Genomic DNA, 288358 nt, shown 5'->3' with positions numbered 1-288358 from the left:
GTCTATTTTGTTGTGTTTTTTTTTTTTTTTTTTTTTTTTTTTTTTGTTTTTTGCCCCTATCTTTGGACTGGGGGAAAGGCATAGGAAGAGATGAGGGAGGAATGCTAGAATTGGGAGGGTTCTAGAGAGGGGGCTACAGATGTGATACAAAATGAATAAATTGCAATTAAAAGAGAAATTAATTAAAAATTATGCTGTGTATTGTCAAATGTATTAATTTTGAAAATTTTAAACTATGTAAAATAGCCAAGTCTTGGTAATCAATCTATGCTCTTTATAAACAAACTGTATGCATTTTTTTAAGAAAATTCATGTTACATTTTTGAGTTCTTTTTAATTTCTTTTCATGTTAATTTGTCCAGCTAGATAAGTGGTCTTATGTAATATTCCTTGTTTAATTTTGTAGAAATCTAGCTAGTCTTCTGAAAGAATATGAAAACATGTTGCAAGAGGAAAAAAGAAAACTCAACATTTTTTAAGTCACAAACCAGAGAAATTCAAGAAACTGTGCTATCTTGATATAAGTTAATTTTAAGACTTTAATCCAAAATTAAGAAAGCAAATAAAATACTTAACAAAATTTCTTGCAGGAGAATGTATGGAGAACAACCAGACACAAACTGAAAATTCTGAATATGACTTAATATTTGTAAGGTCATTTGTGTCAGAAGAACATAGATCTGAAACAATGACTGCAAGTCCACCTATCATAAATCATGCAAGAATCACGCACCCAAATCTTCCAAAAGAAGGAGCACCTATAGAAAGTAAGTCACATCTAAATTTACTGAAAGGAGTGATATGCTTGTCTTCCTTTACAATGTATGTTTTCTTAGCATCCTTTGAAAAATAAATTAGATAATTTATAGAATTCAGCAAAACCAGATTAAAAATATTACTCACCAGTACAAACATTTGAAATTTATTTTTATTTACTTATTATAATTTATTTACTTTTCATCCCACTGCAGCCTCCTCCCATGTCTCCTCCCAATCCTACTTAGCATCTCTCTTCCATGCCTATGCCCTTTACCCAGGTCTCCACCCCTTCTATCTGACCCTAGCTTCTGAGGTCTCATCAGAACTGGCTGCATCATCATTCTCTGTGCCCTGGCAAGGCTGCACCCTCTAGGAGGAAGCCACAGAGTTCATGTACCCCTTTCTGGAGAGCACACAGGCTTTAGCTACCTTCTACAATGAATACCTTTTCAGTAGAATATTTTCTCCAGGAACTGCGATGATTCTGTGAATTAGAACAGTTGAATTTATTTTTATTGTTAATGAGGTGATATCTTAGTATATATTGACAAGTCTTATATGGTGACTTACAATATCCGCCATTTTTTATAACTTACATTGTCATTATTACAAAAATTCAGGAATTCAACATCCTCAGTACCCAAACTCCATGTTGGAAAAGCTCTAATCAAGTGGATCTGAAATGGGGAAGAATATTGTTAGTCATGGTATAATTGTGATTGTGGACAATTCTGTTAAGGAGAGACTTGCTAAAAGTTGCCAAATATCTGACAGTGTTCTCCAGTATAGCAATGTAGACACCTGAGTCAATAATACTGATACTGATTAATCTATCTCTAACTTCACTATTTCTAATTTTCTCCCAGTGTGAAATATACAATGTTATTAGCATACTTAAAACAACTAAAGAGATTGTAGTATTACCAATTCAAAAATCATAGCAAGAGAAATTGTCTATCATATCAAATTAACCATGTAGAAATTATTTACGCTTAAGGCTGTGCAGAGAAACTAAACTCTCATAGTAAATTCAAAAACTAATCTATATAGAAGTTTCTTCAATTAAAAAAAAGCTTCTTCCTGGAAATATTGTATAAAAAACAACTAATATTACAACAGTTTGGACTTGTTATTTATTAATTTTTTGGCAATTATTCAGTCTACTACTCTTTCATACTTTCTGTTAGGTACTGGTATTCATTATGTTTTAAATATATTTGTTTAAATTTTTTATGCCTTCTTTTTGAGAACAGATACATTCAAAAGTTTCAATATCCCAAAGTAATAACATTCTATAATCAAGTTGATCTGAACTGAAAGCCACCTTACCTGTTCCTGGGGAACAGTTCTTAAAGTTTTTGATACAATTGCTAATAATCACTCCAAGGAAAGGGGATGTGATGTTTCTTATGTCTAGTGTGTTTTAGTGTGATGATAACAAGAATATTACCAAACTTCCTACAGTTAGGAGGATTTTTTTTCTAAATATAGTTCTCTGTTCTATATGTCAATAGTGTCTGCTTTGAAAAATAAACTGCTCTAGCCACAGATAGTACTACGTTTTTCTTTCACTGAATATGGGGAATGTTACTAACCAAAGTCATAAAACATTGTTTTTGAAAACTGCCTTAAATATATCTAAAGAATAGTCTACTGTAATAGTTTCGTTCTTCTGTGAGTCCTTACATGCAGGTATATGTTATGTTTATTCTAATAATATGGACTAATAAGCAATTCTTCTAAACTTAAAATCACCGTAGCACTAAGAATTCCTCAAATTATTTAAAGCATTTAAACTTTGCTTCATTTTGCTACTGTCTACAATAGTCATCACTTAAAACAAGGATGTGTATTATAAAGACCACTACATGCATGAACATAAAGGGTAATGTTTTTAGAGTAATGAAAAATTTACAATAATGCATTTTTTAGCTAACCACCAGAATTGAATATTAACTGCAATATGCTTGTTTGGTTGTATTAGCATATACTGTTAAGACTTCTCTTCTGGCATATCTTCCCAATGGTGTATAGTTTTATATAAATTGCTATAGATTTTTCTATAAATTTATTTAGACCTTTAAAATGAATTTAAACTGCTCCTTTCTTACAAATTTAGACTGTAGAGTTTGAGAAATAATATATAAACATTAAATCTATATAAAATCTTAAGAAATGTTACATTTTTTCTGAGAGTTTCATCTGAAGTGAATCTTCAAAACACTACATTTAACTAAATCTGGTTATTTAGATACTTTCTTACTTCCTTTGGTTTTTTGGTGTCACATGGAGAAGACTATTTTTCTTTTGTTCCAACTATTAATTCTACTATAGAACAACTATTTGATTTCAAACAATCTGAATGCATGACAACGAAAAAAAAGTAGAGATAACAAATTTTGTACATGACCATAGTGATCAAGGCAATTTAAACAATTGAGATGTCAACATGAGTAAAAAGTGTTATCTTTACTAAAGAAAATCAATGATCACAGAATGATCATTTGTCATTTGTATGGAAATTTACATGAAATAATTTGGAATCCAAAGAGAGGCAAGTCAAAAACCCACAGTTTGAGTCTAAATTTTCCAAGACAAAAGTAGTACAAGGATACATAACCAAAGCAATGATTTCAGTTTCAGCTACTAGAAGACAGATGATAGGAAGAAACGAGACCCCAAAACTTTTGATTATTAAGTATAAACTGAAAATAAGGGACCTCAATTTTCACTGATTGTAATATTCTAGAAACTTTGGCTATGCATGACATGAAGCTTCTGAATGTTATCATAAACATGAATTAAATATAGTTAGAGCTAAACAATGAGATGCTAATAATCCAATACATTGTATATCAGTAAACTTTTTTTAAATTTTCTACAAGAAGGAATATTGTTTCAGTAGAATATTTTCCAGGTACTTCTACCCAATGTGAGTGTGGGAAATAGCATATTTCTGTGGTGGCCAGTATAAACAGCTTGAGATAGCATTTTGGTCCACTTTCTGTGTGCATTCCCACAATGTTTAAAAATACTTATTATCTTAATATGCGGTTTGCTATATATTATCATTTTTTTTTTCTTCTGAGAGGTCATAAATACAACATCATCCAAAGAAAATTCATATATTGTATTCCATTAATAAGTCTCAGTTGAGATCCTCATGTTCCTTCCTAGTGGACATAGTCTAACATTTTAAAAATGATTTTGCTGATACAATTCAAGACGTAAGTACAGATATTACTTTATTCCAGTGGGGAGACTCTAGGAATGTTTCTGTCAGCCAGGTAGGTCCAATTATTCCGTTGGCATATACATGTCACTACATAACAAAACCCCAACCAACCTCCAGGCCCCTCTGGTAACTAGTAACATTTACCCATTATGATTATCTAAGGCTCCAAATTAGCTTTCTGGCATGTCTCAGATCCTGCACTGTTCTCATGCTATGCTATTTCCTACTCTAACAAACTCTTCTCCTTCTTCAACATTCCCTCTTATAATTGGAAGGACCATCCCATAATTTTTGCTATTTTCTCTGCTTCAGAGAGATTGCCTGGCTGACTGCCAGCTGACACTTTTGAGAAGCCTCTGAATTTTTCTGTTTCATGTCTACATTTTCTCCAACAGTGGGGTGGTCATTTTAAGTGTTACCTCACTGTGCACAAACTTACCCTAGCCTTTCCTACAATTCTTTAACAGGATATTATATGGAGTGTAGTAGATATACATACTCACTTCATCTGATCTAAACTTTCTGGCTAACTCAAATTCCTGGTAAAAGTATGAGTTACAATTTTTGTTTTCATTTGCCTTTGTCTACAATAGACTTGTAGTTAAAACAATTCCATGCATTACCAAAAATACATGTATTATCAAAGATACCCTAGAAATAAAAGGTACAATATGTCATATAAAAGTATAAATAATTAATGAAAAGGAAATAAAATTGAAACTTGAACTAAAACATTAGTATTGAGCCGTAACTGCAATAATTTGTTTGATCATATTAGTATCTCCATCATGGACTAAAACTGATTGATTTTTGATAACTCCTATAAGAGTGTTAGGTTATCTTTATTTCTACCTGTGAAACAAGCTAATTCAATGCAAATTAAAGTATTTACATGCAAGTTTACTGGAGCAACTCTAGGTACATTCACTGGTCCCAATGAATGGAGCCAGGTGAGTCTCCATGCAGAGGCAAAGAGAAAGTGTGTGTGTGCAGAGAAAGTACAGAGGGAAAGCAGAGAGTAGAGAGGAAATGTAGAAAGAGAGAAGGGAAGCAAAATATCTGGATTATATAGTGAAGAGCCTCTGGAGATGAGGAAGCTCCTGTCCCTAGGCTGGACATTTCAGGATAGGGGGTGGGGTATGTCAGCTGTGTCTTGTAATGGTTAGGGACTGAGAGATGCTGGAAGAACCTGGAAGTCAGGTTCACCTGGTTACAAAAGGCACCTCAGCTGCTTATCCTACATCTAAAACCCACCATCCAAGCTTTTTGTTGATCATAAATGAACAAGTGGTAGAGTATTTGTTTATGACTGCTTCGTTCTGACATTGGTCATCATCAATGAGGCAAGGGTTCCAAAAGCTGTAAAGTTGCTCAAGTCCAGGAAGGGCAGGCTGTTTTTCTTGCTCTCTAACATTCGTGGGACCACCTGCAGCTAGGGAAGTGCAGTTGAAGCAGTCTTTGAGTTTAGGCCTGAGCACCTGCTTTCTCTGTGCAGCTCATGAAGAAACTCCTGGACCTAACAGGATGCTCAAAGACATAGATGTTAGGCAATTTAGGGAATGTAGGCATCGAAATTTTGCCTTAGGTGTGCATTTGAAACTTTGATTGTTGGAGAAGGGTAGTCCCAAAACCAGGGAGCGGAAGAAGGATCACACCCCCAGGGAGAAGTAAGTAAGGAGAAACATGTTGTGTATTGACAGTACTTATCTGGAGTTCATTTCACCTTGGAGAGTTGGAACCAGTGTACTTCCAAATATGGGGACAAGTCCACTGTGTGGCAGACATGTCATGTACCTTCCCTACAATCAATGAAAACACTCTCCCCCATAATCTGGGTGTGACTTTATCTGGTCTTGTCCCCTGAAGCTGGTGAAACCAAACCTGCTGTAAAAAATTAAATTATTTTTTAAAACATTTTTCCCTTTAAAAAGAAATATTCCTTTTTTATAAATTATACTTTATTCATTTTTTTATCCCATCTTTAGTCCCCTCACTCATCTCTATCCACCATCCCACCTCCCAACTTCATCTTCCACCATGCCTCTACCCAAGTACACTGATAGGCGAGATCCTCCTCTCCTTCCCTCTGACCTTAGCCTATCAGATCTCATCAGTACTGGCTACAACTGCTCCCCCATCGGGGGAGGAGTAGGTGTCAAAGAGCCAGCCATTGAGTTCATGTCAGAGACAGTTCCTGTTCCTATTTCTAGGGATCACACTTAGACACTAAACTGCCATAGGTTACATCTCTGCAGGGGTTCTAAGTTATCTCTAAGAATGGTCCTTGGAGTATTAGTCTCAGAAAAGACCACTTTGCAGAGATTTTTTGGTTCTTTTGCTCTCGCTGTTGAGCTCCAGCCCCTCCAGGTTTTCCTCACTCTCTCTACATTCATAAGATTCCATGCTTATTATTTTAACATTTTACCTGACTGAAATTGGCTTATTTTGTTGGTGGAGATAACCTTTCAAAATAAAATTTAAAAAAGCAGTTTTTGATTTTGTCTAAGACGTTTCTAAACTTATCCAGGAACAAATTAAGCTTGTTAAAATGAATTTGGACTCTCCTTCTTTTAATTAATATTGTTTATATAAGCAAATGCATTGATTCTGAAAGATTTTAATTCATGAATGATATAATTCATTAGGTTCTTCTTCATGTGGAATTTTTATTAATGAAAATAAATTATTCTCTCATACAGTACTCCCCTATTACATTTTTACCTATTTATATTCCTCTAGCTCCACTCCACATCACCTCTACCCCAAGATATACTCAGCCTCTGTTTTCCTTTAGAAAACAACAGGCCTCCAAAAAACAGCAACCAAACGTGGCAAAACAAGATACAGTAAGACAGTACTAAATCCCTTATATCGAGGACAGACAAAAATAACCCAATAGTAAGAAAAAAAATGGGCAAGAAGTCAGGATCACACCCAGTCTCAATGTTTGTATTCCCTGAAAAACACAAAGGTAACAGCCATAAAATATAGGCAGAGGACCTATGCAGGTTATAAAACAAATTTTTGAGAAGTATTTTATGATGTGTTTGATATTTAGAATCCCTTCTTACTTCTTATTTTGATAACAGGTAAAGAAGGCCCTATACATAATATGCTTAGATATGATACTCCTAATTACCAGCCAAATACCTTTGAACAATATGAAGTCAAACCAGGAAGAGAAAAAAGAATATCTCCATCATGGAAAGGGGGACCACTGAACAATTCACACATTCTTAATTCTGTGAAAGGAAGTGGTGCTAAGAATAATTATGAGAACCCAGCTGCAAAACATGTTACAAGATTTCTTGGAGAAGAAAATATGGAGGACAACCAGAGACAAGTGGAAAATACACCATCCAAGCCTGTGCTTGAAAGGCCAAGTAAATCAAAGAGAAATGCAAGTGATACACTGATGGTGGGTCCATCTACCAGAAGTCAGACTAGGAAAAGATGCAGAAATTCACAAATTTGGAGAGAAAGTTCATGGATGGAAAGTAAGTTATATCAAGTGACAACATGATTGTTCCACCATATGGAAAGGATTTATTGTAGCATGAAAAAGAGAACAGCCAGAGGTATTTGGAAGTATGCACAGCAAAAAGAAAGGAAAGGTAGAATAAACATATCTAGCATTCTGGGCAACACCAGAGTTTTCTGTAAGAGATGGGAGAATAGCAGGAGATGGACAATGAAGAATACCTAGTGAGAATATCTAGATTATAAGTAGGATCAGTAGCTGGGGGAGGCCAGGGTAGCTATGGGTGATTTGAAGGGCATTTTTTGTGTAGGGAATGGGAGAACCTAGTGGCTAGCATGGAACTTGATATGCTCATAGGCATCATAGGAATATGTTAATTGGAGAGCAAGACATTCCTTTTGCTAGAGATAAAGCAAATTGCTCCTTTTGGTAGCCAGGGAACTATCATAACGAGTTCCTGGGTTATGCTGACATTGATCTAACTGCCAGAAATCCATGTATTGTCCATGTTGAGTTCATTTCAGCATGTTTGAACTGCCTTTTGAAGTTTGGCTAATTGACTGTCTTTGGACCTGAACTAGGTCACCACTGAATTCAGTGAACATACTGTTACAGATTATTTTTTTTAATTCTCTTCCAAAGAATGGCTATTCAGTAAAATGGGTTTCAGTAAATTGTCAATTTCTGACATGGAACTTTCATTAATTTTTTGACATCCATTTTCAGGAGGATTGTTAACATAGCCATTTATTTTTATAATACTCTCTAGTATTTAGTGATAGTTATCAATTTTACATATATGTTAGCAATTTATAGTTCTCTTTTATAAAGTAAGATGCAGGAGAAATTCAACAGTGCAAACAATGTTTCATTATGATAACCAACTATCTCTTATCCTTAGCCAATTATGTCTGTCTGTGGAGGCATTTTTAATCTTGAGAAATTATTATGATTGGTTAAAACTAAGTTTAGGCACCATACTGTGACTTACCTACTGTGAAATTACCAAAAATGCTTCTGGTTTCATACAACATAAAGTGCATCTTCCGAGGGGTATCTCCATGCCATAATAGTGACTGTAATAGTAACCTTGAAAAAATAAAAACAAATATGTATCCTAACCAAAGAATTTATATTTTTTTCACAATGTGAAATACGAATTTTTACTCTAGTGCCAAGGATTATTAAAAGTTTTCTACTTGAAAATAGTATTATATTGTTTCCCTAGAGCATACAATATAAATTTAGGTTTTGTAGCATGCTCTTATATATACTATTGTAGACCCAGCATATTGATTATGTATGATAGGTAATTTATTTCAACTCCAAATCAACAAAACATTGAGAATGATATGTAAAATCCTGCCAATATGTATTCTCTGAACATGCCCTCATCCCTGATATTATTTTGCTCAAAAGTTAATGAGATGTATCACTGAAGGTCTGTCTCTTGTCTTTCTTATGCCTTACTTAGTAGTTAAAGAGAAATATTATCTATTATTATATGTCTTAGTTTATTTCTTTAGTGAAACACCATAATCAAAATTAAATTGGGGAGAAAGAGGTTCATGTAATCTTATAATAAAGTATACTTTAATTTACAGTATTATATTGTAAACTATAATCTGCCCTGAAGAGAATTTAGAGGCAGAACTCAAGGAACAAACCTGCAGGCAGGAAATGAAGAAGAGACGTTAGAGAATACTACTTACTGGTTTGCTCTGCTGACATGCTCAGCCTTTGTCTTACACCATACTATCCTTTTCTCCCAGGTGTGGTAGCAACAACAATGAACTAGCTCACTCACATCAATCACTGACCAGGCATTTGCACAGCAAACCTTCCTACAGGCCAATAAAATGGATGCATTTTCACAGCTGTAGTTCATCCACAGATGACTCTAGATTGAGTTAGGTTGACCAAAAACAAATAAATAAATAAATAAATAAATAAATGAATAAATAAATAAATAAGCCAGAAAAATAGAAACAACAACAACATCCAAACCCAATAACCCAACCCAACTAAAATAAAAGAAACAAACAACAAAAAAAACTAAACCTACTAACAACACATTATCTGAGAAAAGAGCCCAACTCGATATTACATATAAGCAACAGCATTTTGCATTGTTTTAAAATACAGTGATTTGTCTAGGATTCTGAGTATTGCATGAATCAAACAAAATTTTACTTTTTCTTTGTGTCTTTAAGGATCAGCACTAATTTGGGATTTTAAAAATCATGCCACATCAAAATAGTTCCATATGTTTACCATTTCCGTTCTGATATGCTTACCAATTATTTTAAACCACCTTCCCTTTCTTTTTTACCTTTCTAACAACACTGAAAAGTAGACTGACTTCTGTAGTACATTATGTAAGTTAATTTTATAGGCTTTAAGTTATTTCATTATGACAGAAAGTCTGTTTAAAACACATCATCCAAAAGACATAGGTAAATGATTTAAATCTAAATGGAACTTACTTCATTTTTTGCCTCTATATTAGTCATATATTTTGGAGAACACACGTATTATCAAAATCATGTTAGACAAGCCTAGAAATAATTCCACGGAAAATGAATATTATATAATAATTTAACTTGAAATACAAAACTAATATACACTATCATATCTGGAGTATTCATTAAATGTCCATTTGAGTACCTTGGTCATGAGATTTAAGAATGTGGCCGTTGACCTATCTTGCAGAGTAAAATATCACAAAGATTCCCCTCATGTTCCCCTTTCTGCTATTTCTCTTGCAAATAGATGATGTGATCAATCAGTTAGGAAGAGGTTTTATAACTAAAGGTGTCTTTAGGTCTCTAGGTAGGAGAAAAGACAATCAATAAAGCTTTCCTTGGCTGGAGTTTGGCTATATAGAATCTTTGTACAGTTGCTTCTGCTCATCCCTCTGCTGAGGTGTTAGTGAGTCTCACTCTAGCCTAGGGCAGACTAGATTTCCTCTGAATGGAACACTGTGCTGCTGCTTTTAAGCATTTTTTCTCTCAGTAAAATTATTCTGCATGCCAGGATTCAAAGAATACTTGCAGGACACTTGCTTTGGGTTTCCACAGTGGACTGTTAAGGAAGAAATCTTCCTTTCTCTCTGATTCACCTTGTTACTGCATCAGCAGGAGTCTTGTCAATTTTGCTTAAACGTTTTGTAGACTTCTTTATTTTGTTTAAATTCATTTATTTTTTATAAAGTACAGCTTATTCACTTTGTAGCCAATATTAGCATATTCCCTCATCCCCTCCCTAACCCATATACTTCCAAGCCACTCCCAAATCAACTGATAATGGTGGAAATTTCTTTTGTCTCTGAATCATCTTGTTACTACATCAGCAGTAGTCTGGTCCTTGTTTAAAAACTGTTTGTAGGCATATTATGTTTTCTTTTTAGAATTTTATACATGAGTACACTATATTTACATCATTTCTTTTTATATATCATTATAGTTCTTTATTAGGAAGTTATATCTTTCTAAATTATTTTTATTTTTATTAATTACAGTTTATTCACATTGTATCACCTCTGTACCCCCCTCCCTGCGTCCCTCCCAATCCCACTGTCCCTCCCTCTTCCCACATGTACCCCTCCCGCAGTCCACTGATAAGGGAGGTCTTCCTCCCATTTCCTCTGATCCTAGTCTATCCTAGTCTATCTGGTCTCATCAGGAGTGGCTGCATTGATCATTTCAATCTCTCTCTCTCACCTGAAAGTCCTCCCATCTATCTCTAACTTCTCAAACCATGGTCCCTCCTTTCAATAATGTAATATACAAATGTAATGACTACTGAGTAAATTTACTGTAGCTCAGGTTTATATGTGTCTAAGGCTGGCTACTTTGTGGAATGGATAACCTGTCTGTTCTTTGGAGGAAACTCCCTATTTATACACTCTTACCATCCACTGCCTATAACTCTTCATCTAGGAGTGGGGAATCTTATGAGTTACTGTAACCTATTTGTATGTGTACTGGTGAGGTCTTTATGCAGTTTTGTTGTAGCAACCATGCTGGATATATATTCTTGCAACTCTTCCAATAAAATACTGAAAACAAAGATTCTCTGGGGTTTTTCTAAGGTATGTAAACCCTGAAATTTCTGTTTTGTTGCATTTTAAATCTGTGTTGTGATATGTGAAGGGTTCTGTGGGTTTTTACCTGTGTTTTGTCTCTTGCTACTCTTTCCTTTAGCCTTTATCCTTCCCTTTGTTAATACAGCTATCATAGGGGTTCTTCTCTCTTCTATACATCTACCCTGAAATTTTTCTGCTATTGTGTATGCTGTGTAAATTTTCTGAAACACTTCATCTTGAGCTCCATTTCCAAACATCTCAGTTGTAGTCACTTCACACTAGAATTAAACCCAATTAACAATGAGCCTTTCAAAATGAACTTGTTACTTTTCTTGCTGCTGACCACCATGTTTTCCTGTCACCACTCACTGTACTGGAGAACTGATTTCCTTCTATACCTGTTAGACCTTGGGAACAATACCAAACCTTGACATGGCATGATCTGCTATCCTCTTGGCCCCTTGTTATTACTGTTTTTGAAGCAAAATTTCAAAGCACTGTTACATAATGGCTCTCTATTTTGGAGTTCCTTTATGAGATTTTTCCACTTGATGATAATAGGTGTAGACAATCACTTGTAGGATGTGCCTATTGGAATTTTTTTAAGATTCAGGCTAACATCTTTCTTTTATTACTAAAATTTGGCAGAGAGTGAACCACTGTCTTACATTACATCACAGTAATTTAAACTGATCCAATATCAGTGGAGTGGTGCATCATAAAATATTAAATGCATGGAGCACTAATATTTGGCAAAGTTCTTGCTGGAGAATATATGGCAAATAATAAAAAAGCAAATGAGATATCTACAATCTGAGTCAATATTTAAAAAAAAAAACACATGAGTATCAAACAGGTGAACCTGAAATACTCAAGTTTTGTAATATGTCTCAGTAAAGAAAAGGAAGGAGGAGCCAAGGGCTTCCAAGATTTAATGATTCAACTAGATGTCAGTGAACTCTGAATACTCCAAATTCAACATTTTTAAAATTTCTTTATATTTGAGTTTTTTGAGCATCTTACATTAAATAAAACTAATTTTTTCTATAATTTAGCAGAACAAACATTTAGTTGGGATTGAAGTTTTACGTTGCAAACTAAAAGTCTTTTTTTAAGGTTTTTACAAGGAATATTCTCAAAACACTATTTTTTTTCTTGGTTGTAAATTGTAAACTGTGTGCTATAATAAGAACAATTATGGTAGTAAAAGACTGTCAGTCATTGAGAGAGCACTGCAATGGAATCTTGATATGCACTCACTTACATCTAAGGTGGCAAATGATATTTACCATTTTTCCATGTATTTGTTTGTCACTTCTATTTCTTCTTTACAGAAGTCATACAAAGACACTGTATATCAACAAATGAAATTTGGCATAATTCTAATCTCCTCCCCAAAGGACATCTGTTAATATCCTCAGAAAAATTTTGGTAGTGATAATGGGTAGTTATCTGTGTGTGTGTTTGTGTGTGTGTGTGTGTGTTTGTGTATGTTTAATTCTATACAGTTTTACAAGGTTAAGTGTGCTTTCAATGATTTTACCACACAGATTCCCACCTAATACAAACAGGTGTGTGTTCTTCACTGAAAAAACCTACCAAAATTGGTCTATCAAGAATTAGTCTTTCTTTCTCAGGGTTGAATAACAAATATTACTGTATAATAAATGTCCACTATCATGTTTTATTTTTTGCAATTCATGAGATTAAAAATAAAGTTATAGAGTAAAAGTATTTTTAAAACATACAATTTGAATTTTGAGACTCATATTGCACCCTGTGTAGAATTTGTTTCAAGTTATAAGTTACTTTTTAAGTTATAAGTAATTTTTAAAATATAAGTGAAGATCACCTTGTGTTCTTGGACAGGAACTATGTCTAATTTCTATTCCCCTTTTCAGTTATGTGTCTAGGATTGGAGATCTCGGGAATCTGATTCCTTAGTGCTTTATCAATATTTGCACACATTGGATATATGCTCACACAGATACATATATGTGTCCTTAATATGAGTGAAAGATAAAAAAATCTTTTTAAAGTTTTAAGTATCATGTTGCTGGTTATATTAATATAATAGAATAGATTACTCTAGAAGGTGATATAGGAGATTCTGAAACTGAGTGGAAATGTCTTCTGATTCACTTTAAATTTTCATAAATATATCTAGAACAAGATAGGTTATTTCAAAGGCAAATTTGAACTCTGTGTAAATTTTGATTTTTATGTTTTTCATTTTTGACTTTTATTGATTCTATGTGAAATATGACACAAATTCAGATTAAAATATCTGCATCTTTGGGGTTATTTTATTTATTTTTGAAGCAGTGTGAAAGTAGTATGCACTCTAATTTTGAGAGTTGATTTTGATTAACTTCTGTTTTATGTGTACAGGTGAAGCCAGCACTTCAGATGTTGTGCCTAGTGATGATTCTGACAGAGTCCAGATTACCTCTTTTCAACAATCTGAAAGTATAACACAAAGAAAAATACTGGAGTGGGGGCTTGGGGCAAGAAAAAGTCAGTGCAAACCAAAGAATAATGACATCACTGGAGAGATGAGATTTACCTTTAATGATGGGAATACAAGTCCTCAAATTGACCATGAACTACCTTCAGAACATACCTACCATGACTGTAGTAGGAAAAGCCAGAATGAAGTGGAACATCAACGACCTGAGTCAACCTGTGTAATTCCTTTCTCACCAGAGGAAGATATAACTGATGTTTTAATCGAAGGGCCATGTATTAAAGATAGAATCACCAGAAGGGAGAGTCCAGAAGTTCTGATAGTTGGAGAAACAACAGGAAGTAGGCCACTTCCACATACTCAGGATGTGAGAGCTGGTCATCATGTATTGTCTGAAACACAGTCACATCATAGGATGGATGAGTCTTCCCTTGGTTCTAATGGTCACACAGGTTTGCAATTGGGAGATGATTTGTCTATATCTGATTTGCAAAGAACATCTTCTCCAATGACAGAACACATATCGACAGAGAACACTGATCATAACAGTCAGTCTACAGCTGTAAAGCCAATTCAATTTGTCCCTGTGGAAACTGATCAAGAAGAAAATACAAACACATCCTCCTGTCCTAATCAGACAGGTATAGAGGATTCTGAAATAATTTCTGTTGATCAAACCTCAAATACTAGTTTAGATTTTACAGTGGCTGCATCTCCTTTTGGACCATCAGGGTACATCAAGAGAGGAGTTTTTGAGATACTCGATGACAATTGCATTGCGATTCAGTTAGAGGATTTTGACTCACCATCAAGTGAAAATAATAGAAGAGTTCATTCTGGTGAGAGCGATATTTCCAGTTCTACCCGTAATTCTATCACAAATTCCTTACCATTTTCCAATTTAAGATTCAATCGGCATACTTTACCTACTCCTGTGGCTCGTGACAATACTGTAGTCAATAATATAAATTCATCAGCTAGCTCACAAAGTGAAGACACTAACGACTTACTTATACTACCTCACCCACCCTCTGAAGCCAGACAGGGAAGGCATGTTACCGATCCAGAAGTTTCTGATGACAGTGATTCTTTGCCATCTTTGCCTCATTTTACCATCTTCAATCATGTTCATAATAACCACCATAATGGACTTACCAAACAACAGATTAACGCTTTAAAACTAAGAGATTTTTGTAAACATGATAAATTAAACCAGTGCAGTATTTGTATTACAAGGTATAAACAAGGCAGTAAGATTCGTATACTACCTTGCCTTCATGAATATCATCATAAATGCATTGATCGTTGGCTATCTGACAACTCAACTTGTCCCATTTGTCGCCTACATATAATAAGTCCTGCTGACACAGAAATTCGAATTTGAGTTCTGGACCTCAGAAAAATAAATTCTTTAAATATTGAATGAATAAATGTCATTTGCTGTCTTCATTTGGGGTCCATTTCCTTGAAACAGTCACGACCAAAACAACATTGGGCTGAAAGAATTGAATATATATATATATATATATATATATATATATATATATATACTCGGTAAAAATCAGGAACCTGCAAGCAGGTGATGATGCAGACAGGACAGAAGAATGATGCTTATTTGCTTGTTCCTTTTTTTTTCCAGTTGCAAAATTTTCATCCAGACACCCATTACCCAGATTTCATTGTTAGATGTTTTACTTCTGATATACATTTTCAGTTGCTTTTCTATCTGTACAAACTGTTGGATGAAACCCATAATTTGATATAGAGTCACATTCAAAGATTGTACTCTTCTATGGAGAAGAGTCTATGGTGAAGTATCTTTTCTCACATTTCCCTGTTATGGTCAGTCATTAAATGGCCGTCAACATGTGTTAAAAAAGATGCTCATGGTGTAATACGGAAAGGCTTGCACTGAAGATGACCTCTAGAGTTTATTACATATTCTGGGTATTAGTCCTTTTCTAATTAAATTTTTATTAACTACAATTTATTTATTTTTTTGGAAGGTCTATTTTAATTTTTTATTAATTACACTTTATTCACTTTGTATCCTTCCTGTGGTTTCCTCCCTCCTCCTGTCCCAGTCCCCACTTCTTCCACCCTCTGCATGCATGCCACACCACAAGTCCACTGATAGGGGAGGTCTGCTTTTTTTTTTTTTTTTTTTTTTTTTTTTTTTTTTTTTTTTACTATTTCTCAATTGAATACAACTAAGAACTCCAGTGATACATCTCAGCTTCTTGCATAATTGGAATGGTGGAAGTTTGTTGAGGAGGGAGAAACCTTTTAATATTAATATTATACAGAGACACAGTTAAGCTGGAACTGACAAATATCCTTTAATAGAGTAGATTATTCACAGACACAACAGCCAAGTGCATTGGAAGACTGAAAAGCTCTGAGACAAAATAAGCATAATAAATGCCAAACATGACACAGGAAAACAGGCCCAGAGTACCAATCTCAAGGCAACACCCTATGGTTTCAACATGTATGAAAACCTTCACATGCTAGCCTGGAAACAATGGATAGGTTCTGTATTCACACATGTCTTAGGTAAATTTCAGATTCACCCAAAATGGACTTCTTCCAACATGATCATGTTCCCACTTGAAGATTTTAACTTCAAACTGGTAAAAGTAGATTCATGATTCTTTCTGAAACATCATGATGCATAATGTCTGTAAAGTTTAGTGAATATTCCATCCTTTGAAGGGAAATTTCCAGAAATACAGTAATAACAAAATACAATTTCTAACTCAAGAAAATATAGTAACATTCAAAAAGAGAAATTTGATTTTGAAAGTCCCATGAGTGAATAATACTTTATTTTTTTTTTTGAGTTTTGGCATTCATTAACTGGCTCTTTGTTTGTAAAGATTTAATTTTATTATTATTTTTATTATTATTAGTTATGTTTTATTAACACTATCCCAGCTACATACCATTCCCTTATTCCCTAGTAATCCCACCCTCCCTCCCATAGCTTCTCCCTGATCCTTTCCAAGTCCAAGGATTGGGGAGGACCTACTCCCATTTCATCTGGCCCTGTTTTATCAGGTATCTTCAGGACTGGCTGCAAAGTCCTCCTCTGTGGCCTTGCAGGACTGTTCCTCCCTTGGGGAGTTGGGAGGTCAAAGAGCCTACCATTGATTTCCTGTCAGAGATGGTCCCTGTTTCCCTTACTATGGGAAACCAATTGGTTATTGAGCTACCATGAGCTTCCTCTGAGCAAAGGTTCTAAGTTATATCCATACATGGTCCTTGGTTGGAGAAACAGTTTCAGAAAACAACACTATGCCCAGATATATTTGCGACATCGAGGTCCCTGCACTGCTAGTCCAGACCTGTGGCACCATCATCCCAGAGTCCTGGATCTGTTAGCCAACATACTGGCCCCATAAGGTCACTCAGACCCTGACAGCACGGCCTGTCCAATCCCTCAGTGACAGATATTATGCTAGATACCCACCAAAACCAAGCAGACCCGCCATAAAATCTCAGCACACCAGTGCTGGGCATCCCAAGTTTGGAGAGTACAGTGGAGGGCCCCCCAGGCCTTAGCAGAAAACATCTGGCCTGGCATCTTGGTCTCCAGCTGCAGCAGAATTTCCTAACCTGGCAGTGGCAGCAGCACTGAGCTGGCAGAGCACATCAAACAAACAGGGCCAAACCAGAGGGCAGAGAGCCCAGATAGCCCTTTCCCTGACCAGTGATCTGCCTGATAGAGATTTTACCCTTGAGAATCTGCAGAGCCCCAGATCCAGGGTCTTTCTAAAACAGAAGCCAGACCTCAAACACCTCCCACCCACATACCCACTTTGGGAAACACAGGGTCACTTGGGACAAAGAAGAGCCTGCTCTGTGTGTCCAATTGAGGAGTTAAGGCAGTTAATGCCTGAAATTGCGCTGGGACCATAAGTAGTGCCTGCTACATATACAGTGCAGAGCCCCTCCCACATACTTAAAGGTTCAATATTATCTATCACTCTGTCCCTCGAGACATACTTCCATGCACACTTACACACACACACACACAAACACACACACACACACACACACACACACACACACACACACATATACACATAAGGCCTGCCTGGATTTGCCCCGTTTGTGTCTGCTTACTTTTCTCTCACAGGTAGAGCTAGTCCTCAGCACATGCTGAGGACATGGGACTGCTCTCAGCTTTCTGAAGAACTCTCCAGACACTAGAGAGAGACAGTACCAGTCTGAACTGGAGAACCCAAAAAATAAACAGGAAAGGTTTCAGATAAGCCAATAGATAGTGGTCAGCGAAAGAACACTTCCAACTTAAATCAGGACATCATGACTTCAACAGCAACCCCCAAAATTGATGGATACTCCAATTCATCAGAAACACAGGAAAATGAATTTAAAGCTATGTGTACCCTATTATTTGAGGCCCATGAAGAGGAAACAAACAACTGTCTTAGAACAATAACCATGCAAATGCAGTCAGTTAAAGAGGAAATGAACAAATCTTTCATAGACTTGGCCAGTCAATTGGAGGTAAAGAAAGAAGAAATAGACAAATTTCTTAAAGAAACACTGGCAAACATAGCCAAAAAAAATAGAGACACAAGTAGAGATAAAATTAGTGGCATATAGAAAGGAAATTAACAAAATAATAGAGACCATCATAGAGAGTCAGGAAACAACATTCAAACAGATGAAAGAAATGGTGCAAGGCATGGAAACAGAATTAGAATCAATAAAGAAAACACAAACTGAGAAAACCATGGAGCTGGAGGAGAACTTGGAGAAAAGTTCAGGAACCACAGGGGTAAGCATAACCAACAGAATACAAGAGACGGAAGGGAGAATCTATGGAGCTAAAGATACACTCGTAGAAATTGATACTTCTCTCAAAGAAAAAGTAAAATCAGAAAAGTTCAAAACACAAAATATCCAAGAAATCAAGGACACCATGAAAAGATGAATTCTAGCAATAAGAGGAATTTATTGAAAAGAAGACTCCAGGCTCCAAGATCCAGAAAATATTTTCAAGAAAATCATAGAAGAAAAATTTTCAACTTAAAGAAAGAGATGTCCATAAATATACAGGAGGCCTACAGATCACCAAACAGACTAGACCAGAAAAGCAGAGGTCTTTTTTTTCTTCCCTCTGATCCTAGTCAATTAGGTGTCATCAGGAATGGCTTGTTCTTTATAGAGTAACTTTTATATTTGTGTGCTTTTGGTTTGGGGGCTTTCAAGACATGATTATGCTTAATAGCCTTGAGTGCCCTGGACTTACTGTGTAGACTAGGCTGGCCTCAAATTCACAGAGATCAGCCGGTTTCTGAAATCTCAGGTGCTGGAGTCACAAGGGTCCACACCATTCATGGCTGAACAATGTTCCTTATGCAACACTTATGGGCCCTCTTCCATTAACCAATGATTGACAAAATTCCCTGTAGGAATGCCTGCATACAAACCAATTTTTTGAATTATTCATTATCATTTTATTTTAAATGTTTTATTCATCATCTTTAATGGTAGAGATTTGTTTTGCTACAATGACTGCTTCATTTAGATATTGGATTTTTATCTGTTCAGACTCTGCTTTTTCCATTTCAATTAATTATACTTTATTCATTTTGTAACAACCCTTGGCCTCCTCCCTCCTTCCCTTCCAATCCCACCGTCCCTCCCCCTTCTCCACACATGCCCCTCTCCAAGTCCACTGATAAGGGAGGTCTTCCTCTTCTTCCTTCTGATCCTAGTCTATCAGGTCTCATCAGGAGTAGTTGCAATGTCTTCTGCTGTGGCCTGGTGAGGTAGCTCCCCACTCAGAGGCAGGTGATCAAAGAACAGGCCAATCTGTTCATGTCAGAGACAGTCCCTGTTGCCATTACTATGGGACCCACGTGGAAACTGAACTGCCATTTGCAACATCTGTGCAGGGATTCTAGTTTATCTCCATCAATGGTTTTGGTCTGAAAAAAGACCACTGTGCCCAGATTTTTTGGTTCTGTTGTTCTACTTGTGGAGCTCCTTTCTCCTCCAGGACTTATTATTTCCTACTCCTTTCATGAATTTCCCTGCACTCTGCCCAAAAGTTGGCCATAAAACTAAGAGTCTGCTTTGATATCTGGCATGATAGAGCATGTCACAAGTCCTCTGTAGCAGGCTCCAATACACTTCCCTCTTTTCTCCTTCTTCTGATGTTCATCCTCTTTGCCTTGCTGTATGGGGTTTGAGCATTTACCCAGAGACCTCCTTCTTGATTAGTTTCTTTAGGTGTACAGATTTTAGTAGGTGTGATCTATATTTTATGTCTAATATCCAATTATGTGTCAGTATATACCCTGTGTGTCTTTTTGCTTCTGGGATACCTCACTCAGGATGATCTTTTCCAGATCTCACAGTTTATTACAAATTTTATGATTTCATTGTTTTGTAATGTTAAGTAATATTCCATTCTGTAGATGAACCACAATTTCTCTATCCATTCCTCCGCGGAGTGGCACCTGGGCTGTTTCCAGCTTCTGGGTATTACAAGTCAACCTGCTACAAACATGGAGGAGCTCAGGTCCTTATTGTGTACTTGAGGCTATTTTGGGTATATGCCTAGGAGTGGTGTAGCTGAATTTTGAGGAAACCCTATTCCTAGTTGTTTGGGAAACTGCCAAATTGTTTTCAAGAGTAGTTATACATGTTTACATTCCTACCAGCAGTGGAGAAGGGTTCCTCTTTCTCCACAACCTCCAGCATATTGTTCTCACTTGAGTTTTTGATCTTAGCCATTCTGATGGGTGTAAGGTGAAATCTTAGGGTCATTTTGATTTGCATTTCATTATGACTAAGTAAATTGAATATTTCTCTAACTTTTTCTCTGCCATTTGATATTCCTCCATTGAGAATTCTCTATTTAGCTCCGTACTCCATTTCTTAATTGCATTACTTGATTTCTTGTTGTTTAACTTCTTCAGTTCTTTGTGTATACAGGATATTAGTCCTCTGTCAGATATAGGGTTGGTGAACATCTTTTCCCAATCTGTAGGCAGTCGTTTTGTTCTGATGACAGAGTCCTTTGCTTTACAGAAGCTTTTCAGTTTCAGGAGGTCTCATTTATTGATTGCTGTTCTTAAAGTCTGTGCTGTTGGTGTTTAGTTCAGGAAGGTGTCTCCTCTGCCAATGAGTTTAAGGTTCTTCCCCAATTTTTTTTTAAAGTGGTTTAGTGTCTCTGGTTTTATTTTGAGGTCTTTGATCCACTTGGACTTTAGTTTTGTGCAGGGTGGTAAATATGGATCTATTTGAATTTTTTTATATTGTAGACATCCAGTTAGAATAGCACCATTTGTTGAAGGTCCTGTTTTTTTTGTTGTTGTTGTTGTTTTGTTTTGTTTTCCATTGAATGTTTTTGACATCTTTGTCAAATATCAGGTGTCCGTAAGTGTATGGATTTATGTCAGGGTCTTCTATTTGATTGAATTGATCCACCAGTCTGTTTCAATTCCTGTACCACACAGTTTTTAGTATTGTTGCTGTATATTACAGCTTGAGATTAGGGATAGTATTAACCCCTAAAGATCTTTTATTGTAGAGAATTGTTTTAGTAATTTTGGTTTTCTTGTTGTTCCATATGAAGGTGAAAATTTTTCTTTAAAGGCCTGTAAAGAATTGTGTTGGTTATTTGATGGGAACTGCACTGAATCTGTAGATTGCTTTTGGTAAGATGTGCATTTTTACTACATTAATCCTGCCAAGCCCTGAGCATGGGAGAACTTTCCATCTGCTGATATATTCTTCTAATTCTTCCTTCATATACTGAAATTTTTTCATACAAGTCTTTGACTAGCTTTTTAGGTTCACACCAAGGTACTTTTTGTCCTTTGTGGTTATTGTGAACTGTGTTGTTTCCCTAATTTCATTCTCAGCTCTTTTGTCTATTGTATACAGGAGGGGTGCTGATTTTATTTTATTTTTTTTTAGTTAGATTTATAACCTGCCACTTTGCTGAATGTGTTAGTCAGCTGTAGGAGATCTTTACTGGAATTTTTGTGGTTACTCAGGTATTCTATCATATCATCTGCAAATAGTGATAGTTTGACATCTTCCTTTCTAATTTGTATCCCCTTGATCTCCTTCAATTGACATATTGTTCTAGCAAGTACTTCCAGAACAATGTTGAAGAGATATGGAGAGAGTGGGCAGCCTTGCCTTGTCCCTGATTTCAGTGGAAATGATTTAATTTTCTCTCCATTGAGTTTGATATTGGCTATAGGCTTGCTGTATAGTAATTGCCTTTACTGTGTTCAGGTATGTGCCTTGTATCCCTGATCTCTCCAAGACTTTAAACATAAATGGATGCTGGATTTTGTCAAATGGCTTTTCAGCATCTAAGGAGACGGTCATGTGGTTTTTTTCTTCAATTTTTTTTTTCATGTGGTGGATCACATTGATGCATTTCCGTATATTGAACCACCCCTGCATACCTGGGATGAAACCTACTTGGTCATAGTGGATGGTATCTTTGATGTGTTCATGGGTTCGGTTGTTAAGTATTTTGTTGAATACTTTGCATCAATGTTCATGAGGGAGATTGGCCTGAAATTTTCTTTCTTTGTTGGGTCTTTGTGAGGTTTAGGTACCAAGGTGAGTGTGGCTTCATAGAATGAGTTGGAAAGTTTTGCTTCTGTTTCTATTTTGTGGAATAGTTTTAAGAGTACTGGTGTTAGCACTTCTTTGAATGTTTGGGAGAATTCTGCCCTAAAACCATCTGGCCCTGGCCATTTTTTTGCGTGGGCGATTTTGGATGACAGCTTCTATTTCCTTAATATTATATAAATATATATATATATATATATATATATATATATATATTCTTTCTTAGGATGAAAAAAGATATTTCAGGAAGGCAGCCCATAGCTCCTTTTCTGGCATGAACTCAATGGCATACTCTTTGAACACATCCCCCTGCATGATGCAGCTTTGCAAGGCCACAGAGGGAGACAATGCACCAGCCCTGAAAAGACCTGATAGGGTAAGGTCAGATTTAAGGGGAGGAGAAACTCCCTTATCAGTGGACTAGAGGAAGGGCATAAAAGGAGAAGAGTGAGGGAACGTGCGTTGGGGAGAGATGAGGGAATGGACCACAGCTGGTTTACAGATTGAATAAATTGTATTAAATAATAATAATAATAATAATAATAATAATAATAATGTATTTAGTGTGAAAAACATAGTTTTTGTGACGTGATCAGTCACTGATAGAAATGAGGCTGGACATAGAGCTCAACAGTTAATTGCATTTAATGTTGTATAGAGGACTTGTGTTCAGTTCCCAACTTCACACATTGGCAGCTTACTGCTGTCTGTATTACCAATTCCAGGGAGACATATACCCATCAGCATCATTGAGTATCTACACATTTGTGGTGTACATAATGATACTCTGATACACAAATAAATAAAAATGAAACTTTAAGGCATAAAAAAAGAATCTCTTTACATAACTAAATATAAGTATAGACCCCGAACCTCCTTGTCTGAGGCAGTTGCCTAAATACTCAAGGCTAAATCTTTTGGCTTTCATAAAACCTTTTTCTTTTATTCCAACATCTCTTTTCTTTACAAAGGCCAAAATCCTAAATCTTGCTGATTCCCACAGTTGGGACTTTTTGTTTTGTTTTGTTTTGTTTTGATTTGTTTTGTTTTGTTTTTTGGCCTGGCTCACTCAATGGAATTATTTCATTTCACTGCTGAGTTTACAAGTTTTTTTTTTTTTCTAGCTCAGAAATTATACTTTTATTCTTTCTTCTCTTGCAAATTGCTTTCCTCATCAATTGTTGATATATTCAGCATGTTTGAATTATGTTTTTTCTCCATATTCAATAAGAAGCTTTCCAGTTCAATGATTAGTACATTTTTTTTAAAATTATATTATCTGTCAAACTAAGAACCTATACAAAAGATCTAGCTGGATAAGAAGTTTCACTGTAATGCACTAAATGATCTTTGTTCATGACAAAAACTTTTATTGAAAAACCTAACTCGGCTATATTTTAGTAAACATGAATCACCTGTCTTCTCAGACTCTTTTATTTACTTCTTTCAATAATCTTTAATTTTTGTGAATATTTACTTCTCTACAAGAACTTTGGAGGCAAAGAAAAACAAACAAGCTATAAGTTCCACTTCTTGCTAACCTTGTTAAGTCACTTTTGAACTCTCATTATATAAGAACATCACTATTTGCAAGTTTGTTATTATGTAGACTTAAAAGAGCATAATCATCATAGTCATTGTAAAGAAATACTGGTGCTTAACTGAAAGAAGTCGTTAAATGATTTGGTTTAGCCGACATAGGATCATGAAAACAAATTTAAAAAATTGTTGAATTCAAGATGATGGAAAGCTACAAATTCAGGGAATCTATTTTTTAGCAGGTTTTGCTTGCCTGAATATTTATGTTGTATTTATTTAAGTATATTTATTTAAAATGTGTAGGATAGTGGTACAGCACTTGGCTAACATGTGTGAGCATATGCTTCCACTCCTATCATTGTAAAAACATATTTTGCAGTTCAGTTCAGAGAGTTCATATTAAGGATCATATATATTAAAGATTTTAGAGATTCTTAATCTCAACACTTGGAAGGAAGAGGCCGATAGGACCTTGGAAGTTCAAGGTTATCCTGTTTTACAAAGTGAGTTTCATGACATCCAATGTTATATACATCAAAATATATATATGGATATATGAAATATATGATATTAAATATCAATATATATATGTCAATAAAAACAAAGAAGAAAATAATATTTATCTTTTCATTTTTTTTACTTTTAAAAATTTATGTATGTTTTTATAAATTAGTTTATTCACTTTGAATCCCAGCTGTAGGCCCCTCCCTCCCAAAGACTAGGAAACTTCCCTAGTCTTCTCATAGGGGAGGTCCTCTTCCCCTTCCATCTGAACCTAGCCTATCAGGTCTCATCAGGAGTGGCAGCATTGTTTCCCTCTGTGGCCTGGTAAGATCCTCCCTCAGGGGGAGGTGACCAAAGAGCCAATCTCTGAGTTCATGTCAGAGACAGTCCTTGTTTCTATTACTAGGAAACCCACTTGGATACTGACTTGCCATGGGCTATAGCTGTGCACAGGTTCTGGGTGTTCTAGGGTATCTCAATGCATGATCCTTGTTTGGCGTATCAGTCTGAGAAAATACATATCTGGCTAGAATTTTGTTATCTGTTGTTCTCCTCATGAAGCTCCTGTACCCTCTAAGACTTCCTATCTCCCCCTAATTTCAAAAGATTCCATGCACTCTGCCTGGATTTGGACCATGACTCAAAATGGAGAGGAATATAAATCAATCCTACTGAACACAGGGACAGGGCAAGGCTGCCCACTCCCTCCATATCTCTACGAGAGATTACTTGTAGTCAAAGCTAGAGCAATAAGACAACTAAAGGAGATCATTAGGATCCAAATCAGAAAGGGAGAAATCAAAGTATTGCTTTTTGCAGATGATATAACAGTATACATGAGTGACGGCAAATATTTAACTAGAGAGCAACTTCAGCTGATATCACTTTCAGCAATGTGGCTGTATACAAAATTAACTCAAAAAAATCAGTAGCCCTCCCATATAGGAAATTCCAAAGGGCTGAGAAAGAAATTAGGAGGGAAACACCCTTTAAAATAGCCACTAATAACATGAAGTAGCTTGGGTGACCCTAATCAAGCATGTGAAAGACTGGTATTAGAAAAACTTCAAGTCTCTGAAGAAAGAAACTGAGGAAGATATCCGAAGATGGAAAGAATTCCCATGCTCATGGATCCGTAGGATTAAGAAGGGAAAATGGCCATCCTACCAAGAGCAATGTAGAGATTCAATGTAATTCCCATCATGTCTTTGGTCATCAGGGAAATGTTAATCAAATCAGCCCTGAGATTTCACCTAACAACCATCAGAATGGCTAAGATCAAAAATTCAATTGACAACACATGCTGGAGAGGATTGGAGTTAGGGGAAACCTACTCCACTACTAGTGGGAATGCAAACTTTTACAACCACTTTGGAAATTAATCTGGCATGTTTTCAGACAATTAGGAGTATCTTTTCTTCAAGATCCCGATATGACACACATAGAAATATATCCAGAAGATGCTCAAGTATACAAAAAGGACATTTGCCAAACCATGTTTGTAGCACGTTTATTCTTAAGAGCCAGGAAACAACCCTGATGCCCCTCAGTGGAGAAATGGATACAGAAATTGTGGTACATATTCACCATGGAATATTATTCCGCAGTCAAAAACAAGGAATCATGAAATTTGCAGGTAAATGGTGGGAACTGGAAAAGATCATTCTGAGGGAGGCATCCCAGTATCAGATAGAAACATGTGGCGTATACTCACTCATAAGTGGTATTAGACATAAAATATTGGATAAACATACTAAAATCTCTACACCTAAAGAAACTAATCAAGACAGAACACTCTGGCTGAGTTGTTCAATCCACATTCAAAATGTAAAAGAGGATGGACATCAGAAAAGGGAGAAATAAGTGAACAAGTGAGTAACCTCCCACAGAGGGCCTCTGAAGAGCCCTATACTGCAAGGTATCAGAGCAGATGCTGAGATTTAGAGCCAGACTTTTGGCCTAGTGCAGGGAATTTTATGAAAAAAAGGGGGATATAGTAAAACCTGGAGGGGAAAGGAACTTCACAAGGAGAGCTACAGAAGCAAAAACTCTGGGCACTGGGGTCTTTTCTGAGACTGATACTCCAACCAAAGACCATTTATAGAGGTAACCTAGAACCCTGAACAGATGTAGCCCATGGAATGTCAGGGTCCAAGTTGGTTCCATAGTAATGGGGACAAGGACTGTAACTGATTGGCCTGCTCTTTGATCACCTCTCCCTGAGGGGTCTGCAGCCTTGCAAGGCCACAAGGAAGAAGAAGCAGCCACTCCAGATAGGTCCTGATAGACTAGGAATAGAAGGAAGGACAGGAGGAACTCCCCTGTTGGTGGGCTTGGTGGGACATGGGTGGAGATGGGGGAAGGAGAGTGGGATTGGGAGGGGAGGATAGACAGAGCTATAGAAGGGATAAAAGGTGAATAAATTTTAATTGATAAAATGAAAAACACGAATACAATTGTTTACAGACCTTGAAAGAAGAATTGTCAATTTAATATGGAAAACAAAGACACTCAGAATTGCTAAGACAATCCTGTACAGCAACAGATCATCAGAAGATATCTCCATCCCTGAGCTCAAACTGGACTACAGAGAAATAGTTATAAAAACTGCATGGTACTGGCATAGAAACACGATGGTGGATCAATGAATGTGAATAGAAAACCCAGAAATAAACCCATACACCTATGCCTTTTTTCATTTTTGTCAAATAAGCCAAAACCATACAGTGTACAAAAGACAGCATCTTCAACAAATGGTGCAGGTCTTACTGGATTTCTACCTATGAAAAAATGCAAATGCATCAATATTTATCACCCTGCATGAAACTCAAGTCCAAGTGGAACAAAGACCTGAATATTTTTATCTTATAATTAGTAAAAGAATAGTGTTTGCCCAAATTAGTCAAAGTTCTTTTCTAGAAAAATATTTTTCTAATTCATTATCCCCTTCTACATATTGTTTATATATATATATTAGTAAATTAAGGGAATAAAAACTTTACAATCATTTTAATATCATTTCATGTTAGAAAAATAAAAGTTAATGATTATGTTACAAATAAACATTCTAATCTTTTATTGATATAGCACATCTGGATTTCTACTGGAAAAGTGAAAAGAATTGTTTGGATTATTTCACTTGTTTATAACTGGTTCACATTCATATTGCTCTGTTTCTTAAATGGTTTTATCTCTATTGATGGGCAAGGCTGTTGTGAAACATTCTAAAATATCTGTGCAAATACAAATGAAAGGAATTGTAGTCAAAAGATTGGAAGAAAAAGGTTGCAGACTTTTCATCTCTCTTGGAGCTTTAAATCTGCTTATTTCAGAGTATTCTAACTGGAGGTATCAAAGACCATGAGTAACAGTCATCCTCTTCCCTTTGTGGAGAGAATGATCTCCCTCAAGTTTGAAAATCTGGCAAACCACAATTCATGCTGCACCCTGAGGCATATCTTTGAGCATGATGGGCCTGATAGTGATGGAAACATCCCCCAAATCCATTGACTAAAAGTCCATATTGGTTTCCTTAATCTATTTCCACAACAAACGTGATGCCAAGGATGCCCTGGGTCCACTACATGGGATTTTACTAGATGGACATGAACTAAAGTTAGAGATGGTTTACAAAATGGATCCACAGTACTCTCAAACTGACTGTAGCAAGGGAGGCCAAAAACATTATGAGGAAGACAATCATAAATTCCGTCGTCAAGGTGACACAAGCATTTTTGTCCCACCACTGGTATCAAACCATAGATCATAACAGATCTTCTCCAGGCCACTCACAATCCCTGGCTCAGTCTCAATATCGCTTTCAAAGGAGATCATCAACAAACAAATGATCCAAGACCATGTTCTCAGCATCCAGGCAATAGCTGGTATCATGAGACAGGTCTGGTCTAAGTTTCAGGAATCTTCCTGTATCAAGCATGAAGAAATCTAAATCTAAATATTCAGGCAAGAATGCACCCAAGTGCCATTCAGGAGAAGGTAGGAACAGAGAGTTTCAATACTCCTCAGCACATAGCCTGAGTATTTCGAAAGATGAGGGTCAAGAGAAAAACCACTTACTGAGTTGAGAGAGATTTTGAAAAAAACAGTGGAAGTAGGAAAATTGATATATTGTATAGTATTTTATTGTCAACCTTTTTCAAGTTTTAACCTAAATTTACTATTACACTTATTGTGTTATTTGAATATTATGATTACATATAAAGTATTGAAATACTTAATTTTTTTCCTTTGTAAATTTTTGAAATAAAACATAATCATGTTTAGAATATTTATCTATTTATTAAGTTAATAGAGTATTAGCACCAAATCCTCCTATGACAATATGTACTCTGATTTGTTATCTAAAACTTGGTAATTAGACATACTTCTTTATAGTCCTCATCCTTTCAAGTTAAAAGCTATATATTTATTTGGTATGAATGATAACTAAATCCTTCAATTGTATAATGATATTAGAATTGTTTTATAATATTGATTAAGCAGCATTGTAAAATTTAAATATTTTGTGTATGTATCAAGAACATTGGTACAGTAGCTGAGAAATTGTACTTAGTTATTATTGTGGTGTTTACAGTACAGATAAACTGACTAGTTTACAGCTTGAAAAGTCTCTTATGCAATGCATTTGCTTAAACTAGTTCTAGTGTCTATTACTTTCCTTTTTAACTGTATGGTTAGTACTGCAAAATCCCTGGGTCATAAATTATGTTCAATTCCTCACTTTTAAAAAAAGAAAATAGAGTTATTATATAATATATTCTGATCGTAGTTTCTCCTTTTACAACTTCTCTAAGATGTTCCGGACCACTTAAACCCACACACTCATACACTTCCTTTCTGTCTCTCATAAGTAAGCAGTTAACCGTATAAGAAAACAACAACATAAACATAATAAGAAACACGGGAACAGATAAAAACAAAACAATACTAATAGAAACCTCAAAGAAAGACATAAAAGAAACACAGCTATCACAGAAACATTTTTACTTACACAGAAATTCCATAAAAACAGAAAATAATCGGCTATAACATATAAACAATAACATGTAAGGTTAAAATAATTCAAACAAGGCATTATGAGATAATAAACCTCCAAAAATACATTGATCATTTATGTTTGCTATTTACTTCTAGGCATGGGGCCTGCCATTAAGTATTGTTGGTAAAACTAGCTAGACAGCATTGGAGAAAACTCACTTTCCCTTGGAAGGGATTAACAATCAGAGATTGTTTCTGCATTAAGTGTGAGGCTTATGTCCATATCTCCACTTTGCTGTGGAAACCCAACTGCCTCAGACCCATGCACAGTACCTTCCAGTACACTGAACACTAGTCAGTAGAGATGAAGGTTCTCAGTTGCCACCAGCTCAACTTCTCCATGTTCAGTGACATATGTAGGCTTTTTCTTCAGCAATGCAGCTATGCAGCCTTACTATCCATTTCTGGAGAGCAATGGATATTGCCAGAGACAGACTGAGTTACCTGAGTTCTTCTTTGGGACATTTTGGTATGAACTCAATTAGACATAACACATTCCTGGTGCTGAAGGTTTCATTTGGTGGCAAGATATAGCTAGTGGAGATATGTCTCCCCAATTATTTGGTGATTGCATTTTGATTCCTGTCACATATGTATGTATTTTATATAGCTGTTCTACATAAACCCTCAATTCACCCTTGGTTTTAGCTATCTCTTCTCATACTCCCAGCCTTAACCATTCTTTGTTCCATTTTCCATTTAATCCTCCAGGGAGAGTTTCTCTATCTGTCTTTCTATAAATCTGCAATGCATCCAAGCTGATTATGGTGCATAATCTTTCTATATGCTACTGGAATTAGGGCTGAAATATTTTTAAGGAGATTTTTTCTTAATATATGTTCTTAACAGAAATTGCTCTATACTCTTCCCTGTTGTGTCTTGGTGTGGATTAGGTATTGAGGTGTGTCCTTGTAAAAAATAATTACACTTTGTATTTTTTCTTTCTATATTGCAGAATAATTAGAGGTATCAGCAATGATATTTATATGAAAGATTGTAATCGTCTGTGTTAAATCTAATTTTCTCTAACCTTTTTTGTTTGAATGATTTAATTAGTGCCTCTATTTCACTAGTTCTAATATAATTACTTATCCAGTTTTGATTTAAATTTAGTAGGCTGCATATAAGTTTATCTGTTTATTTCAGGTTTTCTATTTTCTTGGAGCACAGACTTTTAAAATATATCCTTACAATTCTCTGGGGTTTTTTTGTTGTTGTTGTTGTTTTTGTTGTTGTGTGTTTTTCCTCCCATGTATAATCTGTAATTCTATTAATTTGGATATCCTCTCTATATGTTAGTGTTAATTTGGCTAAGTATCAATCTTACCTATTTTCTTTACATTGTTTTGTTTCATTCTGTTTTATTGATGTCATAATCAATTTTGATTGTTTCTTGCTTCCTAATCCTTTGTAACTTCGTTTTTCTTTTCATTGTATTGCATTAAAGTATGTCATTAAGCTGCTCATATGTGATCTCTCCAGTTTTTATATGTAAATAGTTGGTGCTTTGCATTTGACTCTAAAACTGACTTCCTGTGTCTTATCTATTTGGGTAAATAGTATTTTCACTTGATTTCAATTTTTTTTTAAATGGTTTTAGTTTTTAATTTCCTTCTTAATTTCTATCTTGAATCAATTTTCTGTCAGTAGTGACTTGCTCACTTTTAACATGTTTTTAAACTACTATTGTTCTTGTTTTCATGTAGTTTTAATCTGTGGTGGTCATGTAGGGTATAGGGTGTGATTTAAATTTTTTCCTTACTGTTGATACTTGCTTTATTTTCAAGACTTTGGTCAATTTTGGAAGAAATTCTATGAGCTATTGAAAAGAAAGTATATTCTGAGTTTGGGTTAAATCTTCTCTAAAAGTCTGCTAAGCTTATATACATGTGAAATCTTTTAGCCACAGCTTTTCTCGGGTTAGTTTTTGTCTAGATCACCTGTAAATTACTGAGAGTGAGGTCCTGAAGCCTCCCACTACCACTGTGTGGAGGTCAATATACTTTTCTATCTGTAATAGTATTTCTTTTATGAAGACAGTTACTTTTGTGCTTGGTATATGAACGCTTAAAACAGCAATAGCTTTTTGGCAAATTTTGTTTTTTCAACTTTGCTGACTATGTAGTGTTCCCTGTCTGTTCTGATTAGTTTTTAGTCTATTTTGTTTTGTTTTTTGTCAGATATTAAAACTGTTACACCTGCTTGGTTTTTGTCTCCATTTGCTTTCAACATGCTTTTTCTTTTTTTTATCCCGAGGTAATGTTTATTTTTTACTTTCAGATCTTGTTCTTGGATATCACAGAATGATGCATCCTGCTTTTTTCTTTGATTCTTTGTTAATTATACTTTATTCACTTTGTATCCCCCTGTGGTTGCCTCTGTCCTCCAGTCCCAATTTCTCCCTTCCTCTCCCCTCTGCACAAATGCCACTCCCCAAGTCCACTGATAGGGGAGGACTTATTTTCCTTCCTTCTTTTCCTCGTCAGTTAGGCCACATGAGGAGTAGCTCCATTGTCTTCTTCTATTGCCTGGTAATGCTGCTTCACCCTTCCGGGGGCCAGGGGTTAATGAAAGAACAGGCCAAACAGTTCATGGAGAATATGTTTCAGGCCCTCTCTTTTCTAGAACCTACATTGAGAAATCAGGCTTTATTTAATGGCTCTGTCTTCATGATTTATCTTATAGCTCCCATTTTTCTTTTCAAATTTCATAATTTTTTTCTTTTCCTTGGCTGCAAATTTCGTGATTTACTGGTTCTTAATTACTGAATAGTATTCCAGTGTGTATATTTTCCACAATTTTTGCATTGATTCCTCAGTTTATGGACATCTGGGTTGTTTCCAGATTCTGACAATTACGAATAAAGATGCTAGGAACGTAGTAGAACAAATGTCCTTGTTGTGTGCTTGAATATATTTTGGATATATGTCAAGGAGTAGAATGGCTGGATCTTGAGGAGGCACTATTCCTAAGTGTCTGAGAAAGATCCAAATTGATTTCTATAGTGCATGTACATTTTTCATTCCCACTAGCAATGAAGGAGGTTTCCCTTTTCTCCACATTAACTCCAGCAGGTTTTGTCACTGGACTTTTTGATCTGAGCCATACTGACAGGTGTAAGATCATCCTGAGTGAGGTATCCCCAAAGCAGAAAGATATACTTGATATATAACTTAGTTATTTGTGGACAATAGACATAAGATATAGGATAAACATACATAATAGGTATATCAAAGGTAGCTAAGCATGAAGGAGGACCCTGAGTTATATGAGCAAGCCTCACTCAGACAGCCAATTTGGAAGAGTGAACAGCCAATTGGGAAGAGCCAACAGGGAAGAGCACAGGAGCCTACAACAGAGAGCCACTGATAGATTCTACCCAGCAGGGTATCAGAGCAGATGCTGAGACTCACAGACATAATTTGGGTAGAGTGGAGGGTACCTTATAAAACAAGGAGGAGATAGAAAGTCCTAGAGGGGACAGGAGCTCCTCAAGGAGAGCAACAGAAACAAAAAAAATCTGTGCAACGGGTCTTTTCTTAGATGAATGTTCCAACCAAGAAATTTGCTTGGAGATAACTTAGAATTCAAGCAGGGATGTAGCCCATGGCATCTTGGGTCACAAAGGAAGAAAATGTAGCTTGTTTTGATGAGACATGATAGGCTAGGATCAGATGGAAATGGAGGAAGACCTCCCCTATCAGTGGACTTAGGGCGGGGCATGGGAGAAGAGGAGGGATGGAGGAAGGCTGGGATTGGGAAGGGATGTGGCAGGGGTATATAGCTGGGATACAAAGGGAGTAAACTGTAATTAATTATAAAGTAATTTTAAAATTAAAATAAACAAAATATATTAAAACAAGTAAATGGAGATTGTAACACTAACATGTTATAAAATTCTAGGATGTATATTGGTATTGCAAATAAGTATTATTTTTTTTCAAGTCATCCTGTTTGAATCAAGACATATGCAACCAGATTAGTAATGTCATAATTAAAATAAAATTTCAACCTTTCCCCACTTCCATTTCCTCCCTCCAACCTTCCCCCTTTCTTCCTGCCTTTATATCTTCTAAAATTCATGACTTTATTAAATTCATATTTATTGTTACATGTACATGTAAAAAGATAAATATAGTCATACAACACACTAAATTTAAGTCCTGTTGCTTTGTGAATATGATTCCAGTAGAGAACACTTGGTATTGGATTACTAACTTGTGGTGTCTTTTGGGGGTAGTAGAATGTCCTCTACCAGCAGTTATTAATTGCCGTTAGTTCTGTGTTTATTGATGAGTCACTCATCCCACATCAACAAGTGTATTAATGTCCTTTTTTGGTTTTGTTCTTTGTTTTGTAAAAGTATTGCTAAAACAAAAAGAGAAAGAAAAAATGAAAAAGTATTGTTATCATAACCACACTTCCAAAATTTCCCATCCTCCATGCACCCTGAAAAGTCCAGGGAGAACTTATCACTTCTATCTAAAATATACATCATATGTTTTAAGCATGCCTGTCACATTTTAGAGTTCTGGTTAAGTATTTACTATATTCATGAAAAATAAAATAAAAAAAAAGAAAAATAAAAACAGGAAACGAAATCTCTAACATAAATCCTGTACTAAGGAGCTGTGATACAGAGCTATTCATTCATTCATTCACTTATTTGCTATTATAAACTGTGTTGTGCTGGGGAATAGAAACTTAACTTGAATTTCATGCTTAGACACACAATAGGCTCTAACATCTGTGCTATGCCATTTCTGCAGCTCCCAAGTAGAATTTTGAAATAGTTAAAAATCTTTTTCACTGTTGCTCTCCTTGTGGAGACCCTGTCCTCTCCAGCTCTTACTACTTCCCAGTTCTTACCTAAAATTCCATTCACTCTGCCCAACAGTTGCCCATCAGGCTCAGCATCTGCTTTGATATTCTGAAGGGCAGAGGCTTTCAGAGGCCCTCTGTGGTAGGTTCCTAGGTTGTTTCCTGTTTTCTTCTTCTTCTGATGTCCATCCTCTTTGCCTTTCCAGATGGGGATTGGACATTTTAGTTAGGGTCCTCTCTCTTGCTTAGTTTCTTTAGATGCACAGGTTTTAGTGGTTTTGTCCTATGTTGTATGTCTATATGAGTGAGTATATACCATGTGTGTCTTTTTGCTTCTGGGACAACTCACTCAGGATGATCCTTTCCAGATCCCACCATTTACCTGCAAATTTCATGATTTCCTTATTTTTCATTGGTGAGTAATATTCCATTGTGTAGATGTACCACAATTTCTGCTTCCATTCTTCAGTTGAGGGGATCTGGGTTGTTTCAAACTTCTGGCTATTACAAATAAAGCTGCTACAAACATAGTTGAGCAAATGTCCTTTTTGTGTACTTGAGCCTCTTTTGGATATATGCCCAGTAGTGGTATGGCTGGATCTTGAGGAAGTGCCATTCCTAGTTGTCTGAGAAAATGCCAGATTGATTTCCAGAGTGGTTGTACAAGTTTACATTCCCACCAGCAGTGCAGAAGGGTTCCCCTTTCTCCACAACCTCTCCAGCATGTGTTGTCACTTGAGTTTTTGATCTTGGCCATTCTCATGGGTGTAAGGTAAAATCTCAGGGTTGCTTTGATTTGCATTTCCCCAATGGCTAGTGAGGTTGAGCATTTCTTTAAGTGCTTCTCTGCCATTCGGTATTCCTCTACAGAGAATTCTCTGTTTAGCTCTGTTCCCCATTTTTTAAGTGGATTACTTGGTGTGTTGCTTTTCAGCTTCTTTAGTTCTTTATATATACTGGATATGAGTCCTCTGTCAGATAAAGGGTTGGTGAAGATTCTTTCCCAATCTGTAGGCGGTCGCTTTGTTTTGATGACGGTGTCCTTTGCTTTACAGAAGCTTTTCAGTTTCATGAGGTCCCATTTATTGATTGTTGCTCTTAGAGCCTGTGCTGTTGGTGTTCTGTTCAGGAAGTTTTCCCCTGTACCAATGAGTTCTAGGGTATTTCCCACTTTTTGTTCAAGCCGATTTAATGTGTCTGGTTTTATGTTGAGGTCTTTGATCCACTTGGACTTCAGTTTTGTGCAGGGTGACAAGTATGGATCTATTTTCATTTTTCTACATGTAGACATCCAGTTAGACCAGCACCATTTGTTGAAGATGCTATCTTTTTTCCATTATATGGTTTGGGCGTCTTTGTCAAAGATCAGGTGTCCATAAGTGTGTGGGTTTATTTCTGGGTCCTCTGTTAGGTTCCATTGATCCAACATTCTGTTTCTATGCCAGTACCATGCAGTTTTTAAAACTGTTGCTCTATAGTACAACTTAAGATCAGGGATGGAAATACCTCCAGAAGATCTTTTATTGTAGAGGATTGTTTTAGCAATTCTGGGTTTCTTGTTATTCCATATGAAGTTGAGAATTTTTCTTTCCAGGTCTGTAAAGAATTGTGTTGGTAATTTGATGGGCATTGCATTGAATCTGTAGATTGCTTTTGATAAGATGGCCATTTTTACTTTGTTAATCTTGCCAAGCCATGAGCATGGGAGATCTTTCCATCTTCTCATATCTTCTTCTAATTCTTTCTTCAGAGATTTGAAATTTTTTTCATACAAGTCTTTGACTTCCTTGGTTAGGGTTACTCCGAGGTACTTTATGTCCTTTGTGGCTATTGTGAAGGGTGTTTTTTCCCTAATTTCTTTCTCAGCCCTTTTGTCTTTTGTATACAGGAGGCCTACTGATTTTTTTGAGTTAATTTTGTATCCGGCCACTTTGCTGAAGGTGTTTATCAGCTGTAGGAGTTGCCTGGTAGAGTTTTTGGGGTCACTCTCATATACTATCATATCATCTGCAAATAGTGATAATTTGACTTCTTCCTTTCCAATTTGTATCCCCTTGATCTCCTTCAAATGTCTTATTACTCTAGCAAGGACTTCCAGCACTATGTTGAAGAGATATGGAGAGAGTAGGCAGCCTTGTCTTGTCCCTGATTTCAGTGGGATTGCTTTAAGTTTCTCTCCACTCAGTTTGATGTTGGCTATAGGCTTGCTGTATATTGCCTTTACTATGTTTAGATATGTGCCTTGTATCCCTGATCTCTTCAGTACTTTGAACATGAATGAATGTTGGATTTTGTCAAATGCTTTTTCAGCATCTAGAGAGATTATAATGTGTTTTTTTTTTTTCTGTCAGTTTGTTATTATGGTGGATCACATTGATGGATTTCCGTATATTGAACCACCCCTGCATACCTGGGATGAAGCCTACTTGGTCATAGTGGATAATATCTTTGATGTGTTATTAGATTCGGTTTGCAAGTATTTTATTAAGTATTTTTGCATCAATGTTCATAAGGGAGATGGGCCGGAAATCTCTTTCTTTGTTGAGTCTTTGTGAGGTTTAGGTACCAAGGTGACTGTAGCTTCATAGAATGAATTTGGTAATATTCCTTCTGTTTCTATTTTGTGGAATAGTTTGAAGACAATTGGTGTTAGCTCTTCTTTGAAGGTCTGGTAGAATTCGGCGCTGAAACCATCTGGTCCTGGGCTTTTTTTGGATGGGAGACTTTTGATGAACGCTTCTATTCCTTTGGGGGATATAGGACTATTTAGTTGATTTACCTGGTCCTGATTCAGATTTGGTAAGTCAAATCGATCAAGAAAATTGTCCATTTCATTTAGATTTTCAAATTTTATGGCATATAGACTTTTGAAGTAAGTCCTAATGATTGTTTGGATTTCCTCAGTGTCTTTAATTATATCCCTCTTTTCATTTCTGATTTTGTTAATTTGGGTGGTGTCTCTCTGCCTTTTAGTTAGCCTGGCTAAGGGTTTGTCGATCTTGTTGATTTTCTCAAAGAACCAGCTCTTGGTTTCATTGATTCTTTGAATTGTTTTATTTGTTTCCAATTGATTGATTTCAGCCCCGAGTTTGATTATTTCCAGCCGTCTACTCCTTCTTGGTGTGTCTGCTTCTTCTTTTTCTAGGGTTTTTAAGTGAGCCATTAGGGTGTTTGAATGAGCTGTCTCGAATTTCTTCTTGAAGGCACTTAGTGCTATGAACTTTCCTCTTATCACTGCTTTCATTGTGTCCCACAAGTTTGGGTATGTTGTGTTTTCATTTTCATTGGTTTCTAGAAAGACTTTAAGTTCTTTCTTTATTTCTTCCCTGACCGAGATGTCATTTAGTAACAAGTTGTTCAGTTTCCACGTGTGTGTAGGCCTTTTGTTATTTCTGTTTTTGTTGAGGTCCAGCTTTATTCCATGGTGATCAGAAAAGATACATGGGATTATTTCAATCTTCTTGTATCTGTTGAGGCTTGCTTTGTGACCCACTATATGGTCTATTTTGGAGAAGGTTCCATGAGGTGCTGAGAAGAATGTATATTCTTTTGTGTTTCTGTGTAGAGTTCTGTAAATGTCTGTTAGTTCCATTTGATTCATGACCTCTGTCAGAGACATTGTTTCTTTGTTTAATTTCTGTTTTGTTGACCTGTCCTTTGTTGAGAGTGGGGTGTTGAAGTCTCCCACTATTAATGTGTGGGGATCTATATGTGCTTTAAATTTTATCAATGTTTCTTTCACAAATGTGGGTGCCCTTGTATTTGGGGCATAGATGTTCAGGATTGTGATGTCTTCCTGGTGGAATTTTCCCTTGATGAGTATGAAGTGTCCTTCCCCATCTCTTTTGATTAATTTTGGTTGAAAGTCTGTTTTATCAGATATTAGAATGGCTACTCCTGCTTGCTTCTTGGGTCTGTTTGCTTGGGAATTCGTCTTCCAACCCTTTACCCTCAGGTAATGTCTATCTTTGTGTCTTAGGTGTGTTTCTTGTATGCAACAGATTGCTGGTTTTGTTTACGTATCCATTCTGTTATTCTGTGTCTTTTTATTGGAGAGTTGAGTCCATTGATGTTGAGAGAGATTAATGACAAGTGGCTGTTAGATCTCTTGATTTTGAAGTTGGCTGAGGTCATACGGTTGTGTGCTTGGTTGCTTTTTGTTTTACTGTAGTGGGGTTATTTATTTCCTGTGTTTTCTTGAATGTAGCTAGCTTTCTTGGGTTGTATTTTCCCTTCCAGTGTCTTCTGTAATGCTGGATTTGTACGTAGGTATTTTTGAAATTTGTTTTTGTCATTGAATATCTTGCTTTCTCCATCTATGAGGACTGAGAGTTTTGCAGGGTATAGTAGCCTGGGCTGAAATCTGTGTTCTCTTAGGGTCTGCATGATATCCGTCCAGGCTCTTCTGGCTTTCATAGTCTCTGTTGAAAAGTCAGGTGTGATTCTAATGGGTTTGCCATTATATGTTACTTGGCATTTTTCCCCTGCAGCTTTTAGTATTTTTTCTTTGTTCTGTATACTTACTGTTTTGATTACTATGTAGCAGGAGGAATTTCTTTTCTGGTCAAATTTGTTGGGTGTTCTGTAGTCCTCATGTATTCTAATTGGCCTCTCCTTTAGCTTGGGGAAATTTTCTTCAATGATTTTGTTGAAAATATTTTCTGGGCCTTGGAGAAGGGAGTCTTCTTTTTCCTCTATACCTATTATTCTTCGGTTTTGTCTTTTCATATTGTCTTGGATTTCTTGGACGGTCTGTGTCAGGATTTTTTCGGATTTAACATTTTCTTTGACAGATACATCGATTTCTTCCATTATATCTTCTACAGCTGAGATTCTTTTTTCCATATGTTGTAGTCTGTTGGTTATGCTTACCTCTATAGTTCCTGTTTTCTTCCCTAGATTCTTCCTTTCCATAATTTCCTCCGCTTTTTTTTTTCTTTAATTTTTCCAATTCTATCTTCAGGTCTTGAGTTGTTTTGTTTACTTCCTTCACCTATCTGATTGTACTTTCCTGTTTTTCTTTTAGTTCCCTCAACTCTGTTTCTTTTTATTTCATTCAGTGCTTTAAGCATTTCCTTTCTAAAGGCCATAAACTGTTTGGCTGCAGCTTCCTCTATTTCTTTACAGTTTATCTTCCTCTATGTGTTTACGAATCTTATTTGTTTCCTCTGTTATCATCTTCATGAGCATACTTGTTAGGTCATCTTCTTGGATTTCAGTTATGCTGGGGTGTCCAGGGCTACTTGCCCCCGGGTAACTGGGTTCTGGAGATGCCATATTGTTCAGTCTTTTGTTGTTTGAGCTTTTACGCTGGCCTCTACCCATTGTGCTATCTTAGGTGTTTGGGGTTATTTTCTGGTGGTTCCTGGGGATCCTGTGGTGGAGAGAATCCCCTTTGCAGAAAGCTGGTTTTTCCTGAAGGGTGTCTTCTCAGCTTTTTGGGTATAGTCCCTGGATGGCTGGTGTTTTTTCAGGAGTTGCTCACCTTAGGGATATAGACCTGAGTGGTAACTGTGGTCTTTGTTAGTCGAGAGGGTTCTCCTCTCACCCAGGGAAGTCCTGAGGGCAGCTGCCCTGTTTCTGGGTTTCTTGTTGTAAATTTAATGATCAGCTGCTGTGACCCAGTTGGACATCAGGCACGCATCAACTGTTTGTGCCTGTGTCTGGAGCAAAGCTGAGTGCTGGCGCCTCGGCCCCACTAGTCTGCTAGACTTTTTCTAGGGAAGGATTGGGTGATTTAGGTCAGTACAGTTTCCTTCCTTCCCTGTGGATTCTCTGGAGACACGGACTCCCATTGTCTTATTTTGCCCTGGTGCACACTGCTCAGGGTCCGCCAGCTGACTGGCCACAGAAACTGCCTGTGCCTGGAACACAGCTGTGTGATGGCAGCTCAGTCTCTGCCAGCTGTCTGGTGCGCAGAAACTGCCTGTGTCTGCTTTTGCGCCTTTGGGAACCTGGGTGCCTCCCTAAGCTGGGTAATTTTCCTGGGACCTTTTCAGGTTCGGGGTGTTGGCTGAGTGCTCTGAGATCAGACCAGCCGTTTCCCTCCCTGTGTGTTTGCACTGGACAGGACAGTGAAACTCATTCGCTGTTGCCCTGGTGCCCACATTTCTATCTCAGGCGGCACGTCAGGTGCGCAGGCAGGCAGGGCTCAGTGCAGGAACCTGGGTCCCCAGTTCTGGCTCCGGGCTGTCTCCTGGGATGCCCGTGGACCCCGAGTCTTTTCTAGGGGATGTCTGGGTGACCTAAGGCCGGTCCCAGTCATTTCCTGTATCCTGGGGTTATCTCTCGAATGCAAATTCCAGTCTCTGATAGTGTGGTGTGCAAGGTTCAGTCTGGGACCATGACCAGAGACACTGGCTTGTGGCTCTGGGCTGGGACTGGGGCTGGCGACCAGCAGCCAAATTGGTGGAACCGGGATGTCTTCCGCGGTTTAGCCGGGTGAGTAAAAAGCTGATTGAATCCCCCACCGTGGGGTATCCTCTCACCTGGGAAACACAATGACTGTGTTTTATGGCTGCGAGTTCTGATTACTGCTCATTGTGCTGATCCTGCTGCTGCTGCTCAGAATGAGAGTCCTCCCGGTGCCGCCATCTTGCCCCTCCTCCCCTATTTTATTTTCTAAAAAAGACAACACAAACAAAGTGAGTGTAGATCTGCTCCACTGCTGTACTGACTTCCTCAAGATGGTAGGCAATAAGACTTGGGTCCCGAGCCAGCTCTGCTCTGTAGTTTTATCTGTCTGTGCTGTGTTTGCTGATTCTGACTCAGATGAGTTGTGCAGTTGTGGAGCAGGCAGAATGGGGCCATATCTCCCCAGCAATACCAGAAGGTATCCTCTCTACAGGATGGTGAGAGTCAGTGCCATTAGCCACAACATCCTGGAAGGTTTCAACAAGATAGTGAAACTGGGCTTTTTGGTTAAGTGCCAGGAGCAGCTTGTATCCAGAAGGTGTTCACAAGACTGTGAGAGTGGGTGCCCAAGTTTGGAGTCTTACCCTCAGTACCAGAATTTTCCATTGAACAGGCAGTGAGAGTGAACAACCAAAGTCAGAACCAAGATCGATTTGTCCTAGGAATGTTTTCACTGAAGTTAGGATTTGCTGGATGGCCTAAGGCTGCATGTTCAGAGCTGCAACCTGATGTTTCCAGGAATGCATCCATAGCAGGTGGCCTTGGGCAGGAGTCTAGAATTTTATTTTATTTTTCCTGGAATGATCCTGGTGGCCGGAATTTGGATCTTTGCATATTCACATGGATTCTTCTTTCACCTGAGAAACAGACTGCAGGAGTTTGGAGCCCACAGTAAGACCAGTACAGACTGGGAGGTCACTCTCCTCCCAGTGCTGAGCTGCTATTTATAGACACTGTGTGGTTGGCCCTTCCATCTTGAGTCTTCCATTTAATTTGTCTTAGGCTTTGTTTTACTTGGGATAATGTTACAATTCCTAAAATCTGTGTGGACACCTTCTGAAGGGACCAATGTAGATTCCAAGATTCCTTTGAGGTTATATTTGCATCAGATCCTGTGTCCACCTAACTTTCAATTTTAATTATATTTTGTTCTCATTTTAATTTTGGTCTGTGGTCATTCATAGCAGTTTGCTAAAACTACTTCCAAATCCACCAGTAAATCTATATCCTTGTGTTGTTTGATATCTCTCTGATTTTTTAAAATGTAAACATTTTTTATTACAACCTTCCTTCAGAGATTTTCTCTTCCTGCTTGATAAATGTTTAGAAAAGTGACTTTTCATTTTCAGATGACTCTAGAGTTCTTATCTATTCATTTCTGTGTGGTATTCTAGTTGGTTGTGCTTGATTATGAATTTGTAGGACTTAGAAAATTTTCTGATATAATTCTGGTGAATGCATTCTCAATGTTTTTAGCTTTAGTTTTCAGCTCAGCTGTTGGATTCTTAGGTTGTCACCTTAGTAATTTATCACCACACCTATTAACACAGACAAACACATAACAATGCTATGTGATACTTGATTCACTTAACTGTGTCTCTTTCTGTTCTTTGGAGCTTTTTAAAGATGTTCTCTCAACCATTTTATGATTAACAAAACACTACCATATTTACATCTCTGGATTGGAGTTTATTCTTATGTTATCTGCACTGAAATAATTCATAGGAGCACCCAGACACAGCTTGTTATCTCTCATCCTATCTTTCAAGTAAAGGCAATGATTTTTGTGAAGTCCAAAATCATGAGGTGATGTTATTGAACTGACCATAAATGCATTTGTAGTAGAAAATGATACATATGCAACCAGCATTAGCAAATCTGTGAAATTTGATGTATATTTATTGTAAGGATAGCCGTTGAAAATGTGTTGAGATGATATTTAGCTATATTCTGATGATACCTTTACATAAAGAGTATTATCTTCAACAATTTCATATATCTAGTAGCAATTCCATTGGTTTTTTTTTATGAGCTATTGGTCATACACCTCTTTTCACAACAAATAGAAGTATAAAACTCTAATCAAATAGAACTTAATTGAAACAAATATCTTCCCCAATAGGGCATACATAGATGCCATGAAATAGTTGTGGGTTACCAGAATTAAGAGTAAGTGTGGTGATGTATTCAACTAGCCTTGAGAGTCCAAAAATTCTGTTAGACATCCTACAACACAAAGGATAGTGTCCCTGAACTGCTGTTAGGCTCCCAAACTGAAGAATATTGATGTTATGAAATTTATCCACAGGACTACAATTTTCTCCAAGTATGAAATGGGGGTGAATATTATCTTAAAAGACTCACTATAATCAGATATTTATTATTGTAGCCTTATGTCTGTCTGTGGAGGGTTTATTTTAACAATTTGTCTCTTTTGATTTTATTACAAGTATATAAGGCTAGGATCAATATACTCATTTGTTTTGAGAGGCAATTTATGTCACTTCTAGAGTCTAGCAACATTAAGAGCATTTAAACTAATTTAAACCTATATACCTTGTTTAATTTTTTTTATGACCTTCAACATTCCTATGACTTAACCTCATGAATTATGAAAACCACAACATTCAATGAACTATCACCACATAGTACTATAGAATCCAAGTGGGTTCCATTGTAATAGGATCAGGGACTCTATCTGACATGAACTGATTGGACTGCTCTTTAATTAACTCCCCATGAGGGATAAGCAGCATTACCAGTCCACAGAAGAAGACAATGCAGCCACTCCTGATGAGACCTAATTGACTAGGATCAGGAGGAAGAAAAAGAAGACCTAGCAATCAGTGGACATGAGGAGAAGCATGCATGCAGTGGGTGAAGGAAGGGAGGGATTGGGGCAGGAGGAGGGAAGGAACCACAGAGAGAATACAAAGTGAATAAAGTGTAATTACTAAAGCATTAAAAAAGAATACTGTAAATCATCATAAAAATGTAATTACCATGAACCTCAATGAATTTATTGACAAGTTTTCTATAGTAGTCTACGATGTTGTATGCTGAGAGAAATATTAAAACATAATATTTTTATTCTCATTTAAATTTCTCTAAATTTATTTAGGATAAGATGAGTCTTTCTCAAGGGAAATGATCTAAACATTTCTTCTCCCTTTGCTTATAATACTAGGCTCTCAGCGACAACCCCTGTTCCCCTTACTAGTGGCTGGCTCTTTGATCATCTCCTTCTGATGGGGGAGCCATGGGAAGAGCCATACCATTCCAGAGGAAAACAGTGCAGCCAGTCCTGATGAGACCTCATAGGCTAGGGTCAGATGGAAGGGAAGGAGGACTGCCCCTATCTTTGGACTGGGGGAAAGGCATAAGAAGAGATCAGGGAGGAATGATAGAATTGGGAGGGTTCTAGAGAGGGGGCTAGAGTTGTGATACAAAATGAATAAAGTAAGAGTATCTTTTCTTCAAGATCCTGGTATAACACACCTAGACATATATCCAGACGATGCTCAAGTATACAAAAAGGACATTTGCCAAACCATGTTTGTAGCTGGTGTATTCCTAACAGCCAGAACCAGGAAACAACCCAGATGCCCCTCAGTAGAGAAATGAATACAGAAATTGTGGTACATATACACCATGGAATATTACTCCGCAGTCAAAAACAAGAAATCATGAAATTTGCAGGTAAATGGTGGGAACTGGAAAAGATCATTCTGAGGGAGGCATCCCAGTATCAGAAAGAAACATGTGGTGTATACTCACTCATAAGTGGTATTAGACATAAAATATTGGATAAACATACTAAAATCTCTACACCTAAAGAAACTAATCAAGACAGAACACTCTGGCTGAGTTGTTCAATCCACATTCAAAATGTAAAAGAGGATGGACATCAGAAAAGGGAGAAATCAGGGAACAGGTGAGTAACCTCCCACAGAGGGCCTCTGAAGAGCCCTACACTGCAGGGTATCAGAGCAGATGCTGAGATTTAGAGCCAGACTTTGGGCCTAGTGCAGGGAATTTTATGAAAAAAGGGGGAGATAGTAAGACCTGGAGGGGAAAGGAGCTTCACAAGGAGAGGAACAGAAGCAAAAACTCTGGGCACTGGGGTCTTTTCTGAGACTGATACTCCAACAAAAGACCATTTATAGAGGTAACCTAGAACCCTGAACAAATGTAGCCCATGGAAGTTCAGTGTCCAAGTTGGTTCCATAGTAATGGGGACAAGGATTGTAACTGATTGGCCTGCTCTTTGATCACCTCTCCCTGAGGGGTCTGCAGCCTTAACAGGCCACAAGGAAGAAGAAGCAGCCACTCCAGATAGGTCCTGATAGACTAGGAATAGAAGGAAGGACAGGAGGACCTAACCTGTTGGTGGGCTTTGAGGGACATGGGTGGAGATGGGGGAAGGAGAGTGGGATTGGGAGGGGAGGAGAGACAGAGCTATAGAGGTGATACAAGGTGAATAAATTGTAATTGATGAAATGAAAAACACCAATACAATTGTTTACAGACCTTGAAAGAACAATTGTCAATTTAATATGGACAACAAAGACACTCAGATTTGCTAAGACAATCCTGTACAGCAACAGATCATCAGAAGATATCTCCATCCCTGTGCTAAAACAGGACTACAGAGAAATAGTTATAAAAACTGCATGATACTGGCATGGAAACACTATGGTGGATCAATGAAAGTGAATAGAATACCCAGAAATAAACTCACACACCTATGCTTTTTTGATTTTTGTCAAAGAAGCCAAAACCAAACAATGTATAAAGACAGCATTTTCAACAAATGGTGCAGGTCTTACTGGATTTCTACCTATGAAAAAATGCAAATGCATCAATATTTATCACCGAGCATGAAACTCAAGTCCAAGTGGAATAAAGAACTGAATATTTTTATCTTAAAATTAGTAAAATAATAGTGTTTGCCCAAATTAGTCAAAGTTCTTTTCTAGAAAATTATTTTTCTTTTTTTTATGTGTAATTTAAGGTTTAATAGTGTTTCTTTTTATCAGTTAAATTTAATTGAATCTGTATCCCAGCCATGTCCCAATCCCTCAGTCCCTCCCAGTCCTTCCCTCCCTCCCTCATCTCCACCGTGCCCCTTTCCAAGTCCATTGATAGGGGGTGGACGTCCTCCTCATTCATCTGATCCTGTTTTATCAGGTATCCTGAGGACTGGCTGCAAAGCCCTCCTCTGTGGCCTAACAGGACTGCTCCTCCCTTCGGGGGTGGGGAGGCCAAAGAGCCAGTCATTGAGTTCCTGTTAGAAATAGTCCCTGTTCCCCTCACTTTGGGAAACCAATTGGTTACTGAACTCCCACAGGCTACATCTGAGTGGAGGTTCTAGTTTATATCCATACATGGTCCTTGGTTGAATGTCAGTCTCAGAAAAGACCCTGTGCCCAGATATATTTGGTCCTTGTGGAGCTCCTATCCTTTCCCCATCAGACTACCTCCCCTTCTTTCTTATGATTCCCTGTACTCTGCCAAAGGTTTGGTCATGAGTCTTTGCTTTGAAAACACTGCTAGTTAGAGTCTTTCAGATGCGCTCAGTAGACTTCTGTCATACGTTCAATGCACTTACCATCTGTCTTTCTAAACGAGGATTGATCATCTTGCCCCATGTCTGCTCAATTGATTATTTTTTTAGGTGTATAGATTTCATTATGTTTATCTTATCTTATAGGTCTATATAATTGAGTATATCCCATGTTTGTCTTTCTCCTTCTGGGATATTTCATTCAGAATGATCTTTTCTAGATCCCACCATTTGCCTGCAAATTTCATGATTTCCTCCTTTTTGATTGCTGAGTAGTATTCTATTGTGTAAAAATACCACAATTTCTGTACCCATTCCTCCGTTGATGGACATCTGTGTTGTTTCAAGGTTCTGGCTATTACAAATAAAGCTGCTATAAACATATTTGAGCAAGTATCCCTTTTGTGTTCTTGAACGAACTTTGGGTATATACCTAGGAGTAGTATAGCTGGGTCTTGAGGAAGCACTAATCCTAATTGTCTTAGAAAGCGCCAGATAGCTTTCCAGAGTGGTTGTACCAGTTTACATTCCCACCAGCAGTGGAGAAGGGTTCCCCTTTCTCCACAACCTCTCCAGCATGTGTTATCGCTTGAGTTTTTCATCTTGGCCATTCTGATGGGTGTAAGGTTATATCTCAGTGTCGTTTTGATTTCCATTTCCCTGATGGATAATGAGGATGAGCATTTCTTTAAGTGTTTTTCTGCCATTAGATATTCCTCTGTCGAGAATTCTATGTTTAGCACTGATCCCCATCTTTTAATGTAATTACTTGGATTACTGCTTTTCAGCTTCTTTATTTCTTTGTATATACTGGATATTAGTCCTCTGTCAGATAAAGGGTTAGTGAAGATTCTTTCCCAATCTGTAGGCAGTCGTTTTGTTTTGATGACGGTGTCCTTTGCTTTACAGAAAATTTTCAGTTTCACAAGGTCCCATTTATTGATTGTTGCTCTTAGAGCCTGTGCTGTTGGTGTTATGTTCAGGAAGTTGTCTCCTGTGCCTATGAGTTCTAGGCTGTTTCCCACTTTTTTTTCCAATTGATTTAGGGTATCTGGTTTTATGTTGAGGTCCTTGATCCACTTTGACTTTAGTTTTGTGCAGGGTGATAGATATGGATCTATTTTCATTTTTCTGCATTAAGACATCCAGTTGGTCCAGCACCATTTGTTGACGATGTTGTCGTTTTTCATTGAATGGATTTGGCTTCTTCGTCAAATATCAAGTATTCATAGTTGGGTGGGTTTATTTCTGGGTCTTCTATGCGGTTCCATTGATCCTCCTTTCTGTTTCTATGCCAATATCATGCAGTTTTTATTACTGTTGCCCTGTAGTACAGCTTGAGTTCAGGGATGGAGATACCTCCAGATGATCTGTTGTTGTACAGGATTGTTTTGGAGATTCTGGGTTTTTTGTTTTTCCATATGAAGCTGAGAATCTATTTTTCAAGGTCTGTAAAGAATCGAGTTGGTATTTTGATGGGAATTGCATTGAATCTGTAGATTGCTTTTGGCAGGATGGCCATTTTCACAATGTTAATCCTACCAATCCATGAGCACGGGAGATCTTTCCATCTTCTGATATCTTCTTTGATTTCTTTCTTCAGACACTTGAAGTTTTTCTCAAACAGGTCTTTCACTTGCTTGGTTAGAGTCACACCAAGGTACTTTATGTTATTAGTGGCTATTGTGAAAGGTGTTGTTTCCCTAATTTCTTTCTCAGCCTTTTTGTCTTTGGTATATAGGAGGGCTTCTGATTTTTTTTAGTTGATTTTGTATCCTGCCACTTTGCTGAAGGTGCTTATCAGCTGAAGGAGTTCTCTGGTTGAATTTTTGGGGTCACCCATGTATACTATCATATCATCTGCAAATAGTGACACTTTGACCTCTTCCTTCCCGATTTGTATTCCCTTGACCTCCTTTAGTTGTCTTATTGCTCTGGCCTGGACTTCAAGTACTATGTTGAAGAGATATGGGGACAATGGTCAGTCTTGTCTTGTCCCTGATTTCAGTGGGATTGATTTAAGTTTCTCTCCATTGAGTTTGATGTTAGCTATAGGCTTGCTGTATATTGCCTTTACTATCTTTAGGTATGTGCCATGTATCCCTGATCTCTCCAAGATTTTAAACATGAATGGATGTTGGATTTTGTCAAATGCTTTTTCTCCATCTAAAGAGATGATCATGTGGTTTTTCTCCTTCAGTTTGTTTATGTAGTAGATTACATTGATGGATTTCCATATGTTGAACCAGCCTTGCATGCCTGGGTTGAAGTCTACTTGGTCATGGTGGATGATATATTTGATATGGTCTTGGATTCGGTTTGCAAGTATTTTACTGAGTATTTTTGCGTCAATGTTCATAAGAGAGATAGGCCTGAAGATCTCTTTTTTTGTTGGGTCTTTGTGTAGTTTAGGTATCAAGGTGACTGTGGATTCATAGAATGACTTTGGTAGTGTTCCTTCTGTTTCTATTTTGTGGAATAGCTTGAGGAGAATTGGAGTTAGCACTTCTTTGAAGGTCTTGTAGAATTCTGCGCTGAAGCCATCTGGTCCAGGGCTTTTTTTGGAGGGGACACTGTTAATGACTGCTTCGATTTCCTTGGGAGATATAGGGCTATTCAGTCTTTCTACCTGATCTTGACTTAGTTTTGGTAGATGCAATCTTTCAAGAAAATTATCCATTTCATTTAGATTTTCAAATTTTGTGGCACATAGGCTTTTGTAGCATGACCTAATAATTGTTTGCATTTCCTCATTGTCTGTGGTTATGTTCCCCATTTTCATTTCTGATTTTGCTGATCTGGATAGTTTCTCTCTGCGTTTTAGTTAGTTTGGCTAAGGGTTTGTCTATTTTGTTGATTTTCTCAAAGAACCAGCTTTTTGTTTCATTGATTCTTTGGATAGTTTTATTTGTTTCTAATTGATTGATTTCAGCCCTTAGTTTGATTATTTCCAGCCGTCTGCTCCTCTTGGGTGTATCTGCTTCTTTTTTTTCTATGTTTTTCAGTTGGGCCATTAAGTTGTTTGTATGTGATGTTACGAATTTCTTCTTGCAGGCACTTAGTGCTATAAATTTTCCTCTGAGCACTGCTTTCACTGTGTCCCATAAATTTGGGTATGTTGTGCCTTCCTTTTCATTGAATTCTAGGAAGTCTTTAATTTCTTTCTTTATTTCTTCCTTAACCCAGCTGTCATTGAGTAGTAAGTTGTTCAGTTTTCATGTGCGTGTTGGCTTTTTGTTGTTTCTGTTGTTGTTGATGTCTAGGTTTAGTCCATGGTGGTCAGATAGTATACAAGGGATTACTTCAATTCTTTTGTATCTGTTGAGGCTTGCTTTGTGACGCACTAAATGGTCTATTATGGAAAAGGTTCCATGTGGTGCTGAAAAGAAGGTGTACTCTTTTGAGTTTGGGTGAAACGATCTGTAGACGTCTATTAGGTCCATTTGATTTAGGGATTCTGTCAGTGCTTTTATTTCCCTATTTGGTGTCTGTCTAGTTGATCTGTCCCTTGGTGAGAGTAGAGTGTTGAAGTCTCCCACTACTAAGTTATTAGGATCAATGTATGATTTAAGCTTTAATAATGTTTCATTTACGAATATCGGTGCTCTTGTGTTTGGGGCATAGATATTCAAGTTTGTGATATCCTCTTGGTGGATTTTTTCTTTGATGAGAATATAGTGGCCCTCCTTATCTTTTTTTATTAACTTGGGTTGAAATTCTATTTTACTAGATATTAGGATGGCTACTCCAGCTTGTTTTCTGGAACCATTTGCTTGAAAAACAGTTTTCCAGCCCTTTACTCTGAGTTAGTGTTTGTCTTTGTTGCATAGGTGTGTTTCTTGGATGCAACAGAATGTTGGATCCTGTTTCCATAACCATTCTGTTAGCCTTTGTCTTTTTATTGGCGAGTTGAGTCCATTGATATTGATAGATAATAGTGACCAATGCATGTTAGTTTCTTTTGTAATGGAGTCGATGATCTAACCCTGTTTCATTGCTTGTTTTCTTTTCATTTTTGTTGGGATATTATCTGTATGCCCTGTTTTCTTGGGTGAATTTGTTTTCATTGGATTGGAGTTTTCCTTCTAGTATCTTCTGTAGGGATGGTTTGCAGTGTAAGTATTGTGTAAATTTAGTTTTGTCATGGAATATTTTGTTTTCTCCATCTATGTTGGTTGAAAGCTTTGCAGGGTTGACATATGTGATCTCTTAGAGTCTCCATGATACTTGCCCAGGCCCTTCTTGCTTTCATAGTTTCTGATGAGAAGTCCAGTGAGATTCTGATACGTCTACCTTCATATGTTACTTTGCCATTTTCCATTGCTGCTTTTAATATCTTTTCTTTGTTCTGTAGATTTAGTGTTTTGACTATGATGTGACGTGATGTGTTTCTTTTCTGGTCTAGTCTCTTTGGAGTTCTGTAGGCCTCTTGTATATTTATGGACATCTCTTTCTTTAAGTTGGGAAAATTTTCTTCTATGATTTTCTTGAAAATATTTTCTGGACCTTGGAGCCTGGAGTCTTCTTTTTCATGAATTCCTATTATTCTTAGATTTTGTCTTTTCATAGCATCCTTGATTTCTTTGATATTTTGTGATTGGAACTTTTCTGATTTTACTTTTTCTTTGAGAGAAGTATCCATTTCTGCAAGTGTGTCTTCAGCTCCAGAGATTCTGTCTTCCATCTCTTGTATTCTGTTGGTGATGCTTACTTTTGTGGTTCCTGATCTTTTCTCCAAGTTCTCCAGCTCAAGGGTTTTCTCATTTTGTGTTTTCTTTATTGATTCTAATTCTGTTTTCATGCCTTGCCCCATTTCTTTCATGTGTTTGAATTTAGATTCCTGTCTCTCTACGATGGCCTCTATTTCTTTTTTCATTTCCTTCTTATATGCCACTAATTTTTCCTCTACTTGTGTATCTATTTGTTTGGCTATGTTTTCCTGTGTTTCTTTAAGGATATTTTCTATTTCTTCTTTCTTTGCCTCCAATTGACTGGCCAAATCTTTGAAAGACTTGTTCATTTCCTCCTTATGAGCTTCAAATAATTGGGCAAGCATGGCTTTAAAATCATTTTCCTGTGCTTCTGCTGAATTGGAGTATCCATCGATTTTGGGGTTTGCTGGTGAAGTCATGATGTCCTGATTTATGTTGGAAGTGTTCTTTTGCCTACCCCTGGCCATTTGCTTATCTGAAACCTTCCCTGTTTGTTTTTGGATTCTGCAGATCAGACTGGTGCTGTCTCTCTCTGGCATCTGGAGAGTTCTTAAGGAAGCAGAGAACTCTCAGCGTGTGCTGAGGAATAGCTGTACCTGTGGGAGGAAAGTACGCAGGCAAAAACTGGGCAAATGCAAGCGTGTCTGTGTGTGTGTGTGTGTGTGTGTGTAAGTGTGCATGGACGTGTGTCTCGAGGGACAGAGTGATGGCTAATGTTGAACCCTTGAGTGTGTGGGAGGGGCTCTGCACTGTATATTTCGCAGGCGCTACTGATAATCGCAGTGCAATTTCTGGCATTAACTGCCTTAACTTTTCAGTTAGACCCACAGGGCAGGAACTTCAATGTCCCTAGTGCTCCTCTGTTTCCCAAAGTGGGTATGTGTGTGGGAGGGGGTTCGATGCCTGGCTTCTGTTTCAGAAGGTCCCAGGATCTGGGGAACTGCAGATTCTCAAGGGTGCACTCACTTACAGGCAGGTCACTTGGCAGAGATCGTGGTATCCGGGGCTCTCTGCTCTCTAGTTTGGCCCTTCTTCTTTGATGTGCTCCGAAAGATCTGTGCTGCTGTCACTGCTAGGTTCTGAGGTCTTGCTGCAGCTGGAGATTTCAGGGTGGTCACATCAGCAGGGATGGTGTAACCAGGCTCTCTGTTCTCTGGTTTGGCCCTGGTTAGTCTTAAACTGGAGGGTTGTTGTGCCCCACCAGCTCAGTGCTGCTCCACCACCAAGTCCTGCTGTAACTGGAGACTGGATCACTAGTCTGGATGCTTTCTAGGAAGTCCTGGGGTCTCTTCACTGTGCTCTCCAAGCTTGGGAGGCCCAGCGCCTGGTATGTCCAGGTTGTATGACATTTCTGCCTGGTTTTGGTGATTATATAGCCTATTCTCTGTCACTGTGGGATTGGGCAGGCCATACTGTCAGTGATTGTGATCCAGCCAAGCTAGTATGGCCTCTGGCAGATTCGCGCCTTGGGAGGATGGTGCAGCCACCTCGCGAATCTGGCGAAAATCATTTTTCTAATTCATTATCCATATATATATATATATATATATATATATATATATATATATATATATATATTAGTAAATGAAGGGAATAAACACTTTACTATCATTTTAATATCATTTCATGTTAGAAAAATAAAAGGTAATGATTATGTTATAAATAAACATTCTAATCTTTTATTGATATAGCACATCTGGATTTCTACTGCAAAAGTGAAAAGAATTGTTTTGATTATGTCACTTGTTTATAACTCGTTCCATTCATATTGCTCTATTTCTCAAATGGTTTTAGGTCTATTGATGGGTGATGCTGTTGTGAAATATTCTAGAATATCTGTGCAAATACAAGTGAAAGGAATTGTAGTCAAACGATTGGAAGAAAAAGGTTGCAGATATTTCATCTCTCTTGGAGCTTTAAATCTGCTCACTTCAGAGTATTCTAAATGGAGGTATCAAAGACCATGAGTAACAGTCATCCTCTTCCCTTTGTGGAGAGAATGATCTCCCTCAAGGTTGAAAATCTGGCAAACCACAATTCATGCTGCACCCTGAGGCATATCTTTGAGCATGATGGGCCTGATAGTGATGTAAACATCCCCCAAATCCATTGACTAAAAGTCCATATTGGTTTCCTTAATCTATTTCCACAACAAACATGATGCCAAGGATGCCATGTGTCTGCTACATGGGTTTTTACTAGACGGATATAAACTAAAGTTACAGGTGGTTTACAAAATGGATCCACAGTACTCTCAAACTGACTGTAGCAAGGGAGGCCAAAAACATTATGAGGAAGACAATCATAAATTCCGTCGTCAAGGTGACACAAGCATTCTTGTCCCACCACTGGTATCAAACCATAGATCATACCAGATCTTCTCCAGGCCACTCACAATCCCTGGCTCAGTCTCAATATCGCTTTCAAAGGAGATCATCAACAAACAAAGGATCCAAGACCATGTTCTCAGTGTCCAGGCAATAGCTGGTTCCATGAGACAGGTCTCATCCAAGTTTCGGGAATCTTCCTGGATCAAGCATGAAGAAATCTAAATATAAATATTCAGGCAAGAGTGCACCCAAGTGTCACTCAGGAGAAGGTAGGAACAGAGAGTTTCAATACTCCTCAACACATAGCCTGAGTATTGGGAAAGAAGAGGGTCAAGAGAAAAACCACTTACTGAGTTGAGAGAGATTTTCAAAACAACAGGGGAAGTAGGAAAATTGATACATTGTATAGTATTTTATTGTAAACCTTTTTCAACTTTTAACCTACATTTACTATTACACTTATTGTGTTATTTTAATATTATGATTACATGTAAAGTATTGAAATACTTATATTTTCCCTTGTAAATTTTTGAAATAAAACATAATCAACTTTAGAATATTTGTCTATTTAATAAGTTAGTAGAGTATTAGCACTAAATCCTCCTATGACAATATGTACTCTGATTTGTTATCTAAAACTTGGTAATTAGACATTCTTCTTTAGAGTCTTCATCCTTTCAAGTTAAAAGCTATATATTTATTTGGTATAAATGATCAATAAATCCTTTAATTGTATAATGGTATTATAATTATTTTATAATATTGATTAAGCAGCATGGTTAAATTTAAATGTTTTGTGTATGTATCAAGAACATTGGTACAATAGTTGAGAAATTGTACTTAAGTATTATTGTGATGTTTACAGTACAGATTAACTGACTAGTTTAGAGCTTGAAAAGTCTCTTAGGCAATGCATTTGCTTAAACTAGTTCTAGTGTTTATTGCTTTCCTTCTTTACTGTATGGTTACTTCTGCAAAATCCCTGGGTCATAAATTATGTTCAATTCCTCACTTTTTAAAAAAAAGAAAATAGAGTTATTATATAATATATTCTGATCGTAGTTTCTCCTTTTAAATGTTTTGTGTATGTATCAAGAACATTGGTACAATAGTTGAGAAATTGTACTTAAGTATTATTGTGATGTTTACAGTACAGATTAACTGACTAGTTTAGAGCTTGAAAAGTCTCTTAGGCAATGCATTTGCTTAAACTAGTTCTAGTGTTTATTGCTTTCCTTCTTTACTGTATGGTTACTTCTGCAAAATCCCTGGGTCATAAATTATGTTCAATTCCTCACTTTTTAAAAAAAAGAAAATAGAGTTATTATATAATATATTCTGATCGTAGTTTCTCCTTTTACAACTTCCCTAAGATGTTCCTGACCACTTAAACCCACACATGCAAACACTTCCTTTCTGTCTCTCATAAGTAATCAGTTAACAGTATAAGAAAACAACAACATAAACATAATAAGAAACACAGGAATGGATAAAAACAAAACAATACTTAATCTATGGTGGTCATGTAGGGTATAGGGTATGATTTAAAATTTTTCCTTATTGTTGAGACTTGCTTTATTTTCAAGAATTTGGTCAATTTTGGAAGAAAATCTATGAGTTATTGAAAAGAAAGTATATTCTGAGTTTGGGTTAAATCTTCTCTAAAAGTCTGCTAAGCTTATGTACATGTGAAATCTTTTAGCTACAGCTTTTATCGGGTTAGTTTTTGTCTGGATCACTTGTAAATTACTGAGAGTGAGGTCCTGAAGCCTCCCACTACCACTGTGTGCAGGTCAATATACTTTTCTATCTGTAATAGTATTTCTTTTATGAAGACAGTTACTTTTGTGCTTGGTAGATGAATGCTTAAAACAGCAATAGCTTCTTGGCAGATTTTTTTTTTTTTCAACTTTGATGACTATGTAGTGTTCCCTGTCTCTTCTGATTCGTTTTTAGTCTATTTTGTTTTGTTTTTTGTCAGATATTAAAACTGTTTCACCTGCTTGGTTTTTGTCTCCATTTGCTTTGAACATGCTTTTTCTTTCTTTTATCCCGAGGTAAAGTTTATTTTTGACTTTCAGATCTTGTTCTTGGATATCACAGAATGATGCATTCTGCTTTTTTTTTTTTTTTTTTATTCTTTGTTAATTATACTTTATTCACTTTGTATCACCCTGTGGTTGCCTCTGTCCTCCAGTCCCAATTTCTCCCTTCCTCTCCCCTCTGCACAAATGCCACTCCCCAAGTCCACTGATAGGGGAGGACTTATTTTCCTTCCTTCTTTTCCTAGTCAGTTAGGCCACATCAGGAGTAGCTCCATTGTCTTCTTCTATTGCCTGGTAATGCTGTGTCACCCTTCCGGGGGCCTTGGGTTAATGAAAGAGCAGGCTAAACAGTTCATGTCAGAGACGCTCTCTGTACCTATTACTATGGAACCCTGCACTGAGATGGGTTACATCTCTGCGGGGGTCTTATGTTATCTCTATGCATGGTCCTTGTTTGGGAGTATCAGTCTCAGGAAAGACCCCTGTGCTCAGATTTTTTGGTTCTGTTGCTCTCCTTGTAGAGTTCCTGTCCTCTCCAGATCTTACTGTTTACCACTTCTTTCCTAAGATTCCCTGCTGTGTGCCCAACAGTTGGCCATAAATCTCAGCATCTGCATTGATAGACAGGACTTCTTTCATAGGATTCCTTGAACCTCGCACAAAGTTCGGGTCAAGAGATTAAATATTTATACGTTTTATTTTTATTGAGTGTGGTAAACATCTTTAAGTTGTAATTTTCTTTCTAGTGCCATATGGAGAGCTGAAATTGTTGTAGATAGATCCTGCTCAAATTTGGTTTCTCCAACTAATGTGGTTCATAGTTTGGCTGAAAAATTTTCTCTCATCATTTGGAGAATATGTGTCAGGCCCTCTTTTTTCTAGAACCTCCATTGAGAAATCGGGCTTTATTTAATGAGTCTGTCTTCATGATTTATCTTATAGCTCCCATTTTTCTTTTCAAATTTCATATTTTTTCCTTTCTTTCCTTGACTGAAAATTTCATGATTTAATGGTTCTTAATTAATGAATAGTATTCCATTGTGTAAATGTTCCACAATTTCTGCATCCATTTCTTAGTTTATGGACATCTGGGTTGTTATCAGATTGTGAAAATTACGAAGAAAGTTGCTAGGGACATAGTAGAACAAAAGTCCTTGTTGTGTGTTTGAATATCTTTTGGATATATGTCAATGAGTAGAATGGCTGGATCTTGCGGAGGCACTATTCCTAATTGTCTGAGAAAGATCAAGACTGATTTCCAAAGTGCATGTACATTTTCCATTCCCACTAGCAATGAAGGAGGTCTCCCTTTTCTTTATGTTAACTCCAGCATATTTTGTCACTGGACTTTTTGATCTGAGCCATACTGACAGGTGTAAGATCATCCTGAGTGAGTTATCCCCAAAGAAGAAAGATATACTTGATATATAACTTAGTTCTTAGTGGACGGTAGACATAAAATATAGGATAAACATACATAATAGGTATATCAAAGGTAGCTAAGCATGAAGGAGGACCCTGAGTTAGATGATCAAGCCTCACTCAGATAGCCAATTTGGAAGAGTGAACAGCCAATTGGGAAGAGCCAACAGGGAAGAGCACAGGAGTCTTACAACAGAGAGCCACGGATAGATTCTACCCAGCAGGGTATCAGAGCTGATGCTGAGACTCACAGACATAATTCGGGTACAGTGGAGGGTAGCTTATAAAACAAGGAGGAGATAGAAAGACCTAGAGGGGACAGGAGCTCCTCAAGGAGAGCAACAGAAACAAAAAAAATCTGTGCAAAGGGGTCTATTCTTAGATGAATGTTCCAACCAAGAAATTTGCTTGGAGATAACTTAGAATCCAAGCAGGGATGTAGCCCATGGACAGCTCAGGTCACAAAGGAAGAAAATGTATCCTGTTTTGATGAGACATGATAGGCTAGGATCAGATGGAAAGGGAGGAAGACCTCCCCTATCAGTGGACCTAGGGAGGGGCATGGGAGAAGAGGAGGGATGGAGGAAAGCTGGGATTGGGAAGGGATGTGGCAGGGGTATATAGCTGGGATACAAAGGGAGTAAACTGCAATTAATTATAAAGTAATTTTAAAATTAAAATAAAACAAAATATATTAAAACAAGTAAATGGAGATTGTAACACTAACATGTTATAAAATTCTAGGATGTATAATGGTATTGCAAATAAGTATTATTTTTTTCCAAGTCATCCTTTAAGTATTTCCTATATTCATGAAAAATAATAAAAAAAAGAAAAAATACAGGAAACGAAGTCTCTAATGTAAATCCTGTACTAAGGAGCTCTCATACAGAGCTTATTCATTCATTCATTCATTCATTTGCTAATATAAACTGTGTTTTGCTGGGGAATAGAAACTTAACTTGAATTTCATGCTTAGACACACAATAGGCTCTACCACTGTGCTATGCCATTTCTGCAGCTCCCTAGTAGAATTTTGAAATAGTTAAAAATCTTTTTCACTGAGTGCAAGGGTTTTAACAACATAAGACAAAGCCAGTAAGATAATGTTTTATTTTATTTTATTTTATTTTATTTTATTTTATTTTATTTTATTTTATTTTATTTTTTAAACAAGACAACACAATCAGCTGTAGGAGATCCTTACTGGAATTTTTGTGGTTAGTCAGATATTCTATCATATCATCTGCAAATAGTGATAGTTTGACATCTTCCTTTCTAATTTGAATCCCCTTGATCTCCTTCAATTGCCTCATTGTTCTAGCAAGGACTTCCAGAACAATATTGAAGAGATATGGAGAGAATGGGAAGCCTTGACTTGTCCCTGATTTCAGTGGGATTGATTTAAGTTTTTCTCCATTGAGTTTGATATTGGCTATAGGCTTGCTGTATAGTAATTGCCTTTACTATATTCAGGTACATGCCTTGTATCCCTGATCTCTCCAAGACGTTAAACATAAATGGATGCTGGATTTTGTCAAATGGCTTTTCAGCATCTAAGGAGACGGTCAAGTGGTTTTTCTCCTCAGGTTTTTTATGTGGTGGATCACATTGATGGATTTCCGTATATTGAACCACCCCTGCATACCTGGGATGAAACCTACTTGGTCCTAGTGGATGGTATCTTTGATGTGTTCTTGGAATCGGTTTGCAAGTATTTTGTTGAGTGCTTTTGCATCAATGTTCATGAGGAAGATTGGCCTGAAATTTTCTTTCTTTGTTGGGTCTTTGTGAAGTTTAGGTACCAAGGTGACTGTGGCTTCATTGAATGAGTTGGGTAGTTTTCCTTCTGTTTCTATTTTGTGGAATAGTTTTAAGAGTACTGGTGTTAGCACTTCTTTGAATGTCTGCAAGAATTCTGCCCTGAAACCATCTGGCCCTGGCCTTTTTATTGCAGGGGAGATTTTGGATGACAGCTTCTATTTCCTTAATATTATATGTATGTATGTATATATATATATATATATATATATATATATATATATATATATAAATTTCTGTTTGAGGATGAAGAAAGATATTTCAGGAAGTCAGCGCATAGCTCCTTCTATGGCATGAACTCAGTGGCATACTCTTTGAACACATCCCCCTGCATGATGCAGCTTTGCAAGGCCACAGAGGGAGACAATGCACCAGCCCTGAAGAGACCTGATAGGGTAAGGTCAGATTGAAGGGGAGGAGAAACTCCCTTATCAGTGGACTAGAGGAAGGGCATAAAAGGAGAAGAGTGAGGGAAGGTGTGTTTGGGGAGAGATGAGGGAATGGACCACAGCTGGTTTACAGATTGAATAAATTGTATTAAATAATAATAATGATAATAATAATAATAATAATAATAATGAATTTATTGTAAAAAAATGTTTTTTGTGACATGATAAGTCACTGATAGAAATGAGGCTGGACATAGAGCTCAGCGGTTAATTGCATTTAATGTTGTATAGAGCACTTGTGTTCAGTTCCCAACTTCACACACTGGCAGCTTACTGCTGTCTGTATTACCAATTCCAGGGAGACATATACCCATCAGCATCATTGAGTATCTACACATTTGTGGTATACATAATCATACCCTGATACACAAATAAATAAAAATGCAACTTTAAGGCATAAATAAAGAATCTCTTTACTTAACTGAATATAAGTATAGACCCCAAACCACCTTGTCTGAGGCAGTTGCCTAAATACTCATGACTAAACAGTTTGGCTTTTATAACACCTTTTTCTTTTATCCCTATCATCTCCTTTCTTTACAAAGGCCATAATCCTAAATCTTGCTGATTCAGACATATGGGACTTTTTATTTTGCTTTGTTTTGATTTGTTTTGTTTTGTTTTGTTTTTTGGCCTGGCTCACTCAATGGAATTATTTCATTTCACTGTTGAGTTTACAAGTTTTTTTTTTTTTTTCTAGCTCAGAAATTATAGTTTTTATTCTTTCTTCTCTTGCAAATTGCTTTCCTCATCAATTGTTGATATATTCAGCATGTTTGAATTATGTTTCTTCTCCATATTTAAAATGAAGCTTTCCAGTTCAATGATTAGTACATTTTTTTTAAATTATATTATCTGTCAAACTAAGAACCTATACAGAAGATCGAGTTGGATAAGAAGTATCACTGTAATGCACTAAATGATCTTTGTTCATGACAAAAACTTTTATTGAAAAACCTAACTCAGCTATATTTTAGTAAACATGAATCACCTGTCTTCTCAGACTCTTTTATTTACTTCTTTCAATAATCTTTAATTTTTGTGAATATTTACTTCTCTACAAGAACTTTGGAGGCAAAGAAAAACAAGAATGCTGTAAGGTCCACTTCTTGCTAAACTTGTTAAGTCACTTTTGAACTCTCATTAGATAAGAACATCACTATTTGCAAGTTTGTTATTATGTAGACTTAAAACAGCATAATCATCATAGTCATTGTAAAGAAATACTGGTGCTTAACTGAAAGAAGTCGTTAACTGATTTGGTTTAGCCGACATAGGATCATGAAAATAAATTTAAAAAATTGTTGTATCCAAGAAGAAGGAAAGCTACAAATTCAGGGAATCTATTTTTTACCAGGTTTCGCTTGCCTGGATATTTATGTTGCATTTATTTAAGTATATTTATTTAAAATGTCTAGGATAGTGGTACAGCACTTGGCTAACATGTGTGAGCATATGCTTCTACTCCTATCATTGTTAAAAATTACTTTGCAGTTCAGTTCAGAGAGTTCATATATATTAAAACTCTTAGAGATTCTTAATATCAACACTTGGAAGGAAGAGGCCGATAGGACCTTGGAAGTTCAAGGTTACCCTGCTTTACAAGGTGAGTTTCATGAAATCCAATGTTATATACATAAAAAAATATATATGGATATATGAAATATATGATATTAAATATCAATATATATAAGTCAATAAAAACAAAGAAGAAAATAATATTTATCTGTTCATTTTTTTTACTTTTAAAAAATTTATGTATGTTTTTATGAATTAGTTTATTCACTTTGAATCCCAGCTGTAGGCCCCTCCCTTCCAAAGACTAGGAAACTTCCCTAGTCTTCTCATAGGGGAGGTCCTCTTCCCCTTCCATCTGAACCTAGCCTATCAGGTCTCATCAGGAGTGGCAGCATTGTTTCCCTCTGTGGCCTGGTAAGGCTGATCCTCCTTCAGGGGGAGGTGACCAAAGAGCCAGTCTCTGAGTTCATGTCAGAGACAGTCCTTGTTTCTATTACAAGGACACTCACTTGGATACTGACTTGCCATGGGCTATAGCTGTGCACAGGTTATGGGTGTTCTAGGGTATCTCCATGCATGGCCCTTGGTTGGCATATCAGTCTGAGAAAATAGGTATCTGGCCAGAATTTTGTGAACTGTTGTTCTCCTCATGAAGCTCCTGTACCCTCTAAGACTTCCACTCTCCCCCTTTATTTCAAAAGATTCCATGCACTCTTCCTGGATTTGGACCATGACTCTCAGCATCTCCTTCAATACCTTGCTATGTAAAGCATTTCAATGGGCCTCTGTCGTAAGCTCTTGTCCTGTTGACTGTTTTCTCCCTCTTCCTATGTCCATTTATTTTTCTCAGCTTCTTTAGTTGTACAGACTTTAGTATAATTTTCCTCAGATGCAAATAAATAAATAGATAAATAAATAAATAAATGATTAATTTGAAAAAATCCAACAACCATTCATGTTTAAAGTCTTGTAGAAATCAGGGATTTGATGCACATACCTAAACATATTAAAGACAATATACAGCATACCTATAGTTGATATCAAACTAAATGGAGAGGAATATAAATCAATCCTACTGAACACAGGGACAAGGCAAGGCTGCCCACTCCCTCCATATCTCTACAACAGAGTACTTGAAGTCAAAGCTAGAGCAATAAGACAACTAAAGGAGATCATTAGGATACAAATCAGAAAGAAAGAAATCAAAGTATCGCTTTTTGCAGATGATATAGCAGTATACATGAGTGACGGCAAATATTCAACTAGAGAGCAACTTCAGCTGATAACACTTTCAGCAATGTGGCTGTATACAAAATTAACTCAAAAAAAATCAGTAGCCCACCCATATAGGAAATTCCAAAGGGCTGAGATAGAAATTAAGAGGGAAACACCCTTTAAAATAGCCACTAATATCATGAAATAGCTTGTGTGACCCTAATCAAGCATGTGAAAGAATGGTTTGAGAAAAACTTCAAGTCTCTGAAGAAAGAAACTGAGGAAGATATCAGAAGATGGAAAGATCTCCCATTCTCATGGATTTGTAGGATTAACAGTGAAAATGGCCATCCTACCAAGAGCAATGTAGAGATTCAATGTAATTCCCATCATGTCTTTGGTCATCAGGGAAATGCTAATCAAATCAGCCCTGAGATTTCACCTAACAACCATCAGCATGGCTAAGATCAAAAACTCAATTGACAACACATGCTGGAGAGGATGTGGAGTTAGGGAACCCTACTCCACTACTAGTGGGAATGCAAACTTTTACAACCACTTTGGAAATTAATCTGGCATGTTTTCAGACAATTAGGAGTATGTTTTAGAGGTAACCTAGAACCCTGAACAGATGTAACCCATGGAAATTCAGTGTCCAAGTTGGTTCCATAGTAATGGGGACAACGACTGTAACTGATTGGCCTGCTCTTTGATCACCTCTCCCTGAGGGGTCTGCAGCCTTTCCAGGCCACAAGGAAGAAGAAGCAGCCACTCCTGATAGGTCCTGATAGACTAGGAATAGAAGGAAAGACAGGAGGACCTCCCCCGGTTGGTGGGCTTGGTGAGACATGGGTGGAGATGGGGGAAGGAGAGTGGTATTGGGAGAGTAAGAGAGACAGAGCTACAGACGGGATACAAGGTGAATAAATTGTAATTGATAAAATGAAAAACACCAATACAATTGTTTACAGACCTTGAAAGAACAATTGTCAATTTAATATGGAAAACAAAGACCCTCAGAATTGCTAAGACAATCCTGTACAGCAACAGATCATCAGAAGATATCTCCATCCCTGAGCTCAAACTGGATTACAGAGAAATAGTTATAAAAACTGCATGGTACTGGCATAGAAACACGATGGTGGATCAATTAAAGTGAATAGAATACCCAAAAATAAACTCACACACCTATGCTTTTTTGATTTTTGTCAAAGAAGCCAAAACCATACAATGTACAAAAGACAGCATCTTCAACAAATGGTGCAGGTTTTACTGGATTTCTCCCTATGAAAAATTGCAAATGCATCAATATTTATCACCGTGCATGAAACTCAAGTCCAAGTGGAATAAAGACCTGAATATTTTTATCTTAAAATTAGCAAAAGAATAGTGATTGCCCAAATTGGTCCAAGTTCTTTTCTAGAAAATTATTTTTCTAATTCATTATCCCCTTCTATATATTGTTGACATATATATATATATATATATATATATATATATATATATTAGTAAATGAAGGGAATAAAAACTTTACTATCATTTTAACATCATTCCCTGTTAGAAAAATAAAAGTTAATGATTATATTACAAGTAAACATTCTAATCTTTTATTGATATAGCACATCTGGATTTCTACTGCAAAAGTGAAAAGAATTGTATTCGTTATGTCACTTATTTATAACTGGTTCACATTCATATTGCTCTGTTTCTTAAATGGTTGTAGCTCTATTGATGGGCAAAGCTGTTGTGAAACATTCTAGAATATCTGTGCAAATACAAGTGAAATGAATTGTAGTCAAATGATTGGAAGAAAAAGGTTGCAGATTTTTCATCTCTCTTGGAGCTTTAAATCTGCTCATTTCAGAGTATTCTAAACGGAGGTATTGAAGACCATGAGTACCATTCATCATCTTCCCTTTGTGGAGACAATGATCTCCCTCAAGGTTGAAAATCTGGCAAACCACAATTCATGCTGCACCCTGAGGCATATCTTTGAGCATGATGGGCCTGATAGTGATGGAAACATCCCCCAAATCCATTGACTAAAATCCATGTTGGTTTCCTTAATCCATTTCCACAACTAACGTGATGCCAAGATTGCGATGGGTCCCCTACATGGGTTTTTGCTAGATGGACATAAACTAAAGTTACAGATGGTTTATAAAATGGATCCACAGTACTCTCAACCTGACTGTAGCAAGGGAGGCCAAAAACATTATGAGGAAGACAATCATAAATTCCGTCGTCAAGGTGACACAAGCATTGTTGTCCCACCACTGGTATCAAACCATAGATCATACCAGATCTTCTCCAGGCCATTCACAATCCCTGGCTCAGTCTCAATATCGTTTTCAAAGGAGATCATCAACAAACAAAGGATCCAAGACCATGTTCTCAGTGTCCAGGCAAAAGCTGGTTTCATGAGACAGGTCTCATCCAAGTTTCAGGAATCTTCCTGGATCAAGCATGAAGAAATCTAAATCTAAATATTCAGGCAAGAGTGCACCCAAGTGTCATTCAGGAGAAGGTAGGAACAGAGAGTTACAATACTCCTCAGCACATAGCCTGAGTATTTCGAAAGATGAGGGTCAAGAGAAAAACCACTTACAGAGTTGAGAGAGATTTTGAAAAAAAACGTAGAAGTAGGAAAGTTGATACATTGTATAGTATTTTATTGTCAACCTTTTCCAAGTTTTAACCTAAATTTACTATTACACTTATTGTGTTATTTGGATTACATGTAAAGTATTGAAACACTTATTTTTTTTCCTTTGTAAATTTTGGAAATAAAACATAATCATCTTTAGAATATTTACCTAATTAATAATTTAATAGAGTATTAGCACCGAATCCTCCTATGACCATATGTACTCTGATTTGTTATCTAAAACTTGGTAATTAGACATACTTTTTTATATTCCTCATTCTTTCAAGTTAAAAGCTATATATTTATTTGGTATAAATGATAAATTAATCCTACATTTGTATAATGATATTAGAATTATTTTATAATATTGATTAAGCAGCATTGTAAAATTTAAATGTTTTGTGTATGTATTAAGAACATTGGTACAATAGTTGAGAAATTGTGCTTAGTTATGACTGTGGTGTTTCCAGTACAGAGTAACTGACTAGTTTAGAGCTTAAAAAGTCTCTTATGCAATGCATTTGCTTAAACTAGTTCTAGTGTCTATTGCTTTACTTCTTTACTGTATGGTTAGTACTGCAAAATCCCTGGGTCATAAATTATGTTCAATTCCTCACTTTTTAAAAAAAGAAAAAAAGTTATTATATAATATATTCTGATCGTAGTTTTCCTTTTAAAACTTCTCTAAGATGTTCCTGACCACTTAAACCCACACACTCAAACACTTCCTTTCTGTCTCTCATAAGTAAGCAGTTAACAATATAAGAGAACAACAATATAAACATAATAAGAAACACAGGAACAGATAAAAACAAACCAATACTAATAGAAACCTCAAAGAAAGACATTAAAGAAACAGAGCTATCACAGAAACATTTTTATTTACACAGAAATTCCATAAAAGCACAAAATTATGGGTTATAACATATAGACAAATAACATGTAAGGTTAAAATAATTCAAACAAGGCAATATGAGACAAAAAAAAACGTCCAAAAATACATTGATCATTTATGTTTGCTATTTACTTCTAGGCATGGGGCCTGCCATTAAGTATGGTTGGTAAAACTAGCAAGACTGCATTGGAGAAAACTGACTTTCCCTTGGAAGGGATTCGCAATCAGAGATCATTTCTGCATTAAGTGTGAGGCTTCTGTCCATATCCCCACTCTGCCTTGCAAACCCAACTGCCTCAGACCCATGCACAGTACCTTCCAGTACACTGAACACTAGTCAGTGGAGATGAAGGTTCTCAGTTGCCACGAGCTCAACTTCTCCATGTTCAGTGACATATGTAGGAGTTGTCTTCAGCAATGCAGCAATGCAGCCTTACTATTCATTTGTGGAGAGCAATGGATAATGCCAGAGACAGCCTGAGTTACCTGAGTTTCTCTTTGGGACACTTTGGTACGAACTCAATTAGACATAACACATTCCTGGTGCTGAAGGTTTCATTTGGTGGCAAGATGTAGCTAGTGGAGATGTGTCTCCCCCATTATTTGGTGATTGCATTTTGATTCCTGTCACATATGAATATATTTTATAAAGCGGTTCTATATGAACCCTCAATTCACCCTTGGTTTTAGCTATCTCTTCTCATACTCCCAGCCTTAACCATTCTTTGTTCGTTTTCCATTTAATCCTCCAGGGAGAGTTTCTCCATCTGTCTCTCTATAAATCTGGTATGCATCCAAGCTGATCATGGTGCATAATCTTTCTATATGCTACTGGAATTTGGGCCGAAATATTTTAAATGTGTTTTTTTTTAATATATTCTTAACAGAAATTGCTCTATACTCTTCCCTGTTGATTCTTGGTGTGGATTAGGTATTGAGGTAATTGTGTCCTTGGGAAAAAAAAATTACACTTTGTATTTTCTCTTTCTATATTGCAGAATAATTAGAGGTATCTGCAATGATATTTATATGAAAGCCCTGTAATAGTGTGTGTTAAATCTAATTTTCTCTAACCTTTGTTGGTTGAGTGATTTAATTAGTGCTTCTATTTGACTAGGCTTTATAGGTCAAATATAATTACTTATCCAGTTTTGATTTAAATTTAGTAGGCTGTATATTAGTTTATCTGTTTATTTCAGGTTATCTATTTTCTTGGAGCATAGACTTTTAAAATATGTCCTTACAATTCTCTGGGTTTTTTTGTTGTGTGTTTTTCCTCCCATGTTTAATATGTAATTCTATTAATTTGGATATTCTCTCTATATGTTAGTGTTAATTTGGCTAAGTATCAAACTTACCTATTTTCTTTGCATTGTTTTGTTTCATTCTGTTTTATTGATGTCATCTGTAAGTTTGATTATTTCTTGCTTCCTACTCCTTTGTGATTTTGTTTTTCTCTTCATTGCATTGCATTAAAGTATGTCATTAAGTTGCTCATATGAGATCTCTCCAGACTTTATATGTAAATAGTTGGTGCTTTGCATTTGATTCTAAAACTGACTTCCTGTGTCTTACCTATTTGGGTAAATAGTATTTTCACTTGATTTCAATTTTTTTAAAAAATGGTTTTAGTTTTTAATTTCCTTCTTAATTTCTATCTTGAATCAATTTTCTGTCAGTAGTGAGTTGCTCACTTTCAACACGTTTTTAAACTGATATTGTTCTTGTTTTCATGTAGTTTTAATCTGTGGTGGTTATGTAGGGTATAGGGTATGATTTAAATTTTTTTTTTACTGTTGATACTTGCTTTATTTTCAAGACTTTGGTCAATTTTGGAAGAAATTCTATGAGCTATTGAAAAGAAAGTATATTCTGAGTTTGGGTTAAATCTTCTCTAAAAGTCTGCTAAGCTTATGTACATGTGAAATCTTTAAGCTACAGCTTTTCTCGGTTTAGTTTTTGTCTGGATCACCTGTAAATTACTGAGAGTGAGGTCCTGAAGCCTCCCACTACCACTGTGTGGAGGTCAATATACTTTTCTATCTGTAATAGTATTTCTTTTATGAAGACAGTTACTTTTGTGCTTGGTATATGAATGCTTAAAACAGCTTCATGGCAGATTTTTTTTTCAACTTTGATGACTATGTAGTGTTCCCTGTCTCTTCTGATTAGTTTTTAGTCTATTTTTTTTTTTTTTTTTTGTCAGATATTAAAACTGTTACACCTGGTTGGTTTTTTTCTCCATTTTCTTTGAACATGCTATTTCTTTCTCTTATCCCGAGGTAATATTTATTTTTGACTTTCAGATCTTGTTCTTGGATATCACAGAATGATGCATCCTGCTTTTTTTTTATTCTTTATTAATTATACTTTATTCACTTTGTATCCCCCTGTGGTTCCCTCTGTCCTCCAGTCCCAATTTCTCCCTTCCTCTCCCCTCTGCACAAATGCCCCTCCCCAAGTCCACTGATAGGGGAGGACTTATTTTCCTTCCTTCTTATCCTAGTCAGTTAGGCCACATCAGGAGTAGCTCCATTGTCTACTTCTATTGCCTGGTAATGCTGCTTCACAATACCGGGGGCCAGGGGATAATGAAAGAGCAGGCCAAACAGTTCATGTCAGAGACACTAACTGTACCTATTACTATGGAACCCTGAACTGCCATGGGCTACATCCCTGCAGGGGTCTTATGTAATCTCTATGCATGGTCCTTGGATTGGAGTATCAGTCTCAGGAAAGACCCCTGTGCTCAGATTTTTTGGTTCTGTTGCTCTCCTTGTAGAGTTCCTGTCCTCTCCAGATCTTACTGTTTACCACTTCTTTCCTAAGATTCCCTGCTGTGTGCCCAACAGTTGGCCATAAATCTCAGCATCTGCATTGATAGACAGGACTTCTTTCATAGGATTCCTTGTACTTTGCACAAAGTTCGGGTCAAGAGATTAAATATTTATACGTTTTATTTTTATTCAGTGTGGTAAACATCTTTAAGTTGAAATTTTCTTTCAAGTGCCATAGGGAGAGCAGAAATTGTTGTAGATAGATCATGCTCAAATTTGGTTTCTCCAACTAATGTGGTTCATAGTTTGGCTGCCAAATTTTCTCTCATCATTTGGAGAATATGTGTCAGGCCCTCTCTTTTCTGGAACCTCCATTGAGAAATCAGGCTTTATTTAATGGCTCTGTGTTCATGATTTTTTCTGATAGCTCCCATTTTTCTTTTCAAATTTCATATTTTTTTCCTTTCTTTCCTTGCCTGCAAATTTCATTAATTACTGGTTCTTAATTACTGAATAGTATTCCAGTGTGTAAATGTTCCACAATTTCTGCATCCATTACTCAGTTTATGGACACCTGTGTTGTTTCCAGATTCTGACAATTACGAATAAAGGTGCTAGGATCATAGTAGAACAAATGTCCTTGTTGTGTGCTTGAATATCTTTTGGATATATGCCAAGGAGTGGAATAGCTGGATCTTGAGGAGGCACTATTCCTAATTGTCTGAGAAAGATCCAGAATGATTTCCAAAGTGCATATACATTTTCCATTCCCACTAGCAATGAAGGAGGTCTCCCTTTTCTCCACGTTCACTCCAGCATGTTTTGTCACTGGACTTTTTGATCTGAGCCATACTGACAGGTGTAAGATCATCCTGAATGAGGTATCCCCAAAGCAGAAAGACATACTTGATATATAACTTAGTTCTTAGTGGACGGTAGATATAAAATATAGGATAAACATACATAATAGGTATATCAAAGGTAGCTAAGCACAAAGGAGGACCCTGAGTTATATGGGCAAGCCTCACTCAGACAGCCAATTTGGAAGAGTGAACAGCCAGTTGGGAAGAGCCAACAGGGAAGAGCACAGGAGCCTACAACAGAGAGCCACTGATAGATTCTACCCAGCAGGGTATCAGAGCAGATACTGAGACTCACAGAAATAATTTGGGTAGAGTGGAGGGTACCTTATAAAACAAGGAGGAGATAGAAAAACCTAGAGGGTACAGGAGCTCCTCAAGGAGAGCAACAGAAACAAAAATAAAATCTGTGCAAAGGGGTTTATTCTTAGATGAATGTTGCAACCAAAAAATATGCTTGGAGATAACTTAGAATCCAAGCAGGGATGTAGCGCATGGACAGCTCAGGTCACAACGGAAGAAAATGTAGCCTGTTTTGATGAGACATGATAGGCTAGGATCAGATTGAAAGGGAGGAAGACCTCCTCTATCAGTGGACTTAGGGAGGGGCATGGGAGGAGGGGAGGGATGGAGGAAAGCTGGGATTGAGAAGGGATGTGGCAGGGGTATATAGCTGGTATACAAAGGGAGTAAACTGCAATTAATTATAAAGTAATTTTAAAATTAAAATAAAACAAAATATATTAAAACAAGTAAATGGAGATTGTAACACTAACATGTTATAAAATTCTAGGATGTATAATGGTACTGCAAATAAGTATTATTTTTTTCCAAGTCATCCTGGCTGAACCAAGACATATGCAACCAGATTAGTAATGTCATAATTAAAATAAAATTTCAACCTTTCCCTACTTCCATTTCCTCCCTCCAACCTTCCCCCTTTCTTCCTGCCTTTATATCTTCTAAAATTCATGACTTTATTAAATTCATATTTATTGTTACATGTACATGTAAAAAGATAAATATAGTCATACAACACACTAAATTTAATTCCTGTTGCTTTGTGAATATGATTCCAGTGCAGAACACTTGGTATTGGATTACTAACTAGTGGTGTCTTTTGGGGGTAGTAGAATGTCCTTTACCAGCAGTTATTAATTGCCTTTAGTTCTGTGTTTATTAATGAGTCACTCATCCCACATCAACAAGTCTATTAATGTCCTTTTTTGGGGTTTTGTTCTTTGTTTTGAAAAAGTATTGCTTAAAAAAAAAAGAAAGAATAAAAGAAAAATTATTGTTATCATCACCACACATCCAAAAGTTCCCATCCTCCATGCACCCTGGAAAGTCCAGTCAGAACTTATCACTTCTATCTAAAATATACATCATATGTTTTAAGCATGCCTGTCACATTTTAGAGTTCTGGTTAAGTATTTACTATATTCATGAAAAATAAAAGAAAAAAAAAAAACAGTAAACGAAATCTCTAACATAAATCCTGTACTAAGCTCTCATACAGAGCTTATTCATTCATTCATTTGCTAATATAAACTGTGTTGTGCTGGGGAATAGAAACTTAACTTGAATTTCATGCTTACACATACAATAGGCTCTACCACTGTGCTATGCCATTTTTGCAGCTCCCTAGTAGAATTTTGAAATAGTTAAAAATCTTTTTCACTGAGTTCAAGGGATTTACCCGCATGAGACAAAGCCAGTAAGATAATGTTTTATTTTATTTTATTATATTTTATTTTATTTTATTTTTTAAACAAGACAACACAACCAAAGAGAGTCTAGATCTGCTCCAGTGCTCTACTGGCTTCCTCAAGATGGTAGGCAATGGGACTTGGGTCCCGAACCAGCTCTGCTCTGTTGTTTTCTCTGTCTGTGCTGTGTTTGCTGATTCTGACTGAGGTGAGTCGTGCAGTTGTGGAGCAGGCAGAATGGGGCCATATCTCCCCAGCAATACCAGAACGTATCCTCTCTACAGGATGGTGAGATTCAGTGCCATTAGCCACAACATCCTGGAAGGTTTCAACAAGATAGTGAAACTGGGCTTCTTGGTTAAGTGCCAGGAGCAGCTTGTACCCAGAAGGTTTTCACAGGACTATGAGAGTGGGTGCCAAGTTTTGGAGTCTTACCATCAGTACCAGAATTTTCCATTGAACAGGCAGTGAGAGTGAACAACCAAAGTCAGAACCAAGATCGATTTGTCCTAGGAATGTTTTCACAGAAGTTAGGATTTGCTGGATGGCCTAAGGCTGCATGTTCAGAGCTGCAAATGGATGTTTCCAGGAATGCATCCATAGCAGGTGGGCTTGGGCAGGAGTCTAGAATTTTATTTTATTTTTCCTGGAATGATCCTGGTGGCCGGAATTTGGATCTTTGCATATTCACATGGATTCTTCTTTCACCTGAGAAACAGACTGCAGGAGTTTGGAGCCCACAGGAAGACCTGCTGGTCACTCTCCTCCCAGTGCTGAGCTGCTATTTATAGACACTGTGTGGTTGGCCCTTCCATCTTGAGTCTTCCTTTTAATTTGTCTTAGGCTTTGTTTTACTTGGGATAATGTTACAATTCCTAAAATCTGTGTGGACACCTTCTGAAGGGACCGATGTAGATTCCAAGATTCATTTGAGGTTATATTTACATCAGATCCTGTGTCCACCTAACTTTTAATTTTAATTATATTTTGTTCTCATTTTAATCTTGGTCTGTGGTCATTCATATCCGTTTGCTAAAACTACTTCCAAAACCACAAGTAAATCTATATCCTTGTGTTCCACCATGCCTCTACCCAAGTACACTGATAGGCGAGATCCTCCTGTCTTTCCCTCTGACCTTAGCCTATCAGATCTCATCAGTACTGGCCACATACTGCTCCCCCATCGGGGGAGGAGTAGGTGTCAAAGAGCCAGCCATTGAGTTCATGTCAGAGACAGTTCCTGTTCCCATTTCTAGGGATCACACTTAGACACTAAACTGCCATAGGTTACATCTCTGCAGGTGTTCTAAGTTATCTCTAAGAATGGTCCTTGTAGTATTAGTCTCAGAAAAGACCACTTTGCACAGATTTTTTGGTTCTTTTGCTCTCGCTGTTGAGCTCCATCTCCTCCAAGTTTTCCTCACTCTCTCTACATTCATAAGATTCCATGCTTATTATTTTAACATTTTACCTGACTGAAATTGGCTTATTTTGTTGGTGGAGATAACCTTTCAAAATAAAATTTAAAAAAGCAGTTTTTGTTGTAGAGGATTGTTTTAGCAATTCTGGGTTTCTTGTTATTCCATATGAAGTTGAGAATTTTCCTTTCCAGGTCTGTAAAGAATTGTGTTGGTAATTTGATGGGCATTGCATTGATTCTGTCGATTGCTTTTGGTAAGATGGCCATTTTTACTATGTTAATCCTACCAAGCCATGAGCATGGGAGATCTTTCCATCTTCTCATATCTTCTTCTAATTCTTTCTTCAGAGATTTGAAATTTTTTTCATACAAGTCTTTGACTTCCTTGGTTAGGGTTACTCCGAGGTACCTTATATCATTTGTGGCTATTGTGAATGGTGTTGTTTCCTTTATTTCTTTCTCAGCCCTTTTGTCTTTTGTATACAGGAGGGCTACTGATTTTTTTGAGTTAATTTTGTATCCTGCCACTTTGCTGAAGGTATTTATCAGCTGTAGGAGTTCCCTGGTAGAGTTTTTGGGGTCACTCATGTATACTATCATATCATCTGCAAATAGTGATAATTTGACTTCTTCCTTTCCAATTTGTATCCCCTTGATCTCCTTCAACTGTCTTATTGCTCTAGCAAGGACTTCCAACACTATGTTGAAGAGATATGGAGAAAGTGGGCAGCCTTGTCTTGTCCCTGATTTCAGTGGGATTGCTTTAAGTTTCTCTCCATTCAGTTTGATGTTGGCTATAGGCTTGCTGTATATCGCCTTTACTATGTTTAGATATGTGCCTTGTATCCCTGATCTCTCCAATACTTTGAACATGAATGGATGTTGGATTTTGTCAAAGGCTTTTTCAGGATCTAGGGAGAGTATCATGTGGTTTTTTTCTTTCAGTTTGTTAATATGGTGGATCACATTGATGGATTTCCGTATATTGAACCACCCCTGCATACCTGGGATGAAGCCTACTTGGTCATAGTGGATAATATCTTTGATGTGTTCTTGGATTCGGTTTGCAAGTATTTTATTAAGTATTTTTGTTCCGGAGGTATTTCCATCCCTGATCTTAAGTTGTACTATAGAGCAACAGTTTTAAAAACTGCATGGTACTGGCATAGAAACAGAATGGTGGATCAATGGAACCGAACAGAGGACCCAGAAATAAACCCACACACTTATGGACACCTGATCTTTGACAAAGACACCAAAACCATACAATGGAAAAAAGATAGCATCTTCAACAAATGGTGCTGGTCTAACTGGATGTCTACATGTAGAAAAATGAAAATAGATCCATACTTGTCACCCTGCACAAAACTGAAGTCCAAGTGGATCAAAGACCTCAACATAAAACCAGACACATTAAATCGGCTTGAAAAAAAAGTGGGAAATACCCTAGAACTCATTGGAACAGGGGGAAACTTCCTGAACAGAACACCAACAGCACAGGCTCTAAGAGCAACAACCAATAAATGGGACCTCATGAAACTGAAAAGCTTCTGTAAAGCAAAGGACACCTTCATCAAAACAAAGCAACCACCTACAGATTGGGAAAGAATCTTCACCAACCCTTTATCTGACAGAGGACTCATATCCAGTATATATAAAGAACTAAAGAGGCTGAAAAGCAGCAAACCAAGTAATCCACTTAAAAAATGGGGAACAGAGCTAAACAGAGAATTCTCTGTAGAGGAATACCGAATGGCAGAGAAGCACTTAAAGAAATGCTCAACCTCATTAGCCATTAGGGAAATGCAAATCAAAACAACCCTGAGATTTCACCTTACACCCATGAGAATGGCCAAGATCAAAAACTCAAGTGACAACACATGCTGGAGAGGTTGTGGAGAAAGGGGAACCCTTCTCCACTGCTGGTGGGAATGTAAACTTGTACAACCACTCTGAAAATCAATCTGGCGCTTTCTCAGACAACTAGGAATAGAGCTTCCTCAAGATCCAGCCATACCACTACTGGGCATATATCCAAAAGAGGCTCAAGTACACAAAAAGGACATTTGCTCAACCATGTTTGTAGCAGCTTTATTTGTAATAGCCAGAAGCTGGAAACAACCCAGATGCCCCTCAACTGAAGAATGGATGCAGAAATTGTGGTACATCTACTCAATGGAATATTACTCAGCAATGAAAAATAAGGAAATCATGAAATTTGCAGGTAAATGGTGGGATCTGGAAAGGATCATCCTGAGTGAGTTGTCTCAGAAGCAAAAAGACACACATGGTATATACTCACTCATATAGACATACAACATAAGACAAACCCACTAAAACCTGTGCATCTAAAGAAACTAAGCAAGAGAGAGGACCCTAACTAAAACGTCCAATCCCCATCCAGAAAGGCAAAGAGGATGGACATCAGAAGAAGAAGAAAACAGGAAACAACCTAGGAACCTACCACAGAGGGCCTCTGAAAGCCTCTGCCATTCAGACTGTCAAAGCAGATGCTGAGCCTGAGGGGCAACTGTTGGGCAGGTGAACGGAATTTTAGGTAAGAACTGGGAAATAGTAAGAGCTGGAGAGGACAGGGTCTCCACAAGGAGAGCAACAGAACAAGAAAATTTGAACACAGGGAACTTCCCAGAGATTCATACTCCAACCAAGGACTATTCATGGAGATAACCTAGAACCCCTGCACAGATGTAGCCCGGGGCAGTTCAGAGTCCAATTGGGTTACATAGTAATGTGAAGAGGGACTGCCTCTGACATAATCTGATTGGCCTTCTCTTTGATCACCTCCCTCTGGGGGTGGGGGGAGCAGCCTTACCAGGCCACAGTAGAGGACAATGCAGCCACATTTGATGTGAACTGACAAACTAAGATCAGAAAGGAGAGGAGAACCTCCCCTATTAGTGGACTTGGGGAGTGGCATGCAAGCAGAGGGAGGAGGGACGGTGGGATTGGGAGGGGAGGAGAGAGGGGCTTATGGGGGGATGCAGAATGAATGAAGTGTAATTGATGAAAAATTTAAGAAAAAAGGGAAAAAATAATTTAAGAACCTTAAATGAATTTCAAAATTGGAGGAAAACATGGAGTTAGTCAATTGGCATGGAGCACGTCTCGCCCCTGGGGGCAATGGTCTCCTGAACCTACTCAGACCTTGGACACCACCACTGCGAGTTCTAGAACTGACGCAGGATGTTCCAACAAGGGGTTAAGGCTTCTCATAATATTTCCTATAAGCCCACACCTATTTGTCTATATCCCCCATTTTTATTCATTATTAGCCAGATAGAGCCAAGTAATTGTGGTAATGATACTTGCTTTTTTGCCCAATGCTGGAATGCTAGTAAAGTTAGGTATGCCCTAGTTACTCGCATGCCTCACTGGGTGCCTGTGCCCATTGATGCCCCTCACGCTATGACTCTCTTCAGACAGAAAAGGGATCTTGGAACTACAGCCACCATTGTTACTACCATCTCATTGACGGCTGTTGGAGCTACCACCAGGGCATTAGCCATGAGTCATACTGGGCAGAGTGCTCAGACCCTGAATAATCATTTAGCCAATGTAGCTCATGCCTTAGTTGTACATAAAGGAATTAATGCTCAACTAAAAGGAAGCTTGATGGTGTTCAATCAGAGGATTGACCTCTTGCAGGAGCAAATTGATACCCTATGGCAAATCGCTCAACCTGGCTGTCAATGAAAGTATGCTGGACTTTGTGTCACTAGCATACAACATGAGAATTTTTCCTGTGCTGCAAATCTGTCTAAACAATTGTCGAGCTATATTTTAGGTAATTGGACTGGAGAATTCGATACTACGATGGAGCAGCTGAGAGTGGCCATTGTCACAGTAAATTCTACTGGAGTGGACGCAGGACTAGCCACAGTCAACATGGATTTTTATCAATTATCAACATGGATTGCTGCAGCCATGAATCATCTGAAGGAATGGGCGGGCATGGGAGTGTTAGCAGGCCTTCTGGTGTTGGTCTCCTTGGTTTGCCTGTGGTATATATGCAAGATTAGAGTCTCACAACAGTGTGATGCAGCCATGATCATTCAGGCCTTTATAGCCATTGAAGCAGGACATTCTCCCCAAGCATGGTTGGATACCATAAAAAGCTAAAATGATACGCTCAGGATGCGAGGCTAAGCACTGCACTCAGGGTCAGCCGCTTTGGACCCAGAGAAGAGCATGTCTGATTGCATGCGGGTTGATGCCCCAGGTCCCGCCTCTGAGAAAAAGGTATCAGACGGGTCTGATGCTCTTTGGGTGGATGACACCTAAATGAACATCTGTACAAAGTCCCAATTTATTTCTAATATCAGAGATCAGACCTCTACTCTTGCCTGATGCGTCTAAAACAAAAAGGGGGAACTGTAGAGAGCTGCGGAATGCTATGCCTTAAAGATGGAGCTGGTTTCTGCCTTCCACCTTCCCGATGGTGAGTGCTCTCTGTCACGAACAACTCCACATTTGGCTAAGGCCGAGGATCTGGCTTGCTTCCATGTATGTGGAACTATCTGCATTGCCCCCGTGGCACGCTTGGGTTGGCTACCCAGAGGCTATTTAAGCTGTGGGCTGGCTTTCCCCGGGGTCCGAGGATTGTTCAATGTTCCTGAATAAACTGCATTGAAAAAAACAAAAAAAAAAAAAAAAAAAAAGCAGTTTTTGATTTTGTCTAAGACGTTTCTAAACTTATCCAGGAACGAATTAAGCTTGCTAAAATGAATTTGGACTCTCCTTCTTTTACTTAAATATTGTTTATATAAGCAAAGGCATTGATTCTGAAAGATTTTAATTCATGAATGAGATAATTCATTAGGTTCTTCTTCATGTGGAATTTTTATTAAAGAAAATAAATTATTCTCTCATACAGTACTCCCCTATTACAATTTTACCTATTTATATTCCTCTAGCTCCACTCCACATCACCTCTACCCCAAGATATTCTCTGCCTCTGTTTTCCTTTAGAAAACAACAGGCCTCCAAAAAACAGCAACCAAACGTGGCAAAACAAGATACAGTAAGACAGTACTAAATCCCTTATATTGAGGACAGACAAAAAAAAACCCAATAGTAAGAAAAAAAATAGGCAAGAAATCAGGATCACACCCAGTCTCAATGTTTGTAGTCCCTGAAAAACACAAAGGTAACAGCCATAAAATATAGGTAGAGGACCTATGCAGGTTATAAAACAAATTTTTGAGAAGTATTTTATGATGTGTTTGATATTTAGAATCCCTTCTTACTTCTTATTTTGATAACAGGTAAAGAAGGCCCTATACATAATATGCTTAGATATGATACTCCTAATTACCAGCCAAATAACTTTGAACAATATGAAGTCAAACCAGGAAGAGAAAAAAGAAAATCTCCATCATGGAAAGGGGGACCACTGAACAATTCACACATTCCTAATTCTGTGAAAGGAAGTGGTGCTAAGAATAATTATGAGAACCCAGCTGCAAAACATGTTACAAGATTTCTTGGAGAAGAAAATATGGAGGACAACCAGAGACAAGTGGAAAATACACCATCCAAGCCTGTGCTTGAAAGGCCAAGTAAATCAAAGAGAAATGCAAGTGATACACTGATGGTGGGTCCATCTACCAGAAGTCAGACTAGGAAAAGATGCAGAAATTCACAAATTTGGAGAGAAAGTTCATGGATGGAAAGTAAGTTATATCAAGTGACAACATGATTGTTCCACCATATGGAAAGGATTTATTGTAGCATGAAAAAGAGAACAGCCAGAGGCATTTGGAAGTATGCACAGCAAAAAGAAAGGAAAGGTAGAATAAACATATCTAGCATTCTGGGCAACACCAGAGTTTTCTGTAAGAGATGGGAGAATAGCAGGAGATGGACAATGAAGAATACCTAGTGAGAATATCTAGATTATAAGTAGGATCAGTAGCTGGGGGAGGCCAGGGTAGCTATGGGTGATTTGAAGGGCATTTTTTGTGTAGGGAATGGGAGAACCTAGTGGCTAGCATGGAACTTGATATGCTCATAGGCATCATAGGAATATGTTAATTGGAGAGCAAGACATTCCTTTTGCTAGAGGTAAAGCAAATTGCTCCTTTTGGTAGCCAGGGAACTATCATAACGAGTTCCTGGGTTATGCTGACATTGATCTAACTGCCAGAAATCCATGTATTGTCCATGTTGAGTTCATTTCAGCATGTTTGAACTGCCTTTTGAAGTTTGGCTAATTGACTGTCTTTGGACCTGAACTAGGTCACCACTGAATTCAGTGAACATACTGTTACAGATTTTTTTTTTTAAGTTCTCTTCCAAAGAATGGCTATTCAGTAAAATGGGTTCCAGTAAATTGTCAATTTCTGACATGGAACTTTCATTAATTTTTTGACATCCATTTTCAGGAGGATTGTTAACATAGCCATTTATTTTTATAGTACTCTCTAGTATTTAGTGATAGTCATAAATATTACATATATGTTAGCAATTTGTTGTTCTCTTTTATAAAGTAAGATGCAGGAGAAACTCAACAGTGCAAACAATGTTTCATTATGATAACCAACTATCTCTTATCCTTAGCCAATTATGTCTGTCTGTGGAGGCATTTTTAATCTTGAGAAATTATTATGATTGGTTAAAACTAAGTTTAGGCACCATACTGTGACTTACCTACTGTGAAATTACCAAAAATGCTTCTGGTTTCATACAACATAAAATGCATCTTCCGAGAGGTATCTCCATGGCATAATAGTGACTGTAATAGTAACCTTGAAAAAATAAAAACAAATATGTATTCTAACCAAAGAATTTATATTTTTCTTCACAATGTGAAATACAAATTTTTACTCTAGTGCCAAGGATTATTAAAAGTTTTCTACTTGAAAATAGTATTATATTAAGTCCCTAGATCATACAATATAAATTTAGGTTTTGTAGCATGCTCTTATATATACTATTGTAGACCCAGCATATTGATTTTGTATGATAGTTAATTTATTTCAACTCCAAATCAACAAAACATTGAGAATGATATGGAAAATCCTGCCAATATGTATTCTCTGAACATGCCCTCATCCCTGATATTATTTTGCTCAAATGTTAATGAGATGCATCACTGAAGGTCTGTCCCTTGTCTTTCTTATGCCTTACTTAGTAGTTAAAGAGAAATATTATCTATTATTATATGTCTTAGTTTATTTCTTTAGTGAAACACCATAATCAAAATTAAATTGGGGAGAAAGAGGTTCATGTAATTTTATAATAAAGTATACTTTAATTTACAGTATTATATTGTAAACTATAATCCGCCCTGAAGAGAATTTAGAGGCAGAACTCAAGGAACAAACCTGCAGGCAGGAAATGAAGAAGAGATGTTAGAGAATACTACTTACTGGTTTGCTCTCCTGACATGCTCAGCCTGTTGCCTTACACCATACTATCCTTTTCTCCCAGGTGTGGCAGCAACAACATTGAACTAGCTCTCTCACATCAATCACTGAACAGGCATTTGTACAACAAACCTGCCTACAGGCCAATAAAATGGATGCATTTTCACAGCTGTAGTTCATCCACAGATGACTCTAGATTGAGTTAGGTTGAGCAAAAACAAGTAAGTAAATAAATAAATAAATAAATAAGCCAGAAAAATAGAAACAACAACAACAACATCCAAACCCAATAACCCAACCCAACTAAAATAAAAGAAACAAACAACAAGTAAAACTAAACCTACTAACAACACATTATCTGAGAAAAGAGCCCAACTCGATATTACATATAAGCAACAGCATTTTGCATTGTTTTAAAATACAGTGATTTGTCTAGGATTCTGAGTATTGCATGAATCAAAGAAAATTTTACTTTTTCTTTGTGTCTTTAAGGATCAGCACTAATTTGGGATTTTAAAAATCATGCCACATCAAAATAGTTCCATATGTTTACCATTTCCGTTCTGATATGCTTACCAATTATTTTAAACCACCTTCCCTTTCTTTTTTAACTTTCTAACAACACTGAAAAGTAGATTGACTTCTGTAGTACATTATGTAAGTTAATTTTATAGGCTTTAAGTTATTTCATTATGACAGAAAGTCTGTTTAAAACACATCATCCAAAAGACATAGGTAAATGATTTAAATCTAAATGGAACTTACTTCATTTTTTGCCTCTATATTAGTCATATATTTTGGAGAACACACGTATTATCAAAATCATGTTAGACAAGCCTAGAAATAATTCCACGGAAAATGAATATTATATAATAATTTAACTTGAAATACAAAACTAATATACACTATCATATCTGGAGTATTCATTAAATGTCCATTTGAGTACCTTGGCCATGAGATTTAAGAATGTGGCCGTTGACCTATCTTGCAGAGTAAAATATCACAAAGATTTCCCTCATGTTCCCCTTTCTGCTATTTCTCTTGCAAATAGATGATGTGATCAATCAGTTAGGAAGAGGTTTTATAACTAAAGGTGTCTGTAGGTCTCTAGGTAGGAGAAAAGACAATCAATAAAGCTTTCCTTGGCTGGAGTTTGGCTATATAGAATCTTTGTACAGTTGCTTCTGCTCATCCTTCTGCTGAGGTGATAGTGAGTCACACTCTACCCTACGGCAGACTAGATTTTCTCTGAATGGAACACTGTGCTGCTGCTTTTACGCATTTTTTCTCTCAGTAAAATTATTCTGCATGCCAAGATTCAAAGAATACTTGCAGGACACTTGCTTTGGGTTTCCACAGTGGACTGTTAAGGAAGAAATCTTCCTTTCTCTCTGATTCTCCTTGTTACTGCATCAGCAGGAGTCTTGTCAATTTTGCTTAAACGTTTTGTAGACTTCTTTATTTTGTTTAAATTCATTTATTTTTTATAAAGTACAGCTTATTCACTTTGTAGCCAATATTAGCATATTCCCTCATCCCCTCCCTAACCCATATACTTCCAAGCCACTCCCAAATCCACTGATAATGGTGGAAATTTCTTTTGTCTCTGAATCATCTTGTTACTACATCAGCAGTAGTCTGGTCCTTGTTTAAAAACTGTTTGTAGGCATATTATGTTTTCTTTTTAGAATTTTATACATGAGTACACTATATTTACATCATTTCTTTTTATATATCATTATAGTTCTTTATTAGGAAGTTATATCTTTCTAAATTATTTTTATTTTTATTAATTACAGTTTATTCACATTGTATCACCTCTGTACCCCCCTCCCTGCGTCCCTCCCAATCCCACTGTCCCTCCCTCTTCCCACGTGTACCCCTCCCGCAGTCCACTGATAAGGGAGGTCTTCCTCCCATTTCCTCTGATCCTAGTCTATCCTAGTCTATCTGGTCTCATCAGGAGTGGCTGCATTGATCATTTCAATCTCTCTCTCTCACCTGAAAGTCCTCCCATCTATCTCTAACTTCTCAAACCATGGTCCCTCCTTTCAATAATGTAATATACAAATGTAATGACTACTGAGTAAATTTACTGTAGCTCAGGTTTATATGTGTCTAAGGCTGGCTACTTTGTGGAATGGATAACCTGTCTGTTCTTTGGAGGAAACTCCCTATTTATACACTCTTTCCATCCACTGCCTATAACTCTTCATCTAGGAGTGGGGAATCTTATGAGTTACTGTAACCCTATTTGTATGTGTACTGGTGAGGTCTTTATGCAGTTTTGTTGTAGGAACCATGCTGGATATATATTCTTGCAACTCTTCCAATAAAATACTGAAAACAAAGATTCTCTGGGGTTTTTCTAAGGTATGTAAATCCTGAAATTTCTGTTTTGTTGCATTTTAAATCTGTGTTGTGATATGTGAAGGGTTCTGTGGGTTTTTACCTGTGTTTTGTCTCTTGCTACTCTTTCCTTTGGCCTTTATCCTTCCCTTTGTTAATACAGCTATCACAGGGGTTTTTCTCTCTTCTATACATCTACCCTGAAATTTTTCTGCTATTGTGTATGCTGTGTAAATTTTCTGAAACACTTCATCTTCAGCTCCATTTCCAAACATCTCAGTTGTAGTCACTTCACACTAGAATTAACCCCAATTAACAATGAGCCTTTCAAAATGAACTTGTTACTTTTCTTGCTGCTGACCACCATGTTTTCCTGTCACCACTCACTGTACTGGAGAAAAGATTTCCTGCTATACCTGTTAGACCTTGGGAACAATACCAAACCTTGACATGGCATGATCTGCTATCCTCTTGGCCCCTTGTTATTACTGTTTTTGAAGCAAAATTTCAAAGCACTGTTACATAATGGCTCTCTATTTTGGAGTTCCTTTATGAGATTGTTCCACTTGATGATAATAGGTGTAGACAATCACTTGTAGGATGTGCCTATTGGAATTTTTTTTAAGATTCAGGCTATCTTTCTTTTATTACTAAAATTTGGCAGAGAGTGAACAACTGTCTTACATTACATCACAGTAATTTAAACTGATCCAATATCAGTGGAGTGGTGCATCATAAAATTTTAAATGCATGGAGCACTAATGTTTGGCAAAGTTATTGCTGGAGAATATATGGCAAATAATAAAAAGCAAATGAGATATCTACAATCTGAGTCAATATTTAAAAAAAAAAACACATGAGTATCAAACAGGTGAACCTGAAATACTCAAGTTTTGCAATATGTCTCAGTAAAGAAAAGGAAGGAGGAGCCAAGGGCTTCCAAGATTTAATGATTCAACTAGATGTCAGTGACCTCTGAATACTCCAAATTCAACATTGTTAAAATTTCTGCATGAGTTTTTTGAGCATCTTACATTAAACAAAACTAATATTTTCTATAATTTAGCAGAACAAACATTTAGTTGGGATTGAAGTTTTACGTTGCAAACTAAAAGTCTTTTTTTAAGGTTTTTACAACAAGGAATATTCTCAAAACACTATTATTTTATTTTTTCTTGCTTGTAAATTGTAAACTGTGTGCTATAATAATAACAATTATGGTAGTAAAAGACTGTCAATCCTTGAGAGAGCACTGCAATGGAATCTTGATATGCACTCACTTACATCTAAGGTGGCAAATGATATTTACCATTTTTCCATGTATTTGTTTGTCACTTCTATTTCTTCTTTACAGAAGTCATACAAAGACACTGTATATCAACAAATGAAATTTGGCATAATTCTAATATCCTCCCCAAAGGACATCTGTTAATATCCTCAGAAAAATTTTGGTAGTGATAATGGGTAGTTATATCTCTGTGTGTGTGTGTGTGTGTGTGTGTTTGTGTATGTTTAATTCTATACAGTTTTACAAGGTTAAGTGTGCTTTCAATGATTTTAACACACAGATTCCCACCTAATACAAACAGGTGTTTGTTCTTCACTGAAAAAACCTACCAAAATTGGTCTATCAAGAATTGGTCTTTCTTTCTCAGGGTTGAATAACAAATATTACTGTATAATAAATGTCCACTATCATGTTTTATTTTTTGCAATTCATGAGATTAAAAATAAAGTTATAGACTAAAAGTACTTTTAAAACATACAATTTGAATTTTGAGACTCATATTGCACCCTGTGTAGAATTTGTTTTAAGTTATAAGTTACTTTTTAAGTTATAAGTAATTTTTAAAATATAAGTGAAGATCACCTTGTGTTCTTGGACAGGAACTATGTCCAATTTCTATTCCCCTTTTCAGTTATGTGTCTAGGATTGGAAATCTCAAGAATCTGATTCCTTAGTGCTTTAACAATATTTGCATACATTTGATATATGCTCACACAGATACATATATGTGTCCTTAATATGAGTGAAAGATAAAAAAATCTTTTTAAAATTTTCAGTATCATGTTGCTGGTTATATTAATATAATGGAATAGATTACTCTAGAAGGTGATATAGGAGATTCTGAAACTGAGTGGAAATGTATTCTGATTCACTTTAAATTTTCATAAATATATCTAGAACAAGATAGGTTATTTCAAAGGCAAATTTGAACTCTGTGTGTAAATTTTGATTTTTATGTTTTTCATTTTTGACTTTTATTGATTCTATGTGAAATATGACACAAATTTAGATTAAAATATCTGAATCTTTGGGGTTATTTTATTTATTTTTGAAGCAGTATGAAAGAAGTATGCATTCTAATTTTGAGAGTTGATTTTGATTAACTTCTGTTTTATGTTTGCAGGTGAAGCCAGCACTTCAGACGTTGTGCCTAGTGATGATTCTGACAGAGTCCAGATTACCTCTTTTCAACAATCTGAAAGTATAACACAAAGAAAAATACTGGCGTGTGGGCTTGGGGCAAGAAAAAGTCAGTGCAAACCAAAGAATAATGACATCACTGGAGAGATGAGATTTACCTTTAATGATGGGAATTCAAGTCCTCAAATTGACCATGAACTACCTTCAGAACATACCTACCATGACTGTAGTAGGAAAAGCCAGAATGAAGTGGAACATCAACGACCTGAGTCAACCTGTGTAATTCCTTTCTCACCAGAGGAAGATATAACTGATGTTTTAATCGAAGGGTCATGTATTAAAGATAGAATCACCAGAAGTGAGAGTCCAGAAGTTCTGATAGTTGGAGAAACAACAGGAAGTAGGCCACTTCCACATACTCAGGATGTGAGAGCTGGTCATCATGTATTGTCTGAAACACAGTCACATCATAGGATGGATGAGTCTTCCCTTGGTTCTAATGGTCACACAGGTTTGCAATTGCGAGATGATTTGTCTATATCTGATTTGCAAAGAACATCTTCTCCAACGATAGAACACATATCGCCAGAGAACACTGATCATAACAGTCAGTCTACAGCTGTAAAGCCAATTCATTATGTCCCTGTGGAAACTGATCAAGAAGAAAACACAAACACCTCTTCCTGTCCTAATCAGACAGGTATGGAGGATTCTGAAATAATTTCTGTTGATCAAACCGCAAATACTAGTTTAGATTTTACAGTGGCTGCATCTCCTTTTGGACCATCAGGGTACATCAAGAGAGGAGTTTTTGAGATACTCGATGACAATTGCATTGCGATTCAGTTAGAGGATTTTGACTCACCATCAAGTGAAAATAATAGAAGAGTTCATTCTGGTGAGAGCGATATTTCCAGTTCTACCCGTAATTCTATCACAAATTCCTTACCATTTTCCAATTTAAGATTCAATCGGCATACTTTACCTACTCCTGTGGCTAGTGACAATACTGTAGTCAATAATATAAATTCATCAGCTAGCTCACAAAGTGAAGACACTAACGACTTACTTATACTACCTCACCCACCCTCTGACGCCAGACAGGGAAGGCATGTTACCGATCCAGAAATTTCTGATGATAGTGATTCTTTGCCATCTTTGCCTCATTTTACCATCTTCAATCATGTTCATAATAACCACCATAATGGACTTACCAAACAACAGATTAACGCTTTAAAACTAAGAGATTTTTGTAAACATGATAAATTAAACCAGTGCAGTATTTGTATTACAAGGTATAAAAAAGGCAGTAAGATTCGTATACTACCTTGCCTTCATGAATATCATCATAAATGCATTGATCGTTGGCTATCTGACAACTCAACTTGTCCCATTTGTCGCCTACATATAATAAGTCCTGCTGACACAAAAATTCGAATTTGAGTTCTGGACCTCAGAAAAATAAATTATTTAAATATTGAATGAATAAATGTCATTTGCTGTCTTCATTTGGGGTCCATTTCCTTGAAACAGTCATGAACAAAAGCAGCATTGGGCTGAAAGAATTGAATTTATATATATATATATATATATATATATATATATATATATACTGGGTAACAATCAGCTGAGAGAAACCAAGGCAAGAACCTGGAAGCAGGTGATGATGCAGACAGGACAGAAGAATGATGCTTATTTGCTTGTTCCTTTTTTTTTTTTTTTTTTTCCAGTTGCAATATTTTCATCCAGACACCCATTACCCAGATTTCATTGTTAGCTGTTTTACTTCTGATATACATTTTCAGTTGCTTTTCTATCTGTACAAACTGTTGGATGAAACCCATAATTTGATATAGAGTCACATTCAAAGATTGTACTCTTCTATGGATAAGAGTCTATGGTAAAGTATCTTTTCTCACATTTCCCTGTTATCGTCAGTCATTAAATGGCCGTCAACATGTGTTAAGAAAGATGCTCATGGTGTAATACGGAAAGGCTTGCACTGAAGATGACCTCTAGAGTTTATTACATATTCTGGATATTAGTCCTTTTCTAATTAAATTTTTATTAACTACAGTTTATTTATTTGTTTTTTGGAAGGTCTATTTTAATTTTTTATTAATTACACTTTATTCACTTTGTATCCTTCCTGTGGTTTCCTCCCTCCTCCTGTCCCAGTCCCCCCCCCCCCTTCTTCCACCCTCTGCATGCATGCCACACCACAAGTCCACTGATAGTGGAGGTCTGCTTTTTTTTTTTTTGACAATTTCTCAATTGAATACAACTAAGAACTCCAGTGATACATCTCAGCTTCTTGTATAATTGGAATGGTGGAAGTTTGTTGAGGAGGGAGAAACCTTTTAATATTAATATTATACAGAGACACAGTTAAGCTGGAACTGACAAATATGCTTTAATAGAGTAGATTATTCACAGACATAACAGCCAAGTGCCTTGGAAGACTGAAAAGCTCTGAGACAAAATAAGCATAATAAATGCCAAACATGACACAGGAAAGCAGGCCCAGAGTACCAATCTCAAGGCAACACCCTATGGTTTCAACATGTATGAAAACCTTCACATGATAGCCTGGAAACAATGGATAGGTTTTGAATTCACACATGTCTTAGGTAAATTTCAGATTCACCCTGAATGGACTTCTTCCCAAATGATCATGTTCCAACTTGAAGATTTTAACTTCAAACTGGTAAAAGTAGATTCATGATTCTTTGTGAAACAGATCATGATGCATAATGTCTGTAATGTTTAGTGAATGTTCCATCCTTTGAAAGGACATTTCCAGAAATACCGTAATAACAAAATACAATTTCTAACTCAAGAAAATATAGTACCATTCAAAGAGAGAAATTTGATTTTGAAAGTCCCATGAATGAATAATACTTTTTTTTGAGTTTTGGCATTCATTAACTGGCTCTTTGTTTGTAAAGATTTAATTTTATTATTATTATTTTTATTATTAGTTACATTTTATTAACACTATCCCAGCTACATCCCATTCCCTTATTCCCTAGTAATCCCACCCTCCCTCCCTTAGCTTCTCCCTGTTCCTTTAGAAGTCCAAGGATTGGGGAGGACCTACTCCCATTTCATCTGGCCCTGTTTTATCAGGTATCTTCAGGACTGGCTTCAAAGTCCTCCTCTGTGGCCTTGCAGGACTGTTCCTCCCTTGGGGAGTCGGGAGGTCAAAAAGCCTACCATTGATTTCCTGTCAGAGATGGTCCCTGTTTCCCTTACTATGGGAAACCAATTGGTTATTGAGCTACCATGAGCTTCCTCTGAGCAAAGGTTCTAAGTTATATCCATACATGGTCCTTGGTTGGAGAAACAGTTTCAGAAAACAACCCTATGCCCAGATATATTTGCGACATCGAGGTCCCTGCACTGCTAGTCCAGACCTGTGGCACCTTCATCCCAGAGTCCTGGATCTGTTAGCCAAAATACTGGCCCCGTAGGGTCACTCAGACCCTGACTGCACGGCCTGTCCAATTCCTCACTGACAGATATTATACTAGATACCCACCAAAACCAAGCAGACCTGCCATAAAATCTAAGCACACCAGTGCTGGGCATCCCAAGTTTGGAGAGTACAGTGGAGGGCCCCCCAGGCCTTAGCAGAAAACATCTGGCCTGGCATCCTGGTCTCCAGCTGCAGCAGAATTTCCTAACCTGGCAGTGGCAGCAGCACTGAGCTGGCAGAACACATCAAACAAACAGGGCCAAACCAGAGGGCAGAGAGCCCAGATACCCCTTTCCCTGACCAGTGACCTGCCTGAGAGAGATTTCACCCTTGAGAATCTGCAGAGCCCCAGATCCAGGGTCTTTCTAAAACAGAAGCCAGGCATCAAACACCTCCCACCCACATACCCACTTTGGGAAACACAGGGTCACTTGGGACAAAGAAGAGCCTGCTCTGTGTGTCCAATTGAGGAGTTAAGGCAGTTAATGCCTGAAATTGCACTGGGACCATAAGTAGTGCCTGCTACATATACAGTGCAGAGCCCCTCCCACATACTTAAAGGTTCAGTATTATCTATCACTCTGTCCCTTGAGACATACTTCCATGCACACTTACACACAAACACACACACACACACACACACACACACACACACACACACACACACACATATACACATAAGGCCTGCCTGCATTTGCCCCGTTTGTGTCTGCTTACTTTTCTCTCACAGGTAGAGCTAGTCCTCAGCACATGCTGACGACATGGGACTGCTCTCAGCTTTCTGAAGAACTCTCCAGACACTAGAGAGAGACAGTACCAGTCTGAACTGCAGAACCCAAAAAATAAACAGGGAAGGTTTCAGATAAGCCAATAGATAGTGGTCGGCGAAAGAACACTCCCAACTTAAATCAGGACATCATGACTTCAACAGCAACCTCCCAAATTGATGGATACCCCAATTCATCAGAAACACAGGAAAATGAATTTAAAGCTATGTGTACCCTATTATTTGAGGCCCATAAAGAGGAAACAAACAAATCTCTTAGAACAATATCCATGCAAATTCAGTCAGTTAAAGAGGAAATGAACAAATCTTTCAAAGACTTGGCCAGTCAATTGGAGGTAATGAAAGAAGAAATAGACAAATTTCTTAAAGAAACACTGGCAAACATAGCCAAAAAAATAGAGACACAAGTAGAGATAAAATTAGTGGCATATAGAAAGGAAATTAACAAAATAATAGAGACCATCATAGAGAGTCAGGAATCAACATTCAAACAGATGAAAGAAATGGTGCAAGGCATGGAAACAGAATTAGAATCAATAAAGAAAACACAAACTGAGAAAACCATGGAGCTGGAGGAGAACTTGGAGAAAAGTTCAGGAACCACAGGGGTAAGCATCACCAACAGAATACAAGAGACGGAAGGGAGAATCTATGGAGCTAAAGATACACTCGTAGAAATTGATACTTCTCTCAAAGAAAAAGTAAAATCAGAAAAGTTCAAAACACAAAATATCCAAGAAATCAAGGACACCATGAAAAGATGAAATCTAGCAATAAGAGGAATTTATTGAAAAGAAGACTCCAGGCTCCAAGGTCCAGAAAATATTTTCAAGAAAATCATAGAAGAAAATTTTTCAACTTAAAGAAAGAGATGTCCATAAATATACAGGAGGCCTACAGATCACCAAACAGACTAGACCAGGAAAGCAGAGGTCTTTTTTTTCTTCCCTCTGATCCTAGTCAATTAGGTGTCATCATGAATGGCTTGTTCTTTATAGAGTAACTTTTATATTTGTGTGTTTTTGGTTTGGGGGCTTTCAAGACAGGGTTATGCTTAATAGCCTTGAGTGCCCTGGACTTACTGTGTAGACTAGGCTGGCCTCAAATTCACAGAGATCAGCCTGTTTCTGAAATCTCAGGTGCTGGAGTCACAAGGGTCCACACCATTCATGGCTGAACAATGTTCCTTATGCAACACTTATGGGATCTCTTCCATTAACCAATGATTGCCAAAATTCCCTGTAGGAATGCCTGCATACAAACCAATTTTTTTGAATTATTCATTATCATTTTATTTTAAATGTTTTATTCATCATCTTTAATGGTAGAGATTTGTTTTGCTACAATGACTGCTTCATTTAGATATTGGATTTTTATCTGTTCAGACTCTGCTTTTTCCAATTCAATTAATTATACTTTATTCATTTTGTAACAACCCTTGGCCTCCTCCCTCCTTCCCTTCCAATCCCACCGTCCCTCCCCCTTCTCCACACATGCCCCTCTCCAAGTCCACTGATAAGGGAGGTCTTCCTCTTCTTCCTTCTGATCCTAGTCTATCAGGTCTCATCAGGAGTAGTTGCAATGTCTTCTGCTGTGGCCTGGTGAGGTAGCTCCCCACTCAGAGGCAGGTGATCAAAGAACAGGCCAATCTGTTCATGTCAGAGACAGTCCCTGTTGCCATTACTATGGGACCCACGTGGAAACTGAACTGCCATTTGCAACATCTGTGCAGGCATTCTAGTTTATCTAGTTTGTTGTTGTTGTTTTCTTTTGTTTTCCATTGAATGTTTTTGACATCTTTGTCAAATATCAGGTGTCCATTACTGTATGGATTTATGTCAGGGTCTTCTATATGATTCCATTGATCTACCAGTCTGTTACAATTCCTGTACCACACAGTTTTTAGTATTGTTGCTGTATATTACAGCTTGAGATTAGGGATAGTATTAACCCCTAAAGATCTTTTATTGTAGAGAATTGTTTTAGTAATTTTGGTTTTCTTGTTGTTCCATATGAAGGTGAAAATTTTTCTTTAAAGGCCTGTAAAGAATTGTGTTGGTTATTTGATGGGAACTGCACTGAATCTGTAGATTGCTTTTGGTAAGATGTGCATTTTTACTACATTAATCCTGCCAAGCCCTGAGTATGGAAGATCTTTCCATCTGCTGATATATTCTTCTAATTCTTCCTTCATATACTGAAGTTTTTTCATACAAGTCTTTGACTAGCTTTTTGGGTTCACACCAAGGTACTTTTTGTCCTTTGTGGTTATTGTGAACTGTGTTGTTTCCCTAATTTCATTCTCAGCTCTTTTGTCTATTGTATACAGGAGGGGTGCTGATTTTATTTAATTTTTTTAGTTAGATTTATAACCTGCCACATTGCTGAATGTGTTAGTCAGCTGTAGGAGATCCTTACTGGAATTTTTGTGGTTACTCAGGTATTCTATCATATCATCTGCAAATAGTGAAATTTGACATCTTTCTTTCTAATTTGTATCCTCTTGATCTCCTTCAATTGCCATATTGTTCTAGCAAGGACTTCCAGAACAATGTTGAAGAGATATGGAGAGAGTGGGCAGCCTTGACTTGTCCCTGATTTCAGTGGGATTGATTTAAGTTTTTCTCCAATGAGTTTGATATTGGCTATAGGCTTGCTGTATAGGAATTGCCTTTACTGTGTTCAGGTATGTGCCTTGTATCCCTGATCTCTCCAAGACGTTAAACACAAATGGATGCTGGATTTTGTCAAATGGCTTTTCAGCATCTAAGGAAACGGTCATGTGGTTTTTCTCCTCAGGTTTTTTATGTGGTGGATCACATTGATGGATTTCCGTATATTGAACCACTCCTGCATACCTGGGATGAAACCTACTTGGTCATAGTGGATGGTATCTTTGATGTATTCTTGGGTTCGGTTGTTAAGTATTTTGTTGAATACTTTGCATCAATGTTCATGAGGGAGATTGGCCTGAAATTTTCTTTCTTTGTTGGGTCTTTGTGAGGTTTAGGTACCAAGGTGACTGTGGCTTCATAGAATGAGTTGGGTAGTTTTCCTTCTGTTTCTATTTTGTGGAATATTTTTAAGAGTACTGGTGTTAGCACTTCTTTGAATGTTTGGGAGAATTCTGCCCAAAAAACCATCTGGCCCTGGCCTTTTTTTTTTGCATGAGAGATTTTGAATGACAGCTTCTATTTCCTTAATATTATATATATATATATATATATATATATATATATATATATATATATATATTCTGTTTGAGGATGAAAAAAGATATTTCGATATTTCAGGAAGGCAGCCCATAGCTCCTTTTCTGGCATGAACTCAATGGCATACTCTTTGAACACATCCCCCTGCATGATGCAGGTTTGCAAGGCCACAGAGGGAGACAATGCACCAGTCCTGAAAAGACCTGATAGGATAAGGTCAGATTGAAGGGGAGGAGAAACTCCCTTATCAGTGGACTAGAGGATGGGCATAAAAGGAGAAGAGTGAGGGAAGGTGCGTTGGGGATAGATGAGGAAATGGACCAAAGCTGGTTTACAGATTGAATAAATTGTATTAAATAATAATAATGTATTTATTGTAAAAAACATAGTTTTTATGACATGATCAGTCACTGATAGAAGTGAGGCTGGACATAGAGCTCAACGTTTAATTGCATTTAATGTTGTATAGAGGACTTGTGTTCAGTTCCCAACTTCACACATTGGCAGCTTACTGCTGTCTGTATTACCAATTCCAGGGACACATATACCCATCAGCATCATTGAGTATCTACACATTTGTGGTGTACATAATGATACCCTGATACACAAATAAATAAAAATGAAACTTTAAGGCATAAAAAAAGAATCTCTTTACATAACTAAATATAAGTATAGACCCTAAACCTCCTTGTCTGAGGCAGTTGCCTAAATATTCAAGGCTAAATCTTTTGGCTTTTATAAAAACTTTTTCTTTTATTCCAACATCTCTTTTCTTTACAAAAGCCAAAATCCTAAATCTTGCTGATTCCCACAGTTGGGACTTTTTGTTTTGTTTTGTATTTTTTGATTTGTTTTGTTTTGTTTTTTGGCCTGGCTCACTCAATGGAATTATTTCATTTCACTGCTGAGTTTACAAGTATTTTTTTTTCTAGCTCAGAAATTGTACTTTTATTCTTTCTTCTCTTGCAAATTGCTTTCCTCATCAATTGTTGATATATTCAGCATGTTTGAATTATGTTTTTTCTCCATATTCAATAAGAAGCTTTCCAGTTCAATGATTAGTACATTTTTTAAAAAAATATATTATCTGTCAAAATAAGAACCTATACAAAAGATCTAGCTGGATAAGAAGTTTCACTGTAATGCACTAAATTATCTTTGTTCATGACAAAAACTTTTATTGAAAAACCTAACTCGGCTATATTTTAGTAAACATGAATCACCTGCCTTCTCAGACTCTTTTACTTACTTCTTTCAATAATCTTTAATTTTTGTGAATATTTACTTCTCTACAAGACCTTTGGAGGCAAAGAAAAACAAACAAGCTATAAGTTCCACTTCTTCCTAACCTTGTTAAGTCACATTTGAACTCTCATTAGATAAGAACAACACTATTTGCAAGTTTGTTATTATGTAGACTTAAAAGAGCATAATCATCATAGTCATTGTAAAGAAATACTGGTGCTTAACTGAAAGAACTCGTTAACTGATTTGGTTTAGCCAACATAGGATCATGAAAACAAATTTAAAAAATTGTTGAATTCAATATGATGGAAAGCTACAAATTCAGGGAATCTATTTTTTAACAGGTTTTGCTTGCCTGAATATTTATGTTGTATTTATTTAAGTATATTTATTTAAAATGTCTAGGATAGTGGTACAGCACTTGGCTAACATGTGTGAGCATATGCTTCCACTCCTATCATTGTAAAAACATATTTTGCAGTTCAGTTCAGAGAGTTCATATTAAGGATCATATATATTAAAGATCTTAGAGATTCTTAATATCAACACTTGGAAGGAAGAGGCCGATAGGACCTTGGAAGTTCAAGGTTACCCTGTTTTACAAGGTGAGTTTCATGACATCCAATGTTATATACATCAATATATATATATATGGATATATGAAATATATGATATTAAATATCAATATATATAAGTCAATAAAAACAAAGAAGAAAATAATATTTATCTGTTCATTTTTTACTTTTAAAAAATTTATGTATGTTTTTATAAATTAGTTTATTCACTTTGAATCCCAGCTGTAGGCCCCTCCCTCCCAAAGACTAGGAAACTTCCCTAGTCTTCTCATAAGGGAGGTCCTCTTCCCCTTCCATCTGAACCTAGCCTATCAGGTCTCATCAGGAGTGGCAGCATTGTTTCCCTCTGTGGCCTGGTAAGATCCTCCCTCAGGGGGAGGTGACCAAAGAGCCAATCTCTGAGTTCATGTCAGAGACAGTCCTTGTTTCTATTACTAGGAAACCCACTTGGATACTGACTTGCCATGGGCTATAGCTGTGCACAGGTTCTGGGTGTTCTAGGGTATCTCAATGCATGGTCCTTGGTTGGCATATCAGTCTGAGAAAATACATACCTGGACAGAATTTTGTTATCTGTTGTTCTCCTCATGAAGCTCCTGTACCCTCTAAGACTTCCTCTCTCCCCCTAGTTTCAAAAGATTCCATGCACTCTGCCTGGATTTGGACCATGACTCTCAGCATCTCCTTCAATACCTTGCTATGTAAAGCATTTCAATGGGCCTCTGTCATAAGCTCTTGTCCCATTGCCTGTTTTCTCCCTCTTCCTATGTCCATTTATTTTTCTTAGCTTCTTTAGGTTTACAGATTTTAGTATAATTTTCCTCAGATGCAAATAAATGAATAAATAAACAAATAAATGATTAATTTGACAAATCCAACAACCATTCATGTTTAAAGTCTTGTAGAAATCAGGGATTCGAGGCACATACCTAAACATATTAAAGACAATATACAGCATACCTAGAGTTACTATCAAACAAAATGGAGAGGAATATAAATCAATCCTACTGAACACAGGGACAGGGCAAGGCTGCCCACTCCCTCCATATCTCTACGAGAGATTACTTGTAGTCAAAGCTAGAGCAATAAGACAACTAAAGGAGATCATTAGGATCCAAATCAGAAAGGGAGAAATCAAAGTATCGCTTTTTGCAGATGATATAACAGTATACATGAGTGACGGCAAATATTCAACTAGAGAGCAACTTAGGCTGATATCACTTTCAGCAATGTGGCTGTATACAAAATTAACTCAAAAAAAATCAGTAGCCCTCCCATATAGGAAATTCCAAAGTGATGAGATAGAAATTAGGAGGGAAACACCCTTTAAAATAGCCACTAATAACATGAAGTAGCTTGGGTGACCCTAATCAAGCATGTGAAAGACTGGTTTGAGAAAAACTTCAAGTCTCTGAAGAAAGAAACTGAGGAAGATATCCGAAGATGGAAAGATCTCCCATGCTCATGGATCCTTAGGATTAAGAGGGAAAATGGCCATCCTACCAAGAGCAATGTAGAGATTCAATGTAATTCCCATCATGTCTTTGGTCATCAGGGAAATGCTAATCAAATCAGCCCTGAGATTCCCCTAACAACCATCAGAATGGCTAAGATCAAAAATTCAATTGACAAGACATGCTGGAGAGGGTGTAGAGTTAGGGGAAACCTACTCCACTACTAGTGGGAATGCAAACTTTTACAACCACTTTGGAAATTAATCTGGCATGTTTTCAGACAATTAGGAGTATCTTTTCTTCAAGATCCCGGTATAACACACATAGACATATATCCAGAAGATGCTCAAGTATACAAAAAGGACATTTGCCAAACCATGTTTGTAGCAGGTTTATTCTTAAGAGCCAGGAAACAACCCAGATGCCCCTCAGTGGAGAAATGGATACAGAAATTGTGGTACATATTCACCATGGAATATTATTCCGCAGTCAAAAACAAGGAATCATGAAATTTGCAGGTAAATGGTGGGAACTGGAAAAGATCATTCTGAGGGAGGCATCCCAGTATCAGAAAGAAACATGTGGTGTATACTCACTCATAAGTGGTATTAGACATAAAATATTGGATAAATATACTAAAATCTCTACACCTAAAGAAACTAATCAAGAAAGAACACTCTGGCTGAGTTGTTCAATCCACATTCAAAATGTCAAAGCAGATGGACATCAGAAAAGGGAGAAATCAGGGAACAGGTGAGTAACCTCCCACAGAGGGCCTCTGCAGAGCCCTACACTGCAGGGTATCAGAGCAGATGCTGAGATTTAGAGCCAGACTTTGGGCCTAGTGCAGGGAATTTTATGAAAAAAAGGGGGATATAGTAAGACATGGAGGGGAAAGGAGCTTCACAAGGAGAGCAACAGAAGCAAAAACTCTGGGAACTGGGGTCTTTTCTGAGACTGATACTCCAACCAAAGACAATTTATAGAGGTAACCTAGAACCCTGAACAGATATAGCCCATGGAAGGTCAGGGTCCAAGTTGGTTCCATAGTAATGGGGACAAGGATTGTAACTGATTGGCCTGCTCTTTGATCACCTCTCCCTGAGGGGTCTGCAGCCTTACCAAGCCACAATTAAGAAGAAGCAGCCACTCCAGATAGGTCCTGATAGACTAGGAATAGAAGGAAGGACAGGAGGACCTCCTCTGTTGGTGGGCTTGGTGGGACATGGGTGGAGATGGGGGAAGGAGAGTGGGATTGGGAGGGGAGGAGAGACAGAGATATAGAGGGGATACAGGGTGAATAAATTGTAATTGATAAAATGAAAAACACCAATACAATTGTTTACAGACCTTGAAAGAACAATTGTCAATTTAATATGGAAAACAAAGACACTCAGAATTGCTAAGACAATCCTGTTCAGCAACAGATCATCAGAAGATATCTCCATCCCTGAGCTCAAACTGGACTACAGAGAAATAGTTATAAAAACTGCATGGTACTGGCATAGAAACACGATGGTGGATCAATGAATGTGAATAGAAAACCCAGAAATAAACCCATACACCTATGCCTTTTTCATTTTTGTCAAAGAAGCCAAAACCATACAATGTACAAAAGACAGCATCTTCAACAAATGGTGCAGGTCTTACTGGATTTCTACCTATGAAAAAATGCAAATGCATCAATATATATCACCCTGCATGAAACTCAAGTCCAAGTGGAACAAAGACCTTGAATATTTTTATCTTAAAATTAGTAAAAGAATAGTGTTTGCCCAAATTAGTCAAAGTTCTTTTCTAGAAAATTATTTATCTAATTCATTATCCCCTTCAACATTTTGTTGAAATATATATATATATATATATATATATATTAGTAAATGAAGGGAATAAAAACTTTACTATCATTTTAATATCATTTCATGTTAGAAAAATAAAAGTTAATGATTATGTTACAAATAAACATTCTAATCTTTTATTGATATAGCACATTTGGATTTCTACTGGAAAAGTGAAAAGAATTGTTTGGATTATTTCACTTGTTTATTACTGGTTCACATTCATATTGCTCTGTTTCTTAAATGGTTTTATCTCTATTGATGGGCAAAGCTGTTGTGAAACATTCCAGAATATCTGTGCAAATACAAATGAAAGGAATTGTAGTCAAAAAATTGGAAGAAAAAGGTTGCAGATTTTTCATCTCTCTTGGAGCTTTAAATCTGCTCATTTCAGAGTATTCTAAACGGAGGTATCAAAGACCATGAGTAACAGTCATCCTCTTCCCTTTGTGGAGAGAATGATCTCCCTCAAGGTTGAAAATCTGTCAAACCACAACTCATGCTGCACCCTGAGGCATATCTTTGAGCATGATGGGCCTGATAGTGATGTAAACATCCCCCAAATCCATTGACTAAAAGTCCATATTGGTTTCCTTAATCTATTTCTACAACAAACCTGATGCCAAGGATGCCATGGGTCCACTACATGGGATTTTACTAGATGGACATGAACTAAAGTTACAGATGGTTTACAAAATGGATCCACAGTACTCTCAAACTGACTGTAGCAAGGGAGGCCAAAAACATTATGAGGAAAACAATCATAAATTCCGTCGTCAAGGTGACACAAGCATTCTTGTCCCACCACTGGTATCAAACCATAGATCATACCAGATCTTCTCCAGGCCACTCACAATCCCTGGCTCAGTCTCAATATCGCTTTCAAAGGAGATCATCAACAAACAAAGGATCCAAGGCCATGTTCTCAGCATTCAGGCAATAGCTGGTTTCATTAGACAGGTCTCGTCCAAGTTCGGGAATCTTCCTGTATCAAGCATGAAGAAATCTAAATCTAAATATTCAGGCAAGAGTGCACCCAAGTGTCATTCAGGAGAAGGTAGGAACAGAGAGTTTCAATACTCCTCAGCACATAGCCTGAGTATTGGGAAAGATGAGGGTCAAGAGAAAAACCACTTACTGAGTTGAGAGAGATTTTGAAAAAAAAGGCGGAAGTACGAAAATTGATACATTGTATAGTATTTTATTGTCAACCTTTTTCAAGTTTTAACCTAAATTTACTATTACACTTATTGTGTTATTTGAATATTATGATTACATATAAAGTATTGAAATACTTAATTTTTTTCCCTTTGTAAATTTTTGAAATAAAACATAATCATGTTTAGAATATTTATCTATTTATTAAGTTAATAGAGTATTAGCACCAAATCCTCCTATGACAATATGTACTCTGATTTGTTATCTAAAACTTGGTAATTAGACATACTTCTTTATAGTCCTCATCCTTTCAAGTTAAAAGCTATATATTTATTTGGTATGAATGATAACTAAATCCTACAATTGTATAATGATATTAGAATTGTTTTATAATATTGATTAAGCAGCACTGTAAAATTTAAATGTTTTGTGTATGTATCAAGAACATTGGTACAATAGCTGAGATTGTACTTAGTTATTATTGTGGTGTTTACAGTACAGATTAAGTGACTAGTTTAGAGCTTGAAAAGTCTCTTAGGCAATGCATTTGATTAAACTAGTTCTAGTGTCTATTGCTTTCCTTCTTTACTGTATGGTTAGTACTGCAAAATCCCTGGGTCATAAATTATGTTCAATTCCTCACTTTTTAAAAAAAGAAAAAAAGTTATTATATAATATATTCTGATCGTAGTTTCGCCTTTTACAACTTCTCTAAGATGTTCCTGACCACTTAAACCCACACACTCAACCACTTCCTTTCTGTGTCTCATAAGTAAGCAGTTAATAGTATAAGAAAACAACAACATAAACATAATAAAGAACACAGGAACAAATAAAAACAAACCAATACTAATAGAAACCTCAAAGAAACACATAAAAGAAACAGAGCTATCACAGAAACATTTTTACTTACACAGAAATTCAATAAAAACAGAAAATAATAGGCTATAACATATAAACAATAACATGTAAGGTTAAAATAATTCAAACAAGGCATTATGAGGTAAAAAACCTCCAAAAATACATTGATCATTTATGTTTGCTATTTACTTCTAGGCATGGGGCCTGCATTAAGTATGGTTGGTAAAACTAGCTAGACAGCATTGGAGAAAACTCACTTTCCCTTGGAAGGGATTAGCAATCAGAGATCGTTTCTGCATTAAGTGTGAGGCTTCTGTCCATATCCCCACTCTGCCTTGCAAACCCAACTGCCTCAGACCCATGCACAGTACCTTCCAGTACACTGAACACTAGTCAGTAGAGATGAAGGTTCTCAGTTGCCACCAGCTCAACTTCTCCATGTTCAGTGACATATGTAGGAGTTGTCTTCAGCAATGCAGCAAGGCAGTCTTACTATCCATTTCTGGAGAGCAATGGATATTGCCAGAGACAGCCTGAGTTACCTGAGTTCTTCTTTGCGACACTTTGGTAAGAACTCAGTTAGACATAACACATTCCTGGTGCTGAAGGTTTCATTTGGTGGCAAGATATAGCTAGTGGAGATGTGTCTCCCCCATTATTTGGTGATTGCATTTTGATTCCTGTCACATATGTATATATTTTATAAAGCGGTTCTACATGAATCCTCAATTCACCCATGGTTTTAGCTATCTCTTCTCATACTCCCAGCCTTAACCATTCTTTGTTCGTTTTCCATTTAATCCTCCAGGGAGAGTTTCTCCATCTGTCTTTCTATAAATCTGGTATGCATCCAAGCTGATTATGGTGCATAATCTTTCTATATGCTACTGGAATTAGGGCTGAAATATTTTTAATGAGATTTTTTTAATATATGTTCTTAACAGAAATTGCTCTATAGTCTTCCCTGTTGGGTCTTGGTGTGGATTAGGTATTGAGGTAATTGTGTCCTTGTGAAAAATAATTACACTTTGTATTTTTTCTTTCTATATTGCAGAATAATTAGAGGTATCAGCAATGATATTTATATGAAAGATTGTAATCATCTGTGTTAAATCTAATTTTCTCTAACCTTTTTTGTTTGAATGATTTAACTAGTGCCTCTATTTCACTAGTTCTAATATAATTACTTATCAAGATTTGATTTAAATTTAGTAGGCTGCATATAAGTTTATCTGTTTAATTCAGGTTTTCTATTTTCTTGGAGCACAGACTTTTAAAATATGTCCTTACAATTCTCTGGGGTTTTTTGTTTTTGTTGTTGTTGTGTGTTTTTCCTCCCATGCATAATCTGTAATTCTCTTAATTTGGATATCCTCTCTATATGTTAGTGTTAATTTGGCTAAGTATCAATCTTACCTATTTTCTTTGCATTGTTTTATTTCATTCTGTTTTATTAATGTCATCTGTAAGTTTGATTGTTTCTTGCTTCCTACTCCTTTGTAACTTCGTTTTTCTTTTCATTGTATAGCATTAAAGTATGTCATTAAGTTGCTCAGATAAGATCTCTCCAGTTTTTATATGTAAATAGTTGGTGCTTTGCATTTGCCTCTAAAACTGACTTCCTGTGTCTTATCTATTTGGGTAAATAATATTTTCATTTGATTTCAATTTGTTTTAAATGGTTTTAGTTTTTAATTTCCTTCTAATTTCTATCTTGAATCAATTTTCTGTCAGTAGTGAGTTGCTCACTTTTAACATGTTTTTAAACTGCTATTGTTCTTGTTTTCATGTCGTTTTAATCTGTAGTGGTCATATAGTGTACAGAGTGTGATTTAAATTTTTTCCTTACTATTGAGACTAGCTTTATTTTCAAGACTTTGGTCAATTTTGGAAGAAATTCTATGAGCTATTGAAAAGAAAGTATATTCTGAGTTTGGGTTAAATCTTCTCTAAAAGTCTGCTAAGCTTATATACATGTGAAATCTTTTAGCTACAGCTTTTATCGGGTTAGTTTTTGTCTGGATCACTTGTAAATTACTGAGAGTGAGGTCCTGAAGCCTCCCACTACCACTGTGTGGAGGTCAATATACTTTTCTATCTGTAATAGTATTTCTTTTATGAAGACAGTTACTTTTGTGCTTGGTATATGAACGCTTAAAACAGCAATAAATTTTTGGCAGATTTTTTTTTTTTCAACTTTGATGACTATGTAGTGTTCCCTGTCTGTTCTGATTAGTTTTTAGTCTATTTTGTTTTCTTTTTTGTCAGATATAAAACGGTTACACCTGCTTGGTTTTTGTCTCCATGTGCTTTGAACATGCTTTTTCTTTCTTTTATCCCGAGGTAATGTTTATTTTTGACTTCCAGATCTTGTTCTTGGATATCACAGAATGATGCATCCTGCTTTTTTTTTTGATTCTTTGTTAATTATACTTTATTCACTTTGTATTCCCCTGTGGTTCCCTCTGTCCTGCAGTCCCAAATTCTGCCTTCCTCTCCCCTCTGCACAAATGCCACTCCCCAAGTCCAGTGATAGGGGAGGACTTATTTTCCTTCCTTCTTTTCCTAGTCAGTTAGGCCACATCAGGAGTATCTCCATTGTCTTCTTCTATTGCCTGGTAATGCTGTTTCACCCTCCCGGGGGCCCGGGGTTGAAGAGCAGGCTAAACAGTTCATGTCAGAAATGCTCTCTGTACCTATTACTATGGAACCCTGAACTGCCATGGGCTACATCTCTGCAGGGGTCTTTTGTTATCTCTATGCATGGTCCTTGGTTTGGAGTATCAGTCTCAGGAAAGACCCCTGTGCTTAGATTTTTTGGTTCTGTTGCTCTCCTTGTAGAGTTCCTGTCCTCTCCAGATCTTACTGTTTACCACTTCTTTCCTAAGATTCCCTGCTGTGTGCCCAACAGTTGGCCATAAATCTCAGCATCTGCATTGATAGACAGGCCTTCTTTCATAGGATTCCTTGTACTTTGCACAAGTTCAGGTCAAGAGATTAAATATTTATACGTTTTATTTTTATTGAGTGTGGTAAAAATCTTTAAGTTGAAATTTTCTTTCTAGTGCCATATGGAGAGCAGAAATTGTTGTAAATAGATCCTGTTCAAATTTGGTTTCTCCAACTAATGTGGTTCATAGTTTGGCTGCCAAATTTTTTCTCATCATTTGGAGAATATGTGTCAGGCCCTCTCTTTTCTAGAACCTACATTGAGAAATCAGGCTTTATTTAATGGCTCTGTCTTCATGATTTATCTTATAGCTCCCATTTTTCTTTTCTAATTTCATATTTTTTTCCTTTCCTTGGCTGCAAATTTTGTGATTTACTGGTTCTTAATTATTGAATAGTATTCCAGTGTGTAAATGTTCCAAAATTTCTGCATTCATTACTCAGTTTATGTACATCTGGGTTGTTTCCAGATTCTGACAATGACGAATAAAGGTGCTAGGAACATAGTAGATCAAATGTCCTTGTTGTGTGCTTGAATATATTTTGGATATATGTCAAATAGTAAAATGGCTGGATCTTGAGGCGGCACTATTCCTAATTGTCTGAGAATGATCCAAATTGATTTCTAAAGTGCATGTACATTTTCCATTCCCACTAGCAATGAAGGAGGTCTCCCTTTTCTCCACATTCACTCCAGCATGTTTTGTCACTGGACTTTTTGATCTGAGCCATACTGACAGGTGTAAGATCATCCTGAGTGAGGTATCCCCAAAACAGAAAGACATACTTGATATATAACTTAGTTATTTGTGGACAGTAGACATAAGATATAGGATAAACATACATAATAGGTATATCAAAGGTAGCTAAGCATGAAGGAGGACCCTGAGTTAGATGATCAAGCCTCACTCAGACAGCCAATTTGGAAGAGTGAACAGCCAATTGGGAAGAGCCAACAGGGAAGAGCACAGAAGCCTACAACAGAGAGCCACAGATGGATTCTACCCAGCAGGGTATCAGAGCAGATGCTGAGACTCACAGACATAATTTGGGTAGAGTGGAGGGTACCTTATAAAACAAGGAGGAGATAAATGACATAGAGGGGACAGGAGTTTCTCAAGGAGTGCAACAGAAACAAAAAAATCTGTGTAACGGGTCTATTCTTAGATGAATGTTCCAACCAAGAAATTTGCTTGGAGATAACTTAGAATCCAAGCAGGGATGTAGCCCATGGACAGCTCAGGTCACAAAGGAAGAAAATGTAGCTTGTTTGATAAGACATGATAGGCTAGGATCAGATGGAAAGGGAGGAAGACCTCCCCTATCAGTGGACTTAGGGAGGGGCATGGGAGTAGAGGAGGGATGGAGGAAGGCTGGGATTGGGAAGGGATGTGGCAGGGGAATATAGCTGGGATACATAGGGAGTAAACTGTAATTAATTATAAAGTAATTTTAAAATTAAAATAAAACAAAATATATTAAAACAAGTAAATGGAGATTGTAACACTAACATGTTATAAAATTCTAGGATGTATAATGGTATTGCAAATAAGTATTATTTTTTTCCAAGTCATCCTGTCTGAACCAAGACATATGCAACCAGATTAGTAATGTCATAATTAAAATAAAATTTCTACCTTTCCCCACTTCCATTTCCTCCCTCCAACCTTCCCCCTTTCTTCCTGCCTTTATATCTTCTAAAATTCATGACTTTATTAAATTCATATTTATTGTTACATGTACATGTAAAAAGATAAATATAGTCATACAACACACTAAATTTAATTCCTATTGCTTTGTGAATATGATTCCAGTGCAGAACACTTGGTATTGGATTACTAACTTGTGGTGTCTTTTGGGTATAGTAGAATGTCCTCTACCAGCAGTTATTAATTGCCTTTAGTTCTGTGTTTATTGATGAGTCACTCATCCCACATCAATAAGTGTATTAATGTCCTTTTTTGGTTTTGTTCTTTGTTTTGTAAAAGTATTGCTAAAACAAAAACGGAAAGAAAAAAAGAAAAACTATTGTTATCATCACCACACATCCATAAGTTCCCATCCTCCATGCACCCTGGAAAGTCCAGGGAGAACTTATCACTTCTATATAAAATATACATCATATGTTTTAAGCATGCCTGTCACATTTTAGAGTTCTGGTTAAGTATTTACTATATTCATGAAAAATATAAAAAAGAAAAATAAAAACAGGAAACGAAATCTCTAACATAAATCCTGTACTAAGGAGCTGTGATACAGAGCTATTTATTCATTCATTCACTTATTTGCTGTTATAAACTGTGTTGTGCTGGGGAATAGAAACTTAATTTGAATTTCATGCTTAGACACACAATAGGCTCTACCACTGTGATATGCCATTTCTGCAGCGCCCAAGTAGAATTTTGAAATAGTTAAAAAACTTTTTCACTGTTGCTCTCCTTGTGGAGACCCTGTCCTCTCCAGCTCTTACTATTTCCCAGTTCTTACCTAAAATTCCATTCACTCTGTCCAACAGTTGCCCATCAGGCTCAGCATCTGCTTTGATAGTCTGTAGGGCAGGGGCTTTCAGAGGCCCTCTGTGGTAGGTTCCTAGGTTGTTTCCTGTTTTCTTCTTCTTCTGATGTCCATCCTCTTTGCCTTTCCAGATGGGGATTGGACATTTTAGTTAGGGTCCTCTCTCTTGCTTAGTTTCTTTAGATGCACAGGTTTTAGTGGTTTTGTCCTATGTTGTATGCCTATATGAGTGAGTATATACCATGTGTGTCTTTTTGCTTCTGGGACAACTCACTCAGGATGATCCTTTCCAGATCCCACCATTTACCTGCAAATTTCATGATTTCCTTACTTTTCATTGGTGAGTAATATTCCATTGTGTAGATGTACCACAATTTCTGCATCCATTCTTCAGTTGAGGGGCATCTGGGTTGTTTCCAGCTTCTGGCTATTACAAATAAAGCTGCTACAAACATGGTTGAGCAAATGTCCTTTTTGTGTACTTGAGCCTCTTTTGGATATATGCCCAGTAGTGGTATGGCTGGATCTTGAGGAAGTGCCATTCCTAGTTGTCTGAGAAAGCCCCAGATTGATTTCCAGACTGGTTGTACAAGTTTACATTCCCACCAGCAGTGCAGAAGGGTTCCCCTTTCTCCACAACCTCTCCAGCATGTGTTGTCACTTGAGTTTTTGATCTTGGCCATTCTCATGGGTGTAAGGTAAAATCTCAGGGTTGTTTTGATTTGCATTTCCCCAATGGCTAGTGAGGCTGAGCATTTCTTTAAGTGCTTCTCTGCTATTCGGTATTCCTCTACAGAGAATTCTCTGTTTAGCTCAGTTCCCCATTTTTTAAGTGGATTACTTGGTGTGCTGCTTTTCAGCTTCTTTAGTTCTTTATATATACTGGATATGAGTCCTCTGTCAGATAAAGGGTTGGTGAAGAGTCTTTCCCAATCTGTAGGCGGTCGCTTTGTTTTGATGACGGTGTCCTTTGCTTTACAGAAGCTTTTCAGTTTCATGAGGTCCCATTTATTGATTGTTGCTCTTAGAGCCTGTGCTGTTGGTGTTCTGTTCAGGAAGTTTTCCCCTGTACCAATGAGTTCTAGGGTATTTCCCACTTTTTGTTCAAGCCGATTTAATGTGTCTGGTTTTATGTTGAGGTCTTTGATCCACTTGGACTTCAGTTTTGTGCAGGGTGACAAGTATGGATCTATTTTCATTTTTCTACATGTAGACATCCAGTTAGACCAGCACCATTTGTTGAAGATGCTATCTTTTTCCATTATATGGTTTTGGCGTCTTTGTCAAAGATCAGGTGTCTATAAGTGTGTGGGTTTATTTCTGGGTCCTCTGTTAGGTTCCATTGATCCACCATTCTGTTTCTATGCCAGTACCATGCAGTTTTTAAAACTGTTGCTCTGTAGTACAACTCAAGATCAGGGATGGAAATACCTCCAGAAGATCTTTTATTGTAGAGGATTGTTTTAGCAATTCTGGGTTTCTTGTTATTCCATATGAAGTTGAGAATTTTTCTTTCCAGGTCTGTAAAGAATTGTGTTGGTAATTTGATGGGCATTGCATTGAATCTGTAGATTGCTTTTGATAAGATGGCCATTTTTACTATGTTAATCTTGCCAAGCCATGAGCATGGGAGATCTTTCCATCTTCTCATATCTTCTTCTAATCCTTTCTTCAGAGATTTGAAATTTTTTTCATACAAGTCTTTGACTTCCTTGGTTAGGGTTACTCTGAGGTACCTTATGTCATTTGTGGCTATTGTGAAGGGTGTTTTTTCCCTAATTTCTTTCTCAGCCCTTTTGTCTTTTGTATACAGGAGGCCTACTGATTTTTTTGAGTTAATTTTGTATCCGGCCATTTTGCTGAAGGTGTTTATCAGCTGTAGGAGTTCCCTGGTAGAGTTTTTGGGGTCACTCACATATACTATCATATCATCTGCAAATAGTGATAATTTGACTTCTTCCTTTCCAATTTGTATCCCCTTGATCTCCTTCAACTGTCTTATTGCTCTTGCAAGGACTTCCAGCACTATGTTGAAGAGATATGGAGAGAGTGGGCAGCCTTGTCTTGTCCCTGATTTCAGTGGGATTGCTTTAAGTTTCTCTCCATTCAGTTTGATGTTGGCTATAGGCTTGCTGTATATTGCCTTTACTATGTTTAGATATGTGCCTTGTATCCCTGATCTCTCCAATACTTTGAACATGAATGGATGTTGGATTTTGTCAAATGCTTTTTCAGCATCTAGGGAGATTATCATATGTTTTTTTTTTTTCTTTCAGTTTGTTAATATGGTGGATCACATTGATGGATTTCCGTATATTGAACCACCCCTGCATACCTCGGATGAAGCCTACTTGGTCATAGTGGATAATATCTTTGATGTGTTCTTGGATTTGGTTTGCAAGTATTTTATTAAGTATTTTTGCATCAATGGTCATAAGGGAGATTGGCCGGAAATTCTCTTTCTTTGTTGAGTCTTTGTGAGGTTTAGGTACCAAGGTGACTGTGGCTTCACAGAATGAATTTTGTAATATTCCTTCTGTTTCTATTTTGTGGAATAGTTTGAAGAGAATTGGTGTTAGCTCTTCTTTGAAGTTCTGGTAGAATTCTGTGCTGAAGCCATCTGGTCCTGGGCTTTTTTTGGATGGGAGACTTTTGATGACCGCTTCTATTTCTTTGGGGGATATAGGACTATTTAGCTGATTTACTTGGTCCTGATTCAGCTTTGGTAAGTCAAATCGATCAAGAAAATTGTCCATTAAATTTAGATTTTCAAATTTTGTGGCATATAGACTTTTGAAGTAAATCCTAATGATTGTTTGGATTTCCTCAGTGTCTGTAGTTATAGCCCTCTTTTCATTTCTGATTTTGTTGATTTGGGTGGTGTCTCTCTGCCTTTTAGTTAGCCTGGCTAAGGGTTTGTCGATCTTGTTGATTTTCTCAAAGAACCAGCTCTTGGTTTCATTGATTCTTTGAATTGTTTTATTTGTTTCCAATTGATTGATTTCAGCCCCGAGTTTGATTATTTCCAGCCGTCTACTCCTTCTTGGTGTGTCTGCTTCTTCTTTTTCTAGGGTTTTTAAGTGAGCCATTAGGGTGTTTGAATGAGCTGTCTCGAATTTCTTCTTGAAGGCACTTAGTGCTATGAACTTTCCTCTTATCACTGCTTTCATTGTGTCCCACAAGTTTGGGTGTGTTGTGTCTTCATTTTCATTGGTTTCTAGAAAGACTTTAATTTCTTTCTTTATTTCTTCCCTGACCGAGCTGTTATTTAGTAACAAGTTGTTCAGTTTCCACGTGTGTGTAGGCTTTTTGTTATTTCTGTTTTTGTTGAGGTCCAGCTTTATTCCATGGTGATCAGAAAAGATACATGGGATTATTTCAATCTTCTTGTATCTGTTGAGGCTTGCTTTGTGACCCACTATATGGTCTATTTTGGAGAAGGTTCCATGAGGTGCTGAGAAGAATGTATATTCTTTTGTGTTTCTGTGTAGAGTTCTGTAAATGTCTGTTCGTTCCATTTGATTCATGACCTCTGTCAGAGACATTTTTTTCTTTGTTTAATTTCTGTTTTGTTGACCTGTCCTTCGTTGAGAGTGCGGTGTTGAAGTCTCCCACTATTAATGTGTGGGGATCTATATGTGCTTTAAATTTTATCAATGTTTCTTTCACAAATGTGGGTGCCCTTGTATTTGGGGCATAGATGTTCAGGATTGTGATGTCTTCCTGGTGGAATTTTCCCTTGATGAGTATGAAATGTCCTTCCCCATCTCTTTTTATTAATTTTGGTTGAAAGTCTATTTTATCAGATATTAGAATGGCTACTCCTGCTTGCTTCTTGGGTTCGTTTGCTTGGAAAGTTGTCTTCCAACCCTTTACCCTCAGGTAATGTCTATCTTTGTGTCTTAGGTGTGTTTCTTGTATGCAACAGATTGCTGGGTTTTGTTTACGTATCCATTCTGTTAATCTGTGTCTTTTTATTGGAGAGTTGAGTCCATTGATGTTGAGAGAGATTAATGACCAGTGGCTGTTAGATCTCTTGATTTTGATGTTGGCTGTGGTCATCCGGTTGTGTGCTTGGTTGCTTTTTGTTTTACTGAAGTGAGGTTATTTATTTCCTGTGTTTTCTTGAATGTAGCTAGCTTTCTTGGGTTGTATTTTCACTTCCAGTGTCTTCTGTAATGCTGGTTTTGTTTGTAGGTATTGTTGAAATTTGTTTTTGTCATTGAATATCCTGTTTTCTCCGTCTATGAGGACTGAGAGTTTTGCAGGGTATAGTAGCCTGGGCTGACATCTGTGTTCTCTTAGGGTCTGCATGATATCTGTCCAGGCCTTTCTGGCTTTCATAGTCTCTGTTGAAAAGTCTTGTGTGATTCTAATGGGTTTGCCATTATATGTTACTTTGCCTTTTTCCCTTGCAGCTTTTCGTATTTTTTCTTTGTTCTGTATACTTACTGTTTTGACTATTATGTAGCAAGAGGATTTTATTTTCTGGTAAAATTTGTTGGGTGTTCTGTAGTCCTCATGTATTCTAATTGGCCTCTCCTTTAGCTTTGGGAAATTTTCTTCAATGATTTTGTTGTAAATATTTTCTGGGCCTTGGAGAAGGGAGTCTTCTTTTTCCTCTATACCTATTATTCTTAGGTTTTGTCTTTTCATATTGTCTTGGATTTCTTGGACGGTCTGTGTCGGGAATTTTTCGGATTTAACATTTTCTTTGACAGATCCATCGATTTCTTCCATTGTATCTTCTATACCTGAGATTCTTTCTTCCATCTCTTGTAGTCTGTTGGTTATGCTTACCTCTGTAGTTCCTGTTTTCTTCCCTAGATTCTTCCTTTCCATTATTTCTTCCGTTTTTGTTTTCTTTAATTTTTCCAATTCTATCTTCAGGTCTTGAGTTGTTTTGTTTACTTCCTTAACCTGTCTGATTGTACTTTCCTGTTTTTCTTTTAGTTCCCTCAACTCTATTTCTTTATTTCATTCAGTGTTTTAAACATTTCCTTTCTAAAGGCCATAAACTGTTTGGCTGCAGCTTCCTCTATTTCTTTACAGATGGCAATATTCTGTTTGAGTTTATCTTCCTCTGTGTCTTTACGAATCTTATTTGTTTCCTCTGTTATCATCTTCATGAGCATACTTGTTAGGTCATCTTCTTGGATTTCAGTTATGCTGGGGTGTCCAGGGCTACTTGCCCCCCGGTAACTGGGTTCTGGAGATGCCATATTGCTCAGTCTTTTGTTGCTTGAGCTTTTACGCTGGCCTCTACCCATTGTGCTATCTTAGGTGTTTGGGGTTATTTTCTGGTGGTTCCTGGGGATCCTGTGGTGGAGAGAATCCCCTTTGCAGAAAGCTGGTTTTTCCTGAAGGGTGTCTTCTCAGCTTTTTGGGTATAGTCCCTGGATGGCTGGTGTTTTTTCAGGAGTTGCTCACCTCAGGGATATAGACCTGAGTGGTAACTGTGGTCTTTGTTAGTCAAGAGGGTTCTCCTCTCACCCAGGGAAGTCCTGAGGGCAGCTGCCCTGTTTCTGGTTTTCTTGTTGTAAATTTAATGATCAGCTGCCTTGACCCAGTTGGACATCAGGCACGCATCAACTGTTTGTGCCTGTGTCTGAAGCACAGCTGAGTGCTGGCGCCTCGGCCCCACTAGTCTGCTAGACTTTTTCTAGGGAAGGATTGGGTGATTTAGGTCAGTACAGTTTCCTTCCTTCCCTGTGGATTCTCTGGAGACACGGACTCCCAGTGTCTTTTTTTGCCCTGGTGCACACTGCTCAGTGTCCGCCAGCTGACTCGCCACAGAAACTGCCTGTGCCTGGAGGACAGCTGTGTGATGGCGGCTCAGTCTCTGCCAGCTGTCTGGTGCGCAGAAACTGCCTGTATCTGCCTTTGCGCCTTTGGGAACCTGGGTGCCTCCCTAAGCTGGGTAATATTCCAGGGACCTTTTCAGGTTCGGGGTGTCGGCTGAGTGCTCTGAGATCAGACCAGCCGTTTCCCTCCCTGTGTGTTTGCACTGGACAGGACAGTGAAACTCATTTGCTGGTGCCCTGGTGCCCACATTTCTATCTCAGGCGGCACGTCAGGTGCGCAGGCAGGCAGGGCTCAGTGCAGGAACCTGGGTCCCCGGCTCTGGCTCCGGGCTGTCTCCTGGGGTGGCCGTGGACACCGAATCTTTTCTAGGGGATGTCTGGGTGACCTAAGGCCGGTCCCAGTCATTTCCTGTACCCTGGGGTTATCTCTCGACTGCAATTTCCATTCTCTGATAGTTTGGTGCGCATGGTTCAGTCTGGGACCATGACCAGAGACACTGGCTTGTGGCTCTGGGCTGGGACTGGGGCTGGCGACCAGCAGCCAAATTGGTGGCACCGGGATCTCTTCCACGGCTTAGCCTGGTGAGTAAAAAGCTGATGGAATCCCCCACCGTGGGGTATCCTCTCACCTGGGAAACACAATGACTGTGTTTTATGGCCGCGAGTTCTGATTACTGCTCACTGTGCTGATCCTGCTGCTGCTGCTCAGAATGAGAGTCCTCCCGGCGCCGCCGCCATCTTGCCCCTCCTCCCCTATTTTATTTTCTAAACAAGACAACACAACCAAAGTGAGTCTAGATCTGCTCCAGTGCTCTACTGGCTTCCTCAAGATGGTAGGCAATAGGACTTGAGTCCCAAGCCAGCTCTGCTCTGTAGTTTTCTCTGTCTGTGCTGTGTTTGCTGATTCTGACTCAGGTGAGTTGTGCAGTTGTGGAGCAGGCAGAATGGGGCCATATCTCCCCAGCAATACCAGAAGGTATCCTCTCTACAGGATGGTGAGAGTCAGTGCCATTAGCCACAACATCCTGGAAGGTTTCAACAAGATAGTGAAACTGGGCTTCTTGGTTAAGTGCCAGGAGCAGCTTGTACCCAGAAGGTGTTCACAGGACTGTGAGAGTGGGTGCCCAGGTTTGGAGTCTTACCCTCGGTACCAGAATTTTCCATTGAACAGTCAGTGAGAGTGAACAACCAAAGTCAGAACCAAGATCGATTTGTCCTAGGAATGTTTTCACAGAAGTTAGGATTTGCTGGATGGCCTAAGGCTGCATGTTCAGAGCTGCAAACGGATGTTTCCAGGAATGCATCCATAGCAGGTGGGCTTGGGCAGGAGTCTAGAATTTTATTTTATTTTTCCTGGAATGATCCTGGTGGCCGGAATTTGGATCTTCGCATATTCACATGGATTCTTCTTTCACCTGAGAAACAGACTGCAGGAGTTTGGAGCCCACAGGAAGACCTGCTGGTCACTCTCCTCCCAGTGCTGAGCTGCTATTTATAGACACTGTGTGATTGGCCCTGCCATCTTGAGTCTTCCATTTAATTTGTCTTAGGCTTTGTTTTACTTGGGATAATGTTACAATTCCTAAAATCTGTGTGGACACCTTCTGAAAGGACCAATGTAGATTCCAAGATTCATTTGAGGTTATATTTACATCAGATCCTGTGTCCACCTAACTTTCAATTTTAATTATATTTTGTTCTCATTTTAATATTGGTCTGTGGTCATTCATAGCCGTTTGCTAAAACTACTTCCAAATCCACCAGTAAATCTATATCCTTGTGTTGTTTCATATCTCTCTGATTTTTTAAAATGTAAACATTTTTTATTACAAACTTGCTTCAGAGATTTTCTCTTCCTGCTTGATAAATGTTTAGAAAAGTGAGTTTTCATTTTCAGATGACTCTAGAGTTCTTATCTATTCATTTCTGTGTGGTATTCTAGTTGGTTGTGCTTGATTATGAATTTGTAGGACTTAGAAAATTTTCTAATATAATTCTGATGAATGCATTCTCAATGTTTTTAGCTTTAGTTTTCAGCTCAGCTGTTGGATTCTTAGGTTGGCACCTTAGTAATTTATCACCTCCCCTATTAACACAGACAAACACATAACAAAGCTAAGTGATACTTGATTCACTTAACTGTGTCTCTTTCTGTTCTTTGGAGCTTTTTTAAAGATGTTCTCTCAACCATTTTGTGATTAACAAAACACAACCATATTTACATCTCTGGATTGGAGTTTATTCTTATGTTATCTGCACTGAAATAATTCATAGGAGCACCCAGACACAGCTTGTTATCACTCATCCTATCTTTCAAGTACAGGCAATGATTTTTGTGAAGTCCAAAATCATGAGGTGATGTTATTGAACTGACCATAAATGCATTTGTAGTAGAAAATGATACATATGCAACCAGCATTAGCAAATCTGTGAAATTTGATGTATATTTATTGTAATGATAGCCGTTGAAAATGTGTTGAGATGATATTTAGCTATATTCTGATGATACCTTTACATAAAGAGTATTATCTTCAACAATTTCATATATCTAGTAGCAATTCCATTGGTTTTTTTTATGAGCTATTGGTCATACACCTCTTTTCACAACAAATAGAAATATAAAACTCTAATCAAATAGAACTTAATTGAAACAAATGTCTTTCCCAACAGGGCATACATAGATGCCATGAAATAGTTGTGGGTTACCAGAATTAAGAGTAAGTGTGGTGATGTATTCAACTAGCCTTGAGAGTCCAAAAATTCTGTTAGACATCCTACAACACAAAGGATAGTGTCCCTGAACTGCTGTTAGGCTCCCAAACTGAAGAATATTGATGTTATGAAATTTATCCACAAGACTACAATTTTCTCCAAGTATGAAATGGGGGTGAATATTATCTTAAAAGACTCACTATAATCAGATATTTATTATTGTAGCCTTATGTCTGTCTGTGGAGGGTTTATTTTAACAATTTGTCTCTTTTGGTTTTATTACAAGTATATAAGGCTAAGATCAATATACTCATTTGTTTTGAGAGGCAATTTATGTCACTTCTAGAGTCTAGCAACATTAAGAGTATTTAAACTAATTTAAACCTATATACCTTGTATAATTTTTTTATGATCTTCAACATTCCTATGACTTAACCTCATGAATTATGAAAACCACACCATTCAATGAACTATCAACAAGTAGTACTATAGAATCCAAGTGGGTTCCATTGTAATAGGATCAGGGACTCTATCTGACATGAACTGATTGGACTGCTCTTTAATTAACTCCCCATGAGGGATAAGCAGCATTACCAGTCCACAGAAGAAGACAATGCAGCCACTCCTGATGAGACCTAATTGACTAGGATCAGAAGGAAGAAAAAGAAGACCTAGCTATCAGTGGACATGAGGAGAAGCATGCATGCAGTGGGTGAAGGAAGGGAGGGATTGGGGCAGGAGGAGGGAAGGAACCACAGAGAGAATACAAAGTGAATAAAGTGTAATTACTAAAGCATTAAAAAAGAATACTGTAAATCATCATAAAAATGTAATTACCATGAACCTCAATGAATTTATTGACAAGTTTTCTATAGTAGTCTACGATGTTGTATGCTGAGAGAAATATTAAAATATAATATTTTTATTCTCATTTAAATTTCTCTAAATTTATTTAGGATAAGATGAGTCTTTCTCAAGGGAAATGATCCAAACATTTCTTCTCCCTTTGCTTATAATACTAGGCTCTCAGCGACAACCCCTGTTCCCCTTATTAGTGGCTGGCTCTTTGATCATCTCCTTCTGATGGGGGAGCCATGGGAAGAGCCATACCATTCCAGAGGAAAACAGTGCAGCCAGTCCTGATGAGACCTCATAGGCTAGGGTCAGATGGAAGGGAAAGAGGACTGCCCCTATCTTTGGACTGGGGGAAAGGCATAAGAAGAGATCAAGGAGGAATGCTAGAATTGGGAGGGTTCTAGAGAGGGGGCTAGAGTTGTGATACAAAATGAATAAAGTAAGAGTATCTTTTCTTCAAGATCCTGGTATAACACACCTAGACATATATCCAGACGATGCTCAAGTATACAAAAAGGACATTTGCCAAACCATGTTTGTAGCTGGTGTATTCCTAACAGCCAGAACCAGGAAACAACCCAGATGCCCCTCAGTAGAGTAATGAATACAGAAATTGTGGTACATATACACCATGGAATATTACTCCGCAGTCAAAAACAAGAAATCATGAAATTTGCAGGTAAATGGTGGGAACTGGAAAAGATCATTCTGAGGGAGGCATCCCAGTATCAGAAAGAAACATGTGGTGTATAGTCACTCATAAGTGGTATTAGACATAAAATATTGGATAAACATACTAAAATCTCTACACCTAAAGAAACTAATCAAGACAGAACACTCTGGCTGAGTTGTTCAATCCACATTCAAAATGTAAAAGAGGATGGACATCAGAAAAGGGAGAAATCAGGGAACAGGTGAGTAACCTCCCACAGAGGGCCTCTGAAGAGCCCTACACTGCAGGGTATCAGAGCAGATGCTGAGATTTAGAGCCAGACTTTGGGCCTAGTGCAGGGAATTTTATGAAAAAAGGGGGAGATAGTAAGACCTGGAGGGGAAAGGAGCTACACAAGGAGAGGAACAGAAGCAAAAACTCTGGGCACTGGGGTCTTTTCTGAGACTGATACTCCAACCAAAGACCATTTATAGAGGTAACCTAGAACCCTGAACAAATGTAGCCCATGGAAGTTGGTTCCATAGAAATGGGGACAAGGATTGTAACTGATTGGCCTGCTCTTTGATCACCTCTCCCTGAGGGGTCTGCAGCCTTACCAAGCCACAATTAAGAAGAAGCAGCCACTCCAGATAGGTCCTGATAGACTAGGAATAGAAGGAAGGACAGGAGGACCTCCCCTGTTGGTGTGCTTGGTGGGACATGGGTGGAGATGGGGGAAGGAGAGTGGGATTGGGAGGGGAGGAGAGACCGAGATATAGAGGGGATACAAGGTGAATAAATTGTAATTGATGAAATGAAAAACACCAATACAATTGTTTACAGACCTTGAAAGAACAATTGTCAATTTAATATGGAAAACAAAGACACTCAGATTTGTTAAGACAATCCTGTACAGCAATAGATCATCAGAAGATATCTCCATCCCTGAGCTCAAACTGGACTACAGAGAAATAGTTATAAAAACTGCATGGTACTGGCATAGAAACACGATGGTGGATCAAAGAAAGTGAATAGAATACCCAGAAATAAACTCACACACCTATGCTTTTTTGATTTTTGTCAAAGAAGCCAAAACCATACAATGTATAAAGACAGCATTTTCAACAAATGGTGCAGGTCTTACTGGATTTCTACCTATGAAAAAATGCAAATGCATCAATATTTATCATCCTGCATGAAACTCAAGTACAAGTGGAACAAAGACCTGAATATTTTTATCTTAAAATTAGTAAAAGAATAGTGTTTGCCCAAATTAGTCAAAGTACTTTTCTAGAAAATTATTTTTCTATTTTTTTTGATGTGTAATTTAAGGTTTAATAGTGTTTCTTTTTATCAGTTACATTTAATTAACTCTGTATCCCAGCCATGTCCCAATCCCTCATTCCCTCCCAGTCCTTCCCTCCCTCCCTCATCTCCAACGTGCCCCTTTCCAAGTCCATTGATGGGGGGGGGGGGACGTCCTCCTCATTCATCTGATCCTGTTTTATCAGGTATCCTGTGGACTGGCTGCAAAGCCCTCCTCTGTGGCCTAACAGGACTGCTCCTCCCTTTGGGGGTGGAGAGACCAAAGAGCCAGTCATTGAGTTCCTGTTAGAAATAGTCCCTCTTCCCCTCACTTTGGGAAACCAATTGGTTACTGAGCTCCCACAGGCTACATCTGAGTGGAGGTTCTAGGTTATATCCATACATGGTCCTTGGTTGAATGTCAGTCTCAGAAAAGACCAAGATATATTTGGTCCTTGTGGAGCTCCTATCCTTTCCCCATAAGACTAACTCCCCTTCTTTCTTATGATTCCCTGTACTCTGCCAAAGGTTTGGTCATGAGTCTTTGCTTTGAAAACACTGCTAGTTAGAGTCTTTCAGATGCGCTCAGTAGACTTCTTTCATACGTTCAATGCACTTCCCATCTGTCTTTCTAAACGAGGATTGATCATCTTGCCCCATGTCTGCTCAATTGATTATTTTTTTAGGTATATAGATTTCATTATGTTTATCCTATCTTATAGGTCTATATAAGTGAGTATATCCCATGTTTGTCTTTCTCCTTCTGGGATAATTCACTCAGAATGATCTTTTCTAGATCCCACCATTTGCCTGCAAATTTCATGATTTCCTCCTTTTTGATTGCTGAGTAGTATTCTATTCTGTAAAAATACCACAATTTCTGTACCCATTCCTCTGTTGATGGACATCTGGGTTATTTCCAGGTTCTGGCTATTACACATAAAGCTGCTATAAAATGGTTGAGCAAGTATCCCTTTTGTGTACTTGAACGAACTTTGGGTATATACCTAGGAGTGGTATAGCTGGGTCTTGAGGAAGCACTAATCCTAATTGTCTTAGAAAGCGACAGATAGCTTTCCAGAGTGGTTGTATCAGTTTACATTCCCACCAGCAGTGGAGTAGGGTTCCCCTTTCTCCACAACTTCTCCAGCATGTGTTATCGCTTGAGTTATTCATCTTGGCCATTCTGATGGGTGTAAGGTGATATCTCAGGGTTGTTTTGATTTGCATTTCCCTGATGGCTAATGAGGATGAGCATTTCTTTAAGTGTTTTTCTGCCATTAGATATTCCTCTGTCGAGAATTCTCTGTTTAGCTCTATTCACTGTTTTTTAATTGGAGTACTTGGATTGTTGCTTTTCAGCTTCTTTAGTTCTTTGTATATACTGGATATTAGTCCGCTGTCAGATAAAGTGTTAGTGAAGATTCTTTCCCAATCTGTAGGTAGTCGTTTTGTTTTGATGACGGTGTCCTTTGCTTTACAGAATCTTCTCAGTTTCACGAGGTCCCATTAATTGATTGTTGCTCTTAGAGACTGTGCTGTTGGTGTTTTGTTCACGAAGTTGACTCCTGTGTCTATGAGTTCTAGGCTGTTTCCCACTTTTTTTTTCCAATTGATTTAGGGTATCTGGTTTTATGTTGAGGTCCTTGATCCACTTTGACTTTAGTTTTGTGCATGGTGATAAATATCGATCTATTTTCATTTTTCTGCATTAAGACATCCAGTTGGTCCAGCACCATTTGTTGAAGATGCTGTCTTTTTTCATTGAATGGATTTGGCTTCTTTGTCAAATATCGAGTATTCATAGTTGTGTGGGTTTATTTCTGGGTCTTCTATGCGGTTCCATTGATCCTCCTTTCTGTTTCTATGCCAATATCATGCAGTTTTTATTACTGTTGCCCTGTAGTACAGCTTGAGTTCAGGGATGGAGATACCTTCAGATGATCTGTTGTTGTACAGGATTGTTTTGGAGATTCTGGGTTTTTTGTTTTTCCATATGAAGCTGAGAATCTTTTTTTCAAGTTCTGTAAAGAATCGAGTTGGTATTTTGATGGGAATTGCATTGAATCTGTAGATTGCTTTTGACAGGATGGCCATTTTCACAATGTTAATCCTACCAATCCATGAGCACGGGAGATCTTTCCATCTTCTGATATCTTCTTCGATTTCTTTCTTCAGACACTTGAAGTTTTTCTCAAACATGTCTTTCACTTGCTTGGTTAGAGTCCCACCAAGGTACTTTATGTTATTAGTGGCTATTGTGAAAGGTGTTGTTTCCCTAATTTCTTTCACAGCCTTTTTGTCTTTGGTATATAGGAGGGCTTCTGATTTTTTTTAGTTGATTTTGTATCCTGCCACTTTGCTGAAGGTGTTTATCAGCTGAAGGAGTTCTCTGGTTGAATTTTTGGGGTCGCTCATGTATACTATCATATCATCTGCAAATAGTGACACTTTGACCTCTTCCTTCCTGATTTGTATTCCCTTGACCTCCTTTAGTTGTCTTATTGCTCTGGCTAGGACTTCAAGTACTATGTTGAAGAGATATGGGGACAATGGTCAGCCTTGTCTTGTCCCTGATTTCAGTGGGATTGATTTAAGTTTCTCTCCATTGAGTTTGATGTTAGCTATAGGCTTGCTGTATATTGCCTTTACTATCTTTAGGTATGTGCCTTGTATCCCTGATCTCTCCAAGACTTTAAAAATGAATGGATGTTGGACTTTGTCAAATGCTTTTTCAGCATCTAAAGAGATGATCATGTGGTTTTTCTCCTTCAGTTTGTTTATGTAGTGGATTACATTGATGGATTTCCGTATGTTGAACCACACTTGCATGCCTGGGATGAAGTCTACTTGGTCATGGTGGATGATATCTTTGATATGTTCTTGGATTCGGTTTGCAAGTATTTTACTGAGTATTTTTGCGTCAATGTTCATAAGAGAGATAGGCCTGAAGTTCTCTTTTTTTTGTTGGGTCTTTGTGTAGTTTAGGTATCAAGGTGACTGTGGCTTCATAGAATGAGTTTGGTAGTGTTCCTTCTGTTTCTATTTTGTGGAATAGCTTGAGGAGAATTGGAGTTAGCACTTCTTTGAAGGTCTTGTAGAATTCTGCGCTGAAGCCATCTGGTCCAGGGCTTTTTTTGGAGGGGACACTGTTAATGACTGCTTCGATTTCCTTGGGAGATATAGGGCTATTCAGTCTTTCTACCTGATCTTGACTTAGTTTTGGTAGATGGAATCTTTCAAGACAATTATCCATTTCATTTAGATTTTCAAATTTTGTGGCATATAGGCTTTTGTAGTATGACCTAATAATTGTTTGGATTTCCTCAGTGTCTGTGGGTATGTCCCCATTTTCATTTCTGGTTTTGCTGATCTGGATAGTTTCTCTCTGCCTTTTAGTTAGTTTGGCTAAGGGTTTGTCTATTTTGTTGATTTTCTCAAAGAACCAGCTTTTTTTTTTTCATTGATTCTTTGGATAGTTTTATTTGTTTCTAATTGATTGATTTCAGCCCTTAGTTTGATTATTTCCAGACGTCTGCTCCTCTTGGGTGTATCTGCTTCTTTTTTTTTTTTCTAGGTTTTTCAGTTGGGCCATTAAGTTGTTTGTATGTGATGTTACGAATTTCTTCTTACAGGCACTTAGTGCTATAAATTTTCCTGTGAGCACTGCTTTCACTGTGTCCCATAAATTTGGGTATGTTGTGCCTTACTTTTCATTGAATTCTAGGAAGTCTTTAATTTCTTTCTTTATTTCTTCTTTAACCCAGCTGTCATTGAGTAGTAAGTTGTTCAGTTTCCATGTGCGTGTTGGCTTTTTGTTGTTTCTGTTGTTGTTGATGTCTAGCTTTAGTCCATGGTGGTCAGATAGTATACAAGGGATTATTTCAATTCTTTTGTATCTGTTGAGGCTTGCTTTGTGACCCACTAAATGGTCTATTTTGAAAAAGGTTCCATGCGGTGCTGAAAAGAAGGTTTACTCTTTTGAGTTTGGGTGAAACGATCTGCAGACGTCTATTAGGTCCATTTGATTTAGGGATTCTGTGAGTGCTATTATTTCCCTATTTGGTGTCTGTCTAGTTGATCTGTCCCTTGGTGAGAGTAGAGTGTTGAAGTCTCCCACTACTAAGGTATTAGGATCAATGTATGATTTAAGCTTTAATAATGTTTCATTTACGAATGTCAGTGCTCTTGTATTTGGGGCATAGATATTCAAGATTGTGATGTCCTCTTGGTGGATTTTTTCCTTTGATGAGAATATAGTGGCCCTCCTTATCTTTTTTTATTAACTTGGGTTGAAAGTCTATTTTATTAGATATTAGGATGGCTACTCCAGCTTGTTTTCTGGAACCATTTGCTTGAAAAACAGTTTTCTAGACCTTTACTCCGAGGTAGTGTTTATCTTTGTTGCATAGGTGTGTTTCTTGGATGCAACAGAATGTTAGATCCTGTTTCCTTAACCATTCTATTAGCCTGTGTCTTTTTATTTGTGAGTTGAGTCCATTGATATTGATAGATAATAGTGACCAATGCATGTTGCTTCCTTTTGTAATAGAGTCGGTGATCTAACCCTGTTTCATTGCTTGTGTTCTTTTCATTTTTGTTGGGATATTATCTGTATGCCCTGTATTCTTGGGTGAATTTGTTTTCATTGGATTGGAGTTTTCCTTCTAGTATCTTCTGTAGGGTTGGTTTGCTGTGTAGATATTCTGTAAATTTAGTTTTGTCATGGAATACTTTGTTTTCTCCATCTATGTTGGTTGAAATCTTTGCAGGGTATAGTAGTCTGGGTTGACATATGTGATCTCTTAGAGTCTCCATGATACTTGCCCAGGCCCTTCTGGCTTTCATAGTTTCTGATGAGAAGTCCGGTGAGATTCTGATACGTCTACCTTCATATGTTACTTTGCCTTTTTCCATTGCTGCTTTTAATATCTTTTCTTTGTTCTGTAGATTTAGTGTTTTGACTATGATGTGACGTGATGTGTTTCATTTCTGGTCTAGTCTCTTTGGAGTTCTGTAGGCCTCTTGTATATTTATGGACATCTCTTTCTTTAAGTTGGGAAAATTTTCTTCTATGATTTTCTTGAAAATATTTTCTGGACCTTGGAGCCTGGAGTCTTCTTTTTCATGAATTCCTATTATTCTTAGATTTTGTCTTTTCATAGCATCCTTGATTTCTTTGATATTTTGTGATTGGAACTTTTCTGATTTTACTTTTTCTTTGAGAGAAGTATCCATTTCTGCAAGTGTGTCTTCAGCTCCAGAGATTCTGTCTTCCATCTCTTGTATTCTGTTGGTGATGCTTACTTTTGTGGTTCCTGATCTTTTCTCCAAGTTCTCCAGCTCAAGGGTTTTCTCATTTTGTGTTTTCTTTATTGATTCTAATTCTGTTTTCATGCCTTGCCCCATTTCTTTCATGTGTTTGAATTTGGATTCCTGTCTCTCTACGATGGCCTCTATTTCTTTTTTCATTTCCTTCTTATATGCCACTAATTTTTCCTCTACTTGTGTATCTACTTGTTTGGCTATGTTTTCCTGTGTTTCTTTAAGGATATTGTCTATTTCTTCTTTCTTTGCCTCCAATTGACTGGCCATCTCTTTGAAAGACTTGTTCATTTCCTCCTTATGAGCCTCAAATAATTGGGCAAGCATGGCTTTAAAATCATTTTCCTGTGCTTCTGCTGAATTGGTGTATCCATCGATTTTGGAGATTGCTGGTAAAGTCATGATGTCCTGATTTATGTTGGAAGTGTTCTTTAACCTACCCCTGGCCATTGGCTTATCTGAAACCTTCCCTGTTTGTTTTTGGATTCTGCAGATCAGACTGGTGCTGTCTCTCTCTGGCAAATGGAGAGTTCTTCAGGAAGCTGAGAACTCTCAGCGTGTGCTGAGGACTAGCTGTACCTGTGGGAGGAAAGTAAGCAGGCACAAACAGGGCAAATGCAAGCATGTCTGTGTGTGTGTGTGTGTGTGTGTGTGTGTGTGTAAGTGTGAGTGGACGTGTGTCTCGAGGGACAGAGTGATGGCTAATGTTGAGCCCTTGAGTGTGTGGGAGGGGCGATGCACTGTATATGTCACAGGCACTAATGATGATCGCAGTGCAATTTCTGGCATTAACTGCCTTAACTTTTCAGTTAGACCCACAGGGCAGGAACTTCAATGTCCCTATTGCCCCTCTGTTTCCCAAATTTGGTATGTGTGTGGGAGGGGGTTCGAATGCCTGGCTTCTGTTTTAGAAGGTCCCAGGATCTGGGGATCTGCAGAATCTCAAGGGTGCAATCACTTACAGGCAGGTCTCTTGGCCGAGATCGTGGTATCCGGGGCTCTCTGCTCTCTGGTTTGGCCTAGCTTCTTTGATGTGCTCTGCCAGATCTGTGCTGCTGTCACTGCCAGGTTCTGAAGTCTTGCTGCAGCTGGATATTTCAGGGTGGTCACATCAGCAGGGATGGGGTAACCAGGCTCTCTGTTCTCTGGTTTGTCCCTGGTTAGTCCTTAACTGGAGGGTTATTATGCCCCACCATCTCAGTGCTGCTCCGCCTCCAATTCCCACTGTAACTGGAGACTGGGTCGCTAGTCCAGATGCTTTCTGGGAAGTCCTGGGGTCTCTTCACTGTGCTCTCCATGCTTGGGAGGCCCAGCGCCTGGTGTTTCCAGGTTGTATGACATTTCTGCCTGGTTTTGGTGAGTATATAGCATATTCTCTGTCACTGTGGGATTGTGCTGTCCATACTGTCAGTGATTGCGATCCAGCCAAGTTAGTATGGCCTCTGGCAGATTCGCGCCTTGGGAGGATGGTGCAGCCACCTTGCGAATCTGGCGAAAATAATTTTTCTAATTCATTATCCCTTTATATATATATATATATATATATATATATATATATATATTAGTAAATGAAGGGAATAAAAACTTTACTATTGTTTTAATATCATTTTATGTTAGAAAAATAAAAGTTAATGATTATGTTACAAATAAACATTCTAATCTTTTATTGATATAGCACATCTGGATTCCTACTGGAAAAGTGAAAAGAATTGTTTTGATTAAGTCACTTGTTTATAACTAGTTCCATTCATATTGCTCTGTTTCTCAAATGGTATTAGGTCTATTGATGGGCGAGGCTGTTGTGAAATATTCTAGAAGATCTGTGCAAATAAAAGTGAAAGGAATTGTAGTCAAACGATTGGAAGAAAAAGGTTGCAGATTTTTCATCTGTCTTGGAGCTTTAAATCTGCTCATTTCAGAGTATTCTAAACGGAGGTATCGAAGACCATGAGTAACAGTCATCCTCTTCCCTTTGTGGAGAGAATGATCTCCCTCAAGGTTGAAATTCTGGCAAACCACAATTCATGCTGCACCCTGAGGCATATCTTTGAGCATGATGGGCCTGATAGTGATATAAACATCCCCCCAATCCATTGACTAAAAGTCCATATTGGTTTCCTTAATCTATTTCCACAACAAACGTGATGCCAAGGATGCCATTTGTCTGCTACATGGGTTTTTACTAGATGGACATAAACTAAAGTTACAGATGGTTTACAAAATGGATCCACAGTAATCTCAACCTGACTGTAGCAAGGGAGGCCAAAAACATTATGAGGAAGACAATCATAAATTCCATCGTCAAGGTGATATAAGCATTCTTGTCCCACCACTGGTATCAAATCATAGATCATACCAGATCTTCTCCAGTCCACTCACAATCCCTGGCTCAGTCTCAATATCGCTTTCAAAGGAGATCATTAACAAACAAAGGATCCAAGACCATGTTCTCAGTGTCCAGGCAATAGCTGGTTCCATGAGACAGGTCTCATCCAAGTTTCGGGAATCTTCCTGGATCAAAGAAGAAATCTAAATCTAAATATTCAGGCAAGAGTGCACCCAAGTGTCACTCAGGAGAAGGTAGGAGCAGAGAGTTTCAATACTCCTCAACACATAGCCTGAGTATTGGGAAAGAAGAGGGTCAAGAGAAAAACCACTTACTGAGTTGAGAGAGATTTTCAAAACAACAGTGGAAGTAGGAAAATTGATACATTGTATAGTATTTTATTGTAAACCTTTTTCAACTTTTAACCTACATTTACTATTACACTTATTATGTTATTTGAATATTATGATTATATGTAAAGTATTGAAATACTTATCATTTTCCTTTGTAAATTTTTGAAATAAAACATAATCATGTTTAGAATATTTATCTATTTATTAAGTTAATAGAGTATTAGCACCAAATCCTCCTATGACAATATGTACTCTGATTTGTTATCTAAAACTTGGTAATTAGACATACTTCTTTATAGTCCACATCCTTTCAAGTTAAAAGCTATATATTTATTTGGTATGAATGATAACAAAATCCTACAATTGTATAATGATATTAGAATTGTTTTATAATATTGATTAAGCAGCATTGTAAAATTTAAATGTTTTGTGTATGTATCAAGAACATTGGTACAATAGCTGAGATTGTACTTAGTTATTATTGTGGTGTTTACAGTACAGATTAACTGACTAGTTTAGAGCTTGAAAAGTCTCTTATGCAATGCATTTGATTAAACTAGTTCTAGTGTCTATTGCTTTCCTTCTTTACTGTATGGTTAGTACTGCAAAATCCCTGCGTCATAAATTATATTCTATTCCTCACTTTTTAAAAAAAGAAAAAAAGATATTATATAATATATTCTGATCGTTGTTTCGCCTTTTACAACTTCTCTAAGATGTTCCTGACCACTTAAACCCACACACTCAAACACTTCCTTTCTGTGTCTCATAAGTAAGCAGTTAATAGTATAAGAAAACAACAACATAAACATAATAAAGAACACAGGAACAGATAAAAACAAAACAATACTAATAGAAACCTCAAAGAAAGACATAAAATAACAGAGCTATCACAGAAACATTTTTACTTACACAGAAATTCAATAAAAACAGAAAATAATAGGCTATAACATATAAACAATAACATGTAAGGTTAAAATAATTCAAACAAGGCATTATGAGATAAAAAACCTCCCAAAATACATTGATCATTTATGTTTGCTATTTACTTCTAGGCATGGGGCCTGCCATTAAGTATTGTTGGTAAAACTAGCTAGACAGCATTGGAGAAAACTGACTCTCCCTTGGAAGGGATTAGCAATCAGAGATCGTTTCTGCATTAAGTGTGAGGCTTCTGTCCATATCCCCACTCTGCCTTGGAAACCCAACTGCCTCAGACCCATGCACAGTACCTTCCAGTACACTGAACACTAGTCAGTAGAGATGAAGGTTCTCTGTTGCCACCAGCTCAACTTCTCCATGTTCAGTGACATATGTAGGAGTTGTCTTCAGCAATGCAGCAAGGCAGTCTTACTATCCATTTCTGGAGAGCAATGGATATTGCCAGAGACAGCCTGAGTTACCTGAGTTCTTCTTTGGAACACTTTGGTAAGAACTCAATTAGACATAACACATCCCTGGTGCTGAAGGTTTCATTTGGTGGCAAGATATAGCTAGTGGAGATGTGTCTCCCCCATTATTTGGTGATTGCATTTTGATTCCTGTCACATATGTATGTATTTTATAAAGCGGTTCTACATGAACCCTCAATTCACCCTTGGTTTTAGCTATTTCTTCTCATACTCCCAGCCTTAACCATTCTTTGTTCCATTTTCCATTTAATCCTCCAGGGAGAGTTTCTCCATCTGTCTTTCTATAAATCTGGAATGCATCCAAGCTGATTATGGTGCATAATCTTTCTATATGCTACTGGAATTAGGGCTGAAATGTTTTTAATGAGTTTTTTTTAAATATATGTTCTTAACAGAAATTGCTCTATACTCTTCCCTGTTGGGTCTTGGTGTGGATTAGGTATTGAGGTAATTGTGTCTTTGTGAAAAATAATTACACTTTGTATTTTTTCTTTCTATATTGCAGAATAATTAGAGGTATCTGCAATGATATTTATATGAAAGCCCTGTAATAATCTGTGTTAAATCTAATTTTCTCTAACATTTATTGTTTGAGTGATTTAATTAGTGCCTCTATTTCACTAGGCATTATACATCTAATATAACTACTTATCCAGTTTTGATTTAAATTTAGTAGGCTGTATATTAGTTTATCTGTTTCTTTCAGGGTTTCTATTTTCTTGGAGCACAGACTTTTAAAATATGTCCTTACAATTCTCTGGAATTTTTGTTTTGTGTTTTTCCTCCTATGTTTAATATGTTATTCTATTAATTTGGATATTCTCTCTATATGTTAGTGTTAATTTGGCTAAGTATCAAACTTACCTATTTTCTCTGCATTGTTTTGTTTCATTCTGTTTTGTTGATATCATCTGTAAGTTTGATTGTTTCTTGCTTCCTACTCCTTTGTGATTTTGTCTTTCTTTTCATTGTATTGCATTAAAGTATGTTATTAAGTTGCTCAGATGAGGTCTCTCTAGTTTTTATATGTAAATAGTTGGTGCTTTGCATTTGCCTCTAAAACTGACTTCCTGTGTCTTATCTATTTGGGTAAATAGTATTTTCATTTGATTTCAATTTTTTTTAAAAATGGTTTTAGTTTTTAATTTCCTTCTTAATTTCTATCTTGAATCAATTTTCTGTCAGTAGTGAGTTGCTCACTTTTAACAAGTTTTTAAACTGCTATTGTTCTTGTTTTCATGTAGTTTTAATCTGTGGTGGTCATGTAGGGTATAGGGTGTGATTTAAATTTTTTCCTTACTGTTGAGACTTGTTTATTTTCAAGACTTTGGTCAATTTTGGAAGAAAATCTATGAGCTATTGAAAAGAAAGTATATTCTGAGTTTGGGTTAAATCTTCTCTAAAAGTCTGCTAAGCTTATGTACATGTGAAATCTCTTAGCTATAGCTTTTCTCAGTTTAGTTTTTGTCTGGATCACTTGTAAATTACTGAGAGTGAGGTCCTGAAGCCTCCCACTACCACTGTGTGGAGGTCAATATACTTTTCTATCTGTAATGGTATTTCTTTATGAAGACAGTTACTTTTGTGCTTGGGATATGAATGCTTAAAACAGCAATAGCTTCTTGGCAGATTTTTTTTTTCAACTTTGATAACTATGTAGTGTTCCCTGTCTCTTCTGATTAGTTTTTAGTCTATTTTGTTTTGTTATTTTTGGAAGATATTAAAACTTTTACACCTGCTTGGATTTTGTCTCCATTTGCTTTGAACATGCTTTTTCTTTCTTTTATCCCGAGGTAATGTTTATTTTTGACTTTCAGATCTTGTTCTTGGATATAACAGAATGATGCATCCTACTTTTTTCTTTGATTCTTTGTTAATTATACTTTATTCACTTTGTATCCCCCTGTGGTTGCCTCTGTCCTCCAGTCCCAATTTCTCCCTTCCTCTCCCCTCTGCCCAAATGCCACTCCCCAAGTCCACTGATAGGGGAGGACTTATTTTCCTTCCTTCTTTTCCTAGTCAGTTAGGCCACATCAGGAGTAGCTCCATTGTCTTCTTCTATTGCCTGGTAATGCTGCTTCACCCTTCCAGGGACCAGGGGTTAATGAAAGAGCAGGCCAAACAGTTCATGTCAGAGACACTCTCTGTACCTATTACTATGGAACCCTGCACTGCCATGGGCTACATCTCTGCAGGGGTCTTATGTTATCTCTATGCATGGTCCTTGGTTTGGAGTATCAGTCTCAGGAAAGACCCCTGTGCTCAGATTTTTTGGTTCTGTTGCTCTCCTTGTAGAGTTCCTGTCCTCTCCAGATCTTACAGTTTTCCACTTCTTTTCTAAGATTCCCTGCTGTGTGCCCAAAAGTTGGCCATAAATCTCAGCATCTGCATTGATAGACAGCCCTTCTTTCATAGGATTCCTTGTACTTTTCCAAAAATTAGGTCAAGAGATTTAATATTTATACATTTTATTTTTATTGAGTGTGGTAAACATCTTTAAGTTGAAATTTTCTTTCTAGTGCCATATGGAGAGCAGAAATTGTTGTAGATAGATCCTGCTCAAATTTGGTTTCTCCAACTAATGTGGTTGATAGTTTGGCTGCCAAATTTTCTCTCATCATTTGGAGAATATGTGTCAGGCCCTCTTTTTTCTAGAACCTCCATTGAGAAATCGGGCTTTATTTAATGGGTCTGTCTTCATGATTTATCTTATAGCTCCCATTTTTCTTTTCAAATTTCATATTTTTTCCTTTCTTTCCTTGACTGCAAATTTCATGATTTACTGGTTCTTAATTAATGAATAGTATTCCATTGTGTAAATGTTCCACAATTTCTGCATCCATTTCTTAGTTTATGGACATCTGGGTTGTTATCAGATTCTGACAATTACGAATAAAGGTGCTAGGGACATAGTAGAACAAATGTCCTTGTTGTGTGCTTTAATATCTTTTGGATATAAGCCAAGGATTGGAATGGCTGGATCTTGAGGCGACACTATTCCTAATTGTCTGAGAAAGATCCAGACTGATTTCCTAAGTGCATGTACATTTTCTGTTCCCACTAGCAATGAAGGAGGTCTCCCTTTTCTCTACATCCTCTCCAGAATGTTTCGTCAATGGACTTTTTGATCTGAGCCATAATGACAGGTGTAAGATCATCCTGAGTGAGATGTCCCCAAAGCAGAAAGATATACTTGATATATAACTTAGTTATTAGTGGACGGTAGACATAAAATATAGGATAAACATACATAATAGGTATATCAAAGGTAGCTAAGCATGAAGTAGGATCCTGAGTTAGATGATCAAGCCTCATTCAGATAGCCAATTTGGAAGAGTGAACAGCCAATTGGGAAGAGCCAACAGGGAAGAGCACAGGAGCCTACAACAGAGAGCCACAGATAGATTCTACCCAGCAGGGTATCAGAGCAGATGCTGAGACTCACAGACATAATTTGGGTAGAGTGGAGGGTACCTTATAAAACAAGGAGGAGATAGAAAGACCTAGAGGGGACAGGAGCTCCTCAAGGAGAGCAACAGAAACAAAAAAAAAAAAAAAGCTGTGCAAAGGGGTCTATTCTTAGATGAATGTTCCAACCAAGAAATTTGCTTGGAGATAACTTAGAATCTAAGCAGGGAGGTAGCCCATGGACAGCTCAGGTCACAAAGGAAGAAAATGTATCCTGTTTTGATGAGACATGATAGGCTAGGATCAGATGGAAATGGAGGAAGACCTCCCCTATCAGTGGACTTAGGGAGGGGCATGGGAGGAGAGGAGGGATGGAGGAAAGCTGGGATTGGGAAGGGATGTGGCAGGGGTATATAGCTGGGATACAAAGGGAGTAAACTGTTATTAATTATAAAGTAATTTTATAATTAAAATTAAACAAAATATATTAAAACAAGTAAATGGAGATTGTAACACTAACATGTTATAAAATTCTAGGATGTATAATGGTATTGCAAATAAGTATTATTTTTTTCCAAGTCATGCTGCCTGAACCAAGACATATGCAACCAGATTAGTAATGTCTTAATTAAAATAAAATTTCAACCTTTCCCCACTTCCATTTCCCCCCTCCAAACTTCCCCCTTTCTTCCTGCCTTTATATCTTCTAAAATTCATGACTTTATTAAATTCATATTTATTGTTACATGTACATGTAGAAAGAGAAATATAGTCATACAACACACTAAATTTAATTCCTGTTGCTTTGTGAATATGATTCCAGTGCAGAACACTTGGTATTGGATTACTAACTAGTGATGTCTTTGGGGGTAGTAGAATGTCCTCTACCAGCAGTTATTAATTGCCTTTAGTTCTGTGTTCATTGATGAGTCACTCATTCCACATCAACAAGTCTATTACTGTCCTTTTTGGGTTTTGTTCCTTGTTTTGAAAAAGTATTCCTAAAAAAAAAAAGAAAGAAAAAAAGAAAAAGTATTGTTATCATCACCACACATCCAAACTTTCCCATCCTCCATGCACCCTGGAAAGTCCAGGGAGAACTTTTCACTTCTATCTAAAATATACATCATATGTTTTAAGCATACCTGTAACATTTTAGAGTTCTGGTTAAGTATTTCCTATATTCATGAAAAATAATAAAAAAAGAAAAAATACAGGAAACGAAGTCTCTAACATAAATCCTGTACTAAGGAGTTCTGATACAGTGCTTATTTATTCATTCATTCACTTATTTGCTATTATAAACTGTGTTGTGCTGGGGAATAGAAACTTAACTTGAATTTCATGCTTAGACACACAATAGGCTCTACCACTGTGCTATGCCATTTCTGCAGCTCCCTAGTAGAATTTTGAAATAGTTAAAAATCTTTGTCACTGAGTGCAAGGGTTTTAACAACATAAGACAAAGCCAGAAAGATAATGTTTTATTTTATTTTATTTTATTTTATTTTTTAAACAAGACAACACAACCAGCTGTAGGAGATCCTTACTGTAATTTTTGTGGTTAGTCAGATATTCTATCATATCATCTGCAAATAGTGATAGTTTGACATCTTCCTTTCTAATTTGAATCCCCTTGATATCCTTCAATTGCCTTATTGTTCTAGCAAGGACTTCCAGAACAATGTTGAAGAGATATGGAGAGAGTGGGCAGCCTTGACTTGTCCCTGATTTCAGTGGGATTGATTTAAGTTTTTCTCCATTGAGTTTGATATTGGCTATAGGCTTGCTGTATAGTAATTGCCTTTACTGTGTTCAGGTATGTGCCTTGTATCCCTGATCTCTCCAAGACGTTAAACATAAATGGATGCTGGGTTTTGTCAAATGGCTTTTCAGCATCTAAGGAGACGGTCATGTGGTTTTTCTCCTCAGGTTTTTTATGTGGTGGATCACATTGATGGCTTTCCGTATATTGAACCACCCCTGCATACCTGGGATGAAACCTACTTGGTCCTAGTGGATGGTATCTTTGATGTGTTCTTGGATTCGGTTTGCAAGTATGTTGTTGAGTGCTTTTGCATCAATGTTCATGAGGAAGATTGGCCTGAAATTTTCTTTCTTTGTTGGGTCTTTGTGAGGTTTAGGTACCAAGGTGACTGTGGCTTCATTGAATGAGTTGGGTAGTTTTCCTTCTGTTTCTATTTTGTGAAATAGTTTTAAGAGTACTGGTGTTAGCACTTCTTTGAATGTCTGGAAGAATTCTGCCCTGAAACCATCTGGCCCTGGCCTTTTTATTGCATGGGAGATTTTGGATGACAGCTTCTATTTCCTTAATATTATATATATATATATATATATATATATATATATATATATATATATATATATTTCTGTTTGAGGATGAAGAAAGATATTTCAGGAAGGCAGCCCATAGCTCCTTCTCTGGCATGAACTCAGTGGCATACTCTTTGAACACATCCCCCTGCATGATGCAGCCTTGCAAGGCCACAGAGGGAGACAATGCACCAGCCCTGAAAAGATCTGATAGGGTAAGGTCAGATTGAAAGGGAGGAGAAACTCCCCTATCAATGGACTAGAGGAAGGGCATAAAAGGAGAAGAGTGAGGGAAGGTGTGTTTGGGGAGAGATGAGGGAATGGACCACAGCTGGTTTACAGATTGAATAAATTGTATGAAATAATAATAATAATAATAATAATAATAATAATAATGAATTTATTGTAAAAAAATGTTTTTTGTGACATGATAAGTCACTGATAGAAATTAGGCTGGACATAGAGCTCAGCGGTTAATTGCATTTAATGTTGTATAGAGCACTTGTGTTCAGTTCCCAACTTCACACACTGGCAGCTTACTGCTGTCTGTATTACCAATTCCAGGGAGACATATACCCATCAGCATCATTGAGTATCTACACATTTGTGGTATACATAATCATACCCTGATACACAAATAAATAAAAATGCAACTTTAAGATATATAAAGAAAGAATCTCTTTACTTAACTGAATATAAGTATAGACCCCAAACCACCTTGTCTGAGGCAGTTGCCTAAATACTCATGGCTAAACAGTTTGGCTTTTATAACACCTTTTTCTTTTATCCCTATCATCTCTTTTCTTTACAAAGGCCATAATCCTAAATCTTGCTGATTCAGACATATGGGACTTTTTGTTTTGTTTTGTTTTGTTTTGTTTTGTTTTGTTTTTTGGCCTGGCTCACTCAATGGAATTATTTCATTTCAATGTTGAGTTTACAAGTTTTTTTTTCTAGCTCAGAAATTATAGTTTTTATTCTTTCTTCTCTTGCAAATTGCTTTCCTCATCAATTGTTGATATATTCAGCATGTTTGAATTATGTTTTGTCTCCATATTTAAAATGAAGCTTTCCAGTCCAATGATTAGTACATTTTTTTTAAAATTATATTATCTGTCAAACTAAGAACCTATACAGACGATCTAGTTGGATAAGAAGTTTCACTGTAATGCACTAAATGATCTTTGTTCATGACAAAAACTTTTATTGAAAAACCTAACTCGGCTATATTTTAGTAAACATGAATCACCTGCCTTCTCAGACTCTTTTACTTAGTTCTTTCAATAATCTTTAATTTTTATGAATATTTACTTCTCTACAAGAACTTTGGAGGCAAAGAAAAACAAACAAGCTGTAAGTTCCACTTCTTGCTAAACTTGTTAAGTCACTTTTGAACTCTCATTAGATAAGAACATCACTATTTGCAAGTTTGTTATTATGTAGACTTAAAACAGCATAATCATCATAGTCATTGTAAAGAAATACTGGTGCTTAACTGAAAGAAGTCGTTAACTGATTTGGTTTAGCCGACATAGGATCATGAAAATAAATTTAAAAAATTGTTGAATCCAAGAAGGTGGAAAGCTACAAATTCAGGGAATCTATTTTTTACCAGGTTTTGCTTGCCTGAATATTTATGTTGCATTTATTTAATTATATTTATTTAAAATGTCTAGGATAGTGGTACAGCACTTGGCTAACATGTGTGAGCATATATTTCCACTCCTATCATTGTTAAAAATTACTTTGCAGTTCAGTTCAGAGAGTTCATATATATTAAAGATCTTAGAGATTCTTAATATCAACACTTGGAAGGAAGAGGCCGATAGGACCTTTGAAGTTCAAGGTTACCCTGCTTTACAAGGTGAGTTTCATGAAATCGAATGTTATATACATAAAAATATATATATGGATATATGAAATATATGATATTAAATATCAATATATATAAGTCAATAAAAACAAAGAAGAAAATAATATTTATCTGTTCATTTTTTTTACTTTTAAAAAATTTATGTATGTTTTTATAAATTAGTTTATTCACTTTGAATCCCAGCTGTAGGCCCCTCCCTCCCAAAGACTAGGAAACTTCCCTAGTCTTCTCATAGGGGAGGTCCTCTTCCCCTTCCATCTGAACCTAGCCTATCAGGTCTCATCAGGAGTGGCAGCATTGTTTCCCTCTGTGGCCTGGTAAGGCTGGTCCTCCCTCAGGGGGAGGTGAACAAAGAGCCAGTCATGTCAGAGACAGTCCTTGTTTCTATTACTAGGACACCCACTTGGATACAGACTTGCCATGGGCTATAGCTGTGCACAGGTTATGGGTGTTCTAGGGTATCTCCATGCATGGCCCTTTGTTGGCATATCAGTCAGAGAAAATACGTATCTGGCCAGAATTTTGTGATCAGTTGTTCTCCTCATGAAGCTCCTGTACCTTCTAAGACTTCCTCTGTCCCCCTTTATTTCAAAAGATTCCATGCACTCTGCCTGGATTTGGACCATTACTCTCAGCATCTCCTTCAATACCTTGCTATGTAAAGCTTTTCAATGGGCCTCTGTCATAAGGTCTTGTCCTGTTGCCTGTTTTCTCCCTCTTCCTATGTCCATTTATTTTTCTCAGCTTCTTTAGTTGTACAGACTTTAGTATAATTTTCCTCAGATGCAAATAAATAAATAGATAAATAAATAAATAAATAAATAAATGATTAATTTGCAAATATCCAACAACAATTCATGTTTAAAGTCTTGTAGAAATCAGGGATTTGATGCACATACCTAAACATATTAAAGACAATATACAGCATACCTACAGTTGATATCAAACTAAATGGAGAGGAATATAAATCAATCCTACTGAACACAGGGACAAGGCAAGGCTGCCCACTCCCTCCATATCTCTACAGCAGAGTACTTGAAGTCAAAGCTAGAGCAATAAGACAACTAAAGGAGATCATTAGGATACAAATCAGAAAGAAAGAAATCAAAGTATCGCTTTTTGCAGATGATATAACAGTATACATGAGTGACGGCAAATATTCAACTAGAGAGCAACTTCAGCTGATAACACTTTCAGCAATGTGGCTGTATAAAAATTAACTCAAAAAAATCAGTAGCCCCCCATATAGGAAATTCCAAAGGGATGAGATAGAAATTAGGAGGGAAACACCCTTTAAAATAGCCACTAATAATATGAAATAGCTTGTGTGACCCTAATCAAGCATGTGAAAGACTGGTTTGAGAAAAACTTCAAGTCTCTGAAGAAAGAAACTGAGGAAGATATCAGAAGATGGAAAGATCTCCCATTCTCATGGATCTGTAGGATTAACAGTGAAAATGGCCATCCTACAAAGAGCAATGTAGAGATTCAATGTAATTCCCATCATGTCTTTGGTCATCAGGGAAATGCTAATCAAATCAGCCCTGAGATTTCACCTAACAACCATCAGCATTGCTAAGATCAAAAACTCAATTGACAACACATGCTGGAGAGGATGTGGAGTTAGGGGAACCCTACTCCACTACTAGTGGGAATGCAAAATTTTACAACCACTTTGGAAATTAATCTGGCATGTTTTCAGACAATTAGGAGTATGTTTTAGAGGTAACCTAGAACCCTGAACAGATGTAACCCATGGAAATTCAGTGTCTAAGTTGGTTCCATATTAATGGGGACAACGACTGTAACTGATTGGCCTGCTCTTTGATCACCTCTCCCTGAGGGGTCTGCAGCCTTTCCAGGCCACAAGGAAGAAGAAGCAGCCACTCCTGATAGGTCCTGATAGACTAGGAATAGAAGGAAAGACAGGAGGACTTCCCCTGTTGGTGGGCTTCGTGGGACATGGGTGGAGATGGGGGAAGGAGAGTAGTATTGGGAGGGGAGGAGAGACAGAGCTACTGACTGGATACAAGGTGAATAAATTGTAATTGATAAAATTAAAAACACCAATACAATTGTTTACAGACCTTGAAAGAACAATTGTCAATTTAATATGGAAAACAAAGACACTCAGATTTGCTAAGACAATCCTGTACAGCAACAGATCATCAGAAGATATCTCCATCCCTGAGCTCAAACTGGACTACAGAGAAATAGTTATAAAAACTGCATGGTACTGGCATAGAAACAGGATGGTGGATCAATGAAAATGAATAGAATACCTAGAAATAAACCCACACACCTATGCTTTTTTCATTTTTGTCAAAGAAGCCAGAACCATACAATGTATAAAGACAGCATTTTCAACAAATGGTGCAGGTCTTACTGGATTTCTACCTATGAAAAAATGCAAATGCATCAATATTTATCACCCTGCATGAAACTCAAGTCCAAGTGGAATAAAGACCTGAATATTTTCATCTTAAAATTAGTAAAAGAATAGTGATTGCCCAAATTGGTCCAAATTCTTTCCTAGAAAATTATTTTTCTAATTCATTATCCCCTTCTATATATTGTTGATATATATATATATATATATATATATATATATATATATATAGAGAGAGAGAGAGAGAGAGAGAGAGAGATTAGTAAATGGAGGGAATAAAAACTTTACTATCATTTTAACATTATTCCATGTTAGAAAAATAAAAGTTAATGATTATATTACAAGTAAACATTCTAATCTTTTATTGATATAGCACATCTGGATTTCTACTGCAAAAGTAAAAAAAAAATGTTTTGATTATGTCACTTGTTTATAACTGTTTCACATATTGCTCTGTTTCTTAAAAGGTTGTAGCTCTATTGATGGGCAAGGCTGTTGTGAAACATTCTAGAATATCTGTGCAAATACAAGTGAAAGTAATTGTAGTCAAACGATTGGAAGAAAAAGGTTGCAGAGTTTTCATCTCTCTTGGAGCTTAAATCTGCTCATTTCAGAGTATTCTAAACAGAGGTATTGAAGACCATGAGTAACAGTCATCCTCGATCCTTTGTGGAGAGAATGATTTCCCTCAAGGTTGAAAATCTGGCAAACCACAATTCATGCTGCACCCTGAGGCATATCTTTGAGCATGATGGGCCTGATAGTGATGTAAACATCACCCAAATCCATTGAGTAAAAATCCATATTGGTTTCCTTAATCTATTTCCACAACAAACGTGATGCCAAGGATGCCATGGGTCCCCTACAGGGGTTTTGGCTGGATGGACATAAACTAAAGTTACAGATGGTTTACAAAATGGATCCACAGTACTCTCAACCTGACTGTAGCAAGGGAGGCCAAAAACATTATGAGGAAGACAATCATAAATTCTGTCGTCAAGGTGACACAAGCATTCTTGTCCCACCACTGGTATCAAACCATAGATCATACCAGATCTTCTCCAGGCCACTCACAATCCCTGGCTCAGTCTCAATATAGCTTTCAAAGGAGATCATCAACAAACAAGGGATCCAAGACCATGTTCTCAGTGTCCAGGCAATAGCTGGTTCCATGAGACAGGTCTCATCCAAGTTCGGGAATCTTCCTGGATCAAGCATGAAGAAATCTAAATCTAAATATTCAGGCAAGAGTGCACCCAAGTGTCATGCAGGAGAAGGTAGGAGCAGAGAGTCTCAATACTTCTCAGCACATAGCCTGAGTATTTCGGAAGATGAGGGTCAAGAGAAAAACCACTTACTGAGTTGAGAGAGATTTTGAAAATAAAGGTGGAAGTAGGAAAATTGATACATTGTATAGTATTTTATTGTCAACCTTTTCCAAGTTTTAACCTAAATTTACTATTACACTTATTGTGTTATTTGGATTACATGTAAAGTATTGAAATACTTATTTTTTTCCTTGTAATTTTTTGAAATAAAACATAATCATCTTTAGAATTTTTACCTATTTAATAAGTTAATAGAGTATTAGCGCCGAATCCTCCTATGACAATATGTACTCTGATTTGTTATCTAAAACTTGGTAATTAGACATACTTTTTTATATTCCTCATCCTTTCAAGTTAAAAGCTATATATTTATTTGGTATAAATGATAAATAATTCCTTCAATTGTACGATGATATTAGAATTATTTTATAATATTGATTAAGCAGCATTGTAAAATTTAAATGTTTTGTGTATGTATTAAGAACATTGGTACAATAGTTGAGAAATTGTGCTTAGTTATTCCTGTGGTGTTTCCAGTACAGATTAACTGAATAGTTTAGAGCTTAAAAAGTCTCTTATGCAATGCATTTGCTTAAACTAGTTCTAGTGTCTATTGCTTTACTTCTTTACTGTATGGTTAGTACTGCAAAATCCCTGGGTCATAAATTATGTTCAATTCCTCACTTTTTAAAAAAAGAAAAAAAGTTATTATATAATATATTCTGATCGTAGTTTTGCTTTTTACAACTTCTCTAAGATGTTCCTGACCACTTAAACCCACACACTCAAACACTTCCTTTCTGTCTCTCATAAGTAAGCAGTTAACAATATAAGAAAAAAACAATATAAACATAATAAGAAACACAGGAACAGATAAAAACAAACCAATACTAATAGAAACCTCAAAGAAATACATTAAAGAAACACAGCTATAACAGAAACATTTTTATTTACACAGAAATTTCATAAAAACACAAAATTATAGGTTATAACATATAGACAAATAACATGTAAGGTTAAAATAATTCAAACAAGGCATTATGAGATATAAAAACCTCCAAAAATACATTGATCATTTATGTTTGCTATTTATTTCTAGGCATGGGGCCTGCCATTAAGTATGGTTGGTAAAACTAGCTAGACAGCATTGGAGAAAACTCACTTTCCCTTGGAAGGGATTAGAAATCAGAGATCATTTCTGCATTAAGTGTGAGGCTTCTGTCCATATCCCCACTCTGCCTTGCAAACCCAACTGCCTCAGACCCATGCACAGTACCTTCCAGTACACTGAACACTAGTCAGTAGAGATGAAGGTTCTCAGTTGCCAGGAGCTCAACTTCTCCATGTTCAGTGACATATGTAGGAGTTGTCTTCAGCAATGCAGCAAGGCAGCCTTACTGTTCATTTGTGGAGAGCAATGGATAATGCCAGAGACAGCCTGAGTTACCTGAGTTTCTCTTTGGGACACTTTGGTACGAACTCAATTAGACATAACACATTCCTGGTGCTGAAGGTTTCATTTGGTGGCAAGATGTAGCTAGTGGAGATGTGTCTCCCCCATTATTTGGTGATTGCATTTTGATTCCTGTCACATATGAATATATTTTATAAAGCGGTTCTATATGAACCCTCAATTCACCCTTGGTTTTAGCTATCTCTTCTCATACTCCCAGCCTTAACCATTCTTTGTTCGTTTTCCATTTAATCCTCCAGGGAGAGTTTCTCCATCTGTCTCTCTATAAACCTGGTATGAATCCAAGCTGATCATGGTGCATTATCTTTCTATATGCTATTGGAATTAGGGCTGAAATATTTTAAATGTGTTTTTTTTTTTTAAATATATTCTTAACAGAAATTGCTCTATACTCTTCCCTGTTGGGTCTTGGTGTGGATTAGGTATTGAGGTAATTGTGTCCTTGTGAAAAAAAATTACACTTTGTATTTTTTCTTTCTATATTGCAGAATAATTAGAGGTATCTGCAATGATATTTATATGAAAGCCCTGTAATAGTGTGTGTTAAATCTAATTTTCTCTAACCTTTGTTGGTTGAGTCATTTAATTAGTGCCTCTATTTGACTAGAGGCACTAATTTAGGTCAAATATTATTACTTATCCAGTTTTGATTTAAATTTAGTAGGCTGTATATTAGTTTATCTGTTTATTTCAGGTTATCTATTTTCTTGGAGCACAGACTTTTAAAATATGTCCTTACAATTCTCTGGGTTTTTTTGTTGTGTGTTTTTCCTCCCATGTTTAATATGTAATTCTATTAATTTGGATATTCTCTCTATATGTTAGTGTTAATTTGGCTAAGTATCAATCTTACCTATTTTCTCTGCATTGTTTTTTTTCATTCTGTTTTTTTGATGTCATCTGTAAGTTTGATTGTTTCTTGCTTCCTACTCCTTTGTGATTTTGTTTTTCTCTTCATTGCATTGCATTAAAGTATGTCATTAAGTTGCTCATATGAGATCTCTCCAGATTTTATATGTAAATAGTTGGTGCTTTGCATTTGATTCTAAAACTGACTTCCTGTGTCTTATCTATTTGGGTAAATAGTATTTTCACTTGATTTCAATTTTTTTAAAAAATGGTTTTAGTTTTTAATTTCCTTCTTAATTTCTATCTTGAATCAATTTTCTGTCAGTAGTGAGTTGCTCACTTTCAACACGTTTTTAAACTGATATTGTTCTTGTTTTCATGTAGTTTTAATCTGTGGTGGTTATGTAGGGTATAGGGTATGATTTAAATTTTTTCCTTACTGTTGAGACTTGCTTTATTTTCAAGACTTTGGTCAATTTTGGAAGAAATTCTATGAGCTATTGAAAAGAAAGTATATTCTGAGTTTGGGTTAAATCTTCTCTAAAAGTCAGCTAAGCTTATGTACATGTGAAATCTTTAAGCTACAGCTTTTCTCGGTTTAGTTTTTGGCTGGATCACTTGTAAATTACTGAGAGTGAGGTCCTGAAGCCTCCCACTACCACTGTGTGGAGGTCAATATACTTTTCTATCTGTAATAGTATTTCTTTTATGAAGACAGTTACTGTTGTGCTTGGGATATGAATGCTTAAAACAGCTTCTTGGCAGATTTTTTTTTCAACTTTGATGACTATGTAGTGTTCCCTGTCTCTTCTGATTAGTTTTTAGTCTATTTTTTTTTTGTCAGATATTAAAACTGTTACACCTGCTTGGATTTTGTCTCCATTTGCTTTGAACATGCTTTTTCTTTCTTTTATCCCGAGGTAATATTTATTTTTGACTTTCAGATCTTGTTCTTGGATATCACAGAATGATGCATCCTGCTTTTTTTTTATTCTTTATTAATTATACTTTATTCACTTTGTATCCCCCTGTGGTTGCCTCTGTCCTCCAGTCCCAATATTTCCCTTCCTCTCCCATCTGCACAAATGCCACTCCCCAAGTCCACTGATAGGGGAGGATTTTTTTTTCCTTCCTTCTTATCCTAGTCAGTTAGGCCACATCAGGAGTAGTTCCATTGTCTTCTTCTATTGCCTGGTAATGCTGCTTCACCCTTCCGGGGGCCAGGGGTTAATGAAAGAGCAGGCCAAACAGTTCATGTCAGAAACACTCTCTTTACCTATTACTATGGAACCCTGCACTGCCATGGGCTACATCTCTGCAGGGGTCTTATGTTATCTCTATGCATGGTCCTTGGTTGGGAGTATCAGTCTCGGGAAAGACTCCTGTGCTCAGATATTTTGGTTCTGTTGCTCTCCTTGTAGAGTTCCTGTCCTCTCCAGATCTTACTGTTTACCACTTCTTTCCTAAGATTCCCTGCTGTGTGCCCAACAGTTGGCAATAAATCTCAGCATCTGCATTGATAGACAGGACTTCTTTCATAGGATTCCTTGAACCTTGCACAAAGTTCAGGTCAAGAGATTAAATATTTATACGTTTTATTTTTATTGAGTGTGGTAAACATCTTTAAGTTGAAATTTTCTTTCAAGTGCCATATGGAGAGCAGAAATTGTTGTAGATAGATCCTGCTCAAATTTGGTTTCTCCAACTAATGTGGTTGATAGTTTGGCTGCCAAAAATTCTCTCATCATTTGGAGAATATGTGTCAGGCCCTCTTTTTTCTAGAACATCCATTGAGAAATCGGGCTTTATTTAATGGGTCTGTCTTCATGATTTATCTTATAGCTCCCATTTTTCTTTTCAAATTTCATATTTTTTCCTTTCTTTCCTTGACTGCAAATTTCATGATTTGCTGGTTCTTAATTAATGAATAGTATTCCATTGTGTAAATGTTCCACAATTTCTGCATCCATTTCTTAGTTTATGGACATCTGGGTTGTTATCAGATTCTGACAATTACGAATAAAGTTGCTAGGGACATAGTAGAACAAATGTCCTTGTTGTGTGCTTGAATATCTTTTGGATATAAGCCAAGGATTGGAATGGCTGGATCTTGAGGCGACACTATTCCTAATTGTCTGAGAAAGATCCAGACTGATTTCCTAAGTGCATGTACATTTTCTGTTCCCACTAGCAATGAAGGAGGTCTCCCTTTTCTCTACATCCTCTCCAGAATGTTTCGTCAATGGACTTTTTGATCTGAGCCATACTGACAGGTGTAAGATCATCCTGAGTGAGGATGATCCTCAAAACAGAAAGACATACTTGATATATAACTTAGTTCTTAGTGGACGGTAGATATAAAATATAGGATAAACATACATAATAAGTATATCAAAGGTAGCTAAGCATGAAGGAGGACCCTGAGTTAGATGATCAAGCCTCACTCAGACAGCCAATTTGGAAGAGTGAACAGCCAATTGGGAAGAGCCAACAGGGAAGAGCATAGGAGCCTGCAACAGAGAGCCACTGATAGATTCTACCCAGTAGGGTATCAGAGCAGATGCTGAGACTCACAGACATAATTTGGGTAGAGTGGAGGGTACCTTATAAAACAAGGAGGAGATAAAAAAACATAGAGGAGACAGGAGTTCCTCAAGGAGTGCAAAAGAAACAAAAAAATCTGTGCAACGGGTCTATTCTTAGATGAATGTTCCAACCAAGAAATTTGCTTGGAGATAACTTAGAATCCAAGCAGGGATGTAGCCCATGGCAGCTCAGGTCACAAAGGAAGAAAATGTATCCTGTTTTGATGAGACATGATAGGCTAAGATCAGATTTAAAGGGAGGAAGACCTCCTCTATCAGTGGACTTAGGGAGGGGCATGGGAGGAGAGGAGGGATGGAGGAAAGCTGGGATTGGGAAGGGATGTGGCAGGTGTATATAGCTGGGATACAAAGGGAGTAAACTGTAATTAATTATAAAGTAATTTTAAAATTAAAATAAAACAAAATATATTAAAACAAGTAAATGGAGATTGTAACACTAACATGTTATAAAATTCTAGGATGTATAATGGTATTGCAAATAAGTATTATTTTTTTCCAAGTCATCCTGTCTGAACCAAGACATATGCAACCAGATTAGTAATGTCATAATTAAAATAAAATTTCAAACTTTCCCCATTTCCATTTCCTCCCTCCAACCTTCCCCCTTTCTTCCTGCCTTTATATCTTCTAAAATTCATGACTTTATTAAATTCATATTTATTGTTATATGTACATGCAAAAAGATAAATATAGTCATACGACACACTAAATTTAATTCCTGTTGCTTTGTGAATATGATTCCAGTGCAGAACGCTTGGTATTGGATAACTAACTAGTGGTGTCTTTTGGGGGTAGTAGAATGTCCTCTACCAGCAGTTATTAATTGCCTTTAGTTCTGTGTTTATTGATGAGTCACTCATCCCACATCAACAAGTCTATTAACATCCTTTTTTGGGTTTTGTTCTTTGTTTTGAAAAAGTATTGCTTAAATAAAAAGAAAAAAAAAAGAAAAAGTATTGTTATCATCACCACACATCCAAAAGTTCCCATCCTCCATGCACCCTGGAAAGTCCAGGGAGAACTTATCACTTCTATCTAAAATATACATCATATGTTTTAAGCATGCCTGTCACATTTTAGAGTTCTGGTTAAGTATTTACTATATTCATGAAAAATAAAAGAAAAAATAAACAGTAAGCGAAATCTCTAACATAAATCCTGTACTAAGGAGCTCTCATACAGAGCTTATTCATTCATTCATTCATTTATTTGCTATTATAAACTTTGTTGTGCTGGGGAATAGAAACTTAACTTGAATTTCATGCTTACACACACAATAGGCTCTACCACTGTGCTATGCCATTTCTGCAGCTCCCAAGTAGAATTTTGAAATAGTTAAAAATATTTTTCTCTGAGTTCAAGGGTTTTAACAGCATAAGACAAAGCCAGTAAGATGATGTTTTATTTTATTTTATTATTTTATTTTATTTTATTTTATTTTATTTTATTTTATTTTTTAAATAAGACAACACAACCAAAGAGAGTCTAGATCTGCTCCAGTGCTCTACTGGCTTCCTCAAGATGGTAGGCAATGGGGTTTGGGTCCCGTGCCAGCTCTGCTCTGTTGTTTTCTCTGTCTGTGCTGTGTTTGCTGATTCTGACTGAGGTGAGTCGTGCAGTTGTGGAGCAGGCAGAATGGGGCCATATCTCCCCAGCAATACCAGAACGTATCCTCTCTACAGGATGGTGAGATTCAGTGCCATTAGTCACAACATCCTGGAAGGTTTCAACAAGATAGTGAAATTGGGCTTCTTGGTTAAGTGCCAGGAGCAGCTTGTACCCAGAAGGTTTTCATAGGACTGTGAGAGTGGGTGCCAAGGTTTGGTGTCTTACCATCAGTACCAGAATTTTCCATTGAACAGGCAGTGAGAGTGAACAACCAAAGTCAGAACCAAGATCGTTTTGTCCTAGGAATGTTTTCACAGAAGTTAGGATTTGCTGGATGGCCTAAGGCTGCATGTTCAGAGCTGCAAATGGATGTTTCCAGGAATGCATCCATAGCATGTGGGCTTGGGCAGGAGTCTAGAATTTTATTTTATTTTTCCTGGAATGATCCTGGTGGCCGGAATTTGGATCTTTGCATATTCACATGGATTCTTCTTTCACCTGAGAAACAGACTGCAGGAGTTTGGAGCCCACAGGAAGACCTGCTGGTCACTCTCCTCCCAGTGCTGAGCTGCTATTTATAGACACTGTGTGGTTGGCCCTTCCATCTTGAGTCTTCCATTTAATTTGTCTTAGGCTTTGTTTTACTTGGGATAATGTTACAATTCCTAAAATCTGTGTGGACACCTTCTGAAGGGACCGATGTAGATTCCAAGAGTCCTTTGATGTTATATTTGCATCAGATCCTGTGTCCACCTAACTTTCAATTTTAATTATATTTTGTTCTCATTTTAATCTTGGTCTGTGGTCATTCATAGCCGTTTGCTAAAACTACTTCCAAAACCACAAGTAAATCTGTATCCTTGTGTTGTTTCATATCTCTCGGATTTTTTTAAATATAAACACTATTTCTTACAAACTTCCTTCAGAGATTTTCTCTTCCTGCTTGATAAATGTTTAGAAAAGTGAGTTTTCATTTTCAGATGACTCTAGAGTTCTTATCTATTCATTTCTGTGTGGTATTCTAGTTGGTTGTGCTTGATTATGAATTTGTAGGACTTAGAAAATTTTCTGATATAATTCTGGTGAATGCATTCTCAATGTTTTTAGCTTTAGTTTTCAGCTCAGCTGTTGGATTCTTAGGTTGGCACCTTAGTAATTCATCACCACCCCTATTAACACAGACAAACACATAACAAAGCTATGTGATACTTGATTCACTCAACAGTGTCTCTTTCTGTTCTTTGGAGCTTTTTAAAGATGTTCTCCTTTCTTTGCCTCCAATTGATTGGCCATCTCTTTGAAAGACTTGTTCATTTCCTCCTTATGAGCCTCAAATAATTGGGCAAACATGGCTTTAAAATCATTTTCCTGTGCTTCTGCTGAACTGGTGTATCTATCATTTTGGGGGTTTGCTGGTGAAGTCATGATGTCCTGATTTATGTTGGAAGTGTTCTTTCGCCTACCTCTGGCCGTTGGCTTATCTGAAACCTTCCCTGTTTGTTTTTGGATTCTGCAGATCAGACTGGTTCTGTCTCTCTCTGGTGTCTGGAGAGTTCTTCAGGAAGCTGAGCACTCTCAGCATGTGCTGAGGACTAGCTGTACCTGTGGGAGGAAAGTACGCAAGCGCAAATGGGGCAAATGCAAGCCTGTGTGCGTGCGCGCGCGCGTGTGTGGGTCTGTGTGTGTAAGTGTGCGTGGATGAGTTTCTCGAGGGACAGAGTGATGGGTAATGTTGAACCCTTGAGTGTGCTCATCCTCATTAGCCATCAGGGAAATGCAAATCAAAACGACCCTGAGATATCACCTTACACCCATCAGAATGGCCAAGATGAAAAACTCAAGCGATAGCACATGCTGCAGAGGTTGTGGAGAAAGGGGAACCCTCCTCCACTGCTGGTGGGAATGTAAACTGGTACAACCACTCTGGAAAGCTATCTGGCGCTTTCTAAGACAAATAGGAATAGTGCTTCCTCCAGACCCAGCTATACCACTGCTAAGTATATACCCAAAGTTTGTTCAAGTACACAAAAAGGACACTTGCTCAACCATGTTTATAGCAGCTCTATTTGTAATAGCCAGAACCTGGAAACAACCCAGATGTCCATCAACGGTGGAATGGGTACAGAAATTGTGGTATTTTTATACAATGTAATACTACTCAGCAATCAAAAAGGAGGAAATCATGAAATTTGCAGGCAAATGGTGGGATCTAGAAAAGATCATTCTGAGTGAAATATCCCAGAAGGAGAAAGACAAACATGGGATATACTCACTTATATAGACCTATAAGATATGATAAACATAATGAAATCTATACACCTAAAAAAGATAATCAATTGAGCGGACATGGGGTAAGATGATCAATCCTCATTTAGAAAGACAGATGGGATGTGCATTGAACGTATGACAGGAGTCTACTGAGCGCATCTGAAAGACTCTAACTAGCAGTGTTTTCAAAGCAAAGACTCATGACCAAACCTTTGGCAGAGTACAGGGAATCATAAGAAAGAAGGGGAATTAGTCTGATGGGGAAAGGATAGGAGCTCCACAAGGACCAAATATATCTGGGCACAGGGTCTTTTCTGAGACTGACATTCAACCAAGGACCATGTATGGATATAACCTAGAACCTCCACTCAGATGTAGCCTGTGGTAGCTCAGTAACCAATTGGTTTCCCAAAGTGAGGGGAACAGGGACTATTTCTAACAGGAACTCAATGACTGGCTCTTTGGTCTCCCCACCCCCGAAGGGAGGAGCAGTTTGTTAGGCCACAGAGGAGGGCTTTGTAGCCAGTCCTGAAGATACCTGATAAAACAGGATCAGATGAATGGAAAGGAGGTCCCCCCTATCAGTGGACTTGGAAACTGGCACGGGGGAGATTAGGGAAGGAGGGAGGGACTGGGAGGGAATGAGGGATTGGGACAAGGCTGGGATACAGAGTTAATAAAATGTAACTGATTAAAAAAAAAAAAGACCGTGACTACCTATGAGCTCCTAATAAATAAATAAATAGTAGATATTTCTATGTGTTTACATTAAAGGAACAATCTCTAAATTATACATGTTCAAACAAACAAACAAAAATAGATGTTCTCTCAACCATTTTGTGATTAACAAAACACTACCATATTTACATCTCTGGATTGGAGTTTATTCGCATGTGATCTGCACTGAAATAATTCATAGGAGCACCCAGACACAGCTTGTTATCTCTCATCTTATCTTTCAAGTAAAGGCAATGATTTTTGTGAAGACCAAAATCATGAGGTGATGTTATTGAACTGACCATAAATGCATTTGTAGTAGAAAATGATACATATGCAACCAGCATTAGCAAATCTGTGAAATTTGATGTTTATTTATTGTAATGATAGCTGTTGAAAATGTTTTGAGATGCTATTTGGCCATATTCTGATGATACTTTACATATAGTGTATTATCTTAGACAATTTCATATATCTAGTAGCAATTCTATTGGTTGTTTTTTTTTTTTTTTTTGAGCTATTGGTCATACACCACTTTTCACAACAAATAGAAATATAAAACTTAAATCAAATAGAACTTAATTGGAAACAAATGTCTTTCCCAACAGGGCCTACATAGATGCCATGAAATACTTTTGGGTTACCAGAATTAAGAATAAGTGTGGTGATGTATTCAACTAGCCTTGAGAGTCCAAAAATTCTGTTAGACATCCTACAACTCAAAGGATAGTGTCCCTGAGCTGCTGTTAGGCTCCCAAACAGGAGAATATTGATGTATTGATGTTATGAAATTTATCCACAGGACTTCAATTTTCTCCAGTATGAAATGGGGGTGAATATTATCTTAAAAGACTCACTATAATCTGATATTTATAGTTGTAGCCTTATGTCTGTCTGTGGAGGGTTTATTTTAACAATTTGTCTCTTTTGGTTTTATTACAAGTATATAAGGCTAGAATCAATATACTCATTTGTTTTGAGAGGCAATTTATGTCACTTCTAGAGTCTAGCGACATTAAGAGTATTTAAACTAATTTAAACCTATATAACTTGTTTAATTTTTTTTATGATCTTCAATATTCCTATGACTTAACCTCATGAATTATGAAAACCACACCATTCAATGAACTATCAACAAGTAGTACTATAGAATCCAAGTGGGTACCATTGTAATAGGATCAGGGACTCTATCTGACATGAACTGATTGGACTGCTCTTTAATTAACTCCCCATGAGGGGTAAGCAGCATTACCAGTTCACAGAAGAAGACAATGCAGCCACTCCTGATGAGACCTAATTGACTAAGATCAGGAGAAAGAAAAAGAAGACCTAGCTATCAGTGGACATGGGGAGAAGCATGCATGCATTGGGTGAAGGAAGGGAGGGATTGGGGCAGGAGGATGGAAGGAACCACAGAGGGAATACAAAGTGAATAAAGTGTAATTACTAAAGCATTAAAAAAGAGTACTGTAAATGATCATAAAAATGTAATTACCATGAACCTCAATGAATTTATTGACAGGTTTTCTATAGTAGTCTACGATATTGTATGCTGAGAGAAATATTAAAATATAATATTTTTATTCTCATTTAAATTTCTCTAAATTTATTTAGGATAAGATGAGTCTTTCTCAAGGGAAATGATCCAAACATTTCTTCTCCCTTTGCTTATAATACTATGCTCTCAGAGACAGCCCCTGTTCCCCTTACTAGTGGCTGGCTCTTTGATCATCTCCTTCTGATGGGGGAGCCTTGGGAAGAGCCTTACCATTCCAGAGGAAAACAGTGCAGCCAGTCCTGATGAGACCTCATAGGCTAGGGTCAGATGGAAGGGGAGGAGGACTGCCCCTATCTTTGGACTGGGGGAAAGGCATAGGAAGAGATGAGGGAGGAATGCTAGAATTGGGAGGGTTCGAGAGAGGGGGCTACTGATGTGATACAAAATGAATAAATTGCAATTAAAAGAGAAATTAATTAAAAATTATGCTGTGTATTATCAAATGTATTAATTTTGAAAATTTTAAACTATGTAAAATAGCCATGTCTTGGTAATCAATCTATGCTCTTTATAAACAAACTGTATGCATTTTTTTTAAGAAAATTCATGTTACAGTTTTGGAGTTCTTTTTAATTTCTTTTCATGTTAATTTGTCCAGCTAGATAAGTGGTCTTATGTAATATTCCTTGTTTGATTTTTTAGAAATCTAGCTAGTCTTCTGAAAGAATATGAAAACATGTTGCAAGAGGAAAAAAGAAAACTCAACATTTTTTAAGTCACAAACCAGAGAAATTCAAGACACTGTGCTATCTTGATATAAGTTAATTTTAAGACTTTAATCCAAAATTAAGAAAGCAAATAAAATACTTAACAAAATTTCGTGCAGGAGAATGTATGGAGAACAACCAGACACAAACTGAAAATTCTGAATATGACTTAATATTTGTAAGGTCATTTGTGTCAGAAGAACATAGATCTGAAACAATGACTGCAAGTCCACCTATCATAAATCATGCAAGAATCACGCAACCAAATCTTCCAAAAGAAGGAGCACCTATAGAAAGTAAGTCACATCTAAATTTACTGAAAGGAGTGATATGCTTGTCATCCTTTACAATGTATGTTTTCTTAGCATCCTTTGAAAAATAAATTAGATAATTTATAGAATTCAGCAAAACCAGAGTAAAAATATTACTCACCAGTACAAACATTTGAAATTTATTTTTATTTACTTATTATAATTTATTTACTTTTTATCCCACTGCAGCCTCCTCCCATGTCTCCTCCCAATCCTACTTAGCATCTCTCTTCCATGCCTATGCCCTTTACCCAGGTCTCCACCCCTTCTATCTGACCCTAGCTTCTGAGGTCTCATCAGAGCTGGCTTCATCATCATTCTCTGTGCCCTGGCAAGGCTGCACCCTCTAGGAGGAAGCCACAGAGTTCATGTACCCCTTTCTGGAGAGCACACAGGCTTTAGCTACCTTCTACAATGAATACCTTTTCAGTAGAATATTTTCTCCAGGAACTGCGATGATTCTGTGAATTAGAACAGTTGAATTTATTTTTATTGTTAATGAGGTGATATCTTAGTATATATTGACAAGTCTTATATGGTGACTTACAATATCCGCCATTTTTTATAACTTACATTGTCATTATTACAAAAATTCAGGAATTCAACATCCTCAGTACCCAAACTCCATGTTGGAAAAGCTCTAATCAAGTGGATCTGAAATGGGGAAGAATATTGTTAGTCATGGTAGAATTGTGATTGTGGACAATTCTGTTAAGGAGAGACTTGCTAAAAGTTGCCAAATATCTGACAGTGTTCTCCAGTATAGCAATGTAGACACCTGAGTCAATAATACTGATACTGAGAAATCTATCTCTAACTTCACTATTTCTTATTTTCTCCCAGTGTGAAATATACAATGTTATTAGCATACTTAAAACAACTAAAGAGATTGTAGTTTTACCAATTCAAAAATCATAGCAAGAGAAATTGTCTATCATATCAAATTAACCATGTAGAAATTATTTACGCTTAAAGCTGTGCAGAGAAACTAAACTCTCATAGTAAATTCAAAAACTAATCTATATAGAAGTTTCTTCAATTAAAAAAAAGCTTCTTCCTGGAAATATTGTATAAAAAACAACTAATATTACAACAGTTTGGACTTGTTATTTATTAATTTTTTGGCAATTATTCAGTCTACTACTCTTTCATACTTTCTGTTAGGTACTGGTATTCATTATGTTTTAAAATATATTTGTTTAAATTTTTTATGCCTTCTTTTTGAGAACAGACACATTCAAAAGTTTCAATATCCCAAAGTAATAACATTCAATAATCAAGTTGATCTGAACTGAAAGCCACCTTACCTGTTCCTGGGGAACAGTTCTTAAAGTTTTTGATACAATTGTTAATAATCACTCCAAGGAAAGGGGATGTGATGTTTCTTATGTCTAGTGTTTTAGTGTGATGATAACAAGAATATTACCAAACTTCCTACAGTTAGCAGGATTTGTTTTCTAAATATAGTTCTCTGTTCTAAATGTCAATAGTGTCTGCTTTGAAAAATAAACTGCTCTAGCCACAGATAGTACTACGTTTTTCTTTCACTGAATATGGGGAATGTTACTAACCAAAGTCATACAACATTGTTTTTGAAAACTGCCTTAAATATATCTAAAGAATAGTCTACTGTAATAGTTTCGTTCTTCTGTGAGTCCTTACATGCAGGTATATGTTATGTTTATTCTAATAATATGGACTAATAAGCAATTCTTCTAAACTTAAAATCACTGTAGCACTAAGAATTCCTCAAATTATTTAAAGCATTTAAACTTTGCTTCATTTTGCTACTGTCTACAATAGTCATCACTTAAAACAAGGATGTGTATTATAAAGACCACTACATGCATGAACATAAAGGGTAATGTTTTTAGAGTAATGAAAAATTTACAATAATGCATTTTTTAGCTAACCACCAGAATTGAATATTAACTGCAATATGCTTGTTTGGTTGTATTAGCATATACTGTTAAGACTTCTTTTTCTGGCATATCTTCCCAATGGTGTATAGTTTTATATAAATTGCTATAGATTTTTCTATAAATTTATTCAGACCTTTAAAATGAATTTAAACTGCTCCTTTCTTACAAATTTAGACTGTAGAGTTTGAGAAATAATATATAAACATTAAATCTCTATAAAATCTTAAGAAATGTTACATATTTTCTGAGAGTTTCATCTGAAGTGAATCTTCAAAACACTACATTTAACTAAATCTGGTTATTTAGATACTTTCTTACTTCCTTTGGTTTTTTGGTGTCACATGGAGAAGACTATTTTTCTTTTGTTCCAACTATTAATTCTACTATAGAACAACTATTTGATTTCAAACAATCTGAATGTATGACAACGAAAAAAAAGTAGAGATAACAAATTTTGTACATGACCATAGTGATCAAGGCAATTTAACGAACTGAGATGTCAACAGAGTAAAAAGTGTTATCTTTACTAAAGAAAATCAATGATCACAGAATGATCATTTGTCATTTGTATGGAAATTTACATGAAATAATTTGGAATCCAAAGAGAGGCAAGTCAAAAACCCACAGTTTGAGTCTAAATTTTCCAAGACAAAAGTAGTACAAGGATACATAACCAAAGCAATGATTTCAGTTTCAGCTACTAGAAGACAGATGATAGGAAGAAATGAGACCCCAAAACTTTTGATTATTAAGTATAAACTGAAAATAAGGGAGCTCAATTTTCACTCATTGTAATGTTCTAGAAACTTTGGCTATGCATGACATGAAGCTTCTGAATGTTATCATAAACATGAATTAAATATAGTTAGAGCTAAACAATGAGATGCTAATAATCCAATACATTGTATATCAGTAAACTTTTTTTAAATTTTCTACAAGAAGGAATATTGTTTCAGTAGAATATTTTCCAGGTACTTCTACCCAATGTGAGTGTGGGAAATAGCATATTTCTATGGTGGCCAGTATAAACAGCTTGAGATAGCATTTTGGTCCACTTTCTGTGTGCATTCCCACAATGTTCAAAAATACTTGTTATCGTAATATGCGGTTTGCTATATATTATCATTTTTTTTCTTCTGAGAGGTCATAAATACAACATCATCCAAAGAAAATACATATATTGTCTTCCATTAATAAGTCTCAGTTGAGATCCTCATGTTCCTTCCTAGTGGACATAGTCTAACATTTTAAAAATGATTGTGCTGATACAATTCAAGACGGAAGTACAGATATTACTTTATTCCAGTGGGGAGACTCTAGGAATGTTTCTGTCAGCCAGGTAGGTCCAATTATTCCGTTGGCATATACATGTCACTACATAACAAAACCCCAAACCAACCTCCAGGCCCCTCTGGTTACTAGTAACATTTACCCATTATGATTATCTAAGGCTCCAAATTAGCTTTCCGGCATGTCTCAGATCCTGCACTGTTCTCATGCTATGCTATTTCCTACTCTAACAAACTCTTCTCCTTCTTCAACATTCCCTCTTATAATTGGAAGGACCATCCCATAATTTTTGCTATTTTCTCTGCTTCAGAGAGATTGCCTGGCTGACTGCCAGCTGACACTTTGAGAAGCCTCTGAATTTTTCTGTTTCATGTCTACATTTTCTCCAACAGTGGGGTGGTCATTTTAAGTGTTACCTCACTGTGCACAAACTTACCCTAGCCTTTCCTACAATTCTTTAACAGGATTTTATATGGAGTGTAGTAGATATACATACTCACTTCATCTGATCTAAACTTTCTGGCTAACTCAAATTCCTGGTAACAGTATGAGTTACAATTTTTGTTTTCATTTGCCTTTGCCTACAATAGACTTGTAGTTAAAACAATTCCATGCATTACCAAAAATACATGTATTATCAAAGATACCCTAGAAATAAAAGGTACAATATGTCATATAAAAGTATAAATAATTAATGAAAAGGAAATAAAATTGAAACTTGAACTAAAACATTAGTATTGAGCCGTAACTGCAATAATTTGTTTGATCATATTAGTATCTCCATCATGGACTAAAACTGATTGATTTTTGATAACTCCTATAAGAGTGTTAGGTTATCTTTATTTCTACCTGTGAAACAAGCTAATTCAATGCAAATTAAAGTATTTAAATGCAAGTTTACTGGAGCAACTCTAGGTACATTCACTGGTCCCAATGAATGGAGCCAGGTGAGTCTCCATGCAGAGGCAAAGAGAAAGTGTGTGTGTAGAGAAAGTACAGAGGGAAAGCAGAGAGTAGAGAGGAAATGTAGAAAGAGAGAAGGGAAGCAAAATATCTGGATTATATAGTGAAGAGCCTCTGGAGATGAGGAAGCTCCTGTCCCTAGGCTGGACATTTCAGGATAGGGGGTGGGGTATGTCAGCTGTGTCTTGTAATGGTTAGGGACTGAGAGATGCTGGAAGAACCTGGAAGTCAGGTTCACCTGGTTACAAAAGGCACCTCAGCTGCTTATCCTACATCTGAAACCCACCATCCAAGCTTTTTGTTGATCATAAATGAACAAGTGGTAGAGTATTTGTTTATGACTGCTTCGTTCTGACATTGATCATCATCAATGGGGCAAGGGTTCCAAAAGCTGTAAAGTTGCTCAAGTCCAGGAAGGGCAGGCTGTTTTTCTTGCTGTCTAACATTTGTGGGACCACCTGCAGCTAGGGAAGTGCAGTTGAAGCAGTCTGTGAGTTTAGGCCTGAGCACCTGCTTTCTCTGTGCAGCTCATGAAGAAACTCCTGGACCTAACAGGATGCTCGAAGACATAGATGTTAGGCAATTTAGGGAATGTAGGCATCGACATTTTTCCTTAGGTGTGCATTTGAAACTTTGATTGTTGGAGGAGGGGAGTCCCAAAACCAGGGAGAGGAAGAAGGATCACACCCCCAGGGAGAAGTAAGTAAGGAGAAACATGTTGTGTATTGACAGTACTTATCTGGAGTCCATTTCACCTTGGAGAGTTGGAACCAGTGTACTTCCAAATATGGGGACAAGTCCACTGTGTGGCAGACATGTCATGTACCTTCCCTACAATCAATGAAAACACTATCCCCCATAATCTGGGTGTGACTTTATCTGGTCTTGTCCCCTGAAGCTGGTGAAACCAAACCTGCTGTAAAAAATTAAATTATTTTTTAAAACATTTTTCCCTTTAAAAAGAAATATTCCTTTTTTATAAATTATACTTTATTCATTTTTTTTTATCCCAGCTTTAGCCCCCTCACTCATCTCTATCCAACATCCCACCTCCCAACTTCATTTTCCACCATGCCTCTACCCAAGTACACTGATAGGCGAGATCCTCCTTTCTTTCCCTCTGACCTTAGCCTATCAGATCTCATCAGTACTGGCTACATACTGCTCCCCCATCGGGGGAGGAGTAGGTGTCAAAGAGCCAGCCATTGAGTTCATGTCAGAGACAGTTCCTGTTCCCATTTCTAGGGATCACACTTAGACACTAAACTGCCATAGGTTACATCTCTGCAGGGGTTCTAAGTTATCTCTAAGAATGGTCCTTGGAGTATTAGTCTCAGAAAAGACCACTTTGCAGAGATTTTTTGGTTCTTTTGCTCTCGCTGTTGAGCTCCAGCCCCTCCAGGTTTTCCTCACTCTCTCTACATTCATAAGATTCCATGCTTATTATTTTAACATTTTACCTGACTGAAATTGGCTTATTTTGTTGGTGGAGATAACCTTTCAAAATAAAATTTAAAAAAGCAGTTTTTGATTTTGTTTAAGACGTTTCTAAACTTATCCAGGAACAATTTAAGCTTGCTAAAATGAATTTGGACTCTCCTTCTTTTAATTAATATTGTTTATATAAGCAAAGGCATTGATTCTGAAAGATTTTAATTCATGAATGAGATAATTCATTAGGTTCTTCTTCATGTGGAATTTTTATTAAAGAAAATAAATTATTCTCTCATACAGTACTCCCCTATTACAATTTTACCTATTTATATTCCTCTAGCTCCACTCCACATCACCTCTACCCCAAGATATACTCTGCCTCTGTTTTCCTTTAGAAAACAACAGGCCTCCAAAAAACAGCAACCGAACGTGGCAAAACAAGATACAGTAAGACAGTACTAAATCCCTTATATTGAGGACAGACAAAAATAACCCAATAGTAAGAAAAAAAATGGGCAAGAAGTCAGGATCACACCCAGTCTCAATGTTTGTATTCCCTGAAAAACACAAAGGTAACAGCCATAAAATATAGGTAGAGGACCTATGCAGGTTATAAAACAAATTTTGAGAAGTATTTTATGATGTGTTTGATATTTAGAATCCCTTCTTACTTCTTATTTTGATAACAGGTAAAGAAGGCCCTATACATAATATGCTTAGATATGATACTCCTAATTCCCAGCCAAATACCTTTGAACAATATGAAGTCAAACCAGGAAGAGAAAAAAGAATATCTCCATCATGGAAAGGGGGACCACTGAACAATTCACACATTCTTAATTCTGTGAAAGGAAGTGGTCCTAAGAATAATTATGAGAACCCAGCTGCAAAACATGTTACAAGATTTCTTGGAGAAGAAAATATGGAGGACAACCAGAGACAAGTGGAAAATATACCATCCAAGCCTATGCTTCAAAGGCCAAGTAAATCAAAGAGAAATGCAAGTGATACACTGATGGCGGGTCCATCTACCAGAAGTCAGACTAGGAAAAGATGCAGAAATTCACAAATTTGGAGAGAAAGTTCATGGATGGAAAGTAAGTTATATCAAGTGACAACATGATTGTTCCACCATATGGAAAGGATTTATTGTAGCATGAAAAAGAGAACAGCCAGAGGCATTTGGAAGTATGCACAGCAAAAAGAAAGGAAAGGTAGAATAAACATATCTAGCATTCTGGGCAACACCAGAGTTTTCTGTAAGAGATGGGAGAATAGCAGGAGATGGACAATGAAGAATACCTAGTGAGAATATCTAGATTATAAGTAGGATCAGTAGCTGGAGGAGGCCAGGGTAGCTATGGGTGATTTGAAGGGCATTTTTTGTGTAGGGATTGGGAGAACCTAGTGGCTAGCATGGAACTTGATATGCTCATAGGCATCATAGGAATATGTTAATTGGAGAGCAAGACATTCCTTTTGCTAGAGGTAAAGCAAATTGCTCCTTTTGGTAGCCAGGGAACTATCATAACGAGTTCCTGGGTTATGCTGACATTGATCTAACTGCCAGAAATCCATGTATTGTCCATGTTGAGTTCATTTCAGCATGTTTGAATTGCCTTTTGAAGTTTGGCTAATTGACTGTCTTTGGACCTGAACTAGGTCACCACTGAATTCAGTGAACATACTCTTACAGATTTTTTTTAAATTCTCTTCCAAAGAATGGCTATTCAGTAAAATGGGTTCCAGTAAATTGTCAATTTCTGACATGGAACTTTCATTAATTTTTTGACATCCATTTTCAGGAGGATTGTTAACATAGCCATTTATTTTTATAATACTCTCTAGTATTTAGTGATAGTTATCAATTTTACACATATGTTAGCAATTTATAGTTCTCTTTTATAAAGTAAGATGCAGGAGAAATTCAACAGTGCAAACAATGTTTCATTATGATAACCAACTATCTCTTATCCTTAGCCAATTATGTCTGTCTGTGGAGGCATTTTTAATCTTGAGAAATTATTATGATTGGTTAAAACTAAGTTTAGGCACCATACTGTGACTTACCTACTGTGAAATTACCAAAAATGCTTCTGGTTTCATACAACATAAAGTGCATCTTCCGAGGGGTATCTCCATGGCATAATAGTGACTGTAATAGTAACCTTGAAAAAATAAAAACAAATATGTATCCTAACCAAAGAATTTATATTTTTTTCACAATGTGAAATACGAATTTTTACTCTAGTGCCAAGGATTATTAAAAGTTTTCTACTTGAAAATAGTATTATATTTTTTCCCTAGAGCATACAATATAAATTTAGGTTTTGTAGCATGCTCTTATATATACTATTGTAGACCCAGCATATTGATTTTGTATGATAGGTAATTTATTTCAACTCCAAATCAACAAAACATTGAGAATGATATGGAAAATCCTGCCAATATGTATTCTCTGAACATGCCCTCATCCCTGATATTATTTTGCTCAAAAGTTAATGAGATGTATCACTGAAGGTCTGTCTCTTGTCTTTCTTATGCCTTACTTAGTAGTTAAAGAGAAATATTATCTATTATTATATGTCTTAGTTTATTTCTTTAGTGAAACACCATAATCAAAATTAAATTGGGGAGAAAGAGGTTCATGTAATCTTATAATAAAGTATACTTTAATTTACAGTATTATATTGTAAACTATAATCTGCCCTGAAGAGAATTTAGAGGCAGAACTCAAGGAACAAACCTGCAGGCAGGAAATGAAGAAGAGATGTTAGAGAATACTACTTACTGGTTTGCTCTGCTGACATGCTCAGCCTTTGTTTTACACCATACTATCCTTTTCTCCCAGGTGTGGCAGCAACAACATTGAACTAGCTCTCTCACATCAATCACTGACCAGGCATTTGCACAGCAAACCTGCCTATAGGCCAATAAAATGGATGCATTTTCACAGCTGTAGTTCATCCACAGATGACTCTAGATTGAGTTAGGTTGACAAAAAACAAACAAATGAATAAATAAATAAATAAATAAATAAGCCAGAAAAATAGAAACAACAACAACATCCAAACCCAATAACCCAACCCAACTAAAATAAAAGAAACAAACAACAACAACAAAAAAAACGAAACCTACTAACAACACATTATCTGAGAAAAGAGCCCAACTCGATATTACATATAAGCAACAGCATTTTGCATTATTTTAAAATACACTGATTTGTCTAGGATTCTGAGTATTGCATGAATCAAAGAAAATTTTACTTTTGCTTTGTGTCTTTAAGGATCAGCACTAATTTGGGATTTTAAAAATCATGCCACATCAAAATAGTTCCATATGTTTACCATTTCCGTTCTGATATGCTTACGAATTATTTTAAACCACCTTCCCTTTCTTTTTTACCTTTCTAACAACACTGAAAAGTAGACTGACTTCTGTAGTACATTATGTAAGTTAATTTTATAGGCTTTAAGTTATTTCATTATGACAGAAAGTCTGTTTAAAACACATCATCCAAAAGACATAGGTAAATGATTTAAATCTAAATGGAACTTACTTCATTTTTTGCCTCTATATTAGTCATATATTTTGGAGAACACTCGTATTATCAAAATCATGTTAGACAAGCCTAGAAATAATTCCACGGAAAATGAATATTATATAATAATTTAACTTGATATACAAAACTGATATACACTATCATATCTGGAGTATTCATTAAATGTCCATTTGAGTACCTTGGCCATGAGATATAAGAATGTGGCCGTTGACCTATCTTGCAGAGTAAAATATCACAAAGATTTCCCTCATGTTCCCCTTTCTGCTATTTCTCTTGCAAATAGATGATGTGATCAATCAGTTAGGAAGAGGTTTTATAACTAAAGGTGTCTTTAGGTCTCTAGGTAGGAGAAAAGACAATCAATAAAGCTTTCCTTGGCTGGAGTTTGGCTATATAGAATCTTTGTACAGTTGCTTCTGCTCATCCTTCTGCTGAGGTGTTAGTGAGTCACACTCTACCCTACGGCAGACTAGATTTCCTCTGAATGGAACACTGTGCTGCTGCTTTTAAGCATTTTTTCTCTCAGTAAAATTATTATGCATGCCAGGATTCAAAGAATACTTGCAGGACACTTGTTTTGGGTTTCCACAGTGGACTGTCAAGGAAGAAATCTTCCTTTCTCTCTGATTCTCCTTGTTACTGCATCAGCAGGAGTCTTGTCAATTTTGCTTAAACGTTTTGTAGACTTCTTTATTTTGTTTAAATTCATTTATTTTTTATAAAGTACAGCTTATTCACTTTGTAGCCAATATTAGCATATTCCCTCATCCCCTCCCTAACCCATATACTTCCAAGCCACTCCCAAATCCACTGATAATGGTGGAAATTTCTTTTGTCTCTGAATCATCTTGTTACTACATCAGCAGTAGTCTGGTCCTTGTTTAAAAACTGTTTGTAGGCATATTATGTTTTCTTTTAGAATTTTATACATGAGTACACTATATTTACATCATTTCTTTTTATATATCATTATAGTTCTTTATTAGGAAGTTATATCTTTCTAAATTATTTTTATTTTTATTAATTACAGTTTATTCACATTGTATCACCTCTGTACCCCCCTCCCTGCGTCCCTTCCAATCCCACTGTCCCTCTCTCTTCCCACGTGTACCCCTCCCGCAGTCCACTGATAAGGGAGGTCTTCCTCCCATTTCCTCTGATCCTAGTCTATCCTAGTCTATCTGGTCTAATCAGGAGTGGCTGCATTGATCATTTCAATCTCTCTCTCTCACCTGAAAGTCCTCTCATCTATCTCTAACTTCTCAAACCATGGTCCCTCCTTTCAATAATGTAATATACAAATGTAATGACTACTGAGTATATTTACTGTAGCTCATGTTTATATGTGTCTAAGGCTGGCTACTTTGTGGAATGGATAACCTGTCTGTTCTTCGGAGGAAACTCCCTATTTATACACTCTTACCATCCACTGCCTATAACTCTTCATCTAGGAGTGGGGAATCTTATGAGTTACAGTAACCCTATTTGTATGTGTACTGGTGAGTTCTTTATGCAGTTTTGTTGTAGCAACCATGCTGGATATATATTCTTGCAACTCTTCCAATAAAATACTGAAAACAAAGATTCTCTGGGGTTTTTCTAAGGTATGTAAATCCTGAAATTTCTGTTTTGTTGCATTTTAAATCTGTGTTGTGATATGTGAAGGGTTCTGTGGGTTTTTACCTCTGTTTTGTCTCTTGCTACTCTTTCCTTTGGCCTTTATCCTTCCCTTTGTTAATACAGCTATCACAGGGGTTCTTCTCTCTTCTATACATCTACCCTGAAATTTTTCTGCTATTGTGTATGCTCTGTAAATTTTCTGAGACACTTCATCTTCAGCTCCATTTCCAAACATCTCAGTTGTAGTCACTTCACACTAGAATTAACCCCAATTAACAATGAGCCTTTCAAAATGAACTTGTTACTTTTCTTGCTGCTGACCACCATGTTTTCCTGTCACCACTCACTGTACTGGAGAAAAGATTTCCTGCTATACCTGTTAGACCTTGGGAACAATACCAAACCTTGACATGGCATGATCTGCTATCCTCTTGGCCCCTTGTTATTACTGTTTTTGAAGCAAAATTTCAAAGCACTGTTACATAATGGCTCTCTATTTTGGAGTTCCTTTATGAGATTGTTCCACTTGATGAAAATAGGTGTAGACAATCACTTGTAGGATGTGCCTATTGGAATTTTTTTTAAGATTCAGGCTAACATCTTTCTTTTATTACTAAAATTTGACAGAGAGTGAACAACTGTCTTACATTACATCACAGTAATTTAAACTGATCCAATATCAGTGGAGTGGTGCATCATAAAATTTTAAATGCATGGAGCACTAATGTTTGGCAAAGTTATTGCTGGAGAATATATGGCAAATAATAAAAAAGCAAATGAGATATCTACAATCTGAGTCAATATTTAAAAAAAAAACACATGAGTATCAAACAGGTGAACCTGAAATACTCAAGTTTTGTAATATGTCTCAGTAAAGAAAAGGAAGGAGGAGCCAAGGGCTTCCAAGATTTAATGATTCAACTAGATGTCAGTGACCTCTGAATACTCCAAATTCAACATTGTTAAAATTTCTGTATATTTGAGTTTTTTTAGCATCTTACATTAAACAAAACTAATATTTTCTATAATTTAGCAGAACAAACATTTAGTTGGGATTGAAGTTTTACGTTGCAAACTAAAAGTCTTTTTTTAAGGTTTTTACAACAAGGAATATTCTCAAAACACTATTTTTTTTTCTTGGTTGTAAATTGTAAACTGTGTGCTATAATAATAACAATTATGGTAGTAAAATACTGTCAGTCATTGAGAGAGCACTGCAATGGAATCTTGATATGCACTCACTTACACCTAAGGTGGCAAATGATATTTACCATTTTTCCATGTATTTGTTTGTCACTTCTATTTCTTCTTTACAGAAGTCATACAAAGACACTGTATATCAACAAATGAAATTTGGCATAATTCTAATCTCCTCCCCAAAGGACATCTGTTAATATCCTCAGAAAAATTTTGGTAGTGATAATGGGTAGTTATCTGTGTGTGTGTGTGTGTGTGTGTGTGTGTGTGTGTGTGTGTGTGTCTGTGTGTGTGTGTGTGTGTTTGTGTATGTTTAATTCTATACAGTTTTACAAGGTTAAGTGTGCTTTCAATGATTTTAACACACAGATTCCCACCTAATACAAGCAGGTGTGTGTTCTTCACTGAAAAAAACCTACCAAAATTGGTCTATCAAGAATTAGTCTTTCTTTCTCAGGGTTGAATAACAAATATTAGTGTATAATGAATGTCCACTATCATGTTTTATTTTTTGCAATTCATGAGATTAAAAATAAAGTTATAGAGTAAAAGTATTTTTAAAACATATAATTTGAATTTGAGACTCATATTGCACCCTGTGTAGAATTTGTTTTAAGTTATAAGTTACTTTTTAAGTTATAAGTAATTTTTAAAATATAAGTGAAGATCACCTTGTGTTCTTGGAGATGAACTATGTCTAATTTCTATTCCCCTCTTCAGTTATGTGTCTAGGATTGGAGATCTCGGGAATCTGATTCCTTAGTGCTTTAAAAATATTTGCACACATTGGATATATGCTCACACAGATACATATATGTGTCCTTAATATGAGGGAAAGATAAAAAAATCTTTTTAAAGTTTTAAGTATCATGTTGCTGGTTATATTAATATAATAGAATAGATTACTCTAGAAGGTGATATAGGAGATTCTGAAACTGAGTGGAAATGTATTCTGATTCACTTTAAATTTTCATAAATATATCTAGAACAAGATAGGTTATTTCAAAGGCAAATTTGAACTCTGTGTGTAAATTTTGATTTTTATGTTTTTCATTTTTGACTTTTATTGATACTATGTGAAATATGACACAAATTCATATTAAAATATCTGCATCTTTGGGGTTATTTTATTTATTTTTGAAGCAGTGTGAAAGAAGTATGCATTCTAATTTTGAGAGTTGATTTTGATTAACTTCTGTTTTATGTTTACAGGTGAAGCCAACACTTCAGATGTTGTGCCTAGTGATGATTCTGACAGAGTCCAGATTACCTCTTTTCAACAATCTGAAAGTATAACACAAAGAAAAATACTGGAGTGGGGGCTTGGGGTAAGAAAAAGTCAGTGTAAACCAAAGAATAATGACATCACTGGAGAGATGAGATTTACCTTTAATGATGGGAATTCAAGTCCTCAATTTGACCATGTACTACCTTCAGAACATACCTACCATGACTGTAGTAAGAAAAGCCAGAATGAAGTGGAACATCAACGACCTGAGTCAACCTGTGTAATTCCTTTCTCACCAGAGGAAGATATAACTGATGTTTTAATCGAAGGGCCATGTAATAAAGATAGAATCACCAGAAGTGAGAGTCCAGAAGTTCTGATAGTTGGAGAAACAACAGGAAGTAGGCCACTTCCACATACTCAGGATGTGAGAGCTAGTCATCATGTATTGTCTGAAACACAGTCACATCATAGGATGGATGAGTCTTCCCTTGGTTCTAATGGTCACACAGGTTTGCAATTGGGAGATGATTTGTCTATATCTGATTTGCAAAGAACATCTTCTCCAACGATAGAACACATATCGACAGAGAACACTGATCATAACAGTCGGTCTACAGCTGTAAAGCCAATTCAATTTGTCCCTGTGGAAACTGATCAAGAAGAAAACACAAACACATCCTCCTGTCCTAATCAGACAGGTATAGAGGATTCTGAAATAATTTCTGTTGATCAAACCGCAAATACTAGTTTAGATTTTACAGTGGCTGCATCTTCTTTTGGACCATCAGGGTACATCAAGAGAGGAGTTTTTGAGATACTCGATGACAATTGCATTGCGATTCAGTTAGAGGATTTTGACTCACCATCAAGTGAAAATAATAGAAGAATTCATTCTGGTGAGAGCGATATTTCCAGTTCTACCCGTAATTCTATCACAAATTCCTTACCATTTTCCAATTTAAGATTCAATCGGCATAATTTACCTACTCCAGTGGCTCGTGACAATACTGTAGTCAATAATATAAATTCATCAGCTAGCTCACAATGTGAAGACACTAACGACTTACTTATACTACCTCACCCACCCTTTGAAGCCAGACAGGGAAGGCATGTTACCGATCCAGAAATTTCTGATGATAGTGATTCTTTGCCATCTTTGCCTCATTTTACCATCTTCAATCATGTTCATAATAACCACCATAATGGACTTACCAAACAACAGATTAACGCTTTAAAACTAAGAGATTTTTGTAAACATGATAAATTAAACCAGTGCAGTATTTGTATTACAAGGTATAAACAAGGCAGTAAGATTCGTATACTACCTTGCCTTCATGAATATCATCATAAATGCATTGATCGTTGGCTATCTGACAACTCAACTTGTCCCATTTGTCGCCTACATATAATAAGTCCTGCTGACACAAAAATTCGAATTTGAGTTCTGGACCTCAGAAAAATAAATTCTTTAAATATTGAATGAATAAATGTCATTTGCTGTCTTCATTTGGGGTCCATTTCCTTGAAAAAGTCATGACCAAAACAACATTGGGCTGAAAGAATTGAATATATATATATATATATATACTCGGTAACAATCAGCTGAGAGAAACCAAGGCAGGAACCTGGAAGGAGGTGATGATGCAGACAGGACAGAAGAATGATGCTTATTTGCTTGTTCCTTTTTTTTTCCAGTTGCAATATTTTCATCCAGACACCCATTACCCAGATTTCATTGTTAGATGTTTTACTTCTGATATACATTTTCAGTTGCTTTTCTATCTGTACAAACTGTTGGATGAAACCCATAATTTGATATAGAGTCACATTCAAAGATTGTACTCTTCTATGGAGAAGAGTCTATGGTGAAGTATCTTTTCTCACATTTCCCTGTTATGGTCAGTCATTAAATGGCCGTCAACATGTGTTAAGAAAGATGCTCATGGTGTAATACGGAAAGGCTTGCACTGAAGATGACCTCTAGAGTTTATTACATATTCTGGATATTAGTCCTTTTCTAATTAAATTTTTATTAACTACAGTTTATTTATTTGTTTTTTGGAAGGTCTATTTTAATTTTTTATTAATTACACTTTATTCACTTTGTATCCTTCCTGTGGTTTCCTCCCTCCTCCTGTCCCAGTCCCCCCTTCTTCCACCCTCTGCATGCATGCCACACCACAAGTCCACTGATAGGGGAGGTCTGCTTTTTTTTTTTTTTTTTTTTTTTTTTTTTTACTATTTCTCAATTGAATACAAGTAAGAACTCCAGTGATACATCTCAGCTTCTTGTATAATTGGAATGGTGGAAGTTTGTTGAGGAAGGAGAAACCTTTTAATATTAATATTATACAGAGACACAGTTAAGCTGGAACTGACAAATATGTTTTAATAGAGTAGATTATTCACAGACATAACAGCCAAGTGCATTGGAAGACTGAAAAGCTCTGAGAAAATAAGCATAATAAATGCCAAACATGACACAGGAAAGCAGGCCCAGAGTACCAATCACAAGGCAACACCCTATGGTTTCAACATGTATGAAAACCTTCACATGCTAGCCTGGAAACAATAGATAGGTATTGAATTCACACATGTCTTAGGTAAATTTCAGATTCACCCTGAATGGACTTCTTCCCACATGATCATGTTCCCACTTGACGATTTTAACTTCAAACTGGTAAAAGTAGATTCATGATTCTTTCTGAAACATATCATGATGCATAATGTCTGTAAAGTTTAGTGAATATTCCATCCTTTGAAGGGAAATTTCCAGAAATACAGTAATAACAAAATACAATTTCTAACTCAAGAAAATACAGTAACATTCAAAAAGAGAAATTTGATTTTGAAAGTCCCATGAATGAATAAAAAAATTTTTTTTTGAGTTTTGGCATTCATTAACTGGCTCTTTGTTTGGTTTTGGTCTGAGAAAAAACCACTGTGCCCAGATTTTTTGGTTCTGTTGTTCTACTTGTGGAGCTCCTTTCTCCTCCAGGTCTTATTATTTCCTACTTCTTTCATGAATTTCCCTGCACTCTGCCCAAAAGTTGGCCATTAAACTAAGAGTCTGCTTTGATATCTGGCATGATAGAGCATGTCACAGGTCCTCTGTAGCAGGCTCCCATACACTTCCCTGTTTTCTCCTTCTTCTGATGTTCATCCTCTTTGCCTTGCTGTATGGGGTTTGAGCATTTACCCAGAGACCTCCTTCTTGATTAGTTTCTTTAGGTGTACAGATTTTAGTAGGTGTGATCTATATTTTATGTCTAATATCCAATTATGTGTCAGTATATACCCTGTGTGTCTTTTTGCTTCTGGGATACCTCACTCAGGATGATCTTTTCCAGATCTCACAGTTTATTACAAATTTTATGATTTCATTGTTTTGTAATGCTAAGTAATATTCCATTCTGTAGATGAACCACAATTTCTCTATCCATTACTCCGCAGAGTGGCACCTGGGCTGTTTCCAGCTTCTGGGTATTACAAGTCAACCTGCTACAAACATGGAGGAGCTCAGGTCCTTATTGTGTACTTGAGGCTATTTTGGGTATATGCCTAGGAGTGGTGTAGCTGAATTTTGAGGAAACCCTATTCCTAGTTGTTTGGGAAACTGCCAAATTGTTTTCAAGAGTAGTTATACATATTTACATTCCCACAAGCAGTGGAGAAGGGTTCCTCTTTCTCCACAACCTCCAGCATATTGTTATCACTTGAGTTTTTGATCTTAGCCATTCTGATGGGTGTAAGGTGAAATCTTAGGGTCATTTTGATTTGCATTTCATTATGACTAAGTAAATTGAATATTTCTCTAACTTTTTCTCTGCCATTTGATATTCCTCCATTGAGAATTCTCTATTTAGCTCCGTACTCCATTTCTTTTTTTTTTTTTTTTTTTATTTATTATTTTTTTTTTCAATGCAGTTTATTCAGGAATATTGAACAATCCTCGGACCCGGGGAAAGCCAGCCCACAGCTTAAATAGCCTCTGGGTAGCCAACCCAGGCGTGCCACGGGGGCAATGCAGATAGGTCCACATACATGGAAGCAAGCCAGATCCTTGGCCTTAGCCAAATGTGGAGTTGTTCGTGACAGAGAGCACTCACCATCGGGAAGGTGGAAGGCAGAAACCAGCTCCATCTTTAAGGCATAGCATTCCGCAGCTCTCTACAGTTCCCCCTTTTTGTTTTAGACGCATCAGGCAAGAGTAGAGGTCTGATCTCTGATATTAGAAATAAATTGGGACTTTGTACAGATGTTCATTTAGGTGTCATCCACCCAAAGAGCATCAGACCCGTCCAATACCTTTTTCTCAGAGGCGGGACCTGGGGCATCAACCCGCATGCAATCAGACATGCTCTTCTCTGGGTCCAAAGCGGCTGACCCTGAGTGCAGTGCTTAGCCTCGCATCCTGAGCGTATCATTTTAGCTTTTTATGGTATCCAACCATGCTTGGGGAGAATGTCCTGCTTCAATGGCTGTAAAGGCCTGAATGATCATGGCTGCATCACACTGTTGTGAGACTCTAATCTTGCATATATACCACAGGCAAACCAAGGAGACCAACACCAGAAGGCCTGCTAACACTCCCATGCCCACCCATTCCTTCAGATGATTCATGGCTGCAGCAATCCATGTTGATAATCCTGTGGCTAGTCCTGCGTCCACTCCGGTAGAATTTACTGTGACAATGGCCACTCTCAGCTGCTCCATCGCTGTATCGAATTCTCCAGTCCAATTACCTAAAATATAGCTCAACAATTGTTTAGACAGATTTGCAGCGCAGGAAAAATTCTCATGTTGTATGCTAGTGACACAAAGTCCAGCATACTTTCATTGACAGCCAGGTTGAGCGATTTGCCATAGGGTATTAATTTGCTCCTGCAAGAGATCAATCCTCTGATTGAACACCATCAAGCTTCCTTTTAGTTGAGCATTAATTCCTTTATGTACAACTAAGGCATGAGCTACATTGGCTAAATGGTTATTCAGGGTCTGAGCAGTCTGCCCAGTATGACTCATGGCTAATGCCCTGGTGGTAGCTCCAACAGCCGTCAATGAGATGGTAGTAACAATGGTGGCTGTAGTTCCAAGATCCCTTTTCTGTCTGAAGAGAGTCATAGCGTGAGGGGCATCAATGGGCATAGGCACCCAGTGAGGCATGCGAGTAACCAGGGCATACCTAAATTTACTAGCATTCCAGCATTGGGCAAAAAAGCAAGTATCATTACCACAATTACTTGGCTCTATCTGGCTAATAATGAATAAAAATGGGGGATATAGACAAACAGGTGTGGGCTTATAGGAAATATTATGAGAAGCCTTAACCCCTCGTTGGAACATCCTGCGTCAGTTCTAGAACTAGCAGTGGTGGTGTCCGAGGTCTGAGTAGGTTCAGGAGACCATTGCCCCCAGGGGCGAGACGTGCTCCATGCCAATTGACTAACTCCATGTTTTCCTCCAATTTTGAAAGTCATTTAAGGTTCTGAAATTATTTTTTCCCTTTTTTCTTAAATTTTTCATCAATTACACTTTATTCATTCTGCATCCCCCCATAAGCCCCTCCCTCCTCCCATCCCAATCCCACCCTCCCTCCTCCCTCTGCTTGCATGCCACTCCCCAAGTCCACTAATAGGGGAGGTTCTCCTCTCCTTTTGATCTTAGTCTGTCAGTTCACATCAAAAGTGGCTGTATTGTCCTCTACTGTGGCCTGGTAAGGATGCTCCCCCCCCCCCAGAGGGAGGTGATCAAAGAGCAGGCCAATCAGAGTATGTCAGCGGCAGTCCCTCTTCACATTACTATGTAACCCAATTGGACTCTGAACTGCCCTGGGCTACATCTGTGCAGGGGTTCTAGGTTATCTCCATGAATAGTCCTTGGTTGGAGTATGAGTCTCTGGGAAGTTCCCTATGTTCAAATTTTCTTGTTCTGTTGCTCTCCTTGTGGAGACCCTGTCCTCTCCAGCTCTTACTATTTCCCAGTTCTTACCTAAAATTCCGTACACTCTGCCCAACAGTTGCCCATCAGGCTCAGCATCTGCTTTGATAGTCTGAAGGGCAGAGGCTTTCAGAGGCCCTCTGTGGTAGGTTCCTAGGTTGTTTCCTGTTTTCTTCTTCTTCTGATGTCCATCCTCTTTGCCTTTCTGGATGGGGATTGGACGTTTTAGTTAGGGTCCTCTCTCTTGCTTAGTTTCTTTAGATGCACAGGTTTTAGTGGGTTTGTCCTATGTTGTATGTCTATATGAGTGAGTATATACCATGTGTGTCTTTTTGCTTCTGAGACAACTCACTCAGGATGATCCTTTCCCGATCCCACCATTTACCTGCAAATTTCATGATTTCCTTATTTTTCATTGCTGAGTAATATTCCATTGTGTAGATGTACCACAATTTCTGCATCCATTCTTCAATTGAGGGGCATCTGGGTTGTTTCCAGCTTCTGGCTATTACAAATAAAGCTGCTACAAACATGGTTGAGCAAATGTCCTTTTTGTGTACTTGAGCCTCTTTTGGATATATGCCCAGTAGTGGTATGGCTGGATCTTGAGGAAGCGCTATTCCTAGTTGTCTGAGAAAGCGCCAGATTGATTTCCAGAGTGGTTGTACAAGTTTACATTCCCACCAGCAGTGGAGAAGGGTTCCCCTTTCTCCACAACCTCTCCAGCATGTGTTGTCACTTGAGTTTTTGATCTTGGCCATTCTCATGGGTGTAAGGTGAAATCTCAGGGTTGTTTTGATTTGCATTTCCCTAATGGCTAATGAGGTTGAGCATTTCTTTAAGTGCTTCTCTGCCATTCGGTATTCCTCTACAGAGAATTCTCTGTTTAGCTCAGTTCCCCATTTTTAAGTGGATTACTTGGTTTGCTGCTTTTCAGCTTCTTTAGTTCTTTATATATACTGGATATGAGTCCTCTGTCAGATAAAGGGTTGGTGAAGATTCTTTCCCAATCTGTAGGTGGTCGCTTTGTTTTGATGACGGTGTCCTTTGCTTTACAGAAGCTTTTCAGTTTCATGAGGTCCCATTTATTGGTTGTTGCTCTTAGAGCCTGTGCTGTTGGTGTTCTGTTCAGGAAGTTTCCCCCTGTACCAATGAGTTCTAGGGTATTTCCCACTTTTTTTTCAAGCCGATTTAATGTGTCTGGTTTTATGTTGAGGTCTTTGATCCACTTGGACTTCAGTTTTGTGCAGGGTGACAAGTATGGATCGATTTTCATTTTTCTACATGTAGACATCCAGTTAGACCAGCACCATTTGTTGAAGATGCTATCTTTTTTCCATTATATGGTTTTGGCGTCTTTGTCAAAGATCAGGTGCCCATAAGTGTGTGGGTTTATTTCTGGGTCCTCTGTTCGGTTCCATTGATCCACCATTCTGTTTCTATGCCAGTACCATGCAGTTTTTAAAACTGTTGCTCTATAGTACAACTTAAGATCAGGGATGGAGATACCTCCAGAAGATCTTTTATTGTAGAGGATTGTTTTAGCAATTCTGGGTTTCTTGTTATTCCATATGAAGTTGAGAATTTTCCTTTCCAGGTCTGTAAAGAATTGTGTTGGTAATTTGATGGGAATTGCATTGAATCTGTAGATTGCTTTTGGTAAGATGGCCATTTTTACTATGTTAATCCTACCAAGCCATGAGCATGGGAGATCTTTCCATCTTCTCATATCTTCTTCTAATTCTTTCTTCAGAGATTTGAAATTTTTTTCATACAAGTCTTTGACTTCCTTGGTTAGGGTTACTCCGAGGTACCTTATGTCATTTGTGGCTATTGTGAAGGGTATTGTTTCCTTAATTTCTTTCTCAGCCCTTTTGTCTTTTGTATACAGGAGGGCTACTGATTTTTTTGAGTTAATTTTGTATCCTGCCACTTTGCTGAAGGTGTTTATCAGCTGTAGGAGTTCCCTGGTAGAGTTTTTGGGGTCACTCACGTATACTATCATATCATCTGCAAATAGTGATAATTTGACTTCTTCCTTTCCAATTTGTATCCCCTTGATCTCCTTCAACTGTCTTATTGCTCTAGCAAGGACTTCCAGCACTATGTTGAAGAGATATGGAGAGAGTGGGCAGCCTTGTCTTGTCCCTGATTTCAGTGGGATTGCTTTAAGTTTCTCTCCATTCAGTTTGATGTTGGCTATAGGCTTGCTGTATATCGCCTTTACTATGTTTAGATATGTGCCTTGTATCCCTGATCTCTCCAATACTTTGAACATGAATGGATGTTGGATTTTGTCAAAGGCTTTTTCAGCATCTAGGGAGATTATCATGTGGTTTTTTTCTTTCAGTTTGTTAATATGGTGGATCACATTGATGGATTTCCGTATATTGAACCACCCCTGCATACCTGGGATGAAGCCTACTTGGTCATAGTGGATAATATCTTTGATGTGTTCTTGGATTCGGTTTGCAAGTATTTTATTAAGTATTTTTCCATCAATGTTCATAAGGGAGATTGGCCGGAAATTCTCTTTCTTTGTTGAGTCTTTGTGAGGTTTAGGTACCAAGGTGACTGTGGCTTCATAGAATGAATTTGGTAATATTCCTTCTGTTTCTATTTTGTGGAATAGTTTGAAGAGAATTGGTGTTAGCTCTTCTTTGAAGGTCTGGTAGAATTCTGCGCTGAAGCCATCTGGTCCTGGGCTTTTTTTGGATGGGAGACTTTTGATGACCGCTTCTATTTCTTTGGGGGATATAGGTCTATTTAGTTGATTTACCTGGTCCTGGTTCAGCTTTGGTAAGTCAAATCGATCAAGAAAATTGTCCATTTCATTTAGATTTTCAAATTTTGTGGCATATAGACTTTTGAAGTAAGTCCTAATGATTGTTTGGATTTCCTCAGTGTCTGTAGTTATATCCCCCTTTTCATTTCTGATTTTGTTGATTTGGGTGGTGTCTCTCTGCCTTTTAGTTAGCCTGGCTAAGGGTTTGTCGATCTTGTTGATTTTCTCAAAGAACCAGCTCTTGGTTTCATTGATTCTTTGAATTGTTTTATTTGTTTCCAATTGATTGATTTCAGCCCTGAGTTTGATTATTTCCAGCCGTCTACTCCTTCTTGGTGTGTCTGCTTCTTCTTTTTCTAGGGTTTTTAAGTGAGCCATTAGGGTGCTTGAATGAGCTGTCTCGAATTTCTTCTTGAAGGCACTTAGTGCTATGAACTTTCCTCTTAGCACTGCTTTCATTGTGTCCCACAAGTTCGGGTATGTTGTGTCTTCATTTTCATTGATTTCTAGAAAGACTTTAATTTCTTTCTTTATTTCTTCCCTGACCCAGCTGTCATTTAGTAACAAGTTGTTCAGTTTCCATGTGTGTGTAGGCTTTTTGTTATTTCTGTTATTGTTGAGGTCCAGCTTTATTCCGTGGTGATCAGACAAGATACATGGGATTATTTCAATCTTCTTGTATCTGTTGAGGCTCGCTTTGTGACCCACTATGTGGTCTATTTTGGAGAAGGTTCCATGAGGTGCTGAGAAGAAGGTAAATTCTTTTGTGTTTGGGTGTAAAGTTCTGTAAATGTCTGTTAGGTCCATTTGATTCATGACCTCTGTCAGAGACATTGTTTCTTTGTTTAATTTCTGTTTGGTTGACCTGTCCTTTGTTGAGAGTGGGGTGTTGAAGTCTCCCACTATTAATGTGTGTGGATCTATATGTGCTTTAAATTTTATCAATGTTTCTTTCACAAATGTGGGTGCCCTTGTATTTGGGGCATATATGTTCAGGATTGTGATGTCTTCCTGGTGGAATTTTCCCTTGATGAGTATGAAGTGTCCTTCCCCATCTCTTTTGATTAATTTTGGTTGAAAGTCTATTTTATCAGATATTAGAATGGCTACTCCTGCTTGTTTCTTGGGTCCGTTTGCTTGCCCCTCGTGCTACAAACATGGAGGAGCTCAGGTCCTTATTGTGTACTTGAGGCTATTTTGGGTATATGCCTAGGAGTGGTGTAGCTGAATTTTGAAGAAACCCTATTCCTAGTTGTTTGGGAAACTGCCAAATTATTTTCAAGAGTAGTTATACATGTTTACATTCCCACCAGCAGTGGAGAAGGGTTCCTCTTTCTCCACAACCTCCAGCATATTGTTCTCACTTGAGTTTTTGATCTTAGCCATTCTGATGGGTGTAAGGTGAAATCTTAGGGTCATTTTGATTTGCATTTCATTATGACTAAGTAAATTGAATATTTCTCTAACTTTTTCTCTGCCATTTGATATTCCTCCATTGAGAATTCTCTATTTAGCTCCGTACTCCATTTCTTAATTGCATTACTTGATTTCTTGTTGTTTAACTTCTTCAGTTCTTTGTGTATACAGGATATTAGTCCTCTGTCAGATATAGGGTTGGTGAACATCTTTTCCCAATCTGTAGGCAGTCGTTTTGTTCTGATGACAGGGTCCTTTGCTTTACAGAAGCTTTTCAGTTTCAGGAGGTCTCATTTATTGATTGCTGTTCTTAGAGTCAGTGCTGTTGGTGTTTAGTTCAGGAAGGTGTCTCCTGTGCCAATGAGTTTAAGGTTCTTCCCCAATTTTTTTAAAGTGGTTTAGTGTCTCTGGTTTTATTTTGAGGTCTTTGATCCACTTGGACTTTAGTTTTGTGCAGGGTGGTAAATATGGATCTATTTGAATTTTTTTATATTGTAGACATCCAGTTAGAATAGCACCATTTGTTGAAGGTCCTGTATTTTTTTTTTTTGTTGTTGTTTTGTTTTGTTTTCCATTGAATGTTTTTGACATCTTTGTCAAATATCAGGTGTCCATAAGTGTATGGATTTATGTCAGGGTCTTCTATATGATTCAATTGATCCACCATTCTGTTTCAATTCCTGTACCACACAGTTTTTCGTATTGTTGCTGTATATTACAGCTTGAGATTTGGGATAGTATTAACCCCTAAAGATCTTTTATTGTAGAGAATTGTTTTAGTAATTTTGGTTTTCTTGTTGCTCCATATGAAGGTGAAAATTTTTCTTTAAAGGCCTGTAAAGAATTGTGTTGGTTATTTGAAGGGAACTGCACTGAATCTGTAGATAGCTTCTGGTAAGATGTGCATTTTTACTATATTAATCCTGCCAAGCCCTGAGCATGGGAGAACTTTCCATCTGCTGATATATTCTTCTAATTCTTCCTTCATATACTGAAATTTTTTCATACAAGTCTTTGACTAGCTTTTAAGGTTCACACCAAGGTACTTTTTGTCCTTTGTGGTTATTGTGAACTGTGTTGTTTCCCTAATTTCATTCTCAGTTCTTTTGTCTATTGTATACAGGAGGGGTGCTGATTTTATTTTATTATTTTTTTTAGTTAGATTTATAACCTGCCACTTTGCTGAAGGTGTTAGTCAGCTGTAGGAGATCCTTACTGGAATTTTTGTGGTTACTCAGGTATTCTATCATATCATCTGCAAATAGTGATAGTTTGACATCTTCCTTTCTAATTTGTATCCCCTTGATCTCCTTCAATTGCCATATTGTTCTAGCACGTACTTCCAGAACAATGTTGAAGAGATATGGAGAGAGTGGGCAGCCTTGCCTTGTCCCTGATTTCAGTGGAAATGATTTAATTTTCTCTCCATTGAGTTTGATATTATCTATAGACTTGCTGAATAGTAATTGCCTTTACTGTGTTCAGGTATGTGCCTTGTATCCCTGATCTCTCCAAGACTTTAAACATAAATGGATGCTGGATTGGTCAAATGGCTTTTCAGCATCTAAGGAGACGGTCATGTGGTTTTTTTCTTCAATTTTTTTTTTTATGTGGTGGATCACATTGATGGATTTCCGTATATTGAACCACCCCTGCATACCTGGGATGAAACCTACTTGGTCATAGTGGATGGTATCTTTGATGTGTTCATGGGTTCGGGTGTTAAGTATTTTGTTGAATACTTTGCATCAATGTTCATGAGGGAGATTGGCCTGAAATTTTCTTTCTTTGTTGGGTCTTTGTGAGGTTTAGGTACCAAGGTGAGTGTGGCTTCATAAAATGAGTTGGGTAGTTTTCCTTCTGTTTCTATTTTGTGGAATAGTTTTAAGAGTATTGGTGTTAGCACTTCTTTGAATGTTTGGGAGAATTCTGCCCTAAAACCATCTGGCCCTGGCAATTTTTCTGCATGGGCGATTTTGGATGACAGCTTCTATTTCCTTAATATTATATATATATATATATATATATATATATATATATATATATATTCTGTTTGAGGATGAAAAACGATATTTCAGGAAGGCAGCCCATAGCTCCTTTTCTGGCATGAACTCAATGGCATATTCTTTGAACACATCCCCCTGCATGATGCAGCTTTGCAAGTCCACAGAGGGAGACAATGCACCAGCCCTGAAAAGACCTGATAGGGTAAGGTCAGATTTAAGGCGAGGAGAAACTCCCTTATCAGTGGAATAGAGGAAGGGCATAAAAGGAGAAGAGTGAGGGAAGGTGCTTTGGGGAGACATGAGGGAATGGACCACAGCTGGTTTACAGATTGAATAAATTGTATTAAATAATAATAATAATAATGTATTTATTGTAAAAAACATAGTTTTTGTGACGTGATCAGTCACTGATAGAAATGAGGCTGGACATAGAGCTCAACGCTTAATTGCATTTAATGTTGTATAGAGGACTTGTGTTCAGTTCCCAACTTAACACATTGGCAGCTTACTGCTGTCTGTATTACCAATTCCAGGGAGACATATACCCATCAGCATCATTGAGTATCTACACATTTGTGGTGTACATAATGATACCCTGATACACAAATAAATAAAAATGAAACTTTAAGGCATAAAAAAAGAATTTCTTTACATAACTAAATATAAGTATCGACCCCAAACCTCCTTGTCTGAGGCAGTTGCCTAAATACTCAAGGCTAAATATTTTGGCTTTTATAAAAACTTCTTCTTTTATTCCAACATCTCTTTTCTTTACAAAAGCCAAAATCCTAAATCTTGCTGATTCAATCAGTTGGGCCTTTTTGTTTTGTTTGGTTTTGTTTTGATTTGTTTTGTTTTGTTTTTTGGCCTGGCTCACTCAATGGAATTATTTCATTTCACTGCTGAGTTTACAAGTTTTTTTTTTCTAGCTCAGAAATTGGACTTTTATTCTTTCTTGTCTTGCAAATTGCTTTCCTCATCAATTGATATATTCATCATGTTTGAATTATGTTTTTTCTCCATATTCATTATCCCCTTCTACATATTGTTGCTATATATATATATTAGTAAATGAAGGGAATAAAAACTTTACTATCATTTTAATATCATTTCATGTTAGAAAAATAAAAGTTAATGATTATGTTACAAATAAACATTCTAATCATTTATTGATATAGCACATCTGGATTTCTACTGGAAAAGTGAAAAGAATTGTTTGGATTATTTCACTTGTTTATAACTGGTTCACATTCATATTGCTCTGTTTCTTAAATGGTTTTATCTCTATTGATGGGCAAAGCTGTTGTGAAACATTCCAGAATATCTGTGCAAATACAAATGAAAGGAATTGTAGTCAAAAAATTGGAAGAAAAAGGTTGCAGATTTTTCATCTCTCTTGGAGCTTTAAATCTGCTCATTTCAGAGTATTCTAAACGGAGGTATCAAAGACCATGAGTAACAGTCATCCTCTTCCCTTTGTGGAGAGAATGATCTCCCTCAAGGTTGAAAATCTGTCAAACCACAACTCATGCTGCACCCTGAGGCATATCTTTGAGCATGATGGGCCTGATAGTGATGTAAACATCCCCCAAATCCATTGACTAAAAGTCCATATTGGTTTCCTTAATCTATTTCCACAACAAATGTGATGCCAAGGATGCCCTGGGTCCACTACATGGGATTTTACTTGATGGACATGAACTAAAGTTAGAGATGGTTTACAAAATGGATCCACAGTACTCTCAAACTGACTGTAGCAAGGGAGGCCAAAAACATTATGAGGAAGACAATCATAAATTCCGTCGTCAAGGTGACACAAGCATTCTTGTCCCACCACTGGTATCAAACCATAGATCATACCAGATCTTCTCCATGCCACTCACAATCCCTGGCTCAGTCTCAATATCGCTTTCAAAGGAGATCATCAACAAACAAAGGATCCAAGACCATGTTCTCAGCATCCAGGCAGTAGCTGGTATCATGAGACAAGTCTCGTCCAAGTTTCGGGAATCTTCCTGTATCAAGCATGAAGAAATCTAAATCTAAATATTCAGGCAAGAGTGCACCCAAGTGTCATTCAGGAGAAGGTAGGAACAGAGAGTTTCAATACTCCTCAGCACATAGCCAGAGTATTGGGAAAGATGAGGGTCAAGAGAAAAACCACTTACTGAGTTGAGAGAGATTTTGAAAAAAACAGTGGAAGTAAGAAAATTGATACATTGTATAGTATTTTATTGTCACCCTTTTTCAAGTTTTAACCTAAATTTACTATTATACTTATTATGTTATTTGAATATTATGATTACATATAAAGTATTGAAATACTTAATTTTTTCCATTGTAAATTTTTGAAATAAAACATAATCATGTTTAGAATATTTATCTATTTATTAAGTTAATAGAGTATTAGCACCAAATCCTCCTATGACAATATGTACTCTGATTTGTTATCTAAAACTTGGTAATTAGACTTAGTTCTTTATAGTCCTCATCTTTTCAAGTTAAAAGCTATATATTTATTTGGTATGAATGATAACTAAATCCTTCAATTGTATAATGATATTAGAATTGTTTTATAATATTGATTAAGCAGCATTGTAAAATTTAATGTTTTGTGTATTTATCAAGAATATTGGTACAATAGCTGAGAAATTGTACTTAGTTATTATTGTGGTGTTTACAGTACAGATTAACTGACTAGTTTACAGCTTGAAAAGTCTCTTATGCAATGCATTTGCTTAAACTAGTTCTAGTGTCTATTGCTTTCTTTTTAACTGTATGGTTAGTACTGCAAAATCCCTGGGTCATAAATTATGTTCAATTCCTCACTTTTTAAAAAAAGAAAATAGAGTTATTATATAATATATTCTGATCGTAGTTTCCCCTTTTACAACTTCTCTAAGATGTTCCGGACCACTTAAACCCACACACTCATATACATCCTTTCTGTCTCTCATAAGTAAGCAGTTAACCGTATAAGAAAACAACAACATAAACATAATAAGAAACACAGGAACAGATAAAAACAAAACAATACTAATAGAAACCTCAAAGAAAGACATAAAAGAAACACAGCTATCACAGAAACATTTTTACTTACACAGAAATTCCATAAAAACAGAAAATAATAGGCTATAATATATAAACAATAACATGTAAGGTTAAAATAATTTAAACAAGGCATTATGAGATAAAAAACCTCCAAAAATACATTGATCATTTATGTTTGCTTTTTACTTCTAGCCATGGGGCCTGCCATTAAGTATGGTTGGTAAAACTAGCTAGACAGCATTGGAGAAAACTCACTTTCCCTTGGAAGGGATTAACAATCAGAGATTGTTTCTGCATTAAGTGTGAGGCTTATGTCCATATCCCCACTTTGCCGTGGAAACCCAACTGCCTCAGACCCATGCACAGTACCTTCCAGTACACTGAACACTAGTCAGTAGAGATGAAGGTTCTCAGTTGCCACCAGCTCAACTTTTCTATGTTCAGTGACATATGTAGGCTTTTTCTTCAGCAATGCAGCTATGCAGCCTTACTATCCATTTCTGGAGAGCAATGGATATTGTCAGAGACAGCCTGAGTTACCTGAGTTCTTCTTTGGGACATTTTGGTATGAATTCAATTAGACATAACACATTCCTTGTGCTTAAGGTTTCATTTGGTGGCAAGATATAGCTAGTGGAGATGTGTCTCCCCCATTATTTGGTGATTGCATTTTGATTCCTGTCACATATATATGTATTTTATAAAACAGTTCTACATGAACCCTCAATTCACCCTTGGTTTTAGCTATCTCTTCTCATACTCCCAGCCTTAACCATTCTTTGTTCCATTTTCCATTTAATCCTCCAGGGAGAGTTTCTCCATCTGTCTTTATATAAATCTGGAATGCATCCAAGCTGATTATGGTGCATAATCTTTCTATATGCTACTGGAATTAGGGCTGAAATATTTTTAATGAGATTTTTTTTAATATATGTTCTTAACAGAAATTGCTATATACTCTTCCCTTTTGGGTCTTGGTGTGGATTAGGTATTGAGGTGTGTCCTTGTGAAAAATAATTACACTTTGTATTTTTTCTTTCTATATTGCAGAATAATTAGAGGTATTAGCAATGATATTTATATGAAAAATTGTTGTCGTCTGTGTTAAATCTAATTTTCTCTAACCTTTTTTGTTTGAATGATTTAATTATTGCCTCTATTTCACTAGTTCTAATATAATTACTTATCCAGTTTTGATTTAAATTTAGTAGGCTGCATATAAGTTTATCTGTTTATTTCAGGTTTTCTATTTTCTTGGAGCACAGACTTTTAAAATATGTCCTTACAATTCTCTGTGTGTTTTTTTGTTGTTGTTTTTGTTGTTGTTGTGTGTTTTTCCTCCCATGTATAATCTGTAATTCTATTAATTTGGATATCCTCTCTATATGTTAGTGTTAATTTGGCTAAGTATTAATCTTACCTATTTTCTTTTCATTGTTTTGTTTCATTCTGTTTTATTGATGACATCTGTAAGTTTGATTGTTTCTTGCTTCCTAATCCTTTGTAACTTCGTTTTTCTTTTCATTGTATTGCATTAAAGTATGTCATTAAGCTGCTCATAAGTGATCTCTCCAGTTTTTATATGTAAATAGTTGGTGCTTTGCATTTGACTCTAAAACTGACTTCCTGTGTCTTATCTATTTGGGTAAATAGTATTTTCACTTGATTTCAATTTTTTTTAAAATGGTTTTAGTTTTTAATTTCCTTCTTAATTTCTATCTTGAATCAATTTTCTGTCATTAGTGAGTTGCTCACTTTCAACACGTTTTTAAACTGCTATTGTTCTTGTTTTCATGTAGTTTTAATCTGTGGTGGTTATGTAGGGTATAGGGTGTGATTGAAATATTTTCCTTACTGTTGAGACTTGCTTTATTTTCAAGACTTTGGTCAATTTTGGAAGAAATTCTATGAGCTATTGAAAAGAAAGTATATTCTGAGTTTGGGTTAAATCTTCTCTAAAAGTCTGCTAAGCTTATATACATGTGAAATCTTTTAGCTACAGCTTTTCTCAGGTTAGTTTTTGTCTGGATCACCTGTAAATTACTGAGAGTGAGGTCCTGAAGCCTCCCACTACCACTGTGTGGAGGTCAATATACTTTTCTATCTGTAATAGTATTTCTTTTATGAAGACAGTTCCTTTTGTGCTTGGGATATGAATGCTCAAAACAGCAATAGCTTTTTGGCAGATTTTTTTTTCAACTTTGCTGACTATGTAGTGTTCCCTGTCTGTTCTGATTAGTCTTTAGTCTATTTTGTTTTTTTTTTTTTGTTGTCAGATATTAAAACTGTTACACCTGCTTGGTTTTTGTCTCCATTTGCTTTCAACATGCTTTTTCTTTCTTTTATCCCGAGGTAAGTTTTATTTTTGACTTTCAGAACTTGTTCTTCGATATCACAAAATGATGCATCCTGCTTTTTTCTTTGATTCTTTGTTAATTATACTTTATTCACTTTGTATCCCTCTGTGGTTGCCTCTGTCCTCCAGTCCCAATTTCTCCCTTCTTCTCCCCTCTGCACAATGCCACTCCCCAAGTCCACTGATAGGGGAGGACTTATTTTCCTTCCTTCTTTTCCTAGTCAGTTAGGCCACATCAGGAGTAGCTCCATTGTCTTCTTCTATTGCCTGGTAATGCTGCTTCACCCTTCCCGGGGGCCAGGGGTTAATGAAAGAGCAGGCCAAACAGTTCATGGAGAATATGTTTCAGGCCCTCTCTTTTCTAGAACCTACATTGAGAAATCAGGCTTTATTTAATGGCTCTGTCTTCATGATTTATCTTATAGCTCCCATTTTTCTTTTCAAATTTCATAATTTTTTTCCTTTCCTTGGCTGCAAATTTCGTGATTTACTGGTTCTTAATTACTGAATAGTATTCCAGTGTGTAAATTTTCCACAATTTCTGCATTCATTCCTCAGTTTATGGACATCTGGGTTGTTTCCAGATTCTGACAATTACGAATAAAGGTGCTAGGAACGTAGTAGAACAAATGTCCTTGTTGTGTGCTTGAATATATTTTGGATATATGTCAAGGAGTAGAATGGCTGGATCTTGAGGAGGCACTATTCCTAATTGTCTGAGAAAGATCCAAATTGATTTCCAAAGTGCATGTACATTTTCCATTCCCACTAGCAATGAAGGAGGTCTCCCTTTTCTCCACATTCACTCCAGCATGTTTTGTCACTGGACTTTTTGATCTGAGCCATACTGACAGGTGTAAGATCATCCTGAGTGAGGTATCCCCAAAACAGAAAGATATACTTGATATATAACTTAGTTATTAGTGGACGGTAGATATAAAATATAGGATAAACATACATAATTGGTATATCAAAGGTAGCTAAGCATGAAGGAGGACCCTGAGTTAGATGATCAAGCCTCACTCAGACAGCCAATTTGGAAGAGTGAACAGCCAATTGGGAAGAGCCAACAGGGAAGAGCACAGGAGCCTACAACAGAGAGCCACTGATAGATTCTACCCAGCAGGGTATCAGAGCACATGCTGAGACTCACAGACATAATTTGGGTAGAGTGGAGGGTACCTTATAAAACAAGGAGGAGATAAAAAGACCTTGAGGGGACAGGAGCTCCTCAAGAAGAGCAACAGAAACAAAAAAAATCTGTGCAACGGGTCTATTCTTAGATGAATGTTCCAACCAAGAAATTTGCTTGGAGATAACTTAGAATTCAAGCAGGGATGTAGTCCATGGCATCTCGGATCACAAAGGAAGAAAATGTAGCTTGTTTTGATGAGACATGATAGGATAGGATCAGATGGAAAAGGAGGAAGGCCTCCCCTATCAGTGGACTTAGGGAGGGGCATGGGAGAAGAGGAGGGATGGAGGAAGGCTGGGATTGGGAAGGGATGTGGCAGGGGTATATAGCTGGGATACAAAGGGAGTAAACTGTAATTAATTATAAAGTAATTTTAAAATTAAAATAAAACAAAATATATTAAAACAAGTAAATGGAGATTGTAACACTAAGATGTTATAAAATTCTAGGATGTATAATGGTACTGCAAATAAGTATTATTTTTTTTCAAGTCATCCTGTTTGAATCAAGACATATGCAACCAGATTAGTAATGTCATAATTAAAATATAATTTCAACCTTTCCTCACTTCCATTTCCTCCCTCCAACCTTCCCCCTTTCTTCCTGCCTTTATATCTTCTAAAATTCATGACTTTATTAAATTCATATTTATTGTTACATGTACATGTAAAAAGATAAATATAGTCATACAACACACTAAATTTAAGTCCTGTTGCTTTGTGAATATGATTCCAGTAGAGAACACTTGGTATTGGATTACTAACTTGTGGTGTGTTTTGGGGGTAGTAGAATGTCCTCTACCAGCAGTTATTATTTGCCTTTAGTTCTGTGTTTATTGATGAGTCACTCATCCCACATCAACAAGTGTATTAATGTCCTTTTTTGGTTTTGTACTTTGTTTTGTAAAAGTATTGCTAAAACAAAAAAACAAAGAAAAAATGAAAAAGTATTGTTATCATCACCACACATCCAAAAGTTCCGATCCTCCATGCACCCTGGAAAGTCCAGGGAGAACTTATCAGTTCTATCTAAAATATACATCATATGTTTTAAGCATGCCTGTCACATTTTAGAGTTCTGGTTAAGTATTTACTATATTCATGAAAAATAAAATAAAAAAAAAAAGAAAAATAAAAACAGGAAACAAAATCTCTAACATAAATCCTGTACTAAGGAGCTGTGATACAGAGCTATTTATTCATTCATTCACTTATTTGCTATTATAAACTGTGTTGTGCTGGGGAATAGAAACTTAATTTGAATTTCATGCTTAGACACACAATAGGCTCTACCACTGTGATATGCCATTTCTGCAGCTCCCAAGTAGAATTTTGAAATAGTTAAAAATCTTTTTCACTGTTGCTCTCCTTGTGGAGACCCTGTCCTCTCCAGCTCTTACTATGTCCCAGTTCTTACCTAAAATTCCATTCACTCTGCCCAACAGTTGCCCATCAGGCTCAGCATCTGCTTTGATAGTCTGAAGGGCAGAGGCTTTCAGAGGCCCTCTGTGGTAGGTTCCTAGGTTGTTTCCTGTTTTCTTCTTCTTCTGATGTCCATCCTCTTTGCCTTTCTAGATGGGGATTGGACATTTTAGTTAGGGTCCTCTCTCTTGCTTAGTTTCTTTAGATGCACAGGTTTTAGTGGTTTTGTCCTATGTTGTATGTCTATATGAGTGAGTATATACCATGTGTGTCTTTTTGCTTCTGGGACAACTCACTCAGGATGATCCTTTCCAGATCCCACCATTTACCTGCAAATTTCATGATTTCCTTATTTTTCATTGGTTAGTAATATTCCATTGTGTAGATGTACCACAATTTCTGCATCCATTCTTCAGTTGAGGGGATCTGAGTTGTTTCAAACTTCTGGCTATTACAAATAAAGCTGCTACAAACATAGTTGAGCAAATGTCCTTTTTGTGTACTTGAGCCTCTTTTGGATATATGCCCAGTAGTGGTATGGCTGGATCTTGAGGAAGTGCCATTCCTAGTTGTCTGAGAAAACGCCAGATTGATTTCCAGAGTGGTTGTACAAGTTTACATTCCTACCAGCAGTGCAGAAGGGTTCCCCTTTCTCCACAACCTCTCCAGCATGTGTTGTCACTTGAGTTTTTTATCTTGGCCATTCTCATGGGTGTAAGGTAAAATCTCAGGGTTGTTTTGATTTGCATTTCCCCAATGGCTAGTGAGGTTGAGCATTTCTTTAAGTGCTTCTCTGCCATTCGGTATTCCTCTACAGAGAATTCTCTGTTTAGCTCTGTTCCCCATTTTTTAAGTGGATTACTTGGTGTGTTGCTTTTCAGCTTCTTTAGTTCTTTATATATACTGGATATGAGTCCTCTGTCAGATAAAGGGTTGGTGAAGATTCTTTCCCAATCTGTAGGCGGTCGCTTTGTTTTGATGACGGTGTCCTTTGCTTTACAGAAGCTTTTCAGTTTCATGAGGTCCCATTTATTGATTGTTGCTCTTAGAGCCTGTGCTGTTGGTGTTCTGTTCAGGAAGTTTTCCCCTGTACCAATGAGTTCTAGGGTATTTCCCACTTTTTGTTCAAGCCGATTTAATGTGTCTGGTTTTATGTTGACGTCTTTGATCCACTTGGACTTCAGTTTTGTGCAGGGTGACAAGTATGGATCGATTTTCATTTTTCTACATGTAGACATCCAGTTAGACCAGCACCATTTGTTGAAGATGCTATCTTTTTTCCATTATATGGTTTGGGCGTCTTTGTCAAAGATCAGGTGTCCATAAGTGTGTGGGTTTATTTCTGGGTCCTCTGTTAGGTTCCATTGATCCAACATTCTGTTTCTATGCCAGTACCATGCAGTTTTTAAAACTGTTGCTCTATAGTACAACTTAAGATCAGGGATGGAAATACCTCCAGAAGATCTTTTATTGTAGAGGATTGTTTTAGCAATTCTGGGTTTCTTGTTATTCCATATGAAGTTGAGAATTTTTCTTTCCAGGTCTGTAAAGAATTGTGTTGGTAATTTGATGGGCATTGCATTGAATCTGTAGATTGCTTTTGGTAAGATGGCCATTTTTACTATGTTAATCTTGCCAAGCCATGAGCATGGGAGATCTTTCCATCTTCTCATATCTTCTTCTAATTCTTTCTTCAGAGATTTGAAATTTTTTTCATACAAGTCTTTGACTTCCTTGGTTAGGGTTACTCCGAGGTACTTTATGTCCTTTGTGGCTATTGTGAAGGATGTTGTTTCCCTAATTTCTTTCTCAGCCCTTTTGTCTTTTGTATACAGGAGGCCTACTGATTTTTTTGAGTTAATTTTGTATCCGGCCACTTTGCTGAAGGTGTTTATCAGCTGTAGGAGTTCCCTGGTAGAGTTTTTGGGGTCACTCACGTATACTATCATATCATCTGCAAATAGTGATAATTTGACTTCTTCCTTTCCAATTTGTATCCCCATGATCTCCTTCAACTGTCTTATTGCTCTGGCAAGGACTTCCAGCACTATGTTGAAGAGATATGGAGAGAGTGGGCAGCCTTGTCTTGTCCCTAATTTTAGTGGGATTGCTTTAAATTTCTCTCCATTCATTTTGATGTTGGCTATAGGCTTGCTGTATATTGCCTTTACTATGTTTAGATATGTGCCTTGTATCCCTGATCTCTCCAATACTTTGAACATGAATGGATGTTGGATTTTGTCAAATGCTTTTTCAGCATCTAGGGAGATTATCATGTGTTTTTTTTTTCTTTCAGTTTGTTAATATGGTGGATCACATTGATGGATTTCCGTATATTGAACCACCCCTGCATACCTGGGATGAAGCCTACTTGGTCATAGTGGATAATATCTTTGATGTGTTCTTGGATTCGGTTTGCAAGTATTTTATTAACTATTTTTGCATCAATGTTCATAAGGGAGATTGGCAGGAAATCTCTTTCTTTGTTGAGTCTTTGTGAGGTTTAGGTACCAAGGTGACTGTGGCTTCATAGAATGAATTTGGTAATATTACTTCTGTTTCTATTTTGTGGAATAGTTTGAAGACAATTGGTGTTAGCTCTTCTTTGAAGGTCTGGTAGAATTCTGCGCTGAAGCCATCTGGTCCTGGGCTTTTTTTGGATGGGAGACTTTTGATGACCGCTTCTATTCCTTTGGGGGATATAGGACTATTTAGTGAATTTACCTGGTCCTGATTCAGCTTTGGTAAGTCAAATCGATCAAGAAAATTGTCCATTTCATTTAGATTTTCAAATTTTATGGCATATAGACTTTTGAAGTAAGTCCTAATGATTGTTTGGATTTCCTCAGTGTCTGTAATTATATCCCTCTTTTCATTTCTGATTTTGTTGATTTGGGTGGTGTCTCTCTGCCTTTTAGTTAGCCTGGCTAAGGGTTTGTCGATCTTGTTGATTTTCTCAAAGAACCAGCTCTTGGTTTCATTGATTCTTTGAATTGTTTTATTTGTTTCCAATTGATTGATTTCAGCCCCGAGTTTGATTATTTCCAGCCGTCTACTCCTTCTTGGTGTGTCTGCTTCTTCTTTTTCTAGGGTTTTTAAGTGAGCCATTAGGGTGTTTGAATGAGCTGTCTCGAATTTCTTCTTGAAGGCACTTAGTGCTATGAAATTTCCTCTTATCACTGCTTTCATTGTGTCCCACAAGTTTGGGTATGTTGTGTCTTCATTTTCATTGGTTTTTAGAAAGACTTTAATTTCTTTCTTTATTTCTTCCCTGACCGAGCTGTCATTTAGTAACAAGTTGGTCAGTTTCCACGTGTGTGTAGGCTTTTTGTTATTTCTGTTTTTGTTGAGGTCCAGCTTTATTCCATGGTGATCAGAAAAGATACATGGGATTATTTCAATCTTCTTGTATCTGTTGAGGCTTGCTTTGTGACCCCCTATATGGTCTATTTTGGAGAAGGTTCCATGTGGTCCTGAAAAGAATGTATATTCTTTTGTGTTTGTGTGTAGAGTTCTGTAAATGTCTGTTAGTTCCATTTGATTCATGACCTCTGTCAGAGACATTGTTTCTTTGTTTAATTTCTGTTTTGTTGACCTGTCCTTTGTAGAGAGTGGGGTGTTGAAGTCTCTCACTATTAATGTGTGGGGATCTATATGTGCTTTAAATTTTATCAATGTTTCTTTCACAAATGTGGGTGCCCTTGTATTTTGGGGCATAGATGTTCAGGATTGTGATGTCTTCCTGGTGGAATTTTCCCTTGATGAGTATGAAGTGTCCTTCCCCATCTCTTTTGATTAATTTTGGTTGAAAGTCTATTTTATCAGATATTAGAATGGCTACTCCTGCTTGCTTCTTGGGTCCGTTTGCTTGGAAAGTCGTCTTCCAACCCTTTACCCTCAGGTAATGTCTATCTTTGTGTCTTAGGTGTGTTTCTTGTATGCAACAGATTGCTGGGTTTTGTTTACGTATCCATTCTCTTAATCTGTGTCTTTTTATTGGAGAGTTGAGTCCATTGATGTTGAGAGAGATTAATGACAAGTGGCTGTTAGATCTCTTGATTTTGATGTTGGCTGCGGTCATACCGTTGTGTGCTTGGTTGCTTTTTGTTTTACTGTAGTGGGGTTATTTATTTCCTGTGTTTTCTTGAATGTAGCTAGCTTTCTTGGGTTGTATTTTCCCTTCCAGTGTCTTCTGTAATGCTGGATTTGTACGTAGGTATTTTTGAAATTTGTTTTTGTCATTGAATATCTTGCTTTCTCCATCTATGACGACTGAGAGTTTTGCAGGGTATAGTAGCCTGGGCTGACATCTGTGTTCTCTTAGGGTCTGCATGATATCCGTCCAGGCCCTTCTGGCTTTCATAGTCTCCGTTGAAAAGTCAGGTGTGATTCTAATGGGTTTGCCATTATATGTTACTTGGCCTTTTTCCCCTGCAGCTTTTAGTATTTTTTCTTTGTTCTGTATACTTACTGTTTTGATTACTATGTAGCAGGAGGATTTTCTTTTCTGGTCAAATTTGTTGGGTGTTCTGTAGTCCCCATGTATTCTAATTGGCCTCTCCTTTATGTTGGGGAAATTTTCTTCAATGATTTTGTTGAAAATATTTTCTGGGCCTTGGAGAAGGGAGTCTTCTTTTTCCTCTATACCTATTATTCTTCGGTTTTGTCTTTTCATATTGTCTTGGATTTCTTGGACGGTCTGTGTCAGGAATTTTTCGGATTTAACATTTTCTTTGACAGATCCATTGATTTCTTCCATTGTATCTTCTACAACTGAGATTCTTTTTTCCATATCTTGTAGTCTGTTGGTTATGCTTACCTCTGTAGTTCCTGTTTTCTTCCCTAGATTCTTCCTTTCCATTATTTCCTCCGTTTTTGTTTTCTTTAATTTTTCCAATTCTATCTTCAGGTCTTGAGGTGTTTTGTTTACTTCCTTCACCTATCTGATTGTACTTTCCTGTTTTTCTTTTAGTTCCCTCAACTCTGTTTCTTTTTATTTCATTCAGTGCTTTAAGCATTTCCTTTCTAAAGGCCATAAACTGTTTGGCTGCAGCTTCCTCTATTTCTTTACATTTTATCTTCCTCTATGTGTTTACGAATCTTATTTGTTTCCTCTGTTATCATCTTCATGAGCATACTTGTTAGGTCATCTTCTTGGATTTCAGTTATGCTGGGGTGTCCAGGGCTACTTGCCCCCAGGTAACTGGGTTCTGGAGATGCCATATTGCTCAGTCTTTTGTTGCTTGAGCTTTTACGCTGGACTCTACCCATTGTGCTATCTTAGGTGTTTGTGGTTATTTTCTGGTGGTTCTTATGGATCCTGTGGTGGAGAGAATCTCCTTTGCAGAAAGCTGGTTTTTCCTGAAGGGTGTCTTCTCAGCTTTTTGGGTATAGTCCCTGGATGGCTGGTGTTTTTTCAGGAGTTGCTCACCTTAGGGATATAGACCTGAGTGGTAACTGTGGTCTTTGTTAGTCGAGAGGGTTCTCCTCTCACCCAGGGAAGTCCTGAGGGCAGCTGCCCTGTTTCTGGGTTTCTTGTTGTAAATTTAATGATCAGCTGCTGTGACCCAGTTGGACATCAGGCGCGCATCAACTGTTTGTGCCTGTGTCTGGAGCACAGCTGAGTGCTGGCGCCTCGGCCCCACTAGTCTGCTAGACTTTTTCTAGGGAAGGATTGGGTGATTTAGGTCAGTACAGTTTCCTTCCTTCCCTGTGGATTCTCTGGAGACACGGACTCCCAGTGTCTTATTTTGCCCTGGTACACACTGCTCAGTGTCTGCCAGCTGACTGGCCATAGAAACTGCCTGTGCCTGGAACACAGCTGTGTGATGGCGGCTCAGTCTCTGCCAGCTGTCTGGTGCGCAGAAACTGCCTGTGTCTGCTTTTGTGCCTTTGGGAACCTGGGTGCCTCCCTAAGCTGGGTAATTTTCCTGGGACCTTTTCAGGTTCTGGGTGTTGGCTGAGTGCTCTGAGATCAGACCAGCCGTTTCCCTCCCTGTGTGTTTGCACTGGACAGGACAGTGAAACTCATTTGCTGGTGCCCTGGTGCCCACATTTCTATCTCAGGTGGCACGTCAGGTGCGCAGGCAGGCAGGGCTCAGTGCAGGAACCTGGGTCCCCAGCTCTGGCTCCGGGTTGTCTCCTGGGGTGCCCGTGGAACCCGAGTCTTTTCTAGGGGATGTCTGGGTGACCTAAGGCCGGTCCCAGTCATTTCCTCTACCCTGGGGTTATCTCTCGAATGCAAATTCCAGTCTCTGATAGTGTGGTGTGCACGGTTCAGTCTGGGACCATGACCAGAGACACTTGCTTGTGGCTCTGGGCTAGGACTGGGGCTGGCGACCAGCAGCCAAGTTGGCAGAACCGGGATGTCTTCCGCGGTTTAGCCGGGTGAGTAAAAAGCTGATTGAATCCCCCACCGTGGGGTATCCTCTCACCTGGGAAACACAATGACTGTGTTTTATGGCCACGAGTTCTGATTACTGCTCACTGTGCTGATCCTGCTGCTGCTGCTCAGAATAAGAGTCCTCCTGGTGCCGCCATCTTGCCCCTCCTCCCCTATTTTATTTTCTAAAAAAGACAACACAAACAAAGTGCGTCTAGATCTGCTCCAGTGCTGTACTGACTTCCTCAAGATAGTAGGCAATAAGTCTTGGGTCCCGAGCCAGCTCTGCTCTGTAGTTTTCTCTGTCTGTGCTGTGTTTGCTGATTCTGACTCAGATGAGTTGTGCAGTTGTGGAGCAGGCAGAATGGGGCCATATCTCCCCAGCAATACCAGAAGGTATCCTCTCTACAGGATGGTGAGAGTCAGTGCCATTAGCCACAACATCCTGGAAGGTTTCAACAAGATAGTGAAACTGGGCTTCTTGGTTAAGTGCCAGGAGCAGCTTGTATCCAGAAGGTGTTCACAGGACTGTGAGAGTGGGTGCCCAAGTTTGGAGTCTTACCCTCAGTACCAGAATTTTCCATTGAACAGACAGTGAGAGTGAACAACCAAAGTCAGAGCCAAGATCGATTTGTCGTAGGAATATTTTCACTGAAGTTAGGATTTGCTGGATGGCCTAAGGCTGCATGTTCAGAGCTGCAACCTGATGTTTCCAGGAATGCATCCATAGCAGGTGGGCTTGGGCAGGAGTCTAGAATTTTATTTTATTTTTCCTGTAATGATCCTGGTGGCCGGAACTTGGATCTTCACATATTCACATGAATTCTTCTTTCACCTGAGAAACAGACTGCAGGAGTTTGGAGCCCACAGTAAGACCTGCTGGTCACTATCCTCACAGTGCTGAGCTGCTATTTATAGACAGTATGAAATGGAGGTGAATATTATCTTAAAAGACTCACTATAATCAGATATTTATTATTGTAGCCTTATGTCTGTCTGTGGAGGGTTTATTTTAACAATTTGTCTCTTTTGGTTTTATTATAAGTATATAAGGCTAGGATCAATATACTCATTTGTTTTGAGAGGCAATTTATGTCACTTCTAGAGTCTAGCAACATTAAGAGCATTTAAACTAATTTAAACCTATATACCTCGTTTAATTTTTTTATGATCTTCAACATTCCTATGACTTAACCTCATGAATTATGAAAACCACAACGTTCAATGAACTATCAACAAGTAGTACTATAGAATCCAAGTGGGTTCCATTGTAATAGGATCAGGGACTCTATCTGACATGAACTGATTGGACTGCTCTTTAGTTAACTCCCCATGAGGGGTAAGCAGCATTACCAGTCCACAGAAGAAGACAATGCAGCCACTCCTGATGAGACCTAATTGACTAGGATCAGGAGGAAGAAAAAGAAGACCTAGCTATCAGTGTACATGAGGAGAAGCATGCATGCAGTGGGTGAAGGAAGGGAGGGATTGGGGCAGGAGGAGGGAAGGAACCACAGAGAGAATACAAAGTGAATAAAGTGTAATTACTAAAGCATTAAAAAAGAATACTGTAAATCATCATAAAAATGTAATTACCATGAACCTCAATGAATTTATTGACAAGTTTTCTATAGTAGTCTACAGTGTTGTATGCTGAGAGAAATATTAAAATATAATATTTTTATTCTCATTTAAATTTCTCTAAATTTATTTAGGATAAGATGAGTCTTTCTCAAGGGAAATGATCCAAACATTTCTTCTCTGCTTATAATACTAGGCTCTCAGCGACAACCCCTGTTCCCCTTACTAGTGGCTGGCTCTTTGATCATCTCCTTCTGATGGGGGAGCCATGGGAAGAGCCATACCATTCCAGAGGAAAACAGTGCAGCCAGTCCTGATGAGACCTCATAGGCTAGGGTCAGATGGAAGGGAAGGAGGACTGCCCCTATCTTTGGACTGGGGGAAAGGCATAAGAAGAGATCAGGGAGGAATGATAGAATTGGGAGGGTTCTAGAGAGGGGGCTACAGTTGTGATACAAAATGAATAAAGTAAGAGTATCTTTTCTTCAAGATCCTGGTATAACACACCTAGACATATATTCAGACGATGCTCAAGTATACAAAAAGGACATTTGCCAAACCATGTTTGTAGCTGGTGTATTCCTAACAGCCAGAACCAGGAAACAACCCCGATGCCCCTCAGTAGAGTAATGAATACAGAAATTGTGGTACATATTCACCATGGAATATTACTCCGCAGTCAAAAACAAGAAATCATGAAATTTGCAGGTAAATGGTGGGAACTGGAAAAGATCATTCTGAGGGAGGCATCCCAGTATCAGAAAGAAACATGTGGTGTATAGTCACTCATAAGTGGTATTAGACATAAAATATTGGATAAACATACTAAAATCTCTACACGTAAAGAAACTAATCAAGACAGAACACTCTGGCTGAGTTGTTCAATCCACATTCAAAATGTAAAAGAGGATGGACATCAGAAAAGGGAGAAATCAGGGAACAGGTGAGTAACCTCCCACAGAGGGCCTCTGAAGAGCCCTACACTGCAGGGTATCAGAGCAGATGCTGAGATGTAGAGCCAGACTTTGGGCCTAGTGCAGGGAATTTTATGAAAAAAGGGGGAGATAGTAAGACCTGGAGGGGAAAGAAGCTACACAAGGAGAGGAATAGAAGCAAAAACTCTGGGCACTGGGGTCTTTTCTGAGACTGATACTCCAACCAAAGACCATTTATAGAGGTAACCTAGAACCTTGAACAAATGTAGCCCATGGAAGTTCAGTGTCCAAGTTGGTTCCAGAGTAATGGGGACAAGGATTGTAACTGATTGGCCTGCTCTTTGATCACCTCTCCCTGAGGGGTTTGCAGCCTTACCAGGCCACAAGGAAGAAGAAGCATCCACTGCAGATAGGTCCTGATAGACTAGGAATAGAAGGAAGGACAGGAGGACCTAACCTGTTGGTGGGCTTTGAGGGACATGGATGGAGATGGGGGAAGGAGAGTGGGATTGGGAGGGGAGGAGAGACAGAGCTATAGAGGGGATACAAGGTGAATAAATTGTAATTGATGAAATGAAAAGCACCAATACATTTGTTTACAGACCTTGAAAGAACAATTGTCAATTTAATATGGAAAACAAAGACCCTCAGAATTGCTAAGACAATCCTGTACAGCAACAGATCATCAGAAGATATATCCATCCCTGAGCTAAAACTGGACTACAGAGAAATAGTTATAAAAACTGCATGGTACTGGCATGGAAACACGATGGTGGATCAATGACAGTGAATAGAATACCCAGAAATAAACTCACACACCTATGCTTTTTTGATTTTTGTCAAAGAAGCCAAAACCATACAATGTATAAAGACAGCATTTTCAACAAATGGTGCAGGTCTTACTGGATTTCTACCTATGAAAAAATGCAAATGCATCAATATTTATCACCGTGCATGAAACTCAAGTCCAAGTGGAATAAAGACCTGAATATTTTTATCTTAAAATTAGTAAAAGAATAGTGATTGCCCAAATCGGGCCAAGTTCTTTTCTAGAAAATTATTTTTCTAATTCATTATCCCCTTCTATATATTGTTGAGATATATATACATACATATATATATATATATATATATATATATATATATTAGTAAATGAAGGGAATAAAAACTTTACTATCATTTTAACATTATTCCATGTTAGAAAAATAAAAGTTAATGATTATGTTACAAGTAAACATTCTAATCTTTTATTTATATAGCACATCTGGATTTCTACTGCAAAAGTGAAAAGAATTGTATTTGTTATGTCACTTGTTTATAACTGGTTCACATTCATATTGCTCTGTTTCTTAAATGGTTGTAGCTCTATTGATGGGCAAGGCTGTTGTGAAACATTCTAGAATATCTGTGCAAATACAAGTGAAAGGAATTGTAGTCAAATGATTGGAAGAAAAAGGTTGCAGATTTTTCATCTCTCTTGGAGCTTTAAATCTGCTCATTTCAGAGTATTCTAAACGGAGGTATTGAAGACCATGAGTACCATTCATCCTCTTCCCTTTGTGGAGACAATGATCTTTCTCAAGGTTGAAAATCTGACAAACCACAATTCATGCTGCACCCTGAGGCATATCTTTGAGCATGATGGGCCTGATAGTGATGTAAACATCCCCCAAATCCATTGACTAAAATCCATATTGGTTTCCTTAATCTATTTCCACAACTAACGTGATGCCAAGGATGCCATGGGTCCCCTACATGGGTTTTTGCTAGATGGACATAAACTAAAGTTACAGATGGTTTATAAAATGGATCCACAGTACTCTCAACCTGACTGTAGCAAGGGAGGCCAAAAACATTATGAGGAAGACAATCATAAATTCCGTCATCAAGGTGACACAGGCATTCTTGTCCCACCACTGGTATCAAACCATAGATCATACCAGATCTTCTCCAGGCCACTCACAATCCCTGGCTCAGTCTCAATATCGTTTTCAAAGGAGATCATCAACAAACAAAGGATCCAAGACCATGTTCTCAGTGTCCAGGCAATAGCTGGTTTCATGAGACAGGTCTCATCCAAGTTTCAGGAATCTTCCTGGATCAAGCATGAAGAAATCTAAATACAAATATTCAGGCAAGAGTGCACCCAAGTGTCATTCAGGAGAAGGTAGGAGCAGAGAGTTTCAATACTCCTCAGCACATAGCCTGAGTATTTCGAAAGATGAGGGTCAAGAGAAAAACCACTTACTGAGTTGAGAGAGATTTTGAAAAAAAAGGTGGAAGTAGGAAAATTGATACATTGTATAGTATTTTATTGTCAACCTTTTCCAAGTTTTAACCTAAATTTACTATTACACTTATTGTATTATTTGGATTACATGTAAAGTATTGAAATACTTATTTTTTTTCCTTTGTAAATTTTGAAAATAAAACATAATAATCTTTAGAATATTTACCTATTTAATAAGTTAATAGAGTATTCGCACCGAATCCTCCTATGACCATATGTACTCTGATTTGTTATCTAAAACTTGGTAATTAGACATACTTTTTTATATTCCTCATCCTTTCAAGTTAAAAGCTATATATTTATTTGGTATAAATGATAAATTAATCATTCAATTGTATAATGATATTAGAATTATTTTATAATATTGATTAAGCAGCATTGTAAAATTTAAATGTTTTGTGTATGTATCAAGAACATTGGTACAATAGTTGAGAAATTGTGCTTAGTTTTGACTGTGGTGTTTCCAGTACAGAGTAACTGACTAGTTTAGAGCTTGAAAAGTCTCTTATGCAATGCATTTGCTTAAACTAGTTCTAGTGTCTATTGCTTTCCTTCTTTACTGTATGGTTAGTACTGCAAAATCCCTGGGTCATAAATTATGTTCAATTCCTCACTTTTTAAAAGAAAAAAAAAGTTATTATATAATATATTCTGATCGTAGTTTCGCCTTTTACAACTTCTCTAAGATGTTCCTGACCACTTAAACCCACACACTCAAACACTTCCTTTCTGTCTCTCATAAGTAAGCAGTTAACAATATAAGAGAACAACAATATAAACATAATAAGAGTATGACAGGAGTCTACTGAGCGCATCTGAAAGACTCTAACTAGCAGTGTTTTCAAAGCAAAGACTCATGACCAAACCTTTGGCAGAGTACAGGGAATCATAAGAAAGAAGGGGAGTTAGTCTGATGGGGAAAGGATAGGAGCTACACAAGGACTAAATATATCTGGGCACAGGGTCTTTTCTGAGACTGACATTCAACCAAGGACCATGTATGGATATATCCTAAACCTCCACTCAGATGTAGCCTGTGGTAGCTCAGTAACCAATTGGTTTCCCAAAGTGAGGGGAACAGGGACTATTTCTAACAGGAACTCAATGACTGGCTCTTTGGTCTCCCCACCCCCGAAGGGAGGAGCAGTCCTGTTAGGCCACAGAGGAGGGCTTTGCAGCCAGTCCTGAAGATACCTGATAAAACAGGATCAGATGAATGGGGAGGAGGTCCCCCCCATCAGTGGACTTGGAAAGGGGCACGGTGGAGATGAGGGAGGGAGGGACTGGGAGGGAATGAGGGATCGGGACACGGCTGGGATACAGAGTTAATAAAATGTAACTGATAAAAAAATAAAATAAATAAAAAAAAACCAAAAAAAAACATAATAAGAAACACAGGAACAGATAAAAACAAACCAATACTAATAGAAACCTCAAAGAAAGACATTAAAGAAACAGAGCTATCATAGAAACATTTTTATTTACACAGAAATTCCATAAAAGCACAAAATTATAGGTTATAACATATAGACAAATAACATGTAAGGTTAAAATAATTCAAACAAGGCATTATGAGATTAAAAAAAACCTCCAAAAATACATCGATCATTTATGTTTGCTATTTACTTCTAGGCATGGGGCCTGCCATTAAGTATGGTTGGTAAAACTAGCTAGACAGCATTGGAGAATACTCACTCTCCCTTGGAAGGGATTAGCAATCAGAGATCATTTCTGCATTAAGTGTGAGGCTTCTGTCCATATCCCCACTCTGCCTTGCAAACCCAACTGCCTCAGACCCATGCACAGTACCTTCCAGTACACTGAACACTAGTCAGTGGAGATGAAGGTTCTCAGTTGCCACGAGCTCAACTTCTCCATGTTCAGTGACATATGTAGGAGTTGTCTTCAGCAATGCAGCAATGCAGCCTTACTATTCATTTGTGGAGAGCAATGGATAATGCCAGAGACAGCCTGAGTTACCTGAGTTTCTCTTTGGGACACTTTGGTACGAACTCAATTAGACATAACACATTCCTGGTGCTGAAGGTTTCATTTGGTGGCAAGATGTACCTAGTGGAGATGTGTCTCCCCCATTATTTGGTGATTGCATTTTGATTCCTGTCACATATGAATATATTTTATAAAGCGGTTCTATATGAACCCTCAATTCACCCTTGGTTTTAGCTATCTCTTCTCATACTCCCAGCCTTAACCATTCTTTGTTCATTTTCCATTTAATCCTCCAGGGAGAGTTTCTCCATCTGTCTCTCTATAAATCTGGTATGCATCCAAGCTGATCATGGTGCATAATCTTTCTATATGCTACTGGAATTTGGCCCGAAATATATTAAATGTGTTTTTTTTTTAATATATTCTTAACAGAAATGGCTCTATACTCTTCCCTGCTTATTCTTGGTGTATTAGGTATTGAGGTAATTGTGTCCTTGTGAAAAAAAAATTACACTTTGTATTTTTTCTTTCTATATTGCAGAATAATTAGAGGTATCTGCAATGATATTTATATGAAAGCCCTGTAATAGTGTGTGTTAAATCTAATTTTCTCTAACCTTTGTTGGTTGAGTCATTTAATTAGTGCCTCTATTTGACTAGAGGCACTAATTTAGGTCAAATATTATTACTTATCCAGTTTTGATTTAAATTTAGTAGGCTGTATATTAGTTTATCTGTTTATTTCAGGTTATCTATTTTCTTGGAGCACAGACTTTTAAAATATGTCCTTACAATTCTCTGGGTTTTTTTGTTGTGTGTTTTTCCTCCCATGTTTAATATGTAATTCTATTAATTTTGATATTCTCTCTATATGTTAGTGTTAATTTGGCTCAGTATCAAACTTACCTATTTTCTTTGCATTGTTTTGTTTCATTCTGTTTTATTGATGTCATCTGTAAGTATGATTATTTCTTGCTTCCTACTCCTTCGTGGTTTTGTTTTTCTCTTCATTGCATTGCATTAAAGAATGTCATTAAGTTGCTCATATGAAATCGCTCCAGATTTTATATGTAAATAGTTGGTGCTTTGCATTTGAATCTAAAACTGACTTCCTGTGTCTTATCTATTTGGGTCAATAGTATTTTCACTTGATTTCAATTTTTTTAAAAAATGGTTTTAGTTCTTAATTTCCTTCTTAATTTCTACCTTGAATCAATTTTCTGTCAGTAGTGAGTTGCTCACTTTCAACACGTTTTTAAACTGCTATTGTTCTTGTTTTCATGTAGTTTTAATCTGTGGTGGTTATGTAGGGTATAGGGTGTGATTTAAATTTTTTCCTTACTGTTGAGACTTGCTTTATTTTCAAGACTTTGGTCAATTTTGGAAGAAATTCTATGAGCTATTGAAAAGAAAGTATATTCTGAGTTTGGGTTAAATCTTCTCTAAAAGTCTGCTAAGCTTATGTACATGTGAAATCTTTAAGCTACAGCTTTTCTCGGTTTAGTTTTTGTCTGGATCACCTGTAAATTACTGAGAGTGAGGTCCTGAAGCCTCCCACTACCACTGTGTGGAGGTCAATATACTTTTCTATCTGTAATAGTATTTCTTTTATGAAGACAGTTACTTTTGTGCTTGGTATATGAATGCTTAAAACAGCTTCTTGGCAGATTTTTTTTTTCAACTTTGATGACTATGTAGTGTTTCCTGTCTCTTCTGAATAGTTTTTAGTCTATTTTGTTTTGTTTTTTTTTTTGTCAGATATTAAAACTGTTACACCTGGTTGGTTTTTTCTCCATTTTCTTTGAACATGCTATTTCTTTCTCTTATCCCGAGGTAATATTTATTTTTGACTTTCAGATCTTGTTCTTGGATATCACAGAATGATGCATCCTGCATTTTTTTGATTCTTTATTAATTATACTTTATTCACTTTGTATCCCCCTGTGGTTGCCTCTGTCCTCCAGTCCCAATTTCTCCCTTCCTCTCCCCTCTGCACAAATACCCCTCCCCAAGTCCACTGATAGGGGAGGACTTATTTTCCTTCCTTCTTATCCTATTCAGTTAGGCCACATCAGGAGTAGCTCCATTGTCTACTTCTATTGCCTGGTGTTGCTGCTTCACAATACCAGGTTCCAGGAGTTAATGAAAGAGCATGCCAAACAGTTCATGTCAGAGACACTCTCTGTACCTATTACTATGGAACCCTGAACTGCCATGGGCTACATCTCTGCAGGGGTCTTATGTAATCTCTATGCATGGTCCTTGTTTGGGAGTATCAGTCTCAGGAAAGACCCCTGTGCTCAGATGTTTTGGTTCTGTTGCTCTCCTTGTAGAGTTCCTATCCTCTCCAGATCTTACTGTTTACCACTTCTTTCCTAAGATTCCCTGCTGTGTGCCCAACAGTTGGCCATAAATCTCAGCATCTGCATTGATAGACAGGACTTCTTTCATAGGATTCCTTGTACTTTGCACAAAGTTCGGGTCAAGAGATTAAATATTTATACGTTTTATTTTTATTGAGTGTGGTAAACATCTTTAAGTTGAAATTTTCTTTTAGTGCCATAGGGAGAGCAGAAATTGTTGTAGATAGATCATGCTCAAATTTTTTTTTCTCCAACTAATGTGGTTGATAGTTTCGCTGCCAAATTTTCTCTCATCATTTGGAGAATATGTGTCAGGCCCTCTCTTTTCTGGAACCTCCATTGAGAAATCAGGCTTTATTTAATGGCTCTGTCTTCATGATTTTTCTGATAGCTCCCATTTTTCTTTTCAAATTTCATAATTTTTTCCTTTCTTTCCTTGCCTGCAAATTTCATGATTTACTGGTTCTTAATTACTGAATAGTATTCCAGTGTGTAAATGTTCCACTATTTCTGCATCCATTACTCAGTTTATGGACATCTGTGTTGTTTCCAAATTCTGACAATTACGAATAAAGGTGCTAGGAACATAGAAGAACAAATGTCCTTGTTGTGTGCTTGAATATCTTTTGGATATATGCCAAGGAGTGGAATAGCTGCATCTTGAGGAGGCACTATTCCTAATTGTCTGAGAAAGATCCAGACTGATTTCCAAAGTGCATGTACATTTTCCATTCCCACTAGCAATGAAGGAGGTCTCCCTTTTCTCCACGTTCACTCCAGCATGTTTTGTCACTGGACTTTTTGATCTGAGCCATACTGACAGGTGTAAGATCATCCTGAGTGAGGTGTCCCCAAAGCAGAAAGACATACTTGATATATAACTTAGTTCTTAGTGGACGGTAGACATAAAATATAGGATAAACATACATAATAGGTATATCAAAGGTAGCTAAGCACGAAGGAGGACCCTGAGTTATATGGGCAAGCCTCACTCAGACAGCCAATTTGGAAGAGTGAACAGCCAATTGGGAAGAGCCAACAGGGAAGAGCACAGGAGCCTACAACAGAGAGCCACTGATAGATTCTACCCAGCAGGGTATCAGAGCAGATGCTGAGACTCACAGACATAATTTGGGTAGAGTGGAGGGTCCCTTATAAAACAAGGAGGAGATAGAAAAACCTAGAGGGGACAGGAGCTCCTCAAGGAGAGCAACAGAAACAAAAAAAAAAATCTGTGCAAAGGGGTCTATTCTTAGATGAATGTTGCAACCAAAAAATATGCTTGGAGATAACTTAGAATCCAAGCAGGGATGTAGCCCATGGATAGCTCAGGTCATAACGGAAGAAAATGTAGCCTGTTTTGATGAGACATGATAGGCTAGGATCATATTGAAAGGGAGGAAGACCTCCTCTATCAGTGGACTTAGAGAGGGGCATGGGAGGAGGGGAGGGATGGAGGAAAGCTGGGATTGGGAAGGGATGTGGCAGGGGTATATAGCTGGTATACAAAGGGAGTAAACTGTAATTAATTATAAAGTAATTTTAAAATTAAAATAAAACAAAATATATTAAAACAAGTAAATGGAGATTGTAACACTAACATGTTATAAAATTCTAGGATGTATAATGGTATTGCAAATAAGTATTATTTTTTTCCAAGTCATCCTGGCTGAACCAAGACATATGCAAACAGATTAGTAATGTCTTAATTAAAATAAAATTTCAACCTTTCCCTACTTCCATTTCCTCCCTCCAACCTTCCCCCTTTCTTCCTGCCTTTATATCTTCTAAAATTCATGACTTTATTAAAGTCATATTTATTGTTACATGTACATGTAAAAAGATAAATATAGTCATACAACACACTAAATTTAATTCCTGTTGATTTGTGAATATGATTCCAGTGCAGAACACTTGGTATTGGATTACTAACTAGTGGTGTCTTTTAGGGATAGTAGAATGTCCTCTACCAGCAGTTATTAATTGCCTTTAGTTCTGTGTTTATTGATGACTCACTCATCCCACATCAACAAGTCTATTAATATCCTTTTTTGGGTTTTGTTCTCTGTTTTGAAAAAGTATTGCTTTAAGAAAAAAGAAAGAAAAAATGAAAAAGTATTGTTATCATCACCACACATCCAAAAGTTCCCATCCTCCATGCACCCTGGAAAGTCCAGTCAGAACTTATCACTTCTATCTAAAATATACATCATATGTTTTAAGCATGCCTGTCACATTTTAGAGTTCTGGTTAAGTATTTACTATATTCATGAAAAATAAAAGAAAAAAAAAAACAGTAAACCAAATCTCTAACATAAATCCTGTACTAAGCTCTCATACAGAGCTTATTCATTCATTCATTCATTCATTTGCTAATATAAACTGTGTTGTGCTGGGGAATAGAAACTTAACTTGAATTTCATGCTTACACACACAATGGGCTCTACCACTGTGCTATGCCATTTCTCCAGCTCCCTAGTAGAATTTTGAAATAGTTAAAAATCTTTTTCACCGAGTTCAAGGGATTTACCAGCATGAGACAAAGCCAGTAAGATAATGTTTTATTTTATTTTATTATATTTTATTTTATTTTATTTTTTAAACAAGACAACACAACCAAAGGGAGTCTAAATCTGCTCCAGTGCTCTACTGGCTTCCTCAAGATGGTAGGCAATGGGACTTGGGTCACGAGCCAGCTCTGCTCTGTAGTTTTCTCTGTCTGTGCTGTGTTTGCTGATTCTGACTGAGGTGAGTCGTGCAGTTGTGGAGCAGGCAGAATGGGGCCATATCTCCCCAGCAATACCAGAACGTATCCTCTCTACAGGATGGTGAGATTCAGTGCCATTAGCCACAACATCCTGGAAGGTTTCAACAAGATAGTGAAACTGGGCTTCTTGGTTAAGTGCCAGGAGCAGCTTGTACCCAGAAGGTTTTCACAGGACTGTGAGAGTGGGTGCCAAGTTTTGGAGTCTTACCATCGGTACCAGAATTTTCCATGGAACAGGCAGTGAGAGTGAACAACCAAAGTCAGAGCCAAGATCGATTTGTCCTAGGAATGTTTTCACAGAAGTTAGGATTTGCTGGATGGCCTAAGGCTGCATGTTCAGAGCTGCAACCTGATGTTTCAAGGAATGCATCCATAGCAGGTGGGCATGGGCAGGAGTCGAGAATTTTATTTTATTTTTCCTGGAATGATCCTGGTGGCCGGAATTTGGATCTTTGCATATTCACATGGATTCTTCTTTCACCTGAGAAACAGACTGCAGGAGTTTGGAGCCCACAGGAAGACCTGCTGGTCACTCTCCTCCCAGTGCTGAGCTGCTATTTATAGACACTGTGTGGTTGGCCCTTCCATCTTGAGTCTTCTATTTAATTTTTCTTAGGCTTTGTTTTACTTAGGATAATGTTACAATTCCTAAAATCTGTGTGGACACCTTCTGAAGGGACCGATGTAGATTACAAGATTCATTTGAGGTTATATTTACATCAGATCCTGTGTCCACCTAACTTTTAATTTTAATTATATTTTGTTCTCATTTTAATCTTGGTCTGTGGTCATTCATATCCGTTTGCTAAAACTACTTCCAAAACCACAAGTAAATCTATATCCTTGTGTTCCAACATGCCTCTACCCAAGTACACTGATAGGCGAGATCCTCCTGTCCTTCCCTCTGACCTTAGCCTATCAGATCTCATCAGTACTGGCCACATACTGCTCCCCCATCGGGGGAGGAGTAGGTGTCAAAGAGCCAGCCATTGAGTTCATGTCAGAGACAGTTCCTGTTCCCATTTCTAGGGATCACACTTAGACACTAAACTGCCATAGGTTACATCTCTGCAGGGGTTCTAAGTTATCTGTAAGAATGGTCCTTGGAGTATTAGTCTCAGAAAAGACCACTTTGCAGAGATTTTTTGGTTCTTTTGCTCTCGCTGTTGAGCTCCAGCCCCTCCAGGTTTTCCTCACTCTCTCTACATTCATAAGATTCCATGCTTATTATTTTAACATTTTACCTGACTGAAATTGGCTTATTTTGTTGGTGGAGATAACCTTTCAAAATAAAATTTAAAAAAGCAGTTTTTGATTTTGTCTAAGACGTTTCTAAACTTATCCAGGAACGAATTAAGCTTGCTAAAATGAATTTGGACTCTCCTTCTTTTACTTAAATATTGTTTATATAAGCAAAGCATTGATTCTGAAAGATTTTAATTCATGAATGAGATAATTCATTAGGTTCTTCTTCATGTGGAATTTTTATTAAAGAAAATAAATTATTCTCTCATACAGTACTCCCCTATTACAATTTTACCTATTTATATTCCTCTAGCTCCACTCCACATCACCTCTACCCCAAGATATTCTCTGCCTCTGTTTTCCTTTAGAAAACAACAGGCCTCCAAAAAACAGCAACCAAACGTGGCAAAACAAGATACAGTAAGACAGTACTAAATCCCTTATATTGAGGACAGACAAAAAAAACCCAATAGTAAGAAAAAAAATAGGCAAGAAATCAGGATCACACCCAGTCTCAATGTTTGTAGTCCCTGAAAAACACAAAGGTAACAGCCATAAAATATAGGTAGAGGACCTATGCAGGTTATAAAACAAATTTTTGAGAAGTATTTTATGATGTGTTTGATATTTAGAATCCCTTCTTACTTCTTATTTTGATAACAGGTAAAGAAGGCCCTATACATAATATGCTTAGATATGATACTCCTAATTACCAGCCAAATACCTTTGAACAATATGAAGTCAAACCAGGAAGAGAAAAAAGAAAATCTCCATCATGGAAAGGGAGACCACTGAACAATTCACACATTCCTAATTCTGTGAAAGGAAGTGGTGCTAAGAATAATTATGAGAACCCAGCTGCAAAACATGTTACAAGATTTCTTGGAGAAGAAAATATGGAGGACAACCAGAGACAAGTGGAAAATACACCATCCAAGCCTGTGCTTGAAAGGCCAAGTAAATCAAAGAGAAATGCAAGTGATACACTGATGGTGGGTCCATCTACCAGAAGTCAGACTAGGAAAAGATGCAGAAATTCACAAATTTGGAGAGAAAGTTCATGGATGGAAAGTAAGTTATATCAAGTGACAACATGATTGTTCCACCATATGGAAAGGATTTATTGTAGCATGAAAAAGAGAACAGCCAGAGGCATTTGGAAGTATGCACAGCAAAAAGAAAGGAAAGGTAGAATAAACATATCTAGCATTCTGGGCAACACCAGAGTTTTCTGTAAGAGATGGGAGAATAGCAGGAGACGGACAATAAAGAATACCTAGTGAAAATAACTAGATTATAAGTAGGATCAGTAGCTGGGGGAGGCCAGGGTAGCTATGGGTGATTTGAAGGGCATTTTTTGTGTAGGGAATGGGAGAACCTAGTGGCTAGCATGGAACTTGATATGCTCATAGGCATCATAGGAATATGTTAATTGGAGAGCAAGACATTCCTTTTGCTAGAGGTAAAGCAAATTGCTCCTTTTGGTAGCCAGGGAACTATCATAACGAGTTCCTGGGTTATGCTGACATTGATCTAACTGCCAGAAATCCATGTATTGTCCATGTTGAGTTCATTTCAGCATGTTTGAACTGCCTTTTGAAGTTTGGCTAATTGACTGTCTTTGGACCTGAACTAGGTCACCACTGAATTCAGTGAACATACTGTTAAAGATTTTTTTTTTTTAAATTCTCTTCCAAAGAATGGCTATTCAGTAAAATGGGTTCCAGTAAATTGTCAATTTCTGACATGGAACTTTCATTAATTTTTTGACATCCATTTTCAGGAGGATTGTTAACATAGCCATTTATTTTTATAGTACTCTCTAGTATTTAGTGATAGTCATAAATTTTACATATATGTTAGCAATTTATAGTTCTCTTTTATAAAGTAAGGTGCAGGAGAAATTCAACAGTGCAAACAATGTTTCATTATGATAACCAACTATCTCTTATCCTTAGCCAATTATGTCTGTCTGTGGAGGCATTTTTAATCTTGAGAAATTATTATGATTGGTTAAAACTAAGTTTAGGCACCATACTGTGACTTACCTACTGTGAAATTACCAAAAATGCTTCTGGTTTCATACAACATAAAGTGCATCTTCCGAGGGGTATCTCCATGCCATAATAGTGACTGTAATAGTAACCTTGAAAAAATAAAAACAAATATGTATCCTAACCAAAGATTTTATATTTTTTTCACAATGTGAAATACGAATTTTTACTCTAGTGCCAAGGATTATTAAAAGTTTTCTACTTGAAAATAGTATTGTTTCCCTAGAGCATACAATATAAATTTAGGTTTTGTAGCATGCTCTTATATATACTATTGTAGACCCAGCATATTGATTTTGTATGATAGGTAATTTATTTCAACTCCAAATCAACAAAACATTGAGAATGATATGGAAAATCCTGCCAATATGTATTCTCTGAACATGCCCTCATCCCTGATATTATTTTGCTCAAAAGTTAATGAGATGTATCACTGAAGGTCTGTCTCTTGTCTTTCTTATGCCTTACTTAGTAGTTAAAGAGAAATATTATCTATTATTATATGTCTTAGTTTATTTCTTTAGTGAAACACCATAATCAAAATTAAATTGGGGAGAAAGAGGTTCATGTAATCTTATAATAAAGTATACTTTAATTTACAGTATTATATTGTAAACTATAATCTGCCCTTAAGAGAATTTAGAGGCAGAACTCAAGGAACAAACCTGCAGGCAGGAAATGAAGAAGAGATGTTAGAGAATACTACTTACTGGTTTGCTCTGCTGACATGCTCAGCCTTTGTCTTACACCATCCTATCCTTTTCTCCCAGGTGTGGCAGCAACAACATTGAACTAGCTCTCTCACATCAATCACTGACCAGGCATTTGCACAGCAAACCTGCCTACAGGCCAATAAAATGGATGGATGCATTTTCACAGCTGTAGTTCATCCACAGATGACTCTAGATTGAGTTAGGTTGACAAAAAACAAACAAACAAACAAACAAATAAATAAATAAATAAATGAATAAATAAGCCAGAAAAATAGAAACAACAACAACATCCAAACCCAATAACCCAACTCAACTAAAATAAAAGAAACAAACAACAAAAAAAACGAAACCTACTAACAACACATTATCTGAGAAAAGAGCCCAACTCGATATTACATATAAGCAACAGCATTTTGCATTGTTATAAAATACAGTGATTTGTCTAGGATTCTGAGTATTGCATGAATCAAAGAAAATTTTACTTTTTCTTTGTGTCTTTAAGGATCAGCACTAATTTGGGATTTTAAAAATCATGCCACATCAAAATAGTTCCATATGTTTACCATTTCCGTTCTGATATGCTTACCAATTATTTTAAACACCTTCCCTTTCTTTTTTACCTTTCTAACAACACTGAAAAGTAGACTGACTTCTGTAGTACATATGTAAGTTAATTTTATAGGCTTTAAGTTATTTCATTATGACAGAAAGTCTGTTTAAAACACATCAACCAAAAGACATAGGTAAATGATTTAAATCTAAATGGAACTTACTTCATTTTTTGCCTCTATATTAGTCATATATTTTGGAGAACACACGTATTATCAAAATCATGTTAGACAAGCCTAGAAATAATTCCACGGAAAATGAATATTATATAATAATTTAACTTGAAATACAAAACTAATATACACTATCATATCTGGAGTATTCATTAAATGTCCATTTGAGTACCTTGGCCATGAGATATAAGAATGTGGCCGTTGACCTATCTTGCATAGTAAAATATCACAAAGATTTCCCTCATGTTCCCCTTTCTGCTATTTCTCTTGCAAATAGATGATGTGATCAATCAGTTAGGAAGAGGTTTTATAACTAAAAGTGTCTTTAGGTCTCTAGGTAGGAGAAAAGACAATCAATAAAGCTTTCCTTGGCTGGAGTTTGGCTATATAGAATCTTTGTACAGTTGCTTCTGCTCATCCTTCTGCTGAGGTGTTAGTGAGTCACACTCTACCCTACGGCAGACTAGATTTCCTCTGAATGGAACACTGTGCTGCTGCTTTTAAGCATTTTTTCTCTCAGTAAAATTATTCTGCATGCCAGGATTCAAAGAATACTTGCAGGACACTTGCTTTGGGTTTCCACAGTGGACTGTTAAGGAAGAAATCTTCCTTTCTCTCTGATTCACCTTGTTACTGCATCAGCAGGAGTCTTGTCAATTTTGCTTAAACGTTTTGTAGACTTCTTTATTTTGTTTAAATTCATTTATTTTTTATAAAGTACAGCTTATTCACATTGTAGCCAATATTAGCATATTCCCTCATCCCCTCCCTAACCCATATACTTCCAAGCCACTCCCAAATCCACTGATAATGGTGGAAATTTCTTTTGTCTCGGAATCATCTTGTTACTACATCAGCAGTAGTCTGGTCCTTGTTTAAAAACTGTTTGTAGGCATATTATGTTTTCTTTTTAGAATTTTATACATGAGTACACTATATTTACATCATTTCTTTTTATATATCATTATAGATCTTTATTAGGAAGTTATATCTTTCTAAATTATTTTTATTTTTATTAATTACAGTTTATTCACATTGTATCACCTCTGTACCCCCCTCCCTGCGTCCCTCCCAATCCCACTGTCCCTCCCTCTTCCCACGTGTACCCCTCCCTCAGTCCACTGATAAGGGAGGTCTTCCTCCCATTTCCTCTGATCCTAGTCTATCCTAGTCTATCTGGTCTCATCAGGAGTGGCTGCATTGATCATTTCAATCTCTCTCTCTCACCTGAAAGTCCTCCCATCTATCTCTAACTTCTCAAACCATGTTCCCTCCTTTCAATAATGTAATATACAAATGTAATGAATACTGAGTAAATTTACTGTAGCTCATGTTTATATGTGTCTAAGGCTGGCTACTTTGTGGAATGGATAACCTGTCTGTTCTTTGGAGGAAACTCCCTACTTATACACTCTTACCATCCACTGCCTATAACTCTTCATCTAGGAGTGGGGAATCTTATGAGTTACTGTAACCCTATTTGTATGTGTACTGGTGAGGTCTTTATGCAGTTTTGTTGTAGGAACCATGCTGGATATATATTCTTGCAACTCTTCCAATAAAATACTGAAAACAAAGATTCTCTGGAGTTTTTCTAAGGTATGTAAACCCTGAAATTTCTGTTTTGTTGCATTTTAAATCTGTGTTGTGATATGTGAATGGTTCTGTGGGTTTTTACCTCTGTTTTGTCTCTTGCTACTCTTTCCTTTGGCCTTTATCCTTCCCTTTGTTAATACAGCTATCACAGGGGTTCTTCTCTCTTCTATACATCTACCCTGAAATTTTTCTGCTATTGTGTATGCTGTGTAAATTTTCTGAAACACTTCATCTTCAGCTCCAATTCCAAACATCTCAGTTGTAGTCACTTCACACTAGAATTAAACCCAATTAACAATGAGCCTTGTTACTTTTCTTGCTGCTGACCACCATGTTTTCCTGTCACCACTCACTGTACTGGAGAACTGATTTCCTTCTATACCTGTTAGACCTTGGGAACAATACCAAACCTTGACATGGCATGATCTGCTATCCTCTTGGCCCCTTGTTATTACTGTTTTTGAAGCAAAATTTCAAAGCACTGTTACATAATGGCTCTCTAATTTGGAGTTCCTTTATGAGATTGTTCCACTTGATGATAATAGGTGTAGACAATCACTTGTAGGATGTGCCTATTGGAATTTTTTTAAGATTCAGGCTAACATCTTTCTTTTATTACTAAAATTTGGCAGAGAGTGAACAACTGTCTTACATTACATCACAGTAATTTAAACTGATACAATATCAGTGGAGTGGTGCATCATAAAATATTAAATGCATGGAGCACTAATATTTGGCAAAGTTATTGCTGGAGAATATATGGCAAATAATAAAAAAGCAAATGAGATATCTACAATCTGAGTCAATATTTAAAAAAAACACATGAGTATCAAACAGGTGAACCTGAAATACTCAAGTTTTGTAATATGTCTCAGTAAAGAAAAGGAAGGAGGAGCCAAGGGCTTCCAAGATTTAATGATTCAACTAGATGTCAGTGAACTCTGAATACTCCAAATTCAACATTTTTAAAATTTCTTTATATTTGAGTTTTTTGAGCATCTTACATTAAACAAAACTAATTTTTTCTATAATTTAGCAGAACAAACATTTAGTTGGGATTGAAGTTTTACGTTGCAAACTAAAAGTCTTTTTTTAAGGTTTTTACAAGGAATATTCTCAAAACACTATTTTTTTTCTTGGTTGTAAATTGTAAACTGTGTGCTATAATAATAACAATTATGATAGTAAAAGACTGTCAATCATTGAGAGAGCACTGCAATGGAATCTTGATATGCACTCACTTACATCTAAGGTGGCAAATGATATTTACCATTTTTCCATGTATTTGTTTGTCACTTCTATTTCTTCTTTACAGAAGTCATACAAAGACACTGTATATCAACAAATGAAATTTGGCATAATTCTAATCTCCTCCCCAAAGGACATCTGTTAATATCCTCAGAAAAATTTTGGTAGTGATAATGGGTAGTTATCTGTGTGTGTGTGTGTGTGTGTGTGTGTGTGTGTGTTTGTGTATGTTTAATTCTATACAGTTTTACAAGGTTAAGTGTGCTTTCAATGATTTTAACACACAGATTCCCACCTAATACAAACAGGTGTGTGTTCTTCACTGAAAAAACTTACCAAAATTGGTCTATCAAGAATTAGTCTTTCTTTCTCAGGGTTGAATAACAAATATTACTGTATAATAAATGTCCACTATCATGTTTTATTTTTTGCAATTCATGAGATTAAAAATAAAGTTATAGAGTAAAAGTATTTTTAAAACATACAATTTGAATTTTGAGACTCATATTGCACCCTGTGTAGAATTTGTTTTAAGTTATAAGTTACTTTTTAAGTTATAAGTAATTTTTAAAATATAAGTGAAGATCACCTTGTGTTCTTGGACAGGAACTATGTCTAAATTCTATTCCCCTTTTCAGTTATGTGTCTAGGATTGGAGATCTCGGGAATCTGATTCCTTAGCGCTTTAACAATATTTGCACACATTGGATATATGCTCACACAGATACATATATGTGTCCTTAATATGAGTGAAAGATAAAAAAATCTTTTTAAAGTTTTAAGTATCATGTTGCTGGTTATATTAATATAATAGAATAGATTACTCTAGAAGGTGATATAGGAGATTCTGAAACTGAGTGGAAATGTCTTCTGATTCACTTTAAATTTTCATAAATATATCTAGAACAAGATAGGTTATTTCAAAGGCAAATTTGAACTCTGTGTAAATTTTGATTTTTATGTTTTTCATTTTTGACTTTTATTGATTCTATGTGAAATATGACACAAATTCAGATTAAAATATCTGAATCTTTGGGGTTATTTTATTTATTTTTGAAGCAGTGTGAAAGAAGTATGCATTCTAATTTTGAGAGTTGATTTTGATTAACTTCTGTTTTATGTGTACAGGTGAAGCCAGCACTTCAGATGTTGTGCCTAGTGATGATTCTGACAGAGTCCAGATTACCTCTTTTCAACAATCTGAAAGTATAACACAAAGAAATATACTGGAGTGGGGGCTTGGGGAAAGAAAAAGTCAGTGCAAACCAAAGAATAATGACATCACTGGAGAGATGAGATTTACCTTCAATGATGGGAATACAAGTCCTCAAATTGACCATGAACTACCTTCAGAACATACCTACCATGACTGTAGTAGGAAAAGCCAGAATGAAGTGGAACATCAACGACCTGAGTCAACCTGTGTAATTCCTTTCTCACCAGAATAAGATATAACTGATGTTTTAATCGAAGGGCCATGTATTAAAGATAGAATCACCAGAAGTGAGAGTCCAGAAGTTCTGATAGTTGGAGAAACAACAGGAAGTAGGCCACTTCCACATACTCAGGATGTGAGAGCTGGTCATCATGTATTGTCTGAAACACAGTCACATCATAGGATGGATGAGTCTTCCCTTGGTTCTAATGGTCACACAGGTTTGCAATTGCGAGATGATTTGTCTATATCTGATTTGCAAAGAACATCTTCTCCAATGATAGAACACATATCGACAGAGAACACTGATCATAACAGTCAGTCTACAGCTGTAAAGCCAATTCAGTTTGTCCCTGTGGAAACTGATCAAGAAGAAAACACAAACACATCCTCCTGTCCTAATCAGACAGGTATAGAGGATTCTGAAATAATTTCTGTTGATCAAACCGCAAATACTAGTTTAGATTTTACAGTGGCTGCATCTCCTTTTGGACCATCAGGGTACATCAAGAGAGGAGTTTTTGAGATACTCGATGACAATTGCATTGCGATTCAGTTAGAGGATTTTGACTCACCATCAAGTGAAAATAATAGAAGAGTTCATTCTGGTGAGAATGATATTTCCAGTTCTACCCGTAATTCTATCACAAATTCCTTACCATTTTCCAATTTAAGATTCAATCGGCATACTTTACCTACTCCAGTGGCTCGTGACAATACTGTAGTCAATAATATAAATTCATCAGCTAGCTCACAAAGTGAAGACACTAACGACTTACTTATACTACCTCACCCACCCTCTGAAGCCAGACAGGGAAGGCATGTTACCGATCCAGAGGTTTCTGATGATAGTGATTCTTTGCCATCTTTGCCTCATTTTACCATCTTCAATCATGTTCATAATAACCACCATAATGGACTTACCAAACAACAGATTAACGCTTTAAAACTAAGAGATTTTTGTAAACATGATAAATTAAACCAGTGCAGTATTTGTATTACAAGGTATAAACAAGGCAGTAAGATTCGTATACTACCTTGCCTTCATGAATATCATCATAAATGCATTGATCGTTGGCTATCTGACAACTCAACTTGTCCCATTTGTCGCCTACATATAATAAGTCCTGCTGACACAGAAATTCGAATTTGAGTTCTGGACCTCAGAAAAATAAATTCTTTAAATATTGAATGAATAAATGTCATTTGCTGTCTTCATTTGGGGTCCATTTCCTTGAAACAGTCATGACCAAAACAACATTGGGCTGAAAGAATTGAATATATATATATATATATATATATACTCGGTAACAATCAGCTGAGAGAAACCAAGGCAAGAACCTGGAAGCAGGTGATGATGCAGACAGGACAGAAGAATGATGCTTATTTGCTTGTTCCTTTTTTTTTCCAGTTGCAATATTTTCATCCAGACACCCATTACCCAGATTTCATTGTTAGATGTTTTACTTCTGATATACATTTTCAGTTGCTTTTCTATCTGTACAAACTGTTGGATGAAACCCATAATTTGATATAGAGTCACATTCAAAGATTGTACTCTTCTATGGAGAAGAGTCTATGGTGAAGTATCTTTTCTCACATTTCCCTGTTATGGTCAGTCATTAAATGGCCGTCAACATGTGTTAAGAAAGATGCTCATGGTGTAATACGGAAAGGCTTGCACTGAAGATGACCTCTAGAGTTTATTACATATTCTGGAAATTAGTCCTTTTCTAATTAAGTTTTTATTTACTACAGTTTATTTATTTGTTTTTGGAAGGTCTATTTTAATTTTTTATTAATTACACTTTATTCACTTTGTATCCTTCCTGTGGTTTCCTCCCTCCTCCTGTCCCAGTCCCCCCTTCTTCCACCCTCTGCATGCATGTCACACCACAAGTCCACTGATAGGGGAGGTCTGCTTTTTTTTTTTTTTTTTTTTTTTTCTATTTCTAAATTGAATACAACTAAGAACTCCAGTGATACATCTCAGCTTCTTGTATAATTGGAATGGTGGAAGTTTGTTGAGGAGGGAGAAACCTTTTAATATTAATATTATACAGAGACACAGTTAAGCTGGAACTGACAAATATGCTTTAATAGAGTAGATTATTCACAGACACAACAGCCAAGTGCATTGGAAGACTGAAAAGCTCTGAGACAAAATAAGCATAATAAATGCCAAACATGACACAGGAAAACAGGCCCAGAGTACCAATCTCAAGGCAACACCCTATGGTTTCAACATGTATGAAAACCTTCACATGCTAGTCTGGAAACAATGGATAGGTTTTGAATTCACACATGTCTTAGGTAAATTTCAGATTCACCCTGAATGGACTTCTTCCCACATGATCATGTTCCCACTTGAAGATTTTAACTTCAAACTGGTAAAAGTAGATTCATGATTCTTTCTGAAACATATCATGATGCATAATGTCTGTAAAGTTTAGTGAATATTCCATCCTTTGAAGGGAAATTTCCAGAAATACAGTAATAACAAAATACAATTTCTAACTCAAGAAAATATAGTAACATTCAAAAAGAGAAATTTGATTTTGAAAGTCCCATGAATGAATAATACTTTATTTTTTTTTTTTTTTGAGTTTTGGCAATCATTAACTGGCTCTGTGTTTATAAAGATTTAATTTTATTATTATTTTTTATTATTATTAGTTATATTTTATTAACACTATCCCAGCTACATACCATTCCCTTATTCCCTAGTAATCCCACCCTCCCTCCCATAGCTTCTCCCTGATCCTTTCCAAGTCCAAGGATTGGGGAGGACCTACTCCCATTTCATCTGGCCCTGTTTTATCAGGTATCTTCAGGACTGGCTGCAAAGTCCTCCTCCGTGGCCTTGCAGGACTGTTCCTCCCTTGGGGAGTTGGGAGGTCAAAGAGCCTACCATTGATTTCCTGTCAGAGATGGTCCCTGTTTCCCTTACTATGGGAAACCAATTGGTTATTGAGCTACCATGAGCTTCCTCTGAGCAAAGGTTCTAAGTTATATCCATACATGGTCCTTGGTTGGAGAAACAGTTTCAGAAAACAACACTATGCCAGATATATTTGCGACATCGAGGTCCCTGCACTGCTAGTCCAGACCTGTGGCACCATCATCCCAGAGTCCTGGATCTGTTAGCCAACATACTGGCCCCATAAGGTCACTCAGACCCTGACTGCACGGCCTGTCCAATCCCTCAGTGACAGATATTATGCTAGATACCCACCAAAACCAAGCAGACCCGCCATAAAATCTCAGCACACCAGTGCTGGGCATCCCAAGTTTGGAGAGTACAGTGGAGGGCCCCCCAGGCCTTAGCAGAAAACATCTGGCCTGGCATCTTGGTCTACAGCTGCAGCAGAATTTCCTAACCTGGCAGTGGCAGCAGCACTGAGCTGGCAGAGCACATCAAACAAACAGGGCCGAACCAGAGGGCAGAGAGCCCAGATAGCCGTTTCCCTGACCAGTGATCTGCCTGATAGAGATTTTACCCTTGAGAATCTGCAGAGCCCCAGATCCAGGGTCTTTCTAAAACAGAAGCCAGACCTCAAACACCTCCCACCCACATACCCACTTTGGGAAACACAGGGTCACTTGGGACAAAGAAGAGCCTGCTCTGTGTGTCCAATTGAGGAGTTAAGGCAGTTAATGCCTGAAATTGCGCTGGGACCATAAGTAGTGCCTGCTATATATACAGTGCAGAGCCCCTCCCACATACTTAAAGGTTCAATATTATTTATCACTGTGTCCCTCGAGACATACTTCCATGCACACTTACACACACACACACAAACACACACACACACACACACACACACACACACACACACACATATACACATAAGGCCTGCCTGGATTTGCCCCGTTTGTGTCTGCTTACTTTTCTCTCACAGGTAGAGCTAGTCCTCAGCACATGCTGAGGACATGGGACTGCTCTCAGCTTTCTGAAGAACTCTCCAGACACTAGAGAGAGACAGTACCAGTCTGAACTGCAGAACCCAAAAAATAAACAGGAAAGGTTTCAGATAAGCCAATAGATAGTGGTCAGCAAAAGAACACTTCCAACTTAAATCAGGACATCATGACTTCAACAGCAACCCCCAAAATTGATGGATACTCCAATTCATCAGAAACACAGGAAAATGAATTTAAAGCTATGTGTACCCTATTATTTGAGGCCCATGAAGAGGAAACAAACAACTGTCTTAGAACAATAACCATGCAAATGCAGTCAAAGAGGAAATGAACAAATCTTTCATAGACTTGGCCAGTCGAGTGGAGGTAAAGAAAGAAGAAATAGACAAATTTCTTAAAGAAACACTGGCAAACATAGCCAAAAAAATAGAGACACAAGTAGAGATAAAATTAGTGGCATATAGAAAGGAAATTAACAAAATAATAGAGACCATCATAGAGAGTCAGGAAACAACATTCAAACAGATGAAAGAAATGGTGCAAGGCATGGAAACAGAATTAGAATCAATAAAGAAAACACAAACTGAGAAAACCATGGAGCTGGAGGAGAACTTGGAGAAAAGTTCAGGAACCACAGGGGTAAGCATCACCAACAGAATACAAGAGACGGAAGGGAGAATCTATGGAGCTAAAGATACACTCGTAGAAATTGATACTTCTCTCAAAGAAAAAGTAAAATCAGAAAAGTTCAAAACACAAAATATCCAAGAAATCAAGGACACCATGAAAAGATGAAATCTAGCAATAAGAGGAATTTATTGAAAAGAAGACTCCAGGCTCCAAGGTCCAGAAAATATTTTCAAGAAAATCATAGAAGAAAATTTTTCAACTTAAAGAAAGAGATGTCCATAAATATACAGGAGGCCTACAAATCACCAAACAGACTAGACCAGAAAAGCAGAGGTCTTTTTTTTCTTCCCTCTGATCCTAGTCAATTAGGTGTCATCAGGAATGGCTTGTTCTTTATAGAGTAGCTTTTATATTTGTGTGCTTTTGGTTTGGGGGCTTTCAAGACATGATTATGCTTAATAGCCTTGAGTGCCCTGGACTTACTGTGTAGACTAGGCTGTCCTCAAATTCACAGTGATCAGCCTGTTTCTGAAATTTCAGGTGCTGGAGTCACAAGGGTCCACACCATTCATGGCTGAACAATGTTCCTTATGCAACACTTATGGGCCCTCTTCCATTAACCAATGATTGACAAAATTCCCTGTAGGAATGCCTGCATACAAACCAATTTTTTGAATTATTCATTATCATTTTATTTTAAATGTTTTATTCATCATCTTTAATGGTAGAGATTTGTTTTGCTACAATGACTGCTTCATTTAGATATTGGATTTTTATCTTTTCAGACTCTGCTTTTTCCATTTCAATTAATTATACTTTATTCATTTTGTAACAACCCTTGGCCTCCTCCCTCCTTCCCTTCCAATCCCACCGTCCCTCCCCCTTCTCCACACATGCCCCTCTCCAAGTCCACTGATAAGGGAGGTCTTCCTCTTCTTCCTTCTGATCCTAGTCTATCAGGTCTCATCAGGAGTAGTTGCAATGCCTTCTGCTGTGGCCTGGTGAGGTAGCTCCCCACTCAGAGGCAGGTGTTCAAAGAACAGGCCAATCTGTTCATGTCAGAGACAGTCCCTGTTGCCATTACTATGGGACCCACGTGGAAACTGAACTGCCATTTGCAACATCTGTGCAGGGATTCTAGTTTATCTCCATCAATGGTTTTGGTCTGAAAAAAGACCACTGTGCCCAGATTTTTTCGTTCTGTTGTTCTACTTGTGGAGCTCCTTTCTCCTCCAGGTCTTATTATTTCCTACTTCTTTCATGAATTTCCCTGCACTCTGCCCAAAAGTTGGCCATAAAACTAAGAGTCTGCTTTGATATCTGGCATGATAGAGCATGTCACAGGTCCTCTGTAGCAGGCTCCCATACACTTCCCTGTTTTCTCCTTCTTCTGATGTTCATCCTCTTTGCCTTGCTGTATGGGGTTTGAGCATTTACCCAGAGACCTCCTTCTTGATTAGTTTCTTTAGGTGTACAGATTTTAGTAGGTGTGATCTATATTTTATGTCTAATATCCAATTATGTGTCAGTATATACCCTGTGTGTCTTTTTGCTTCTGGGATACCTCACTCAGGATGATCTTTTCCAGATCTCACAGTTTATTACAAATTTTATGATTTCATTGTTTTGTAATGCTAAGTAATATTCCATTCTGTAGATGAACCACAATTTCTCTATCCATTCCTCCGCGGAGTGGCACCTGGGCTGTTTCCAGCTTCTGGGTATTACAAGTCAACCTGCTACAAACATGGAGGAGCTCAGGTCCTTATTGTGTACTTGAGGCTATTTTGGGTATATGCCTAGGAGTGGTGTAGCTGAATTTTGAGGAAACCCTATTCCTAGTTGTTTGGGAAACTGCCAAATTGTTTTCAAGAGTAGTTATACATGTTTACATTCCCACCAGCAGTGGAGAAGGGTTCCTCTTTCTCCACAACCTCCAGCATATTGTTATCACTTGAGTTTTTGATCTTAGCCATTCTGATGGGTGTAAGGTGAAATCTTAGGGTCATTTTGATTTGCATTTCATTATGACTAAGTAAATTGAATATTTCTCTAACTTTTTCTCTGCCATTTGATATTCCTCCATTGAGAATTCTCTATTTAGCTCCGTACTCCATTTCTTAATTGCATTACTTGATTTGTTGTTGTTTAACTTCTTCAGTTCTTTGTGTATACAGGATATATTAGTCCTCTGTCAGAAATAGGGTTGGTGAACATCTTTTCCCAATCTGTAGGCAGTCGTTTTGTTCTGATGACAGGGTCCTTTGCTTTACAGAAGCTTTTCAGTTTCAGGAGGTCTCATTTATTGATTGCTGTTCTTAGAGTCTGTGCTGTTGGTGTTTAGTTCAGGAAGGTGTCTCCTGTGCCAATGAGTTTAAGGTTCTTCCCCAATTTTTTTTTTAAAGTGGTTTAGTGTCTCTGGTTTTATTTTGAGGTCTTTGATCCACTTGGACTTTAGTTTTGTGCAGGGTGGTAAATATGGATCTATTTGAATTTTTTTATATTGTAGACATCCAGTTAGAATAGCAACATTTGTTGAAAGTCCTGTTTTTTTTTTTTGTTTTTTTTTTTTGTTGTTGTTGTTGTTTTGTTTTGTTTTCCATTGAATGTTTTTGACATCTTTGTCAAATATCAGGTGTCCGTAAGTCTATGGATTTATGTCAGGGTCTTCTATTTGATTCCATTGATCCACCAGTCTGTTTCAGTTCTTGTACCACACAGTTTTTAGTATTGTTGCTGTATATTACAGCTTGAGATTAGGGATAGTATTAACCCCTAAAGATCTTTTATTGTAGAGAATTGTTTTAGTAATTTTGGTTTTCTTGTTGTTCCATATGAAGGTGAAAATTTTTCTTTAAAGGCCTGTAAAGAATTCTGTTGGTTATTTGATGGGAACTGCACTGAATCTGTAGATTGCTTTTGGTAAGATGTGCATTTTTACTACATTAATCCTGCTAAGCCCTGAGCATGGGAGAACTTTCCATCTGCTGATATATTCTTCTAATTCTTCCTTCATATACTGAAATTTTTTCATACAAGTCTTTGACTAGCATTTTAGGTTCACACCAAGGTACTTTTTGTCCTTTGTGGTTATTGTGAACTGTGTTGTTTCCCTAATTTCATTCTCAGCTCTTTTGTCTATTGTATACAGGAGGGGTGCTGATTTTATTTTATTTTTTTTAGTTAGATTTATAACCTGCCACTTTGCTGAAGGTGTTAGTCAGCTGCAGGAGATCTTTACTGGAATTTTTGTGGTTACTCAGGTATTCTATCATATCATCTGCAAATAGTGAAAGTTTGACATCTTCCTTTCTAATTTGTATCCCTTTGATCTCCTTCAATTGCCATATGGTTCTAGCAAGTACTTCCAGAACAATGTTGAAGAGATATGGAGAGAGTGGGCAGCCTTGCCTTGTCCCTGATTTCAGTGGAAATGATTTAATTTTCTCTCCATTGAGTTTGATATTGTCTATAGGCTTGCTGTATAGTAATTGCATTTACTGTGTTCAGGTATGTGCCTTGTATCCCTGATCTCTCCAAGACTTTAAACATAAATGGATGCTGGATTTTGTCAAATGGCTTTTCAGCATCTAAGGAGATGGTCATGTGGTTTTTTTCTTCAATTTTTTTTTTCATGTGGTGGATCACATTGATGGATTTCCGTATATTGAACCACCCCTGCATACCTGGGATGAAACCTACTTGGTCATAGTGCATGGTATCTTTGATGTGTTCATGGGTTCGGTTGTTAAGTATTTTGTTGAATACTTTGCATCAATGTTCATGAGGGAGATTGGCCTGAAATTTTCTTTCTTTGTTGGGTCTTTGTGAGGTTTAGGTACCAAGGTGACTGTGGCTTCATTGAATGAGTTGGGTAGTTTTCCTTCTGTTTCTATTTTGTGGAATAGTTTTAAGAGTACTGGTGTTAGCACTTCTTTGAATGTCTGGAAGAATTCTGCCCTGAAACCATCTGGCCCTGGCCTTTTTATTGCATGGGAGATTTTGGATGACAGCTTCTATTTCCTTAATATTATATATATATATATATATATATATATATATATATTTCTGTTTGAGGATGAAGAAAGATATTTCAGGAAGGCAGCCAATAGCTCCTCCTCTGGCATGAACTCAATGGCATACTCTTTGAACACATCCCCCTGCATGATGCAGCTTTGCAAGGCCACAGAGGGAGACAATGCACCAGCCCTGAAAAGACCTGATAGGGTAAGGTCAGATTTAAGGGGAGGAGAAACTCCCTTATCAGTGGACTAGAGGAAGGGCATAAAAGGAGAAGAGTGAGGGAACGTGCGTTGGGGAGAGATGAGGGAATAGACCACAGCTGGTTTACAGATTGAATAAATTGTATTAAATAATAATAATAATAATAATGTATTTAGTGTCAAAAACATAGTTTTTGTGACATGATCAGTCACTGATAGAAATGAGGCTGGACATAGAGCTCAACGTTTAATTGCACTTAATGTTGTATAGAGGACTTGTGTTCAGTTCCCAACTTATCACATTGGCAGCTTACTGCTGTCTGTATTACCAATTCCAGGGAGACATATACCCATCAGCATCATTGAGTATCGACACATTTGTGGTGTACATAATGATACCCTGATACACAAATAAATAAAAATGAAACTTTAAGGCATAAAAAAAGAAACTCTTTACATAACTAAATATAAGTATAGACCCCAAACCTCCTTGTCTGAGGCAGTTGCCTAAATACTCAAGGCTAAATCTTTTGACTTTCATAAAACCTTTTTCTTTTATTCCAACATCTCTTTTCTTTACAAAGGCCAAAATCCTAAATCTTGCTGATTCCCACAGTTGGGACTTTTTGTTTTGTTTTGTTTTGTTTTGATTTGTTTTGTTTTGTTTTTTGGCCTGGCTCACTCAATGGAATTATTTCATTTCACTGCTGAGTTTACAAGTTTTTTTTTTCTAGCTCAGAAATTGTACTTTTATTCTTTCTTCTCTTGCAAATTGCTTTCCTCATCAACTGTTGATATATTCAGCATGTTTGAATTATGTTTTTTCTCCATATTCAATAAGAAGCTTTCCAGTTCAATGATTAGTACATTTTTTAAAATTATATTATCTGTCAAAATAAGAACCTATACAAAAGATCTAGCTGGATAAGAAGTTTCACTGTAATGCACTAAATGATCTTTGTTCATGACAAAAACTTTTATTGAAAAACCTAACTCGGCTATATTTTAGTAAACATGGATCACCTGTCTTCTCAGACTCTTTTATTTACTTCTTTCAATAATCTTTAATTTTTGTGAATATTTACTTCTCTACAAGAACTTTGGAGGCAAAGAAAAACAAACAAGCTATAAGTTCCACTTCTTGCTAACCTTGTTAAGTCACTTTTGAACTCTCATGAGATAAGAACATCACTATTTGCAAGTTTGTTATTATGTAGACTTAAAGGAGCATAATCATCATAGTCATTGTAAAGAAATACTGGTGCTTAACTGAAAGAAGTCGTTAACTGATATGGTTTAGCCGACATAGGATCATGAAAACAAATTTAAAAAATTGTTGAATTCAAGATGATGGAAAGCTACAAATTCAGGGAATCTATTTTTTACCAGGTTTTGCTTGCCTGAATATTTATGTTGTATTTATTTAAGTATATTTATTTAAAATGTGTAGGATAGTGGTACAGCACTTGGCTAACATGTGTGAGCATATGCTTCCACTCCTATCATTGTAAAAACATATTTTGCAGTTCAGTTCAGAGAGTTCATATTAATGATCATATATATTAAAGATTTTAGAGATTCTTAATCTCAACACTTGGAAGGAAGAGGCTGATAGGACCTTGGAAGTTCAAGGTTATCCTGTTTTACAAGGTGAGTTTCATGACATCCAATGTTATATACGTCAAAATATATATATGGATATATGAAATATATGATATTAAATATCAATATATATGTCAATAAAAACAAAGAAGAAAATAATATTTATCTTTTCATTTTTTTTACTTTTAAAAATTTATGTATGTTTTTATAAATTAGTTTATTCACTTTGAATCCCAGCTGTAGGCCCCTCCCTCCAAAAGACTAGGAAACTTCCCTAGTCTTCTCATAAGGGAGGTCCTCTTCCCCTTCCATCTGAACCTAGCCTATCAGGTCTCATCAGGAGTGGCAGCATTGTTTCCCTCTGTGGCCTGGTAAGACTGATCCTCACTCAGGGGGAGGTGACCAAAGAGCCAATCTCTGAGTTCATGTCAGAGACAGTCCTTGTTTCTATTACTAGGAAACCCACTTGGATACTGACTTGCCATGGGCTATAGCTGTGCACAGGTTCTGGGTGTTCTAGGGTATCTCAATGCATGGTCCTTGGTTGGCGTATCAGTCTGAGAAAATACATATCTGGCCAGAATTTTGTTATCTGTTGTTCTCCTCATGAAGATCCTGTACCCTCTAAGACTTCCTATCTCCCCCTAATTTCAAAAGATTCCATGCACTCTGCCTGCATTTGGACCATGACTCAAAATGGAGAGGAATATAAATCAATCCTACTGAACACAGGGACAGGGCAAGGCTGCCCACTCCCTCCATATCTCTATGAGAGATTACTTGTAGTCAAAGCTAGAGCAATAAGACAACTAAAGGAGATCATTAAGATCCAAATCAGAAAGGGAGAAATCAAAGTATTGCTTTTTGCAGATGATATAACAGTATACATGAGTGACGGCAAATATTTAACTAGAGAGCAACTTCAGCTGATATCACTTTCAGCAATGTGGCTGTATACAAAATTAACTCAAAAAAATCAGTAGCCTTCCCATATAGGAAATTCCAAAGGGCTGAGAAAGAAATTAGGAGGGAAACACCCTTTAATATAGCCACTAATAACATGAAGTAGCTTGGGTGACCCTAATCAAGCATGTGAAAGACTGGTATGAGAAAAACTTCAAGTCTCTGAAGAAAGAAACTGAGGAAGACATCCGAAGATGGAAAGAATTCCCATGCTCATGGATCCGTAGGATTAAGAAGGGAAAATGGCCATCCTACCAAGAACAATGTAGACATTCAATGTAATTCCCATCATGTCTTTGGTCATCAGGGAAATGTTAATCAAATCAGCCCTGAGATTTCACCTAACAACCATCAGAATGGCTAAGATCAAAAATTCAATTGACAACACATGCTGGAGAGGATTGGAGTTAGGGGAAACCTACTCCACTACTAGTGGGAATGCAAACTTTTACAACCACTTTGGAAATTAATCGGGCTAGTTTTCAGACAATTAGGAGTATCTTTTCTTCAAGATCCCGGTATGACACACATAGACATATATCCAGAAGATGCTCAAGTATACAAAAAGGACATTTGCCAAACCATGTTTGTAGCAGGTTTATTCTTAAGAGCCAGGAAACAACCCAGATGCCCCTCAGTGGAGAAATGGATACAGAAATTGTGGTACATATTCACCATGGAATATTATTCTGCAGTCAAAACAAGGAATCATGATATTTGCAGGTAAATGGTGGGAACTGGAAAAGATCATTCTGAGGGAGGCATCCCAGTATCAGAAAGAAACATGTGGCGTATACTCCCTCATAAGTGGTATTAGACATAAAATATTGGATATACATACTAAATTCTCTACACCTAAAGAAACTAATCAAGACAGAACACTCTGGCTGAGTTGTTCAATCCACATTCAAAATGTAAAAGAGGATGGACATCAGAAAATGGAGAAATCAGGGAACAAGTGAGTAACCTCCCACAGGGGGCCTCTGAAGAGCCCTACACTGCAAGGTATCAGAGCAGATGCTGAGATTTAGAGCCAGACTTTTGGCCTAGTGCAGGGAATTTTATGAAAGAAAGGGGGATATAGTAAGAACTGGAGGGGAAAGGAACTTCACAAGGAGAGCAACAGAAGCAAAAACTCTGGGCACTGGGGTCTTTTCTGAGACTGATACTCCAACCAAAGACCATTTATAGAGGTAACCTAGAACCCTGAACAGATGTAGCCCATGGAATGTCAGGGTCCAAGTTGGTTCCATAGTAATGGGGACAAGGACTGTAACTGATTGGCCTCCTCTTTGATCACCTCTGCCTGAGGGGTCTGCAGCCTTGCAAGGCCACAAGGAAGAAGAAGCAGCCACTCCAGATAGGTCCTGATAGACTAGGAATAGAAGGAAGGACAGGAGGACCTCCCCTGTTAGTGGCCTTGGTGGGACATGTGTGGAGATGGGCGAAGGAGAGTGGGATTGGGAGGGGAGGAGAGACAGAGCTATAGAAGGGATAAAAGGTGAATAAATTTTAATTGATAAAATGAAAAACACCAATACAATTGTTTACAGACCTTGAAAGAACAATTGTCAATTTAATATGGAAAACAAAGACACTCAGAATTGCTAAGACAATCCTGTACAGCAACAGATCATCAGAAGATATCTCCATCCCTGAGCTCAAACTGGACTACAGAGAAATAGTTATAAAAACTGCATGGTACTGGCATAGAAACACGATGGTGGATCAATGAATGTGAATAGAAAACCCAGAAATAAACCCATACACCTATGCCTTTTTCATTTTCATCAAAGAAGCCAAAACCATACAATGTACAAAAGACAGCATCTTCAACAAATGGTGCAGGTCTTACTGGATTTCTACCTATGAAAAAATGCAAATGCATCAATATTTATCACCCTGCATGAAACTCAAGTCCAAGTGGAACGAAGACCTGAATATTTTTATCTTAAAATTAGTAAAAGAATAGTGTTTGCCCAAATGAGTCAAAGTTCTTTTCTAGAAAATTATTTTTCTAATTCATTATCCCCTTCTACATATTGTTGCTATATATATATATATTAGTAAATGAAGGGAATAAAAACTTTACTATAATTTTAATATTATTTCATGTTAGAAAAATAAAAGTTAATGATTATGTTACAAATAAACATTCTAATCTTTTATTGATATAGCACATTTGGATTTCTACTGGAAAAGTGAAAAGAATTGTTTGGATTATTTCACTTGTATATAACTGGTTCACATTCATATTGCTCTGTTTCTTAAATGCTTTTATCTCTATTGATGGGCAAAGCTGTTGTGAAATATTCTAGAATATCTGTGCAAATACAAATGAAAGGAATTGTAGTCAAAAGATTGGAAGAAAAAGGTTGCAGATATTTCATCTCTCTTGGAGCTTTAAATCTGCTCATTTCAGAGTATTCTAAATGGAGGTATCAAAGACCATGAGTAACAGTCATCCTCTTCCCTTTGTAGAGAGAATGATCTCCCTCAAGGTTGAAAATCTGTCAAACCACAATTCATGCTGCACCCTGAGGCATATCTTTGAGCATGATGGGCCTGATAGTGATGTAAACATCCCCCAAATCCATTGACTAAAAGTCCATATTGGTTTCCTTAATCTATTTCCACAGCAAACGTGATGCCAAGGATGCCCTGGGTCCACTACATGGGATTTTACTAGATGGACATGAACTAAAGTTACAGATGGTTTACAAAATGGATCCACAGTACTCTCAAACTGACTGTAGCAAGGGAGGCCAAAAACATTATGAGGAAGACAATCATAAATTCTGTCGTCAAGGTGACACAAGCATTCTTGTCCTACCACTGGTATCAAACCATAGATCATACCAGATCTTCTCCAGGCCACTCACAATCCCTGGCTCAGTCTCAATATAGCTTTCAAAGGAGATCATCAACAAACAAATGATCCAAGACCATGTTCTCAGCATCCAGGCAATAGCTGGTATCATGAGACAGGTCTCGTCTAAGTTTCAGGAATCTTCCTGTATCTAAATATTCAGGCAAGAATGCACCCAAGTGTCATTCAGGAGAAGGTAGGAACAGAGAGTTTCAATACTCCTCAGCACATAGCCTGAGTATTGGGAAAGATGAGGGTCAAGAGAAAAACCACTTACTGAGTGGAGAGAGATTTTGAAAAAAACAGTGTAAGTAGGAAAATTGATACATTGTATAGTATTTTATTGTCAACGTTTTTCAAGTTTTAACCTAAATTTACTATTACACTTATTGTGTTATTTGAATATTATGATTACATATAAAGTATTGAAATACTTAATTTTTTTCCTTTGTAAATTTTTGAAATAAAACATGATCATGTTTAGAATATTTATCTATTAATAAGTTAATAGAGTATTAGCACCAAATCCTCCTATGACAGTATGTACTCTGATTTGTTATCTAAAACTTGGTAATTAGACATACTTCTTTATAGTCCTCATCCTTTCAAGTTAAAAGCTATATATTTATTTGGTATGAATGATAACTAAATCCTTCAATTGTATAATGATATTAGAATTGTTTCATAATATTGATTAAGCAGCATTGTAAAATTTAAATGTTTTGTGTATGTATCAAGAACATTGGTATAATAGCTGAGAAATTGTACTTAGTTATTATTGTGGCGTTTACAATACAGATTAACTGACTAGTTTAGAGCTTGAAAAGTCTCTTATGCAATGCATTTGCTTAAACTAGTTCTAGTGTCTATTGCTTTCCTTTTTAAGTGTATGGTTAGTACTGAAAAATCCCTGGGTCATAAATTATGTTTGATTCCTCACTTTTTAAAAAAAGAAAATAGAGTTATTATATAATATATTCTGATTGTAGTTTCTCCTTTTATAACTTCTCTAAGATATTCCGGACCACTTAAACCCACACACTCATACACTTCCTTTCTGTCTCTCATAAGTAAGCAGTTAACAGTGTAAGAAAAGAACAACATAAACATAATAAGGAACACAGGAACAGATAAAAACAAAACAATACTAATAGAAACCTCAAAGAAAGACATAAAAGAAACAGAGCTATCACAGAAACATTTTTACTTACACAGAAATTACATAAAAACAGGAAATAATAGGCTATAACATATAAACAATAACATGTAAGGTTAAAATAATTCAAAAAGGTCATTATGAGATAAAAAAACCTCCAAAAATACATTGATCATTTATGTTTGCTATTTACTTCTAGGCATGGGGCCTGCCATTAAGTATTGTCGGTAAAACTAGCTAGACAGCATTGGAGAAAACTGACTTTCCCTTGGAAGGGATTAGCAATCAGAGATCGTTTCTGCATTAAGTGTGAGGCTTCTGTCCATATCCCCACTCTGCCTTGGAAACCCAACTGCCTCAGACCCATGCACAGTACCTTCCAGTACACTGAACACTAGTCAGTAGAGATGAAGGTTCTCTGTTGCCACCAGCTCAACTTCTCCATGTTCAGTGACATATGTAGGAGTTGTCTTCAGCAATGCAGCAAGGCAGTCTTACTATCCATTTCTGGAGAGCAATAGATATTGCCAGAGACAGCCTGAGTTACCTGAGTTCTTCTTTGGAACACTTTGGTAAGAACTCAATTAGACATAACACATCCCTGGTGCTGAAGGTTTCATTTGGTGGCAAGATATAGCTAGTGGAGATGTGTCTCCCCCATCATTTGGTGATTGCATTTTGATTCCTGTCACATATGTATTTATTTTATAAAGCGGTTCTACATGAACCCTCAATTCACCCTTGGTTTTAGCTATCTCTTCTCATACTCCCAGCCTTAACCATTCTTTGTTCCATTTTCCATTTAATCCTCCAGGGAGAGTTTCTCCATCTGTCTTTCTATAAATCTGGAATGCATCCAAGCTGATTATGGTGCATAATCTTTCTATATGCTACTGGAATTAGGGCTGAAATATTTTTAATGAGATTTTTTTTTAATATATGTTCTTAACAGAAATTGCTCTATACTCTTCCCTGTTGGGTCTTGGTGTGGATTAGGTATTGAGGTAATTGTGTCCTTGTGAAAAATAATTACACTTTGTATTTTTTCTTTCTATATTGCAGAATAATTAGAGGTATCAGCAATGATATTTATATGAAAGATTGTAATCGTCTGTGTTAAATCTAATTTTCTCTAACCTTTTTTGTTTGAATGATTTAATTAGTGCCTCTATTTCACTAGTTCTAATATAATTACTTATCCAGTTTTGATTTAAATTTAGTAGGCTGCATATAAGTTTATCTGTTTATTTCAGGTTTTCTATTTTCTTGGAGCACAGACTTTTAAAATATATCCTTACAATTCTCTGGGGTTTTTTTTTGTTGTTGTTGTTTTTGTTGTTGTGTGTTTTTCCTCCCATGTATAATCTGTAATTCTATTAATTTGGATATCCTCTCTATATGTTAGTGTTAATTTGGCTAAGTATCAATCTTACCTATTTTCTTTACATTGTTTTGTTTCATTCTGTTTTATTGATGTCATAATCAATTTTGATTGTTTCTTGCTTCCTAATCCTTTGTAACTTCGTTTTTCTTTTCATTGTATTGCATTAAAGTATGTCATTAAGCTGCTCATATGTGATCTCTCCAGTTTTTATATGTAAATAGTTGGTGCTTTGCATTTGACTCTAAAACTGACTTCCTGTGTCTTATCTATTTGGGTAAATAGTATTTTCACTTGATTTCAAATTTTTTTTTAAAATGGTTTTAGTTTTTAATTTCCTTCTTAATTTCTATCTTGAATCAATTTTCTGTCAGTAGTGACTTGCTCACTTTTAACATGTTTTTAAACTACTATTGTTCTTGTTTTCATGTAGTTTTAATCTGTGGTGGTCATGTAAGGTATAGGGTGTGATTTAAATTTTTTCCTTACTGTTGAGACTTGCTTTATTTTCAAGACTTTGGTCAATTTTGGAAGAAATTCTATGAGCTATTGAAAAGAAAGTATATTCTGAGTTTGGGTTAAATCTTCTCTAAAAGTCTGCTAAGCTTATATACATGTGAAATCTTTTAGCTACAGTTTTTTTCGGGTTAATTTTTGTCTGGATCACCTGTAAATTACTGAGAGTGAGGTCCTGAAGCCTCCCACTACCACTGTGTGGAGGTCAATATACTTTTCTATCTGTAATAGTATTTCTTTTATGAAGACAGTTACTTTTGTGCTTGGTATATGAATGCTTAAAACAGCAATAGCTTTTTGGCAGATTTTTTTTTTCAACTTTGCTGACTATGTAGTGTTCCCTGTCTGTTCTGATTAGTTTTTAGTCTATTTTGTTTTGTTTTTTTGTCAGATATTAAAACTGTTACACCTGCTTGGTTTTTGTCTCCATTTGCTTTCAACATGCTTTTTCTTTTTTTTTATCCTGAGGTAATGTTTATTTTTTACTTTCAGATCTTGTTCTTGGATATCACAGAATGATGCATCCTGCTTTTTTCTTTGATTCTTTGTTAATTATACTTTATTCACTTTGTATCGCCCTGTGGTTGCCTCTGTCCTCCAGTCCCAATTTCTCCCTTCCTCTCCCCTCTGCACAAATGCCACTCCCCAAGTCCACTGATAGGGGAGGACTTATTTTCCTTCCTTCTTTTCCTAGTCAGTTGGGCCACATCAGGTGTAGCTCCATTGTTTTCTTCTATTGCCTGGTAATGCTGCTTCACCCTTCCGGGGTCCAGGGGTCAATGAAAGAGCAGGCCAAACAGTTCATGGAGAATATGTTTCAGGCCCTCTCTTTTCTAGAACCTACATTGAGAAATCAGGCTTTATTTAATGGCTCTGTCTTCATGATTTATCTTATAGCTCCCATTTTTCTTTTCAAATTTCATAATTTTTTTCCTTTCCTTGGCTGCAAATTTCGTGATTTACTGGTTCTTAATTACTGAATAGTATTCCAGTGTGTAAATTTTCCACAATTTCTGCATTCATTCCTCAGTTTATGGACATCTGGGTTGTTTCCAGATTCTGACAATTACGAATAAAGGTGCTAGGAACATAGTAGAACAAATGTCCTTGTTGTGTGCTTGAATATATTTTGGATATATGTCAAGGAGTAGAATGGCTGGATCTTGAGGAGGCACTATTCCTAATTGTCTGAGAAAGATCCAAATTGATTTCTAAAGTGCATGTACATTTTTCATTCCCACTAGCAATGAAGGAGGTCTCCCTTTTCTCCACATTAACTCCAGCATGTTTTGTCACTGGACTTTTTGATCTGAGCCATACTGACAGGTGTAAGAACATTCTGAGTGAGGTATCCCCAAAGCAGAAAGACATACTTGATATATAACTTAGTTATTTGTGGACAATAGCCATAAGATATAGGATAAACATACATAATAGGTATATCAAAGGTAGCTAAGCATGAAGGAGGACCCTGAGTTATATGAGCAAGCCTCACTCAGACAGCCAATTTGGAAGAGTGAACAGCCAATTGGGAAGAGCCAACAGGGAAGAGCACAGGAGCCTACAACAGAGAGCCACTGATAGATTCTACCCAGCAGGGTATCAGAGCAGATGCTGAGACTCACAGACATAATTTGGGTAGAGTGGAGGGTACCTTATAAAAGAAGGAGGAGATAGAAAATCCTAGAGGGGACAGGAGCTCCTCAAGTAGAGCAACAGAAACAAAAAAAAAACTGTGCAACGGGTCTATTCTTAGATGAATGAATGTTCCAACCAAGAAATTTGCTTGGAGATAACTTAGAATTCAAGCAGGGATGTAGCCCATGGCATCTCGGGTCACAAAGGAAGAAAATGTAGCTTGTTTTGATGAGACATGATAGGCTAGGATCAGATGGAAATGGAGGAAGACCTCCCCTATCAGTGGACTTAGGGAGGGGCATGGGAGAAGACGAGGGATGGAGGAAGGCTGGGATTGGGAAGGGATGTGGCAGGGGTATATAGCTGGGATACAACGGGAGTAAACTGTAATTAATTATAAAGTAATTTTAAAATTAAAATAAACAAAATATATTAAAACAAGTAAATGGAGATTGTAACACTAACATGTTATAAAATTCTAGGATGTATATTGGTATTGCAAATAAGTATTATTTTTTTCAAGTCATCCTGTTTGAATCAAGACATATGCAACCAGATTAGTAATGTCATAATTAAAATAAAATTTCAACCTTTCCCCACTTCCATTTCCTCCCTCCAACCTTCCCCCTTTCTTCCTGCCTTTATATCTTCTAAAATTGATGACTTTATTAAATTCATATTTATTGTTACATGTACATGTAAAAAGATAAATATAGTCATACAACACACTAAATTTAAGTCCTGTTGCTTTGTGAATATGATTCCAGTAGAGAACACTTGGTATTGGATTACTAACTTGTGGTGTCTTTTGGGGGTAGTAGAATGTCCTCTACCAGCAGTTATTAATTGCTGTTAGTTCTGTGTTTATTGATGAGTCACTCATCCCACATCATCAAGTGTATTAATGTCCTTTTTTTCGTTTTGTTCTTTGTTTTGTAAAAGTATTGCTAAAACAAAAAAAGAAAGAAAAAATGAAAAAGTATTGTTATCATCACCACACATCCAAAATTTCCCATCCTCCATGCACCCTGGAAAGTCCAGGGAGAACTTATCAGTTCTATCTAAAATATACATCATATGTTTTAAGCATGCCTGTCACATTTTAGAGTTCTGGTTAAGTATTTACTATATTCATGAAAAATAAAATAAAAAAAAAGAAAAATAAAAACAGGAAACGAAATCTCTAACATAAATCCTGTACTAAGGAGCTGTGATACAGAGCTATTTATTCATTCATTCACTTATTTGCTATTATAAACTGTGTTGTGCTGGGGAATAAAAACTTAATTTGAATTTCATGCTTAGACACACAATAGGCTCTACCACTGTGATATGCCATTTCTGCAGCTCCCAAGTAGAATTTTGAAATAGTTAAAAATCTTTTTCACTGTTGCTCTCCTTGTGGAGACCCTGTCCTCTCCAGCTCTTACTATTTCCCAGTTCTTACCTAAAATTCCATTCACTCTGCCCAACAGTTGCCCACCAGGCTCAGCATCTGCTTTGATATTCTGAAGGGCAGAGGCTTTCAGAGGCCCTCTGTGGTAGGTTCCTAGGTTGTTTCCTGTTTTCTTCTTCTTCTGATGTCCATCCTCTTTGCCTTTCCGGATGGGGATTGGACATTTTAGTTAGGGTCCTCTCTCTTGCTTAGTTTCTTTAGATGCACAGGTTTTAGTGGTTTTGTCCTATGTTGTATGTCTATATGAGTGAGTATATACCATGTGTGTCTTTTTGCTTCTGGGACAACTCACTCAGGATGATCCTTTCCAGATCCCACCATTTACCTGCAAATTTCATGATTTCCTTATTTTTCATTGGTGAGTAATATTCCATTGTGTAGATGTACCACAATTTCTGCTTCCATTCTTCAGTTGAGGGGATCTGGGTTGTTTCAAACTTCTGGCTATTACAAATAAAGCTGCTACAAACATAGTTGAGCAAATGTCCTTTTTGTGTACTTGAGCCTCTTTTGGATATATGCCCAGTAGTGGTATGGCTGGATCTTGAGGAAGTGCCATTCCTAGTTGTCTGAGAAAACGCCAGATTGATTTCCAGAGTGTTTGTACAAGTTTACATTCCCACCAGCAGTGCAGAAGGGTTCCCCTTTCTCCACAACCTCTCCAGCATGTGTTGTCACTTGAGTTTTTGATCTTGGCCATTCTCATGTGTGTAAGGTAAAATCTCAGGGTTGTTTTGATTTGCATTTCCCCAATGGCTAGTGAGGTTGAGCATTTCTTTAAGTGCTTCTCTGCCATTCGGTATTCCTCTACAGAGAATTCTCTGTTTAGCTCTGTTCCCCATTTTTTAAGTGGATTACTTGGTGTGTTGCTTTTCAGCTTCTTTAGTTCTTTATATATACTGGATATGAGTCCTCTGTCAGATAAAGGGTTGGTGAAGATTCTTTCCCAATCTGTAGGCGTCGCTTTGTTTTGATAACGGTGTCCTTTGCTTTACAGAAGCTTTTCAGTTTCATGAGGTCCCATTTATTGACTGTTGCTCTTAGAGCCTGTGCTGTTGGTGTTCTGTTCAGGAAGTTTTCCCCTGTACCAATGAGTTCTAGGGTATTTCCCACTTTTTGTTCAAGCCGATTTAATGTGTCTGGTTTTATGTTGAGGTCTTTGATCCACTTGGACTTCAGTTTTGTGCAGGGTGACAAGTATGGATCGATTTTCATTTTTCTACATGTAGACATCCAGTTAGACCAGCACCATTTGTTGAAGATGCTATCTTTTTTCCAGTATATGGTTTGGGCGTCTTTGTCAAAGATCAGGTGTCCATAAGTGTGTGGGTTTATTTCTGGGTCCTCTGTTAGGTTCCATTGATCCAACATTCTGTTTCTATGCCAGTACCATGCAGTTTTTAAAACTGTTGCTCTATAGTACAACTTAAGATCAGGGATGGAAATACCTCCAGAAGATCTTTTATTGTAGAGGATTGTTTTAGCAATTCTGGGTTTCTTGTTATTCCATATGAAGTTGAGAATTTTTCTTTCCAGGTCTGTAAAGAATTGTGTTGGTAATTTGATGGGCATTGCATTGAATCTGTAGATTGCTTTTGGTAAGATGGCCATTTTTACTATGTTAATCTTGCCAAGCCATGAGCATGGGAGATCTTTCCATCTTCTCATATCTTCTTCTAATTCTTTCTTCAGAGATTTGAAATTTTTTTCATACAAGTCTTTGACTTCCTTGGTTAGGGTTACTCCGAGGTACTTTATGTCCTTTGTGGCTATTGTGAAGGGTGTTGTTTCCCTAATTTCTTTCTCAGCCCTTTTGTCTTTTGTATACAGGAGGCCTACTGATTTTTTTGAGTTAATTTTGTATCCGGCCACTTTGCTGAAGGTGTTTATCAGCTGTAGGAGTTCCCTGGTAGAGTTTTTGGGGTCACTCTCATATACTATCATATCATCTGCAAATAGTGATAATTTGACTTCTTCCTTTCCAATTTGTATCCCCTTGATCTCCTTCAACTGTCTTATTACTCTAGTAAGGACTTCCAGCACTATGTTGAAGAGATATGGAGAGAGTAGGCAGCCTTGTCTTGTCCCTGATTTCAGTGGGATTGCTTTAAGTTTCTCTCCATTCAGTTTGATGTTGGCTATAGGCTTGCTGTATATTGCCTTTACTATGTTTAGATATGTGCCTTGTATCCCTGATCTCTTCAGTACTTTGAACATGAATGAATGTTGGATTTTGTCAAATGCTTTTTCAGCATCTAGGGAGATTATCATGTGTTTTTTTTCTGTCAGTTTGTTAATATGGTGGATCACATTGATGGATTTCCGTATATTGAACCACCCCTGCATACCTGGGATGAAGCCTACTTGGTCATAGTGGATAATATCTTTGATGTGTTCTTGGATTCGGTTTGCAAGTATTTTATTAAGTATTTTTGCATCAATGTTCATAAGGGAGATTGGCCGGAAATCTCTTTCTTTGTTGAGTCTTTGTGAGGTTTAGGTACCAAGGTGACTGTGGCTTCATAGAATGAATTTGGTAATATTCCTTCTGTTTCTATTTTGTGGAATAGTTTGAAGACAATTGGTGTTAGCTCTTCTTTGAAGGTCTGGTAGAATTTGGCGCTGAAACCATCTGGTCCTGGGCTTTTTTTGGATGGGAGACTTTTGATGACCGCTTCTATTCCTTTGGGGGATATAGGACTATTTAGTTGATTTACCTGGTCGTGATTCAGCTTTGGTAAGTCAAATCGATCAAGAAAATTGTCCATTTCATTTAGATTTTCAAATTTTATGGCATATAGACTTTTGAAGTAAGTCCTAATGATTGTTTGGATTTCCTCAGTGTCTGTAATTATATCCCTCTTTTCATTTCTGATTTTGTTAATTTGGGTGGTGTCTCTCTGCCTTTTAGTTAGCCTGGCTAAGGGTTTGTCGATCTTGTTGATTTTCTCAAAGAACCAGCTCTTGTTTTCATTGATTCTTTGAATTGTTTTATTTGTTTCCAATTGATTGATTTCAGCCCCGAGTTTGATTATTTCCAGCTGTCTACTCCTTCTTGGTGTGTCTGCTTCTTCTTTTTCTAGGGTTTTTAAGTGAGCCATTAGGGTGTTTGAATGAGCTGTCTCGAATTTCTTCTTGGAGGCACTTAGTGCTATGAACTTTCCTCTTATCACTGCATTCATTGTGTCCCACAAGTTTGGGTATGTTGTGTTTTCATTTTCATTGGTTTCTAGAAAGACTTTAATTTCTTTCTTTATTTCTTCCCTGACCGAGCTGTCATTTAGTAACAAGTTGTTCAGTTTCCACGTGTGTGTAGGCCTTTTGTTATTTCTGTTTTTGTTGAGGTCCAGCTTTATTCCATGGTGATCAGAAAAGATACATGGGATTATTTCAATCTTCTTGTATCTGTTGAGGCTTGCTTTGTGACCCACTATATGGTCTGTTTTGGAGAAGGTTCCATGAGGTTCTGAGAAGAATGTATATTCTTTTGTGTTTGTGTGTAGAGTTCTGTAATGTCTGTTAGTTCCATTTGATTCATGACCTCTGTCAGAGACATTGTTTCTTTGTTTAATTTCTGTTTTGTTGACCTGTCCTTTGTTGAGAGTGGGGTGTTGAAGTCTCCCACTATTAATGTGTGGGGATCTATATGTGCTTTAAATTTTATCAATGTTTCTTTCACAAATGTGGGTGCCCTTGTATTTGGGGCATAGATGTTCAGGATTGTGATGTCTTCCTGGTGGAATTTTCCCTTGATGAGTATGAAGTGTCCTTCCCCATCTCTTTTGATTAATTTTGGTTGAAAGTCTATTTTATCAGATATTAGAATGGCTACTCCTGCTTGCTTCTTGGGTTCGTTTGCTTGGAAAGTCGTCTTCCAACCATTTATCCTCAGGTAATGTCTATCTTTGTGTCTTAGGTGTGTTTCTTGTATGCAACAGATTGCTGGGTTTTGTTTACGTATCCATTCTGTTAATCTGTGTCTTTTTATTGGAGAGTTGAGTCCATTGATGTTGAGAGAGATTAATGACCAGTGGCTGTTAGATCTCTTGATTTTGATGTTGGCTGCGGTCATACGGTTGTGTGCTTGGTTGCTTTTTGTTTTACTGTAGTGGGGTTATTTATTTCCTGTGTTTTCTTGAATGTAGCTAGCTTTCTTGGGTTGTATTTTCCCTTCCAGTGTCTTCTGTAATGCTGGATTTGTACGTAGGTATTTTTGAAATTTGTTTTTGTCATTGAATATCTTGCTTTCTCCATCTATGAGAACTGAGAGTTTTGCAGGGTATAGTAGCCTGGGCTAACATCTGTGTTCTCTTAGTGTCTGCATGATATCCGTCCAGGCCCTTCTGGCTTTCATAGTCTCTGGTGAAAAGTCAGGTGTGATTCTAATGGGTTTGCCATTATATGTTACTTGGCCTCTTTCCCCTGCAGCTTTTAGTATTTTTTCTTTGTTCTGTATACTTACTGTTTTGATTACTATGTAGCAGGAGGAATTTCTTTTCTGGTCAAATTTGTTGGGTGTTCTGTAGTCCTCATGTATTCTAATTGGCCTCTCCTTTAGCTTGGGGAAATTTTCTTCAATGATTTTGTTGAAAATATTTTCTGGGCCTTGGAGAAGGGAGTCTTCTTTTTCCTCTATACCTATTATTCCTCGGTTTTGTCTTTTCATATTGTCTTGGATTTCTTGGACGGTCTGTGTCAGGAATTTTTCGGATTTAACATTTTCTTTGACAGATCCATCGATTTCTTCCATTGTATCTTCTACACCTGAGATTCTTTTTTCCATATCTTGTAGTCTGTTGGTTATGCTTACCTCTATAGTTCCTGTTTTCTTCCCTAGATTCTTCCTTTCCATTATTTCCTCTTTTTTTTTTTCTTTAATTTTTCCAATTCTATCTTCAGGTCTTGAGTTGTTTTGTTTACTTCCTTCACCTATCTGATTGTACTTGCTTGTTTTTCTTTTAGTTCCCTCAACTCTGTTTCTTTTTATTTCATTCAGTGCTTTAAGCATTTCCTTTCTAAAGGCCATAAACTGTTTGGCTGCAGCTTCCTCTATTTCTTTACAGTTTATCTTCCTCTATGTGTTTACGAATCGTATTTGTTTCCTCTGTTATCATATTCATGAGCATACTTGTTAGGTCATCTTCTTGGATTTCAGTTATGCTGGGGTGTCCAGGACTACGTGCCCCCGGGTAACTGCGTTCTGGAGATGCCATATTGCTCAGTCTTTTGTTGCTTGAGCTTGTACGCTGGCCTCTACCCATTGTGCTATCTTAGGTGTTTGGGGTTATTTTCTGGTGGTTCCTGGGGATCCTGTGGTGGAGAGAATCCCCTTTGCAGAAAGCTGGTTTTTCCTGAAGGGTGTCTTCTCAGCTTTTTGGGTATAGTCCCTGGATGGCTGGTGTTTTTTCAGGAGTTGCTCACCTTAGGGATATAGACCTGAGTGGTAACTGTGGTCTTTGTTAGTCGAGAGGGTTCTCCTCTCACCCAGGGAAGTTCTGAGGGCAGCTGCCCTGTTTCTGGGTTTCTTGTTGTAAATTTAATGATCAGCTGCTGTGACCCAGTTGGACATCAGGCGCGCATCAACTGTTTGTGCCTGTGTCTGGAGCAAAGCTGAGTGGTGGCGCCTCGGCCCCACTAGTCTGCTAGACTTTTTCTAGGGAAGGATTGGGTGATTTAGGTCAGTACAGTTTCCTTCCTTCCCTGTGGATTCTCTGGAGACACGGACTCCCAGTGTCTTATTTTGCCCTGGTGCACACTGCTCAGTGTCCGCCAGCTGACTGGCCACAGAAACTGCCTGTGCCTGGAGCACATCTGTGTGATGGCAGCTCAGTCTCTGCCAGCTGTCTGGTGCGCAGAAACTGCCTGTGTCTGCTTTTGCGCCTTTGGGAACCTGGGTGCCTCCCTAAGCTGGGTAATTTTCCTGGGAACTTTTTAGGTTCGGGGTGTTCGATGAGTGCTCTGAGATCAGACCAGCCGTTTCCCTCCCTGTGTGTTTGCACTGTACAGGACAGTGAAACTCATTCGCTGGTGCCCTGGTGCCCACATTTCTATCTCAGGCGGCACGTCAGGTGCGCAGGCAGGCAGGGTTCAGTGCAGGAACCTGGGTCCCCAGCTCTGGCTCCGGGCTGTCTCCTGGGGTGCCCGTGGACCCCGAGTCTTTTCCAGGGGATGTCTGGGTGACCTAAGGCCGGTCCCAGTCATTTCCTGTACCCTGGGGTTATCTCTCGAATGCAAATTCCAGTCTCTGATAGTGTGGTGTGCACGGTTCAGTCTGGGACCATGACCAGAGACACTGGCTTGTGGCTCTGGGCTAGGACTGGGGCTGGCGACCAGCAGCCAAATTGGCAGAACCGGGATGTCTTCCGCGGTTTAGCCGGGTGAGTAAAAAGCTGATTGAATCCCCCACCGTGGGATATCCTCTCACCTGGGAAACACAATGACTGTGTTTTATGGCCGCGAATTCTGATTACTGCTCACTGTGCTGATCATGCTGCTGCTGCTAAGAATGAGAGTCCTCCCGGTGCCGCCATCTTGCCCCTCCTCCCCTATTTTATTTTCTAAAAAAGACAACACAAACAAAGTGAGTCTAGATCTGCTCCAGTGCTGTACTGACTTCCTCAAGATGGTAGGCAATAAGACTTGGGTCCCGAGCCAGTTCTGCTCTGTAGTTTTCTTTGTCTGTGCTGTGTTTGCTGATTCTGACTCAGGTGAGTCGTGGAGTTGTGGAGCAGGCAGAATGGGGCCATATCTCCCCAGCAATACCAGAAGGTATCCTCTCTACAGGATGGTCAGAGTCAGTGCCATTAGCCACAACATCCTGGAAGATTTCAACAAGATAGGGAATCTGGGCTTCTTGGTTAAGTGCCAGGAGCAGCTTGTATCCAGAAGGTGTTCACAGGACGGTGAGAGTGGGTGCCCAAGTTTGGATTCTTAACCTCAGTACCAGAATTTTCCATTGAACAGGCAGTGAGAGTGAACAACCAAAGTCAGAGCCAAGATCGATTTGTCGTAGGAATGTTTTCACAGAAGTTAGGATTTGCTGGATGGCCTAAGGCTGCATGTTCAGAGCTGCAACCTGATGTTTCCAGGAATGCATCCATAGCAGGTGGCCTTGGGCAGGAGTCTAGAATTTTATTTTATTTTTCCTGGAATGATCCTGGTGGCCGGAATTTGGATCTTCACATATTCACATGGATTCTTCTTTCACCTGAGAAACAGACTGCAGGAGTTTGGAGCCCACAGGAAGACCTGCTGGTCACTCTCCTCCCAGTGCTGAGCTGCTATTTATAGACACTGTGTGGTTGGCCCTTCCATCTTGAGTCTTCCATTTAATTTGTCTTAGGCTTTGCTTTACTTGGGATAATGTTACAATTCCTAAAATCTGTGTGGACACCTTCTGAAGGGACCAATGTAGATTCCAAGATTCCTTTGATGTTATATTTGCATCAGATCCTGTGTCCACCTAACTTTCAATTTTAATTATATTTTGTTCTCATTTTAATATTGGTCTGTGGTCATTCATAGCCGTTTGCTAAAACTACTCCCAAATCCACCAGTAAATCTATATCCTTGTGTTGTTTGATATCTCTCTGATTTTTTAAAATGTAAACATTTTTTTATTACAAACTTCCTTCAGAGATTTTCTCTTCCTGCTTGATAAATGTTTAGAAAAGTGAGTTTTCATTTTCAGATGACTCTAGAGTTCTTATCTATTCATTTCTGTGTGGTATTCTAGTTGGTTGTGCTTGATTATGAATTTGTAGGACTTAGAAAATTTTCTGATATAATTCTGGTGAATGCATTCTCAATGTTTTTAGCTTTGGTTTTCAGCTCAGCTGTTGGATTCTTAGGTTGGCACCTTAGTAATTTATCACCACCCCTATTAACAAAGACAAACACATAACAAAGCTATGTGATACTTGATTCACTTAACTGTGTCTCTTTCTGTTCTTTGGAGCTTTTTAAAGATGTTCTCTCAACCATTTTATGATTAACAAAACACTACTATATTTACATCTCTGGATTGGAGTTTATTCTTATGTTATCTGCACTGAAATAATTCATAGGAGCACCCAGACGCAGCTTGTTATCTCTCATCCTATCTTTCAAGTAAAGGCAATGATTTTTGTGAAGTCCAAAATCATGAGGTGATGTTATTGAACTGACCATAAATGCATTTGTAGTAGAAAATGATACATATGCAACCAGCATTAGCAAATCTGTGAAATTTGATGTATATTTATTGTAATGATAGCCGTTGAAAATGTGTTGAGATGATATTTAGCTATATTCTGATGATACCTTTACATAAAGAGTATTATCTTCAACAATTTCATATATCTAGTAGCAATTCCATTTTTTTTTTATGAGCTATTGGTCATACACCTCTTTTCACAACAAATAGAAGTATAAAACTCTAATCAAATAGAACTTAATTGAAACAAATGTCTTTCCCAATAGGGCCTACATAGATGCCATGAAATAGTTGTGGGTTACCAGAATTAAGAGTAAGTGAGGTGATGTATTCAAGTAGCCTTGAGAGTCCAAAAATTCTGTTAGACATCCTACAACACAAAGGATAGTGTCCCTGAACTGCTGTTAGGCTCCCAAACTGAAGAATATTGATGTTATGAAATTTATCCACAGGACTACAATTTTCTCCAAGTATGAAATGGGGGTGAATATTATCTTAAAAGACTCACTATAATCAGATATTTATTATTGTAGCCTTATGTCTGTCTGTGGAGGGTTTATTTTAACAATTTGTCTCTTTTGATTTTATTACAAGTATATAAGGCTAGGATCAATATACTCATTTGTTTTGAGAGGCAATTTATGTCACTTCTAGAGTCTAGCAACATTAAGAGCATTTAAACTAATTTAAACCTATATACCTTGTTTAATTTTTTTATGATCTTCAACATTCCTATGACTTAACCTCATGAATTATGAAAACCACAACATTCAATGAACTATCAACAAGTAGTACTATAGAATCCAAGTGGGTTCCATTGTAATAGGATCAGGGACTCTATCTGACATGAACTGATTGGACTGCTCTTTAATTAACTCCCCATGAGGGATAAGCAGCATTACCAGTCCACAGAAGAGAACAATGCAGCCACTCCTGATGAGACCTAATTGACTAGGATCAGGAGGAAGAAAAAGAAGACCTAGCTATCAGTGGACATGAGGAGAAGCATGCATGCAGTGGGTGAAGGAAGGGAAGGATTGGGGCAGGAGGAAGGAAGGAACCACAGAGAGAATACAAAGTGAATAAAGTGTAATTACTAAAGCATTAAAAAAGAATACTGTAAATCATCATAAAAATGTAATTACCATGAACCTCAATGAATTTATTGACAAGTTTTCTATAGTAGTCTACGATGTTGTATGCTGAGAGAAATATTAAAATATAATATTTTTATTCTCATTTAATTTCTCTAAATTTATTTAGGATAAGATGAGTCTTTCTCAAGGGAAATGATCCAAACATTTCTTCTCCCTTTGTTTATAATACTAGGCATTCAGCGACAACCCCTGTTCCCCTTACTAGTGGCTGGCTCTTTGATTATCTCCTTCTGATGGGGGAGCCATGGGAAGAGCCATACCATTCCAGAGGAAAACAGTGCAGCCAGTCCTGATGAGACCTCATAGGCTAGGGTCAGATGGAAGGGAAGGAGGACTGCCCCTATCTTTGGACTGGGGGAAAGGCATAAGAAGAGATCAGGGAGGAATGATAGAATTGGGAGGGTTCTAGAGAGGGGGCTACAGTTGTGATACAAAATGAATCAAGTAAGAGTATCTTTTCTTCAAGATCCTAGGTATAACACACCTAGACATATATCCAGACGATGCTCAAGTATGCAAAAAGGACATTTGCCAAACCATGTTTGTAGCTGGTGTGTTCCTAACAGCCAGAACCAGGAAACAACCCAGATGCCCCTCAGTAGAGAAATGAATACAGAAATTGTGGTACATATACACCATGGAATATTACTCCGCAGTAAAAAACAAGAAATCATGAAATTTGCAGGTAAATGGTGGGAACTGGAAAAGATCATTCTGAGGGAGGCATCCCAGTATCAGAAAGAAACATGTGGTGTATACTCACTCATAAGTGGTATTAGACATAAAATATTGGATAAACATACTAAAATCTCTACACCTAAAGAAACTAATCAAGACAGAACACTCTGGCTGAGTTGTTCAATCCACATTCAAAATGTAAAAGAGGATGGACATCAGAAAAGGGAGAAATCACGGAACATGTGAGTAACCTCCCAGAGGGCCTCTGAAGAGCCCTACACTGCAGAGTATCAGAGCAGATGCTGAGATTTAGAGCCAGACTTTGGGCCTAGTGCAGGGAATTTTATGAATAAAGGAGGAGATAGTAAGACCTGGAGGGGAAAGGAGCTACACAAGGAGAGCAACAGAAGCAAAAACTCTGGGCACTGGGGTCTTTTCTGAGACTGATACTCCAACCAAAGACCATTTATAGAGGTAACCTAGAACCCTGAACAAATGTAGCCCATGGAAGTTCAGTGTCCAAGTTGGTTCCATAGAAATGGGGACAAGGATTGTAACTGATTGGCCTGCTCTTTGATCACCTCTCCCTGAGGGGTCTGCAGCCTTACCAAGCCACAATTAAGAAGCAGCAGTCACTCCAGATAGGTCCTGATAGACTAGGAATAGAAGGAAGGACAGGAGGACCTCCCCTGTTGGTGGGCTTGGTGGGACATGGGTGGAGATTGGGGAAGGAGAGTGGGATTGGGAGGGGAGGAGAGACAGAGATATAGAGGGGATACAAGGTGAATAAATTGTAATTGATAAAATGAAAAACACCAATACAATTGTTTACAGACCTTGAAAGAACAATTGTCAATTTAATATGGAAAACAAAGACACTCAGATTTGCTAAGACAATCCTGTACAGCAACAGATCATCAGAAGATATCTCCATCCCTGAGCTAAAACTGGACTACAGAGAAATAGTTATAATAACTGTATGGTACTGGCATAGAAACACGATGGTGGATCAATGAAAGTGAATAGAATACCCAGAAATAAACTCACACACCTATGCGTTTTTGATTTTTGTCAAAGAAGCCAAAACCATACAATGTATAAAGACAGCATTTTCAACAAATGGTGCAGGTCTTACTGGATTTCTACCTATGAAAAAATGCAAATGCATCAATATTTATCACCGTGCATGAAACTCAAGTACAAGTGGAAAAAAGACCTGAATATTATATCTTAAAATTAGTAAAAGAATAGTGTTTGCCCAAATTAGTCAAAGTTCTTTTCTAGAAAATTATTTTTCTTTTTTTTTTTGATGTGTAATTTAAGGTTTAATAGTGTTTCTTTTTATCAGTTACATTTAATTAACTCTGTATCCCAGCCATGTCCCAATCGCTCATTCCCTCCCAGTCCTTCCATCCCTCCCTCATCTCCACCGTGCCCCTTTCCAAGTCCATTGATGGGGGGTGGACATCCTCCTCATTCATCTGATCCTGTTTTATCAGGTATCCTGAGGACTGGCTGCAAAGCCCTCCTCTGTGGCCTAACAGGACTGCTCCTCCCTTCGGGGGTGAGGAGACCAAAGAGCCAGTCATTGAGTTCCTGTTAGAAATAGTCCCTGTTCCCCTCACTTTGGGAAACCAATTGGTTACTGAGCTACCACAGGCTACATCTGAGTGGAGGTTCTAGGTTATATCCATACATGATCCTTGGCTGAATGTCAGTCTCAGAAAAGACCCTGTGCCCAGATATATTTGGTCCTTGTGGAGCTCCTATCCTTTCCCCATCAGACTAACTCCCCTTCTTTCTTATGATTCCCTGTACTCTGCCAAAGGTTTGGTCATGAGTCTTTGCTTTGAAAACACTGCTAGTTAGAGTCTTTCAGATGCGCTCAGTAGACTCCTGTCATATGTTCAATGCACATCCCATCTGTCTTTCTAAACGAGGATTGATCATCTTACCCCATGTCTGCTCAATTGATTATTTTTTTAGGTGTATAGATTTCATTATGTTTATCCTATCTTATAGGTCTATATAAGTGAGTATATCCCATGTTTGTCTTTCTCCTTCTGGGATATTTCACTTAGAATTATCTTTTCTAGATCCCACCATTTGCCTGAAAATTTCATGATTTCCTCCTTTTTGATTGCTGAGTAGTATTCTATTCTGTAAAAATACCACAATTTCTGTACCCATTCCTCTGTTGATGGACATCTGGGTTGTTTCCAGGTTCTGGCTATTACACATAAAGCTGCTATAAACATGGTTGAGCAAGTATCCCTTTTGTGTACTTGCACGAACTTTGGGTATATACCTAGGAGTGGTATAGCTGGGTCTTGAGGAAGCATTAATCCTAATTGTCTTAGAAAGAGACAGATAGCTTTCCAGAGTGGTTGTATCAGTTTACATTCCCACCAGCAGTGGAGGAGGGTTTCCCTTTCTCCACAACCTCTCCAGCATGTGTTATCGCTTGAGTTTTTCATCTCGGCCATTCTGATGGGTGTAAGGTGATATCTCAGGGTCGTTTTGATTTGCATTTCCCTGATGGCTAATGAGGATGAGCCTTTCTTTAAGTGTTTTTCTGCCATTAGATATTCCTCTGTCGAGAATTCTCTGTTTAGCTCTGTTCCCCGTTTTTTAATTGGATTACTTGGATTGCTCCTTTTCAGCTTCTTTAGTTCTTTGTATATACTGGATATTCTTGTCCCACCACTGGTATTAAACCATAGATCATGCCAGATCTTCTCCAGGCCACTCACAATCCCTGGCTCAGTCTCAATATCGCTTTCAAAGGAGATCATTAACAAACAAAGGATCCAAGACCATGTTCTCAGTGTCCAGACAATAGCTGGTTCCATGAGACAGGTCTCATCCAAGTTTCAGGAATCTTCCTGGATCAAGCATGAAGAAATCTAAATCTAAATATTCAGGCAAGAGTGCACCCAAGTGTCACTCAGGAGAAGGTAGGAGCAGAGAGTTTCAATACTCCTCAACACATAGCCTGAGTATTGGGAAAGAAGGAGTTCAAGAGAAAAACCACTTACTGAGTTGAGATAGATTTTCAAAACAACAGTGGAAGTAGGAACTTTTAACCTACATTTACTATTACACTTATTGTGTTATTTGAATTTTATGATTATATATAAAGTATTCAAATACTTAATTTTTTTCCTTTGTAAATTTTTGAAATAAAACAATCAACTTTAGAATATTTGCCTATTTAATAAGTTAATAGAGTATTAGCACTAAATCCTCCTATGACAATATGTACTCTGATTTGTTATCTAAAACTTGGTAATTAGACATTCTTCTTTAGAGTCTTCATCCTTTCAAGTTAAAAGCTATATATTTATTTGCTATAAATGATCAATAAATCCTTAATTGTATAATGATATTAGAATTATTTTATAATATTGATTAAGCAGCATCGTTAAATTTAAATGTTTTGTGTATGTATCAGGAACATTGGTACAATAGCTGAGAAATTGTACTTAGTTATTATTGTGGTGTTTACAGTACAGATTAACTGACTAGTTTAGAGCTTGAAAAGTCTCTTATGCAATGCATTTGCTTAAACTAGTTCTAGTGTCTATTGCTTTCCTTCTTTACCGTATGGTTACTACTGCAAAATCCCTGGGTCATAAATTATGTTCAATTCCTCACTTTTTAAAAAAAGAAAAAAAGTTATTATATAATATATTCTGATCGTAGTTTCTCCTTTTACAACTTCTCTAAGATGTTCCTGACCACTTAAACCCACACACTCAAACACTTCCTTTCTGTGTCTCATAAGTAATCAGTTAACAATATTAGAAAACAACAACATAAACATAATAAGAAACACAGGAATGGGTAAAAACAAAACAATACTAATAATAGTCTGTGTTAAATCTAATTTTCTCTAACATTTATTGTTTGAGTGATTTAATTAGTGCCTCTATTTCACTAGGCATTATACATCTAATATAACTACTTATCCAGTTTTGATTTAAATTTAGTAGGCTGTATATTAGTTTATCTGTTTCTTTCAGGGTTTCTATTTTCTTGGAGCACAGACTTTTAAAATATGTCCTTACAATTCTCTGGGGTTTTTGTTTTGTGTTTTTCCTCCTATGTTTAATATGTTATTCTATTAATTTGGATATTCTCTCTATATGTTAGTGTTAATTTGGCTAAGTATCAAACTTACCTATTTTCTTTGCATTGTTTTGTTTCATTCTGTTTTGTTGATGTCATCTGTAAGTTTGATTGTTTGATGCTTCCTACTCCTTTGTGATTTTGTTTTTCTTTTCATTGTATTGCATTAAAGTATGTTATTAAGTTGCTCAGATGAGGTCTCTGTAGTTTTTATATGTAAATAGTTGGTGCTTTGCATTTGAATCTAAAACTGACTTCCTGTGTCTTATCTATTTGGGTAAATAGTATTTTCACTTGATTTCAAATTTTTTTTAAAATGGTTTTAGTTTTTAATTTCCTTCTTAATTTCTATCTTGAATCAATTTTCTGTCAGTAGTGAGTTGCTCACTTTTAACAAGTTTTTAAACTGCTATTGTTCTTGTTTTCATGTAGTTTTAATCTGTGGTGGTCATGTAGGGTATAGGGTGTGATTTAAATTTTTTCCTTACTGTTGATACTTGCTTTATTTTCAAGACTTTGGTCAAGTTTGGAAGAAAATCTATGAGCTATTGAAAAGAAAGTATATTCTGAGTTTGGGTTAAATCTTCTCTAAAAGTCTGCTAAGCTTATGTACATGTGAAATCTCTTAGCTACAGCTTTTCTCGGTTTAGTTTTTGTCTGGATCACTTGTAAATTACTGAGAGTGAGGTCCTGAAGCCTCCCACTACCACTTTGTGGAGGTCAATATACTTTTATATTTGTAATAGTATTTCTTTTATGTAGACAGTTACTTTTGTGCTTGGGATATGAATGCTTAAAACAGCAATAGCTTCTTGGCAGATTTTTGTTTTCAACTTTGATGACTATGTAGTGTTCCCTGTCTCTTCTGATTAGATTTTAGTCTATTTTGTTTTGTTTTTTTTTTTTGTAAGATATTAAAACTTTTACACCTGATTGGTTTTTGTCTCCATTTGCTTTGAACATGCTTTTTCTTTCTTTTATCCCGAGGTAATATTTATTTTTGACTTTCAGATCTTGTTCTTGGATATAACAGAATGATGCATCCTGCTTTTTTTTTATTCTTTGTTAATTATACTTTATTCACTTTGTATCCCCCTGTGGTTCTCTCTGTCCTCCAGTCCCAATTTCTCCCTTCCTCCCCCCTCTGGACAAATGCCACTCCCCAAGTCTACTCATAGGGGAGGACTTATTTTCCTTCCTTCTTTTCCTAGTCAGTTAGGCCACATCAGGAGTAGCTCCATTGTCTTCTTCTATTGCCTGGTAATGCTGCTTCACCCTTCCCCGGACCAGGGGTTAATGAAAGAGCAGGCCAAACAGTTCATGTCAGAGACACTCTCTGTACCTATTACTATGGAACCCTGCACTGCCATGGGCTACATCTCTGCAGAGGTCTTATGTTATCTCTATGCATGGTCCTTGGTTTGGAGTATCAGTCTCAGGAAAGACCCCTGTGCTCAGTATTTTTGTTTCTGTTGCTCTCCTTATAGAGTTCCTGTCCTCTCCAGATCTTACTGTTTACCACTTCTTTCCTAAGATTCCCTGCTGTGTGCCCAACAGTTGGCCATAAATCTCAGCACCTGCATTGATAGACAGCCCTTCTTTCATAGGATTCCTTGTACTTTGCCAAAAGTTCAGTCAAGAGATTAAATATTTATACATTTTATATTTATTGAGTGTGGTAAACATCTTTAAGTTGAAATTTTCTTTCTAGTGCCATATGGAGAGCTGAGATTGTTGTAGATAGATCCTGCTCAAATTTGGTTTCTCCAACTAATGTGGTTGATAGTTTGGCTGCCAAATTTTCTCTCATCATTTGGAGAATATGTATCAGGCCCTCTTTTTTCTATAACCTCCATTGAGAAATCGGGCTTTATTTAATGGGTCTGTCTTCATGATTTATCTTATAGCTCCCAATTTTCTTTTCAAATTTCATATTATTTTCCTTTCTTTCCTTGACTGCAAATTTCATGATTTACTGGTTCTTAATTACTGAATAGTATTCCATTGTGTAAATGTTCCACAATTTCTGCATCCATTTCTTAGTTTATGGACATCTGGGTTGTTATCAGATTCTGACAATTACGAATAAAGTTGCTAGGGACATAGTAGAACAAATGTCCTTGTTGTGTGCTTGAATATCTTTTGGATATAAGCCAAGGATTGGAATGGCTGGATCTTGAGGCGGCACTATTCCTAATTGTCTGAGAAAGATCCAGACTGATTTCCAAAGTGCATGTACATTTTCTGTTCCCACTAGCAATGAAGGAGGTCTCCCTTTTCTCGACATCCTCTCCAGAATGTTTTGTCAATGGACTTTTTGATCTGAGCCATACTGACAGGTGTAAGATCATCCTGAGTGAGGTGTCCCCAAAGCAGAAAGACATACTTGATATATAACTTAGTTATTAGTGAACGGTAGACATAAAATATAGGATAAGCATACATAATAGGTATATCAAAGGTAGCTAAGCATGAAGGAGGACCCTGAGTTAGATGATCAAGCCTCATTCAGATAGCCAATTTGGAAGAGTGAACAGCCAATTGGGAAGAGCCAACAGGGAAGAGCACAGGAGTCTACAACAGAGAGCCACTGATAGATTCTACCCAGCAGGGTATCAGAGCAGATGCTGACATAACTCACAGACATAATTTGGGTAGAGTGGAGGGTACCTTATAAAACAAGGAGGAGATAGAAAGACCTAGAGGGGACAGGAGCTCCTCAAGGAGAGCAACAGAAACAAACAAAAAAAAATCTGTGCAAAGGGGTCTATTCTTAGATGAATGTTCCAACCAAGAAATTTGCTTGGAGATAACTTAGAATCTAAGCAGGGATGTAGCCCATGGACAGCTCTGGTCACAAAGGAAGAAAATGTATCCTGTTTTGATGAGACATGATAGGCTAGGATCAGATGGAAAGGGAGGAAGACCTCCCCTATCAGTGGACTTAGGGAGGGGCATGGGAGGAGAGCAGGGATGGGGGAAAGCTGGGATTGGGAAGGCATGTGGCAGGGGTATATAGCTGAGAGACAAAGGGAGTAAACTGTAATTAATTATAAAGTAATTTTAAAATTAAAATAAAACAAAATATATTAAAACAAGTAAATGGAGATTGTAACACTAACATGTTATAAAATTCTAGGATGTATAATGGTATTGCAAATAAGTATTATTTTTTTTCCAAGTCATGCTGACTGAAGCAAGTCATATGCAACCAGATTAGTAATGTCATAATTAAAATATAATTTCAACCTTTCCCCACTTCCATTTCCCCCCTCCAACCTTCCCCCTTTCTTCCTGCCTTTATATCTTCTAAAATTCATGACTTTATTAAATTCATATTTATTGTTACATGTACACGTAAAAAGAGAAATGTAGTCATACAACACATTAAATTTTATTCCTGTTGCTTTGTGAATATGATTCCAGTGCAGAACACTTGGTATTGGATTACTAACTTGTGGTGTCTTTTGGGGGTAGTAGAATGTCCTCTACCAGCAGTTATTAATTGCTTTTAGTTCTCTGTTTATTGATAAGTCACTCATTCCACATCAACAAGTGTATTACTGTCCTTTTTGGGTTTTGTTCCTTGTTTTGAAAAAGTATTCCTAAAAAAAAGAAAGAAAAAAAGAAAAAGTATTGTTATCATCACCACACATCCAAAATTTCCCATCCTCCATGCACCCTGGAAAGTCCAGGGAGAACTTTTCACTTCTATCTAAAATATACATCATATGTTTTAAGCATACCTGTAACATTTTAGAGTTCTGGTTAAGTATTTCCTATATTCATGAAAAATAATAAAAAAAGAAAAAAATACAGGAAACGAAGTCTCTAACATAAATCCTGTACTAAGGAGCTCTGATACAGTGCTTATTTATTCATTCATTCACTTATTTGCTATTATAAATTGTGTTGTGCTGGGGAATAGAAATTTAACTTGAATTTCATGCTTAGACACACAATAGGCTCTACCACTGTGCTATGCCATTTATGTAGCTCCCTAGTAGAATTTTGAAATAGTTAAAAATCTTTTTCACTGAGTGCAAGGGTTTTAACAACATAAGACAAAGCAAGTAAGATAATGTTTTATTTTATTTTATTTTATTTTATTTTTTAAACAAGACAACACAACCAGCTGTAGGAGATCCTTACTGAAATTTTTGTGGTTAGTCAGATATTCTATCATATCATCTGCAAATAGTGATAGTTTGACATCTTCCTTTTGATCTGCTTCAATTGCCTTATTGTTCTAGCAAGGACTTCCAGAACAATGTTGAAGAGATATGGAGAGAATGGGCAGCCTTGACTTGTCCCTGATTTCAGTGGGATTGATTTAAGTTTTTCTCCATTGAGTTTGATATTGGCTATAGGCTTGCTGTATAGTAATTGCCTTTACTGTGTTCAGGTATGTGCCTTGTATCCCTGATCTCTCCAAGACATTAAACATAAATGGATGCTGGATTGGTCAAATGGCTTTTCAGCATCTAAGGAGACGGTCATGTGGTTTTTCACCTCAGGTTTTTTATGTGGTGGATCACATTGATGGATTTCCGTATATTGAACCACCCCTGCATACCTGGGATGAAACCTACTTGGTCCTAGTGGATGGTATCTTTGATGTGTTCTTGGATTCGGTTTGCAAGTATTTTGTTGAGTGCTTTTGCATCAATGTTCATGAGGGAGATTGGCCTGAAATTTTCTTTCTTTGTTGGGTCTTTGTGAGGTTTAGGTACCAAGGTGACTGTGGCTTCATTGAATGAGTTGGGTAGTTTTCCTTCTGTTTCTATTTTGTGGAATAGTTTTAAGAGTACTGGTGTTAGCACTTCTTTGAATGTCTGGAAGAATTCTGCCCTGAAACCATCTGGCCCTGGCCTTTTTATTGCATGGGAGATTTTGGATGACAGCTTCTATTTCCTTAATATTATATATATATATATATATATATATTTCTGTTTGAGGATGAAGAAAGATATTTCAGGAAGGCAGCCAATAGCTCCTCCTCTGGCATGAACTCAGTGGCATACTCTTTGAACACATTCCCCTTATGTTGCAGCCTTGCAAGGCCACAGAGGGAGACAATGCACCAGCCCTGAAAAGATCTGATAGGGTAAGGTCAGATTGAAAGGGAGGAGAAACTCCCCTATCAGTGGACTAGAGGAAGGGCATAAAAGGAGAAGAGTGAGGGAAGGTGTGTTTGGGGAGAGATGAGGGAATGGACCACAGCTGGTTTACAGATTGAATAAATTGTATTAAATAATAATAGTAATAATAATAATAATGAATTTATTGTAAAAATTGTTTTTTTGTGACACGATAAGTCACTGATAGAAATGAGGCTGGACATAGAGCTCAGCGGTTAATTGCATTTAATGTTGTATAGAGCACTTGTGTTCAGTTCCCAACTTCACACACTGGCAGCTTACTGCTGTCTGTATTACCAATTCCAGGGAGACATATACCCATCAGCATCATTGAGTATCTACACATTTGTGGTATACATAATCATACCCTGATACACAAATAAATAAAAATGCAACTTTAAGGCATAAATAAAGAATCTCTTTACTTAACTGAATATAAGTATAGACCCCAAACCACCTTGTCTGAGGCAGTTGCCTAAATACTCATGGCTAAACAGTTTGGCTTTTATAACACCTTTTTCTTTTATCCCTATCATCTCTTTTCTTTACAAAGGCCATAATCCTAAATCTTGCTGATTCAGACATAAGGGACTTTTTGTTTTCTTTTGTTTTGTTTTGTTTTGATTTGATTTGTTTTGTTTTGATTTGTTTTTTGGCCTGGCTCACTCAATGGAATTATTTCATTTCAATGTTGAGTTTACAAGTTTTTGTTTTCTAGCTCAGAAATTATAGTTTTTATTCTTTCTTTTCTTGCAAATTGCTTTCCTCATCAATTGTTGATATATTCAGCATGTTTGAATTATATTTTTCTCCATATTTAAAATGAAGCTTTCCAGTCCAATGATTAGTACATTTTTTTTAAATTATATTATCTGTCAAACTAAGAACCTAATGGTACTGGCATAGAAACAGAAAGGAGGATCAATGGAACTGCATAGAAGACCCAGAAATAAATCCACACACCTATGAATACTTGATATTCGACAAAGAAGCCAATTCCATTCAATGGAAAAAAGACAGCATCTTCAACAAATGGTGCTGGACCAACTGGATGTCTACATGCAGAAAAATGAAAATAGATCCATATTTATCACCCTGCACAAAACTAAAGTCAAAGTGGATCAAGGACCTCAACATAAAACCAGATACCCTAAATCAATTGGAAAAAAAAGTGGGGAACAGCCTAGAACTCATTGGCACAGGAGACAACTTCCTGAACAGAAAACCAACAGCACAGGCTCTAAGAGCAACAATCAATAAATGGGACCTCATGAAACTGAAAAGTTTCTGTAAAGCAAAGGATACCGTCATCAAAACAAAACGACTGCCTACAGATTGGGAAAGAATCTTCACTAACCCTTTATCTGACAGAGGACTAATATGCAGTATATACAAAGAACTAAAGAAGCTGAAAAGCAGCAATCCAAGTAATCCAATTAAAAAATGGGGAACAGAGCTAAACAGAGAATTCTCGACAGAGGAATATCGAATGGCAGAAAAACACTTAAAGAAATGCTCATCCTCTTTAGCCATCAGGGAAATGCAAATCAAAACGACCCTGAGATAACACCTTACACCCATCAGAATGGCCAAGATGAAAAACTCAAGCGATAACACATGCTGGAGAGGTTGTGGAGAAAGGGGAACCCTGCTCCACTGCTGGTGGGAATGTAAACTGGTACAACCACTCTGGAAAGCTATCTGGCGCTTTCTAAGACAAATAGGAATAGTGCTTCCTCCAGACCCAGCTATACCACTGCTAGGTATATACCCAAAGTTTGTTCAAGTACACAAAAAGGACACTTGCTCAACCATGTTTATAGCAGCTCTATTTGTAATAGCCAGAACCTGGAAACAACCCAGATGTCCATCAACGGTGGAATGGGTACAGAAATTGTGGTATTTTTATACAATGGAATACTACTCAGCAATCAAAAAGGAGGAAATCATGAAATTTGCAGGCAAATGGTGGGATCTAGAAAAGATCATTCTGAGTGAAATATCCCAGAAGGAGAAAGACAAACATGGGATATACTCACTTATATAGACCTATAAGATATGATAAACATAATGAAATCTATACACCTAAAAAAGATAATCAATTGAGCGGACATGGGGTAAGATGATCAATCCTCGTTTAGAAAGACAGATGGGATGTGCATTGAACGTATGACAGGAGTCTACTGAGCGCATCTGAAAGACTCTAACTAGCAGTGTTTTCAAAGCAAAGACTCATGACCAAACCTTTGGCAGAGTACAGGGAATCATAAGAAAGAAGGGGAGTTAGTCTGATGGGGAAAGGATAGGAGCTCCACAAGGACCAAATATATCTGGGCACAGGGTCTTTTCTGAGACTGACATTCAACCAAGGACCATGTATGGATATAACCTAGAACCTCCACTCAGATGTAGCCTGTGGTAGCTCAGTAACCAATTGGTTTCCCAAAGTGAGGGGAACAGGGACTATTTCTAACAGGAACTCAATGACTGGCTCTTTGGTCTCCCCACCCCTGAAGGGAGGAGCAGTCCTGTTAGGCCACAGAGGAAGGCTTTGCAGCCAGTCCTGAAGATACCTGATAAAACAGGATCAGATGAATGGGGAGGAGGTCTCCCCCATCAGTGGACTTGGAAAGGGGCACGGTGGAGATGAGGGAGGGAGGGAGGGCGGGACTGGGAGGGAATGAGGGATCGGGACACGGCTGGGATACAGAGTTAATAAAATGTAACTGATAAAAAAAATAAAATAAATAAAAAAATGATATATAAAAAAAAAAGAAATTGCCTTCTTAGGCACTTACGCCTAATTTGTTATTATATAATTTAGTGCCCTAACTGAAACTAATGCCACAAGTATGTAAAAACTGTCTACCCTTCTCCAGACATTTTTACACTAAGAAAAAAAAAAAAAAAACTAAGAACCTATACAGAAGATCTAGTTGGATAAGAAGTTTCACTGTAATGCACTAAATGATCTTTGTTCATGACAAAAACTTTTATTGAAAAACCTAACTCGGCTATATTTTAGTAAACATGAATCACCTGCCTTCTCAGACTCTTTAACTTAGTTCTTTCAATAATCTTTAATTTTTATGAATATTTACTTCTCTACAAGAACTTTGGAGGCAAAGAAAAACAAACAAGCTGTAAGTTCCACTTCTTGCTAACCTTGTTAAGTCACTTTTGAACTCTCATTAGATAAGAACATCACTATTTGCAAGTTTGTTATTATGTAGACTTAAAACAGAATAATCATCATAGTCATTGTAAAGAAATACTGGTGCTTAACTGAAAGAAGTCGTTAACTGATTTGGTTTAGCCGACATAGGATCATGAAAATAAATTTAAAAAATTGTTGAATCCAAGAAGATGGAAAGCTACAAATTCAGGGAATCTATTTTTTACCAGGTTTTGCATGCCTGAATATTTATGTTGCATTTATTTAAGTATATTTATTTAAAATGTCTAGGATAGTGGTACAGCACTTGGCTAACATGTGTGAGCATATACTTCCACTCCTATCATTATTAAAAATTACTTTGCAGTTCAGTTCAGAGAGTTCATATATATTAAAAATCTTAGAGATTCTTAATATCAACACTTGGAAGGAAGAGGCCGATAGGACCTTGGAAGTTCAAGGTTACCCTGCATTACAAGGTGAGTTTCATGAAATCCAATGTTATATACATAAAAAAATATATATGGATATATGAAATATATGATATTAAATATCAATATATATAAATCAATAAAAACAAAGAAGAAAATAATATTTATCTGTTCATTTTTTTTACTTTTAAAAAATTTATGTATGTTTTTATAAATTAGTTTATTCACGTTGAATCCCAGCTGTAGGCCCCTCCCTCCCAAAGACTAGGAAACTTCCCTATTCTTCTCATAGGGGAGGTCCTCTTCCCCTTCCATCTGAACCTAGCCTATCAGGTCTCATCAGGAGTGGCAGCATTGTTTCCCTCTGTGGCCTGGTAAGGTTGATCCTCCCTCAGGGGGAGGTGAACAAAGAGCCAGTCATGTCAGAGACAGTCCTTGTTTCTATTACTAGGACACTCACTTGGATACAGACTTGCCATGGGCTATAGCTGTGCACAGGTTCTGGGTGATCTACGGTATCTCCATGCATGGCCCTTGGTTGGCATATCAGTCTGAGAAAATATGTATCTGGCCAGAATTTTGTGATCTGTTTTTCTCCTCATGAAGCTCCTGTACCCTCTAAGACTTCCTCTCTCCCTATTTATTTCAAAAGATTCCATGCACTCTGCCTGGATTTGGACCATTACTCTCAGCATCTCCTTCAATACCTTGCTATGTAAAGCATTTCAATGGGCCTCTGTCGTAAGCTCTTGTCCTGTTGCCTGTTTTCTCCCTCTTCCTATGTCCATTTATTTATCTCAGCTTCTTTAGTTGTACAGACTTTAGTAGAATTTTCCTCAGATGGAAATAGATAAATAAATAAATAATTAAATGAATAAATATATAAATGATTAATTTGAAAAAATCCAACAACCATTCATGTTTAAAGTCCTGTAGAAATCAGGGTTTTGATGCACATACCTACACATATTAAAGACAATATACAGCATACCTATATTTGATATCAAACTAAATGGAGAGGAATATAAATCAATCCTACTGAACAGAGGGACAAGGCAAGGCTGCCCACTCCCTCCATATCTCTACAACAGAGTACTTGAAGTCAAAGCTAGAGTAATAAGACAACTAAAGGAGATCATTTGGATACAAATCCGAAAGAAAGAAATCAAAGTATCGCTTTTTGCAGATGATATAACAGTATACATGAGTGACGGCAAATATTCAACTAGAGAGCAACTTCAGCTGATAACACTTTCAGCAATGTGGCTGTATACAAAATTAACTAAAAAAAAACAGTAGCCCACCCATATAGGAAATTCCAAAGGGATGAGATAGAAATTAGGAGGGAAACACCCTTTAAAATAGCCACTAATAACATGAAATAGCTTGTGTGACCCTAATCAAGCATGTGAAAGACTGGTTTGAGAAAAACTTCAAGTCTCTGAAAAAAGAAACTGAGGAAGATATCAGAAGATGGAAAGATCTCCCATTCTCATGGATCTGTAGGATTAACAGTGAAAATGGCCATCCTACCAAGAGCAATGTAGAGATTCAATGTAATTCCCATCATGTCTTTGGTCATCAGGGAAATGCTAATCAAATCAGCCCTGAGATTTCACCTAACAACCATCTGCATGGCTAAGATCAAAAACTCAATTGACAACACATGCTGGAGAGGATGTGGAGTTAGGGGAACCCTACTCCACTACTAGTGGGAATGCAAACTTTTACAACCACTTTGGAAATTAATCTGGCATGTTTTCAGACAATTAGGAGTATGTTTTAGAGGTAACCTAGAAGCCTGAACAGATGTAACCCATGGAAATTCAGTGTCCAAGTTGGTTCCATAGTAATGGGGACAACGACTGTAACTGATTGGCCTGCTCTTTGATCACCTCTCCCTGAGGGGTCTGGAGCCTTTCCAGGCCACAAGGAAGAAGAGGCAGCCACTCCTGATAGGTCCTGATAGACTAGGAATAGAAGGAAAGACAGGAGGACCTCCCCTGTTGGTGGGCTTCGTGGGACATGGGTGGAGATGGGGGAAGGAGAGTAGTATTGGGAGGGGAGGAGAGACAGAGCTACAGACCGGATACAAGGTTAATAAATTGTAATTGATAAAATTAAAAACACCAATACAATTGTTTACAGACCTTGAAAGAACAATTGTCAATTTAATATGGAAAACAAAGACCCTCAGAATTGCTAAGACAATCCTGTACAGCAACAGATCATCAGAAGATATTTCCATCCCTGAGCTCAAACTGGACTACAGAGAAATAGTTATAAAAACTGCATGGTACTGGCATAGAAACAGGATGGTTGATCAATGAAAGTGAATAGAATACCCAGAAATAAACCCACACACCTATGCTTTTTTGATTTTTGTCAAAGAAGCCAAAACCATACAATGTATAAAAGACAGCATCTTCAACAAATGGTGCAGGTTTTACTGGATTTCTACCTATGAAAAAATGAAAATGCATCAATATTTATCACCGTGCATGAAACTCAAGTCCAAGTGGAATAAAGACCTGAATATTTTTATCTTAAAATTAGTAAAAGAATAGTGATTGCCCAAATTGGTCCAAATTCTTTTCTAGAAAATTATTTTTCTAATTCATTATCCCCTTCTATATATTGTTGATATATATATATATATATATATATATATTAGTAAATGTAGGGAATAAAAACTTTACTATCATTTTAACATCATTCCATGTTAGAAAAATAAAAGTTAATGATTATGTTACAAGTAAACATTCTAATCTTTTATTGATATAGCACATCTGGAATTTTATTGCAAAAGTGAAAAAAAATTGTTTTGATTTTGTCACTTGTTTATAACTGGTTCACATTTATATTGCTCTGTTTCTTAAATGGTTGTAGCTCTATTGATGGACAAGGCTGTTGTGAAACATTCTAGAATATCTGTGCAAATACAAGTGAAAGGAATTGTAGTCAAACGATTGGAAGAAAAAGGTTGCAGAGTTTTCATCTCTCTTGGAGCTTAAATCTGCTCATTTCAGAGTATTCAAAATGGAGGTATTGAAGACCATGAGTAACAGTCATCCTCGTCCCTTTGTGGAGAGAATGATTTCCCTCAAGGTTGAAAATCTGGCAAACCAAAATTCATGCTGCACCCTGAGGCATATCTTTGAGCATGATGGGCCTGATAGTGATGTAAACATCCCCCAAATCCATTGACTAAAAGTCCATATTGGTTTCCTTAATCTATTTCCACAACAAACGTGATGCCAAGGATGCCATGGATCCCCTACATGGGTTTTTGCTAGATGGACATAAACTAAAGTTACAGATGGTTTACAAAATGGATCCACAGTACTCTCAACCTGACTGTAGCAAGGGAGGCCTAAAACATTATGAGGAAGACAATCATAAATTCCGTCGTCAAGGTGACACAAGCATTCTTGTCCCACCACTGGTATCAAACCATAGATCATACCAGATCTTCTCCAGGCCACTCACAATCCCTGGCTCAGTCTCAATATCGCTTTCAAAGGAGATCATCAACAAACAAAGGATCCAAGACCATGTTCTCAGTGTCCAGACAATAGCTGGTTCCATGAGACAGGTCTCATTCAAGTTTCAGGAATCTTCCTGGATCAAGCATGAAGAAATCTAAATCTAAATATTCAGGCAAGAGTGCACCCAAGTGTCATTCAGGAGAAGGTAGGAGCAGAGAGTTTCAATACTCCTCAGCACATAGCCTGAGTATTTCGAAAGATGAGGGTCAAGAGAAAAACCACTTACTGAGTTGAGAGAGATTTTGAAAAAAAAGGTGGAAGTAGGAAAATTGATACCTTGTATAGTATTTTATTGTCAACCTTTTCCAAGTTTTAACCTAAATTTACTATTACACTTATTGTGTTATTTGGATTACATGTAAAGTATTGAAATACTTATTTTTTCCTTTGTAAATTTTTGAAATAAAACATAATCATCTTTAGAATATTTACCTATTTAATAAGTTAATAGAGTATTAGCACCGAATCCTCCTATGACAATACGTACTCTGATTTGTTATCTAAAACTTGGTAATTAGACATACTTTTTTATATTCATCATCCTTTCAAGTTAAATGCTATATATTTATTTGGTATAAATGATAAATAATTCCTTCATTTGTATAATGATATTGGAATTATTTTATAATATTGATTAAGCAGCATTGTAAAATTTAAATGTTTTGTGTATGTATTAAGAACATTGGTACAATAGTTGAGAAATTGTGCTTAGTTATTACTGTGGTGTTTCCAGTACAGATTAACTGAATAGTTTAGAGCTTGAAAAGTCTCTTATGCAATGCATTTGCTTAAACTAGTTCTAGTGTCTATTGCTTTCCTTCTTTACTGTATGGTTAATACTGCAAAATCCCTGGGTCATAAATTCTGTTCAATTTCTCACTTTTTAAAAAAAGAAAAAAAGTTATTATATAATATATTCTGATCGTAGTTTCGCCTTTTACAACTTCTCTAAGATGTTCCTGACCACTTAAACCCACACACTCAAACACTTCCTTTCTGTCTCTCATAAGTAAGCAGTTAACAATATAAGAAAACAACAATATAAACATAATAAGAAACACAGGAACAGATAAAAACAAACCAATACTAATAGAAACCTCAAAGAAATACATTAAAGAAACACAGCTATCACAGAAACATTTTTATTTACACAGAAATTTCATAAAAACACAAAATTATAGGTTATAACATATAGACAAATAACATGTAATGTTAAAATAATTCAAACAAGGCATTATGAGATAAACAAACCTCCAAAAATACATTGATCATTTATGTTTGCTATTTACTTCTAGGCATGGGGCCTGCCATTAAGTATGGTTGGTAAAACTAGCTAGACAGCATTGGAGAAAACTCACTTTCCCTTGGAAGGGATTAGCAATCAGAGATCATTTCTGCATTAAGTGTGAGGCTTCTGTCCATATCCCCACTCTGAATTGCAAACCCAACTGCCTCAGACCCATGCACAGTACCTTCCAGTACACTGAACACTAGTCAGTAGAGATGAAGGTTCTCAGGTGCCACGAGCTCAACTTCTCCATGTTCAGTGACATATGTAGGAGTTGTCTTCAGCAATGCAGCAATGCAGCCTTACTGTTCATTTGTGGAGAGCAATGGATAATGCCAGAGACAGCCTGAGTTACCTGAGTTTCTCTTTGGGACACTTTGGTACGAACTCAATTAGACATAACACATTCCTGGTGCTGAAGGTTTCATTTGGTGGCAAGATGTAGCTAGTGGAGATGTGTCTCCCCCATTATTTGGTGATTGCATTTTGATTCCTGTCACATATGAATATATTTTATAAAGCAGTTCTATATGAACCCTCAATTCACCCTTGGTTTTAGCTATCTCTTCTCATACTCCCAGCCTTAACCATTCTTTGTTCGTTTTCCATTTAATCCTCCAGGGAGAGTTTCTCCATCTGTCTTTCTATAAATCTGGTATGCATCCAAGCTGATTATGGTGCATAATCTTTCTATATGCTACTGGAATTAGGGCTGAAATTTTTTAAGTGTGTTTTTTTTTTAATATATGTTCTTAACAGAAATTGCTCTATACTCTTCCCTGTTGGGTCTTGGTGTGGATTAGGTATTGAGGTTATTGTGTCCTTGTGAAAAAAAATTACACTTTGTATTTTTTCTTTCTATATTGCAGAATAATTAGAGGTATCTGCAATGATATTTATATGAAAGCCCTGTAATAGTCTGTGTTAAATGTAATTTTCTCTAATCTTTGTTGGTTGAGTGATTTAATTAGTGCCTCTATTTGACTAGAGGCACTAATTTAGGTCAAATATAATTACTTATCCAGTTTTGATTTAAATTTAGTAGGCTGTATATTAGTTTATCTGTTTATTTCAGGTTATCTTTTTCTTGGAGCACAGACTTTTAAAATATGTCCTTACAATTCTCTGGGGTTTTTTGTTGTGTGTTTTTCCTCCCATGTTTAATATGTAATTCTATTAATTTGGATATTCTCTCTATATGTTAGTGTTAATTTGGCTAAGTATCAAACTTACCTATTTTCTTTTCATTGTTTTTTTTCATTCTTTTTTTTTATGTCATCTGTAATTTTGATTGTTTCTTGCTTCCTACTCCTTTGTGATTTTGTTTTTCTCTTCATTGCATTGCATTAAAGTATGTCATTAAGTTGCTCATATGAGATCTCTCCAGATTTTATATGTAAATAGTTGGTGCTTTGCATTTGATTCTAAATCTGACTTCCTGTGTCTTATCTATTTGGGTAAATAGTATTTTCACTTGATTTCAATTTTTTAAAAAAATGGTTTTAGTTTTTAATTTCCTTCTTAATTTCTATCTTGAATCAATTTTCTGTCAGTAGTGAGTTGCTCACTTTCAACACGTTTTTAAACTGATATTGTTCTTGTTTTCATGTAGTTTTAATCTGTGGTGGTTATGTAGGGTATAGGGTATGATTTAAATTTTTTCCTTACTGTTGAGACTTGCTTTATTTTCAAGACTTTGGTCAATTTTGGAAGAAATTCTATGAGCTATTGAAAAGAAAGTATATTCTGAGTTTGGGTTAAATCTTCTCTAAAAGTCTGCTAAGCTTATGTACATGTGAAATCTTTAAGCTACAGCTTTTCTCGGTTTAGTTTTTGGCTGGATCACTTGTAAATTACTGAGAGTGAGGTCCTGAAGCCTCCCACTACCACTTTGTGGAGGTCAATATACTTTTCTATCTGTAATAGTATTTCTTTTATGAAGACAGTTACTTTTGTGCTTGGGATATGAATGCTTAAAACAGCTTCTTGGCAGATTTTTTTTTTCAACTTTGATGACTATGTAGTGTTCCCTGTCTCTTCTGATTAGTTTTTAGTCTATTTTTTTTTTTTTGTCAGATATTAAAACTGTAACACCTGCTTGGATTTTGTCTCCATTTGCTTTGAACATGCTTTTTCTTTCTTTTATCCCGAGGTAATATTTATTTTTGACTTTCAGATCTTGTTCTTGGATATCACAGAATGATGCATCCTGCTTTTTTTTGATTCTTTATTAATTATACTTCATTCACTTTGTATCCCCCTGTGGTTGCCTCTGTCCTCCAGTCCCAATTTCTCCATTCCTCTCCCATCTGCACAAATGCCACTCCCCAAGTCCACTGATAGGGGAGGATTTATTTTCCTTCCTTCTTATCCTAGTCAGTTAGGCCACATCAGGAGTATCTCCATTGTCTTCTTCTATTGCCTGGTAATGCTGCTTCACCCTTCTGGGGGCCAGGGGTTAATGAAAGAGCAGGCCAAACAGTTCATGTCAGAGACACTCTCTGTACCTATTACTATGGAACCCTGCACTGCCATGGGCTACATCTCTGCAGGGGTCTTGTGTTATTTCTATGCATGGTCCTTGGTTGGGAGAATCAGTCTCAGGAAAGACCCCTGTGCTCAGATATTTTGGTTCTGTTGCTCTCCTTGTAGAGTTCCTGTCCTCTCCAGATCTTACTGTTTACCACTTCTTTCCTAAGATTCCCTGCTGTGTGCCCAACAGTTGGCCATAAATCTAAGCATCTGTATTGATAGACAGGACTTCTTTCATAGGATTCCTTGAACCTTGCACAAAGTTCGGGTCAAGAAATTAAATATTTATACGTTTTATTTTTATTGAGTGTGGTAAACATCGTTAAGTTGAAATTTTCTTTCAAGTGCCATATGGAGAGCAGAAATTGTTGTAGATAGATCCTGCTCAAATTTGGTTTCTCCAACTAATGTGGTTGATAGTTTGGCTGCCAAATTTTCTCACATCATTTGGAGAATATGTGTCAGGCCCTCTCTTTTCTAGAACCTCCATTGAGAAATCAGGGTTTATTTAATGGCTCTGTCTTCATGATTTTTCTTATAGCTCCCATTTTTCTTTTCAAATTTCATATTTTTTTTTCCTTTCTTTCCTTGCCTGCAAATTTCATGATTTACTGGTTCTTAATTACTGAATAGTATTCCAGTGTGTAAATGTTCCACTATTTCTGCATCCATTACTCAGTTTATGGACATCTGTGTTGTTTCCAGATTCTGACAATTACGAATAAAAGTGCTAGGAACATAGTAGAACAAATGTCCTTGTTGTGTGCTTGAATATCTTTTGGATATATGCCAAGGAGTGGAATAGCTGGATCTTGAGGAGGCACAATTCCTAATTGTCTGAGAAAGATCCAGAATGATTTCCAAAGTGCATGTACATTTTCCATTCCCACTAGCAATGAAGGAGGTCTCCCTTTTCTCCATGTTTACTCCAGCATGTTTTGTCACTGGACTTTTTGATCTGAGCCATACTGACAGGTGTAAGATCATCCTGAGTGAGGTATCCCCAAAGCAGAAAGACATACTTGATATATAACTTAGTTCTTAGTGGACAGTAGATATAAAATATAGGATAAACATACATAATAGGTATATCAAAGGTAGCTAAGCATGAAGGAGGACCCTGAGTTAGATGAGCAAGCCTGACTCAGACAGCCAATTTGGAAGAGTGAACAGCCAATTGGGAAGAGCCAACAGGGAAGAGCACAGGAGCCTACAACCGAGAGCCACTGATAGATTCTACCCAGCAGGGTATCAGAGCAGATGCTGAGACTCACAGACATAATTTGGGTAGAGTGGAGGGTACCTTATAAAAGAAGGAGGAGATAGAAAAACCTAGAGGGGACAGGAGCTCCTCAAGTAGAGCAACAGAAACAAAAAAAATCTGTGCAAAGGGTCTATTCTTAGATGAATGTTCCAACCAAAAAAATATACTTAGAGATAACTTAGAATCCAAGCAGGGATGTAGCCCATGGCAGCTCAGGTCACAAAGAAAGAAAATGTACCCTGTTTTGATGAGACATGATAGGCTAGGATCAGATTGAAAGGGAGGAAGACCTCCTCTATCAGTGGACTTAGGGAGGGGCCTGGGAGGAGGGGAGGGATGGAGGAAAGCTGGGATTGGGAAGGGATGTGGCAGGGGTATATAGCTGGTATACAAAGGGAGTAAACTGTAATTAATTATAAAGTAATTTTAAAATTAAAATAAAACAAAATATATTAAAACAAGTAAATGGAGATTGTAACACTAACATGTTATTAAATTCTAGGATGTATAATGATATTGCAAATAAGTATTATTTTTTCCAAGTCATCCTGTCTGAACCAAGACATATGCAACCAGATTAGTAATGTCATAATTAAAATAAAATTTCAACCTTTCCCCATTTCCATTTCCTCCCTCCAACCTTCCCCCTTTCTTCCTGCCTTTATATCTTCTAAAATTCATGACTTTATTAAATTCATATTTATTGTTATATGTACATGTAAAAAGATAAATATAGTCATACAACACACTAAATTTAATTCCTGTTGCTTTGTGAATATGATTCCAGTGCAGAACGCTTGGTATTGGATAACTAACTAGTGGTGTCTTTTGGGGGTAGTAGAATGTCCTCTACCAGCAGTTATTAATTGCCTTTAGTTCTGTGTTTATTGATGAGTCACTCATCCCACATCAACAAGTCTATTAACATCCTTCTTTGGGTTTTCTTCTTTGTTTTGAAAAAGTATTGCTTAAATAAAAAGAAAGAAAAAAAGAAAAAGTATTGTTATCATCACCACACATCCAAAAGTTCCCATCCTCCATGCACCCTGGAAAGTCCAGTCAGAACTTATCACTTCTATCTATAATATACATCATATGTTTTAAGCATGCCTGTCACATTTTAGAGTTCTGGTTAAGTATTTACTATATTCATGAAAAATAAAAGAAAAAATAAACAGTAAGCGAAATCTCTAACATAAATCCTGTACTAAGGAGCTCTCATACAGAGCTTATTCATTCATTCATTCATTTATTTGCTATTATAAACTTTGTTGTGCTGGGGAATAGAAACTTAACTTGAATTTCATGCTTACACACACAATAGGCTCTACCACTGTGCTATGCCATTTCTGCAGCTCCCAAGTAGAATTTTGAAATAGTTAAAAATCTTTTTCTCTGAGTTCAAGGGTTTTAACAGCATAAGACAAAGCCAGTAAGATAATGTTTTATTTTATTTTATTATTTTATTTTATTTTATTTTATTTTTTAAACAAGTCAACACAACCAAAGAGAGTCTAGATCTGCTCCAGTGCTCTACTGGCTTCCTCAAGATGGTAGGCAATGGGACTTGGGTCCCGAGCCAGCTCTGCTCTGTAGTTTTCTCTGTCTGTGCTGTGTTTGCTGATTCTGACTCAGGTGAGTTGTGCAGTTGTGGAGCAGGCAGAATGGGGCCATATCTCCCCAGCAATACCAGAAGGTATCCTCTCTACAGGATGGTGAGTGTCAGTGCCATTAGCCACAACATCCTGGAAGGTTTCAACAAGATAGTGAAACTGGGCTTCTTGGTTAAGTGCCAGGAGCAGCTTGTACCCAGAAGGTTTTCACAGGACTATGAGAGTGGGTGCCAAGGTTTGGAGTCTTACCATCAGTACCAGAATTTTCCATTGAACAGGCAGTGAGAGTGAACAACCAAAGTCAGAACCAAGATCGATTTGTCCTAGGAATGTTTTCACAGAAGTTAGGATTTGCTGGATGGCCTAAGGCTGCATGTTCAGAGCTGCAAACGGATGTTTCCAGGAATGCATCCATAGCAGGTAGGCTTGGGCAGGAGTCTAGAATTTTATTTTATTTTTCCTGGAATGATCCTGGTGGCCGGAATTTGGATCTTTGCATATTCACATGGATTCTTCTTTCACCTGAGAAACAGACTGCAGGAGTTTGGAGTTCACAGTAAGACCTGCTGGTCACTCTCCTCCCAGTGCTGAGCTGCTATTTACAGACACTGTGTGGTTGGCCCTTCCATCTTGAGTCTTCCATTTTTCCAGTTTTCAGCTCAGCTGTTGGATTCTTAGGTTGGCACCTTAGTAATTCATCACCACCCCTATTAACACAGACAAACACATAACAAAGCTATGTGATACTTGATTCACTCAACAGTGTCTCTTTCTGTTCTTTGGAGCTTTTTAAAGATATTCTCCTTTCTTTGCCTCCAATTGATTGGCCATCTCTTTGAAAGACTTGTTCATTTCCTCCTTATGAGCCTCAAATAATTGGGCAAACATGGCTTTAAAATCATTTTCCTGTGCTTCTGCTGAATTGGTGTATCTATCGTTTTTGGGGTTTGCTGGTGAAGTCATGATGTCCTGATTTATGTTGGAAGTGTTCTTTCGCCTACCTCTGGCCATTGGCTTATCTGAAACCTTCCCTGTTTGTTTTTGGATTCTGCAGATCAGACTGGTTCTGTCTCTCTCTGGTGTCTGGAGAGTTCTTCAGGAAGCTGAGCACTCTCAGCGTGTGCTGAGGACTAGCTGTACCTGTGGGAGGAAAGTACGCAGGCGCAAATGGGGCAAATGCAAGTGTGTGTGCACGCGCGCGCGCGTGTGGGTCTGTGTGTGTAAGTGTGCGTGGATGAGTTTCTCGAGGGACAGAGTGATGGGTAATGTTGAACCCTTGAGTGTGCTCATCCTCTTTAGCCATCAGGGAAATGCAAATCAAAACGACCCTGAGATATCACCTTACACCCATCAGAATGGCCAAGATGAAAAACTCAAGCGATAGCACATGCTGCAGAGGTTGTGGAGAAAGGGGAACCCTCCTCCACTGCTGGTGGGAATGTAAACTGGTACAACCACTCTGGAAAGCTATCTGGCGCTTTCTAAGACAAATAGGAATAGTGCTTCCTCCAGACCCAGCTATACCACTGCTAGGTATATACCCAAAGTTTGTTCAAGTACACAAAAAGGACACTTGCTCAACCATGTTTATAGCAGCTCTATTTGTAATAGCCAGAACCTGGAAACAACCCAGATGTCCATCAACGGTGGAATGGGTACAGAAATTGTGGTATTTTTATACAATGGAATACTACTCAGCAATCAAAAAGGAGGAAATCATGAAATTTGCAGGCAAATGGTGGGATCTAGAAAAGATCATTCTGAGTGAAATATCCCAGAAGGAGAAAGACAAACATGGGATATACTCACTTATATAGACCTATAATATATGATAAACATAATGAAATCTATACACCTAAAAAAGATAATCAATTGAGCAGACATGGGGTAAGATGATCAATCCTCATTTAGAAAGACAGATGGGATGTGCATTGAACGTATGACAGGAGTCTACTGAGCGCATCTGAAAGACTCTAACTAGCAGTGTTTTCAAAGCAAAGACTCATGACCAAACCTTTGGCAGAGTACAGGGAATCATAAGAAAGAAGGGGAATTAGTCTGATGGGGAAAGGATAGGAGCTCCACAAGGACCAAATATATCTGGGCACAGGGTCTTTTCTGAGACTGACATTCAACCAAGGACCATGTATGGATATAACCTAGAATCTCCACTCAGATGTAGCCTGTGGTAGCTCAGTAACCAATTGGTTTCCCAAAGTGAGGGGAACAGGGACTATTTCTAACAGGAACTCAATGACTGGCTCTTTGGTCTCCCCACCCCCGAAGGGAGGAGTAGTCTGTTAGGCCACAAAGGAGGGCTTTGCAGCCAGTCCTGAAGATACCTGATAAAACAGGATCAGATGAATGGAAAGGAGGTCCCCCCTATCAGTGGACTTGGAAAGGGGCACGGGGGAGATGAGGGAGGGAGGGAGGGACTGGGAGGGAATGAGGGATTGGGACAAGGCTGAGATAGAGAGTTGATAAAATGTAACTGATTAAAAAAAAAAAAAAGACCATGACTACCTATGAGCTCCTAATAAATAAATAAACAGTAGATATTTCTATGTGTTCACATTAAAGGAACAATCACTAAATTATACATGTTCAAACAAACAAACAAAAAAAGATGTTCTCTCAACCATTTTGTGATTAACAAAACACTACCATATTTACATCTCTGGATTGGAGTTTATTCGCATGTGATCTGCACTGAAATAATTCATAGGAGCACCCAGACACAGATTGTTATCTCTCATCTTATCTTTCAAGTAAAGGCAATGATTTTTGTGAAGACCAAAATCATGAGGTGATGTTATTGAACTGACCATAAATGCATTTGTAGTAGAAAATGATACATATGCAACCAGCATTAGCAAATCTGTGAAATTTGATGTTTATTTATTGTAATGATAGCTGTTGAAAATGTTTTGAGATGCTATTTGGCCATATTCTGATGATACCTTTACATAAAGTGTATTATCTTCAACAATTTCATATATCTAGTAGCAATTCTATTGGTTGTTTTTTTTTTTGTTTTTTTTTTTTTTTTTTTGAGCTATTGGTCATACACCACTTTTCACAACAAATAGAAATATAAAACTTAAATCAAATAGAACTTAATTGGAAACAAATGTCTTTCCCAACAGGGCCTACATAGATGCCATGAAATACTTGTGGGTTACCAGGATTAAGAATAAGTGTGGTGATGTATTCAACTAGCCTTGAGAGTCCAAAAATTCTGTTAGACATCCTAAAACTCAAAGGATAGTGTCCCTGAGCTGCTGTTAGGCTCCCAAACTGAAGAATATTGATGTATTGATGTTATGAAATTTATACACAGGACTTCAATTTTCTCCAGTATGAAATGGGGGTGAATATTATCTTAAAAGACTCACTATAATCTGATATTTATAGTTGTAGGCTTATGTCTGTCTGTGGAGGGTTTATTTTAACAATTTGTCTCTTTTGGTTTTATTACAAGTATATAAGGCTAGAATCAATATACTCATTTGTTTTGAGAGGCAATTTATGTCACTTCTAGAATCTAGCAACATTAAGAGTATTTAAACTAATTTAAACCTATATAACTTGTTTAATTTTTTTTTATGATCTTCAATATTCCTATGACTTAACCTCATGAATTATGAAAACCACACCATTCAATGAACTATCAACAAGTAGTACTATAGAATCCAAGTAGGTACCATTGTAATAGGATCAGGGACTCTATCTGACATGAACTGATTGGACTGCTCTTTAATTAACTCCCCATGAGGGGTAAGCAGCAATACCAGTCCACAGAAGAAGACAATGCAGCCACTCCTGATGAGACCTAATTGACTAAGATCAGGAGAAAGAAAAAGAAGACCTAGCTATCAGTGGACATGGGGAGAAGCATGCATGCAGTGGGTGAAGAAGGGAGGGATTGGGGCAGGAGGAGGGAAGGAACCACAGAGGGAATACAAAGTGAATAAAGTGTAATTACTAAAGCATTAAAAAAGAGTACTGTAAATGATCATAAAAATGTAATTACCATGAACCTCAATGAATTTATTGACAGGTTTTCTATAGTAGTCTACGATGTTGTATGCTGAGAGAAATATTAAAATATAATATTTTTATTCTCATTTAAATTTCTCTAAATTTATTTAGGATAAGATGAGTCTTTCTCAAGGGAAATGATCCAAACATTTCTTCTCCTTTTGCTTATAATACTATGCTCTCAGAGACAGCCCCTGTTCCCCTTACTAGTGGCTGGCTCTTTGATCATCTCCTTCTGATGGGGGAGCCTTGGGAAGAGCCTTACCATTCCAGAGGAAAACAGTGCAGCCAGTCCTGATGAGACCTCATAGGCTAGGGTCAGATGGAAGGGGAGGACGACTGCCCCTATCTTTGGACTGGGGGAAAGGCATAGGAAGAGATGAGGGAGGAATGCTAGAATTGGGAGGGTTCTAGAGAGGGGGCTACTGATGTGATACAAAATGAATAAATTGCAATTAAAAGAGAAATTAATTAAAAATTATGCTGTGTATTATCAAATGTATTAATTTTGAAAATTTTAAACTATGTAAAATAGCCAAGTCTTGGTAATCAATCTATGCTCTTTATAAACAAACTGTATGCATTTTTTTTAAGAAAATTCATGTTACAGTTTTGGAGTTCTTTTTAATTTCTTTTCATGTTAATTTGTCCAGCTAGATAAGTGGTCTTATGTAATATTCCTTGTTTGATTTTTTAGAAATCTAGCTAGTCTTCTGAAAGAATATGAAAACATGTTGCAAGAGGAAAAAAGAAAACTCAACATTTTTTAAGTCACAAACCAGAGAAATTCAAGACACTGTGCTATCTTGATATAAGTTAATTTTAAGACTTTAATCCAAAATTAAGAAAACAAATAAAATACTTAACAAAATTTCTTGCAGGAGAATGTATGGAGAACAACCAGACACAAACTGAAAATTCTGAATATGACTTAATATTTGTAAGGTCATTTGTGTCAGAAGAACATAGATCTGAAACAATGACTGCAAGTCCACCTATCATAAATCATGCAAGAATCACGCACCCAAATCTTCCAAAAGAAGGAGCACCTATAGAAAGTAAGTCACATCTAAATTTACTGAAAGGAGTGATATGCTTGTCTTCCTTTACAATGTATGTTTTCTTAGCATCCTTTGAAAAATAAATTAGATAATTTATAGAATTCAGCAAAACCAGATTAAAAATATTACTCACCAGTACAAACATTTGAAATTTATTTTTATTTACTTATTATAATTTATTTACTTTTCATCCCACTGCAGCCTCCTCCCATGTCTCCTCCCAATCCTACTTAGCATCTCTCTTCCATGCCTATGCCCTTTACCCAGGTCTCCACCCCTTCTATCTGACCCTAGCTTCTGAGGTCTCATCAGAGCTGGCTGCATCATCATTCTCTGTGCCCTGGCAAGGCTGCACCCTCTAGGAGGAAGCCACAGAGTTCATGTACCCCTTTCTGGAGAGCACACAGGCTTTAGCTACCTTCTACAATGAATACCTTTTCAGTAGAATATTTTCTCCAGGAACTGCGATGATTCTGTGAATTAGAACAGTTGAATTTATTTTTATTGTTAATGAGGTGATATCTTAGTATATATTGACAAGTCTTATATGGTGACTTACAATATCCGCCATTTTTTATAACTTACATTGTCATTATTACAAAAATTCAGGAATTCAACATCCTCAGTACCCAAACTCCATGTTGGAAAAGCTCTAATCAAGTGGATCTGAAATGGGGAAGAATATTGTTAGTCATGGTAGAATTGTGATTGTGGACAATTCTGTTAAGGAGAGACTTGCTAAAAGTTGCCAAATATCTGACAGTGTTCTCCAGTATAGCAATGTAGACACCTGAGTCAATAATACAGATACTGAGAAATCTATCTCTAACTTCACTATTTCTTATTTACTCCCAGTGTGAAATATACAATGTTATTAGCATACTTAAAACAACTAAAGAGATTGTAGTTTTACCAATTCAAAAATCATAGCAAGAGAAATTGTCTATCATATCAAATTAACCATGTAGAAATTATTTACGCTTAAGGCTGTGCAGAGAAACTAAACTCTCATAGTAAATTCAAAAACTAATCTATATAGAAGTTTCTTCAATTAAAAAAAAAAAGCTTCTTCCTGGAAATAGTGTATAAAAAACAACTAATATTACAACAGTTTGGACTTGTTATTTATTAATTTTTTGGCAATTATTCAGTCTACTACTCTTTCATACTTTCTGTTAGGTACTGGTATTCATTATGTTTTAAAATATATTTGTTTAAATTTTTTATGCCTTCTTTTTGAGAACAGACACATTCAAAAGTTTCAATATCCCTAAGTAATAACATTCTATAATCAAGTTGATCTGAACTGAAAGCCACCTTACCTGTTCCTGGGGAACAGTTCTTAAAGTTTTTGATACAATTGCTAATAATCACTCCAAGGAAAGGGGATGTGATGTTTCTTATGTCTAGTGTGTTTTAGTGTGATGATAACAAGAATATTACCAAACTTCCTACAGTTAGCAGGATTTGTTTTCTAAATATAGTTCTCTGTTCTATATGTCAATAGTGTCTGCTTTGAAAAATAAACTGCTCTAGCCACAGATAGTACTACGTTTTTCTTTCACTGAATATGGGGAATGTTACTAACCAAAGTCATAAAACATTGTTTTTGAAAACTGCCTTAAATATATCTAAAGAATAGTCTACTGTAATAGTTTCGTTCTTCTGTGAGTGCTTACATGCAGGTATATGTTATGTTTATTCTAATAATATGGACTAATAAGCAATTCTTCTAAACTTAAAATCACTGTAGCACTAAGAATTCCTCAAATTATTTAAAGCATTTAAACTTTGCTTCATTTTGCTACTGTCTACAATAGTCATCACTTAAAACAAGGATGTATATTATAAAGACCACTACATGCATGAACATAAAGGGTAATGTTTTTAGAGTAATGAAAAATTTACAATAATGCATTTTTTAGCTAACCACCAGAATTGAATATTAACTGCAATATGCTTGTTTGGTTGTATTAGCATATACTGTTAAGACTTCTTTTCTGGCATATCTTCCCAATGGTGTATAGTTTTATATAAATTGCTATAGATTTTTCTATAAATATATTCAGACCTTTAAAATGAATTTAAACTGCTCCTTTCTTACAAATTTAGACTGTAGAGTTTGAGAAATAATATATAAACATTAAATCTATATAAAATCTTAAGAAATGTTACATTTTTTCTGAGAGTTTCATCTGAAGTGAATCTTCAAAACACTACATTTAACTAAATCTGGTTATTTAGATACCTTCTTACTTCCTTTGGTTTTTTGGTGTCACATGGAGAAGACTATTTTTCTTTTGTTCCAACTATTAATTCTACTATAGAACAACTATTTGATTTCAAACAATCTGAATGTATGACAACGAAAAAAAAGTAGAGATAACAAATTTTGTACATGACCATAGTGATCAAGGCAATTTAACCAATTGAGATGTCAACAGAGTAAAAAGTGTTATCTTTACTAAAGAAAATCAATGATCACAGAATGATCATTTGTCATTTGTATGGAAATTTACATGAAATAATTTGGAATCCAAAGAGAGGCAAGTCAAAAACCCACAGTTTGAGTCTAAATTTTCCAAGACTAAAGTAGTACAAGGATACATAACCAAAGCAATGATTTCAGTTTCAGCTACTAGAAGACAGATGATAGGAAGAAACGAGACCCCAAAACTTTTGATTATTAAGTATAAACTGAAAATAAGGGACCTCAATTTTCACTGATTGTAATGTTCTAGAAACTTTGGCTATGCATGACATGAAGCTTCTGAATGTTATCATAAACATGAATTAAATATAGTTAGAGCTAAACAATGAGATGCTAATAATCCAATACATTGTATATCAGTAAACTTTTTTTAAATTTTCTACAAGAAGGAATATTGTTTCAGTAGAATATTTTCCAGGTACTTCTACCCAATGTGAGTGTGGGAAATAGCATATTTCTGTGGTGGCCAGTATAAACAGCTTGAGATATCATTTTGGTCCACTTTCTGTGTGCATTCCCACAATGTATAAAAATACTTATTATCTTAATATGTGGTTTGCTATATATTATCATTTTTTTTCTTCTGAGAGGTCATAAATACAACATCATCCAAAGAAAATTCATATATTGTATTCCATTAATAAGTCTCAGTTGAGATCCTCATGTTCCTTCCTAGTGGACATAGTCTAACATTTAAAAGTGATTGTGCTGATACAATTCAAGACGTAAGTACAGATATTACTTTATTCCAGTGGGGAGACTCTAGGAATGTTTCTGTCAGCCAGGTAGGTCCAATTATTCCGTTGGCATATACATGTCACTACATAACAAAACCCCAACCAACCTCCAGGCCCCTCTGGTAACTAGTAACATTTACCCATTATGATTATCTAAGGCTCCAAATTAGCTTTCTGGCATGTCTCAGATCCTGCACTGTTCTCATGCTATGCTATTTCCTACTCTAACAAACTCTTCTCCTTCTTCAACATTCCCTCTTATAATTGGAAGGACCATCCCATAATTTTTGCTATTTTCTCTGCTTCAGAGAGATTGCCTGGCTGACTGCCAGCTGACACTTTGAGAAGCCTCTGAATTTTTCTGTTTCATGTCTACATTTTCTCCAACAGTGGGGTGGTCATTTTAAGTGTTACCTCACTGTGCACAAACTTACCCTAGCCTTTCCTACAATTCTTTAACAGGATTTTATATGGAGTGTAGTAGATATACATACTCACTTCATCTGATCTAAACTTTCTGGCTAACTCAAATTCCTGGTAACAGTATGAGTTACAATTTTTGTTTTCATTTGCCTTTGTCTACAATAGACTTGTAGTTAAAACAATTCCATGCATTACCAAAAATACATGTATTATCAAAGATACCCTAGAAATAAAAGGTACAATATGTCATATAAAAGTATAAATAATTAATGAAAAGGAAATAAAATTGAAACTTGAACTAAAACATTAGTATTGAGCCGTAACTGCAATAATTTGTTTGATCATATTAGTATCTCCATCATGGACTAAAACTGATTGATTTTTGATAACTCCTATAAGAGTGTTAGGTTATCTTTATTTCTACCTGTGAAACAAGCTAATTCAATGCAAATTAAAGTATTTACATGCAAGTTTACTGGAGCAACTCTAGGTACATTCACTGGTCCCAATGAATGGAGCCAGGTGAGTCTCCATGCAGAGGCAAAGAGAAAGTGTGTGTGTGCAGAGAAAGTACAGAGGGAAAGCAGAGAGTAGAGAGGAAATGTAGAAAGAGAGAAGGGAAGCAAAATATCTGGATTATATAGTGAAGAGCCTCTGGAGATGAGGAAGCTCCTGTCCCTAGGCTGGACATTTCAGGATAGGGGGTGGGGTATGTCAGCTGTGTCTTGTAATGGTTAGGGACTGAGAGATGCTGGAAGAACCTGGAAGTCAGGTTCACCTGGTTACAAAAGGCACCTCAGCTGCTTATCCTACATCTGAAACCCACCATCCAAGCTTTTTGTTGATCATAAATGAACAAGTGGTAGAGTATTTGTTTATGACTGCTTCGTTCTGACATTGGTCATCATCAATGAGGCAAGGGTTCCAAAAGCTGTAAAGTTGCTCAAGTCCAGGAAGGGCAGGCTGTTTTTCTTGCTCTCTAACATTTGTGGAACCACCTGCAGCTAGGGAAGTGCAGTTGAAGCAGTCTTTGAGTTTAGGCCTGAGCACCTGCTTTCTCTGTGCAGCTCATGAAGAAACTCCTGGACCTAACAGGATGCTCGAAGACATAGATGTTACGCAATTTAGGGAATGTAGGCATCGAAATTTTGCCTTAGGTGTGCATTTGAAACTTTGATTGTTGGAGAAGGGTAGTCCCAAAACCAGGGAGCGGAAGAAGGATCACACCCCCAGGGAGAAGTAAGTAAGGAGAAACATGTTGTGTATTGACAGTACTTATCTGGAGTTCATTTCACCTTGGAGAGTTGGAACCAGTGTACTTCCAAATATGGGGACAAGTCCACTGTGTGGCAGACATGTCATGTACCTTCCCTACAATCAATGAAAACACTCTCCCCCATAATCTGGGTGTGACTTTATCTGGTCTTGTCCCCTGAAGCTGGTGAAACCAAACCTGCTGTAAAAAATTAAATTATTTTTTAAAACATTTTTTCCTTTAAAGAGAAATATTCCTTTTTTATAAATTATACTTTATTCATTTTTTTTATCCCAGCTTTAGTCCCCTCACTCATCTCTATCCACCATCCCACCTCCCAACTTCATCTTCCACCATGCCTCTACCCAAGTACACTGATAGGCGAGATCCTCCTCTCCTTCCCTCTGACCTTAGCCTATCAGATCTCATCAGTACTGGCTACATACTGCTCCCCCATCAGGGAGGAGTAGGTGTCAAAGAGCCAGCCATTGAGTTCATGTCAGAGACAGTTCCTGTTCCTATTTCTAGGGATCACACTTAGACACTAAACTGCCATAGGTTACATCTCTGCAGGGGTTCTAAGTTATCTCTAAGAATGGTCCTTGGAGTATTAGTCTCAGAAAAGACCACTTTGCAGAGATTTTTTGGTTCTTTTGCTCTCGCTGTTGAGCTCCAGCCCCTCCAGGTTTTCCTCACTCTCTCTACATTCATAAGATTCCATGCTTATTATTTTAACATTTTACCTGACTGAAATTGGCTTATTTTGTTGGTGGAGATAACCTTTCAAAATAAAATTTAAAAAAGCAGTTTTTGATTTTGTCTAAGACGTTTCTAAACTTATCCAGGAACAAATTAAGCTTGCTAAAATGAATTTGGACTCTCCTTCTTTTAATTAATATTGTTTATATAAGCAAAGGCATTGATTCTGAAAGATTTTAATTCATGAATGAGATAATTCATTAGGTTCTTTTTCATGTGGAATTTTTATTAAAGAAAATAAATTATTCTCTCATACAGTACTCCCCTATTACAATTTTACCTATTTATATTCCTCTAGCTCCACTCCACATCACCTCTACCCCAAGATATACTCTGCCTCTGTTTTCCTTTAGAAAACAACAGGCCTCCAAAAAACAGCAACCAAACGTGGCAAAACAAGATACAGTAAGACAGTACTAAATCCCTTATATTGAGGACAGACAAAAATAACCCAATAGTAAGAAAAAAAATAGGCAAGAAGTCAGGATCACACCCAGTCTCAATGTTTGTATTCCCTGAAAAACACAAAGGTAACAGCCATAAAATATAGGCAGAGGACCTAGGCAGGTTATAAAACAAATTTTTGAGAAGTATTTTATGATGTGTTTGATATTTAGAATCCCTTCTTACTTCTTATTTTGATAACAGGTAAAGAAGGCCCTATACATAATATGCTTAGATATGATACTCCTAATTACCAGCCAAATACCTTTGAACAATATGAAGTCAAACCAGGAAGAGAAAAAAGAATATCTCCATCATGGAAAGGGGGACCACTGAACAATTCACACATTCTTAATTCTGTGAAAGGAAGTGGTCCTAAGAATAATTATGAGAACCCAGCTGCAAAACATGTTACAAGATTTCTTGGAGAAGAAAATATGGAGGACAACCAGAGACAAGTGGAAAATACACCATCCAAGCCTGTGCTTGAAAGGCCAAGTAAATCAAAGAGAAATGCAAGTGATACACTGATGGTGGGTCCATCTACCAGAAGTCAGACTAGGAAAAGATGCAGAAATTCACAAAATTGGAGAGAAAGTTCATGGATGAAAAGTAAGTTATATCAAGTGACAACATGATTGTTCCACCATATGGAAAGGATTTTTTGTTGCATGAAAAAGAGAACAGCCAGAGGCATTTGGAAGTATGCACAGCAAAAATAAAGGAAAGGTAGAATAAACATATCTAGCATTCTGGGCAACACCAGAGTTTTCTGTAAGAGATGGGAGAATAGCAGGAGATGGACAATGAAGAATACCTAGTGAGAATATCTAGATTATAAGTAGGATCAGTAGCTGGAGGAAGCCAGGGTAGCTAAGGGTGATTTGAAGGGCATTTTTTTTTGTGTAGGGAATGGGAGAACCTAGTGGCTAGCATGGAACTTGATATGCTCATAGGCATCATAGGAATATGTTAATTGGAGAGCAAGACATTCCTTTTGCTAGAGGTAAAGCAAATTGCTCCTTTTGGTAGCCAGGGAACTATCATAACGAGTTCCTGGGTTATGCTGACATTGATCTAACTGCCAGAAATCCATGTATTGTCCATGTTGAGTTCATTTCAGCATGTTTGAACTGCCTTTTGAAGTTTGGCTAATTGACTGTCTTTGGACCTGAACTAGGTCACCACTGAATTCAGTGAACATACTGTTACAGATTTTTTTTTTAATTCTCTTCCAAAGAATGGCTATTCAGTAAAATGGGTTCCAGTAAATTGTCAATTTCTGACATGGAACTTTCATTAATTTTTTGACATCCATTTTCAGGAGGATTGTTAACATAGCCATTTATTTTTATAATACTCTCTAGTATTTAGTGATAGTTATCAATTTTACATATATGTTAGCAATTTATAGTTCTCTTTTATAAAGTAAGATGCAGGAGAAATTCAACAGTGCAAACAATGTTTCATTATGATAACCAACTATCTCTTATCCTTAGCCAAATATGTCTGCCTGTGGAGGCATTTTTAATCTTGAGAAATTATTATGATTGGTTAAAACTAAGTTTAGGCACCATACTGTGACTTACCTACTGTGAAATTACCAAAAATGCTTCTGGTTTCATACAACATAAAGTGCATCTTCCCGAGGGGTATCTCCATGCCATAATAGTGACTGTAATAGTAACCTTGAAAAAATAAAAACAAATATGTATCCTAACCAAAGAATTTATATTTTTTTCACAATGTGAAATACGAATTTTAATCTAGTGCCAAGGATTATTAAAAGTTTTCTACTTGAAAATAGTATTATATTGTTTCCCTAGAGCATACAATATAAATTTAGTTTTTTTTTTAAATTTTATTTTTTTTATCAGTTACATTTTATTAACTCTGTATCCCAGCCGTGTCCCGATCCCTCATTCCCTCCCAGTCCCTCCCTCAATCCCTCCCTCATCTCCACCGTGCCCCTTTCCAAGTCCACTGATGGGGGGGAACTCCTCCCCATTCATCTGATCCTGTTTTATCAGGTATCTTCAGGACTGGCTGCAAAGCCCTCCTCTGTGGCCTAACAGGAATGCTCCTCCCTTCGGGGGTGGGGAGACCAAAGAGCCAGTCATCGAGTTCCTGTTAGAAATAGTCCCTGTTCCCCTCACTTTGGGAAACCAATTGGTTACTGAGCTACCACAGGCTACATCTGAGTGGAGGTTCTAGGTTATATCCATACATGGTCCTTGGTTGAATGTCAGTGTCAGAAAAGACCCTGTGCCCAGATATATTTGGTCCTTGTGGAGCTCCTATCCTTTCCCCATCAGACTAACTCCCCTTCTTTCTTATGATTCCCTGTACTCTGCCAAAGGTTTGGTCATGAGTCTTTGCTTTGAAAACACTGCTAGTTAGAGTCTTTCAGATGCTCTCAGTAGACTCCTGTCATACGTTCAATGCACATCCCATCTGTCTTTCTAAATGAGGATTGATCATCTTACCCCATGTCCGCTCAATTGATTATCTTTTTTAGGTGTATAGATTTCATTATGTTCATCATATCTTATAGGTCAATATAAGTGAGTATATCCCATGTTTGTCTTTCTCCTTCTGGGATATTTCACTCAGAATGATCTTTTCTAGATCCCACCATTTGCCTGCAAATTTCATGATTTCCTCCTTTTTGATTGCTGAGTAGTATTCCATTGTATAAAAATACCACAATTTCTGTACCCATTCCACCGTTGATGGACATCTGGGTTGTTTCCAGGTTCTGGCTATTACAAATAGAGCTGCTATAAACATGGTTGAGCAAGTGTCCTTTTTGTGTACTTGAACAAACTTTGGGTATATACCTAGCAGTGGTATAGCTGGGTCTGGAGGAAGCACTATTCCTATTTGTCTTAGAAAGCGCCAGATAGCTTTCCAGAGTGGTTGTACCAGTTTACATTCCCACCAGCAGTGGAGCAGGGTTCCCCTTTCTCCACAACCTCTCCAGCATGTGTTATCGCTTGAGTTTTTCATCTTGGCCATTCTGATGGGTGTAAGGTGATATCTCAGGGTCGTTTTGATTTGCATTTCCCTGATGGCTAATGAGGATGAGCATTTCTTTAAGTGTTTTTCTGCCATTCGATATTCCTCTGTCGAGAATTCTCTGTTTAGCTCTGTTCCCCATTTTTTAATTGGATTACTTGGATTGCTGCTTTTCAGCTTCTTTAGTTCTTTGTATATACTGCATATTAGTCCTCTGTCAGATAAAGGGTTAGCGAAGATTCTTTCCCAATCTGTAGGCAGTCGTTTTGTTTTGATTACGGTATCCTTTGCTTTACAGAAACTTTTCAGTTTCATGAGGTCCCATTTATTGATTGTTGCTCTTAGAGCCTGTGCTGTTGGTGTTCTGTTCAGGAAGTTGTCTCCTGTGCCAATGAGTTCTAGGCTGTTCCCCACTTTTTTTTTCCAATTGATTTAGGGTATCTGGTTTTATGTTGAGGTCCTTGATCCACTTTGACTTTAGTTTTGTGCAGGGTGATAAATATGGATCTATTTTCATTTTTCTGCATGTAGACATCCAGTTGGTCCAGCACCATTTGTTGAAGATGCTGTCTTTTTTCCATTGAATGGAATTGGCTTCTTTGTCGAATATCGAGTATTCATAGGTGTGTGGATTTATTTCTGGGTCTTCTATGCGGTTCCATTGATCCTCCTTTCTGTTTCAATGACAGTACCATGCAGTTTTTATTACTGTTGCCCTGTAGTACAGCTTGAGATCAGGAATGGAGATACCTCCAGATGATCTGTTGTTGTACAGGATCGTTTTGGAAATTCTGGGTTTTTTGTTTCTCCATATGAAGCTGAGAATCTTTTTTTCAAGGTCTGTAAAGAATTGAGTTGGTATTTTGATGGGAATTGCATTGAATCTGTAGATTGCTTTTGGCAGTATGGCCATTTTCACAATGTTAATCCTACCAATCCATGAGCACGGGAGATCTTTCCATCTTCTGATATCTTCTTCAATTTCTTTCTTCAGAGACTTGAAGTTTTTCTCAAACAGGTCTTTCACTTGCTTGGTTAGGGTCACACCAAGGTACTTTATGTTATTAGTGGCTATTGTGAAGGGTGTTGTTTCCCTAATTTCTTTCTCAGCCTTTTTGTCTTTGGTATATAGGAGGGCTTCTGATTTTTTTGAGTTGATTTTGTATCCTGCCACTTTGCTGAAGGTGTTTATCAGCTGAAGGAGTTCTCTGGTTGAATTTTTGGGGTCGCTCATGTATACTATCATATCATCTGCAAATAGTGACACTTTGACCTCTTCCTTTCCGATTTGTATCCCCTTGATCTCCTTTAGTTGTCTTATTGCTCTGGCTAGGACTTCAAGTACTATGTTGAAGAGATATGGGGACAATGGACAGCCTTGTCTTGTCCCTGATTTCAGTGGGAATGATTTAAGTTTCTCTCCATTGAGTTGGATGTTAGCTATAGGCTTGCTATATATTGCCTTTACTATGTTTAGGTATGTGCCTTGTATCCCTGATCTCTCCAAGACTTTAAACATGAATGGGTGTTGGACTTTGTCAAATGCTTTTTCGGCGTCTAAGGAGATGATCATGTGGTTTTTCTCCTTCAGTTTGTTTATGTAGTGGATTACATTGATGGATTTCCGTATGTTGAACCACCCTTGCATGCCTGGGATGAAGCCTACTTGGTCATGGTGGATGATATCTTTGATGTGTTCTTGGATTCGGTTTGCAAGTATTTTATTGAGTATTTTTGCGTCAATGTTCATAAGAGAGATAGGCCTAAAGTTTTCTTTTTTTGTTGGATCTTTGTGTGGTTTAGGTATTAAGGTGACTGTGGCTTCATAGAATGAGTTTGGTAGTGTTCCTTCTGTTTCTATTTTGTGGAATAGCTTGAGGAGAATTGGAATTAGCACTTCTTTGAAGGTCTTGTAGAATTCTGCGCTGAAGCTATCTGGTCCAGGGCTTTTTTTGGAGGGGAGACTGTTAATGACTGCTTTGATTTCCTTGTGAGATATAGGGCTATTCAGTTTTCTACCTGATCTTGACTTAGTTTTGGTAGATGGAATCTTTCAAGAAAATTATCCATTTCATTTAGATTCTCAAATTTTGTGGCATATAGGCTTTTGTAGTATGACCTAATAATTCTTTGGATTTCCTCAATGTCTGTGGTTATGTCCCCATTTTCATTTCTGATTTTGCTGATCTGGATAGTTTCTCTCTGCTTTTTAGTTAGTTTGGCTAAGGGTTTGTCTATTTTGTTGATTTTCTCAAAGAACCAGCTTTTTGTTTCATTGATTCTTTGGATAGTTTTATTTGTTTCTAGTTGATTGATTTCAGCCCTTAATTTGATTATTTCCAGCCGTCTGCTCCTTTTGGGTGTATCTGCTTCTTTTTGTTCTAGGGTTTTCAGTTGGGCCATTAAGTTGTTTGTATGTGATGTTACGAATTTCTTCTTGCAGGCACTTAGTGCTATAAATTTTCCTCTGAGCACTGCTTTCAGTGTGTCCCATAAATTTCGGTATGTTGCGCCTTCCTTTTCATTGAATTCTAGGAAGTCTTTAATTTCTTTCTTTATTTCTTCCTTAACCCAGCTGTCATTGAGTAGTAAGTTGTTCAGTTTCCATGTGCGTGTCGGCTTTTTGTTGTTTCTGTTGTTGTTGAGGTCGAGCTTTAGTCCATGCTGGTCAGATAGTATACAAGGGATTATTTCAATCCTTTTGTATCTGTTGAGGCTTGCTTTGTGGCCCACTATATGGTCTATTTTGGAAAAGGTTCCATGGGGTGCTGAAAAGAAGGTGTACTCTTTTGAGTTTGGGTGAAATGATCTGTAGACGTCTATTAGGTCCATTTGATTTAGGGATTCTGTGAGTGCTTTTATTTCCCTATTTGGTGTCTGTCTAGTTGATCTGTCCCTTGGTGATAGTGGAGTGTTGAAGTCTCCCACTGTTAAGGTATTAGGATCAATGTATGATTTAAGCTTTAATAATGTTTCATTTACGAATGTCGGTGCTCTTGTATTTGGGGCATAGATATTCAAGATTGTGATGTCCTCTTGGTGGATTTTTCCTTTGATGAGAATATAGTGGCCCTCCTTATCTTTTTTGATTAACTTGGGTTGAAAGTCTATTTTATTAGATATTAGGATGGCTACTCCAGCTTGTTTTCTGGAACCGTTTGCTTGAAAAACAGTTTTCCAGCCCTTTACTCTGAGGTAGTGTTTGTCTTTGTTGCATAGGTGTGTTTCTTGGATGCAACAGAATGTTGGATCCTGTTTCCTTAACCATTCTGTTAGCCTGTGTCTTTTTATTGGTGAGTTGAGTCCATTGATATTGATAGATAATAATGACCAATGCATGTTAGTTCCTTTTGTAATGGAGTCAATGATCTAACCCTGATTCATTGCTTGTTTTCTTTTCATTTTTGTTGGGACATTATCTGTATGCCCTGTTTTCTTGGGTGAATTTGTTTTCATTGGATTGGAGTTTTCCTTCTAGTATCTTCTGTAGGGCTGGTTTGCTGTGTAGATATTGTATAAATTTAGTTTTGTCATGGAATATTTTGTTTTCTCCATCTATGTTGATTGAAAGCTTTGCAGGGTATAGTAGTCTGGGTTGACATTTGTGATCTCTTAGAGTCTCCATGATACTTGCCCAGGCCCTTCTGGCTTTCATAGTTTCTGATGAGAAGTCCGGCGTGATTCTGATAGGTCTACCTTCATATGTTACTTGGCCTTTTTCCCTTGCTGCTTTTAATATCTTTTCTTTGTTCTGTAGATTTAGTGTTTTGACTATGATGTGACGTGATGTGTTTCTTTTCTGGTCTAGTCTATTTGGAGTTCTGTAGGCCTCTTGTATATTTATGGACATCTCTTTCTTTAAGTTGGGAAAATTTTCTTCTATGATTTTCTTGAAAATATTTTCTGGACCTTGGAGTCTGGAGTCTTCTTTTTCGTGAATTCCTATTATTCTTAGATTTTGTCTTTTCATAGTATCCTTGATTTCTTGGATATTTTGTGATTGGAACTTTTCTGATTTTACTTTTTCTTTGAGAGAAGTATCCATTTCTGCAAGTGTGTCTTCAGCTCCAGAGATTCTGTCTTCCATCTCTTGTATTCTGTTGGTGATGCTTACTTTTGTGGTTCCTGATCTTTTCTCCAAGTTCTCCAGCTCAAGGGTTTTCTCATTTTGTGTTTTCTTTATTGATTCTAATTCTGTTTTCATGCCTTGCACCATTTCTTTCATGTGTTTGAATTTGGATTCCTGTCTCTCTACGATGGCCTCTATTTCTTTTTTCATTTCCTTCTTATATGCCACTAATTTTTCCTCTACTTGTGTATCTATTTGTTTGGCTATGTTTTCCTGTGTTTCTTTAAGGATATTGTCTATTTCTTCTTTCTTTGCCTCCAATTGACTGGCCATCTCTTTGAAAGACTTGTTTATTTCCTCCTTATGAGCCTCAAATAATTGGGCAAGCATGGCTTTAAAATCATTTTCCTGTGCTTATGCTGAATTGGTGTATCCATCGATTTTGGGGTTTGCTGGTGAAGTCATGATGTCCTGATTTATGTTGGAAGTGTTCTTTCGCCTACCTCTGGCCATTGGCTTATCTGAAACCTTCCCTGTTTGTTTTTGGATTCTGCAGATCAGACTGGTGCTGTCTCTCTCTGGTGTCTGGAGAGTTCTTCAGGAAGCTGAGCACTCTCAGCGTGTGCTGAGGACTAGCTGTACCTGTGGGAGGAAAGTACGCAGGCACAAACGGGGCAAATGCAAGCGTGTGTGTGCGCGCGCGTGCGTGTGTATCTGTGTGTGTAAGTGTGCGTGGATGAGTTTCTCGAGGGACAGAGTGATGGCTAATGTTGAACCCTTGAGTGTGTAGGAGGGGCTCTGTACTGTATATGTCGCAGGCGCTAATGATGATCGCAGCGCAATTTCTGGTATTATCTGTCTTAGCTCCTTAATCAGGCCCACAGGGCAGGAACTAAAATGTCCCTAGTGCCCCTCTGTTTCCCAAAGTGGGTATGTGGGTGGGAGGGGGTTCGATGCCTGGCTTCTGATTTAGAAGGACCCAGGATCTGGGGAACTGCAGATTCTCAAGGTTGCACTCACTTACAGGCAGGTCTCTTGGCCGAGATCGTGGTATCCGGGGCTCTCTGCTCTCTGGTTTGGCCCTGCTTCTTTGATGTGTTCCGCCAGTTCTGTGCTGCTGTCACTGCCAGGTTCTGAGGTCTTGCTGCAGCTGGAGATTTCAGGGTGGTCACTTCAGCAGGGATGGGGTAATCAGGCTCTCTGTTCTCTGGTTTGGCCCTGGTTAGTCTTAAACTGGAGGGCTGTGGTGCCCCGCCAGTTCAGTACTGCTCCGCTGCCACGTCCTGCTGTAACTGGAGACTGGCTTGCTAGTTCCAATGCTTTCTGGGAAGTCCTGGGATCTCTTAGTTGTGCTCTCCAAGCTTGGGAGGCCCAGTGCCTGGTGTGTCCAGGTTGTATGACGTTTCTGCCTGGTTTCGGTGAGTATATAGCGTATTCTCTGTCACTGTGGGATTGGGCGGGTCGTACCGTCAGTGATGGCGATCCTGCGGAGCTAGTATGGTGTCTAGCAGATTCCCGCCCTGGGAGGATGGTGCAGCCACTGCGCGAATCTGGGACTCCGGGGTACGTACTGCTGGCTTTTGTCTGCCGCTAAAGTGGTTGGGGCTCCGTCTCAGCGGTTGTATACCCCAGGCAGTTAGGTCTGAGCTGAGAAAGATGAGTCCCCTGTGCAGCTGTGCCGAGGAGGAAGGAGGTCTGGGGGAAGGGAGTGCAGCAAGAACAAAGAATCTTTTCTCTCCCTCCCCAAGCAAGTCTCCGGGTGACCTGAGGCCAAAGTTTTCACCTCCTGCGATGTTCTCTGGTGTTCAGAAAGCCTCGCTGTGGTTTTCCTGGGTTGGGGGTCCTTCCATTCTCCAACTCAGAAGATCAGGTATCCCACTGCTCAGAAACTGTGTGTGCTAGTCGCCATCTTGGCTCTGCCCCCCTAAATTTAGGTTTTGTAGCATGCTCTTATATATACTATTGTAGACCCAGCATATTGATTTTGTATGATAGGTAATTTATTTCAACTCCAAATCAACAAAACATTGAGAATGATATGGAAAATCCTGACAATATGTATTCTCTGAACATGCCCTCATCCCTGATATTATTTTGCTCAAAAGTTTTGAGATGTATCACTGAAGGTCTGTCTCTTGTCTTTCTTATGCCTTACTTAGTAGTTAAAGAGAAATATTATCTATTATTATATGTCTTAGTTTATTTCTTTAGTCAAACACCATAATCAAAATTAAATTGGGGAGAAAGAGGTTCATGTAATCTTATAATAAAGTATACTTTAATTTACAGTATTATATTGTAAACTATAATCTGCCCTGAAGAGAATTTAGAGGCAGAACTCAAGGAACAAACCTGCAGGCAGGAAATGAAGAAGAGATGTTAGAGAATACTACTTACTGGTTTGCTCTGCTGACATGCTCAGCCTTTGTCTTACACCATACTATCCTTTTCTCACAGGTGTGGCAGCAACAACATTGAACTAGCTCTCTCACATCAATCACTGACCAGGCATTTGCACAGCAAACCTGCATACAGGCCAATAAAATGGATGCATTTTCACAGCTGTAGTTCATCCACAGATGACTCTAGATTGAGTTAGGTTGACCAAAAACAAATAAATAAATAAATAAATAAATAAATGAATAAATAAATAAATAAGCCAGAAAAATAGAAACAACAACAACATCCAAACCCAATAACCCAACCCAACTAAAATAAAAGAAACAAACAACAAAAAAAACTAAACCTACTAACAACACATTATCTGAGAAAAGAACCCAACTCGATATTACATATAAGCAACAGCATTTTGCATTGTTTTAAAATACAGTGATTTGTCTAGGATTCTGAGTATTGCATGAATCAAAGAAAATTTTACTTTTTCTTTGTGTCTTTAAGGATCAGCACTAATTTGGGATTTTAAAAATCATGCCACATCAAAATAGTTCCATATGTTTACCATTTCCGTTCTGATATGCTTACCAATTATTTTAAACCACCTTCCCTTTCTTTTTTACCTTTCTAACAACACTGAAAAGTAGACTGACTTCTGTAGTACATTATGTAAGTTAATTTTATAGGCTTTAAGTTATTTCATTATGACAGAAAGTCTGTTTAAAACACATCATCCAAAAGACATAGGTAAATGATTTAAATCTAAATGGAACTTACTTCATTTTTTGCCTCTATATTAGTCATATATTTTGGAGAACACACGTATTATCAAAATCATGTTAGACAAGCCTAGAAATAATTCCACGGAAAATGAATATTATATAATAATTTAACTTGAAATACAAAACTAATATACACTATCATATCTGGAGTATTCATTAAATGTCCATTTGAGTACCTTGGCCATGAGATTTAAGAATGTGGCCATTGACCTATCTTGCAGAGTAAAATATCACAAAGATTTCCCTCATGTTCCCCTTTCTGATATTTCTCTTGCAAATAGATGATGTGATCAATCAGTTAGGAAGAGGTTTTATAACTAAAGGTGTCTTTAGGTCTCTAGGTAGGAGAAAAGACAATCAATAAAGCTTTCCTTGGCTGGAGTTTGGCTATATAGAATCTTTGTACAGTTGCTTCTGCTCATCCTTCTGCTGAGGTGTTAGTGAGTCACACTCTACCCTACGGCAGACTAGATTTCCTCTGAATGGAACACTGTGCTGCTGCTTTTAAGCATTTTTTCTCTCAGTAAAATTATTCTGCATGCCAGGATTCAAAGAATACTTGCAGGACACTTGCTTTGGGTTTCCACAGTGGACTGTCAAGGAAGAAATCTTCCTTTCTCTCTGATTCACCTTGTTACTGCATCAGCAGGAGTCTTGTCAATTTTGCTTAAACATTTTGTAGACTTCTTTATTTTGTTTAAATTCATTTATTTTTTATAAAGTACAGCTTATTCACTTTGTAGCATATTAGCATATTCCCTCATCCCCTCCCTAACCCATATACTTCCAAGCCACTCCCAAATCCACTGATAATGGTGGAAATTTCTTTTGTCTCTGAATCATCTTGTTACTACATCAGCAGTAGTCTGGTCCTTGTTTAAAAACTGTTTGTAGGCATATTATGTTTTCTTTTTAGAATTTTATACATGAGTACACTATATTTACATCATTTCTTTTTATATATCATTATAGTTCTTTATTAGGAAGTTATATCTTTCTAAATTATTTTTATTTTTATTAATTACAGTTTATTCACATTGTATCACCTCTGTACCCCCCTCCCTGCATCCCTCCCAATCCCACTGTCCCTCCCTCTTCCCACGTGTACCCCTCCCGCAGTCCACTGATAAGGGAGGTCTTCCTCCCATTTCCTCTGATCCTAGTCTATCCTAGTCTATCTGGTCTCATCAGGAGTGGCTGCATTGATCATTTCAATCTCTCTCTCTCACCTGAAAGTCCTCCCATCTATCTCTAACTTCTCAAACCATGGTCCCTCCTTTCAATAATGAAATATACAAATGTAATGACTACTGAGTAAATTTACTGTAGCTCAGGTTTATATGTGTCTAAGGCTGGCTACTTTGTGGAATGGATAACCTGTCTGTTCTTTGGAGGAAACTCCCTATTTATAAACTCTTACCATCCACTGCCTATAACTCTTCATCTAGGAGTGGGGAATCTTATGAGTTACTGTAACCCTATTTGTATGTGTACTGGTGAGGTCTTTATGCAGTTTTGTTGTAGGAACCATGCTGGATATATATTCTTGCAACTCTTCCAATAAAATACTGAAAACAAAGATTCTCTGGGGTTTTTCTAAGGTATGTAAACCCTGAAATTTCTGTTTTGTTGCATTTTAAATCTGTGTTGTGATATGTGAAGGGTTCTGTGGGTTTTTACCTCTGTTTTGTCTCTTGCTACTCTTTCCTTTGGCCTTTATCCTTCCCTTTGTTAATACAGCTATCACAGGGGTTCTTCTCTCTTCTATACATCTACCCTGAAATTTTTCTGCTATTGTGTATGCTGTGTAAATTTTCTGAAACACTTCATCTTCAGCTCCATTTCCAAACATCTCAGTTGTAGTCACTTCACACTAGAATTAAACCCAATTAACAATGAGCCTTTCAAAATGAACTTGTTACTTTTCTTGCTGCTGACCACCATGTTTTCCTGTCACCACTCACTGTACTGGAGAACTGATTTCCTTCTATACCTGTTAGACCTTGGGAACAATACCAAACCTTGACATGGCATGATCTGCTATCCTCTTGGCCCCTTGTTATTACTGTTTTTGAAGCAAAATTTCAAAGCGCTGTTACATAATGGCTCTCTATTTTGGAGTTCCTTTATGACATTGTTCCACTTGATGATAATAGGTGTAGACAATCACTTGTAGGATGTGCCTATTGGAATTTTTTTAAGATTCAGGCTAACATCGTTCTTTTATTACTAAAATTTGGCAGAGAGTGAACAACTGTCTTACATTACATCACAGTAATTTAAACTGATCCAATATCAGTGGAGTGGTGCATCATAAAATATTAAATGCATGGAGCACTAATATTTGGCAAAGTTATTGCTGGAGAATATATGGCAAATAATAAAAAAGCAAATGAGATATCTACAATCTGAGTCAATATTTAAAAAAAAAAAAACATGAGTATCAAACAGGTGAACCTGAAATACTCAAGTTTTGTAGTATGTCTCAGTAAAGAAAAGGAAGGAGGAGCCAAGGGCTTCCAAGATTTAATGATTCAACTAGATGTCAGTGAACTCTGAATACTCCAAATTCAACATTTTTAAAATTTCTTTATATTTGAGTTTTTTGAGCATCTTACATTAAACAAAACTAATATTTTCTATAATTTAGCAGAACAAACATTTAGTTGGGATTGAAGTTTTACGTTGCAAACTAAAAGTCTTTTTTTAAGGTTTTTACAAGGAATATTCTCAAAACACTATTTTTTTTTTCTTGGTTGTAAATTGTAAACTGTGTGCTTTAATAATAACAATTATGGTAGTAAAAGACTGTCAATCCTTGAGAGAGCACTGCAATGGAATCTTGATATGCACTCACTTACATCTAAGGTGGCAAATGATATTTACCATTTTTCCATGTATTTATTTGTCACTTCTATTTCTACTTTACAGAAGTCATACAAAGACACTGTATATCAATAAATGAAATTTGGCATAATTCTAATCTCCTCCCCAAAGGACATCTGTTAATATCCTCAGAAAAATTTTGGTAGTGATAATGGGTAGTTATCTGTGTGTGTGTGTGTGTGTGTGTGTGTGTTTGTGTATGTTTAATTCTATACAGTTTTACAAGGTTAAGTGTGCTTTCAATGATTTTAACACACAGATTCACACCTAATACAAACAGGTGTGTGTTCTTCACTGAAAAAACTTACCAAAATTGGTCTATCAAGAATTAGTCTTTCTTTCTCAGGGTTGAATAACAAATATTACTGTATAATAAATGTCCACTATCATGTTTTATTTTTTGCAATTCATGAGATTAAAAATAAAGTTATAGAGTAAAAGTATTTTTAAAACATACAATTTGAATTTTGAGACTCATATTGCACCCTGTGTAGAATTTGTTTTAAGTTATAAGTTACTTTTTAAGTTATAAGTAATTTTTAAAATATAAGTGAAGATCACCTTGTGTTCTTGGACAGGAACTATGTCTAATTTCTATTCCCCTTTTCAGTTATGTGTCTAGGATTGGAGATCTCGGGAATCTGATTCCTTAGCGCTTTAACAATATTTGCACACATTGGATATATGCTCACACAGATACATATATGTGTCCTTAATATGAGTGAAAGATAAAAAAATCTTTTTAAAGTTTTAAGTATCATGTTGCTGGTTATATTAATATAATAGAATAGATTACTCTAGAAGGTGATATAGGAGATTCTGAAACTGAGTGGAAATGTCTTCTGATTCACTTTAAATTTTCATAAATATATCTAGAACAAGATAGGTTATTTCAAAGGCAAATTTGAACTCTGTGTAAATTTTGATTTTTATGTTTTTCATTTTTGACTTTTATTGATT

This window comes from Meriones unguiculatus (genome assembly GCF_030254825.1).
Source record: "Meriones unguiculatus strain TT.TT164.6M chromosome X unlocalized genomic scaffold, Bangor_MerUng_6.1 ChrX_unordered_Scaffold_31, whole genome shotgun sequence".
Taxonomy (NCBI): Eukaryota; Metazoa; Chordata; class Mammalia; order Rodentia; family Muridae; genus Meriones; species Meriones unguiculatus.
Note: the sequence above shows the minus strand (reverse complement) of the source record.